The sequence below is a fragment of the Falco biarmicus genome, chromosome 1 (genome assembly GCF_023638135.1).
Source record: "Falco biarmicus isolate bFalBia1 chromosome 1, bFalBia1.pri, whole genome shotgun sequence".
Lineage (NCBI taxonomy): Eukaryota > Metazoa > Chordata > Aves > Falconiformes > Falconidae > Falco > Falco biarmicus.
Genome location: NC_079288.1, coordinates 75372264 through 75634832, shown reverse-complemented (window position 1 = coordinate 75634832; position 262569 = coordinate 75372264). Strand labels below are relative to the sequence as shown.

The 262569-nt window shown below is 39.7% G+C and overlaps 2 protein-coding genes across 3 annotated transcripts; one reads left to right on the top strand and one right to left on the bottom strand.

Moving 5' to 3' along the window:
- Positions 1 to 19183: 19183 nt before the first annotated feature.
- Positions 19184 to 198250, bottom strand: STK32B (serine/threonine kinase 32B). Its single transcript, XM_056326850.1, has 12 exons — positions 197977 to 198250; positions 171065 to 171120; positions 162260 to 162411; positions 104143 to 104316; positions 77032 to 77069; positions 69016 to 69105; positions 54405 to 54508; positions 49710 to 49826; positions 48494 to 48619; positions 42475 to 42606; positions 41653 to 41717; positions 19184 to 20397 (listed from the first exon to the last, which is right to left on the bottom strand). The coding sequence occupies exons 1-12, from the start codon at positions 198050 to 198052 to the stop codon at positions 20259 to 20261; spliced, it is 1269 nt and encodes a 422-aa protein (XP_056182825.1). The 5' UTR covers positions 198053 to 198250; the 3' UTR covers positions 19184 to 20258.
- A 26613-nt stretch (positions 198251 to 224863) lies between these two features.
- CYTL1 (cytokine like 1) lies at positions 224864 to 227594 on the top strand. Of its 2 annotated transcripts, none has more exons than XM_056355835.1 (4): positions 224864 to 225095; positions 225206 to 225250; positions 226611 to 226739; positions 226905 to 227594. In XM_056355835.1, exons 1-4 carry the CDS (start codon positions 224955 to 224957, stop codon positions 226986 to 226988), a joined length of 399 nt encoding a protein of 132 aa, XP_056211810.1. In that variant the 5' UTR covers positions 224864 to 224954; the 3' UTR covers positions 226989 to 227594. The 2 variants fall into 2 exon arrangements, with proteins under 2 accessions (XP_056211810.1, XP_056211801.1); XM_056355826.1 differs by having other exon boundaries at positions 224864 to 225098; positions 226905 to 227593.
- The last annotated feature ends 34975 nt before the right edge of the window (positions 227595 to 262569 follow it).

Genomic DNA, 262569 nt, shown 5'->3' with positions numbered 1-262569 from the left:
AAGGGAGAAACAAGAATTGGGCAAGGAGGTATCATCCTTTCCCAGCCTGCAACTATTTTAGCTCTCTGATATTTGGGCATGTTTTCTATGTTTTCAGGGGGTTTCTCTTTCATCTGTTTCTCCACCCTCGTACCCATGTAACTTTAGTACTCATAGCAGCCTTTGGCAATGAGTTTCACAGGTCTGTTTGCTAAGCAGCACATAATTTTGTTTTGTTTTGTTTTGTATAAACAGGAGTTGAACTAGGACATAAATAATAGTGTGCCAAGTCCCTTCAAAGCCAGACTTTTCTGCAGCCTGTCCATCTTCATGTCTAGCTCTGGAAAAAGCTGCTTTCTTTGAGCCATGTTCCTCTGCAGCACACATGGGTGTCAAGGGAAGAGGTCTGAATATGAATCTTAGCACCACATGGCATCACTCAGAGCTCACACATTTACTTTTAGCTGTCATTTCTAAGTTGTCTGTGCTTACCATGCTTACTGTTTTATAGCTGTCTCTGCTAATTAAGAAGTAAAAATTTCCCTTCTTTATAATAAATAATATGAAAATGTCGCTTTGAAAAATACCTCCTAGCAGTTTGGTGACTGACAGTACAAGTTTTATCTTGCCATGGTTTGGTTTTGTATGGTGCTAATCACCACAGTGTCTAAACCTCTCACAAATGCAGCATCCCTGTGCTTTTGAGGGAAGGGATGTCTTTCTTTTATGACAGGAGAGCTGAGGCATCCAACACCTGGTCTAGTATCTGGGAAATCTGCTGACAAAACTGTTCGCTAAAGGTTAAACTGGGAGTCTGTGACAGAGCTGAGAACAGAGTAGCAGCTCAGTACTTTAACCTCTGGACCATTTTCTCCCTCTTTTTCATTATCTTTCCAGGTTTTTGAGCTTTTTCACTTGTCATAATTCACTCATTCATCTACAGCTCTAAGAAGATGTATTATTAAAATATTTTGGCACCTGTCATGTATTTTCTGCTTAATATTTGCAATCGGTTAGAAAGTGCAGTTTCCAAAATGGTAGACAAGTGAGTGAAGGAACATTGAAAAAATTCCATTTTCTCCGGGGATCTAAAGCACTGGCAACATCTGGCTTACTTTGTTTTCTTAGGTAGATCTGGTAGGGTAAGATTTGTTAAAGGTTTTCTCCAGTGATAGATAATCCTCTAATAATTTGTTTTCTGTGGCAACAGATCATGTAAAGTTGAGTTTTATATGTGACCAAGAAATGTCATATAGTAGTTGTCCTCTCATTTGTATTTTAACTCTTACTTTGGTTTTGCAAACAACAGAAAAAGGTGTATTCTCAAAGCTCTAATTTTGGTTTATTTTCTCTGCAGGGCAATTATTTTTTCTAGGATACTGAATTTTTAAATGTCATTTTTAAAGCATCACGATCTTCCCCCAAAACAGCCTACAACATTACTGTGAATTTGTTTATATTTTTGTTTCCGGATTCAATTGAATAACTCCATTACTGTATTTATATTCAGTGCAAAAAATTTTAGTAGCACAGACATTTTTCTGAATTCCTTTTAAAAATCAGATACAGTTCTGGAGGAGCACAAATGGTGTGGGATACGAGCAAGGATAATGGATTCCTGGATTAATATTGCTAAAACAGTCATGGGAAATACTCAGAAGTTGCTAACAGCAATAACCGTCACAGAAAGAGAGATCATAACTGTCAGTAGAGCAGTCCTTGCTATTAAATGTTACTACCCATGTATTTGCAAACAAGTAGAAGAGTAGGACAGCACTAATTTAAACAAAGCTATGCTTTTGGATAAATACTAATTGGTTGTGCTAAAATCTAGGCAGAGTGAATCCTGAACAAAAATGGTCCTAATGAAAAATACTAGTGTTTACCAAGAAACATTGCCATCTGAAATGTGATAGACCACAACCATCGCCTGAAACGTAATAGTGAAACAAAGATTCCCAATTCACAAATTCCTAATGACACTGGGGGGCTTTTCATTCAGTTTAGAGAATTTTGGGTCTCATCATCAGTTATTTTTTTGAAACAAATTTTGTCAGCCAGCCTGAAATGCATGACATGTCTAGGTCTCCTCAGTGTATTTATATAACTCAGCCATAACAACTGCCAACAATTGAAATACAATGTTTTTCTGTCTTTTTTGCTCTCATAGTAAATTAGCACTGAGTTCTTTGGCCATTAAATCATTCTAGCCACTACAGACATTTACTATCAAACTGCAAATCTGTTTGCTAATCAATCGACTGCATAAAAGCCTCAAACAGAGCAAATAAATTGTTCAGATGAAACTATTACAAAGTCTATTACAGCAGCAAGTTCATTCCAATATTTCAATTAATCTAATTAAGTGGCTAATTCAATGAGTTTAAGGTTATTTCAAAACACTAATCCGAGGACTGAATCTCCAGGTCCATATTTTTTATTTGTCATCCTTTACTTCTTCCAGATCTCCAAACCCCAAACTTCTCTTAGCTGTCTCATTTAGTTTTGACACAGACTACTAAGTGTAAGTCTTGCATACATTATTTTTCTGCTTATTCCATACAGGCTTAAGTTCCTGGGCTGAACAATCAAGAGATTTTCTGATTTGCTGTACAAGTAAAAGCTAGGGATTTTCTTCTCTTGTTCCAAGGTCCCCATCAAATAGATCTTGGCTGAAGCGGAGTGTTGTATCACAGGAAGCCATTCTCGAGGATCCAATATGAACAGTAACAAACTTCAGATGAACAGGCCCCCAGATGCAAATGTTGGCATCCTAAATATTCCCCCTTAGCACTTACATGTTGATAACAGGAGTTCTGCTCTGTCAGGTCAGCCATGGGGCAGTCTGCCTTCATCTGGCTAAGGTCAATAGTGGGGCAGAGCTGGGTGGCATCTCTAGCAGATACTTTACAGAATACAAACCACAATACAAATACCAGGTTTTGGTGTATAAATAACTGATAAGGCTTTGGGGAAAAAAGCACAACTGATAAGGCTTTGGGGGGAAAGAGTACTATTTCTAAACTCCCCTTTATTAAAATCTAGTTTTCTTTTGTAGATTTTAGGAAAAAAAAAGTTTAGGCCTAAAATACTTGTGCTGTTGAGCTACTCCCATGCACATTCTAAATGAATTCTTTCGCTGATCACTCTATCTAGTACTAGACCTTTTCCCCATGTTTGTTGTAGGCTCTTGTGTAATACAGCTCCTGAAACTGTAATTTAGTGGGACTAGCCTGAGGGTGAATTTGCCATAACACCGGGCTGGTTATTACAGTAATCAGATAGCCTTTTTTTTTTTCAAAAGCGTAGGTGCTTATGGAACCTGTGGACCATTGCTAACATTGCTAAGCAATAAACCAAGCAATTGAATCTCAGCATGCTAAATACATACAATAATTTTAAAAGAGTTAGAGATTTGTAACTATTGAGAATACATAGTGGAACTAGTTAGAAAATTTTCTAACCATAGTTTACATTCTATGGGATATTCTTCTATTTCAATTACTTTTTGTCTTGAATTTTCAAATACCCTGCAAAAAATATTGAACGTTGCCTCAGTTTGATTTTCCCTGTTCCCAAAAGACAAACCCCAACGGGTTTCTTTGTCAAAAGAATTATTATGAAAATTCTTTTTTTGGAAAAGTATAATCCAACTTATTTTCTGAGAACCTTTGGTTTCTAAACCTGCCAGTATTCTTCTAGAAACTTTCTGAGCAATAGTATACTTAGGATTTCCAGTGACATGCAGAGATATAATTCCGGACCATTATATCTGTCAAAGGCTGCTGCAAATTTCTGTATCTGGTTTTCACTCCTACCTTTTTATCTGTATTTATAGCGAAAAAAGACTGTGAATTTTATTTCTAGGAAATAGCACATTTATTTAAATTTCAAGAACAAGTGTGGTAACTAGACACCTACTGTTCCAAGAAGTCTTTGCAGAAGCTGCAAGAACTGCGGAAAAATATAATTACATCCTCCAAGGGAATCCACTTGCAGATCAATCTACCCTTGGTTCTGCTTGGTTTTCATGCTCAGAATGAACTCATCAGTATTTCCCCCACCTACCACGTAACTCTTATGGAATATGAATAAAATGTGATTATTACCTGGATCCAAGATTACTATGGGAGGATATTGCTGATAAAATTAAGAAGTCTGTCTGTCTGATTGGAAGTGGGTAATTTCAGATTACATGCAATTGAAGTTCAGAAATGGTGTTTAAACTGTATTTTTGTGGTGTGATCAAATGGAGACTGGTAGAGACTCTCCTATGTATGTTACCTGTTTCTCTTTGGCAACCAGTGGCTGAACCTGAAGCATCAAAGGACTTTTTACTCCTAAAATTTAGTTCTCTAAGGTCTTTGTCTGGTTCTTATATGTCAGATCTCCAGGTTAGATTCTCTCCTTACCCATTTCCAATTTCTAGTTTGACACTAGATTGTCTGCTCCTAGAGAATATCATAACTTCCCATTGTTTTTTAAATTTCAGGGGGAAGCTTACCAGAACAGAATACAGTTTCTACAACAGGGAAGGTGAAATCCTGGTCTCATGGGAATCAGTGGTAAAACTTCCGTTGATTTCAAAAGGATTCCTATTTTCTCTAAAGAGTAAATACAAAATGCTGTAAATACAAAAATGTCTTCAATGACAACTGAATTTTAGTTCTCTCTAGAAGATGACAGTAGCAATAGAATGTATCAGGTTCCTCTTTACCCTAATTAGGTAGGGGAAGCCAACAGCATAACAGGAGTATTGCTTGAAAGAAGTCAAGGAGGAAAGCTATTCTTTCCATCTAATGTAATTCAAGAGAGAAAATTGTCTATGATAGCTAGATTATGTCAAAGTAAAAAATCTCCACATTAGTGTCTCTGAGCACTATCATATGACTACAACAGTTGGCTACAACAAGAATGTGTTAAAAAAACCCCAAATCAAAACCATTACAAACTGTAAAAAAAACATGAAGATATATAAAAAAAATTATATTATGAAAAGGGTAAGATTTTTAAAGGAAGAATCAAAAATATTAAACAAAATTATATTAACAGAATAAAATATTTTTCATCATCACTTTTCAGCTTCCATTTTTGCACTTTCGATGAAAGCTAAAAACTAGAAATACTACCTAATCTATGCAAGTCTGCCAGACATGAGAGTTGTGTCCATGTGCACTAAAACCCCACATATCTAAGAGTTTAATATTCTACCGGTTTCCTTTGTTGAGCTTAGCAGAAATGTGTGATTCAGATCAAGCGATCTATGCTATCTTAAATACTGATCCCCCAAAAAATATTTAAAATAGAAAACTAATCCCCAGTCAGCATGCCCCCTAATTCCCCGGGCAGCGTGGGGGAGCAGGGACAGGGGAAGGCCAGCACATGTGCTGGTGGGGACCAGCATCAGCCTACATGGGGAAGCAGCACCTTGGAAACCCCGTATCTCTTCTGGGCTTTGGTTCCCTTGCCCACCTGGACTACATTCCCTGCACTGTAAATTTTTTTTATGAAGGAGTCATCTCATTTTTTCATTTCAAACCGTAACCTAAAGAGAAGACTCATCTTACCTTTCATTACATAGCATTGACTCAGTTAAGTTCAACACCTCCCTTAGGCTCAGACACAGATGTTTTCGTGTCTCAGGAGAGCAAGTTCTAACCACCAGAGTGCTGGAAGAGGTGCTATGAGGGCACGCTCCACACCTCATTTCATACAGTGCTGTTGAGTGTAAAGGAATAAATGATTTCTGCAGCTATAGGTGAAGGGTTTGGTTTTATTCCTACCCTCAGCTTTTCCATATTGTTTACCTCTAAGCGTGTATGTGCAATATCTGCTGCATACTGCTAGACGTATGTTGGTGTGCTTGCTGGTGGAGCTCCTGTTACAAGCTACCATAGTGTGTTCAGAAACAAGGATCTTTAATTCTTGCTCCTGAAGTGCAAGCCAGAATCCTAAATGAGACATTAAAATTATCTGGTCATGCACTTGAACCTTCAGTGCCCACTGGGGCACTGGCAGTGCTCAGGAATCTTTCTTCCTTGTGGATTACTTTCCATGTGAATCTCAGCTTTGATAAAATTGTATAATAAAGAAAAGTGAAAAGGCGCAGTAGTTCTTCAGGAAAAGAATCAAAATTAGAGAGAGGTGATGAATACTTGCATAAAATACAAGAGTGTAGGAAGTTAATCTTAACATGGATATACTTAAAAAACTACTGATATTTATCTGTTAAAGCTTATGAAATCAACATGAAGGAAGATTAGAAAACTGGGATTTGTTTTACTTCCCTTCCTGCTGAATTGAGACATTGATTAAAAGAGTATGAGACCAAAAAATCCCACACTCCTGCTTTACTTAGGGCCTGATAGAATCAGCCAGCACAGTGCTGGTTTCCTCTTAGACCAAAGCTGGGTGCCTGGTCCCTTCCCTGAGCTGCCTGAGCAACCACTGCTCCCTGAGCGGGGGGCACAGCAAGAGCCCATCCCTATGCTGAATTCTGCCAAATCACTATCTATTAACTGTTCATTTTCACAAGACACAGGACTGTCATATGGGAATCTGCAAGTTTAGTTTTGTTGTTACGTCTTCTGCCTTGGGAGGCACCCACGGCTCTGCTGCCTGCAATCTCCCTTTCCCATCAGTGTATTTTAATAAGCTGTTGTAGAGTACCAAAGTCCCATGGCATCTGCAGTCTTGGAATCGCTGACTTCTGTAAACAGTTTCTTCTGGGCTTTTTGAGACCAGATGCTGACTATTGAAATAATATATGATCCTAAACAAATAAAAGAAAAACTGGGATCATCCAGTCTTCACAGAAAATGGAATCAAAGATAAGCAAGCCCGTATCTTTTCTGCTTTTTGTATTCAAAAAATTCTTACCTATGAGATTTCTGAAATGCAAAATTTACAGTGCAAAACCTGAGCAATGAGTACCTTCAACAGGCTTCTTGCTAGCTCTGATTGCCTCAGGATCCCAGGACAGGTGTTTCCCATTCAGGGTCTGTAGCGCTGGATTGCAACTAAGCAAGGGCAGGTCTTTCTACCACACAGGTGAGACCTTTCCTTTTAAAACCCTTCTTCCAAGATGGAGGTGGTTCTTCCCTTTCAACAACTCAGTGGTTGGGGGACCCACACAAAGCGGGAGAAATACTTGTTCAGTGCTTTCCTTTGCCTGAGGACAGTCTAATCCAGTATTAAAGGAAACACCATTAACCATAGACACAGGGAAATTTTCTTTGTGGGTGCATTTCACTGAAGCCCCACCACTGATAAGCAGATGACAAAAGAGGATATTGACAGTGGAAAGGGACTTTACCACATCCTGCTTCCATTTAAATTCTTCTGAGCATCTGAAAATCTTTGTTGCTATAAATCTCAGATGCTACTTTTCTCCTTACTTGGATAACAGAAACACTGACCATAATTGCTGATTATTAAACAATCCCTTGTAGAAGAGGCAGAGCCTTTCTGAAAAAAAAATATTGTTGGGGTTTTTTTAGAAAAAAAAGAAAATCAGTTTTCCACTGAGTCTGCTAAATTGCCTTTGGACTTTCAATCTGTTTTTTGCCGGCTCTTGAGCTGATCCTCCTTTTTCTGGCATTCTGTAATTTTCCCCTCATTTTCCATAACCAAGTCAATAATATTTTTGTGTGTAAATCACTCGCTCTGCCAAGAAGCCAGAAAATCAGGATTCCCTTTTTATTTTGAGCTGGTAGAAATTTTCAAGAGAGCATGTTCTGTCAGATAATGAAGATTTGCAGAAATCCACAGGTTCCAAGGGAACATCTCCGTTTCCATGAAATGCTGAGGGAAGCCTTTCCTGCCAGTCTGTTCCCCACCTCCCTGAGTCCTGGCAGTCCATAGGTGTCAGCTTTCCTGCCCTCCAGTTTTGGAGGCACTAAAAGCCCCCTACTGTGAGAGTGCTTTGATTGTTTTGAAGTGAACACAAGGCACCTTCTGGCCCCAAAGTGATGTTTTCTGAAAAATATTTTCCTGGGAGCTGGTGAGCTCTAATCACAAAGTACCTCCTCATGCTCTTGTGTTTCCTCAGCAAGTCTGGAAGCACTGGCTCTGTTGCACAGAACTCTTTTCCTAGTAGCTGTATTTCCCCTTATTTCCCTTTATTTCTGCATGGGAACTAGAGAGGCCTGAGATGTGCTTTGCTGGAGGATTCAGCGTTTTCTAACACCAAAGGGACAGTGAGAAATCTGGTCTCTGAAAAGGAATATGACCCAATGGACATCTTCCATCCACTCCTCCATCCAACTCTTCCCTCCACTCCTCAAGAATCTGCTTCGTTCTGCCCTGTCAGACCCACTTTCATCCCAGATCTCTCTGTGCCCTTCGTCCTTGTGCTTTTCCTCTCTTTCTCACTTTCACTGGGCTCCTTCATCTGTGCTGCCTCTCCCTGCCTGAGCTCTGCCAGCAGTCCCAAGATCCCAGTGCTGCCCAACTCTTGGCTGCATCCCATCCCTAATCCCAAGCCCAGTCTCCTTGTGTTATTTCAGACCGTAGCTTCTTTCCTTGGTTTTCTCTTTCTTTTTTCCCAGACTCAGCTTTTTTTTGCCCAGGCGTTTTCAGTTTGTCTTCTGGTTCAACACCACCACTTTTGCTTCACCACCACCAATTTTGCTCCTTCTCCTTGGCAGGTACCAGTCCAGCTTCCTTGGTTCACAAGCACAACACATCATCATTGAGTGAGCCATATACCAAAGAAGGTTTGATATTGTACACCATTTTGGTTTTAGGTTTCTTTTACTGAATTTGATATGACATACTAGTGGGTCTTGTTATCATAGAGAGAATCAAGCACACTGTGACCTGTGTCCCTCCTGCCTAGACTGCTTGTGGTAACTTGGCTTTAATTAGGTACAAAATCTATAATAGGATAGGATAAAGTGGAACGCCTAGCTGCTTCTGGGTGAGGCTGTAGAGCACTTGCCTTTGATTTTACTTAATTCTTTAGGTTGTGAATTTGGGATTATACTCAGGTGCCATGTGTGTTTGGCCTGTGCCTTTGCAGAGAAGGCCAAACTCTGGGCTGTGAAGATTTTGCATCAGTTTGCAGTGAAGTGGGGACAGCAGGTAAGAAAGGTGTTAGAGATGAAGGCTGATTCTTTAAAGGTGAGTAAAGCAAAATATAGTTCTCTATCTTCATTCTCAGAAAGAGGGGGAATGGAGTAAGCTAAAATTCTCTTAAAAATAAATCAACTTGAGCCATTTACCAGACTTTGATAGAATATTAATCGAGTGGTTAAAATTAGAGAAAGAACTAAGCTATGGAAAATATGGAATGGTAGGCAAGAAACCAAAACTTATTTCCAGTATAGATGATGTTTGTGCATCTGATCATGTTTAGTAGTAAGCAAATGCCTGGACCTTCTCATTATTGGTCATCTTTCCTTTAGGTGGATGGTGGGGAGGGATTCTGTTCTGCGCTTTTCTAGCAGACACTGATGCCTCTTTAACAAGGTTATGGTCAGTCATGATAATTATCATCAACATCACAGAATAAAACATCTTGATAGATATCTGTTCAGCAGCTCTTACCTTTTACCTTGAAAGTAAAAGAAAGTACTTCAGCTGACACTTGCTTTTATGTTGCTGCTTTGATCTTCTAATGGAAATGGGTCTATAATAGCACTAGCAGCTTCCCTTGCAACCTTTACACTGAAGAGACCTCTTCAGGTAACATGATTTCTTGATAAGAGACATAGTGCTTCTTACTTTGGGCTCACTGCATATTCCTCTCTTTATGTTTTACTGTGGATGGAACACCTTACAGGCTGGCTGAGTGGTGTTCACTTGCCAGTTTGTTTTTGCAGCAAATGGAATTAATTTTCTTAGCCTTATGTGCCCCATCTTCCCCTGTGATACACACTTCTGTCCTTTCGGCAAAATAAAATTCTTCTTGAGTGTTAGTGTAGAGCTCTTGCCAATTGCATTTTGTGTTAAAAAAACATTTTCCCTCTCACCCCACCTACTATGCCAAATTCTTCATGCCACAAAAGGGATCATTCAACATAGTTGTGTTTTGAATAATGTAAGTTCAAAAGCAAGCCTTATTACTAGTATGTCCTAAAACCAGGAGGCAGATATTTTAAATGGGCTTTCATAAAATGGTTGGACTTTCCTAAAAATATGTTTGTTGATTAAGAAACAGTACAGTGAAAGACAAAAACCAAAACATACAGACATTAAGATTTGTTGCAGCAAATAATTTTCTTCCAATGTGGAAAAAAAATGCCTGAAATACATCAAAGCTAACACTGAAATAGAATTCATTCCTGTTTTAAAAAGACAGAACTGAGAGGCGTTCCAGTCTCTCAGGATCCTGAATTACATTTTGAACACTTTCATATGAATACTGATTAGAAAGCAATAACTTTTTGTCCTGTAGCTGATCTTGAGAGCAAGTAATATAGATGTGGAACTGGAACAGCACGTATTTATAGCTTTTTAAAATTTTATGTTGAGCGTACCGCATGCATTGGGTTCTTCTTTACAGTCCTCTACAGAATGGTATCTTGTTTTCTTTCATAGTTTTCCCCTCCGCCCCACCCCCACCCACCCACCCACCCCCAGTTAAGATTTGTAATATGGTCATGTTAATCTTGAATTCTTCAGAGGCTGGGAAAATGGAGACATGTTTCTTTCTATTGTCTGGCCACTCTCCTGGAAGGACATGTTTTAAGCTCCCTGGGCTGTGGAAAGTTTCAGACTCAAGTTTTCCATTTTCTGGATGAATTCTGTCAGTCTTAAGCTGTCACAGGTATTGCTGGTCTAAAAGCACACTACCAACAGGACAACTGTATATCCGAGATACATGGAGGCACCACTGCCTCAAGAGAGGTAGAACTTTAAGACATACCCCAGTGCTAAGGATGTTGTATTCATGAGCTCTGTCTGACACAGCTGCCCAGGTCCCTGAGTGTCCTGTGAGGTCTACCTGTAAAGCCAAAGAAAAGAGTAGGCTTTAATCACAGTGTTCTGGATTTCCCTGGACTCTGTGATTCAGGCATCTAAATTTACAGCACTTGAATATTTTAGCCACTCAAGTCCTCTGTTAGAACTACCTCATAATTCTGGATCCAGAAGATCTGATGTCTCTAAATCTAAAAAAAAAAAAAAATTGATTTTACTTGAAGATAAGAATTGGGGGGGGGGGGGGGGATAGGTGCTCAGTTCAGAGTTAAGATTAAATTCCTGAGAGAAGAAGAGGGGCTTTGACACATGGGCACTGAAAGCAGGCAAAAATGGAGAGGTGCAGAAGGGAAGTTCAAAAAGCTTCAGAAAATTATGATGGAAACAGACAGGAATGTATCTGTTTATAGTAGCTCATGACAGCATGAAAGAAAGCCCATCATGTGTAAGCTTGTTGCAAAAAAACTTTCCCTATTAATACGGTACATCCAGGAGACAATAACCTATGGCTGGAGCACACAAGTATGCTTAAATGTTTGGTTTATACCTAGTCTTGCCTTGTCATTTCAAGGAAAATGCTCTTATCCAAGAAGACCCAGGATTTTAAATCAAAACATTATCAGATTCCAAATACTGGGCCAGAGTGCTTTTCTGTCTCCTGGAAGCCCTCCCTCCTCTCCAGCCTACTCTAAATCCATTTTTATATTTTCTGGCAGGAAATCTGCAGATCTCAAATCCCTCAAGGGAAAGCAAGAAAGATTTTTTTTTCCAAGACAGTTGCAGATGTGGCTGCATTCTATCTCATTATATTTAAATGCATTATTTGGCTTGGAAGATTGAGGCTTCAGCCACACATTGACAGGAGAAAACTGGGGTTAATGCTACAAATGTTTTCCTGTGTGTTTGCCTGTCCATGTTCTGACTTTTCACTTGTAAAGGGATGTACATTCCAAAGCTGTTGGTGAACATGAGACAGATAAACTAAGAAGTATCCCTCATAACCAACTCTTAATTATAGATTAATATGTATATGCCATATAATGGACATATCACGGTATAAAACAGGGGTCCTCAAACTTTTTAACCAGGGGGCCGGCGTGCGGATGAAGTGGCAGGCAGTCATCTGCCGCTGTTTGGTTCCCCCCCCCAACCCCCGGGGGGGGGGGGGGGGGGCAGGGGGGTGTCTGTAAATACTGGGGGCCGGATTGAGGACCCTGGGGGGCTGTATCCAGCCCACGGGCCATAGTTTGAGGACCCCTGGTATAAAAGATCACAGGGATGGCCGCATTATTTCTATGGAAAGTGTTTTGGAATAAATGTCTTCAAGAAAATTACAGGCATATTTTCAGCATGTAATAAATTTTAATCTTATAATGTTCATTTGTGAACTGGCTTAAACAGTTGATGGAAAATAAGAAAAGTTTGTATTTGAAGTGTGATAAATGGAAAAGGTTTAACTTGTTATTCTCAGCTAGTACAAATAAATTCTTTTTCTGCAAGGAGAAAAATACAGGTAATTAATCTCTTCATACATGTGTATGCTCTTCAAGAAAAACAGGGATATGTCCCTGGTATAGATGGCAGTACAACAGGGTGGAAGGTGAAAATCAGTAGTGACACAAGTCAGTGTTGGAAGGAGCAAGCTCAGGGAATTACACACATTACTGTAGTACAAATATGCTAAAACCATGCAATAAAATAGCCCAGGGCTTTGTTGTGTGCACAGCTGCCCAAGGCATACTGATACCAAAAAATAAAAAATAAATATCTTGAAGTCCTTAAAAAACCCTTTTCCCAAGACTACAGCAGTATGAGACATGATTCAAACAAGTGTTCATGCATCTTAAAAATCATCATGCAGCCTCATATCAACAACTTGGAGTCCTGGTGGGCAACTGTAAACAATCAGTGCAGTTCGCAGAGAAGTTTTTCCAGAGAGGGGCACCACAATGTCTTAGAGACACAGAAAGCTTCATTTGTGTGCAGATTTTGAAGACCCCATGAGGGGAAGACACAGGAGGGTGTTTGTGTTGTGTGTTGCCAGGGGAATGTTTGTGTACTTAAAAAGGAGACAAATAGCAGTGAGGATAATACGAAGCAATGATGGATCCAGAAAAGGCTAGTTGTGTGGTCCTATTCATCTTCAAAAACAAAAACATAAGCAAAAAAAAAGTGGAATAAAATATGAAATGGTATTACTTTATAAATGTAATTCACATAGTTTGACCTGTAGGATTCAATGTCACTACTGCAAGCTTTAGCAGAAACTTTATCTTGAAGACAACAATGAGAAGAAGGTAATGAAAGTTACTGCTATAATATCAGAGCACACTATCAGTACATTCAGGGGTATTTGTCTCCCCAGGTTGAGAGCTTATGCATCACGTTTGCGAAAAAGCTATGTTGCTTCTTCAAGTAGCTGTGCCTATGAAATGGCAGAAGCATATTTCAGAAACCTCTTTAAAATACATGTTGTTTTGCTGGTTGTCTTGCTCTATTTAGTGTTCTTTCTTTTTTATTAGCTGTTCAGTATTAATATCTTCCTCTCTGAAAGATGTAAAATTAAGCCTGATACTGCAGGAAGAGGAATGCTGGCTACAAGAAAACCCTCTGAAACACTGACCAGTGGACTTGGTGGGGTTTCAGCAGGCTCTAACCATTACCAAGATCTTTAATTCCTGGAATCTGGGACTCAACAGTAACAGTGTAGGTGGAAAACTTGGTCTTTTGTCTGACAGGTCCATTGGTGAGAGAAGGAAGTGGGGATGTATGTCTTGTGGGTGGCGTTCAGCAGGACTTTGGGAGGGAAGTGACTGATCTGTGTCAGTCAGAATGGTGTTCAGCAGGGATCGATTTCTGTGCTGCAGTGCTCGCACATGGATGTTTACACTCTAGAGCCTGGCGGAGCAAACGCTCCTGCCAGACCATGGGAAAGGCGAGATTTATAGAGAACCGTGCTGGTTCTTGCGAGGGGGTGCAGAAGTAACAAGCCAGCTGTAGTGACAGCTGTCATCCTCTTTGCATACTTCTTCATTTCAGCTGTTCACAGCTCTCTTTGATTCTGCAGTTGCAGAGACCTTCCACTGAGTAAAACCAGCCTGCTGTGCTCCAGCTGGCCTAAGCTGGATAGGCATTGATAACAGATACTGAGATCACTGCAGCTGGCTCTGCCTCTGCTCCACTCCCTTGGCCCTTTCCCTACTCTTCAAGATTATATAGCCTGAGCTTTCAAATATAAACGGGAAATTTATGCCCTTAAAAGAGTTGTTGCATACAATTTAGGGCAGAAAAAAATCCATAAATCTACACTATATGGTTGCTCATTACATTTAATAAGCTGATTTCACAATTACCTGCTTCCCTGAACACTTCCTCTGATTTATCTCTGGCTTCAAGTTATATCTTATAAAGCTAGTCCAAACTGCACATTCCTTGCAGTAGTGTCTGACTTACCTGAATGTGTGGATATAGTGTTTATCATGATAGGGCTGAAGACTTAAAGCATTCTTTCATTACTAATTAACCACACTGAAATTGCTTAATGTCGTAGCACATTGACTGAGGAATATTATCTTCACTATAGAATTGTAAAGTTGTAACTACTAATTAAATTGTATAGTACCCTTCCAAGCAGGATTTTTCAAGTTCAAAATAATCACTGTGGAATATTCCAGGGATGTAATATAGCACACATCAAAACAGTGAAAAGGCAAGACACAAAAAATTCTCCAGAGTGCTAGTTCCAACATATTTTTGCCCATGAAAGTGTCTATGACTAAATCTAATTCCATTCAAAGGGCACTGATTTTGCATAATTCTGTATTCATGGGCATACATTTTAGAAGGACTTGCATTCTAGGATGGTTCTCAGTTGTATTTCTCTTAATGGGTAGCGAAAGCTACAGAGGTTTTGATATGCTTACTTTATTGTTTATAAAGGAATTAAAGAAAACCCCAAACACTGAACAACAAAGCTTTCTTCCCTGCATTGTGATTTTGAATCTCTGGGAGGACTCATGAGGACTGTGTGTCTATTTTGTAAAAATGGTTGAATTGATCAGATATATTCCTCCTTCTCCATTAAAAATGACAAAAAAGGTAGTCTGGACTCTGAGCCAAGATCGTTGATGTATAGAGCATAGTTAGTATCAGTCATTATTAAGGTCCTGATTGTACTGTGTGTTTTCTCACAAACACAATTATAGCAAACTAATTTGCATTGCTAAATGAATGCTAAAAATATCAAAACATTTTTCCCTGATGGCCAGACAGTAGTTGATCCAATCATTAAAATACATATAAACAGAAGTAACTACTCTGATGACAGCTGAGATGATTAAGCACAATATACATAAGAAATCAGTTATTTACCTACCAGTATGCTCTCTAGATGAAAAGCCTCAAAGCTTTTGTTGAAAAATCACACCAGTTTATCACAGAGGTTTTTCTGTGGCACCCGGAAGATCTATAAAGGCTTTACATTATTCCTCATTCAAAATTTACCATGGGGCCTGTTGGCAGCATGTGCTAAGGGACTGAACTGCAGCTACCGTGTAGGAAAAAGTAATTTCTGCTTTTCCTAGCAGGACTGATGACTTTGGCTCCAGCAGCTGCTATAAGTTGTTATTCATTTTGCTGTACAAGAAGACAGAGTCCAAACAGCCCGGCACTGCAAACAGGTGGGGTCTTGCCTTAGCTTGCATCTTATTCAGAGCCTGCATAGATCAACTTACTTAGCCACAGATTAAATCCGTGTCAGATATAGAAATAATGGGGATTATTTGCAGGAAAATGGTTTGTGCCAGGTCTCCTTTTGAGGCAAGTGCTAGACCAGTGGAGGTTCAAGAGGATACCAGTGTTTTTTTAATTAAACGTGCTTTGAGTATCTCTTTGCTTTCCAGCTCTCACCAGAACTGTAAATGTACCTGTGCAAAACCTCTAAGCTTCTCCTATGTTGGCAGAGACTTTTTTTCATAGTAGAAGTGTTGGAGTAACTACCCAACTGGAAAACAGAAAAATGCTTTAGCTCTTATTCAGCCAACCACAGTTCCTCAGTACATCCCAATACACGAATATTTAAGTTTAGTTTAAACTGTCAGAAATCAATTTGACACTGTGATCACATACTCCTGCAAGCAGAAAACATCTAAATGAATGGAGTGGATGGATGGATTAGGGCCTAGTATTCCCCCTATTATGTACTTTGATGTCATTTTGGATAGTGTGCCAAAATTTATAACCAACCCTCCCACCCCCCCAGCCCCCCAAACTTACAGAAAAAACTTCTGGAAATATTTCATTAGTTATTTTTGTCAAGACTACAGTTGAAAGGAGACATTTGTATTTTATAACAGTTGGTAATAAAACATTTACAGTACTGTGCCAATATTTAATACACAATATAGAAGAAGCAAAATGAACAGAAGGTAAATCTGGCAGAGTTTAACATGGAGTGATGCTGTAGGAATGTGCATGTGTGATCAGAACTGTATCACTGCAGAGCAAATGGCATTGCAATAAAATATAGCAGCAAACTGCTTTTCCAGCTGTGTTAGACTTCCTTCCCTCTTCCCTGGAACAGAAATAAGAAAAGATATTTTACCCTTGAAATGACTTGCAGAAACCAGATGAGGCTTTGGGAGTTAAGATCACTGGCTGCTTTTGCCAGACAATAAAGCTGTATAGAATAAATGGGTCCCAAGGAATTTATTTTGGTTTTATGACTGCCCCCTTTGGGTTTCCCCTCCATCTTACTGAGTATTTTGTAAAAACCTTCTAAGTCTTATTTAGGTTGCCTTCCCTGTTTTCATTTCTGCCTGGAAAGCAACACAGTATTCATTGTAAGAGTCTATTTTTGTGTAATTTCTCAGTCCTTTAATACCACTTCTGCACGTAAGGATAAATAGTGTTTAAACTGCTCTTACCCCATTTGAAGTGATCAGAAACGTTCCCACTTTTTTTCATAAGGTTTAGACTGCATCTCTACAAATTGTCTGTGCCATCACAAACAAGATTCAGCTGACTGAATGTCAGTGCACAATGTGCATGTCCACATCTGAGCTGTGTACACTGACATTATACTCCATGGAGGCAGAGCTAGAGGGAGAACCATCTGCTAAAAGAGAAAATCAAGACAGAGGAAATGCACCACATCTTTTGGTTTTTTAACTTTCCCTTCTGTATTTTTGGGCCTGGATCTGGCTAACTCAGCTGCAGATGTGTACATTTTTCTTATGTCTAAAGCTGCGGGAGACATTTCCAGGCTGTGTGACTTGTTTTGTAGTACTTGTTTTATCCTCACAAAGCACATACTGTACAGAATAACCTCTTCTTCTGTGCCATTATCAGGGCCTCCCATGACAGGCTAGTTCCTTACAGCTATGTTGGTCAAAAGGAAAGATCATCTAAGAGTACAGGTTGCCCAAAGAGATGGTAGATGACCCCTGGAAACATTCAAGGCCAGGTTGCACGGGGCTCTGAGAAACCTGATCTAGTAGCAGATGTCCCTGCTCATTGCAGGGGGTTGGACTAGAAGACCTTTAAAGGTCTCTTCCAACCCAAACTGTTCTGATTCTGTTGGGTCTCCACAGTACAGCTGAGGGTGTTCTCTGACCTGTGTAATAAGTAGACAAAGAGAATTACATGCAGCATAAGGTTCAGCTTGCAGTCATTGGAAGTGTCATGGATTCTGGATAAAGCTGATTGGTGCCGTAATTTCTGGGGTTTTTTGCAAGCAGCAGAGTTGTTTGAGAAATGGCAGTGTGGCAATAAGCGTGAAATTAAAGTGTCTGAGTAAGCTTGCATTCATGCATAATACTCTGTGCAAATATATTTAAGTAGATGCCACCTATGAATAACCAGGCTTCTGCCAAAAACAGCTTAGTAAAGCATTGGCAAAAACACCCAGCAGCCAGCCAGGTCAGACTGCAAACGTTTGTTAGAATCCTGCTGATATTTAAATTCTATCTGCATGAAACTCCCCCAATTTTTAATACAGTTGCTGATGATCACACTCTAAAGGTTGTAGATCTTCTATTCTATAAACTTTTCATTCTATAAATCCAGGCTTCTCAGTGGCTGTGTGTGCATTAGCAGGCAGTGCAGCCCAGCAGGAGGGGCTCTGCAAAGCAGAGTGGCCGGTGATGCAAACCTGACATCCACATGTAGCACATTTGGGGAAGTTCAATTTCAGATGTGCTCTCACCTGTTCCAGTGCCCTACAGGCCCAAGGCTGGGCAGATAGGATTAAATGCTCTCTGGAGCACATCTTCTGGTTTTATATCACCCAAAAAGAATCTGATTTGGGTGCTAAAATATGAACCAAAATGCAGTAAGGCTGTAAGGTTGAGACATTAACTTCAAAAATGCCTTTCCAGCCTGAATTAAGGTGCTACTATAATTGCATCCCATGCAGCTGATCATCTCATCTTGCTCAAAACAACTGTAATCATAGAGAAAAATCAAATGTGCAATTGCTTTTTTTTCCCAAATAATTTTTCAACTGGAAAATTTTACATTGAAAATCTTTATAAATTACTGGCCCTTCTTCCAAAAACTCCATGTGTCTAATCTGTATTACCTGATACATCGTGGATCCAAGGATCATTTACTTATGAGTAGTACCATTAATTTCTGTAGGATTTGTCAAGTAAATAACACAATTTAATTTCTTTCCAGGATCAAGATCCAGATCAAGATCCAAGATCATAATGCATTTTGATTGGAACAGAACAATAGGTGTTTTCAGAAATTATGTGAAATATTATCCACTTTGGTCCTTCCCAAATGAAACCACCACTAAGCAAAGAAAAAACAAACAATGGGTCATTATAAGAAGTGATGAGCATGAAATAGTTTATTCTGGGTGATGAAATCTGTCCTGTCATGACCAGATATACTCTGGTCCTTCGCTTGATCCTATGATTATTTCAGTCTATGCCCAAATTAAGCAAGTAGACCAACACCATGCTCATGACAGATGTAAAATCTTTACCTTAGCACATCTGTAAACTGTTCTGTTGCTCATAGGAACACCATGTCATTTCATGGAGTGATAAAAATCTGTATTTTGTGAAAAAAATTGTGGCAAAAATTGCATATAACATGAAGCTAAAATTTTAAATTGGTTCAATTACAAAGAACTTTGTTTTGTAAAAGACAGAACAGAAACAGTGCCGTAAAAATACATTATTACAAAAAAAATATTTTTCACTTCCAAAAGCCTAACTTATCTGTTTTAAAAATTTGAACTGAAATTTGCTTATGGATGCTAACCCTTAAAATTTATACACAATAAGACAGAACAAATAAAATTTATGCACAATAAGACAGAACAAGCATGCATTTATTATCAAAATGTGGATGTACAAGTTGTAAAATACCATAAATGTTTGGAATTGTGGATGTTGTTTGGAAAAAAAAAAAAAGGTTTCATGTCAACAATACTTTGGATAAATTATGTTTCTATTCAAGATGGTTCTCATCCAGAATAGATCCATGAAAACAGACACACATGTAACTTCCTCACATTTTATAGCACCTAACTATGGATCTGAGCAAATTCTTAATGTTTCTAGCTCTCCTTACTAAGCTGCTTTTCAACTCTGGCTCAGTCAGCCTATTGTTACAAATGAAAAGGTCTGTCTTTGTCATGGTTATCATACACTACTAACGTGCCTTATCCTGCATCCACTAAAGCCACTAGCAAAACCTGGACTTGGCCAGGGTCACATCTTTTACTACAAAGCAGAATGCATGAAGTTAAAGAACAATGTGAGTACATTCAAGCTCCAACTTTTCCAATGGTCTTCAGGTATATAAATTATATTATTCAGTATTTGGCCTATTTAACACTACATTCATGTATTTACATCATATACATCCGTTATAAACTCAATACCAGGTGCTCAGAAACAGCTTTGTCCAGCAGTTTCACAAAATTTCAAACTGGACCATTTTAATCAACAGAGACAGAGAGGGTAACATAAAGTCTTCAGGATAAAGCTGGCCCCAATATAACTTTGTCTCTTGCAAGTAGCCAGAAATGTGGCAATCTTTGAGAAACTGCCTAATGAATTGTTTCAAGTTTTCTTCCAGGATTTTGAAAAGGAAAGTCACACTTACTTATAAAACGGTATTTTGTTGCTGATGGTTATTTTTCCAGTGGCAGAGTCAAAAGAGCAGGATCATATGTGGAAAGTCTCAGCCAGTGGGCTCCATGGGCTTGTCATTGTCTAGGAATCCTGCTTTTGGAGGAGTCAGATGTCCCAGGATCCGAGGGGTGAAGATGAAGGCATGCGCAGAGAGGACCTTTCCTCGCCTTGCCAGGGTGGAGGTGTGTGCAGGGCTGTAGCTCACTAGCTGCTGCAGCCTCTTGTGCAGCCGTGTCCCAGTAAGTTGTTGTTACGCCCATCTTGGAGTTTCTCATGGCTCTGAAGGGATGTTCTGCTGTCCATGCTGGAAGTCTGTCCACTTTGATCCTGCTGTCTTCTTAATCTGCCAAAGTTTAAAAACATTGATATAGCTATCGTGCAGATAACTGTATCAGAATGACAACTGTTGCTGGTCCCAGAGATAGCCACATACACCTCTGTATAAAACAGATTCCTGCACCATTTGCTCCCTATTAACTCCTTGAGCTTTATAGTTGCTGTTTATTTTAAGTGTTGATGATTACTTCCTCCTAAATACGTGCAGTTGGGTCTTGGTCAAATCCTGCTCCCATTAAAGTCTATCATAAATAACCAGCAGAGGAGAGTGCTTTCTCTGGCACCTTTGCTCAGACTATAACTTGACAAAACCTCCAGGTAGCTCAAGGCTGATGACAGTTGTTGACTGGGCACACCATGGCAGTAAGCAGCTGCTCCCCTTTGCTGTCCTACAAAATTATCAGTAACTTCCATCAGTAAAGAGGAAGAAACCATGAGTGAAAGTAGATTCGGTATTCCTCATTTTATTACTTCATATGTTGTCAAAGCCTTCTAGGTGGTTTCAAGGAACAACAACAATAAAATCCTACGTTGTTTAAAGACTGCAAAGTTATCTTCCTTTACTATCATTTTCTAGAGAACAGCAACAGCCCCAGCAGCACCTTCAGTTCCCACCGATCATTTTATCATCAAGCTTCTTGGCATTTCTGTTCAGCAGTGGTATCAACTTCTGTGATTTTACTGTAATTCATGTGATATTCAGTGTTCTCTTCCAAACACGGACACCATATAAATACTTTCAAGAAAGGTGTAAAGATTCATGGGGAAGCTATGAGGTAGAGAACATATTTTTTTTTAACATAAACAGCTGCTGTTTTGGAGGAAATTTTCCCTGATTGTTTTCTCAAAACAAGAAACAGCTGTTGATGTATTCCCAAAAAAGGCACCCAGAGTTGGGACTAGAGACACTACTGAAGAAGGTCTTTGCTACAGTGATTATAAGTGGTATATATGGTATACTCCAAAACCACTTTATAACACTGAATATGTAGAAAATGCTCAATAATGTAAAAGCACGCAAAACTGAAATGTAAAGGGTAAGTTTCAAGGGTAAAATACTTCCAGGTGACATAAAGATTATAGGGACACCATACTGAAGACTCAGAAGAGAATGTGAAAGGACATGAGAACACTGTCATAGCTAAATGGAGGAATAAAGGAAGCTATTTAAAGTAAAAATAATGCAAATACTGTCCAAATAGGTTAGGTTTAAAAAAGTACAAACATAGATTAAATAAAAAGCTATAAGGCGACTAAAAAAAAAAAAAGAAGAAACTGCTAAAAACATCTACCCTAATGGTGATTTTCTCAAGTGCACCAGAAATACAACTGTTACCAGTGAGTCTACAAGCCAATGGATGACTGAGATATTAGAGGATAGCACAAGAAATATGAGTCCCTAGATGTCTTCATCACCGTTCAGGACAAATGAGCTTAGAGGCATTCCTTTCTTTATGAGAAATTTGTCCATCATATCCAGTCAAACTATCAGTGAAACAGCTTTAGAACCAGTTGTTCAAATGAATGTTGACAAAGCGTTAAGACAGTGGATTTTCATCTAAGGGCTCTAAGAAAACTGAGATATATAATTCCTGCACATCTGAATGTAGTATGTAACTTCCTGTTGAAACTGTCTTTGGCACCAAGGAATGAAAGCAAAAATGATGATATTTTTTTAATATATATTTTAATAAGGGCTTCAGAAAACATCCATGGGGACTACCAGGAGAGTAATTGAATGAGGCAAAGACTTGAAACACTTTAGCGTCTGAGCTACTGGACCTTACAAGACTAAGGTAATCGTAGCCATCAAGAAAAAAGGCTACAGTGCTTGGAAACTCATGGCAAACTGTGGGGTGCAAACTTCTAAATAGTGGAGTGAGACAAATTTTGGCTTTACGGAGATCTGAGGAATCACTGTGTTCTAAGACATGCAAGGTGCTTTCTCCCTGAATTTGTTTAATGTTTATGTGGTTCATAAAATGCTGGAAAAAAAGACATTTACTGTACTGCTAAAAGTAATGGGGAAATAAGAAGTCTCTCAATAACAGCATAAAGCAGGAAAACACCGTTATTATTTTTTTTAAACCACTCAAACTGGCACAAAGGCAGTGTGTAAGGAGGACAATGGAGAAAGGAGAGAAATAAAGCCCATGCTGAGTTCAAAAGATACCAGTGACTAGCCTCAAACTTCCCACTCTCTACAAAGGTGGTTTCTGTGGTTGATCTATTTCCATTATTTTCTTTTATCCTGTTCCTGCTTTCCAGGTCTATTATTGAACCATAATTAGATTTTGGGGGTTTGGAAGTGCTAAGGAAATATGTTGTTTTAGGAGTGCTTCATTGTGTTGCCTTTTCAGACATTTTCTGTTTCTGTATCTAGAATTATAAACTATCGAAGTAATCAATAGGTTATTAACCTGATGATGTAGTAAAAAATTAATTGTTAACTATTTAATAATTTATCAATCACTTTATTCAGTGATTAAAATTACATAAAGACTTCACTATAAGGCGTTATTATGGGCATGCTAACACCTATTTAACAGTATGCCCTGGGAGCTGGGGAATTGGACTAAGAATCAAGAGATGCTGCTCCTGTTTCTACCTCTGTCACCCTCTGGGCAAACTAAAGCCTTTTTCTGTCCCTCAACTTCTCTCTTGACAAGTAGAGAGAATGTAAGGGGGTGAAGCTGAGTGGGATTTGTATTTGTCCAGAAATCTCACATGATTTGGAGCTCTGATCATAAATCTGAGCTGGATAAGTTGTGGATAAGAAATAGAAACAAAAAGAACATTGAATCCATGACTGGACTGATGAAACCTTGGGTTCTTGTCAGACCCATACCCACAGGAGATTTTTCCGGATAAACTGGTGTCAAAGCAATGTTATAGGCTTGTACTTGCAGCTCTTGACTAGGCAAAGGATACAGTGAGCAGGAACATGCTGAGCAACATGGGATTTCCCTTGTACTTGCACATCAGATGTTGAGGCAGCTGCTGCCGAGAATGATGGAAGCTGAGAGCTTTGTGCCTTTAAGTACTGCTCTGTCTTTCACAGGCCTGAATGAAATGGGGAATTACAGTCTGGTGTCTGTGATGATTAAGAAAAGGTGGCATATATAATCAAGCAAAATGTAATTATACTGCATATGTAATTATGCATATACGCATTATTGAATATATAAAAATAAAAGAGTAAAGAGAACAGACTGGCTAAAAGCTAGCATGGAAAATATAATACTGAAGCAAAAAAGACTGCTACAGCTATGGTAGGCCAGACTGAAGATCACAAACATCTAATGAAACCCAGTAGTAAACTTGGGGACTACCAGGGAAGAACTTGCAGCTCAGCTTTGTTCACTAGATGAAGAAGAATACTGAAAGCTTGTCTTCAGGCTGCTTAGTAGGAGAAGTGGAATGAAGAAGGATGAAAAGTTGCAGATTCAACATAACCGTCAAAATTACAGATTTGCTAAGAGACTAAGGCCTCCTCCCAAACTACTGAAATTTCAGCAAAAGTAAAATAAAGCAATTGGTCTGTATTTCAATCTAGCTCCAAACTGCAGTTAGGCTCAGGTCAGGACCTAAACAAATCTCACCACAGCAGCTGTGTGTGCACAAGCAGTCTCTTCAGCTAAAATGTTGGACAGTTGCGGAAGGGAAATTTGTCTCTTGTTCCTGCACTTGATTCCTTGGTACCAGAGCGGGAGCACTTTTCCATCAGATGTTCTCAGCTTTTTAAAAACACGGGCACCTCAACACAGTTCCCGTAATCATGGCAAAATAGATGCAGTCTGGGCCATTTTTATGCAGTTTAAATGTGGCATTAGTGCAATAAATTACTCGAAGAAAACTGTTTTCCAGTGATTGACTTATCTTGCCTTTAAGCTGATGCAGCTACCTGGTAAAGGCCCAGGGAGAATGAATCACTTGATGAGGACTTAGTTGTGGATCTGAACCAGGTTAGCTGTTCCTGTGCTGAATGCTATTGACTGAGAATAAATGGTAAAATGGCTAGCTGCAGATGAAAAAACTGAAAAAGAAGTTCTAGTAGATAGTTACATGGGGAAAAAAAACAACAGAAAACAAAAATATCCTGCAGGGAAAAAGAGGATAAAAATTGGTATGAACGTTGTCTATTACATTTATTCCATAACAATTCTGTACAAATACATAAGTAGTCTCTGAGGCAGTTAAGCTGGGAATCGGGTGGTTCTGCTGAACCAACAAAGAGATAAGCTGAGTTTTCCTTCCCTTCACCACTGCCCCATGCAATACCGATAGTGTGTGACACAGCACTGAACAATCTCCTCTCCAGCAGTGAGGAAGAAAGAGGCTGTACCAATCAATCACTACAAGAATGGGTCGGGAAAAGTAACTGAGCCTTCAGTCCAGTCTTGGGCTTCAACAGTTTTTCTGGTAAAAACAAAGTCTCTGTGTGAGCTATGTAAAGGTTTTTAAGATTCTTATTATCTTGATATGCAGATATTATAGTAGAATTCCTGCGGTACTGATTTCCAATGCTTGATCTTGAATCAGGTATTGGTCAGTGGAAGGGCATTCAAGGGACAGGGAATAAATGCTAGTCAAAAAAACCCTACAGCAATACAGAGCAGTAGCATCAGGCTTACAAAATCTATCTGCTACGTTTGAGAACTGTATGGAAGCTGTCACACTGTCTGTCACTCTTGCCTGTTTGCTCTGGGCAGACAATACCTTGGTGCACATAACACCTTTGTGCAGCTGATGTACTCATCAATGGGTCTTGCCAGGCTGTCAGTGTGAAACTGAAGCCACAGAAATGCAAGCTGTTTCAAACAGTGAGGACAGAATTTCTACTGACAAAAGAGAATTGAAGCCAGCAGAACTACCACTCCTCGGAGACTCCACATGTACCAGGTCCTACAGGAATTTTTTTTAAATTTTTTTCTTTGTTTTTTTTGCAAATTTGCAAGTGACTTTGCCCGTGCTTCAAACCCAGCCTCCTGGGTGTGGAAGAAAGAGACTGGTATGAGTGGGCAGTGGATTTGCTTTACCACTTCTAGATTTAGCATTTTAACTTGACCTACTGATATTTCAAACACTTTGCTGGAGAAAACAGCTTTTGCTTTTGGTTTGGGGAAAAGGTGGGCAAACTGTTTAGAAACAGCAGTTTTATTGTATGAGAAAAAGTTATATTACTGGAAACTTTTACATTCCTTGAAAGAAGCCCTGAGGGGTAGATAAATCTGTGGAGCATTTATCCCAGTTGTTCTTCACAGGGGAGGGGGTCTGAGGTCAGAACAGATGAGGCACATCTATGCTAGCTTTTCAGATTCATGAATCCTGGGAGACAGCTTGCTAAATAGTTAAAAACCCACCTCAGTTCTATGATGTAGCAGCTAGAGAGAAGTAATGCTGATGACCAGATGGCCTTGCTAGAAGGCTAATTCCGAACATGTCTGAATCATGAGAAAAAAATAACTGATCTGTCAGTGGGAATGATTGTGCTCAGAAAGGAACTATTTCAGCTACATGTCTCTGTGCATGTCACTGCGTTTTGTCTACTGGAGCACAGATACAGAAACTACAAAGAGGACTTCAGAAAAAAACAGTAAAGACCTTTATGTCTAAATCCTGGCTTTTTAGAATATCAGCTGATAAATACAGACTATTCCGAATATAGTATTCTTTCAAAATGCAACACGAAATAATTTTCATTCTCAATAGAAAATATCTAGCAATTACATTTTGTAAAGGAATTAGAAGAAGCCAGAAAGTGACAGACATAGGCATTGTTTTATTATATCCTGGTCATAGAAAACAGAAATTTGGAAGATATGCCATATAACTAAAATTGCTAGATATTCTGGAGTTGCAAATATTCCAGCCAAATTGAAAATAATTTTTACAGACTGGTGTAATGCTGCAGAGTTGGACTCCATAATGTAAAGAGGACCCCTACTGTAGCAATATCTCACAGGGATACTTGCATAGCTGGGAATACCCAGCATGTCTACCCAAGATAGAAGCTAGTTGTAGATAGCCAAGACTGAAGTGAGATATCTCGGCACTAAGGGGAGGCAAGGTCTGTTCCGTGCCCACTGCTATTGCCTACTACTCTTTTTTTGTTGTTGGTTTTGTTTTTGTTGTTGTTGTTCAGCGTTGTAATGATACATCAAAATTTGTACACAAACACAAGCAAAAAATGCCTGGGTGAATGAATCAGACAGAAGTGGTTAACATGACTGCTTTAAATCTTCCCACCGCATCACTGCCTGTCCCTGAACGCAACTAATCTGTCTTGATGATAACAAAGCACTGTTGTACCAAGTGGTCTAGAATTTGCTTTCTAAAAGAAAGGAGATGGTTAGTGGCTGGTTGTATCCCTCATCAGAACTGGATTCCCTTCTCAGTTACACACAAAACAAAAATGAAACTCTCAGCCCTAGCATTTGGTAAATTTGTGGCACTCTAGAGCTCCTCAAACTATATCCCCACCCATCTCCTTTATTTCCAGACAAAAGGTGTAAAAAGAAAGGGACGTCGGGATGTTAATGAGACGTTGGAGTTTAACTGTGGCAATATTTCATCCTTGTGGAAAAAATATATAGTACATCCCTATGTTCCTCACATTTTGGAGCAGTTCCATGCAGAGAAACTTGTTCTGAGAAAAAAACAGAAGGATTTGGACTGTGAAGGCTCAAAAGGACTCACACTGTCACCTCAAAGCCCAGTGTTGCCCCTGGCATTGGTAATCTGAAGTGTGACAGAAAGTATAAACAGAAAGCTGCATATCTTGAACTTTACATATCAAGTATAACCACCACAAGAAGGCATATGTTTTGGTTTACCTCTCTGACCTAAATAATGAGTGTTCATTGGTAAGTAGGTGGTATAACAATGTTGGTCATACCAGCTCATCTTCTGGGTCAGCTCACCCAGCAGCCCCAAAAAGACTGTTTCCTTGGTCTGACACTAAGTAAAAGTGTTCATGGCATCCAGAATCTTTTGTGCTTTAGACAGAAAAAGTCACTGCCCCAAGCTCATGCAAAGCCTTATCTTTCGTAAAATCCCTTATTTAAGTTTTACAGGACCTCATGCACATAAGTAGAAGTGCACATCCTACAAAATCAGGGCATTTTTGGGGCAGTAATATGTAGGTCCTGCAGTGTGCACACATCTTTTAAAAAATAATGGGTTATATGCATGTGCATTTAATACTCCAATTCAAAAACTTTCCACACTATTTTTCTGCAATCATTTTAACATCAATTGCAGGCAATGATTGTAGAAATGTTAACTGAACATGATTTCTGGGACAATAAGCAGCTTGGCTTGTCATCTGTCTGCCACTGTGGAGAATAAGAATGGAGTTTGCTACGTGGACACTTAATTTTCTGCCTGCATTTTTAAAGATTTCTCTTATAAATTGGTTCTTGCTGTGTTCTGTTTTTGTAAAAGTTGCAGAAGCTGGCAGCATTTTACAATTGTATGTGTTACTTTTTCTCTTATATCTCCATTATTCTGCTTACTAGTTTTCATATGCCAGGTTTTCATTCAACTACATTTTTTAAAAAAATAAAGAAGAAAAAAGTGAGCAAAGCATCCTGGTCAGGCTTTTTTTAACTGAATACACATATTTTGGAAGAGTATTTTTACTTTTCAAAACAAAATACCCACCAAATATATCAGAAATCAGTGGAAATTCCTGTATTTGATTTCTTTTTAAAAAAGTTAACAAAAATAAGATCAGAGGTTCAGGACATTTGTATGTTTTACACTTCCATCCATAAAGAAGAAAATACTAACCTTTGCTCAGTGTAAATCTTGAGGAAACATGCTAACAAAAAAAGAATTAATACAATACTCCTGGATTGCCCACATTCTGTTGGTGTGAGCTGCAGATCCCATATTGCCATTTGATGCTTGTGTTTGCTTCCCAAGGAAACTAGGTTGCAGGGAGAGGAACTGGCATGTGGTTAGCACATGTGAACGGAGGTAAATTTCTGGCCAAATTCTGCAAAATTCCCCAATTTGAAAAGAAGCGCTCTGATTTCATAGCAACATATATCACAATTAATTGATATAATAATCTTGCATAAGATTAAGTTACCTGGTAACCCAAACACCTGCCAAAGTATTCATCCACTTCCCATTCCCCAGCTGTACCCAGGAGGTCTGTCAGACAGCAAACAGAGAGCTACATGGGAATGTCATTTCTGTATTTTAGGCATCAGCTACATTCGCACCACAAGGTGAAATGGCACAGGGATCGATGACTGGAAACTAAGTGACACAGACTGGCTTGCATCCTTATGGCTAAGCTCTCTGACTTTCAAACCAGAGTTGTATTCCAGCTGCCTACTAGGCAGCCTTTGGTCTATGCTAACCTCTGAAACATGAAGGGAATGACTTCAGAAAGTGATTTTAGCCTGGGAAAAATTATGGCAGGGATCATACTAACAACTAAGCAGTATGAAGACTGTCTATATTCCACTTCTAAAAAATAAGCAGAAAACAACAATGAAGGTGGAAAATGCAGGAGAAGTAAAAAAGCAGAAATGGAAGGAGAGTTAAACACCTGAAAAATGAGGAAGGATTCAAAAGAATCCCAACTGTGGAGGACTATTTAATTAAACTAACTAATTATATAGCTAATTAAAACTATCTTAAAGGACAGTTGTATATAGTTAATGCTCTTTTTTTATTGAAAAAAACTTCTTTACACCTAACAGAGGAGCAGTAACCATGGCAGAGTTAGTTCTTTAGCTTGTGCACAGAGTGATCTCAGTAGTCCTTTCAGGAAAACAGAAAACACTGAAAAGTGTCCGAATTTGCTAAACAGTTTCAAGTAAACACAGAAAGAACAATCTTGCTCTGCACCAGAGGAAGCTTGGTTCAGATCTCAGCAGACTTAAGGACCAACTGGAGCAGAGACAACACTCATCACTCAGCAACATCAGCACTGTCACACAACTCCAAAGTGAAAATTAGAGTCTGTAAGCTGATTTCCCCTTGCTCTAGAATTTGTGTGGAGAATCAACATGTGCACAGAAGCTTTAAATGAAACACAATGCTACTGTGTGTTTGTGTAATAGCAGGTACGTATTTTGTGAGACCTGGGTCTAGGTAGCAACCTCACCAAATCACTAGCAAGAGTGGACGTCATGAGTCTTTTGCTCTTCCTTGATAATGTTCATATTTATAACTTGCTTGTTCTTGGCCTCCTGCCCCCATGGCTAGGTGCATATGGCTCAAATGCAGTTGCTCCGCAGTTTGTGTTTGGTGCCATACAAGATGCCCTTGATTACCTGACACTGAGAGAGCAGGCAGATGCCACAGCAGACCACAGACAACCTGTGCCTGTTGGACTGGCAACTAGGCGTTTAGTTTTGCAGAAATGAACCAAGCCCACAAATGTGGAATGAATTTTATGCCAGCTAACTGTAGACAACAGAAAGATTAATTCAGGCTCTCCCCACAGGACAAATAGAGGCACTGACATAGATTAATTAGTTCCAGTCTAAGTTATCTAGTATATGTGTTGCAGATCAACCTTGGGAGGTACAAGTCTCTCCTCAAGGACTACTAAAGGAGCTCAAACTAAATAAATTATTTTTCAATTATTTGTTTAAAGGAATATAGTCTTGTTGCATCTCCAGAAAAATAGATACCTTTCCTCTTTGAACCATGGATTCAAGGCCCTTCCTGTCTAGCGGCTGTATAAACTCACCACACAGCACGCTTAGCAGAGCCAATTTGCTTCTGGATTAGAGCTAATTTACACCCACACTGTTCAGGTGTGCAGAAATTGAAGAGTACTATCAGCCTGGAACATAGCACACAGCAATAAACACTGCCAAGAGCAGGGTAATGAAGTCACTGAAGAGTACAGGGGTGCAATTACCTGTTCGTCCATGCGGATGTGCCTGTAGCATATCCAGGCTCTGGGTCTGCCAGCAATGGCTTTTCTGCATGACTTGGGCTATATCTTGAAAAATACTTTGTCATCTAATTCCCAATTGTTTCAGATACCTTTGAAAATCTTGTGTGCTCCCTTTGGGGTAGGAGCTGTCCTGTGTCTAACCAATATTTAACTCAGTCTGTTTTTGGCCCCAAACATGTACTCTCGGTACTGACTGCTTTGACAGAAACAGTTGTAATCTGAAGTCTGTTTTCCTAATACACTGTGAGGTATGTGTTTTGATAGCTCAGTAGATTACCATGTAATCATTCAAATAACTCTGTTTAACTCCATTTAAATTTAAATGAATGAGGTGCACACTAAAAGTTATGCTTTACTACAGCTGAAGGTAAAATGATGGAGGAAGTATCCCTGTGTAGCACAGACGTCTTCTTGTACCACTGACATTCATAACATTTACTCCCACCATTTCCAAAAATCCTTAGGGAAATGTGCTTACACCACAGCTAATAGATTCAGGTTGATAGTTCCTGCTGAGTAATTATGTTCAGTAAATGCCTGTGAATATAATTTTCTATCAACCAGCAATTTATAATCAAGCGTAATGGGTTCAGGTGCACATACAGCGTGAGTGACATATGAAATACTAGTATGTGGAAGTCTGGTGACAGATTATACTGGATGCTGTAGTCTGTTGGCCTGCAATGTCTTGAGGTCTCAGGTTTACCCTGGGAACTGATAAAGCAAAATAAGAGTGAAGACATGAGGTATATAAATGAAAACATCAGATCATGTGCAGCCATTTAAGAAAATAAGACTAAAACTTCTGATCAACACTAACATTAAAGTCATGTTCAGACTAGTAAAATAGGTGTTTCTTAGAAATGGGTTATTGTCCATCCAAGATAAGGATCATCATAAACAATATCTGTCCAGCCACATTTTAAAATGTGAACTAGTTTTTCTAGTTTAGGTAAGTCTGCAGATCCACATGTGCAAGGAACAGGAAAGCAGCTATGAAATTCCCAAATAATCATTTTATTAGACTTTGTGGGACCACAGAGAGAAAATTTTCTTTCTAGTTAGCCAGAATCCAGTTTAAAAACTACAGGGACTTGCCCAGGAATAAAGATATTTCTCAGCAGTGTAGGCCAAAACTTATTCTCAGGAAAGACATTCATTTCCTAGCCTGCCTTTGGTGTGTATACTGAAGGATGCAGTCTCACCCTTTTGTTCAGTTGACAGCAGAAGAGTTCACAGGAGTTGCTTTGAAGTACCCTCTTCCTTTATTCTTCTGGTGAAAGTTTCAAGATAAAGTGATTCTTTGGGTCAAATACAAATTAAATATACTGGGAGAAGGACACTTCGTCATCTGCATCTAAGGTTAGATATACTTTACTGGAAACATATTCTCAGCCACTGCCACCCTCACTGAGACCCTGGACCTCAGCAGGAAGATCTTAGAGACGAGTTAGAGTGAAGAGGCTTATAATAGACAGCAGATCACAGTAACAAGCATAATTTTGCTGACAAACAGAATTTAAAGACAAATGATATTGTGATGCCTGTGAAATGCCTGCTGCCTTTGTAGTGATGGTGATGCACAGGTCTGCAGCTTTGTGGCAGTAAACTGGTGGAACAGATACCGCAGCAAAGCAGGACAGGACGAAAGGGCTGTCAGCCATCACCAGGATGTGACCATTCAATCCCATCTCATTTCTTCTCTTTGCTTTTCACACCTCTCCCCTGGTGCTGAGAAGATGATTGTGGTTCAGAGGTGAGTGACGAAATATTACGTGTGACAACCTCCTTGCATGACAGCACCAATTTCCTTAATGTCGCATCCCTAATTGAAACCGCAGCTCCCATGGGAGCCATACAGTCAATAATTTAAGAACTGGGGTATGTGGAAAGCTGTATTGGGTTTGCGTGGCAAAGCTTTTGTAGTGGGAGTCTACAGGGGTGTCTGCTGTGAGGAGCTGCCAGAAGCTCCCCCCATGCCCGATGGAGCCAACGCCAGCCGGCTCCAGGATGGACCCGCCGCTGGGCAAGGCCGAGTCCATCAGTGATGGTGGTAGCACCAAGGGGACAAAGTATTTAAGGAGGGGAAAGAAACGGTACACAACAGCAACTGCAGCCAGAGAGGAGTGAGCAGGTGTGCGAGCAGCAGCCCCGCAGACACCCGGTGGGTGCAGGCAGGGCCGGAGGGGCTCCAGGCGCCGGAGCAGAGGTTCCCCCCCAGCCCGCGGTGAAGGCCGCGGCGCGGCCGGCTGTGCCCTCAGCCCATGGAGCCCGCGGGGAGCAGGGAGAGACATCAGGAGTGAGGCTGAGCCCGGGAAGGACGGAGGGGTGAGGGGAAGGTGGATTAAGATTTGGTTATATTTCTCATTATCCTACTCTGATTTTGATAGGTAATGAATTAAACTAATTTCCCCAAGTCGGGTCGGTTTTGCCCCTGTCGGTACTGGCTGAGTGACCCCCCTGCCCTTATCTCGACCCACGGGCCTTTCGTTACATTTCCTCCCCCCTGCCCAGCTGAGGAGGAGAGTGATGGAGTGGCTTTGGTGGGCACCAGGGTCAATCCACCACAAAAGCCAGTCTGGCTCTGCCTGATTATTTGGACTTAATAAACACTCTCAGATTGAAATGAGTGTCTGGGAAGAGGCTGGTTCAGCCCTACCCTTCCCCTCAGAGCAGCAGGCTTCCAGGAATCACAGCCTGTAAGTTTCCAGGGAGCAACCACAGCCTGCACTGACCTCTCTGCTGGCTCATCTCTCTCTGCCTATTCCTCACGCAAGATTTATCTGCCAAAGTCCAAAACTTAGATTCACAAAAAGTCTAGTTAACCATGCAGCTCTTTTATTCCCTGAAGGATGAACACCCCCAGAGGAGGTGTAGCTGGCAGTTCATTTGTGATCACACTGTTTAATTCACAGCCTTTAAATAATTGCCAAACCTCCCTGTACAACACATGGGGAGGGTGGTTACCTGAGTCAGGTATCCACAGAAGCCACTGTATTGAACAGTGAGCTGTCTAGGCTAGTCACTAAGGTGCACCTACAACAGGAGTATGTATTATGCCCCAGGTAGGACACAGGCAAACTATCTCCAGCTGAGTTTCACAGCCCTGAGTTCTTCCCAGAGGATGGGTACCTGACGTCCCCTGAAACACAGCAAGGGGCAATGTGAATCTTAACCTAACTTTCTTACTGCTGTAAGTCTGCTTTATTTCCCCTGTTTCCAAAAAGGACATATACATATACATATACATATACATATACATATACACATTTTACTGTGCAACCCTTGTGCTATTATGAGCATTCTATATGAAGATGGAGACCTTAAAAGCAATGAGAAAGTATACAGGCACACGCCCAGACATTCCATCTAACAGCGATTCCCATCTCTCATAGTGGCCCATTTCAGTCATTAGTGGACACTGTCAAAGAACAAGGCAAATGGAGACAAACGTCTGCTGTGGCATATCCTCCTCACTACTGACATTTCCAGACTCCCCAGATCAATGAGTATATCAGAGGTTTCACGTCTCATGGACCTAAATTGATTTTTTTTCATTAATTTCTCTAATACATTTTGGAATCTTTTGGTATCCTAAGCATTGACTTGGCAACGTGTTGCATTGCACTAAAAAGCATAGCTTTTTTTCTTTTAAACCTGCAGCCTGATAACTTTGTGACCTGGAGTTACCAGAAAGAATGAATAATCATTGTTTAGTCATCTTCTCAATAAGTTTCATAACATATTATTATTTAGCCAGTTTCTGTCTTTTCAGTTGCCTCTCTCTGAGTTTAAACTAGTTCAAGTCTAAAATTCTTCAGCGCGAAGATTCACCTGTGGCCAATCCCATTTTTCTTTTCTTTTTTTTGGCAACCATTCTAAGTCCTCTGTAACTTTTTTGAGACAAGGAAGCAGAACAGCACATGGAACGGAGGATGCAAGTGTATGTAAATCTGTATACACACAATGACACCCTGAAGTTCATTTCTCTATAGCTTTCTTTGCAGTTTTGAGCATATTAACACCTTTTAGCTGTCCACTAAGCATTGCGCTATCCACAGTCTTTTCAAAATATCTCTCCTTTACAACTGAAGATAATTTAATCTGTTGCCATAAAGGTAAAGTTTAAATTATTTTCTTCCTAACTTATTTACATTTATCAGAACTGAATTTCAGCTGCCATCTTCTTATTATGCTGTAACTTGGAACCATGACCATCATTACTTACTGCAGCTCTTTGCAATCAGATTTAGTTTTGACTACTCTGGCATCATAAGTGGGCTTTGTCACCTAACCATTCACTTCCCTTTCCAACTCATTTATGAATATATTCAACAGATACACAAAGTATCAAAATGACTGGCAATAATAATGTATCATTACTGGTTTGTTTCTGCATAGCTTCAGCAGCTGGCCCCGAAATAGTTTTCTAAACCAGGATGAAAAGTTCAGTCTTCATAACTCAATTTATGGAGACTCACAACAAGTGAGAGTTTATGCTAGTAAAGACATGAAGAGAGATGAAGAGGACTCATGAAGGTAATCCCCTGCGGTCACTGAATGACCTGTTATGCAGCCTTCATTTATCATAGATATGATGTGTCCCATGTAATCTATTTAAAAAAAAAAAATATCTTGTATGGTGCTTAGAATCATACAGTTTTGGTTCCTTTCCAAAGTCTGGGATGTGCAAAGGAAGATTTTTCTTTTCTCTCCTTCTGAACTGACTTTTGATCAGTTTCTCTGAGGTGTGTTTGTGTCCAGTTTTCTGTAAATTGCTGGCCTACAGTGCTGAGGTTCTTCATCTGTTATCCTGATCCTTCCAGGACCATGTTTTGGCACAGAGAATACTCTGATATATGTACCCTGACACGAACTTTCATTGTAAATTTGGATGTCCATTTGGTGAAGCGTAGCCACTACAGTGATATTATTACTTGCTTGGGAAAACTATGCTTATTTTTCATGGAAGGCTTTGAAAATGAGGTTCCAGATACTCATTAGCCCCCTGTGAAACTGTGAAGAGAACACATTATTGAAAAAATGGCTTTTGTATGACCACTCTTTCTCAAAAAAAGTGATTTTGAATTTATGCCTACATAAAAATTACTGGCTTGGACCTGCTATGCCCAAATCTTTAGGCTGCTTGACTCACTAAGATAATAGTGACATTTGGACTGGTAATCTTAAACCAGTAATCATGAGCAGGAATCAAAGACACAAGTGTAAGGGCCTGTGTGACCAAGAAGCTGTTATTAGTGCCCCAAAACAAACCAGATTTAATCACATTCAGAAAGGCATTTTTCTAATTAGGTGAGATTGCAGGAGCAATCTCAAAAAGCAGACGTATTCATTAGAAAAGGGACAAGAAGAAGATCAGCAAAGACCAGTATAACCACTTGAAATACTTAGAAAGATATAGATTTAAACTGAATTAAGGTCAGCAGAAGTGGCAAGAAAAGAGCATTCAGATATCATGGGGATTATGATAATATAAATATCTTCAGAGACACTAAGTGACATAAAATACTAAGAAAAGTACATTCAATAAGGTATACTGCAAATCATTATGGATATTCAATTCCAATCCAACCAAAATGAAAGAGAATACTCAGGGACTCTGGATTTGAATCTGAAAAGACAATTGAAATGAAAGAAAAAGAACTACAAAGAGAGAGATAATAAATTTGATCTTGTAAAAAATGCAGAGAAAGTTAAGTAAACTTTTATCCTATGATAGGAACAAAATCAGACAGGATTTTAAGCTTCTTACTCTGCTTAAAACATGTTCTCTCAACTTTTGCTGTTTATTCTGGGAACAGAGAGATGTCTGTTCACCTAGAGCTGTTCATTACCTTTTAGGAAAGAACTAGGTATGGACAAACAGCAGGAATTATAGAAGGAAAAGAGAGGTGAAGGTGCAGCAACCATCTGACTGCTTCAATTTGTGGCAGAATTTTTTTAGTGTGGTTGTACTGAGCAAACACTGGGAAGAGAAATAAATTGTACCACTAGCTTAAGAAAGAGACAAGCATGTTCAGATCAATGGGAACTTAAGTAAAAACCCCTCCAACTTCAAAATCATCAGTAGATTTTTGAAAATTTCCACTAGGATTGTTAAAATATGGATATTTTGCTTATTGATCTATTACATTTATTAAACTAGTTTTGCAAAATTCTAACCCATTTTCACGTACATTGGATATATGAAATACATGTTTTATTCAGTAAAAGGTGGCTGTATGATTTTACATTCATTAGCATGGTGATAATTTTGAGGAAAAGATTGTGAAGCATCTAACTGAAGGATTATTGTGCTGGAGGAGCAAGTATTTCTTGTTTTCTCCTCTGTTCTTTGTTTGCTCACCTCTTTAATCTTAAAGACATCTTTAGGGAGAAGAGGAGGAACCATAAAGAGTAAGAAATATGATTCCACTACATCCAAATATTGAAGTTATTTCTTCATTTTTGGCTATTTCAGGTTTCAGACATTCATAAACAGATGTAGATGTAGGTGAAGATTTGTTCAGTGGTAACAGCACAAAAATAGCAAACTAATCTGTGCTCAGTTTTTTAGTAAAGCCGAGAATGAAATGTGACTTTGTAGAATCTTTCTTTCCCCCACAAAAACCTGAAAATATAGCCTACAGCTTCTAAATGAGATAGAGTTCTTGAAAAATTGCTGGTAGGTCTATGGGATTACAATTCAGATACTGCAGAATGTTTGTTGCTGCATTTCTAGATATAATAAAGCATATATCTGCAGAAATAGATTTAAAAGCAGAAAAAAATCATTTGTTACCCAAAGGAGCCAAACAAATCCCTGAAATCAACTTCAGATCATATTCTCCAGCTAAGACCCAGTGCGTGGACCATTTCTAGATCACAATTTATTTTGTTTATGTGTTCAAAACTAAGTAAGTTATTTTACTGACACTCTTAAGGAGAACAGAAAACATTTCCTGCACCACATTCAAACTTGGACTGTAAAAGGATTTTCCCACGTTATTTTTCTTTGGATCAGGATGGCAAGAACCCTCTGTTAAAGGTTCTGGAAGATAATGTCAATGTGGACAGTTGACATACAACCATGTCTTATAAAAAGACACACAGTATTTTAATTTGTAGGTCACATCCACTGAAATATCGATGTTAATAAGAATAAAGCCTTCCATCTAGTGACACTTCAGCTACTCTGTATCTGAAGCACTGGAAAAAAAAATCAACATAAAATCTGCTCGCAGTCTAAGAGATTTCATTCTGGATGCTTAATGTTTTTCTGCACAAATGAAGATGAAGGTATAAAACTACCTCTTCAGAACAGTTTAGCCATTTTACATGGAGTAGAAAGTATTTTTAATCCATGAATGTTGCGCATCCCTAAAGCTCCTCCTGGTCTGCTGTTACATTATTTGGAATTGTATATGAGTGTCCCAAGAGGAAATTACATTGGGGGTGGAAGATGAACATGGCCCAGATTCAGTTTTACTTAATCCTTTTATTAGAAGAAATGGTGTTTCATAGGAACAACTGTTGACTCGGATCACAGACGGACTTTGAAACATTCAGTGTCTATTTCGCACACATGAAAGCAGTATTCTCTGCAGATTTCACAGATTTCCCAGTCCATTCTATAGGATTAACAATAAGAACATGCCTAGCTAAACTGAAGCACAAAACTACACCTGGACTTTATAACTGCCATTTTTAGTACACAGGACAGTCTTTTGCACTTATATAAATCTCAGGAAAATGGTTTCATTTCATGTCTGGAAAAATTCTTTGTTTGGTAGGGTTGTTTTCTGGCTTTTTCTACAAACTGGGAGTTGTTGATCTTCACTCCATTCCTCCTCATCTCCCCAGTGAATTCTGAATAGTAGCAACAGAAGATACTGCGTGATCAGGAGTGTGTGAGTATATACAAATCTAACTTTTGTTACTCAGTTACTGACTACACTTCCTTGTCCAGGGAACTCATACCGTTAAATCCAATACATAAGGAAAACAGCTAATATCGTGGATCCAGGTCCATTCCTGATTCCTGTTTTAACAAAACACATTTGTTCTATCATTCTGCATCTCTTTGACTATATACAACGATCTATTTCTTTTTAATTCTTTATGTCTTTCATCCTATCTCATAACAGTTCAAATCACAGATATCAGACACATAGTTAAACTATAGCCCAAGCAAACAAATTGCATTCAAGGACAATGTAAGACTTACTGAGAAGGTATGTTGCCTGAATGTTGCTGGTAAAGCCATCTGGAAAAATATCAGCCTTTTTAACTGAACCTACTCACTTGAAAGCTTGGCTTGGAGAAAATGAACTGTCTTCCTCATGCACTCATCTTGCTTAAAATGTTCCTATAAATAGCAGTTGCTAATTACTTAACTGCAGAAAGTAATAGAAAAGTGAAAATGTGCACATTCTGTCTTTGCCAGCATTAACTTAAACTATTAAGTTACTTCATTCAGTCTTTTCAATTATTTTTAAATTATTTCTAGCTTAGTAAGCATTTTCTTTACCTATCACCCCCATCCGTTTGCAATATAAGAGTTTCTGGTAGTCTTCCAAGCTCCTTGGGAAGAAAATAAATATGCCATATTTTAAGATTTAGAGTACCTGTTGCAGAATGAAAGATACATAGTGAAAAAAGAGTCCCAGTCTGGAAGTATCATCAATATATTCAATAAAAGCAGATTTATATCATATATATATATATCATAGATATTTTACAAGTACTGGATTACAAAATGTTGTGGAACTGGGATGGTTAACATTGCACTCAGCTACACATTACGACTTGAATTCATCTTGGTCAGTCAAAAATTTATTATTTTTTTTTAATTTTGATATTCTCATCTTTTCCCTTGAAAGATGGACCAATTTTTTTGATTCAGAGTTTCATAGGGTTTATGTAGTGTACTGTGCCACTGAAGTAAACTGAGCAGAAGGCTTAAATCACAAAAAAAATGAACATTTTTGTAGATTAATACAATGAATTTCTAGGGAAGCATGCAGAAATTTTCAAATAGCTAGACTATATAAGCAATTCTGTTCTATGTAGAGGAACATGGAGGAATATCGAAATATCTGGCTGCATCAATCTGAGACTGATTTAAACCCCTGCTTGGGATTGACACCTCACCTGATGGTACGATCACATATCATTGCATATTGAGCTCGTAGGAACAGTTCATCTCTTTCAGCATCTGTAGCTGATGAGAATTCCTAAGAACTTGATTGGCCATATGGCTTTGGAAATTTATGTAAACACAACCTCACCCTGTAGATACAGCCTTGAGGGCACAGAAAGGTCTAAGGAAAATCACCGTGAATTATACTGTGAACTACCAGTATATTGGTGTGCACTATGTAGCCGCTTCTCTCCGGTATGATAATATCTGTGTCTGTCATTACTCTTCTTCTGTTCCTGTTAACTTGAATTCACTTTGCACTTCACAAATTCAACCTCTGCTTCCCTTCTTACTAGCATTCTTGTCTTTCAAAAGTATTACAGAATTCTCTCCAAGTCCTTCTTTAGCTCTAATACAATTTAAACAAGAAATGATTGTGATCTGGCATTAGACAGTGCAGGATCTGTTGTAGGTCTAGACTAAATACTTTTCCTTTACCGTGTCAAAGCCAATGAAGCATTGACCAAAACACATGCTGTTCTGAATGAAATACATGTTTTTATCTTTCATTTCCATTTTACTTGTACTCCATTTAAAAGTCTCCTTGATCTCTCGGCAGCCTCTCAGAGTCCTTTATAGCTTGTGTTGTTACTGTAGTTGTGCAATATGAAACAAAAAAAATTTCCTATGCACTGCTAAAAAATGTTCAAGAATAATACAGTAAAATTATGTCAAAAGAAATTTTTCAATGCTAGTGAACACAAACAATCAGATTTTGGAAATGTTTTACAAAATCTGGTATTTTATTTTATCTTTCAGAAACCGATGTATACTGGGTTTCCTTGATATATGTGCCTCCCAAGTAGGTGAGCAAGTCATATCTGGAAATGAACTAGTTGTACAAACAACTTCTTGAAAACACAATAAATTGATTTATCAATGTAATCTTTATCTAATCTTGTTATTACAGTCTTACTTATTTTGATTTTTGTGGACTAATAAAATTCCTACAAGGTTCAGGCTTTCCCTACCTCATTGATACAAAAACTGATTCAGAGAAGACCACCAAGACCATTCTGAAAATCTTTTGTGAGCTGACTTGGTCTGGCTTTTCTTGTTTATGGCTTTTACATAAACATATGGCTCTCTTGTGCTAGAGATTGTGCAAAATAACGAAGAATCTGTTGGAACTTTTTTTTTTTTTTTTCATTTTAAGTCCTCACTGTAGTTTCTGTGAGCATTCAGTACTGGACATAGACATATCCCACGGATTGTAAAAGGAAAAATAGGATTATCCATGGCGTAATTTCCTTCATGACATCATGTCAACTGTGTAAAGTTGACAATACCTTTCCCAGTTTTAATTACAGAAGACAGTAATTACCTGCATTGCAAACATTAAGCAAGATAGTCTTTTTAATCAAATTTTAACATCTCACAAATCCATTAGAAAAAATTGCAGATACAATTAGGTCAAATAAAACCACTGAATATATTGAATGAAATGCAATAATTTGACCAGAGATATGAACAACTCCCTGTTAGGAGCTATATCCATTAATACAAACATGTCCATAATGGCTGCAACTCAAACACAGTAAATTATGTGAAATGCAGTGTATTAATTGGACCAGGTAGGTTATTGACATGCTTGGGATTCAGACTTGTGTTTCTATGAATTCTGGCTGACTCAGACTATGAAGCATTTCCTTGTATGTCTGATGTAGTTTTAATATTTATCTTTGTTGAAATAACTAATATTGAAATAAACTTCTTTATTGTGGTGAAGTATGAATAGCATTTTCAAGTCAGCACACTGAAGTTCATATCAGCAAAATTTCATGAGTTATCACTTTCCTTGGTTTTGTTCAAGTCCTGAAAAAGCAGCTCCTTGTATTGTATTCCCTTTTCTTAATTGCTAACAGTTTGTCTGGAGAGTGTCAGTGACATTTACCTTATCTCTCTAACATACTCCTATCACAAGCATTTCTGCTTGCTTTCAAAGATGGAAGAAAGACAAAACCATCACACCAGAGACTGTAAGAGGAAGAAATCAATGGAAAACCAGCCTTTTAGCCCTTGCTGCTGTGATCATTAATCACTTTTCCTTACACTGGGAGGAAAAGAAAAAAAGTTCTCAAATTAATTTCAGTAGCGAATGCTAAACAGGCATTAAGAAATGTACTTACTTCTCTCTGTTGAATATGATGAATTCTTTCCTAACGGTTTCCAAGCACTGCTGCAGGTGTACGTTCTTTAAAAAACAGCATGAATAAGTTGATTAAAAAACATGGAAAATCATAGACCAAAATCACAACAGCAGAAACAATACTGAACAAAAAGGTTTATGAAGGGATATTATCAAAAGGTGTTTTGGGGACCGTGATAGCACAATCAGTCTTTCTTTCTTTTGAAGAAGTTCTCGACAAATAATTTCTGAGGATTTCTAAGGCGATAGCTCTAAGAACAGTTTGCATGAGCATTCAAAAAATCATTAGGAGTAGCAACAGAATTTATAAAATCTCACTGAAATAAAAACTCAAGTCTGGAAAATGTTTATTTCTTAATCTTCTCAGTTTAGATTTTTTTTCTACAGTGAGTCTTTCTACATGGGACACATTAATGAAGACTGCAAGAGACAGCTTTAAACATTTATAAATAACGAGCTTTTCACAGCCTACTTTTCATTTTTGGTACTAGCAGTTGTTAAATACTCCTTGTAACTCTCTGTCCATGTGTGGTAGGCGTATTTGCCAACTGGCAACACTTTTTCATACTTTAAATGAGCATCTGTGAGAATCTTAAAAATGATTACAACTTAAACATGTCGTTACTATTTGAATGAAACAAATGGTTGCTTTTTATCTTTCTTTGGAGATGGTTTATGTTCTATGTAAAATGACAGACATAAAGTTAACTCTTTTCAGACACAAGAAAACTGAACTTAACTGAGTTTGCCTATTGAAGACTGTAAGTGAAACGTCACTGACTGCAGCCACTCTCCAACTTACCAGTGGGCAGGTTTCCTTAGCTCCATCTTTCGATTTGTTTTTGGCAAGTCGCTTTTTCTTTTTGTGGAGAGGCTTGGACTCTAAAATCATTTCTTCAAGTTCAAATGTAGGATCACAGTTCAGTCTTCCTTTCTGGTACAAAAGGATTCAAAGTTACTCTTTGAAGGATCATTGTGGGGTTTTTTTTAGTTTGCTTGGGAAATGTTAATAGCATTAATAATGACCCAGTTTCCCAACCAAATCTATAAAATGAAAACTGTCTTTTTAGGCCTGAAGTGATGCTCAAAGTTTAAATAAGGGAGGTAAGATAAAAATCGTATTATAAAGCAATTATGAAGAGTTAGATCCTTTACCTAGTTATACACAGATGTATTCCTACAGCAACTACAATTACATCACCCCAATGAGAGAGATTAATTTGGCCTAAGGTCTTCCTCAGAATATCAGTTAGTGCTGTAGAACATAAATGGCAACTGCAATAGTGCAGGAGGGATGGGGAGTAGCTGTAAGACATTACTTGTTAAAATCTGATTTTCTGAAGAGTTGCAGGTGGATTCAGTTGCATAGCTCCTGTCCATGCTAACACAGGAAGGAGCAGGCCTTTTTTGGTTAGCAGCATTTATATATAAAAAAATGGTTCGTAGAATCATAGAATACAGGTTGGAAGGGACCTCAATGATCATCTGGTCCAAGCTTTCTGGGCAAAAGCACAGTCTAGACAAGATGACTCAGCACCCTGTCCAGATGAATCTTAAAAGTATCTAAAGTTGGGGAATCCACCACCTCCCTGGGGAGATTATTGCAACGGCTGATGGTTCTCATTGTGAAAAATTTTCCTCTTGTGTTCAATTGGAATCTCCCTAGGAATAACTTTACCCATTACCCCTCATCTTTTCCATGTGACTCCTTTTAAAAAGGGAGTCTCCATCTTCTTTGTAGCCACTCTTTAAATAATGAAATATGATAACAGGTCTCCCCCTAAGCCTTCTTTCTCTAAGGTTAAACAAACCCAGTTCCCTCAGCCTTTCCTCCCATGGCAGGCTTCCCAGTCCTTTGTACACATTTGTGGCCCTTCTCTGGGCCTCCTCCAGCCTGTCCGTGCCTTTTTTAGCATAGTGCAGACCAAAACTGAACACAGTATTCCAGGTGTGGCCTGACAAGCACTGTGTGGGATAATGACTTCTTTATCTCTGCTGGTGAGGCCCTTGATGCAGTCCAGTATCCTGTTGGATTTCTTTGCCACAGCAGCACACTGTTCAGTAATATTGATCTTGTTGTCTACCAGGACTCCCAGGTCCCTTTCCACAGAGCTGCTCCCAGCTGAGCAGATCCCATTCCATGCTGCACTCCTGGATTATGTTTTCCAAGGTGCAAGACCTTATGTTTGTCCTTGTTGAACTTCATAAGGTTCTTGTTAGCCCACTCTTCCAGGCTATCTAGGTCTTCCTGCAAGGTGGCTCTCCCTTTTGAAGTGTCCACTTGCCTACTCAGTCTGGTATAGTCAGCAAATTTCATCAGGGTACACTTGATTCCCATCATCCAGATCACTTAGGTAGTTATTAAACAGCATTGGGCCCAATAGCAATCTTTGGGGGACCCCACTTGGCAGTTTGAAAAAGAGCTATTTACCCCCACCCTCTGCATGCAGCCTGTCAGCCAGTTCCCCACCCACCGCACAGACCACTTTTTTACACCACAACACATCAGTTTCTCTATGAGGAGGCAGTGGGAAACTGTATCAAAAGCCTTGGAGAAATCCAGGTAGACAATGTCCACCACTTGCCCCACATCAGCTGAGCAGGTTACTTTGTCATAGAAGGCAACTGGGTTCGTCAAGCACGATTTGCCCTTGGTGAGTCAGTGCTGGTTTTTCCCAATCACATGCTTCATTCCAATTATGCTTTTTCTGTTTTATCCCATCTATTATGCTTTTTCTTACCCGTTACTTACATTACTTAAATATCCTGGATTCTTCATTTTTATATTGGTTTGTGATGCTTGAACCAAATCTTGAGATTCTTGGTTGTATCAGGAAGTTCTTTTTTAAGCAGGATGATTGAAAACACCATTACTATATGGCCATTTCCTTCCTTGGTTCTTTTCAGATTCTTCCTTAATTCTTTTCAGGTTCTTGATTCTTTCAGGTCTTTTCAGCACAGACGTTTACAGGAGCACCATTTATGCCTTGAGGAGTTCTTTTAATTCTATTCATTAGTGCAGTAAAGCCACCTCATGACAGCATTTACAAAGAACTTTTCCTCTCCTATTTAGGGATAAGGGCTAGGGTATGGCCAGAAAATCTATGTCTCAGCTGACCCCAATACATTTTTAAAAAGTCACCCTGAAACCAGGACACACGACTTGGCATCCTAATTACTGGATTAGTCTTTTGCTGCTCTTGTGATCAGAATGACATGACTTCCTTTCTTCTCATTCTTTCAAAGCATTTTTAAAACAATTGCAAACAATTTGAATTGTGTGGTGGAAGATCTTAAAAGCAGCCTGTTTTCCTCTGGGACTGCTGAGAGTTCAATCGCACCATCGTCACCATCAAGGTGGAAGTACTAAGATAAGTCATACGTATGAATGGCAGATATTATTTAGTAACCAAAGCCACTAAGCAATAAAATCACATCAGAAACTTTTATAACGTGTGGTGTCTTACAACAAAACATTTAATTTAGAGACACTCTTCATCATTTTGATTCCTAGCAAAGTCTGTATACTTAAAGTACAGTATTAAGCTGTCTGATGCCTTTTCCTGCATACCATCCAGTCAGGTTTAGTAAAATTTGTTTGCTTTTTATTAAGGGAGGTTTATAGCTTATTTATATTTATTCATAAATGAATAATTCTTTATGCTTGATCAATATCAGTTCCTATCCTGAGCATGTACAATTTTAGGATTTGTCTGAAATTAATTTGTCTGAATAAATTTGTCGCATTAATTCTGAAGCTTTAAAAATGAAGCTTTTAAAATTACGTTTAAATAATTTCTTGCTTCCTTTATCAAATATGTAAGAATACAAAGAAAAGCACTAGCAATTTATGACTCCAAGCTGAATATAAAGAAACTATCTAAACCATACAGAAATACACATACTAGTTAAGTAAGAACAATGTTTATGGAATCAAACTACGAAGTGAGAAATTAAATTATGGGACCTTCCTACCACAGGCCTCTCACATGCCATCTTGCCTGCCTTCTGCAGGCAAGCTCCTGACAGTAAGCTGTCAACATTTATAAAATTCTCCCCGTATCAATGTATGTTGGCCCCAATTCACTCTCTCAACAAAGCCTGAAAACCAAGAAATGTTTTGTTGTGTAGCCCCAGTTAATCAGTGAAGGTTTTTGCTGGTGCAACAAAGAAAAAAGTTCTTGGAAAATGCATGGCCAAACTTGGCATCACGAAACAATAAATCTTACTATAAAAAGAAGTGTTGTGCTAGAAAAGATGTTTTGACTCTCACCATCTCACTGTTTTTCCTAATACACCTGATCAGCCTAGTGGAACATGGCCTGCAATATCAGCCTCTGTTCTGAAGTGTCTGGTAGAGCTTGTAGTGGGACTTTCAGATTAATCTGAGTAGATAAATGTAACTTTTTAATCCTATTTCCTTTTAAATGTAGAGTATTATTTTGCCTCCAATATTACAGATTTCCCTCCAATATTCAGATTCCTGCCAAGACACAAGTAAGGTGAATCCAAATGTGAAAAGAATAGCTGTCTTTGGACACATGTTTAATGGCAGACATTTTAGGAGGACTTCCTCTTTTCTCAACTTCCATCACATTCATCTTTCTCAACATCAGCCACAGAACAGGCCACTTGGCTAATAGAAGAGTACCAGGCACATAAGTTCCACAACTCCTTCTGAAATTACATTTAAAATTACTTTTTTCACCATCCTTAAGAAGTCAGGGAACTTACCTATACTCTCTCAGGAGTAAGGTACCCTCAAAACAACCTAAATCCAGGTGTAAAGAAGCAAACAGACACACAAGAACTCTGAATTAAGACGTTAAGGTTGCTTGTCTCTGGCCAGATGCAGACCACCACAAACGTATGCCCCAGCCCTGGGCAGGCTGAGCGTAAGCCAGATGGATGTGGAAATCTCTCAGCCCCTTTATTAGGTCCTGTTACTACAGCCAAGCTGCCATACATCATTCCTTAGGAGGCAGGCTTCACAAGGTGGCACATGTTGCATTGGTTAGCTATACGCTCCTGGACTAAGGTTGGCTTGAGTCCAACCCTCAGGAGCAGAGTTATGATGGATGGTATGGCCCTAGGAATTCAAGCTTGAGTGGGAGCAAGGATGAGACTGAGACATCTGGGGAAAGGAAAACTCTGGAGCAGGAACAGGAGCAGAGCTAAGACTTGCCGTAGGCGGGCTTCAGTAACCAGTTCTGCTGAAGCAAGTTGAAGTCCTCCCTCTTGTCTTTTAAGCCCTAAGACATGTACTTATGCATGAGTAGTCTCTGTGAAGTCTGGGACTCTCCTGGATCCCATGTATGTTGTACCTTTGGGTATGGGGAACTGCATCCTTCTTTTAAAATACAGAGCAGGGTTGTGAAATCTCCTGCATGCTGACAGCTGTGGACTGAACTTTCTTCTAGGAGTAGGAGGTCTAGTTAATGTTGATTTTTGTCTGAGAAGGAGTTGGGCCACACCTCCGATATCTCAGTTTCCATTCATCTTGTAGATAGACGCCATCAGAAGAACAGAGTTCACAGTCCACTGGGCCAGGGAGAAGCTTTGCTCTGCAGCGCTTTGCTTAGGGTAGCAACTTAGGAGAGCATAGGGGAAGGCCTGGCATGGCATAGCAGTTATTCCAGCTGCAGGGACATTGAGTGGAAGGGAAGGGGTCCTGACCATGGTTTGGCAGATATGACATTCACCTCTCAAGCTTTCACCTGGCACCATCATTCAGCCACAATGTGAAAGGAAGGAATTTCAGCCCTGGTGAACATTACCCTGAAGTGCCTAAGAGGGGGCTGCCTTTCTCTTCATCTGTCATGCTAGTTACCTGTTGTATTCCTGGTTCTTTCCCAAGCTCCCTGAGGGAGGCCCTGCTTACCCACCCATAGCTTTCTTCTGCAGGATATAGCTTCCAGAAAAGGCTCTGGTCAGGTGCCAAGAAGCACAGCAAACACTGCCAGCCCTGGGCAACCCACCTGGCTGCCTCTGCTCCACTAGGCAATACCTTCTCACCCTCAGCTTCTGCAGGGCTGGATCCTCATCAGATTTGGCAAGAACTCTGGTGTGCACCTGGATGAGGACAAGGTCTAGCTATTCCCCCTTCCTCATCTTTATTTACAGTTGCATTAAAAAAGAATATAAACAAACCTCGGTGTGCTACAAATGTATTGTTTGGTGAAGAATTATGGTACAATATAACTGAACAAAGAAGAGAAACATGCTAATGCAGTCGTTACTTTTTATTCATGTCCCTCCAATCCATTTAACTTACAAATGATAAAAATGGAAATATCCAGAAAATACCAACAAAAAGGAACAACAGTAAAAAAGAAACAACCAGAATCCCTCACAGAATCTGAATGTTTTAGTGTAGCAAACTGTCACAAAGGAAATAGGTCAGTCTTTTGCAACAGTATTTTTTAAGTGAAAAAGGAACAGCACACTGGTATATTATTAAGGTTTTGCAAATGTTATTCAGATGCCTAACTTTCAGAGTAGCAGCTTTGGTATTCTTTGGCTCAGAATTAACTCTGACAATCATTTGATCTAACAGCTGAAACGCAAAGTCTGGAAAATGTTTTTTAGTTGAAAAGGGAAAAAACAAACAAACCAAGGTTAATTAGTTTTTGTTGTGATCTAATGAAATGGGTCAAATTTTCCCTTAGCTGTGACTGAGTAAATGCATGTAGAATCCAAAGTAAAGCTTCTGTGAGAAGTAAATCACTGAAGAGCAATGAATGCAAGCATAAACAAGTAAACCAGCAGTGATAATTAAAATCAGCATTTGCAAACACAGTTCACCTGGAATATCAACTTACGTTAGGAACAAAGCCTGGGGTCACAGCTTTCTCTAGAACAGCATCCCAGTTGACATCAGCTAGGTATGGAGAGCTTTGTATGTCTGCAAGGCTGGAAAGGCGGCATTCTGGGTCCTTAGTGAGGAGCTGTGATCAAGCACAAGGCATTTTCTAAGGGACTGGATGCCATATAAAAGAGTGAATGTATCACACACAGAAATTGTATGATACAAAATTTTGAGTAAGAAAATGGCTAGGGAATATTATAACAGCTCCTAAAAGTCCCAATCTAAAAAAAGATAAGTAGTAACTCATAGGATATGAATAGAATTTAATTGCCACCAGATGGCTGTTGCAGGCATGAACTGTATAAATGTATTAGCAACAAAAGTCTATTTACAAACACACAAGAGGCCAAGCCACATGAAACATCAGAGTTCAATGCCACCCAACCATTTGTGTTTAGTCTTTAATTTATTGGAAGATACAGTTACACTGAGCATCCTGGCAGCAATTAAAATTAACCACCTCATTGCTCCATCTATGAAAAATAGATTGCTTATTGCTGCAAAAGAAATTGATCTTCTGTGCTCAAATATTCAGTACTGATGATCTGAAACACCTGAGAGGCAGAAAATCCTTCAATGTGGCCAGAAATTTAAACCAAACAAAAACCTGAGGTTCCAGGAAGAAGGCCATTTCCAGGGTCACAATGCATTCAGAAAAGAACCCTCTCTTGCAGCTTAGTGACATTTACAGCAAAGTGGCTCAACGGCTGTTGTTGCAACTGTAGCAACATGGGACAGGGAGAGATACAGCCTTTTTCATTTCTAAGCTCCCTGGATGGAAACTGTAGCAGAAACTCAGAGGGCAGAGTGGTCCTTCCTTCCCACTCCCACATGCACAACCAGGGCTGGAGAGAATGGAGGCAGGGCACAGAGTGGGAATTATTGAACCTCAAAGTTTTGCAATCACTAATGAATCAGTTTTAAAATAAACAGAAATACTCTATTTCTATGTCTTTGAGGCCATGAAAAGCCTGAGTCTAAGCCCAAGAATAATCCAGCTTCTCAAGAGGAAATACTGCACCACTCACATTCAGAAAACTCTAGGAATAAGCACTGCTCTCTTATCCTTGACATTTTGACTACCTAACGTGTGCTTGCCTGATGCCTCTGCATTGTTAGAGGGGCTTCTGGAAAAGGATGGAAGACAGAAGGTGGTTGTTTGTTCTTACCTTTTTCAGTAGTGCTGTCATGCCCTTGCACCAGACAGATGAGTAGTGAACTCTTTCTATCTTGAACATGTTGAGTATCTCATCAATGGGGGTGGCTGAATGAATTTCATAGGGCCTCTGGGATAAAGTTAAATCAATATCAAGTCAGCAAGAATGGATAAAAGAGTGCAGACAATTCTTATTTCCCTGAGCTCAGTATTGTTTACATTGGAAATACCAAAACCACCAAAACATCTTATAATGATTTTGAGGCTAATCTTTCTTTGCGTGAGTGCTTTTCTTTGGTTGTAATGAATGTAATTACTCATAGATGCATTTCCTCTGCAGATTTTTCTCTCATGAAAAGAAGCATCACTTGAAATGAGATGGCTGAATAATTTTGTTCCTGGGGCATTCTATGTGAAATGTGGATTATTTACTATTTTTTACAGATTGTACTAGAATGTTCTTGTGATCTAAACTGACAAAATTGAAAAGTGGTGGCTGGAGAGAGCTTTGTCATACTGATTTTACTGAGTAGTAGAAAGAGAAATTTAAAAAATCCTTACAAAAATCTGTGTAAGAACAACAGTAAAAAAGTAGGATCCAAATCCCAACGCTTCTCCTTTTCCTTTTTTGATATCTAAAATTAACTCATTATGTGGACCTGCTGTCCTGTGTTTGCAGTACCTAAATTCTTCTATAGCTGAAGTCCCAGGCTTCACAGCACTTTGTTCATAAAGGTTGCCGTGATTTATCTTTTATTAAATGATAAAGGTACTACATATTGAAAGGTACTACTATTGAAAATAAAGGTGCTACATATACATTTATATTCTTACTAATTATTTTGCATGTATTTTTTAAAGACTTGTATTTGTGAAGCAAGTTGTTACAATGGTACACAAGTGTGGATTGTTTATGAATTAAATTGAACCCAGCAAGTGACAAATATGTAATATGTGATAAGAGATCTTCAGCCAAATGCCATCATAGCAGCAATGCGCAAATTGATGCATCATAATTCATACATAACATGGAGTTACCTTCTAATCCAATATCTTCAACAGTGAAGGGCAGACACTCATTACTTCAACAAGAACTGAATCTTCTGTTGAATTTGCTAGCATGTACTGGTACAAGATCATAATTTAAGAATATTTCTAGGTGTTAGTTATCTAATCTGATAGTGAATTGGAGCTACTCTTCATAAAGGCCCAGAAAATATTCTTATTTTGAGAGATTCATGCATATGTTTAACTTCGAACGTATGTATGAAACTAAGTCCATTCCAAGGCATTGCAATGTTCTAGTAATAAATCCAAGGATTGTTTAAATCTTTTTGCTTTGATTCACATTCAGTTAGTCTGTTGTCATTTAGCTATATCATGTCCATATGAATTCAACAGGACCTAAATGTCTGCTCTAAATAAATATATTTTCTTGAATCGAGTTCAAAACTCTAATTGGGAATAGTCTGTCATAGGCTTTTTCCTACCTGTGCTAATGCTGCCATATAAGAGCTATTAAAACTAAAAGGTTAACATTCCGTCTGTTGCCAAGAAGTAACCTACTGCTGATTTAGACATGATACAATGATGTGACCAATATGAACACTAAGCCAGAATTTACATCAATTGTTGGAAAGGGTGAATTATCTCTAAAAATAGCAACTTTAAGGAATAATGAATTGTTAAATTTTTTTGTTAAGGATGTTTCTGCCCATGCTTTTTCCCTCACTGGAAAATCCTTACAAACTTACCTTATTTTAAAGATCATTAGCATTCTTCAGTCTTGATTTTTTTGAGTTTTGCAGAGATTTTTAATATTGCTGTTAGCTAATTTGAATTACAAATGGCCACTGTAAGCTTGGTCTTCACACCTATAGCTTCACATCTATATCTCCTACGTTTTTCAACTATTCGGTCCACTCAAAGGTCAGATCCCTTCTGGTTTATTTTGTGGAAAAGGAAAAAAATTACCTGTTTTACTCTTGTTCGTGATGTTTTACCAAAGTTTGTTGTAAACCGTTCACATTACAGTGAAAGTCAGAGTCCAAGAATCCCACCTACTACCTCTTTCCTTCACCTTGTCTCTGTTGAGGGCATGGTATATACAGTTACAATATTTGAACCAGTTGTCTAAGGAACAGACTGACATGTCATGGTTTGCATGGTTTAATTCCATGGACTTGGGGAAAAGATCTATTTTTGATGCAAAGCTTTATGAATTTACTTTTTTCTTGTTAGGTCTTTTATTAGCAGCTGGCTAAGGAGAGAAATCTGCTTGCAACGTACTAAGAAATGCTAGCACTACAGTGGGTAACCAAAAAGTGGTCCATGCAGCTCTGTACTGGATGCAACCTGTAGCTACGGCCCTGTTTCCAGCAGCATGTTGTCTTGGCCTCCTGGCAGTAGAGAGCAAGGCATGAAGATGGCTGCAATGCCTTTAGCACCCTGGGCCTCCTCTGAGGACTCTTCCATCTCATAGCAACAGAGGCAAATAAAAACAAAAATTCAGCTCAATAAAAAGCAACTCATTTTTACTTAGCTTTCAGGCAGGCAGTGTTATACACTGTCCATAGCTTAAAAGTTGAAAATGATCAAAATTTCTGACGTTTCTCATTTCTAATGCTCCTTCCTTCTTTCCCTGCTGCCTTCCCCATGCACTAGCATGCACCGTGCTCCAGCTGCAGAAAGCCCTATTTCCAGGTGGCACTGCCCAGTGCAACACCCTCCTCTTTCCCCAGGAGCACTGCAGCAGGAGCAGGTGGGCTGCACAGAGCACCTACCCATCTGCTCCGTGGCAATGGGGATCTCTTCTCACCGCTGAAAAAAGTGCTGTGAGAGTGTGGAGAAAGAGGGGGCTGCCTGCTTGCAGGTTTAGCTTGCAGCCTTGAACACGCAAGCTGCTTCTTTGCAGCCATCTGCAAAGGTCTGCTGCAGCAAATGAAGCTTTGGAGCTCGGAGTTGTTGCAGACAGCAACATGGCTTGGGCTAAACACGTTTCCTCCACCTGCTACTACTGCTCTTGTTCTTGTATCACTTCTGTCAGTTTAGGCCTTCTCTTGACTCGAAAAAAATTTAGAAATACAATTCAAGAAATAATACATCTTTTCCTAGTCCGTACAAAGGCATTGGCTTCCAAGCCACCCTCTGGCTTGCTCAGGGGGCAAGAGCTGCTCTTCAGGAGAAAACAAGCAGCTGGCTTGGTCGACTGGAGCATGGACAGATGGCAACGTTTTTATTTAAATAAAAAATAAAAAAATTGATTCTGTCTCAATTTTGTTTTGTCTGTAGCCAGATAGACTTACTCAGAAAAGACTGTATGGATCTTGACAAATGGATACCATTCCATATAATTTTTCATATACTAAAGTGACTGTCACATTTGAGTGATCTTTTGTGATTAGTCTTGGGAGCTCAGCGTTCCTTACACATCTATTCATTCTGCTGCTTTCTTAGAGACATTAATTGGTGAAAAGGTTGATAGAAAACCAGCAGGATGTTCTTTTAATTTATTATATGTGCAGCTACTACTACCATATGTGACTAGGGTTGAGAATATATTATGCTTAACACTGCCAGACCTTAATTGTTCAGGTTAAAATTTTCCATCCTGGGAAGAATGTCAGCTTAAAAACTTAGTAATTTTTGAGAATGATGGTAGAGAAAAATTGCAAAGATTTTTTTGTTTGTTTGTTTTTTAAAGGTTTTTAATACTCCTGTGCTATGAGAACTGGGACTGAGATTTGGCAAGGGAGAGATTTTTGTGTCAGGAGCATGGCTTTTGCCATTTCCATGGAAATACAGAATAGATTGGCCAAGTTTCAGGCTTTTGAAAAATATGGCTTCTGGATTGAAATAACAATGTGCTGACACTCTGAAATGTAGTTTTCCACTAAAAAAATGGCAATAATAATTATTCTTTATTTCTAGCTTCCTTTTTTTTGTCATCCTACATGAAAATGTGATATCTTTGTGGGATGGATTGTCTCTCATTAAAAAGTGCCTAGCAGGACAGGGTAGTGGTACTGTGTTAGTGTCATATGATAATAAATACTCCTTCCTTAAAACCAGCATAATACAATGCAGTAAAATCCTCTTTCCAAAATAGGAATTAAAAATCTAAAAATAAACCAGCTACTTTAGTTACATCATTACCTTGAAACAGTATTTAAATTACTGTTTTCCATAGGGAATAGTAAATATTTAAGCAATCAACTTCTGTCCTTTAATAGAAAATTCTTTTCCATTTTGGTTTATCTTCTGTGATATTTGACCATGCTCAGGAAGATTATTTATTAAGCTTATTCACATAATTGATAAGACAAGTAACAAGTGCGCTGGCAGAGAAGCATTTTCTGTAGCTGGGCCAAACATCTTAGGATATTACTTTAGCTCTTTTAAGGTATTAGCCAAGAGAATCAAAGATATAATAAAACCTGAAGAAACTCAAGTTCTATTTGTTAAAAAATGCCATTGTTTCCAGTTCAGCACTGTGGAGAAGCCATTCCTTAGCCAAACTTGGGCAAACTTTCATAATAAAGAGTGAGGTGAAACTTTCCCAAGAACGTTTCCAGCTGGGAAAGACCCAGGACAGTATTCCTGACCTGAGCTTCAAATTTTATCATGAAGGGTGCCTTCAGGGTCACTGCAAGCTTTGGGACTTATGTCAGTGGATGTGTCAAATAACAATAAACCCCATCATTCTTACCCAGCCCCTCAGTAATTCATATGCGGTAATTCCTAGTGACCACCAGTCTACTGGGTACGAGTATCCTGGACCTCCATCCATAAAGGCCTGGAACACTTCTGGAGCTAAAACAATGAACCAAATCAAACAAAAAGCATTGTGTTAAGATTAGACTATGGATCATTAATGTTGACAGCTGAAAAATTAATAAGGATGCAAAGGAATTAAATTTTATTTTCATTTGTACATAGGTACACTAAATACATTTATAAATGCAACATTTTCAGGATGCAGTTTCAGTGCCTCGGTTTGCTGGCATCAAGTGACCTTCACTGGTCAGGGTTTTTCAGAAGTCAATAATTTTATATGTCAATTCTTACCTGGTCCATTTAAGTTTTATGTAAATAAAAATAAGTAATAAGAGGGGAATTCCTGAACTGAAGTGTGACTTGGAACATCCAGGGTAGTGCAAACACTTTAATGGGACAAATATCTGCAGGCAAGGTGATTCTTCGTGACTGCTGGAGGTGTTGAACATGGTAAATCTCATCCTTATTCTACATTTGGATAGAATTAACCAGACAGGTTTTAAAGGTATTTAACATAGGAAAATTACAATTAAATACAAATCCCAACACTGATTGTATGCTATGAGAAACTCTGTCATGACTGGAAATAAACACAGTCAATAAAGTAATGAATTCCATAAAGATAGTTTTCCGCAGGGGGGTGGGGTGTGTGTGTGTGTGTGGAAATATCTTTTCAAAACAAGGATTCAGTTTGCTAATTTCAGCAAGAAAAACATTCAAAATAATAACACTGTAGTTTCTTCAGAAAACCATACATAAATAAGAGAGGATACGAAATGAAAAAGTCAGTCATGCTTTTCTAATTATTTCACAGCAGAATCTCAGTACACTTTGTGAAAACAACACTTTCCCTGGGGATTTTCTAAACAACAGTATCGCCAACCATAACATCGTGCTAGATTGCAATCACCATGTGAGCCTCTTCTGGCCACAATACTGAGCCTAATGTACCACATTACCACCTGACTACCATCACACCACTTTGTAATGGGCATACTGCAATGAATAATGTAATCTAGTCACACTTACTTCTGACTGGCAGTTTAGGATTTGACTATATATGACCTTAAGAGAAACACCTTTAATTAAAAGAAAGACATTCCTTTCAGAGGTGTTTTTGGAGTCCTTTCATTATGGATGGCAACAACTTACAGCTCCAGACCTGACTTCAGAAAGTCTTGTCTTTCTGAAGAGAAACCCATTAGAGGATTTCAGCATGCAGGAATTGCATACAGTGAAACTCTAACCTGAAGAATAAAAAGCAATGAATGAATGAAAGTGGTCCTATACTCTTTTCCCAGGAGGACTACCTCTAAATATGTTTGGCAGTACAACTGCAGGCACCTAAATAAACATTTTTGTCAGAATATATGTGTTTGGAGAATAGCTGACTGGTGGATCTCCAGCACAGGTAGGCTTGTGCTCTGATCCAGTATGGCATGAATCAGCAATGCCATAAAAGTCAGCACACTGAGTTAGCTCTGTCTCACCCACAGATAATATAGCTTCACTTTTCATGCTATATCTTTAGATTGTACTTCGGATCTTGTTCACATGCTGCTGGGGATCTGTGCAGGCACAACTTACTTGTGTGCCATCTATCACATAAAGAGATGCTAAGAGGGTATAGGTAGGATTTTTTGTGTTGCTTTAGTGGATCAATGCACCTAAATTGCATATCAGGCATGAAAGTTATATTTGGAATATCACCACAGGCACCTTGTAGTGAAGGTTTGCTCTATTTAGCCACATTAGTTATGGGTTTTGCCCACTGTGCCTAGATGATGTATAATACCTCATTACAGAAAATAGCCTCTGTGGCCTTTTTACTGAACTATATAGGTATAATATTGGTTTCACTCTTTCTTTTATAGCTTTACCTTTGTAATAATGTGATGGATCACTATCTGATTTCTGTGAGGTAGAGATGAGAGTACTTTACTGATGTAACCTACAACATTGCCAGAATGGTGCAGCCGTTTTGCTAATTCAGCGACTGAGTTATCCACTTTTATTTTATCTCTTTGTTCTAAAAGCTTCAAGGTCAACTTATCCCACATTAAGCAGATAAGCAGGAAATGCTGTCTTTTGCCCACTGGTCCTGCTGTTTTGAAGCTCCATTAGCTCACCTTAAGCTGATGGCACCCTTAGATCAGCATATGGGCGGTTAGGCTCCCAGTTTGTAAAGCAGCTAGCCCCTTTTCCCCTGCTTTAGCCATATTATTTGCATTCCAGCTGGACTGCCTCTCTGCATTCGTTCAGCTCCAGCGAAGTGATAGTAAGCGCCCGCCTCTCAAGATGGGAAGGGGCTGACAGAAGGTGCAGTATGATTTACAGTGTCCTATGTACAGGTTTTTTCTCAGGGTGAAATCTCAACCCTACAGAGGCCAAAAGACCTTTCCCCAGTTTGGCAAGGCTATTAAATACCAGTCTCACACTAAGCTTGTGCTTAATGTCATTGTCTAAAAGCCTTTTTGAACTTTGAATATTAGATGCTAACGAAGTCCGCCAGGCTGTACGGCGGACTTCTGGAGTCTGCTTGTTCATTCAGAACCATAGCACAATTTTACAGAAAAACAGCCAATCCTCCAGGTGATGTGTTTAGCCAAGCTCTGAGGAGCTAGTGCTGTGAAATACAGAACATTGAATTAAGTTTTGCTGTAAGGAATAACCATGTAAGGAAAACTAATCCTAGCAAACCGGCTAGGATAAAAGTGAATAAAAAATCTGAAAGTTAAAATTCTACATTGGTTTTCTTTAGGATTGCTATGGAAATAGACTGTCCGTAATGTTTTAAAATCTGAATTTGATCTCAGGTTCAACTTGAACAGCCATCCTGCACTCTGCTGTGGATAGGTTCTTCCAAAAGATGGCAAGATTTGAGCTTGCCAGCTTGGATCAAGGAAAACAACTCTGCTGTATGCACCCTTTCTGCATGCAACTTCTCTTATCATAACAGATTTAGCATGAGAAGAATACTTACATCTTTTTACCCCCATGCATCTACCTAAATGCAAGGATTCTGCTTGCAGATGTTCATTCATGTGAACAGAAGTGAGAGAGTGCGTGTAAGAATGAGAGTTTCAGATCTTTTTCCTCAAGCAATTTCTACTCAACAAAGGCTTTTCAAGAAAATATGCAGGTTTAATACTGGTCTGATCCTGGAGATTCTTTTGTCTGAGACCTGTAGTTACTATCACATACAGTTACAGGGAAGGCAGTACAAGTTTGCATGGTGGAAGCAGTCTTTAAATAATGAAATCAAGTAATAGCAAGTCTAGCAGCAAGGGTGAATTCAAAGACAAGTGGAGAAGTGATGCAGTTGGTAGGTCTCTCACATCCTCACAACTCCCCATGAAGAAACATCTTTGACATGATGGAGAACTGCTTTACCAGAGCTGCCCAAAAGAGTCCCTTCAACAGCAGTGACCTGGTGCAGACTCCCTGCTCACGCTGCTTTGAGCAGGAGGTTGGACTAGAGACTCCTGAGGCCCCTGCTGACGTGAATCACCCTACAATCCTACAGTGCTAATGAAGCTGAAGCAATCACCTTCTCACAGCACATCTGAGTGGGCTGATGAAGGGGTCTAGGGCCAGAAGTCTCAATGGGACGTTTACAGCTTCTTTCTCTTGGCAGTCATCATGAACTGCATGGGCTCTTCACCCCTGCTCAGGCACCCTTCACGCAAAGTACCAGGGACTTTTGAAAGTCTGGATCTCAGCAGCAATGCAGTCTTTTGGTTTGGGGGATTACTCTTTATGTGTAGCAGAAGTTCAATCTGACACATTTCATGCAAGACTTTGGTAACTACGAAAACAGAGAATTTCACAGCTAATGCCATTCCAAACTGGAACATCTCTGCTCATTTTAGCAGGGCAAGCAATAAAAATCAGGAACATATCTGCATCTTGTATGATAATGAGTAAATACACATATTTAACTTTAGCAGCTCACCAAGCTAAAAATCATCTGATAATTTTTTTCTTTTCTACATCTGTATTTTTCCTCTTAATAACATACTTTCATGCTTTCACTGTTTATCTGCTTTGCTTTCATGAAAAAATGACATAAAATGAACCCACCTTTGTGCTGCATTAAGTGTGCTTCTCTTTATTCCTTGTTTGTCCCTAATATGTATTTCCAATTAATGTGGGGTTTTTTCCAACTAATAAAATAAATCCTTTTGAGAGCTCTCTTTTGATACTTTTGCACTGTATCTTTCTAGTAACACCATATCATTGTAGACTGTAGGAAGTAAAAAAATGGGGTTTTTCCTCTTTAAAACAAAACTGTACTGGAGATGGCTAATAAAAAAGTGAACATAAAAGCACATCTGGTGGGTCTGTATCCATCTCAGAAACAGGGGTTTACTGGGATATCTATACTCCTGTTCTGTGGGTTTAACCATACTTGAGACTCCAAATAATTTTGTGTGAGAGTTATTTCTGACAAATCAATTAATATATATAACTACTCATTGCAATTATCATAGCAGTCAGATGATCTACAATGTAAGTTATGTAGAAGATGCATCTCCTCTTTATTATTTGCATTATATCTTCATTATATGCATACATCTCCTATTGTATGCATATTTCCCTAAAGATCTGTAAAAAATAAAATACAAAACTGAAGTTTTATTTAATTGATTGGTAATTATGTACCCCATTTGTGGAAGACTACCAGTATCTAATGATATGATGAATGAGCTTGAAATAAGAGAACATCAATGTAAGTGCAAACAACACTGAACCCAATTTTCACTATGTTTTCCTACTGTAAAAGAGCATTTTGTTCATCGATAAAATGCTTTTAGGTAGGGTTTCTAAAAATCTGCCACGTGTTCATAGGTAACAGTTTAACTATGGAATTAAATGAAAGTGCTCCAGGTCTCTGAAATTCAGGCCATTTTAATTCAGTGCCCAATGGTGAGTCTGGAAATACTTACCATGATAAATAGTCAATTTGAGTTCTATCACTTGGAACGGTTGGCACAAAGAATAGCTGTTATTATTTTTGATGGAGCATACCATTTAATCAGAAAGATAATTCATCAGACCAAATCATAAAATGAAGAGCTTGGAGTGGCTCTGATACAAATTCTAAATAGCACGAGGTGACGTTTCTTTTCTGATGAACTGATTTAAGTCTCACTTCCTCAGTGAGAAGCTAATCAAAAAGTACCCGATCTACTTGCCTACCACTACACAGGAGACTGCCAAGTGTTGATTAAGAAGTTTACAGAGCTGTTTTACTTTGAAGCATTGTGGACTTCAATAGGCTGCTTTGAAACTTTGCCGGGTTGATGAGAGGGAAAGTGAAGTGAGATGAATGCATTAGACCCTTCTTCAAGTGGCCTTTACTATGTACTAAATGATCAGTATATTTAAGCAATGACTTGCAAGTGAGTCTCACAAGACTGAGTAGCTGTTAGAAGCTGACTGTCCGTGCGTAGTTAAATGTTGCCAATGAGAGCTGGTCATTAATTCCTACAAAACACCCTGTGCCAAGGTACCTGATTTTGGGCCATTATTCACATAATACACCTCAATAGGTGTATGTGTGTATATATATATATACATACATATACACAATAGCAGTAGATAACACTGCAATCCTTCAGAGAGGATTATTTTTACTGTGTTCTGCAACTATGACTTTATACATGTATACGTTACTCATATTTAATGCAATTATTCAAATGTTATTAATATGACAAACTGAAAACAAAATAAAAAATAAAGCCATACTGGTTTGTCCTCAATTTTTTTGAAAAATCAAGTTCAGGTAGGCATGTCCAAAACATTTCTCAAGAATGCAAACCCTGACATTATTCATCCAGTTGGCTAGCTAGAGCCCTCTGCAGTCTATTTGCATCTCAGCAAAGACCCTACACATCAGTAAGGAGTATTAGGGATTTGTGGTGTACAGCAGGGGTTGCAAAGAAATACACCCTGCCATAGTTGTTTTAGCAAAACATACTTCACTGGCACGGGATTTATTCTAATGCCTGATATTTCATAGATAAGAAAATACATTCCAGTGCCATTAACTGAGGTTCAATATGTTACCATACTGCCAGGTAGCATTCTCCTTCCTCATATTAGTCCCTGATCTTAAAAAAATCAAAATAAATAAATAAAGTGTGTGTATATATATATATATATAAATGGATATTTACAACGCACACAGAGTAAACAATATTTTGATTGACTAGCACAGGATAAGCTGTTTAAAACTTAGATCCTTATAATTTTTAAATGTGTGAATGACTTATGTAACACATTCATAGTTTCACCTTGCTCCATCAGGCTTAATGGACAACAGGCTAAGCTGAATAAGGATTTATCTTGATTTTTGAAATAAAATCCCAAGAACCTTGGACTGAGATGGTTCAGTGAAATATTAATTGCTTTCTCAGCATTGTGATAAGAAAATATTAATTTTCACTTTCCTGTGGAAAGTAAATTCAGAGGTCAGTAATTCTTCTAGGTCATGGTTTAAATAGAAATCAGAAATCAAACTACAGCGATGACAAGTGATCTTCTATTTAGAGTAGAAGCTGTTTTAAGAGCAAAATGGAAGAAAACAACTTCCCTCACCCTGAATATAAGCATGGATTTAAACTATAAATTTACCTCCTAGTGTTTACTTTCTCGTGTGCTAAAAGGGTCTAGATTATAGCAGCTTTCTGACTCAGAACTTTAGACTAGCCAATTGTTAACTTCTATTGTATAAAGCAAAGTGCTGCTTAAAGCCCTGCCACGGTGGGCCAGCAATTTTCTAGCATGAGGTCTAGGCTCGTTACAGCAAGGTACCTGATTTTGGGCCATTATTCACATAATACACCTCAATAGGTGTATGTGTGTATATATATATATACACATACATATACACAATAGCAGTAGATAACACTGCAATCCTTCAGAGAGGATTTTTACTGTGTTCTGCAACTATGACTTTATACATGTATACATTACTCATATTGAATGCAATTATTCAAAGTAAATATTTTAGATACCATTACCTGAATACAGACATTGCATTTAGAATGCCTTATTAGCTTGCCATATGGCTATAAAACCTCTCCTGTCCTTACTCAGAGTGCTGGCCTCTAAAAACCCTCTGCATTGCTCAGCCGCTGAACAGAACCCACTTCTTGCCTTTGCATTTGCACAGAGAAGCCCTTAGTAGTTGAACATCTGGATCAACCTCAGAGAAACAGCCTCAAGTTACTAGCCCCATTGAAAGAAAGCCCAGCAGCAGTGAACATGTCATGGTCTCCTGCTGTTGAATATGAAATTATACAGAAGTACCTTCCTTACTCCATCCAAAAGTTCACAGTGGCTGCATTGTCAGTTTTTCTAGCAACTTGTTGAAGGCATTGCATCCAAAAATATACATTTGCTATATGGAAGATTAGCCCAGTGTATGGCCAGCAGCCATTCTGTTCCACTACTGAAATTAATCGGTCCGAATAACCGGGGATTTGCACGACAGTCTGTGTACCTGACGCATCAGAAAGACTATTGCATATGCCTGCCTCACATACTCCTCACAGGTTAGCAAACGTTTTTGCATCAGTTTGTGCAGGCCAAAGACCTGGGGAGTTGCGTGGCTTGACCAAAGAACAGGAGCGATCCAGGGGGCAGAAATGCCCCACTAGGCTGCTGGTAGTCCCTGCTTATTGTACCCCCTTCCACCTCTGCCAGAGGTCTCTTCCCCCTCAGATGTGCCTGCACAGCTCCGCATCAGATCAGGCTCTCTCAGACTAGTTAAAAAACCCCAACCAAACAAAAAAATCCCGACAAATCACCCACACCCAAACCAAAAGTATCAGTTGAACTCAGTGTGGTTTTTTGTTTGGTTTTGGGTTTTTTTTCACTAAAATAGTCAAAGAAAATATTTTATTAGCAGTTTTTCTGGCAGATCTCAAAGGATGATAGCAGGACAGAGAACACAGAGAAGTGAAAAGCAGCTAGAGACAGTAACTTCTTTCCTGATCTCCCGAAGTTTTTCAGCTGCTTGTGTGCCAACGCATTAGCGTCAGAGCAGAGCCAAAACCTGAATACCCACTTGCAGCTCATTTCTTAATCCCCTCAGCCATAGTGCTCCCAGGGCAAGCTGAAAAAAACTCTCAGTACAGCAAGTATTTATTTCAGCACCTCAAAGCTTCACATGTCCACTCTTGGTTCTTGCTTATCAGAACAAACAGAAGCCTCCCTGCTCATGCCGGCATTGTGATATTTCCCCGGGACCAAAAGGACAGGTAGCAACATCACCGGTGAAACTCTGTAGACAGGCAGCCAAACCCTCAGTAGGAAAAGGGTGGGATTTTTAAAAACCTAAACACTGCCTTAGCTGCACTCAAAAAGCAATGAGCTGCAAAACATTATTAAATTTCAGAGCACTGTTCAGCATGAGTGCAAGGAAGATCAACATTGAACACCTATGAAAATCCAGCTCCAGATTTGTCCCTGTTGTACTGTACCTATTTTCAGGAACAAATACAGCCCTACAAAGTATTTTTCCTATACCTGTAAAGTTGATAATGGGATATCCACTAGCTTTCCACTGAGTCCAATAGTATTCCCACACAGTATTAATTAATAAATATGGATGACTCATACATTTTAGAAGTTCAGTGGATCTCTGTAAACTCACACTCCTCTGGTAATCTTAGGCATACAGCTATTCTTCACTGTGACAGCAACCTGTGAAAACAGCTGTGAACACCTGAGAGAAGCCTGTAGGATAGGAGAGGTGTAGCTGAAACTGTTCATGTCATTTACTACTGATTTTATTGGCTTTGGATTTTTTTCAGGTGTATTTATATCATGAAACATATTTTGTTAGTTTGATTTAAGTCACAGTGCATTATTTTGATGAATTCCAGCCTCTGTTGAAGAAAACCCCTAAGGTTCTACCTAACCCCCCTAACCCTCCTACCACCAGAAACAAACAAGAAAAAAAAAAACAAGCACCAAACCCCCAAAATTTAACACCTGTGAATGGGAAGTTTTTGCGACACTCACAAAAATTGTAGGGAAATTGATCATTCAAAAAAGGAAACATTTCAGTGAGTAAAAAGTATGTGCTATAGAACTCAAATACATCTAAATCATGCCAGAGTGAGGCATAAACAAAAGGTGAAATCTGTAATGTTTTCCAAGATATATTTTAGTATTTCACGTTTTGTTTTGAGGCTGACCGATCTGTTGCAGAGGAGAGGGCTGCTACTGTGGGTGGGTGCCCAGCACAGAACATGTCCTCTGAGACACAAGCACATTTCTTGCAGCCTGCATGAGGGACCAATATAAATTTGTTTGTTTGTTTGTTTTTTGGGGTGGGTTTTTTTTTGGCACCCAAAGATGGAACAGTGTTAAAAATGGCAAACACGGGTGCTTCCAGCCAGGGAAAGGCACACTTTCTTTAAACACAAGCAGCTTAATGAATAGCCTTCTGCAGGAAGAAAGAGCCATGGCTGATTATTTCAGGCACAGGCTGTGGCCAGGGACCGTGTCCTGCCCGGCACCAGCTTTCCTGGTCTACATCCCAGTGCAGGGGCAGGGGCCTCCCCCTCCAGCGCTTGTGTTCGTTTGTTGGCAGCAGCCATGCCTGCCAAAAGTCGGTCAGGTCTCAAAGGACGTTTTGCATTGCTTGCCAGCGTAGGATGACAGTCTGAAAACAGGACTTTTCAAAGGGCTATTCCTACAACAAAACCTTTGACAACACCCTTGTTCACAGGTCTTGCAGAAGGTTTGAGTAGTGAATTTGTAATGATAATATCAGGTAGGGGCAACACACAAGTTTCCTAAGCCCTCTTAAGGCACACATTGCATTTCACAGCTGCAGCCATCTGAACAGTAAGAGACAAACTCTGAAGACACCCCACCACCCCCCCCGCCCCAAACTAAAAAGCTGGATTCACTTCAGCATTTCGGGTCAAAGGCTTTGAGAAGTAAAACTGCAGAAGCAGCTGGAAGTAGCTTGTTTCACCAGGCTGTTGGCCCCGTTCCTTTCAGATTCCCCATTGCCCACGCTTTTGTTGCCTATGTATGGCAGGTATTTCCCTTGCCTGAATGAATCAGCTGGTAAAGGGGAACACAGAGAAATTACCAGGGTTTCTGGAGAAACATTCAGGTTCAGATACATTGCAGGGAAATAGGCAGGGAAAATTTCAGGCTGAGAAAGACACAGGGGCAAAAAGGCTAATGCGAAGTGGGATTAAGCAAAGGCTGCAGGAGCCAACTCACACCATGCTCAGCATTACAAGATGGGTATCTTAATCAGAACATCTGGTGCATTTTTACAACAAGGTATCAATTCACAACACTGTTTTTTCTTGGATATCAGTTTTATGCAGTCATGCTGCATGTGAGAAAATTTCCTCCTAGCAATTTCTCATCCTATTTTATTCAAATTTTAAATATGGATGGATGCTTGAGAGAGAACATTTTTCTGTTTAGTTCCTTAAATTGGCCACAGAAAGAAGTGAGAAATCCTGTAAGCATTTCTCCTAAGGAAAAGGCTGGTGACTGCTTTCATATTTGATTAAACATAACAGGATCCTCATGGGAGTACACCTTTATAAGTCTCCAAGAAGGGGAAAAAGCTTTCATCACATCTCATACCTTCAACATCATGAAAACCAACACAGCATAAGGCATGTCTTACAGGAACTACTAAGTTTCCTTGGTTCTGGTGCTCAGCAAGTACCTTGTTTGAAGATGATTTTGTTACACCAAGGTTGAAGCATGGTTTGAACTCCTGGTAACGAAAGCTTACTGCCAACCATAACACCAATCTCCCCAATTCTTTTTTTCTATTTCTCTCGTTGTCTAAACAGCTTAGACAAAGCCATGTGGAAGCCTTAAAGCCAGAAATCATACAGACTTTAATAACTACCAAGACCAAACCCAAAACTTTCTGAATTTGAGCACTGCAACTGAAAAGTCTTTGTAGCATTTCACTAAAGTTATGATTCTTCACAAAATTAAATGTGTAAACTAAAAGCGAAAAGGAAGCAAAATCAATGCACTCAGAGGAAAATGCAGCATTTCTGCATATAGCCATATCTGTCAAACTCTTAATATTTGAGGTTTGCTGAAGCTTTGATACTTGAGCTGTGCCACAGAGAATCCTTACCCATCACTTTTCACCTGAAACAGAGAATATTTTACAGCTCTAAAAGCTTTCCTGCCTTCTTACAGCTCCAAATAAATGCAAGGATGACTCTTCTGACCCTTTCTGAGTATTGAAGACGGCACACGGCTTTTGCAGGATTTTTGCATTTCCAAGAGGTGAGGGAGGTACACTGGAGAGAAAGTAAGCTGGTGGATGGTGCCACAGCCTCTTCATAATGGGAAAGAGAACATTTATCTTGTACCATTTCTTCTTGTTGTGAGATTCTTAGATATGGGGGAGACCTGATGAGGGGAGGGGTGGGGTGGGGGGGGGTGGGAAGGGCAGGGAGGTGAGAGGGTCCCAGGGGCAGAACAGCTCCATGAGCTGAAATGAACAAAGACAACAATTTATTACTGTGCAAAGGTAAAATCTTGGCTCCATGTCCCATCTTCCCCTTTTCCAAGTCTATAGCTGACCTCCTTGCTTGGGTCAGCTTGGGCTCTTACAGGAACCCTCCTGTGATGTTAAGCTGACAAGTGATTACAAAACAATAAGGCTGTAAAAGGAGATAATCTATCCTGGAGATCAGTATTTTCCTACTAAATGCAAGCGTTCTGGCATTTTCTAGCCAATGGGGAATACTGTGTAAAGGGACATAAGTGGAGGTTAAGCAGGGTGGACTGCACTTCAGCACTGAATAGATTAAAAATGAAGAGATATTCTCCAAGATGAATCTGAAGATTTCCTTCCTTGTGCTATTTCTCAGCAAATGTCAGCTACACAAAGAACAAGTTACTCCTCATGGGTTTAGATGGTAGGAATTTCAGGAGGGTGGGGCCATTTTTCATAATTTTGCACTTTAAATACCAAATCATAGCACTTAGTACTTGCAGATTTTTGTGCTTTCTGTTGTTAAAGCTGGGTTTTTTTTCTTCTGGGAAGAGCCAGGCAGAGACCACCAATGAACTAAGAAGGTCCACTGACGTGTGCAGATGGTCTGAAAGATGCTCCAAAGGACACTGTTTCCTGTTAACTCTCAGTGGAGTATCTGAAGAATACTCACACACACTTTTGTACAGGTGTTATACCTATTCTGCTTCTGATAATTAGCCGCCAGGTGATCTCTTCATTACACACATTCAGACCATAACAGACAGATGCTGAAATGCTAACTGACCCCTAAGCAAGTACTCAGCTTTTTTCTGCTTTTGTAACAATTATGCTTTCTAATGTAAAACTGTGCAACAAAATTAAACATGTAAGGTCATCAAAAGAGCCATTTAATTGACTACCAAATTAAATGTCAGAAAAGACTATTGTTAAGTCTGCTGTCATCACCACAATTAAATATGGAAAAATATCTATTCTGAACCTGTTTGAACTTCTGCAAAATGGTTACTCTTCGCAGGTATTTTTGAATAATCTGTGTAATAAGAATTTGCACATCTAATGATGACGGTTACTAGAAAATTCTAGGCAACTATTTAAGCAGAGCATGTGAGCTCTGAGAAATAAGCTTTTCACAGAAATGTAAAACTACCATTTTGAAAATCTTGGAATCTTTTTAACATTTCAGTCATCGTGTATGTAAGGGCAGTTCTGTGAATGCAATTAGTTTCACATGTCAGTTGTACAACTATTTGTATATGTTGCGGGAGGTAAAAATTACTTCTAGACAAAAAAAATGTGGGTTTTTTCCTGCGTTTTTGTTGTTTAGTGGTTTGGCTATTTCTGGGTGTTTTTTTGGTGGTTTTTGGGTTTTTTTGTTTGGGTTGTTTTTTTTTTTCATAAATAAACTCACCACATATTGGCAGAAAAGCTCAAGCAAGTTCTTTTTAAACTAAAGCTGTTGGTGTAAGTGAGGTTGCAGCACCCCTTCCCCCTTTTTCACCACAATGAATAAGGAATCTGTGGTGCAACATCAAACACTCAGATACTGGTCCTGAGGGGAAGCTCAGATTTCATCTCCTAATGCTCTCTATCCCATGCCTGTGCAGTGTTGGCCATCTCACCTAAGCAAAGACACTCAACCGGACACTCAGCTAAAGCTAACCAACATAAAATGCTGAGAAAATTTTATTCTAAAACCTCATTCATCTGTATAACTTAAATGCTGGAGTCAAGACTACTTAAAATGTTACTTAATCTGTTTTGAAAACATTTATAAGAGTGAGCTAATCAGTGTCAGGTTAGTGCACTGGTCCTGAGCCCAAGTGGCACAGTGTGGCCACACATGTGTTACTGTGCCCTATTAGCTACCAAACAGGAGAGCTACGCACAAGCTGCTCAGGAGCAATAGACCAAGCCTTTCCTAACTGTTGATTCATGACGAAAATCACATCATATCTGAAAATACAACTCTGCTCCAGTGCCTGGGACTGCTCTGACACAGTCTCACAGCTGGTATGGATGCACCTTACAGATGCCTGCGTGCTTCACATGCAAGTTTGTACAGTGCTCTTTATGCTGTGAAAAATGTGTATGTTAAGTTCTATTTCTTAGGCACACACTTCTACTCTTGTGCTAATACGCAGGATTGTGGTGACACAGAGACCATCAGTTCCCCAAATGACACTTTCAGAATATGATCATTTACTAATATTTTACCACTGTACGGGTCTTAGAAGTGCTCTGAGCATGTCTGCTAGAAAAAGTCTCATAGAGACACACCTATCTCTTAGTACAGTTTCCAGAGCCCAGGTATGTTTAGTTTTAAGCTAGTCACCTCTGCAGACAATGACAATTCCATGTACAGACAGAATTAAAGCAGCAGTTGATTAGGAAGCCAAAAATAGGAGAAATCGGGCCTATTCTCAGTCATGGAAGCTGCCCAAACTTTGGTGGGACAAATGACCTTCAGGAAATGCCTTCTGTCCTTCAGCTCCAGGACAAGTCTGAATTATTAACTTAGCCGAGATGCTTAACTTTTAGATACACGAGGACAAGCTAACTGAACTTTGCTCTCACATCTATGCATTTAGAACACATAATTAAAATGTATAAAATTCCCCTGAAAGCCATTTGGAAAGCACTTAAGTAGTTAGTTACATAGAACTCTAAAGCAATTAAAGATGTGCTTAGATACTTTTAAACTGACATTACATGTTCTCTGCTAAATCATAACCACAGTGGTGCAAATATAATCATATATTCTTGTCTCCAGATGTGGGGCTTGCAGAAAGTAACACAGATGAAATTCTGCTGAATTTGCTTGAACCCGAGTAGAAGCAGCATAGAGACCAAGTTCCTGTCCAGTTCCTCTAACTCCAATATTTTCCATTGCTAGCATATATACTGTCAAAACCAGGTGTTCACATTTATTGTAAACCTTTACAACTTAAAATCTTTTAATATGCTATTAGTCAGCCTTAATGTATGACTTGTCTTACACTTTTAGATGGTCTTAAAAACTTACCCATATAGGGTTTTGTGCCAGCCATAGAAGAAGCTTTTTCTGAGCCTTTCACTATGGTTGCTATGTTAAAGTCAGTGATATGAACATGTCCTGCAATTACACAAAATAAAATCAGATGTTAAAATAACACATCACAAAAATATTCCACCCATCATTTAACATTTAAGTGATAATGGAAAGAAATTAAATTGGATTTGGTACAATTCATGGAGGCTTACCATTGAATGTTACTGATGACTAGAAAAATCATATTGACAGCAAAGTGATGGAATACTTCCCTAGTACGGCTGCATCCAGTATCTGCTAGCCGTGCTGAACCTTCTTTGCTGGTTACCCCTGAATCTTCCCCTGCCATGAACATCAAGGACAGCAGCTGTCTTCTCAAAGCAGTAACATACAGGAGTCACACATGGAGCTATGTGTGAAATCTGCCTCTCCTTATCTCCAGCTAGAGCCACCTCTCACAATCTCAGATACTCGTGACACCTGTCTGCTATCACATCCACTTCAGGTTACCATCAGCATGGATTTTCCTGAATCTCCTAAGGGCAAAAAGGGAGCTGAGAAGAAAAAGGGTATTTTTATCATATGATATGATATGATATCAGATTAGGTCCATGGTCGCAGAAGACTGTGTATGTAACAGCAGCAGCTCCTAAATGATCACTCATTTGACAGCAACTTGCAAGATGAAAGATAAGTGACAGAAGTCAGCCTGAGGACTTGCTGCCTGAACAGCCAGACAGCTGATTTAACTGAACTAATCAGGCTGGATGGCCCAAACCTGCTGTCATTATTTTTTTTCCTGGGGTAGTTTATGATAAGCATAGGTTAAATTGCTCCACCACAGTGAAGTTGTAGTTGTTAATCTTGGCTTGCCATAGACAGGCAAACAGAATATAAATCCAGCTTGAAAATCTGCAGACTTTTAATTTGATACATCTGCTGTTAAGTTTTACATCTCTGCTTAAGGTCTAGTTTTATATTGTGGAGTAATGCAGATATTACACTCTTCATGATTACATCTGGCAGTGTCATTGTGGAAGACAGAGTACAGAGAAAGGTACTACCTTCCCTAGCTTAGTACTGCACTCAGATCGGGGTTAACACATCATGTGGTGAACTAGAGTCTTGAGTGACAATTTTCTGTGACTTGATTATTATTAATTTTATCAAGACCTCAATCTTATTCAGTCCACAGAATAGAGCAAGCTCTGGGCATGATGCTGTTATTGAGTTGTTACCATGTTTGCTGCCAAAGGTGAAAAGAGTGTAACAAATGACTGATGCTGAACATGACCGTGGTGCCATGGAGGAAAACCAGTATCAACCAAAGATTATGCTGCTCCAACAGTCTAAACGAGATCTCGTTCAGACCACAGGAAACATAGCTGCCAACCTCCAACAAGTCCACAGCTGCACATGCTGTCCTGGCTTCAGTTGGAAGAGGGTTAATTTTCTTCCTAATAGCTAGTACAGTGCTGTGTCTTGGAGTTAATATAAGAGTAATGTCAATAACATATTGATGGTTTCAGTTGTTGCTAAATAGTGTTTATACTAAGTCAAGGACTTTTCAGCTTCTCAGGCCCTGCCAGCAAGAGGGCTAGAGGGGCACAGGAAACTGGGAGGGGACACAGCCAGGACAGGTGACCCAAACTGGCCAGAGGGGCATTCCATACGATATGATGTCATGTTGAGTATATAAACCGGGGATGGGGGTGGGGGTGGGGGGTGTGTCTGTGCATGTGTGAAACCCAGCTGGGGACTGCTGCTCCGGAATTGGCTGGGCATTGGTTAGCAAGTGGTGAGCAGCTGCACTGTTCATTACTTGTTTTGTATCTCTTTTTTTATTATTATTATTATCACTATTATCAGCATTATTATTATTTTCTGTCCCATTAAACTGTCTTTATCTCAACCCACAAGTTCTCTCACTTTCACCCTCCCGATTCTCTCCCCCACCCTTCTGGGATGGAGTGAGCACGTGGCTGCATGGGGCTTCACTGCCAGTCAGGGGTCAATCACAACATAAGTGCAAACTGAAATTCTCAGAGGCTGCTAATTCTACCAGATCTGAGCTGGTTTTAAAGGGAAAAAAGGAAGGAGGTACACCACACTGCTAAACTTAAAGCTATTTCTCCAGATGGGAGAGACAGTAGAAGTTTCTGATGAAATGGTTTACATGCTTTCTGCTCTTTTCTTATTAAAAAAAACTGCTTACATTTTATTGATTATTTTTTTTCCTAAGACACCCAGCCCAGCAAGATATATGCACATGGCAGACAAAAACTGAGAGTGGATGAAAGTGATCACTTTATAAGGGGTGGAAGGTGTTAGGCTGCCATAAAAAGAATTAGTGTTCACAGGCCAGCCTGCCAGCAGATTCCAAGGTGGTATTCCTCCTTCCTGGTGGCTGGAGCATGACGTGTTTGCAGTTTATTTCTGTAATAATAAAACACCATGGCAGAAGGTTTCTTGAAAATGATAACTGAACTTCATATAGCCACCTAATGGCAGTAGTTTTAAGCAATTCTTTGTATACTGTAGAATGAAAAGCTGCAAGAATCTTGGCAGACTAATACTTCTTTTTGACAGATAAATATAAAGTTCTGTCATTTAAGTGACAGCATTGTAACTGATACTCCCTATTAATGTGCCAGCATGATAACCTGTTGCAAAACATCTATTGCATAGTATTATTCAGACTAATCCAAATAGCTGATTTACAATGAAAATTGCCTCTCCTGCGGTGCATTGTTTTCTGTCTCTTTTATTGGATTTCTTTTTGTTTAACAAAACAAAATAGGACATGTGAAATGTTGTGTATGCTGGTTGATGGTTTTTGTTAAAAGTGCCTTTCTGCAAGATAAGGAATGGATTGGGAATATAGGTTCTGCATAGCTCTTCTGTGTCCTGATGATGATCCAGCAGCAATGGGCAACCCCTGTACGTGTAGCAGGGTACAGCAGAGCCGTCTCTGTACTGCTGGAAAAACTCCACCTTTGCTCTTCTCCATCATAGGGCCACCCCATTGCCCATGGGCTGCCGGCAAGCAGCCTTTGCCTCTTGCTTGGAGGGCTGCTAGTTGTCTATGGAGGGAAATCAAGGTGTGAGTAGGCAGGCAGATGGCTGTGCTGCCACGGGGACTGCACACAGCGCTTGGTGGGAGCCGGGGACAGGGTGAGAGGCTGTGTCTGGGATTGAGTCAGAGGAGGGAGCAAAGCCTCTGTGCCTGTTGGCAGTGGAGGAGGGCTAGAGGGATGCTGAGGCAGAGCTCTGTCTGCCTGCACACATCACTGAATGGTTTCAACTCTTCAAAGCCTAGTGACTTGTTTGTTTGGGGGTTTTTAATGTTTTTAATTCCTATTGTGAATATTTCAAGAGACAGCCAGATGCCAATTGTTTGTAGGAGTCTTTCTAATCAGTCTCTAAGACATCTTTTTGCTGTTATTGTTGCATGTGGGAAAGGCAAGGTTGCTATTGCTGCAGTAAACACGCTGAGGATACTAGCTACTTCATACTGTTCCCAAAATTTCAGTTCCTGGGGACTTGGGGACTTTTTCCCATCTAAGCTTCACACGTTGTACTTGATTTCCCTTTCTGGATATTACTGTGAACACCTAAATGTCAAAACCAAGTTTGTATCCTGGTACAATATTGAACTAAGCAGTACGTCAGTGCCACTTTAGTTTAGCTTTTAAGAGCTGTGAAGCAGAGCAGTGCACAACAGATTCAGCAGTACCTAACTAAATTCAAGTGCCACAAGGAAAGAGCTCGTTGCTTAATCCCCATGGCTGCATGACTCCAAATGATAACAAGGTGATGGTGCAGAAAAGGGAAGAAAAGGCAAATGACTGCATTCCTCTGGCTCTCTGCAGAGTGGCTTTTTAAATCACCCCAAACTGCACAGATTTCATGTATGCCAACATATACATTGCAAGCAGAAAGTATCTCAGTGCAAATTGTTTCAAAAATTGCCTACCTCCAGTCAGCTTCCAGTTAAGGCTTTAACAGGGAAAATTTATAAGTTAATACCTACAGCACAGTGCATTACTGAGAAGCTTTATGCATGCACCACAGAAGTGCTGTGTGGCTTTTATGCCTCGCTTTTGCACATGGCCTGAAATCCCAGTATCTGAGGTAAACAGCAAATGATCTTTGTATGGACTAGTATTTAATTTTTGAACAAATTATAATGACAATGAAAACATGTCCACTAATGTGGCTGAAACTGGCTGACTAACATTTAGCAGAGGAAAATGTACTTCAAACCTTATTGAATTTCTCATAGTCTGAAACCAAAGGGTTGAATGTGAGGGCAGAGAGAAGAAATGCCAGGCTGGAGTTAATGCCACCAGCTCTGCATGCATCAGAGCTGATGGGAAATCTCAACACAGTAACATTTTGGAGCAAATTCAGACCTGGTTTGCCCTCAGAAGGTCAAACCCTATGAGCAATGTAGAAAGCCTCTCTCTGCATTCACCTGCGCTGTGTACAAGCGCATCAGTCCATATCCACGTGAACTTGGCATGACTTGGCAGTCTGCCATTTATCATTTAGGGAGATTGTTAGAAACCTTATTGTATTGCCATAGATGGCTTCAGGAAGGCTGTGCATCTCGAAAGGGTAGGCTGTTTAATGGCCGTGTAGGCATGTGAAAGTGTCAAATATATTTTCAAACTTTAGACAGCTTCAGGTGGATGAATTACACTGTGAACATTCATCTTGTTAATCAGCATTGGAGGGTTAAATGAGATACGTTCCTTGAAAATTGTCTGGGTATGCTAAGGACAAGCCTCTGTGCAGACACACCAGGTACATCTTTAATGGACATTTTATGACTCCCAGACATCACTATACAGTAATAATGTTGCCAGTTCTGTTGTTCAGAAGTTAATATCAGGGTTCAAAATATTGAATTTATGGGTGGCCTTTTTCAGCTTATTTTTGGTTCTAAGACCAAGATTGCTCATTGGCTGCATCTTTCAATTTTGCTGTTAGTTTTCAAATGAGAGCTGAGATACTCGTGTAATCAAGGAAATAAGAGGTTTATGGTCATCAAAGTTTTCCTTAAAACAATATAATTATATATAATAAGGCACATATGAATGCCAGCTTAAGTCTGCCTTGCGCTCTCGTAAAAGAAATGATTAAGTAAAATTATCCCTAACAGATGCAAAAATCCAATCTAAAAAAAACCCAAAATGTAATAAAATATAATTAGTCCTGTTAAGTCTAAGAGTGAATTAATAAGTCTGTGATTTCAGTATAGAGAACAACCAAGAAACAGTTCCAAAACTAGAAGTAGGAGGTATTCAGGTTCATTAGCAGGTAGCACCTTCAAAACAAACAGGTAGCAAGTCTTCACACAATCTGTGTTTAAGTTAAGGACTGCTTTGCCACAAGATGTAAAAGATGCTAGAAGTTCCCTACACTGAAGGAAACACCAGAAAAAAACATGGAAAAGACCACTACAAGTTATTAAATGTGTGGAAACCATATCCAGCTCAGAAAATGCCTCAGTCACAAAAGGCTGGAGGTTGTGGAGGTTGGGTGAGTGCGTGGGGGACGTACCACAAAAATTTGTCTTGTTTTATACCCTGCTCCATCGTTCACTTTTTGGAGACTCACTCTTGAAGAGAAGCAGCAACCAAGCTAAGTTGGTAGCTCAACTAGATGGGTCTTTGATCCAATACAGTTGCTCTTCTGCTCTGAAACAGAAAGCCTGCATATCTGTAAAACCATCTATGGCAAGAGAGAGGGGCCCAAGGACCAGAGCAGCGCCTCATGAGGTAAATTAAAAAGGCTGAGGTTCTTCATCTGATAGGAGAGTGCTGAAGGAGTTTTTGAATATCATGAATATTGTGATTGTAAGCTATTACTCCTGCAATTCTAGTAGAAGATTATTTTGTTTTGAAAGGAGAATGTTTCAAAACACATAAAAGAAAACACTTTTCTTTCGTGAAGGATGGTAAACTTCTACATCTTGTTGCTCCAGGAGGCTGTAGTAACCAATATCATCAGCAGATTCTAACAGGCAGTAGACAAACTTCCTGACAAAGATCAGAATTCTGAAGGGAATATACAGACATGCTCCAATATCCTAATATAAAAATTGTGGGTGATAGAAAGCACAGAATGCCAATCACAGAAGATGACCAAGGACCAAACGGCATGCTCCATGAAGAGCATTTCCTCTTGTCACCAATTGCAACAGAATACCAGCTGAGGTCTTGGGTCTGACCCAGCAGGGGGCTATTCCTCAGTAAACCAGGCAGGCACCTTGCCGGGTCTCATGAAACAGTGTCCAGAAAACTTTGCCTGAGGCAAAACCAAACCCTTACAGATTTCCTGTAACAGAGTGTAATAATGGTGTGGTCACTGCACGATGCAAAACCTAGATACCAAAGTAGAGCCTCACAATTTCTGCAGAACAACAATAAATGTTAATACCAATGGTGCTACCAAATAGCTATAAAACGAATGTTATCATCTTGGAAAAAACTTCTCACCAGTTATCTGCAGGTGTACTGTGGGGGAGCAGTATTCTGCTGTTTTGCAGAAAAGGGGCTATCCATCCCCAAATTACAAGCTGCCTGCAGATAATTTTGTTGCTGAACAGCTTATAACCACAAAAAACCCCCTTCATTGTGTAGCATATTGCTTACTCTGGGGTAGCTTCTTCTCTGAAATACTTAAATCCCTATAGTAAAGCTCTTGCAAGAGGCTGATTTTGTTCAGTAATTGACCTTGATGAGGGGCAAGGAGAGATAAGGGCAAGCATACTTAAAACGTTGTCAATCAGAGGCTTAACACACTCATAGCCATTCCATGTTGTCTGACATCTTTAATTCAACCAGGACTTAAGAGATTTCTATTTCATGCTTATTTGTTGATATTAGTGTCTGTGGAACATTAAGACTCATGGGTCTGAAACATTAAATTCCTGAAGTTCTAGATGGTTTAAAACTCCAACATTATTTAGCTTTGTTAGCTTCTGTATTCCCAGGGAAAAACTCCAGCTGTTCGCAATATTACCCTTCTAATCAACATTAACTTGTATACTCAGCAGCTCTGCAACAGACTTCAAAAGATAATGGTAACACTGACATAATTTCAAGTTGATATTTTCTCAAAGTTTAACTACTTTAACCAATTTCTGAGTGAACAAAGCACAAGACTTTCCCACAGCAGTAAACATACACCTCCTTTTTCCATTTATTCTTCCTCCTGTACATTTTTCTGTTCTGATACAAGGTTAATGAAGCCTTTACTTGTATTTTCTCATGCTTTTCATATGAATAGTTGCAAAAAAAACCCCAAAAATATGCATGAGGTTTTAGCAAAATACTTCATAGATAGAGTAGATGTGTAAAATTTAAATTTAAAGAAATTAGGTGCTTTTTTTTATATATACCACACCTTAATTATTTGAAATCATGGAATTAGTATGGAAAGTTCAAAGCTGATTATGTCTAGCCTTTTATATGTTATTTAAGCCAGAACTAGATGTAGAGGCATAAAAATTTTGCGGACTTAAAAGGCAAATTTCCAAATTTCTTATCTAAACTTAAGGAAGGAATTTCAGATACCTACATGAGAAATAATTTGCTACATGAAATGTCTTAGCCCTTAAGAAGTTCTAAAAGAGAAAACAAGTGGTTGGTACTGTTCTACTGCTAGGCACCTAAAAAGGGATTATGGTGATTCACAGTAATCCTGTTAATAAAATATTAACTTCTTTTTATCAAGTGTCTCTGGTGATCCTCATTCATATTAAATGCTGTCTTCTTCAGGTCTTGCAAGTCTCAGATCAGCTTTTTTTTTTTTTTTTCTCCCCCAAGAATAGGGGAAACTATAAAATCCACAAGGCAGGTAGAGAGATTTTGCAGAGAAAGTCCAGATCTAGGTAGGAATCAAACATCTGAGGCTGACCTACAAAGCATATCATGACCATGTCACTGAGATCTCAAGAATTAAGAGATAGTGGAGAGAAAGCGGTTGGTATGCACTTACCATGCTCATCCAGTAGTATGTTGTCGGGTTTGATGTCCCTGTAATATAAGGAAATGAATGCATTACACTTCATACCCAAAGAAAGCCTGCAATTTTAAAGTTTTCCCCATCTGGGTATGATGGACAAGTCACTTAAATCATTATAAAACCTTTGAAAACCATATCATACATAAAGGCAAATGATTTTTGTCTACATCTTTCTACTGCCCTGAGAAAACATTCATACTAAAGAGGCTCTCTAGGTCTCCATTTCATGTGGATTTGTTTTCCTATGGTTAGTTAGCATTGACATGGATTTGTTTTTCAAGATTATGTACTTTATTCTTTATAGTAGCAGGAACAATGAGATGGAAGATATGCATCTATGAGGTGCCTGATTTCCTCAGGGACGCCGCATCTGACAGACCCAAGAAATCATTTAATTGGAAACATCAGTGATCTACCTTTTGTGCCAGACCCTGCTAATCTGTCATGCTCACATGCATGGTCACTTACATATTGTAGAGTCCTGCTAACTACCTTACGTTAATTGGGTACATCAGGCAGCTCTCCTTTGAGCCCCTGAATCCCCACTGGGCTGTCTGTAACGGCAGGGGGAAAGGAGCAGGGATAAGAGAGGATGGACATCATGATGTGCTGAAGCATCAGTTCAACTTTGTTGTTCTTGGCACAAGAATTGCACTTTCAGGACCATTTTTCATTGACCTACATTCATGCTGCTGTCAGGAGGGACAGAGGCAGCTTTTCCCCACTGTTGTTGCACATTCCCACCCTCTCTTTTTGTCCAGTATCATTGCTCATGGTGTGGGCCTGTTCTGAGGGAAACACATCTCCCCTTCTCCAGCCTGGATGGGTCCCTGGTTTGGCTCAGTCTGCGGCTTGGTGAGTGTGATGTGGCAGTGTTGTGTGGCACTGCCTTGTCACTGGCAGCCTGTGCTTCGTGCAATATTGAAGCCGTATTCTTGGTGTGGTATTGCCAGAGTGGGAGATGCATCAGTCCACTGTAAGCAAAACATTTGCCCCTTGGGCTGTATTTTCCACTTATCTCAAAAGACCAGGCACTGGAAACTGTCAAAATCAGTTGTCAAATGTGTCTGCAAATGAACTCCAAACACTTCCACCTGTGTAACTTCTTTTAGCCAAGGGGTGGCTTGATTATCCCAATTTAAACATTTCCTGGGAAATTATATCTTTACTGAAATACATACTAATACATACTTAAATTTCACTAACAAGTTTTTTTCCAATGTGCCCATAAACAGAATAAAGAAAAAGTGAAATGTTGCAAAAGGAAAATGTATTGCACCAGAGCACTTTGTAAAAAAAATTAATTAGATAACGACTTCTAAAGTAAACGTCATACAGGAATAACATAGCAATAAACAGTAACAATTATAATATGCATATTGCTTGCATGATATGGGCTCGGTTATTACCCAGACTCCACACCTTTATTGATAAAAGAAGGAAGCTTACAGTTTAGTGTTCTGAATTCCATATTTTCTAGCCGTTCCTGAGAATCATAGGAAATTGTGAAGTACACTAAGATTATGTTTACAATTTGTGTAACAGCAGCTGGGGAAATGTTGGATAAATAAGAAATTACTTTGAATCATTCCCTGAACATTTGGAAATATTGTAGGATGAGTATGTGTCTGTGTAAGGAAAAGGATCTCACTATGGATTACCATCTGGAATGGTAATTTAAAATTATCCTGATATTTCAGTGTGAAATACTGTATTTCTTGTGCACAACTTACAGGCTAACTGTAATAGCCTGATTCAGTAGCAGTTCTAGTTATATGTGTAATGTAAGGGGAAATCTCTCCTAGAGTCCATGTCACCCATAAACCTCCAAACTCTGAGTTGTGTCTCCTTCCCCCCTTTAGTCTCTTGTCATATCACTTACCATATCAAAACCTTTGTTTCCCCTGATTTAATATGGCTGAAGTTATGATTTACACATGAACTGTAGGATTAAATATTTTTGCTTATATTATAAAACTTCTCATTGGTTGAATAATCATAGGAAATTCTATACATTTTTATACGTAATGTTTTATCTAATCTCTCAACTGATGAAAGTTTTTGGAAGAGCTATTGTTCAGCTGATATCAAATATATTTGCCAGTAACAAAACAATCTCTGATTTTTGATAACTGTTTTCTGATAAGAGCTGGAATTGTGACTTCATGTTGAATAGTCTTTGTGTTGATCCATGACTTGAAAATACAACAATGGTTTTCAATGGCCATCATAAATAATGATAAATGATTTATTATAAAAGAAATAAGCACATCATAGTTTTGACTGTTGAATCAAATATTTTAAACTTCATCTTCACAAAGTTTAATTAACACAATCTGACTCTGCACTTCTCACATGGGTAAAATGATTGGGGGTCACACTCAAGCATATTAGGGCCTTTCTGTGGCTTCCTGAAATCAGTGATACATTCAACATCACTCCAAACTGGTTTCCCCAGTTTAAGAAAATAAAGATTAAGAATTGGAATGTCACCATCATTAGTACTTCACTGAGAATAAAACTGATCAAAAGGAGGAATTCAATTTATGAGCTACTGCCATGTGTATAACAATGCAGCACCCAGGGATTGCTCATTACAAGACTGTGCCTCTTCTGTCTTTTTTTTCTGTAAGAAGGTGAGTTTAAACAATTTGTATATCTGCTATGATATTGCACCATTAAATAGACTATATATTTTTATTGCCACCAGAAAAAAACATTGACAAATCCATTTGCCAACTGTATGTATCACCAAATATATTCTTCATGCAGCTGCATCCATACTGTTCAGAAAGTTGAGTGGTAAAATTAGATCTGTGCTTATCTTTCTGTGACTAATTCAGGCAGTGGCGGATACTTGATACAGAAGCACACGGATCATAAAGCCTTTCCTACCTAAGGGATCTTCCTCACTGTGGGCTCTGCCAGCTTTGCTAATTTTGCTCAGAGGCAGGACTGCAGCTGGGGGCAGGTACAACAGGGTGTATCGCCTTGCACAGAGCAGCTCAACCCCTCAGTTCTTGAGGCAACTCGATAGACTCATAACCATGCCTCAGATCTCAAAACAGGCTATTTTAAACTGCTTTGACAGCAAGTAAAAGTCATGGACTAGCTTAAGCCAGAAGGTGAACAAGTTCCTTAAGTAAGATGCTGCTGATCTGGGATCACATATCTGGAGATACTCATGATTCATAGATTCACATGGCAGGTGAGAAAGCAAAGCACAAGGTCAACATGAAAAGTGCCTTCTAGCAGCACTCTGTTATGTGGTTGTCCCCAGTTTACAGCATGGCATTAAAAGCTCTCCTCTCCAGAGGCAGCTTGTTGAAAGCTCCCAAGACTGCAGAGGAGCGAGGCCACTGCTGTGCCCTTGCACTGACTGCCACCTGCCAGGTACAGGGCAAGGAGGCTTCAACACAGTCAAGACTTGGCAAGTCTAGCAGCATTGCAATTAAAATTGCCCGATATATTCAGAATGGAGGCATTCTGGCATCTGTTATACAAAAGACAGCTAGTTCCTTTAAATAAATACTCTAGTTAAATTCATTTGAATAGTAAAAATGCTTTTAATGTAGGAAGGTGGATTTAAAAGATAAAAACTCTTTAGTTAAGCAGTTTAAATTCAAATGTGTTAAGTAAGTGAAATTCTGTTTTGACTACACATCAATTTTTGAGAGAACATTTTTCCCCTTAGCAAGCATGTTCAAACAACAAGGTGTGAAATTCAGCACCTTAACTTCAGGGTTTTCTTGTTAAGCATATCCCTAGCTAAAAGAATGAATTGAAACACTCATTTCATAACCTATGTATCTTGAACCAGCTTATGAAAGAAATTGAAGGACTTTTGCAAGGACCAGATTCACAGTTTGGATTCAGAATAGCCCTGGGCTGCCCTCTAACCATTCACTAAGCAATGACCAGCAGAACTATGGCAGCACCCTTGACAGTAGTTTCATAAACACAACTCTCTCGGTCTGGACCAGTGCTACTCCAACTCTTTTTATACACAGAAAAATCAGAGCAACATAGAAATGGCAGTAGAGAAACCTTCAAAGGATTTGCTCAGTGACAGGACCAGGCATAACTAATACAACAGCTGGCCCAAGAAAGTCAGAGGTGCAGACAAATGAGAAAAAAAAATGAAAAATCACAGTTTAATTGCCACTTTTTGATATTGCCTGTGAAACCGTTTCTACTTTCTTCAACTGCCTTAGCTACAAATATCAAACTAAAGCTGCCTGAAGGGATAAAAGTACAGTAAGAAGGTGTTGCTTCTTTCCAAGTTGGAAAGAATTATTAATAATCTATTTGTATCTTCTATAGTATCTAGGCTGAGTGGGCATCTAATGCCTGAAGATATTCCCTCTGCTTGGAGTAAAACCACGAGTGTGGCTCAACTCATGTTCACTGCAATACACCAGTCAGAGTCCCCTGAATTCCCTGGAAAGGCTCACTGATTATAAAGGACTTAGGTTCAAGTATCTACAGTTTTCATTACTGCTTCCATCAATGTTTCTTTCTGGGGTTACTGAGTGGGATAGAACCAGATTTCTAAATTGAGAAATGAAGTCATGCAATCTTCATCCTTGGAGGTTTTCAAGACCTGACGGAATAAACCCCAAGCAACCTGCTCTGATCCAAAGGCTGACCCTGCTTTGGGCAGAGCATCAGACTAGAGGCCTCTGGAGCTCCCTTCCAGATGAATTAGTCTGTAAGTCTATGAAAAATAATGTACCCAAGTTCAAAGTCCATCATTCTTATTCCCCCTTCTTTTGGCTACTAGGAACTTCATGAAACATTTAAGAGACCTGGGAGAGGACTGCATTTGTGCAATTTAGTGAGTTTTTGGTACAGTCCAGTGCAGTTAGAAGCTAGTCAGAGCTTCCACATGTTAAATTCTGTCATGGGGCTTGAATGCTCATGAAGAAAACAGTAGGAATAAATAGCCTATCTTCAGCATGAAAGGAAGTTAAAAATGAAATGCTCTGCAGTTCAGCGCTGGAGAGGTGTAACACAATTATTTATTAGCTACTTGACGTGGCAAAAGAATGGAGATTATTTCACCTGAAGAGAACTTTCAGAAAGCTCAATAAGAGTGAGCAAAACTAGGTGTTTATATTGTCAGTGCAAGATAAAATGAAGAATAAACAAAAATTTTATATATACATCAGAAGGGGAGAATCTGAATTACTTTTTGGGAATAATGACCATAAATAACTTTCCAGAGGTCACTTCTGTGTCCCTTATGTAGGTCAAATAATCATAGAAAAGAACACTGGAAAACATATGATGACGACATTTGCTCTAAGGCTTAAAATCCAGAACAATCTCCAAATAAATTTCGTGTGTACCACTATGAATTAGCAACCAGGATGTTGTAGCTTTTGATCTCTATTGATATCGACAGGATGTGAAACGTCAATCTAGAAATGAAGGTGTGTGGTGGCTGGTGAAGTCAACCCTAAATTGCCTGGTTTTCTCAAGAAAAAAAATTAATGGCTGGTTCATTGGCTATCACTTCACATTGATAAGAGATATTTCTGAGCAAGTTACAGAAAAATTTTGAAAAAAAAAAGATGTTATGCAGCAATTTAAAACAAAGCTAGGTTCATGTTACCTGATTTCATAGCATCTGAAAGAAAACAGTCAAAAAAGAAAAGATCTGAGGAAGGCTGAACAAAAAAATTCACGGAGAGTAGAGGACAAATAGATTAGGGTTGTTTGGTTGACAGAAGAGGTCTGTAAGATGCAATGTGACAGGCATATCAAATAATAAATAGTATCTAGATGGTTGGTAGAACTCTGTTTGCTTTTTGAACTAGTTTATATTTCATAAAACTGAAATGAACTAAACAAACAGGGGTTTATTTATACAACTGAGTATTAAACTCAAGTTGATTACTACAAGACATAATTGTGTAAAAATGCTTTGGAGGCTTAAACAAAGACTTAGCCATTGATGTGAATACCAGAACTACCTGATAGAGTTCCTCCAGCTAAGATTAATCTAATTGATTTAGGAAAGCACTTCTACAGCAGGTACAGATGCTGTCTTCCCTTCACCTTTTTGAAACACACTAATAATAATGCCAAACACAAGGTCTGTGCTTTTGCTTAAACCTGTGAGAATGAAAAACTAACACTGCCCACCTGTTTCGTTCTGATTTCATATTTTGCAGCAAACATACAAACATTACAGGCTTGGTTTCTGCCATATCTAAAACTGTGATTTTGGGCTTTTGCCTATAGTTTCCCCTTATTTCATCAAAAGATTTCATGTCCTTCCAACACAGGGACAGCTGTTCTTTTCCAGTCCAAGTAGCTTTTTAATGTTATCAAAGGAAATATTTCAGTTATAACAGCTCTGGATGGGCCTGAATTCAAAAGTATAATAACTTCTAACCCTTTATTTGTTATCAGCAAAAATCCAAAGTACATTCTTTCAACTTTATGTCTGACAGATTTCACTCTGGCTCAGAGCAGGATCCAATGTATTATCACATTTCCACTCTCTTGAGCTTCTAAAATCTCACAGTAACATCTATGAGCATTTCAGTTGATGCCAGCATGATTTATTAGGAGTATTTCCACTTTTTAATGAAGATGGATTTTCTCTGAATGAGGACCATTGACATTTCAACTCTTCATTACCAAAGGCAACTTACAGAAAAAATGCAGTTGTATAAAATCTCATGAAATGAAGTCTTCGATTTTTAAAAGCAGCTCTCGATTGCTTTTATTTGAATAGACAGAAGGCACATACTCACTTTCATTCCAAGGACAGAATCTAGTATATGAACAACAGGTGTAAGTTGAAACAAGGGAAGCTCAGGCTGGATATAAAGCAAAACTTTCACCATGGGGACAGGCAAGCAGTGGAACAGGCTGCCCAGAGGGGTTGTGTGGTCACCATCCCTGGAGTTTCTCAAAACATGACTACATAAATCTCTGGGAAGCCTGGTCTGATGTCATATCTGATCACACTGTAAGCAGAAGATTGGACTAGAAGTCCCTTCCAATCTGAATATTTCCAGTGGTTCTTTAAGTATAGACAAGTTCTGCAGGGAGCAAAGAGGGCTCCTTCAGGTCAGGAGCAACTGAGTAACTTCCTATAAACTACCCCTGGCACTACCACCCATAATAAACCTCCTCCAGGGCACTGGTAATGCCTGGAGCCTATTGACAAACTCCAACAGTCACAAGATGTGCCTGTCTTGGTCTGAGTGTGGTGAGCCGATACGTACACATGTATCACTAAAATTCTTTGCCTTACAGTTAAGGCAGCCTATGCCCTTGCAGAACGATAAGGGTGTTTTTTTTCTCAGAGATTGTTTTGAAATACCCAACAGAGAAATTAAATTATATAGATTTTACATTCTCATTAGGATGCAAAAGAAGCAAGATCCAGACAAAGGCCCTTGAAGTCAATGGAAAGATTACTATGGCTTCAGTAGATATTGTTTCAACCCCAATGAAGTTTTCTCATACTCTTTTCTCTTTAGCGATGACATTCTAACTGCAAGTTATGTAGGATAAACCTTGAAATATGAAATTTAAAGGTTTATTTATTAATTATGCTGCTCAATTCTTATATTAATATTTTTTCCTTATGCAGAAGCATAAGGATTTTCCTTATGAGGCATTTGAAGTTACTGTTTTCACGAGGGGGAGGGGAGATTGTATTAAGATCACAGAAAGTCACATTAACTACTTTTTAACCTACAATGACCTTCATGATCCTGTTTGCCTTCTCTTTGTCAAAATAGTCCTGATAGTCATGACTGAAAGTGAGCATTGATTATATTATTGGGTATAGGGAATGCTATATGAAGGCTAGGAGTCTGCGTTAACTATTCGATGGAAGTGTTAAAGTATAGAAGACAGCTGCTAGCATTAAAAAAAGAACAGTAAAAACAACAACTGCTAGATAGCAACATGAAGTCATGCAGGGGTAATTCCAATAACCTCAGTTTGCTGAGTATCTGATTCTTTCAAATATTAAACTATTCTCGATTATTTGCTCATAACCCATTTATATACTATAGAACATACTTGAACCGATCCTTTTAGTTTTTATTGGTTTTTTTTTAATTTAGCTAGTCACACCAATGTTTCACATTAAATCACAAACATATACCTGCCGCATAATAATAAACTAATGTGACATGAGTAGTTCTAGACAATTTTCATTAAGATTAATATTAGCTACATAACAGTTCTTAACAGCCATAAAAATGACAATGAGTTGGGAAATGCAAGTTTTAGCTATGGATCATTCAAGTTCACGTGGGATATCACTGTATCAGAGCACTGAAGTGAACCATATCACATATTATAGAGAGATTTCTCCCAATTACAGAAAGAAATGTGAACAAATTCTGATTTTCACAGTTAGGGACCTTATTTACTTCCTATTTGATAGATTCACAAACAGTACACATCCGGTGTTCAGTTTATAAAGAAGGTGAGTGCATACATAGTATAGTTTTCTTACGGAAAATTTGTTGAAGTTTTGGGTGAAGGAAAAGTCAATCTATACTGGCCACTGTACAGCCAAGAGATTCATTTGGTCAGAGGTGTTTTGCTTCTATAAGGGTAGCACAGAAATAGTGTATCCTCCAGACCTGAACCGTGCAGAGTACCTACCAAGAGTGCTTGCTTGCGTGCGAAATAGCCTTAATAAGTCTGATGCATCCTCTCTTCCTTTCATCAACACCTCATCACTCATTTATCTTTCCAGCTTTTTGCTCCTAACGTCCTTCCTAGTTTCAAGAAATGTTCAGTAGTATTAAACCAAAATCACAGTAAGAATCTCAGAGTTCTTTGCTGTTATTTCATATCAGATGGATGGGAAAGAAAGACTTTTGACTGTTCCAGACCTCTGATTGCCACTTCACATACTCTTCACTTACATCTCACTATTAATTCCTGCCCCTTACTGTCCTTTCATAAAAGGACCCTCAGAGCCTTCTGTTCCTGCTGTAATGAATGCCATGCCATGCCATGCCCCTGTGAATCACTGTAATTTTGGAATTTAAAGACTTATTAGCTGAGAAGATATAGTATTAGATAATGAGAGATTCATGAAGAAAAAAACATCTTGTGGATGCTTGTTTGTACGAATCTGGATGTGTTTCCACAAGGCATCACATTTGACACCCAAGCTACCAGAATGATTAAGTTCAGAATTAAGGTTTCACATTTCACAGTGTCTGACTAGAACAGGAATGAAAAAACAATGTCTGTTAATAAAAGCCACTGGTCATAGTGTGGACAGCACATGCAGAAACAAATGATTGAGATGACAAAAAATTAAAGTACTGGTCCTGATCTTCACATATTTAATTTTGGGCTAATTCACTGACAACCAAAACCAAGCTAGACAGGTAATTTATTGTTGCATGGCTTTAGCTGAGCTGGGGTATTTATAGGAATAAACTAAAAGGAATGCACCTTTTTTAGCTATATCTCTCTTGAGTAAGGAGAAAATTCCAGCACAGCTGAGATCCACTAATTCTGCTTGAAAGCGAAATAAACTGCTGTTTTGCACTAGGATGTCCATGCATAAATTTATCTTCTGAGAAGCAAAGGGTACAATAATTCATTCAATCAACGCAGCCATTTCCATTTGCACTTTCTGGAGCCTGTTATACACAAAGGACTTGCAGTGTCAAAGGGCATTGCTTCCAGTGTCCTGTTCTAGTCTGAAATGCCAAAAAGCCTAAAATAATAATTGGTCTAAACACTACCTAGTGGAACTTACTTAGTCAGCCCCAGGAAAAAAAACCAAAATATGCATTTTAGACTCCAAATAAGGCATGGAGCCAAATTTTTAGTTTTGTAGTGATTTACTAGATACAGCTTTAGAATCATCAAATTCCAGTAGAAGACTGGGGGGGGGGGGGGGTGTCTAATAACTATATGTATGTGCATAGATAGATGTCAGATGTCTTAGAAAAATTAACTCTTTCATTCAAGAAGGGCTCAGACTAGCAAACATTACAACTTGAAAGGTAATCTGGTATTATCACAGTGTTTTGATGTTTTTATGATATATTAATTATATGTTTAAATCTCACAGTATTCATTAAGGCAACTTCTCTGTCTATAAATTAATAGAATTCCACAGAATTCTGTGTGAAAACAATGAGTAAAGGCTTCAGGATTTGAAAATCATTCCATAAAACTGAAACACCTTTGTCAAGATTCTGTACATGGAATCAGAAACAATATATTTATGACCAATCAGAAATATGTGATTTTGTTATTATACAATCTGTGATGCATCATTCATAAACCTGAGTTACTCAGCAAGTCAGTAGGTCTTGCAAAAAAAAAAAAAAAAAAAAAACAAAACAAAAAAACCAAAAAACCACAAACCACCCCAAACCTTTTTATTGAGTCTTTCTGTTTAAAATCTCTTTTATTTGAAATCTTTTGTTTTCTCTACAATTCCCACTCCTGGGGCTTTATTGCAGAAACAGAAAATCCATAACTACTTCCAACTAATTATGGTATCATGCATTCATATGATACTAATCAGAATCCTATCACTCAGCCCATTATCACACTTCGGAGCCTTTTCCTTCTGTGTGGCAACCTGTGTGGCAGCAAGACCATTTTCTAGTATGTATGCAAGATATAACTGGTGTAATAATTATGACAAGTGAAAAAGTTGTCACTAATGAAGGCCTCTGAAGACCCTGCCTCTTCCTATGTACCTCTAAAAAGTGTCTGGACACCTGTCTTAAGGCTTGAGATTGTGGTACCTGGGTACACAATAAAATGGAACTGTGATGCTGAACATTATGGTGCCTGTGGTTCCTTTTTAGTTTAGTACTATTTTCTACCAGGTGTCCATGAAGATCTTGGATTTTCTTGGCACTTGTACTAGTCAATTTTATATCACTTTGAAAATAAAGCTGTCAAAGAAGGCACCGAAACGTGCTTATTTACAAATACATCAACTGGAGCAAGCTTGTTATTTTCAGATGTTATCTCCATCTAGAAAAATACAATTTTTATCTTCAATTCCCTACTTGTAACAATAGGTGGCAGTAATGATATCTACATTTGTCTGAATGGCCAGTGGTCTTTGGAAGCACTGCGCTTGTCAATTTTATCTTAGAGAAATAATTGTAGTAGACAGTTATCCCAGGCTGAAGAAAATGACCTTTTTAAAAAGAGGAATCCTATACTGAACCTTTCATATTTCTGGGTATATATAGCCGGATAATAGTCTTCTTGAGTAGGTACAGCTCCTGAATTTGCACAGATGCTAAATTAAAATAAAAATATTCAGCGCAGAGTATTTCATTACACTGGTTTTCCTGAAGATCCAATATGACTTTATCACAGAGGTAATTATATACTGCATTAGCAAGAAAAATAGGTGAAGGTTCTTACACGCTATAAAAGCTGGAAAGCTTTGTCTAAAGGAGAACATGAACCTGTACTTTACCTCCTCTGTATTGCATTGTATAATGTCTCAGACACTGGGATTGGAAAGTACCGCTGTGGGCATATAAACCAAGCTCGTACATAACAAAGCCCAGACTATGTTATCAAGCATTCCTCGCTGGACACAGCGGCTCTTTTCCAAGTGAACATTAACCAACATAAACAGCTTTCAGGCAGTCCGATGGTTAGTTTTCATCTCACCTGAAGGACCTAAAGCAGCAACAAATATACCACTTCCTTTGCCAGAACTGCTTGCCAGAGCTAACGCTAGACATGACTACAGCCCTCAGACTTTTGGGAGCTCTGAGGGGAACCTCAAACAAACAAAACATCACCACATTTCAAATAAAAAGTCTTTTCAGCCAAATGCTTCTCAGATCACATGGAGGAGTCATGCAGAATCACCGTGTAGCAGTAATTTGTTGATAATCTCACAGCCAGTGACTAATCTTTTCTATGTTGTAGCGTCAAGTGTTGCTGAGACCTTCTGTGCATACGAGTACAAGGGTCATACTCCTACGCATGAATTAGCTTTCAAGAACAGGAGTCACCTCTGATAACCAGGGGAAGCGCATGACTCATTAGACACTAACTGGAGTGTGGCATTTGGAAAGAATTACCTGGGCCAGCAGGAAAACGTATACATTGCAATGGCGATGCTTCTTTCCATGATACCATGCGAGAGCTTTTGACTAAGAATAAGGGGGAGAATGTACTCAGCATGTACTCTGCCAGCAATTACAGGAATATAGTTTCCTTCCAGTAGAAGGCATAGGTCCCCTTCCAATATACACAAGCAGATATCCATGTGTAAAGATAAATAAGAGAAGAAATTGATTACATTTGTCCTCTGCCTAAAGATAAATCAGGAAAGTGTTGTTAGTGATAAGCACATTTGGCTTTCTGTTGTAAAAAAACTAACATCAAAAGTATGATGTTTTGCAAGGGCTGAAATTCATATTTCCTTTGTTTTTCACTGCATGAAATACAGAGTAGAAGCATTCAGATGTATCACATCTCCAAGGGTTTACTCTGCATATCAGACAAACTAAAAAAGAAAATAAACAGAAACACATACATGTGCTTAAGTCAGCCACTGTTCATAGTGTGTCATTACTGGAAAATATCCCTAAAATTTCTCCTAAAAGCCCTGCCAACTTCCGTACATAAAAGTCTATCAAATGACTGTTAAAGCAGTATCCTCAATATCACATTGTTTTAACAACTGTTTCCTTCATCCATACCATAGTGCAATTAATTACAGCCAACGTGTCTGGCAAAGTACTGCAGCATGGTGGACTGCACACGCAGCCAAGGAAGGTGACAGCAGCTTCCAAAGTTTTCAGGTCTTCAGTGAGTGCCTGGGCAGCCGTCCCTTTGATGCAGCAGTGAAACTTCCCATTAAGCACATTTTCTGCTGATCCAAGTTTCAGCACTACAGTGCAGCGAGGAGAAGGGCTGTAGACCAGCAAGCAGAAAACAACTATGCAATGCTCTCTTGTTCACTCTGACCTGAAACGCTAAATCCTGTCACGAACGTCAGATTCCCCATCACTCTCTGTCCTGATTTTGGCTGGCACAGAGCTCATTTTCTTCTTAGTAGCTGGTGCAGTGCTGTGTTTTGGATTTGGTGTGAGAACAATGTTGATGGCACACTGATGGTTTTAACTATTGCAGGGTAATAATTATACTAAGTCAAGGACTTTTCAGTTTCTTGGGCCCTGCCAGTGAGAGGGCTGGAGGGACATGAGAAATTGGGAGGGGACACAGCCAGGACAGGTGACCTGAACTAGCCAAAGGGATATACCATACCATATGATGTCATGTTGACTATATATAAGCTGGGGGAAGAAGAAGGAGGGGGTGACATTCAGTGTTATGGCTTTTGTCTTCCCAATCACGGTTACCCGTGCTGCAGCCCTGCTCTCCTGGGGGTGGCTGAACCTGCCTGCCAGTGGGAAGGGGGGAATGAATCCCTTGTTTTGCTTTCTTTTGCATGCAGCTTTGGCTTTACCTATTAAACTGTCTTTATCTCAACCCATGAGTTTTCTCACTGTTAATTCTTCTGATCCTTTCCCCATCCCACCACAGGGGAGTGAGCGAATGGCTGCTTGGTGAGCGATTGGGGCTTGGTAGCCAGCTGGGGTTAAATCACAACACCCTCACTGTGGCTATTATCTCCTGCTGGCTCGTACCCATGAGCCATGGTTATAAGTATGTGGGGCTTTATTCCTCAAATTGACTGCATCAGACTTCATAATATACACAACCAGGACATATCACAGAGAGGAAGGCTGAATGTGTTCCACAGTCAAGTGAGCTGTGATGTCCTGCATATGCTTCCTCTTCTGGGTGGTTTTATAGATTTAATACACATGAAAATTAGCTGCAGTAGACCAGGATGGGAGATGCAGAGCCTACGCTTGAAAAGAAAATTCTATTTGGTAAATGATTAAAACCCCTGACCTGCTACAACCTAAAATGTCAGTAGCAGCTGGCAGGTCTTCTTGTGAAGTCCACCAACAGGTGAATTCTATGAAATAGAGTGGCAAATATCTGATTTTATGGTGCATTTTCTCCTTCCAACAAATCTTTAATGTTTTGAACAGGAGTCTCATGACACTTTTCTACCCTCCTGCCTCACCTATCCTTGAAAGGAATGTAATAATTTACCTCTGAGAATAACTTTGGATGTTTTCAAGAAGGAACATTTACAAAGAAACTCACACACCAATAAACATGTCTATTCATGCAGATTGCTGTTTAAGATAGGTGAGACTTGACAGGCTACATTTGACCCTAACTACAACTCATATTCCAGTGCCCCACCTTTTTGAGACGTCTCCCTGTTCTAAGAGATGTCAACAACAAAGTGCTTGGAATCAAACAGCCAAATTTTTCAACTCCTCCTGATGAACCTCAATAAGGACTGAAGGACTAGCAATATCAATTGAATCCACAGACTGTAGCAGCAACATCCTGGTGAAGATTACTTGGTAAGAATATAGTATAGGTGAAGGTGTGTTTAAAGCAGAGAAACTGCTGTTACAGTAACTACTTGCCTTGAAATTATTGTAAGGATTATTCTTGCTGCTTACTCAACTGAAAATAGAAATGTGATTCAGCTCTCAGATTAAGATACTTGGATTAGGTCCTATTGTGAATTAGGCATCTATATCCGCATTTATATTCAATGGATGTATAAACAACATGGTCATTGGAGTGTGAAGAGCCATTCAGATGACTGTCTATTTTTGGAAGAACTGAATAGCTTTTTGGATTCCATTGGGCTGTGTTGAATAGGTATCCACTGGCTTGGGCAGCCAACTTAAAAAAATACAGACTCCTGGATTTTGATCTTGGTGAACTGTGGAATAAGTTTTTAAAAACATAAGAAACTTCTTGCATGCTGTGTGGAATTAGGAAACAACTGGGGATATTCTCAACTGGAATTATTGTAATGTGTTATCACAGAAGCACAGGCAGATATTTAAGCCTCTTGCAGGAGTCACACTTCTGGCGCTCATTGTCTTGTTTGACGTCATCTCACACCACTGAGAACCCAGTCCTTCATACATGATAAATTGTTCTGTAGTTAAAATACCTTGCACGCTTAAGATTTTTTTTTTAATTGCTGCCATCAGACAAAACATCTTCCTTATTACAACATGAAAGCCTCTGAGGCTCTGTATGGTCTTCTAGCTATGTGAAGGTAAGAGGGGGAGGTCTGAGCAAGAAGCCCAGGGGTTCCTTGCTTCCCACCAGACAGGTGGCCGTCACAAGCCCAGCTGTTTGTGGGTTCCAGGGAACCTTGCACTGCCACACAGAGCTGCTTTTGTACAACTGGAGCCACATTTCATCTCAGGGAGATACAACCTTGTGTGATGTAAGGAAACTGGTGACCAAGTATTTCTTAAGAGGGAAGAGCTGGCAGTGACTGAGCGCCACCAATCTTCCCATTAACTAAAGAGTTATTATATGTTCAAAAATATAGACAACTAAGAAATTCAGTTTCTCAGCTTTAGATCTCATAGGTAATTCCTTTTTGACACTGTATCTTTCAAAAGCAAATATTAAACAATAATTATAGGTTAAAAGGCTGTTGGCTGGAAATGGACATCCTTATTTCTATGCTCATAATTCTTAGCTTCAGCAGTAGAGGTACTCTGGGACTCAGGGAAACAAGCTGGTACTTTAATTAGTGTGCAGCTCTCTATACATGTGTAAGTGCATGTGTTTGCATTAGGGTCCATCTGTAGAGTGTTTCTGTGGCTGAGTAGGTTTGCAGAAGAAAGTTTAAGGAGCATCATCAGGGGAAAATTCTGCAGTACCTCAAATTAAGAGGCAAGCTGCAAGTCTCTGTAGATTTTATAGGCAGAAGTCTAGATAACTGAGACATTTAATTAGCTAAGAAACACAGCATTCTGGCAATAGGTTTTCCACTCGGGAAGTCTGGCTAAGTGATTATATTAGTAATTGTTATTGATTGTTGACAATAAGTCAATTATTGTTTATTGACTTGCATTCAAAATAAACTTCTGACACTCATTAAGTAGGCCTATTGATCTGATATTTTTAAAGAGGACCACATATTAATTTTTGTAGCAACCTGAGAGAGCAACATAGCAAATCTAAATCTGCATTTCCCCACATCAGCACTTTTTCTAGGAATATACAGAGAGATTGATTTTTATGCCAGTGTATTAATTCTTATCTGCAGAACTCTGTGCAAAGTTTTTCACAGTCGGTGAATAAAGCTGTTTGACAACGACCAAGACAGCCATACTCAAAACCACTCAGACTTCAGTAAGCCTTACCCCTCTGACCTGGAATTCATACACTGGCATCAACCCCTGTTTCCCATGTTACTGCACCCTCTGACTTCATGGTGCCTCTCTCCCACATTCTGCACTCTCTCTGGTCATTCCTGATTTTGGCTTTTAGGGTCTGACCCTCCCCACTGCAGCTTTCCCTTGTCCATACCCCACACCACACTCTGCACTCCCTGGTCCTTCTTCAGCCCTCCCAGTGCTCCTGTGGACATGTCCTCCACACTTTACACAGGTAGATGGTGTCCTTTTACTTCTTGGTACCCTCAAACCCATGTATCTTGCCAACAATTTCTTTTTTTCTTGCTACTGCCTCTCCAAAGTGTAGCTGCTCAGCTGGCTGAAAAATCATCCATGTCCACTGAAGGTCCAAACTGTGAACTCATGGGCCAGACATTGAAAGCTCAGTATAAGACTTTCTGACAGGGTTGTTAAATTAAAAAAATGATACCTTCTGTGCTGTTATTTTTCTTGTGGTGTCTTTTATCATTCCAGTTCCATTGCACATCATTTGACATTGAATGATAACAACTACAGAGAAAGATGAGATTTTAAGCAGTGCTGGATTTTACTAAAAACTAACCAAGTTTAAGGACTGAATAAAGCCAGAGAAAAATATGGTTTGAACCAAAGAAATGCTTGCAATCTGAGCTAAACCTGACAGCAGAGTAAAAATAATATCTGTGTAAAGAAAGATGGCCCACAGTTTTATCATAAGAAACTCATATTTATCTTCTGAAGTACCCGTGCTCAAAATTAAACCCCCAAACCTAAAAAAAAGTGTGAAATATGCAATAAGACTATCGCTGAAATAAACCGCGAGACTATAACATGATTATACACAGAATAGTCACTGTGAAAGGAAAAAAAATGAGAAGCTCCAGCCTTGTATTGTTTTTAATCATTAGACTAGAAAGCAACTCCTCTGCATTCAAAACAGCACCAGAGTTTCATGTGTATAACAAGATGAACAATTAAATGACTGAATAAAAACTTGTAGCCACTGGAGAGAGGTTATTTCTCATACTTGTTAGCCTGACTGTAAAAATTATTTTGATCATCAGTGTAAAAAGTGACCAAATTCACCAGAATCTAATGTGATAAATTTTGGTTCATTGAAAGTGTACTGCCTACCAAGTGCTGTTCCTACCTTACAAGGTCCCAGTTTGGCACCGTAATTTAAGGTCTTTCCCAGCTGACAGCAGTTCTGCAAGTGCAAGAACACCACAACAGATGAATTGCAGGCTTGCCTCGTCTCCTCTGCTGCAGGGAAGTGCAATTATCCCTAGTGGATCAGTAGGAAATTCCCCTGGGGATGAATGTAAGCTGTGTGTGCACATGTTGGGAGAAGCAGAGGCACATCAGTAGGACTGTCTGTCATACAGCTAAAGCTGTGCTTTCTCCTCTGTAAAACCCATCCAGGGGAGTTGGGACAGGATTTCACAGATGATACAGAATTGTTTGAAAATAACCTCGATGCAGTGCCCTGAGCAGCTCCTAAAAAAGGATATAGAAAATAAATGCAAGAGAAAAAAAAATTGAGAAGGCAATTTCAGCAGAACAAATCTCATGGCAATCTGTACCTTAATTACAGTTCCTGCCCACCAGATGATTTGTTTTCAAAGATGAAACTCTGTCAGACAATCAGTGTTACAACTCCCACTCTTTCTCATTCCTCTGTATATCTGCTAAGTCAAAAATCGTACAAAGCAGGCCACATCTCACCTGAAATATCAAAGCTGTACAGAAAGCTGCTGAATGCATTTCTAAGACATGAAGGAAGCTTAAATACTTGAACTAAATGCCTTCTACCACACCAGGGACAATCTGCTCAATTCCTGAGATATAAAAGACTACAGCAGTCGTGAGGAAATAATGTAAATGTTTCCTTAGGTCTTTGTTATTTTGCTGCATATTAAAACAAAACTTACATTGCAAGAAAATCTCCAAGGGAATGATAGAATTTTTTATGTATGTATTGCTCATCCAAGCTGAAAAAATGTTGCAACCATTAAAGCCGAAACTGGAGAAAGAAGCAATTGTCCATATGTTGCTATTGGTTCATTCTTTCCTGAGCCTGAAATTTACAGTCTTTTTCCATATTCCCTCTCTCCATGCACATACTTTATTCAAAGATTTTCAATTTCTTCACTGACTACAAACAAAAAAATGCCTCAAGCACATTGCATAGAAATCTGCCACTTCAGTGGAGGGAATATGCCTTGTGTACAGTCATGATGTGAAATTTCCAAGATGCAAACATATTGAAATACTTTCAATAAAACATTAACACCAAAGCTTTGGAAAAAAGGATCAATGATGTATCAGAGGGGGTTAGCTCTTTTTCTCTCCACTGTTAATTAAGACTTCACTCCATTGCTAATTTGATGTTGCTGGTGAGAGGAGCTTTTGTTCAGCCTCTCCTCTGCTCCCAGCTGGCACGGGGAGGTCGGGGCAGCAGCACCATCCTGGGATGGCAGGTGAGGGGTGAGAGGTCACAAAACTAGGGTAAGCCAGGCAGTGCCATATGAGGCGGGCAATTAATACTGTGGATACTGTATTGCCTCTCTAAAAGGAACACCTAATCATTGTAATTACTTACTCAAATTTACTTAAATGTAGTTATTAATACTCTTGGTTATTATATTTAGAATTACAATATCAACATACTATTAATACAGTGGTCTTTGCAAGTACACATAAATTAGGAGCAGATGCCTACACCAAAATCGCTTGAAACTTTAAAGCAACATTACAAAAATTTGTAATGGATTTCTGTGAAAGAACGGTAGCTCTGATAACACACTGCATTGGCCACAAAGAAACTAGCAGTGTGCTAAAGCAGAAAACGAACATAAATCAGATCAGATTTTTGGATGGAGACCTGAGATAATCTTGAATATAGATCTCTGCTTCAATTCTGTCAGCACCCTCTGCTTCAGAATCTGAATCCTTGAAAATGATTCATGACCAAAATTTTAATACTGAGGAGTGGGGGAAGGAAGGAAGAAAACCATTTAATTTCATTATCCATCAATAGGCTGCTAATTCACAGAGATGAGGGATGTTTAGTATTTTAATACATATGTGCCCTGAAGACTACTTGTGTAAGACTTCTTTTCCTAAAAGGCATGTTAACATAAAGGGATAATTAAAGAAAAGCAGAAGGAGGGGAAAAACAGTAATGCAGACAGGTGATGGCAGCTGATTTAGGTGGGGGTGCACCCTGCAGGAGCCAAACCGACTGTATTCTCTCTGTCACAGTGACTGGAAAGTGGGAAATGCAGAGCATGGCACTGGCATAGTGGTGGACTACACTGGTGGAATATCTACATGGACTTTATGTCTTTCCTACGAGCATGGTCTACAGAAAAGGCTGTGCTGAGCCCAGGCATCAGTAGGACCTACTGGTATCTCCAGGATGCTGGCTATGATGCTCACTGCAGCATCTGTGTTAGGTAATTCCCTAGTAGCTTTTTGTTGACCATCTTCAAAAAGATTTGTACCTCCTTGATGTGGCAGAATCTGAATTTGCTTGGGTCCCAGTTTCTCTACGCTGTCTCCTGTTCTTGTGTACCTAGCCATGAACAGCATGAAGTGCTGATTCCCTCTATGGAAATGCTTTATCTTGCTGCAAGAGAGCTGTGTTTTCCAGTAGTGAGGAGTATAGAGCTACAACTAGTAGGAGCAAGTCAGACACGTATAAGTCAACAATACCCTAGTGATGGCATTGTGATTTTAGAGTTTCAGAAAAAATGAGATTTTTCATGTTTATTTTGTTGGTTGCAGCTAAATGACAGAGAGGTGAGGAAGGATTCAGGAAAAATCTTTAAATCACTGTGTAATAATTACAATTCAGATAAAATTGTTTGAAATTCTTTCTAGTTGCATTATAGAAGAATTAGTAAGACATAACTTTTTCTTCTAGGTGCATGCCATACATTCCTCTATGTCTACATTATATCTAAACTTGCCATTTTTAAACAGAGAAGCAAGCAATAAGAAAACTAACTACAATCACAGAACTTATTTTTCTTAGAGAAGGACACATTCTCTGGAGCTGTGTACAGCAGAAACAAACACTTAGGGTGGGCTTGACTTAGCTTATCTTTGGTCACTGGAAGTTTTTCACCTAATGCAAGGATAGTTGGCCAAGCTCAGTCTACAGTTCCTATCTTCCCTCTCCTAACATTGACCAGACACCTACATTTAAAATTATGAAGGACTTATGAGATGAGTTTTCCTTGGTTAAACAAAATATTTCATGTAAGCGCATTATTACAATTTTGCAATAATGAGAAGGAGGAAGATGAAAGGAAGGGTCAAGGGGAAGCGTCATCTAGTCACTTGAAAACTGTAAGGAACCAAGCAACCCCGTGCTGACTGAACAAGGATCACTCCGCAATGGGGTATGAAAGGACTGAGGGTGTGATGGGTGTCTTCTGGTATTTCACCTGACTAATGAAGGGAGAGTGGGCTGTGCCTACAACAAAAGAATATACTACTGCCAGTGGCAGGACTGGAGCACCTGGTGCGGCATCATGCATCTCAATGTTCCCTGTGTCTCTTCCCCAATATAGGCAGTTTTACTTCATTAGTGATTTAGCCTCTGGATATTGAAATCTTTGTCTGTTTCCAAATCAACTTCATTTATTTGCAGTATGTCACCTGGTATATCAAATAACTTTTTCTTTTACTGTTGCCAAACAGAAGTAAAATTGATTTGTTCTTGTAGGTAGAGAACTCTGTTCAAAAGTTGAAAGGCTTGTTCTCTGCGTATTCATATCCTGTGATATCTAATTCTTTTTTTAAGAACATGACTGAAATTTCAATACCTTTTATGCCTACAATTTATGAATTGCTCTCTTTTTGATCAGTGCTGGTTCATAAGCATTCAGCAGGTTTTCTGTGATTTGTGGTTTGCATGGTGGGGTTTTTTTGGCTGGTTTTGATATGTTTTCTAATTTGCTTCTCTTCTGTCACTCATTGCTCAGTTCCTGCAGGTTATCCTTGGAAATAAAGTGGGCTTGGGCTTGTTTAAAGAACATAGTAAAATGATACATAATAGACATGGGAAGACAAATTAAGAAAATTCAATGGACAGGCCTCTTGACTTGTCATAATCTTTGGTAGTACTTATGAATAGTAGTCATATTACGGTTATTTTTTCCTATTTCATCTATTTCAGACTCTAATACATTTTCTGCTTCGTTCTTCACCAGGAAGAAAAAGACTACTAGTATGAGCTGAAATAGGTAAGGAACAGCATCCTGCTAAATCTGAGGTTGGCACTATTCTACCTGTGACATCTGTCAAGAACAACAAAGGGCAAATTTCCATTTTCAAATAATTTCCAAACCTATTTACTGATTACATGCTAAATGAACAGTGTTATGAAGGGAACATTCTAGATTAGAGTTTGTTCTTTTGGTGTATGGTGTCGCAAGTGAGACTGGGAAAGCTCCTTTTAAGGAAGAGTCTAATCATTTAGACATCTTATTTCGCCAGAGTGCTGGACACCTTGAAAGGCTCGGCGGTAATGAACAGGCATCTCCTACACCACAGCCCTGCCTAGCCATGCTGAAAGAAGAGTACATCTTCTTTAGCTGGTAACAGCAAGACACCCTTACTCTGCAGTGGATCAGCTGGAAGAGGAAAATGTAATGCTCAATTTGTCACCATTTTCCATTAGCTTTTGTCCACCCTGCACTGCTGTTGAGTAGCTGTTCAGAGCTGCAATAGTTCCTGGTACTGCTCTCCATTGGAAGCACAATTTGCAGGAATGGAAAAGAGAGTGGTGATCACAGTAGCCACACAGGCCTGCCAAGCTGGAACGATTCCAGTCATATTGTGCTTCAACTGAAAATTTATATGTATGTTTGTATATGTACACATACACAGACAAAGGGTTTTGCATTAACACACACACCCACCCTGAAATAAAAAAGCCCTGGGCATGCAGATCAAACATCTAGTCCAGTATCCTAAAATTGTGCTGTAATTTCCTTTCCAGACACCTGCCACATCCAGCCTACTTTCTGAGCAGATGAAAACCGACAGAGCCAAACAACGATGAAAAGTTGTAAGGGCAATGCAGTTAACACTTGCCCCCTTAGAAAAAAGAAAAATAATTTTATTGGCACCAGCGCGTGACTTGGTCAGCAGCCGCAGCACCGCAGGGCCAGCGTTGCTCTGAGCCAAGGCGCTAGCTGCAAGAGCATCCTGGGAGAGACAACAATGCTGGAGCTACTGCTGGAAAAACTAGCTGAACGAAAATGGGCAGCCTACTTTGGTAAGGAAGCAGGTGTTTTTATTGAAATCTATGAACGGCAACTTTTGTGAAAGGAGGATGTTGAGTTACTCATTGCTGAAATAAGTTTATTCAGCCTTTGATGGGAAAACTTTTGTCCAACACATTATTCACTGGTGTTATACAAGCAGTGCTGGAAAGAATGTGTTTAGTCATACTGTCTTGAAACAGCAGAATGCCGGATTTGATTCAACATTTGAGAATGAATGAGACCATGTGAACGGTCAGAAGACTTTCTGTGTGTACTGTATCCAAGAGTCTATAATAGACACCACTCATCCAACTTTCAAAGTATTATTTTTTCATTTAAGAACTGTAGATAAAATACTATTACAGCAAGGCTGTGAGGAAATCAGGTTTTGTGATGTAGCCATCACCGGTGACCAACAATTTAGAGATATCTCAAGTTAGCTGTTGTACAAGTGAAAAATTTGCCCAGAATAGTCTTCAAATCATAGCTTGAAACTTAGAACTTTTCTTTTTAGCTTTTTTATAATTCTGGCTGAATTCTATGTAAATGCAAACATTTACAATAGAGCTGTGAGACACACAGTGCAGCATTCATTGTTGCACCACAATAAATAAATGCACTATTGCAGGACTGTGTGTGAAAAATATGGATTTTATATACATGGATATGATTAATAAAAATGACAAGTTTCATAAACACACCAGAACAACAGTTGGGTTTACACTATTTATGCTTAAAGTTGCCCACGCAGAAACGTTTTTGTTGCTGAAATGATTACCACATTCGAAGTACACAACACCAACCACATTAGCAAATACAGAGTCAGTGCAAAGCATCTCTGAGAGGAACTGTCATAGCACTGATCTGGACACTTCTACATCCATTCATGCATGCCTGATAATTCCTGTCCCCTTCCTTACCACTTTCTTTTATAGCAAAATCCTGGGGCTACAGGTTAATTTTGAAAAAAAAACATTCTGTCATATTGCCAGATGCAATAGTAATGGAAACCTGAACACGTTTCATACACATCTGTAAATATTGAGGAGGAGTTAAATTCCTGACTCACACATCATATATTCAGCTCTTCATACTACCGCAATCTGAAAATCCACATACCCAGTCTGATGAATCATTCAACTATTCTTTCTTTGTAGCCCAGACAGAATTTAGTAGGGGGATCTCTCAATGACTCTGTGACTCACTAACCTTTTTTTTTTTTTTTTTCTGCCAATGCACTCATCTAAAAATGAAAGATCTAATACAGTTTTGTAGGTTGGCATGTGAGTGCTGCCTGGAAGCACTTGGTCACAATGATATTGCTGAGGTCTGCTACCACAATGTATAAACACCAACCAGCTGACTGGTTTCATCTCTGATTGAGACAATGTATTTGCAACGATAAGGTAATGGCTACACATCTCCTCACTGTGCATCTCTGCTGGCTCAGCTCCTGAGCTAATTTAAATCACAATTGTGCTCTTAATGCCAGCCATGCTATAAAGATTTATGGCAGCTGAAGACCTGTCCCACAGAGTGCTGTTCCAGATGACGGTGAGGCAGAAGGCAGAATGTGCTGGGACTCTCCTGGCTAAATAACATGTTCACTGACATGTGGGTCATTTGGGATTTTACAGTAATTGGTGGGAAGATGAGAGGCAAAAGGCTCCTCATACCACATCTGGGTGATTTGGGCAGTAAGCAATGAAGTGGCAGAACCACACTCAGATCTCAGGTCTGCCAGCTTCAAAATAAACATCTCTTCTATAATGCAGCAGAGTCCTGAACTAGATCTTTTATACCTTAAACAATAATCCTAGCTAACCATCCAGTGACTTACCAGCTAACTTAGCCACAGACTAAGAAACAGGTATTTTGACACGTCTGTTTTTGTGAAAACTTTTGGTGTAGAGTGAAAGCAAAAATGAAAGCCTGGAACTTACCCCCACATGGAGCCAACAACTAGCTCCAGACCCTAGGAAAGGACATTTATTTAGGATTTTTATGAGATGATAATTTGGCCTGCACAGCTTGCTCAGCAGAGCTCAAGGGAATTGGTGGTACCACGAGAACTTGGTATAAATTTTATTACCCAGCTCTGTGAATGCAGATCAGTCAGGTCAGGAGAGCGCAGAGGGCTGCACTGGTACCTCTGCCACTGCCTGGCTGCTCCTCCAAACAGCAAAGTGGAGGTGTCCACCTGGCACACACTCAGTCTGGCACTCAGATGATGGCTGAGTTAATAGCAACTCATTATTTTGGCCGCCTTCTTTCACAGGTTTTCCCACAAACATGTCACCACCTACTTTTGAACACCGCATTATGGTAGCCACTGTTCAAGACAGAGAAGAGGTGTGTAATTTCAAACACTAAGTATGCAAAAATAGCCCTAAATTCTCCATTTATACAGAAGGTAGGCAACAGTTCTCTATCTCAAGCTAATCTTGTTTCAGAAATCAGTAAACACCACAGGAAACACCATGCCTTCCCCTGCCTTTGTGCGAATCAACAAGTGTTGAAGCCAATGATGTCACTCTACACTACAACCAAAGCAAAAGAGAAAATTAAGCAAAATTAAGGGTGTACTAGTCATGATTAATACAGAGGAGAACAAAGTGTCTTGCCCATTTTCACAGCTGGACCATGGCAATGCAGACACTGTCACAAAAAATATAAAAAGCTTCAATGCAGACCTTCATTCTCTCAAGATATCTGCCACCTTTCACAGGCCTTTCTGTGAAACATTGTTAAGTCATAGGCTTGTAGCAAAATACAAATTTTGATTATGAACTGGATTCTCTTATGAATGTTTTGACAGCTTATTTGCATAAAATGTGTCAACATTAAAATGAGGGTGAGAAAAATGCTCGTCAACATTCCTTAAGGCATAGAAACAAAGGTCAGCTGAAATTCTGAGCTCCATTTTTAAAATATTCACTGAGAAAGGAAAACGTATGCAAAATACATGGAAATGTACTAAAATAATAATAGTGTGTTAAAGGTACAAAGTTTCAGAAATTGCTTGCAACGTTTGTGGGTGTTTTAATTGCAAGCAAAACAACTGCTGCAATATTTACTTAAATTTTGTCTTGTACAGTTTCAGTAATACAGAACACCCATCTACCACTGTACCTCAGATCAGAGAGATTTTATACAGACCCTCCCTCTTCAGAAAGTCAGATCATGCTTTTTATTAGTTCTTTATTGCAAAATCATGAAGCAGCTCTGAATGGGATGAAAATTCTCAAATAATATATTTGAAGGAACTTGTTTATACTGGACACTAGAAGATCCTATTACCCTCTACAGCTACCTGAAAGGAGGTTGTAGGTGGGGGGCAGGTAGGTTTCTTCTCCCAGATAACAAGCTGGACAGTAGGAAATGGGCTCAGGTTGTGCCAGGGGAGGATTAGACTGAATATTAGGAAACATTTGTTCCCTGAAAGAGTGGTCAAGCGTTGAAGCAGGCTGCCCAGGGAGGTGACAGAATCAGCATCCCTGGAGGTGTTTAAATAACACATAGTTGTGGTACTTAGGGACATGGTTTAGTGATGGACTTGGCAGTGCTGCATTAACAGTTGGACTTGATGATCTCAACGGTCTTTTCCAACCTAAATGATTCTACAATTCTCTGATGCTATGGCACAGCTTAGTTTAGTTTTGCCTCTGAAAGTCACATCCAGCTTCAGTAACACAAAAAACTAATCATTTTTTTTATTTGGACCACTGTAAATCAGGAAGGAATATCCTGAATTCAGCCCCAAAATAGTAAAATAGAGGCTCAAGTCCATAATTTTGTAATTTCACAGTTGCTGTGTTAACATAAAAAAAGACATTACCCTGCTGCTTCAGTTAAACGCCAAATTGTTGAAGGAAAACAGACACTGATGCTTGACACCTTTTTTGTCATGAATTCTATGTTTGCCAGCTATAAGACAGTAAAAATAACAGATTGTTGTAATATAAGAAGTGCAAAAAGGATGCACCATCTATGCCTGTTCAAATTTATTTCTACTATTTCTCTTAATTTTTCCCCACCTTTTTTCCTCCTTCTGACCTTCATGCAGATTCTGCAAGTAAACAAATAATTCTTTATTCTCAGTCTTTGGTTTTGTGACCTTTCCATGATGTTGTTCTGTGAAGTTGTTGTACTGGATTACAACATTTTTGTGTTCGGGAACACTGGGGCACTGGAGAACTAAAAATAAATTAAAAGCAGCCGGGATGCTGTTATGGGTTGTGTTTAGTGTTTAAAGACCATAGTAAAAACCATACAGCATAATATGAGATCAGAAGAATAAAAGAGTAGTATGAGAAGGATATGGGGCTACTGAATGGCTCAAGGAAGAAAGAAAAGACTTAAAAACCCCTTTTCAGAGCCAAATTCCACCCTTGGATAATAAGGACAACTTTTCAGAAGTTTTGAATAAACAGAACCATGGAATCAGATATGTGCTAAAATTCCTCTGCTCTGCCAAAAGGTATCAACCCATCCCTCAGATGAAGTTCACTCACCTGTGAATGATGTGGTATCTCTGCAAATAATCCAAGGAAAGCGCCAGCTCACAAATGTATAGCTTAACAGTTCCCTCATTAAAGTGGACATTCTGCTGCAAATGGTAACGCAGATCGCCTCCCAGTAAGAGATCAACCACCATGAACATGTCTTCTTCATCTTGAAAGGAATACCTGGAAGAAAGAGTTACAGCTGAGCTCTCAGGGTTGGTGACACAGCCAGAGCCGTGCCCTGGGGCAGCTGTCAGTGAGTAGGTCTCTCCATGGGAAGCCCATGATTTGCTCAAAAGGCAGACACTGGGTTCTTACTGCTGTGGTCCTTCTGCAACCAGACTTTGTGTAGGGCTCTGCATATTCAAGGCAAGCACAGCTTGAACTGCTGCCATACTACTATCTTGCTTTAACTATAGATTAACACCTGAATGTGGATAAAATAGTATTTAAAACACCTTTCTGGTGTTTATATTTTTAATAACCATATACCCATTTGGTTGACAAAACAGCTTACAAAATAGCAGCAATGAAATGAAAGGCCTTGAAACACACTTGGTATTCACACATGTACAACTGTAGCTCAGTGCCTATGGAAAGCATCCTGGCAGGATACGAGAGCTGCTGTCCCAGGGGTATTTTCCAGATTCAATAAATGCACACAATGTTCTATTAGCTGAGTGTTTTCTACAGCTTGCAGGGCAGCTTCAAATTCAATAAGAAATAAAACCATAATTTTACTGCCTAACAATACATATTTTTTCAGTTTGCAACTTATATCTTATAAAATGACAGAGTCTTCATGGTTACTGACTGAATTCTTCTGGCTCCTTTCCCAGAACTGCCTGTTGAATACTCTGAGGACCAAATTCTGATCTGATTTAAATCCTGTAAATCCAAAGGTGTAGCCAGCCAGTGTACAGTGTATACATAGTGCCTGGGCAAGCAGGAATTGCCACGTGTTTCTACTTACCTTGGCTGTGCTGCCCTTTCTCTGTTTATTTCTGATCTGAGTAAACTGACAGAAACTCTCTGGTTTTCATTTCTGAATGCAACTGTCTAAGATACAGTATTTTAGATTTCCCAAATGGGGAATGGTGAATGCCTTATTTCCATGAAGTCACTCTTCTCTTGGAAATTGCTTTAGAATTCATATCCAATGGTAGATATGAACTGGTGAGAGGTGATCCACAATGATAGCGCCTCTTCCATCACCTTTACTCCCATGAGGTGTGTAAACTATGCTGGCTACAGATGTGATTCAGTTCTCCTGAACTGTGAAATATATGCTAAGGAAATGAAAAAGAGTGGGCTTCCAGAAAATCTGTGCCCACCTTCCTCCTAAAGGCAGAAAAATCTTTATTAGATTATTTTAATTGACACTTACGTAGTTATTTAATTGACAGAAACGACAGTTTCACTTTCATTCCCAGGCTTGCACTTTCTGAAATGAGGCACTGCTTAAGGGTTGTCACGGATGGTTCATTTTGAATTTAAATGCTTGCTATTCTTTCTGAACACAGTTCTGAGAAGCAAGTGTCTCTAGGTACTCTGCTCTTCTGTTACATTTCTGCATGCTTGCCAAATGCCAGGAGGGGAAAGCCATTTTATTTGCATTAAGCTTACTTCTCAATAAGCCAAATCTCTGAAGCAAAATAGTAAAGTAGGTGTCACATGGTGTCTGCTCACCTCCAGAGACTCAGAATTTCATAACACACACACACACACACACACAAAAGAAGCAGAAGTCTTCAATTATATTCAAATTACACTGAATGTTGTGCATTACTGAGCTTGAAGCAATTGCAAAAGGAAAGCTTAAATATGTAGTTATGTTTAAGATACTTTTTTCTTTTTTGACACTGATATTATTTTAATTAAAGTAGTTGTAGCATTGAGCAGATGTAATGAGAGATGGGTTTTTTTCCTTCAGTTACCACTTGAGTAAAGTGTACATTTTGTCTGGTTCCTTTCTGTACAAAAAGAAAAAAAATCCAAAATTAAAATTATGGATTGAAATCTCTACTTAAATGTGTAAGTGAAATATTGTTTCTAGTCTGAGACTAAAGAGCACTCGTGATGTCTAAAATCATAGGCTTACATGTCAGTGGAAGTGGTAACTCTGTTGGTCCTGTCAGAAGTGTTGTGTATAGTGGTGTAGTTAAGATATAAACTGTATGGGCCCCGTTGGAAAGAACAGGTACTGTGAATGGATACGTTCAGTATATCAGGACTTCTTCACCTACTCTTAATTATATCACACCTGACAGACATCATTAATAGCCAGGGATAATGATGTCTTCCCTGCACATTCGATCCAGTTGGGTCAAACCTGCATGGATGGCATTTCTCCAGCTATCTGGATCAGACCACAATGTAATTAAATGTGCTGCAAAACCACGCCAAGTTTTTCTGAAAGGTAAATGAGTTAATCCCGGTGAAATTATGTGTCTACGACCTAGAAGAGAGCTTCGACATGGCAAAGAGCAGGTCTGTGGAACTGATGGTCACTCTACTGAGTAGCTCCTGCAGTTACAGGTTTCTAATTTGAAAACAAGGCAGGAGTTGTGTCACAGCACTCTCCAAACTATCAAGCTACAGCAAGGTCTTTTACCATCTCATACCAGCATACTCTTCACGCCAATCCCTCTGCTGACTTCTAGTCTCTCCTCATCCAGGCCACACGCGCACACACACACGGGCATGCACACATGTGTGCGCTTGCTCTCTCCTTGGCTGCCCAACCTCTTAACAGAACTAGCCACAGCTGCACCTTATCTACATCAGCCAACCCACCGCCCCTGAAGCCAGCCCACAGCTGTATATTATCAATGTTAATTAACCCAGCTTCATTCCTCTACAGAGTTACTCCGGGTCCCTCTGTGCAGGTGGGTTTCAAATGCTGTTGCTCCTGCTCTGCATTAAGAACTTGCAGGACATGGTGTACCAGCTCCTGACCCGTTTTGTTTGTCATGGTCACAAGTAGTCTAGTTCTCTGTCCCTCCCCCCTACACAAATCCAGTATTCTTCCTTTACATAAGAAATGATGTATTCCCTTTTAGCTTCTTGCTTTTTCAATGTTTCAAGAAATGTGGGTTTGATTTATTGGTCTAAGAATTGAAATTGACAAGTGAAATATTTGCCATAGGAAATATGAAACTTTGAAAATATTGCTGCAGGTTAGGGAAGGGCTGGTGGCAAATCAACCGAGTGGAGATTAGTTTTTTGAGTAAGCACTGTAATTTTACTTCTGTAAGCTTCTTATCTGCTCAAAGGCAAATGACATACAAAAGGGCTGATTGGTTTTTGAAGTAAAATCAGAAGTTGGTTGGGATTTTTATGTTAAGCAGGTGACTGAGAAATACCTAATGAATAAATTATAACATTGTGACTGATATTGAATACTAATGATACATTACTAAGTTAATGTAAAGACGAAATTTTAATCCTCCTTGAAATGAAATAGTAAGTAACTTGGAGTAAATTTGTGTGTGTGTTTCTTGGTTTTTTAAGTAGTGTCATGAACCAGTTGTAGGAAAACTGTTCTAATTACAGAGATAGTCTCTGCTTTCTCTTGCTTGAAGAAAGTTTTAATGCATTAGAATCAGCTTTCTCCAAATTAAGATAAAATAATAATGCCCCTAGCAAGAGCGAATTGGATTTTTGATTATCTTCAGGAAGATAAACTACCATTGAAGAAAATCCTCCATGGAAACAAATTTTAACGAAACACTTGAATATATCTGTTTCCAGATTTATATCTGTATATTCGGTTTAATAATAACTTTTTTTTAACATTTATATCCTATTTGTTTATTCTTTGTATCTCTGTCTCTTCGCAAAAGCAGTCACAGATGAATTATTAAGATCATTTGTCCTCTTTGCATTCCTTCATCTTAGTTAGCTAGTGTAATTTTTCATTGAAATCCTGCCAGATGAGGCACCCAGTATCCGCAGTTCTTGTTTCATATGTATTACCTGGGGAAAAGGACATCATGATGGATATTTTATATATGACTTTAAGAGTAAAAACACATTACAAAAATTTCATCATTAAGCCCAAACCAAACTTCATAAATCTGAGGTTAATCAGTTAAAGCAAGATATGCACAGTTCAGACACTCAGATAACACCTCTGCTCTCTACTGAATATGATAAATTATTAAGTCTTGGTAGCTTCTAATTACAAATTTTAATAAGGATCTTTTTCCAGTTTTCCCCTGGTAGCATTAAAGGGAGGAGGAAATTATTTTAGCAAGATGAAGTCCTTAGTGACTGTAGATTTTCCCAGTGTAGATCTAGATGTCCCAGAACAGTGCAAAGCAGAGAGCTGTGGCAATGCCTTGGTTCCTAACTGCAGTCAAAACAAGGAACGCCAAGTCATGTCTTGGTGCCCTGCAGGTCTCTCTGTGAGCCCCTCTCAATTCCTGCTGCAGAGCTGCTCAACACTGGCCTGGATTAGCAAAGCCTTAAGGAACCTCTCAAACACGAACAGATCCCAAGAGGGAATAACTTCCATAAGCCAATTCAGCTTGTCCAAGAGACAGGTCCAAGGCAGGTAATGGATTGACCCTTATTAACTGATCACACTGGTGTCCTTCAGAGAGACCCTGTGGCTGCATCTTGACTGCCGACTGCCTACTGCAGTCTCATGGGGATGTCTGAGCTAGGTCCAAAGAAGCCACCTCACCCAGACACAAGGTTAGCTGGGGCACCACAGTGTTGACCTTTTTGTGAAAGCAGGTTTTATTACCTCTGGCAAAGCATGAGTCTGGTCTAGTTAGGCTAGTCTGGCCTCCTGAATCTGAGCTAGCCACCCCTGTGCGGTGTTGTGTGAATGTACCAGCTTCTCTAGGAAGAGTCAGCTTCACTCACAGTGCTGCAGCGGTGCTGTCATCTTGAGTGTTCAAATGGGGTTTGAATTACCCGAGTTACTACTAACCCCATTAGTCAATGAGAATTTATTCTTTGTGGTTAAAAAGTAGACTTTAAACTTCACGAGGGAGTTCAAATGCCAGAGCCCTTACCCCAAACCAGGCTCTCAGGGCTTGGAGCTCTGATATTTCCAGGGGTCTCCAAATCTCCTAGAGTCTTTATCTCACAAGAAGATTTCCCGAAGCAGTAGGCTGTCAGCGCTACAGCAATCTCCTAGGAAGCTATGCCAGCAAGCTGTGGATCCTAAAGGCTGGGAAGTACCTTTCTGGAAGGTACAGCAAAGCTGAAAATTGGGTCTTTTACTTTAGGACAAGCTTTTGAATGAAGACCTGCTTTCTGCTGGAAAACTAATGTGAAGCATCATGTTACCACAGCTGATTCTGCTTGGCTTTCACATAAATGAAACTAATTTTTACCAGCAAAATTGTTACTGACTTACTCTGGGTTTGCTTTATGTATTGTTCTACATGACCCCTAATTTGAAGGAATCATCTTGCTACATCACTAAACAGAGGAAATAAATGCTGCAGCTGTCTTTATGTGATAAAGATGCCCAGTGAATGTCATGAGCATACGAAGACACAACTGGCTTCTGCAAAGTTCTTAAGGCTTGCACAAAATAAGGATGCATTAAAAATTACTCTGGATAGAGAACAATGGAAAATGATATTAGAGTCTCTAGGAATTATAAGATGAAATGGTCAGGGCAGCACACTCACAAGACTACAAGTCACAGCAAATGCAACTGCAGCTGGGGCAGGGTGAAATGGGGATGTAGCTGCCCAGCGGCACTACCTTCTCACCCTTCTAATGCAAGCACTGCTCTGGGAGCTTTCCCAGTTCTTCTGCTTGTTGTCGAAGCTTTTGGGGACAGAGAAATTCTTCTGTACTCTCTGCATGACACATAGCATAAAGAAGTCACCAGGTACCTAAGTACCAATAATATAATAAAATTTACTAAAATTAATGTTACAAGTATCTAAGATCCCATATCTAACTGGCTTGTAGTTTGTACAAGCAGACTTTATATACAAAGGGGTTTATATTTTGCTGAGATAGAAAATCAACATTTTATCTTTCCTTTATAAAGTAAAACATACTGCAGAAGTGTAGCACACAGCCTTATTACACTTATTTACCTGAAAGAAGTAAACAGCTGTAGAAAACAATTTGGTAGTGTAATTTATGACAAGCAGTATGCATTAGGTAGCAGAGAAATAGGAACAGGTTTTGCGTGAATATATAGATAAAAAAGCAATTGCAAAATTAGTAAAAATTCATCACTTTAGCCTCTAAATCTAGGGAATTTTGTGCTTGGAATTGGTAAAAAAGTACATTAAAAGCTAACAAAATTATTTACACTTCAAGCTATAGATTATACCATGTAGAAATGTTTGATTGCTAAAGAAAATTTAAACTTGTATGACATTAAAGTATAGCATAGCATACAGTACTTAAAATTTTAAGATATCAAGAATGACTTTATGACGTTATAGGCAATTCGCATCATCATCACCATCATGTACAGGTAATGCATTACTCTGAAATTAAGAAGATTCTTCCATAATGTACTTATACAAGTACAGGGCATAATTACTGATCCCGGTGTCACTATTTCTTGATATGCTTGCCTTGCTTTTTTTTTTTTTTTTCCCAATAGTCCAATTTGTCTAACTATATTATAGAATACTTCTCATCCATTGTTAAGCAGCCATAAGCTCACCCAAGACTTGCTGTACTGAAAAAGAACATATCACTTACAGGCTTGAATAATTTGGCATTTGCCAAAGAACCATACCCTGAACAACTAGGTAAAGAAGAAAAATATAGGTCCAAAACTCCCTTGTATAGGTATAGTGGGATATAACATAGTTATAGTATAGGGTGGTACAGGTATAGGTATAGGTATAGTATGGGTACCAAAAAGAGCAACTTTATTTATTCATACATCATAAGTTTTAAACCTGCCTGTGCTGAAAAGGTACACTGAAAAGTTATGCTGAAAACTATTTTATACCCACTGTGACTGGGAATAGCATATACTTACCTCTGAATTACATATTTCATAAAATGAGGTGTTCAAGCTAATCAAAATAATGTCAGGTTTGTGTGTTCTGCCAGCCAAGGACAAGCCTCAAAAGACGAACCCCTAAGATTTATGAACTTTTAAATACAAATATACAAGTAATTATGAAGGAATGTTGGACACGTTCCTTCATAATGTCTGTTTTGCTTACATTTATATAGATTTCTTTTGTCTTTTTGAAAAATTTATAAACATTGATTATTGGAATTTGCAGTTTGTACTTGGGAAATATTTAATAGAAGTCCATTGCTGCAAAGAAATGCAAATATGTTTATTTTCAAACTCAGAAAGGCAAGAGTCATTTCTCCAAATGCTGTTAACAAAGGACAATTACTTTATTTCTTTAGAAATATATAAAAATATAATTCAAGTTTATGTAAGAAAACTTTTGAGAACAGGAAAACTCTTTCATAAAGAATTAAGTTGTTTTTATTTGAAACATCTTCTCAAACCCTGTTTAGTGCTGATGTGAACAAATGGGACAGCTAAAGAAAAATGACTAAATAAAAACTGGCCTGAAATAAAGTTGAAAGATGCAAAGAATTTCTGTCTTAACAAAGGCAGTAAGAGACATATTACAGACTTTAGTAGTACAGCATATATTCATGTAACCAACACCTATTAATATTAGCTTCCAACCAGCTAAGGATAATCAAGTAAAGACAGTTTAGTATTCATCCATACGTGCAGAAGAAGTCTCTTTCTTCCTCCAGGAGGTTGAGGAGAGAAGGCCACAAACCTCTGATTTGAGAAACAACTGCTTGTCATTCCTATGTGCACTGCCACAACGTTTGCTCAGCTCATCACGAGCTATGCAACCATGCAACAGGCTGAAAAGAATGGTAATGGACTAAACATATCAAAGCAAAAAGCAAAAATAACTTCTTTTTGTTGGTTTACTATGCACTTTGCTTTCACCTACTGAAATAAACCTCATTAAGGTATTTTTACATGTGTATTGATCAACGCTGTTTTGAACTGTTCAAATTCTTTGTGAGTCCTGATCATTTGAGGTCGTTTGCCTTAAAGCAGCTTCTCTTTTTCTGCTTCAGCTGGCTGTAATCAAGCAGCACTTTGCTACATCTAAAGGAAGCTCCTTTATTTCTGCCTCTGATTTTGCACATGCTAGCAGAGCGAGAGGTCTTTTGAGATGTGGGTTATGGTAGTAACTGTGGATATTTTGCTTCTTAATCATGGTGTCTTCTCTGGTATGGTAGAGAAACCATGTGATTAAATGTAGCTGGTCATCTACTAAATTAGAGTTCTTACTGTTTGGATTGTTTTCTGCTCCTCTAAACTGGAGGTGAAGAGCTTAAAGCCAGGGTTTGCATATGGCCCACAGTTATGTGAGATCTTTTACATTGTGTTTAAGTAGTGTTCGCTGAACATTAAGACAGATATACAGAATAATTTTGGAGGGAAGGGATTTCTGGAGGTCAACAAGTCCAAACTTCTGCTCAAAACAGGGCTAATTTCAAACTTAGGTCAGGTTGCCAGTTCCTTGTCCAGGGCAGTTTTGAAAATCTCCAAGGATGGAACCTCCACAGCCTCTATAGGAAGCATGTTCCAGCCACTCACTGAATTTTGAAGACACTTTTGCTTACACCAGTTGAAATTTCTCTTGCTGCACCATTTCACTCTTGTTACTCATCCTTTCAGTGTGCATCTCTTTGGAAAAGTGGTTTTCTCCATCTCTAGATACTGCTATCTTTATGTCATCACTACCAGACCCATCATTGGGTAGTGGAAGACTGCAATTAATTCCGTTCCTCAGCTCAGCAGGGTCATGTCCCAGCTCTGGTCCTTAACCCAGGAGCAATGATAGTTTCACAAATCTTGTAGGCAAGGGTTGGATGAACATACTCCAAGAAAGACCACTGCAAGGCGTAACTTTTGAGACAAGGAGTAGCATTAGTTGAAACCTTCACAAACATTTGTTTGAGGCCTAGAAATTTTCAAGCAAATAAGATGAGTTTTTGGTGCATTGTGAATGACTGAAAGTAGAAAAACTACCACATAGCCACACTGCTAGCAATTACTATGACTGACAACATGTTTATTCCCATATATTAAGTGATTCATTTTTCCAAGTGGTCCATCTCTAAAAGTCCTTTCTATTCATTTGTTTTTCAGGAGAAAATTAATTACTTTTCTGGCTCATTTGCTCATATACTTGTAGACTTAATGGCACAGTCTCATGATAAAGTCTGTGTTTTCTCAAATATGATTAGATCAATGATAAAGTAAGACTTGCAAATGAATGCAAAATAGGCTCATGTCTCAGTCTATTTGTTTAGGATTTTTAGCAGACTTGGATGTAATATCATCAAAGCTCATTTTAATTGTTTTGTTATCAGGAAGGACACAACAGCTTTCACTAAGTTCACTCAGATTTACACTCTGAGTCCAAAGTCAGCTTCATTCTTCACCAATCCCCCCCCCCCCCCCCCCCCCAGTATTTTATCTTTCATATATATTTTGTTGAGGGGATTAAAGAATAGTCTCCACTATCTCCTGTTTATGTATAGCCTGCTTTACAGTAGGTACATCACAATTACGTGAGAGCTCTATTCTGGTTGAGTGAATAAGAGCATATATAGAAGGCACTTGGGATTTGCTGGTATTTTCATCTGAATGCAGTCTCTAAAATCCATACAGCTGCGTTGAAAATGTGCTGTGTGTGACTTGGTGAATGTTTGCCAAGTTCTTCATTATCATTTTATGTTATATCACTGCCAATTTATATCACTTCATATGCACATGGCACTACAGCAGTAGCGATTATTTGTATAGTGCCAACCAGTCTCTCTTGTCCCCTGCTTGTCTCAAACACAAGCAACAGACAGCATATGTGTAGGACTCAGGGAAACTACCCACACAGGTGCTCCATTACCAATACAGGAAACAGCTCACCAAGAAAAGTAGGTTCTTGGGAAAGATGTGGACAAGGGAAAAGGTCATTGGGAATAATGGACTGAAAACATGGACCAAGTTTGAGATGCAAAGCCAAGTCAGTCTTTAACTTGCAAAACTTGGTATATTCGTAAATTATGGTCCATCCCCGTGAGTAGAAAATCAAACAAAGGCAGTAGGAAGCCAGCACGGATGAGCAAGAAGATCCTAACTGAACTCAAACAGAGGTAAGAAGTATACAAGAGGTGGAAGTGGGGGCAGGTAACCCAGGAAGAACACAGAGTTGCTGTCCGATCTTGCAGGGATATGGTTAGGAAAGTGAAAGCTTACCTGGAGTTGAGTCTGGCAATAGATGTAAAGGGCAAGGAAAACCTGGAGCAAGAAAGACCCTAGGTGGAGGAGGACCATGTTAGGTAGCACTTAAATGAACTAGACATATTGAAATCCATGGGTCCTGACGAACTGCACCCGTGAATGTTGAGGGAGCTGGCTGATTTAATTTTGAGGCCACTGTCAAATGTCTTTAGAAGGTCATGACAGCTGGGAGAGGTGGCTGAAGACTGGGGAAAAGCAAATGTCACTCCTGTCCTCAGGAAGGGCAAGAAGAACGATCTGGTCAGCCTCACCTCAATCGCTTGGAAGGTGATGAAGGAACTAATCCTGGAGATCATTTCCAAACACATGAAGGACATGACTGTAATTTGGAATCATCAGCACAGATTTACAAGGGGAAATCTCCTGAAATTCAACAAGGTAAAACATGCACCTGAGGAGGAACAACAACAACCCTATGCAACACTACATGCTGGGCCTGACTGACTGGAAAGCAGCCTTGCAGAAAATGGTCTTGGACTGCTAATGAACACTGAGGTGTCCAGAAGCCAGCAGTGTGCCCTTGCAGTAAAGCAGGCCAACAGCATCCTAAGCTGCATTAGGAGGAATGTTGCCAGCAGGTCAAGTGGGGTGATCCTTTCTCTCTTCTCAGCACCCATGAGGTGCTGCAGTACTGAAGTACTGTATCCAGTTCTGGGCTTCTCAGTACAGGAAAGAGTCCCATGCAGGGCCACAAAGATGATTAAAGGACTGGAGCATTTTTCATGTGAGAAAATGCTGGGAGAGCTGGCACTGTTCAACCTGGAGAAGTAAAGCCTCACAGGAGATCTCATCAATATGTATAAATACCTGACAGACAGAGACAAGGAAGAAGAGGGAGGCAGAGGCTTCTCAGTGGTGCCCAGTAATAGGACAAGAGGCAATGGGTACAAATTAAAACACATTAATTCCATCTGAACACAAGGAAATACTTCTTCACTGTGAGCATTGTCAAACACTGGAACAGGTTGTCCAGAGAGGCTGTGGAGTCTTCATTTGGGGCGACACTAAAATCCCAGCTGGGCAGCCTGCCTTAGGTGACTCTTCTTGAGCTGGGGGTTTGGATTAGATGAACTCAAGAGGTCACTTCCAGATTAAAAAATACTGTGATCGTACAGCAGCTAACTGGTTGGCTGTCGAAACTGGGGCTACATACAATAAAACCTCATTTTCATTAGCGGGGAAAAAAATTTGTTACCAATATTTCTAAATACAGATAAGCACTAATTGCTAAACAAGGATTTCAACCAGACTAAATAATCCAAAGTTTTATAATACTTAACAATGAGGTTTTTCTGGGCCAAGAGCAGCTATTGGAAAAAGGCTGATGCAATTCTGGACTGACACTTTGGTGGAACCCAAAGTTCAGCAGTCATACTTTTTACAGGTTACAAATGATTTCCAAACCTTCTCTATTTTTAACTTCAAACACTGTTCTAGTTTAGAGATAATTTTGTAAGAGACTTCTTTCAGGTTTATGAGGCAAAGAAACATCAAAGTTGCAGCAGTCACCATTAAGCTCTAATCATAACAAAATATAACCTTCAGCACATAAAAAATGTCACTGAATTAAAAATAAATGAACACATTTTGGAGTTAAGAATAGGCATTACGTCCTGGCTGTATGTAACCTTAGACATCATAGTGATTGTTTACGTGTGTCGGTGTGTGTGAGGCACTCTGCATGGGTTGAGAGGCTTAAAATACTGCTTTTCTTTTTTATTTATTTAGGCATGAACAAGGTTTTCCTCTGAGCTACACAAAACCCTTCATTTTTCCTTGTACGTGACCTAGAAAAACAGGTCAAGCTTACCTTGCCAATGTACATCTTCTGTAGCTAGTTGTCTCACTGGAACTGGACAATTCCCAATTACATCCTTTCCTCTGCCTGACTTCACTGTAGACTAAAATCTATCTCTCCTACTGCAATTAATCGTTCATCTTTTGTTTTTGTTAGAAATACCCAAACACTTTTCAGCTGGTTTTCCACAGAATCTGCTCGACTCCAATACTATCTCTCGTGAATAAAACCAGCCACTCAGAAGGTTTCACCCAAGCAGCATCTCCTATTTTCTGTAAATAAACAGGTTAATTTAAAACTTCAGTGCTGAAACATCATGCTTTTAATCACATGTAAATGCATACTAACATTTTCAGTGAATCCAGACATTCCTTTTAGTATTATGTACTCTGTTTTTAAATTGTGAACATTTCCAAAATGTTAAAATAAGTTAAACAAGTTGTCCCGAAACACTGCTCCCTCTGTTGAATCTTTACTAGCTCATTTCAGGCTTACCTTCTTAATTAGCATAAAAGTTATTTTGCGAGTTTTCCCAGCCCAAAAGAGGAAGCAAAATAAATAGTAATGTGATATAGTGCAGAGCAAATCAAGCTTATTGTCTCTCTGTCATTTTAACTGAGGACAGAAAGCTGTTTTCAGTTTCACCTTAAAGCTAATTTTTTCCCCACAAAAATTTCCTTATGATCAATTCTAGAAGGGACGTAAGTTAGCAGTGTGATTTAAGTGATTCCCCATGCAGCATGAAACAACATTATTAATGTGCTTTGGGTTAAAAGAGTAGTTTCTCCAGGATCACTGTGTAGTAAGTAGATAATCCTTATCACAGGTGTGCTAACTACTCTCCAGAGATTCCTTCTTTTTCCCATTGATTACAGAGGTAGCCCAAGGGGACAAGGCTGATGTCTGAAGTCAGCTTGGAAGAATTCAAGTCCTCTAGAGTTTGTCTCTTCTCTTTTGGGAAGTCCCTAATATGATCAGTGCATCACGTTCACATGTACATTTTGACTGCTACAGAAGGGTTGATAAATATGACTGACAGTGCACATTTTTTGTTTAACCAATAAAGGAAAATATAAGACAGAATTTCTGGCTTGTGCTGGTCTTGCAAGTACTGAGTTCCTTCCTTTAACTGTGATGTATATCTTGCTTCTCATCACTTAATTTATTTTACATTTAGCTCCAGGAAAACAGACCTTTATCTATTCACATTAGAGAGAGAGGAAAAGTATTGAGTTGCAAATGTAATATGTTATGATGCATAAACCAGGAAAAAAGCAAATAATGAAGATTTCTCTAATTTTCTTTCTCTGTTCCTCAACACCCTTTTGAAGAAGCTTTTGGTTAATGTTCAATTTCTTGTAAATGACACCTTCTTCTTTAACAAGAACAAGATTTACTGCAAGGAGACATGGAAAGAATGAGGAACCCTTTAGGTTAGAGATTTTGAAGTAAAAAGGAGGTTCTTTAAGGCAGTTATAAATAAAGGAATAAGTAAAATTAAATAATCATAGGCACTTTCCCTGTCCTTTTTTTTTTTTTTTTATCTTTTTATATTGCTGTGTCTACATTAATACCAGCATATCAAAGAAACCTAGAGGAAGAAAAGGTGCTCAAAAATCTCCCCTTTAACATATCTTACTCCTATATAATTTTAAGTAATTTAATTGGCGCACATGGTGTAGTGATCAGACACACAGCTGGTCACAAAGTAACCTGCATGGGCTGACATCACTGTACGGATGCAGGCCAGGAAGTACCTATGGTTATTATTCAGCTGGCAGCCTTTTCAACTAAATTAATTTGAATACAAGCAGTCAGATAACCAAACCCCAAGTTTCTTTGTATTCTGTTTCAGGGCAGTTCTTGTGCCATACCCATTGCCATAGGAACAGAGGTGCTTCCATTTGTATTTTGTCTGTACGCCACATGTTCACGTCCCCTCCTTTTCTTAGCATGTGAAACGGAACATCTTCCCTTGGCAGATCTTTTGGGTCTTTTTGTTTTCTGAAATGCACAGCACTGTGAGCACTACGTTAGGGCAGTTATTCCATTCTCTCAGCAGAAACAGAAGAGGTTTGGTACAGTCCTTAGATCCTGGGGAAAACTATATCTTTAAATAAAAACAAAAAAGGAAAAACACCTTTTACTGCATTACTTTATCCAAGTTCAGTGCCCTGAATTGGCCAAATCTCTGAGCAAGTGAGTGTACTGTATGTCTTAGGAGAGCATCCAGGAGAAGGGCAGCTGCTGCTAGCTTAGGTCTTCCTTGCATCATCCTCCAGGCAGAGCACCTGGCACAAACATACCCGTCAGATAGGATGTGCTTCTTCAGTCTGTCTGCCCAAGAATGGGGTTTTATGATCTCATCATGTGAAAACAATAATAAACTCTAATTCTGCCTGTCTTCTCTTTGTTTAAATTTTCTGGGAACTAATATCAGTGATTCACTGTTCTTTATTCATTGTAACTGCCACCAAAGAGCAGTGTTTTTTTCATGACATAATTCTATTTCAGAATATGAATAATCGAATGTTATTGCCACTCAGGTTCAGTATCTTGTTTTCCCAATTCCAATTATAGTCAAAATAAATGTTAAGATTTGTTATAAAACTAAGATAACTCTTGGCTTCCTAGTTTACAGATGAATTTATCAAGTTGATTCAGAGTAATCACCAAGAAGGAACTTCAGTTGTCAACTACTATCATGCTATCTCACCTCAGACATTTAAATACATTCTGCAAAATTATCTGTCAAGCCTTCAATGTTTACTCTTCTTTTTTTAATTTTAACATGGCAGAGTGATGATATTTGTGGTAACAGTGCTTAGCCTAACAGAGGTGCAGAGAGGAGGAGCATGTCAAACTGTCAGGAGCAAGGGAGAGACCCCATGACAGCAAAGAGGATCACTTTCAAAAGCAAGATCGCACAAAGGAGGTATCATTAACTTCAGGGCTGCACCCAGAGCCTATGTCACCCGGCATCTTGTCTCCTGACACAAACAGAAGCAGATATGAAGGAGTAATACTGAAAGCAACATACTTGCTCTCATGCACTACTTCCCAACTTCCACATGTAGGGCTTCTTGAATCACTATTTAAATATTTAGAATAAAACAAGACACAGCAGATATTAATTGTATACAGTAGCTATCAATGGACTTAGTGTCTGTCATGAAGACTTCCCTGGATGCATGCCCAGCCCCACTAACAGGACTCCTGCCAGAGATAGCTTGTGTTACTACTGGTCAAGAAGATGGGACAGGGAATAAGTTTGATGCAGTCGTTGTGGATGCCCAAATCTACAGCTGAAAAGCTACAGTCTTTTCTCTGTATTGCTGAGCTAATGGCTGAACTGTTGCTTTTTGCAGTGGCTTAGTAGGACAGGATTGAGTGGTGCTTCTTTTCTGACCTTCCTGCCTTAGCACATGTATGGCCTGATCTTACCTTGAATCTCCCTCAGCCTGTTTCTTTATAAAGAAAATAGGAGGGAGGCAGAAATTTAAGCAATAGTGCTTCAAATTTTAGTTCACTGATGGGCAAAACATTCATGGAAATCCTAGGGGTTTATGTTTTTTTTTTTTTTTTTTCTCTTTTGAACCCTGTTTCTGAGCACTACAAAAGCTGGTAGAAATACCTCCACAGAGAAAGCACAAAAGTTTTGGCACTTAAAAACAAAACAAAACAAAAAACGAAACAAAACAAAACAAAAAAGATAATGATAATGATAGGTGATGGTGGTGGTGGGGAGGGTGGAGGTATTGGTTTTAAAGTCATGATACAAGAGGAGAGGTGGAAAGGGTTTCTGGAGGTACAGGAGCCCAAGCATTAGCTTTAGATATTTCCTGAAGAAAACTTGCAGCAGGAGCTTCTGAGCTTCCACGCTGCTATGGAGCTTGTCCCCATGGGGTGCAGGAGAGGCACCGGCCTGCTGATACAATAGCTCCAGAGCTGGGAAGTCTGGACACCAGGGTGGGTGTAGATCTTCTGGCTCAGGCAATCCAGCAGTCTGCATACAGGGGAAGGAGCAGAAAGCCAGTCTGGGAGTTCTTTCTTCTTCACAGCCCGCTAGCAAAGGAGTCTAAAGTCTGGCCATCTAACAGTCTTCCAAGCAAGATGAGAAGGGGGCAGGTTTCCAACAAAATTTTATCTTGACACATGTCTTCAGAACATTTGATTCACTTTAATTGAGGCTTTCCCTCATTTTCCTTGAAAAATTCCAGCCAGCTCCAATAACAGCAAATTTATCTTACTGCACACTAAGAGAAAAATCATTATAAGCTGTCCCCTCAAGTTGTATTTGTCTTAATTTGAAGTAATAATTGCAGGACCTGACTCTTGGTGCTAAGGCTGGCAGCTGCAACTAAATTGGACAGGACAATGGAAAGAATATATTCCTTTAATAACCTACTCGAGGACTGAAAAACATTTTGTGTTGGGACTGGGGCCAAAGAAGAAACACCACTTTGTTGTACACATTAACTAAAGCTTCTAACAGAGGCTGATGGCAATTTACACACTATAGCAAATGAGAGCAGAAAGATACTTTTAGCATACAAGTATGTAGACTCAAGCTGTAAATTTATCCTCTGACAGAAGGAGGCAAATAAATGCAGAAATCATCCTTTGTGAACACATGTGTTAACTACGGTCTTGACTACAGATTCAGAAACACAATGGAAGCAGTCAAGAAAGCTGAAATTCTGAGAATGAAGCTGGGTAACAGCCTGAATACAAGACTGGCAAGGACAAAATCTTCGTTTCTTTCTTAGTCTCTTCTGTAATTCTTCTGTAATTCTTAGGCCACATCTTTAATTAGGTATCTAAACTATCACGAAATTGTTTATATCTGTAGGTTCAGCCACCGGTGTAAATACGGAATTGTAGATACACAGCCCTGAGCCTTAGATCAGTGAGCGAAATCTCTCTGTCATCTCTCCTCTCTTGCGTAATGACAACAATGTTCAGCTGCCTCACAGACTTGTAGCCAGGAGGAAACAATGAGTGCAGAGCATCCTGAGCATCCTATTGAGACTGTCAGCCTACTGGTTTCTGGTTCTGCCTCCAGAAAGTAAATTTTAATGCAAGCTGTAGGTGTGGCTGCTCTGCAAAAGAGAAATTAAAAGGAAGAAATGAAGAGATGGCTTTGTAACCATGGGCAAGGCAAACACTGGCCTTCTGTTGCTTCTCTGCTTTTTGTCAACAGCATCCGGTTTTAACATGAGCATAGCTCTTCTGCTATGCCCAGGTGGATCCCTGGTCAGAGGTGTTTACAGTCTGGCTTCTCAGTGGAGGAGCAATCAGTTAGCACTGGTTTGAGATGGAACAGTCTGTTTCAAATGGATATTTATGAGGAAACCAATCTGAAATTTCTTTGGCTTTACCCACCAGCTTATTACATAGAAGGTGAGAACAAATGGCACACCCACCACCATAATTAAAAAGGACCAGATGATCCCTGGTTCACTTCCGAAAAAAAAAGACTCCACTTGCCAATATGCAGGAGAGCAGTTTGAGCTGTGACACCACCCGGCTGGTCTTATACACCCAGCCTGCAGAGTCCAAATCATCTCCTCAATCCCTTTCCCTGCTGGCATTAACAAGGGTCCCGAGATCCCCAACCCAGGGTTCTGCTTGCAGAGATATCTATCGTGCTACTCAGTGCTGAAGCATCTCCCTTCCATTTTGGCTCTGTGCCAAATCACATCCACCCAGATTACTTTCCTGTGAACTAGTTCTGACTTAATCACTGAGCAGTGACTTGACGGTTTACATTAGCTCATGCAGAAAAGGAGATCCGAACTGGAATCTTTAAAGCAAGTCTTCTCACATGCTGGGAGGCAGGTCTTTCAAAAAGCAGCTCACTATTTTTTGAGTATAACTGACTAACATTTTCTTACTTACAAAACAAGTAAAGAAAATCACTATTTAATCAGAAAAGCTCAAAAGTGATCACATCTTTAACGTGATATTTATAATGACGCATATGTGACGATGGTCTGTGCTATGAAAGATAAGAGCAGAGCATGAGATAAAATTCACCTCAAATGAATCATCAAGGGAGTAATATTAAGAATAAAAGTGGGCTTGCAATTATTTTCCCAAATGCCAGACTGTAATGCCTTATCTCACAGCTTCAAGGCTTCTGTAAACAATATAGAAGGAAAAGAATTTATAGTAAAAATATGCATTGTGTTCACACCCCCTGCAGAAAACTCCACAGAACTTGATAAAAACAATCAAAGCAATTACTACAGAAAAAAAACCCCAGTACTTTTTAAAGATCTATTTAAAGACCTATAAGGAATGATGAACCATTTGTTTCTTTCTTTGCCGCTATTATAACCATCTTGCTTTGTTATTGGCACTGCTGATGCACCAGTTCTCAAAAGGATGATCCACTGGGAACGGGAAAGGAAACAGAAGAGCATCAGCAATTAGAGAAATGTTAAAAGTATAAAAACTGCACGATCAGCTGATGGCAGCATGAGGCCATCAAGGTACTGAAGTTTGCTCTACATGCCATGGCATAAATTGTGTATGAAATTAATATTTACAAGGTAGGAAGGAAGCTTTTGAAGCATCAGGGTTTCATCAGAGAGTACACAAAAAAGCCAGTAGACGCCTCTGCCTAAATATTTCCAGTTCAACAGTTTGACAGCTGGAAAAGTTACATTTTCAGTACTTTCTACAGGTCCCCAGCCATTTTCCATATCAGTGGTATAAGTAAATTCTCTGTAGCAAATTCTTTGCATCAATAGTCTGCCCATACATTTGTCAGATTTGCTGTCATGTGTACATTTGAATGTTTCAAATATTCTGAGATATGCACTTTCTCCTCAGCTATAGGAAGTCTTATTTTTCTCATTTTTCCAGTTATCCAGACTCAGGATTTGGGGGGTAAAAAAGTGGTTTAGACTGTTGGAAATTTCACCTCTAACAAGTGGATTACTATTCTCTTTTGGCATTTTGTTGTACTGTGTAACCAGAAAGTTACCAAAATACTTTTAGAGAAGTGGTAAGTATCCAATTCTGTTTTTTATTACTTTGCTTATATATAATTACACCATACTGGGTATTTATTTGTTTGATTCCCAGCACAAATCTTTTTTTTTTATTTATAGGTATTTGACCAGTAATTCTCAGTTAGCCATTGATTGGGTTTGGTCTATTTTTGCCCTCTTGTCTCTTGTATTTCAACACAGTGGGTCAAAATCTGAATTTTGTAACTTCAGGGAATTCTGAATGATAAAACTTTCTAGCAACTACCATTTCTTCCCTTTTTCGTGGTCATGTCAATGGCTATTCCTAGAAATGCCAAAATGAAGCATAATAAGAAGCAGAAAAGAGTTAATATTAAGTGAATGTTCATTTCCTGACATCAAATTAGTTAGAAATACCATTTTTTAAATGCCATATTAAGTTCATAATAAACTAATTTTGCTAAATCAGCTTACTGGTCCCTTTTATGTCAGTTCCAAAGTTTAAAATACATTAATTCAAGCAATTTCAAATCAACCTCATTTCCAACCAACTCCTCCAGTTAAGAACACCCAGCATCAGGGACAGTCCCAACTCAGAGAATCAATCCCTTTGTTGAAATAAACCCAAAGCGCTCATAATTCATCAGTACTAATCTTGTCTACTAAAATCATCATTGTTGTCCCTTCTCCTGGAACAGATCCATTTCTTGCCAAGGGAGTTATTCCCTCACCAGCTCTTCCCCACAGTTATCTGCACTGCTCAGAAACATGTTCCAGGAAGAAATTTTTCAACTTAAGCCATATCTTTCTTTTTTCTTGCTGTTCAGGTCCAGCTGTTCAAGGTCAGATTGCCAACAGCATGTCCTCAAGAAGAGGCACACGGGCAACCTGCTCCATCCCCTCCTTCTGCCTGTCCACATCACACTATGTCCACAGAGGCAACCTGTGACAGCATGTGAGCAGTTTATTCATACAATATCATCAGGGGTGTTAGGGGTGTTAGCTTTTGTATGACCAGACTTGTTGGCATCAGAAGAAAAGCTGCCTGTATAAATCCACCACTTGCTTTGTCCCTCTAGTTCTGTGTACAGTGGTTCCCTCCTGTACCTCGGCAGTCACATGATACAGCACAAATATACTGAACTTTTAAAAATAAAAGATACAAGCTCCCTGCAAAAACAAGTCTCCTTCAGTCATCTTTATGCAAGAAAGGGAGAAATGCCATTAAGGAGAAGAAATATCACATTGATACGAAGTAAAGAATCAATAGGTCTCAAGTGCAATACTGATTAGTGACTTCTAATTGCATTCATAGCATTCCTGTGAATTATGTGGGTAACACTAAGTTTCCATTCTACCAATACATATTTGAAAAAATAAGATAACCTAAAGTTGCTGAGAACTATTCATCCCCTCAGTAGTGGAACCCAACATGAAAAGATCAGGATTTCCCAATTCAAATCAGTAGGCACAGTGCCATAGGAGTTCAGCTCAATTCTGACACTGAATGAAATAAAATGCAGTTCAGTGACTTAGTGTGTATCATTTGATTATGTAAAATACTCACTTAGTGGATGTAATTGCCTTTCTCTCTAATGGCTGGTTTTGATTAGGGACCAGCTCGTTAGTATGTCATAGGTGCAGTTCTTCCTTAAATACTCTGGTAGAAAATTGAGATAGTGATATTTCACGTAATTCAAAAGAGGGGGGGGTGGGGGGGTGTAATTTCATGATCAAACCTTCAGATTTTAACACTGTGGGAAGATATCTGAACCTGTGCTGTAATGCAGTGGTCTTTGAATTTGTGTATTATGGCAAATTTCTAAAAGACTGATGAGATTAAGTCAGGCCATTTGGAATTCACCGATGAAAGAAGTGATATGGGAGACAAATGAGTTTGAAAGTCTAATGGAGATTTGTTAGACTTAATAATGAAAACAATGTGCTCCTTCTTTAGCTGAATTACCAGACATTTTAATCAGTAGAATCGGTAATTGTCAGCTACTGCTCATAGGAATGTGAGTGCTGTTCTCACAGAATGGTTTCTGGGCTATTGCATCTGCAAATATAATTCTCTACTGGTGTTGGGATGTTCATGTTGAATCATGAATGGTAAACTAAGACTGGCACATGTGTTTAGTTAAACAAATACTTTGCGCTATTTCTTACCACTCAACTCATGTGTAAGTGATTTCATAGCACAGAAAACACAGTGAGTGTTGTCGAAAAAGAGGAGTTTTCTCAGGAAAATTGCCTCAAACCAGTACAAATAAGCAATTAAGATGAGTACTTGACACAATGACAGCATACATATCATGTTTCAAATAATTTACAGAGACTATCTGAAATTTTACAAAATGTAAAACTTTTGGGTAAGATGCATGAGTGTCTGTCTGTCGAAGAAACAAACTGTTGGTTCACCTGTAGACCATTAAATAAAAGAATAAGTATTTCAAGTGATCTAACCCACCCATTTTATACACCAATTAATCTTTTCAACCCACCAAAGGCAAAAGTAAGTATTTTGCATACTTCTGGAGGGGAGAAGGGGGAGATTGAGAGCAATCAGCTGAACTTTCCTGTGGTAGAAATGACTGCAGGATCCCATTTTCACGTTTAGGAAGGGATAGTTGACGGTGCCAAATTCACTCCTTACTCTTTCTTTCTCTCTCTCAGAACTAAGCTGTTTGAAACTGCTCAGGAATTTAACTGTTAGAATAAAATTTATTAAAAAGCTTTCAAGTTTCATTTTATTCATTAAGCAACAGTATTTTTGTCCTTTAAGTCCAGAGAGGATACAGTAGGATTTGGGCAGTAGAGAATACTGACTATATTGATAAACCATGTTTTAACAATGTGCTTCTGATACATAATATTTGAATAAAAATACAATTTTTTAAAAAAAACCACATTTTCAGACTTTTCTTTCTCTTCTATTTTTTTAAATATTCAATTAATATTTTTGAGCTCTTTGAAACTATATGATAGTCACACATTAAGAGATGTGCTTCAGATATGAGTCAGTTTTCAACAGTTCCTCACTCTAGGAACTTTAAAATAAAAGAAATTAAAAAATAAAAAAAAACATGAAAAAAATAAACACCGTCTTTCAGATTTTCTCAAATATTTCAGCAAGGTTCAGTCTTCCTTATTCCACGGTATTTAATCTCCTCTCTCCTATGAATGCCTTCATCATTTGAAATTCTTTCTGAAAGACTCATGCCACTAAACTATTTATTTCCTTTAGTGAAAAAAATGTTTTGTCCAAAACACAGTTTAGCCAACAAATGTCTCTGAGCACTATTGTTTTACTTAAAGACCATCAGAAACGTTCCTGAACTACACTTGATCGAGGTGATTGCTGATTTTATGGTTGCAGTTTTTGCAGTCAAGATGCCAAATTTGCTAGCCACTGATTCCTGAAACTCAGCTTCCACTTGACACTTCTCCCACAGGGAGAATGCATGGTGAAGTACTGCATATTCTGACTTTGACCTGAACATCTAAGCTCTTAATTTGGAGGACATATACACATGAATCAAATCAAGGATATACACCAGAGTTTCATACTTAATTTCAGAGTAGCAGAGTTACAGTTGCACTATTATTTCCGAACTTTTCTACTTGACTATGTACTTAATGGAATGAAAGAGAATTATAGCAGGAGGTGGAATGTGATTCAAGCTCAACTCCGGGTTTTGAATTATGGATGGCTGCATTATCTTTGCACGAAGAGAAATGCAAAGTAGCAGCTAATAATCTGCAGCAGAATCGAGTACACAAGAAAAGAGAAGTTAATTTACAAGCTTTACAATTTTTGTGGAAGATTGGAAAACAAAACCTAGCAAGCAAGATTAGTTTAATTTATATGTTAGAAGAGTACTTTGGAGAGAAAGCAGCACATGAAAATACAGAAAGGGAGAGTAATAAAAGAGAACAACATTTCAGCAGGGAATTCTGCATTTATTTGTCAAAAGTAGTCAGTGCCACACAAAAAGCCAGCTATTTCTAACAGTTGGAAGATGTTCCCAAACAAAGAATGAAGCACAAGGAGAATGTTTTCAGGAGAACAATACCACAAGCTCATTGAACCGGCCATTTTCTACCTGTTTAAATTAACTTAAAATATCTCAGTTTATAAATAAGACACAAAACACCTTGAGAAGCCACTGGTAAACACAAGAGCACATTTGAGCTGATCTTCAGCAAAGAGCTCTTACATCCCACATCTCAGCAGTGAGGCTGTGTGTACACTGCAAATACACACTAGTATTTCCCCCTCCACTCAGAAAAATCGCTTCTGTTCTCTTTTTCACTGCTTTCAGACATGCTTAATATACCAAAACTCTTATAGATTCTCTTGAACAGGAGAGATGAAGAAGATTCTCTTATTGAAAAATATTATCCTCTTAGTAGGCTACTCAGTGTTCAAAAGAGGAAGATGACACTTATGAAACTTTTGAGGTTTATACAAAGCCTGTTCTGAACCTTCTGGTGTTTCAAGCAGGTCCAGGACAATCTGGCCAACATGGAACCACAGGTGGAATTTTAAACAGGAATTTTTTTTCTGAAAATGGGAGTAAAAGATAAGAGCTCAACATCCCTCTCAAAAAAAAAAAAAATAAATCAAAACCAAACCAAGCAAAACGAAATCCCCCAAAAGCCCCACTACACCCTGTCTGCTCATGGTGTTACTCTGATATTTGACCTTACTATGAGAGCTGACATGCAAACAAAAGGCAAAATATAATGTTCTGATCCATTGAGTACAAGGAGCATTTCAAAATGCACCACCTGTGTACAGCTGGTAGACAGCAGCTGTTTTACATTAATGGTTAGGAAAGCAGGTGCTGACTCTTCCTGTAGAAGAGAAGTAAGCCCACACTACACTACCACACCGAAAGGCCTTTTCTGTATTGGTGCCTTATACAGTCATAAGGTTCATCTATATTCTACCGATGTACAAATTACTTTCCATCAATCCCAATCCTGGCTGACCCTCCATGCTCTGCCATTCTTCTGAATTTAATCAATACACAGTGACACCCTTTTAAACATGACCCTGGGGCTGCAACATTACTGATAACCCATGCTTGAAGCACAATTCAAGCCATATTCATCTAGACTTGAGCTAATATGTAGTAGAAATAACAAGCCTTTTCTTATAAATTCATCAGACTAATAAGAAAACCATTAAACTCTGTGATGATTATCTCCACACACACAGAGATGCAAAAGAGCCCAGAGAAGCAATGGGACAAGGGAGAACCAAAGTGTTCCTTTACCTGGCTGCTCCCAGGGCTATATCACAGTAGATATCACATCATCCTCACGTGATTCTGATCCCCATGAGTCAATGGGAGATGCTTTCCAGATGACCTGTCAGACTGAACCAGGGAGTTAATGCCCAGGGGTATGGGGTGCAGGGAAAGGGAGCAGGATAAGCAACCTAGGAGCTGGTGTTTGAACGAGCAAGACTCCACTGGACATGCACATCTCACTGAGTGAGAGAGGAGGAGGAGCTGGCTACTGGAGGAACCAGGAGTTGCCAGAAAGATGCCAGGGAGACTGTGAGATCTGTGGGACAACCAAAAGCACTGTTTGCGTATGGGTGTGCATCTGTGCTCAAGGCAGCTGGAGACAAGAGGATCCAGGACCCAGTAGCTGGGTCAACTAAGAAGTACATTAGGCTGCCCAGCTACTAGGTTGTCTAAGGGCATTTGCTAGAGGTATCCATAGTGAGTGTGTGCATGTATGTGCATTGCTGTGTGCAAGGGTGGGTGTCAGTATCAGTCAGCAGAGTGGAGCTCTGAGCCTTCGTACATCCAGGTGCCAGCAGAGGTGAGACTAGGACACAGGGGCAAGTGCTTGATAGAGCACTCAGGTCTAAGTCCAGCTTCCAGAGATACACACTGTGTATATACATAGATATGTATTTACTAGTAACAGACCTTCATCCTGCTTAAGGCCACCGGTGGTGTTTGTGAGTGCTGTGTGTGGCTGGCCACATGCGTGTGTGTGTTGTAGAGTGTGTTTATGTGTGTGCCTGTCGCAGCACTCTCCAAACTAGCTGGCTGCAACAAGGTCTTTTACCATCTCATACCAACATACTCTTTATGCCAGTCCCTCTGCTGACTTCTCCTAGTTTCACCTCATCCAGGCTGCTCTCTCTCTCTCTCTTTCTCTCTCTTTTCATTGCTCTACAATTCCACACACACACCTTTTTTTTATTATTATTTCATACCTCATGTTATTACTGATCATCACAAACTTTTTACAAATAAACTTTTCATACATTCCTCTATAATTCCTCTACATGTGCCTGTTGGGAATACATGTTCAGCTTTACTACTGCTGAGACCTGGAGGCATGGAGCTCTACTGGATTACCAGATTTGGAAACTCATCATGGAAACAGTGATATTACGCCTTCACAGCAGAGAAATTACACCAGCAACAGTAAGATTTTGTGACAGCCTTCTTTTAAAATTATGTAGTGAAACATGGACATTTGAAAACCCTAGTTGTCTGCATTTTACAGATCTGTTTTTAACAAAGTCATTTGTTGATGTTGTTTCAGTGGCAAAATCTGGATATCTTATCATTTAACTGCTACTTTCCAGACTTTAATATGCACAGTGTTCTGCTAACGGGGACAGTATCATGCTAGTAGCCCATATTATTAATTTTGACCTTTTGCTTTCAATATATAATTTTCAAATACATTTTGCCCTGGTTCATTTCATTTTCTCACTGTTGATTGGATGAAGTGTTGTGTTTTCAACATAATTGTTGAATATTGCTAGTGATCGCTGAGCAGATTCTTCCTTAGCACATCGGTAGATGCTGGAACAAAAGCTCCAAGTCTGAGACCAGGTTATAGAAGGCACACCTTCTAAGTTTAGGTGCACCTGCCCTCCACAGGAAGGAGCAGAATTCATGCCAAAACACTCCTCGCGGGAGGAAGAGTTCTTCCTTGGGGCTAAGGCTGCTCCTTTCTCTTCCTCTCCCTGCTGCTAGCAAATATACTTACAACAGTATTTAGCTGGCAATTATGGGGTTTTGTGGGAGTCTTCCCTTAAATCAAAGGCATTCCAAACAAAAACTATAAAAACTTGTGTGAAGTTGAGTTAGAGGATTAGACCCCACAACACTCATTTGCTCAGACACAGAAAAAAAATGAACCTGTCCAGCAGGTATGCAAAACACCTTACACCTGGAAGAAAATAAGATACTCATTTCTTTTACTTTTAATTCTGCAGAGGACACTTATATTATTCTTTTCATAAAGTGCTAGGGAGATAAACAACAATCCCTTTTTTCCATGAGACACACCATGAGCTCTAACTTACCCTACCATCTGTTGAGCTGTACAAAGATTAACCAGGATACCCCTGAACTAACAGAGATTCCTAATTATGAAAGACCTCAATTAGGCTGCATGTCAGGAAAGCCTGTAACAGACCTCATTGCTGACCCAATGAACTGAGCATGAAGAAATGGAACTGCATTAGTCAATAGATGGCTGCAATGATTTTCCCTCCCCCTGTTTTGTTTTGGTTTTTTTTTTTCTTCCAAATAGCTTCTGTATCTTCTTTGCTCTTCAGTTACTCTCATGAAAAGTCCCTGAGGCTAAATTAACTACTAAGGTGGACCAATGGAGAAACTATAAACAGGGCAGCCATGGATGGATACTGAGACAGAAGTTTGTACAATGCCAGTACATTGTACTGTTGTTGTATTGAAGAGATGTTTTGTGAAAACAGAAGAAACATTATTATCACCACCAGCTGAAACACTGGTAGCATGTGGAGTTGGAACTGATGTAAGCGGTCTTCACATTGCACTCATAGAAAAGCAAAGTATTGGATGGTGATCTTACTGATTTATTGATAGCACTCTGGATGAGGAAAATGAGGGATGGAAACAGAGATGTCAACTTGAGATTTCAAGTACTCAATGAGGAATTTGAAAATTTGGTTTTATTTCTGCATCAGATCATGTGATACAACTGGCAAAACATGTCACTTCGCCTCTAGTTGAAGAGACTCTTGTCTTACCTGTTTGGTACATAGACCACGCTTTATAACATATGTGAGCTGTACAGAAGGTCGCAGCTTGGTTTGCAGCTAGGTGGGATTGCACATTTTTTTTTTCATTCTAGTCATGCAAAACCATACATTTTCTCAACTCCTGTCAAGTCAAAAGTTGTGCTGAAACCAGCCATTCTGATTTCACTGAACAGATGGCCAAGCCCCCAGCTCCACCAGCACTTTCCCAAGCCAGGGACACCAGGACTGCTGCATACCTGAGCTGCTTTTCATTAGCTGCTGTGTGCTCAGGAGGGCTCAGACAGCCCTTCGGACATCAGTCCCAGGCAATTTGCTTGGCCAAAGCAAGAGTCAGTCTGTCCCAGGACCTCCAGGAAGACCCAGCCCTGAGTTTCCAACAGGAGAATAGACAACACTGGTACAACCAGGAGCCTCATCAACAATAGATTCACTGGTCCTTACCCCAAGGGCCCCCATTTCTCTGTGAAGACCCAAAGATACAGACTGAGAGACAACCAGAGCTCCTAGCAATTTACCAGAAATTGCTAAGTTCTAAATAAAGTAAAGGTAAGAAAAATCCAAGGCTTCCTGACTGAAAGCTTGGATGAGCTAAACCTTCATTGTCAGTAGAAGATATGTACTGCAGCTATAGCCAGCACTGGCTGTATCTGTTGTGGTTTAACCCCAGCCACCAACTAAGCCCCACGCAGCCGCTAGCTCACTACCCCCACAGTGGGATGGGGGAGAGAATCAGGATAAAAGTGAGAAAACTCGTGGGTTGGGATAAAGACAGCTTAATAGGTACAGCAAAAGCCATGCTCACAAACAAAACAAAACAAGGGATTCATTCCCCCCTTCCCACTGGCAGGCAGGTTCAGCCACCCCCAGGAGAGCAGGGCTCCAGCATGCGTATCGATGACTTGGGAAGAAAACACCATCATTCTGAACGTCCCCCTCTTCCTCCTTCCCCCAGCTTTATCTGCTGAGCGTGGTATCCCATGTTATGGAATACCCCTTGGGTCAGGTATGGCCAGCTGTCCTGGCTGTGTCCCCTCCCAACTCCTTGTGCCCTCCAAGCCCACTCGCTGGTGGGGTGGGGTGAGGAGCAGAAAAAGCTTCAGCTCAATGTCAGCACTGCTCAGCAGTAACAAAAACACCTCTGTACTATCAATGCTGTTTCCAGCACAAACCCCAAACAGCCCCATACTAGCTACTGTGAAGAAAATTAACTCCACTGCAGCCAAAACAGCACAGTAGCTTATATCCACAACCTCGCAGACAAATTTGCTATTTTGCTCTTGCTGTTCCCTTCTGTAACATGTGTGTATCAAACAAGGCAGTCAGCAGTGATTGTTTTCTATTGCTGTGCTGTGATCTGCATTTAAATCAGGATTGAAATTCTACTTTTTCTCATTTGCAGGCCAGATTCAATCAGGAAAACAAAACACAATAACTCTTTGCAGTACTCCTGCTTGCCACATAATATTTCTGAGAGTGTTTTCTAATTTTGTGGGCAAGACATTAAAGCATTTCAGTTTGTCCCCAAGACAGAGTGTCTCCCTACATCCTAAAGCCCCCAGTCAATAAAAATGGTCAGGCTTCCTATACAAATGCATTCTCACAATGTCTTGGGGATTAAATCTCAGAATTCAATTAATCGTGATTATGAGCAACCAATTCCCAGATTCACGGCAATATAAAGAGCTGTGCAAGAGGAAAACAGAGCATCCTAGATGCCCAGCTTCTTACTTTCCCCAATACTGCTGGCATAATTAATTATGTATGTCCTATTTTCTTTTTGGACTATGCAGGTATCTTAGATTTAGAAATAACCAGTGGGTCATCTCCCCTAGCCTACTGCACAACACAAGTCAGAAGAATTTTACTCAAACTTTCATATATTGAGCCTAATAATCTGTATTTGACTATATAAACTAGCTTCCAGGCATTTAAACAAATTGGGCTCACTCATTAGATGGTATTCATGAAAGAATGCAGAAAGTTCTCCAGTGTGTACAAGCAAGCTTAAAATAATTAAAATGGAAGTTCTTCCAAGAACTTTATGATATTTGCTTAATCATTAGAAGCATCTTGGTTTGTTTTGCTTTTTAAAGAATCCCTCTTTCTTACAACATCATTGATACTGGATCTCTGCTACAGGATGTGAAAACTGAACACAGTGGAGTTCATCCTGCCATGAAAATGTTCATTCACTTTTCTACAAAAACACAGACCTATTACAAATAAACAAAAACCTAATCAAGGTAACGTAAAGCAAAAAGGAGCAAAACAATGTTTATTCTTGCATTCTGGCTGCCATAAAGAAACCAGAATAGATAATTTTTAACACATTATTCTGTAACCACCTGGGATTTGTAGATCTGAAGATCTCAGAAAAACCTCATGCTCAATATGGAATTAAACCAAAGTTTATATTATGAGATAATTTGTGATCAATATGTATTTTATAAAGAGAAAATAAAAAGCAAAGGTTGTTTCAGCCAAATTGGTCTTCCCTGAAGTTAGGCATGCACAACAAGCAGCATCAATAGAGTAATTCTGGCTGAAGTTAAATTTTCTCTCCAAATCCATTACTGAAACTGCTTTTCAGGAGGAAATTTGGACCAATCTGACCAATGCTGGGTTCTGAAATCAGCTAACTTAAATCTGTAACTGAGAAACGAACAAGCAATGTACAGAAAACCACTAACTTTCACTGCAATAAAAAGTGCATGCATCAGACTGCATTGCATCAGACAATGTAACTATATAGTTTTCATATGCTAAAGGTCCAAGCTGAGACTGTATGATCAGCCCTTCAACTTTTGAAGCCTAAACAGAGATGGAGTTATCTGTAAGGTTTCACTTTACCATCCTCTTCCTGCTGCTGCTCCGAAGGACACAAACCTTGAGAAAACAGAATTAAGGTGAAAAATTTGAAATGACAGTAACAATAGCAGTTAGTAACACTGTCCAACTAGTTTTTTAATCCAGCTTCAGAGTAAAATCTCTCAACATTTACCAAAGTAATTGCTAAACAAAGGAAATATCAGCAGTAGACAGTGACATCTTTCAAACCACTACAGGCTCCTAAGGGAGAGTGCTGGCTTGTGGGGCACATACCTGCCCAGTGAAAACAGTACATTTTCAGCCTTCCTTAAAAAAACTGTGACACCCTCACACCCTGCAGAGTAATAGTACAGTTCAAGGCAAACATTGCCTGAGAAGAGATGTGACAAAATACTAATTACGGGGCTGCTTAGTTACGACTCCTTCTACTGAGAGCCAAATACACACACGTTTTATGCAGAAGCTTTGACAGCAAATATTCTATTTGGGAGACTGATAAACATCTGCTTCAACAAGACATTCCATGATTAAACAAGGTTCTCCATTTCTGATCCGTTTTGTAAGGAAACATGTACAAAGTGAATAAAACCATTTAATTTATTAATTACATCAGTCATTAACTTTTCATTTCTAAAAAAGCAAACCTGTCAAGTATTGAGCTAGATTTATAACTAAAATACCTATAAAGGAACTTTTGCTCCCATGCCCTTTATGCTTGTATTTGAATGACTAGCAAGCAAACAACAAGCTCCTAGCAGAGGCTGTGATTACATTACCCTTTTAGTTTGCTTCAGGACCATGTCTTGCCTCAGAATGCTCTTGGATACAAGCTGGGGTTTTTTGGATGAAAGTAAACTTTAAAATCAATGGTGTCAGGATACAATTTTAAACATAGAAGAAATAAACATGGTCTAAAGAAGAACTGAGCAGTATCACTTCTGAAAAATGGGCTTTCCATTGAATGTGTAATCTTAAGATGCTAACGTCTTTTCTTAAGAATTTGAAGAAAAAGTTGACTTCTCTGAATTCTGTGAAATGCTTTGAGAAGCAATTAACATGAATCACTTTGATGGGTAATACAACATTTTAAAATTATTGAAATTCTTTACAACCTTTGTATATTATAAACTAGCAAAATTCTGATGAGACATCTGTATTTCATTCTCACTATTTCTCACTGATATTATTTTTTTTAAACAAAGACAACAAATTATATGTAACTTCAAGGAATATACTTAAGTTTTCCAGTAAAATATTTAAGAAGATGATAAAATTCTGACCCTTTCCCATAAAAATAAATTGTATTTTTACATGAAATGGCAACCAGGAGCATTGCTAATTCACTACTTCCAACACATTTTGTCATTTACATGGTACCCTATACTTTTCTTTCTCAGTAGTGTGTGTGTGGGGGGGTGGTGTTCGAGAATATTTTTAACTGTGTTGTTGGGTTGTGGGTTTTATTGGAAGAAGGTTTAACAAACAGTTTGTAATGATAGTTTATCCCTTTTTCAAGATCCAACATTGCAGGCAAAATAAAATAAGTAGGTTCATATCAGTAATTTGTTTCATGGAGAGACATAAATACTGTTCTTTTACCATTACTGTAAAAAGATCTGTTGCACTAGAAAAAGGGCATTTAAACTACGGTTTCTTAAAGTTTAAACGCTTCTACAGAATAGTGACCCTTTCCTGAGAGGAAACAGAAAATGAGCTAACTTGAAGACTGACTCCTTGTCTAAGATCTCTAAGATTCTCTAAGAACTAAGATGCACCACGTGGCCAGTACTTGATGACTGAATACCAAAGAAATCCCAGCTCACAGACAGATCATGTAACTATAATACCATGAATGCAACCAACTTGATCCCAAAAAATCTTTTGAGCAGTTACTCCAGGACAGTCATTTGGAAAGGCTTAACACATTTGACTGTTGTGACTTTGCCAATGCTATGGATATTCATCTGCAGCACAAAACCTTATAGGGCAGACTTTACAAGAACAGCAAAAGCTTTCCTGTGGGATTCCTGAAACAATCACCCTCAGGCAGTGTAATGAAAGCAGTATAGCCCATTCCCCTTATTATTGTCCTTATATACTTACAGGGTCATTAAGAAATTAACCTGACCCATGCAGTTCTACCCAGATATTTATACTTACATTATACGTTAAACAAATTTTCAATAAAGAAATATTTTCTTGACTGAATATACAATATTTCAGAATACTATATATGCTATTATGTAGAATTGTATGATATACAATTGTATGATCTAGAATACTATATATTGTATTATTATATATTGCATTATATAGTAATATTAACAAGTTCTTTAAAAGTGATACTGTTTTCCCACTTCTAATGGAGTTCAAGGGACATCTACGAAAATAATTACTAAATAAACATTCAATTTACGGAAAAGTAAAAAAAAAAAAAAAAAAACAAACCAGCAGCATAACAAAGAAGTCTTCAAAATCAGGGATTTGAGTGTATGAGAAGAAATCAGTGTCCCTAAACAAGTATGGTCTTACTAGAGGAAAATGAAAAGTATCATTGCAGTAGTCCTCAGAAATCAGAAATGTAATAAATCACAGGAGAGCACCACTGACACTTTGAACACGATTTGGTATTATTAGGCTGCTTTAATGCAGCGCTGTGTTCCCTGTGAAGCATTAATACAAGGAAAGAATAACATCTCATTGTGCAACATTCAAATTAACTTTGACCTTCTCATAAAAATATTAACTAAAGCTTCACTGCCAGCTAGTCACCATTTGAAGATTTTAGAGGACATACCATCATAGAATGAAATATACATACTGACAATGAAGTAACTGTTTTAAAATCCAAGTCCATGTAGAGTCTGCTAGAGGCAAACCATTTAGATATCTGGATAACCGGCATGCATTTATCATAACCTGTGTTGCAAACAGCATAACCCAAAGGACCAAATTTTATTCCCAGAAACACTTGCACAGCCTTAAACACTACATGAATACACTGGAATATCAGTAAATCTCAAATCCAAGAAAGCTAATTTGGTCAGTTTATTGGTTGTTTTACTCAACCAGGTTTTTCAGATGTTTTCTACTTAAATAGCAAAGAATCCTTACATTTTCCTCTTACAGGCTACAATTCCTCTTACGTTCATGACAGAATAAAGTTTTCCCTCTTGTTTATATCTGTACAGTCACTTCAGTATTCCTGACACAGCCACAGCACTGGCTTACATGAAAAAAAAAGTCTTCAGAAAGTTTTAGTAGTAATAAAACCTGTCCACATTTAAGAAATTAATTCCTGTGAAGCTTTGCTTATAGTATTGACCTTTGCTTTAGTACTGAATACTTCTATGTATAAGGGCTCTGAGGCTGTAATTCAGCTGCAAATGGACAAAAAGCCCAGAAATATGTAGCTATTGGAGCTTATGTGTTGACTACAAGACAAGGACAGTCAGAAACCATGCTCCATGAACGTGCACAGTACCATGGAGTCCACAACAATAACAACCAGTAGGACAGAGGAACAGTGATGGATCCTTAAAAACAGATATAAAGCTCTCTCATTTAAAGGTCTTTCCTGTATCTACCTTTAGTAGATTCTTTGCTAGCAATAGAACTCACTATTACCATATGCAATAATTTAGTGACCCATATTTAGGAAATATGCAAAACAGGCTGATTTGTGGGTGGCAAGACATTTGCAGCATTGGAAAAGGAACGGCAAATAATTACAAATAGATGCAAGAATGGGTGATATTATTGGTGCCGCTTACAATTACCTCAAAAGGCCAGTTAACTAGTTGATGTCAATAAGGAGAAAAAGATGTTTTACCAAAAAGGAAGAGTAATATGAGAAAACAGATGAAAGAGAGAAAAATAAAGATCAGGAAAGAAATGAGGAGGTAGGAGCAGGCAGGGAGAGAACAGAAAAGAGATGACATGAAGGAAGGCAGAAAGCTGTCAGTTCCAGAGCACGAACCAGTTACTTTTGGATGACCTGAGGCTCCTCTGCAGACTGCTCCAGGTAATGGCACACAAAAGAGAGGTTTGTACATTTCACACCTTTCAGCTTTATAAATTCCTAGCCAAAAGTATCAGGACCTATTGAAAATATGAAAGGCTGGGTGGTGACAGCTACCAATGTCATTCCGAGTCAAACTTTTGCTTCCACATCAAGAAGTTTTATAACTTTGTAATCAACACCTAGGAGACCAAAAGGAAAAGGAGGAAGAAAACAAGTATAAGGAATGAGCAGGTGTGGGAAAAACACCTTGAGAGGGTGGAATTAGAGAAAATTGGGTCCTAACAGAAGCATTGTATTACAGAAAGCTTTTTTAGGGTAAAATACAGCTATCACCTTCAGGATGGTTAGAATGCACAGAATCTACATCACCACAGTTCCCTAAGCAACACATCCTGCCAGCTCAGCACATGCTGATAGGAGTGATGGAGGATGGAGCGGAGTGGAGACACCACGGCCGTGCTCTGTTGTGCTCCCTGCAGGAATGGGAACTCGATGGCACCACACAGCTGATAAGCTGCATACCAGTTGTCACATGAAGAATCCACGAGATGTCTGTGGCTGAGCCAACCATTGTGGTGAAATTACTTTCCTCAGATGAAATAATCTCATTGTAATACTAACACACATCTCCATCTCAAAAGTTACCTGCCTCCAAGGTACTAGTGCACCTCACTGGGCACACAATACCAGTCAGTAACAACAATATGCATGACTAGAGTCACTCAAGCTCCACCCAAATGTGCTGGAAATGGACTAGTCCTGGACTGAAATAAGTCCAAAGGGGAGGACCTGTTGTCTAAACTCCTGGATTACCCAGCTCTGGTTCAGTGTTCACAAAGCTAAGTCAAGCTGACTCCCTCTCTAAAGTTGTTATGAGAGGACTTCTAATCAAGGTAGTCAGCCTTGGGGAGGATGAGAAACAAAGAACAGATAGTGAAAACAACACCGTTATCTAAGTTATGCAGAAAGAAGCCTTCAAGTGAGGAAAAGTTCTGGCTATGAGAGGAAACAGGATGACAAGGTATTGCAATCCACTGACATCAACAGAAAATTAGTTGAAAATAAGGCAAAGATAATTGTCGTAGTGGGAAATTATGACTTCTAACTCAAATAGCACCACCACCACCACCCCCAAAAGAGGGCAAAACCCTACGTGAGGAGCATGTGTAGTTAGTAGAGAACTTCAGTAGTGCTATCTGAGGATTTGTACTAATTTGCATTAGAAGCGATAAACTTGTAACCAAACCTGTGTATGATGAATGAATATGCAACGTACTATGAAGTATAAAAAGTGGACAGATGAGAGGAGAAGTTAGGGAAGACTCCATAGTAACTTCTATGATCAGTTGACAGGTGAACCTGTCTTCTCCCCCGTAGGGACACCTATTGGATAAGAACTTTCTTTTATACATGCTAAATAAAGTAACTCACACTAGATATTAGTGATTATAATTTAGTTGTATGTAGTTTGGTTGTATATCATTTCAATCTTGGTTTTTGCACAGTGCCAATCACTGGTGATCACAAACCTTAATTTATCTTAAAATCATATTTAAAAAGAGTTATTCCGTAAATTGTTAGTGTTAGTCCTTTGCGGGTGCTAGCAGTTGCCAGCAGTGGGTAACACATTCAAATGAAGCGGGAAGAACTGCTGAGGGGTCCCCCTGATGCTGTTGGCATGTTTCCCTGAAAAAGGCAGTGGAATCACCCTCCAATTCAGTGGGACTGTTCAGTGAAGGGTCCCCGTAACGGGACGCTGACAAACCAATTAGGCAGAAGGGTCTCGGCTTTCCTGGGCCACTAACAGATCAAACACCTGGGGTTGAGAGGATTACACCCCTCCACACGCCCCTCCTTTTCATGTGACAGTAGGCTTTAGAACACATAGGAAACTATCTCTGTGAGAACCTATACTTTCAGATTTTGATCTCGAGGAAAGAGGTTAGAAAGAGTATTCTGAGCAAAGAGCAAAATTAGAGTAGCCTTATTAACTCCAAAAATTACACTGATATAAATCTGGTGATACAATTTATACATAATGCAAATCTTCTCATCCATACAACTAGAACACAAAACAAACCCCAAAATTTATAGTAGCTATGTCTGGTACTTTCTTCTAACCTGCTGTAGTCCCTTCCTTCAGTGCAAAGGAGGCATGAATGTTGCTAATTGCTGTAAAAGCACTGTCACAACTGAATGAAAGCTTTTCACACCCATTCTCTATGAAAATTTATAAAGAACTTGAAACAGCAGAGACTTCAGCCAAAAAAAAAACCTGTCATATTTAAATTAATTCTGTGCTGTTCACAACTTAAAGTGTGAGACAAAAACTACAGCTTTTAAACTGCTAGTAGTAAATTCACTGTATTCACTGAAAGCTGCAGAGGGACTTTTTACAAGGGCATGTAGTGATAAGACAAGGCGTAATGGCTTTACGCTGAAAAAGGGTAGATTTAGATTAGGTATTAGAAAGAAATTCTTTACTGTGAGGGTGGCAAGACACTGGAACAGGTTGCCCAGAGAAGCTGTGGATGCCCCATCCCTGGAAGTGTTTAAGGTCATGTTGGATGGTTGGAACTAGATGATCTTCAAGGTCCCTTCCAACGCAAACCATTTTATGATTCTAAGATTCAAGAATCTCTTTCTGAAGTAGCAGAAACTTTCATCTTTGTTGCATATATATGTGCCTTTTAGTGTTGTGGAAACTGAGGCTAAATAACCCTTGAAGTGTGTTTTCCTTGCAATACTCTTCAGAAGGTTGGGGAAAAGTGTGATTTTCCCAGCAAAGACCATACACCTAGAGGAAAGGCAGATGCCACTAATGCACTGACAGTGCATGTGACAGCACTCACCTATGGACTTCTGAAACTCTATTCAAGGGTAGGGGAAAGTTTAGGTAAAGGGCAAGTAATAATTCTCTCCACATCCAGCTCCTGATCTTCTATCTGCACCAGGGATAAATAATTTTGGCATTACAGATATATCCTACTCTTTTCTTATACGGATAAGAACCTCAGCTGAAAGGAGAGCATAGTCAGCTTCATCAGATAGACATATTCTTTGCTGGAGGAAGGACAGGTACCACCAGTTCCTTCTACAGTTGGCTATTTATTTCTCTGAAACATAAACATTGTTCTGATAACCTGGCTGCTTCCTGTTTAAGCAGAAACAGATCTGGCTGCTGAAAGTGTCACACAGATGCATCTTTCATTTCCTTTCAGCTGCTGTTTATGACTCACCATTAGCAATTTTAATTATAAAAGCTTCCAGTTACCTTTTTTCCCCTACCATTATTACTTATTACTAAGTACCTAACTCTAATTAGGAAGAGGTAATTACTGTTGTTGAAAGATGACAGTCCTCTGTCTTTCATTTAAACTATTAGAATCAATGATTCTGCCTCTAAAGAAGCCACCACCATAAAATATTGATCAAATAATTTTATACACAGCGGTCGGAAGCAGTATAATGCAGATATTTAAGACTAGCAATTAGCAGGAGGCTTTTCTGAACACAATGACATTTAAATCAGTAGTGGATGTCTGAAAGGATAAAGATACAGTTATCTATGGTATGAACTGTAGGGTGCTTACCACTTAATAAGGGTTAAAACTTTTCACTGCTTTGAATCTTGTCCTTGGATACCAATTCCAAAATAGTATTTGTTGCATGGTGCCTTAGGTGCTTTAACTACTGTAATACTGAGGAAGGGCCTTTCATTTCCAATTATGTTGCCCACCATTCACTTGTAACTTTTCACTTGCATGCTCCAAAGACACTGTGGCAGTGCCTTCACCCCAAGGAAAGCATCCCAAGTGCCTTTGCTTTCATGGAGCTGTGTTTGCCAGATTACTCAACATTGTGTTTGCGGATTGGCCTAACCCCATACTCTTCCCATTCCCCTTGCAGCTTCTAGTTTGCGACTTTAGAGACCCATAGATAACATAGTAAATAATAATTTACGTTCCCCAAAATATTAACTAACAATATGGATGTACAGACCTTAGCAGCCAGTCAGCATACAATACATATACCTGAAAAAGTGTGCTGCAATGCATGCTCATACCATCATAAGCAATAACAACTGATAGGGAATTTGAGGATGTCCTGATGAAAGCTATAAAACTCCCACAGGGCAGTGTCGGGAAACACCTTTGCACTGGTAAAGGTGCTCATTTTGGGACCCTACCACTTCTGCCAGCTTGCCACTGCTGACTTTTTCACCCTCTCTCTGTTTTTTCCTTTTCTTTTCCTTCCCATGCTCCCACCCCCCATGCCCCATCTCTCTCCAGTAACTTTGAAATCAGTGTATGGCATCAATTATGGACCCTGCAAATAAAGTTTTGTACATACAAGTCTGTATTTTTGTGCAACATATTGGTGGTCCTTTGAACATCAGGGCGTCCTCTGGAAGAGCTTTGCTATTTTCATTTTTTATGATAGGCTCTTGATTTCAGTGTCTAAGCAAGGTGTTACAGCAGTGCTTTTGAATGTCTCTTAGGTGGCATAAGCCTGAAGCTCAATACTTACATTGAGAACTTCTGGCCTCTGGATGATAGCACAAAATGTCTCTAAATTAACACTTTCATTTATATGAGGAGCATACTTCTGAAGTTGTTTTCCCCACAGCCCCTGTTACTGTGGATCAATACAGTTTCCAGAGCAGTCTCAAAGCTTATTCATTTTGGAAGGAACTGAAAGATGCTTTTTAAAGATGTATCTCATGCACACCACCATGGACTCAGTCCACAGACCCAAACTAGATTTACTCTAAAGCAAAGCACCCTGAAATAAACGTGACATGGATCTTAGAACCTCAGCAACAATTGCTGTACTCTAGAAATCCATTTCTAGAGAGCAAGCAGCATGTTTCTTGTTAATACATATATAGCCTTAAATAACTTAATAAAATGCAGTCAGATGTTTTAGCTCCCTCTCTGCTGTTGACTGTTGGTTGCAAAAATTTTTCCTTTTTCTCTAAAAAGGACTGGCATCTACTCTTGTGTTATGGATAAATTTAAATCCCATTTAAATTTCTATAATAAGGACCAACACATTCCAGTTTGTGTCTTCTCAGTTCATTCTCCATCAAAACTGACCTGAACTAATGAGCCTGGGGATTCTGGAAGACTAACTAAGCTATAAGAAAGCAAAACCTTGAATCTTTGTCCTCTGTTCTAAAAATATGCTATTCCAGCTGTTTAAAATACTGTACATTTTTCCCACACACATTTTCCTAGGAAAAAGATACTAACCTCAGTTGAATTCTTACTTCAAAAAAAGTTCATCTGCAGAACAACCCACTGCAACTTAGATGAGAGGACAACTTCAAACTCAAAAGACGAGAAAGAACTCTAGATAGTTAAGTTTTCTCAAGGTCATGAAGAAAAGTTTATGATGACTTAACTGCAGAAGGATATTTGCTTTGCCAATCTGGATAGAAAGCTTTGTCTTTCACAGTGAAGAATGTAACATATTTATTAGCCTAAAAATTCAGAGGAGTAGAAAGCAGATTTACAGCATCTTTTCCCTTGCAACAATACCTTAAAAAAAACAAACCAAAACAAAGAAACTTCTCCCTCAAATAAAATCCACTTAAAATAGGAGTCCTCCCTATATTTTACCCAAACTGAACCCTAGTCTAGTTGTCTAAGGTGGTTTTACTTGTGAGTTAGCAAGGTGCTTTGATAGATAGGTCTCAAGTGGAAAATACAAGTCAAGATGAACTATATACTTTGGAAATCAAAGGAAAAAAGCTATATAAAAGCCCCTTAAAAAAAAAAAAAGACTGTTTCAGCCTGTAAACATCTTTTGGCACCGAATCCTTAGTTATCCCACCAGACTTCAGCTACACCCTGCTCACTCCATCAAACAACCTTTTCTGTCCACCAGGTCGAGAAGCTTCTCTCTTCCTCCAGCAGAGCTCTTCTCTCAGCCACCCCACCTGCCTGCCCCAGCACAGAGGGGGCTAAGGGGGGATGACAGAAGCCCTCCTTGCCAGCAGCCTCTGCAAGGATTAGGATCTACTGAAGTTAGAGACGTGGGTACCTTTCACATAGCATTTTATGCTGTCCTATTTTCTCTGTTCTTTTTGGCAAACAAGAAGGTAGTTGAGATAAAAGTCTTTAAGAGATATTTACTGGTTTATGTCAGAGGCCAAAACAGCATTACTGGAGAGGAAGGTACTGCTTACTGGAATTATGATTGTTCCTGTTCTCAAGTTGCCATAAAATTTTGTCCCTTTCAGAGACAAAGGGATTCTTCTGCAGAGTACTTAAGTATCTCCTGTTTCTCAGCTGTTTGGGCAAACTTCTTTCATTCTGTAGCATATTTACACCTCATAGAAAATATGCTCCTGGCCTAAATATGAGTCACTCCTATTTTCCTCAGCCCCTGTAGCACTGTTCTCTGGTATACCCTGTCTGACTTGAAAGTTGCTAGAATTGTATTTATTTCTTTACAAAAGCTTCTACCATCTTCCATGCTTTTTTCTCCCTGCGGGGCTTGCTTTCTGTAGTAGTTTCATTGATGTACCACACTACCACATGCTTTAGGGCCTCTATGCATATTCGCTGTCAGATCAGTCTCCTGGATCCAGCAGAACAGGATTCCAGATACTCTTTCTGTACCCCTTTACTGACAAAATGTTCATCTATCCTTCATCTCCAAGATTTATTGTACAGGGTTTGTGTGGCAAAGCTTTGGTGGGGAATGCTACAGGGGTGTCTGCTGTGAGGAGCTGCCAGAAGCTCCCCCCATGCCCGATGGAGCCAACGCCAGCCAGCTCCAGGATGGACCCGCCGCTGGGCAAGGCCGAGTCCATCAGTGATGGTGGTAGCACCAAGGGGACAAAGTATTTAAGGAGGGGAAAGAAACGGTACACAACAGCAACTGCAGCCAGAGAGGAGTGAGCAGGTGTGCGAGCAGCAGCCCCGCAGACACCCGGTGGGTGCAGGCAGGGCCGGAGGGGCTCCAGGCGCCGGAGCAGAGGTTCCCCCCCAGCCCGCGGTGAAGGCCGCGGCAAGGCCGGCTGTGCCCTCAGCCCATGGAGCCCGCGGGGAGCAGGGACCCACCGGCCGCCCAGGGAGGGCCCCAGGCCGGGGCAGGGGGTGCCCAAGGAGGCTGCGCCCCCGGGGGGGGCCGGGCTGGGGCAGGGGCAGCGTGTGGGGACCCTCCCCCTGGGGGGAAGGGGCGGCAGGGGCAGCTGTGAGGGACTGACCCCAGCCCCATTCCCGGTCCCCTGTGCCACTCGGGGGGAGCAGGGAGAGACATCGGGAGTGAGGCTGAGCCTGGGAAGGAAGGAGGGGTGGAGGGAAGGGCTTTTTCTGATTTGAATGGCAATAAATTAAACTAATTTCCCCAAGTCGGGTCGGTTTTGCCCCTGTCGGTACTGGCTGAGTGACCCCCCTGCCCTTATCTCGACCCACGGGCCTTTCGTTACATTTCCTCCCCCCTGCCCAGCTGAGGAGGGCACTGACACAGCTGCTCTGGTGGGCACCTGGCGCCCAGCCATGGTCAACCTGCCACACTTACTTATTTCCAGAAAGACCCATTACCATTCTCACTATCATTATTTCTGCTTTCAGTTTGTCTTGTACACAGATTATGTCAGCAGTACATAGATGGAGAGGCAGAATATCTCTAAAATAAACTGAGTCAGAGGGGAGGGTTTTGAGTATCCCCACAAGTAAAGAACCAGTCTCTAATGCTCTCCTGTAATTCCTTCTCTTTGAATGCAGGCTGTCACCACTGAAATCAGACTCCTATTCAACCCAGACATTTTTGTAATGACTTAGTTCTCCGATACATCCTTTACCAGGAGGTTCAGTTTGGCCTTTCATTTGTGATTTTTTTTACTCTCATCACATCTTTACACATTAAACCTACTTCCATAGTTTTCTTGTTTTCTTTTTCGCATAGTTACCTCATCCATACACCCGTACTCAGGCTTTAAAAGGGCCTTTTTTTCTTCAGCAGCCAATCCTTTGCTTTCCTAAAATGTTAACAGAAGTAACATGTTTGCCAAAGCAAACCTTTCTTGTAAAAGGTGGACCTTTTACTTGTCAAAGGCAGAATATAAATAAATCAATTTTTGCTTGGTATTTTTCTTTAAAAGCAAGTAGTAACGGCAACCATTTACTCCAGTCCTCTGTTATCTATTCCATGGAAGCTTTTAACTTGCATCCCAGTTAAACCTTTCAGTGTGACCATTTGTCTCAAAAGTCCTGGTCATGAGCTTGTCGTCTTTTCCACTGCAACTGTTTCCAGCATTTGGTTTCCTTAAAAAACCCAAAGAGAAAAAGCAAGTCCTCCTTCCGCTACTCAAGCCCCCTTCTGAGTATACATCCTTGTCCTGTTTAGCAGTTTGGGGTTTTAAGTTGTGCAGAGTTTTCTGCCATTTGTGATGTGCTGTCTCCTATATGTAGGAAGGGGTATAAGGTACAAAATTGTGTTTCTTATGCATAGCACATTACCAGTTTGGAGGAGCAGGGTGGGTATGTATCTAGGCTCGCCCTCTGTAAAATATACTGCAGTCACTTGCTTGACCCTTCACAGAAGCCCATAAGACTACCTCTAAAAGTACTAAGGGTGAGTCTGAGGGTATTTGGATTGGGGACGAAGCCCACAACTTTCATTATGTGATCATCTTCTGCATTCCACCAAGAATGGGGCCTTATGAAGTCAGAGACTGTTCAGCCCAGCTTTCCCCAGCTGCTGCTAAGTATTTTTCAACTGAAAATGCTGAATAGTTTAATTGGGCATGTCTGCCCTGCTTGTCATAAAAACATGACAACTGTCCCACAGATGTCTGACCCAGACTTTTGTATTTTGAAAGTTCTATTACTTCAGATTTCTTTTAGAAAAAACAGTAACTTCTCTGCCTTGTGCCAATGAGATGCAGGTGCAAGACCTCATATTTAATTACTTTTGCAGATGTTTTAGGAGATATACTCACAAATACCCTGATGCTCCAGAAAGACAGCTGAAGGAGATGTTCTGCGTGTGAGTGTTTCAACAAAAATGTCAGTGCTTTCCATCACACAAAAGAAATACAAATTTAGAGTGGGAGACACTGTTCATACAAAGTCAGCTGACCCATTTTGAGAAGGTTGCCATATTTCGTAGACCTAAATCAGATCCATTTGGCAGCAAGAAAGTATTAAAACTAAATTTCTCCTCTGCCAGCATTTAGGAAAAATTAAAATTACTTTATATTTCCCCTCATTACAGTTCTATATGGGGAAGCCTACAACTAACACACCTGTGCTACAGGCTAGCATTAATGATTACGAACAGTAATATAAATCATGTATTTAAAGAAGTTTTTTTTCTAAACACTTCTTACAGTAAGAAACAAGCATTCTCTAAAAATATGTATGTAAATGTATGTAAACTAGATTGTTGGGTGTTCCTGAACTCCTCTCATCTTTGCCTCTTGAATGAAACAGTAAGCAAGTGCATCAGACTACAACTTTCAGGAGAATCAAGGCCAACTTTAGAGAATTAAGGTGTTTCTGCATATTCAGATTTTTTTTCTAGTAGAAGAGATTTAGAAGAAAGAGAAAAATTAGATTTTAAGTCAATATGCCATTTTCTGTTAAATTTTCTGTTGAAACTACTTTCAGCCATCTCTATATACAACTTTGACATAAAAATGTAGTTAGAATACAGCATAACAGCTCCTAACCTGCTGTTATTGCTAATATTACTGCATTAGTTAGGATAAAAACCCATATTGGATTTGAACAGACTACTCTGTAAATAGCAGAGTCTGAATTGCAGATCAGCATCCCATAATAGTTTACATTTTACAGAAGACTGCTGCAAATGAAGAGACAGTGGTATAATGTAATCAAACACTCAGACAACCTAATTACTTAAATGTACATCACATTTTTAGGGTTAGTGACCAGAATGCAAATTGTCAGTTTTAACTGTTGGCTTTGACTGATTTGTCTCTCTTTGCTGTCATGGAAACCTACATTAAATTAAAGGCAAAGAAACAATGGAACAATTAATGTCCCATGCATCTTCTGTACAGCAGAAGTACTGGGCAGTTACTTGTTATGTTACATTATGGCAGCACCTTCAATTTGCTTTTCAAATGCATAGTTAAAAGATTGCTACTAAAAAAAATAAATATATTCCTATAAAAATATAAATATTTATAAAGAAAAATATGTCAGAAGTACAAGATGGATAGAAGGCCCCCGCCCCCAGATAACATATTTTGAGGGGTAAATTTAAAAGAGAAAAAGACCATTTTGAACTGCTCTTTCATCTAGTACCTGCAACCTGGCAGTTTCTGCATAAAAGCAGGAACAAAGCTGGGTTAGAAGCCTGCCAAATTGCCTTGAGAGGAGATGTCAGGGTGTGGGCACTGGTATAGGGAGGAAGCATCAAAACGGTAGTAAGAAAAAGTTAAAGAAATAGTTGAGAAGGAAGAATCTGTCCTCATTGAACACAACTTTGTCACCTGCCTTCTTTCATTCACCTGTGTACTGTGATATCTCTGTACTTTACTTCCAGACCTGAATTTTTCTCTAAAGACTCAGCGTTTAAAGAGGTAGGAACCACCACAGATCACTTTTCTAGACTTGTCCTTAGAAGAAGTCTCTGTAAGTGCAATGGTACGCATGCTGCTTTTATGCTTTTGCTGCAGTTCATGTTAAAAATTCAGTATTCACAGAGAAAGTAGAAGAGGGTAAAGGATAGCATGGGTGAAAGTCCTGTAAGATTAAATGGAACTTTTATTATTTAATCAAGTTCTCCAAATAAGAAAGAGATTAAGAGTAATACTTTTTTTTTCCCAGGTTAATCACTAGATAGTTACAGAATTTTGTCTTTACCGCTGATTCTAGGCTACGACAAAAAACACCATGTCTCAGGGAAGGAGATACTCGTTAGACACCATTATATAATTTCACTATAACTATACATCCTCCACTTCTGAGTTATGAGTGTATAAACCAAGGCATTTTCCCAAGGTTAATCACTTCACACATGACTGATTAAACAGGGGGAAAAAAAGTGTTTAAGTAGGGAGAAAATCGATTTCTGCTGATGTACCACCAAACTGTCTGACTGTGCAAGTGACAGGAGCCCGGTGCCAGCTGCCCCATGCTGTCAGCCTGGCTGGGAGCCTCAGCCGTGACTCCTGCCCTTTTCTGTGCACAGAGCTGGAAAACCCTTTGCACAGTGCTGCTCCCCAACCCAACTGCGTGTGACAGCTCCATTACTCTGAAGCTACTGACAGCACCCTTTTTTTCTTGTGTCCTATAGCTTATAAACAACTCATGCCTGCAAGGGACGCAGAAGGTGTTCAGCCAAGGTTTCCTGCTTGAACAGAGGCTGGACAACATTTTGGAGGTCCCATTTTTCTGTTGTCACTGGGAAAGAGCGGAGACAACTTAGGAGAGTGCAAGAGCCTTTCTGACATGCTAAGTTTTCAGATGCCTCCTGAATAAGTGATAAAAGCAAACAAAAAAAGACTTTCTGGAGTGTTCATTAGAACAGTTACAGAATTCTGAATATAGGATGCCATTAAAGCAGGCTATACTTGTCAAAGGTTGTGATAACACTAATTAAAGATATGATTTCATCTGAATTGGAGTATCAATCATTGCCACTAGTTATGCAGTTAATGTGCATGTGGCATCAATTGTACCAAATAGACAGCAAATGAAGGAACCACAGGCAATTCAATATTTATTGATGGGGCATCCTGAAGCTGGCGTATCAAAACACTATTAAAAAGGTCATAAGATAGTCTTGAATTATTTACAGAAAGGAAGAAACAAAGGGGGCGGGGGGAGAGAGAGACATTAAAAAATACTTAGTTTATCCATCCACACTTCAGGAAATAGAATAAATCATTTTAAAGAATTCACCAGACATCAACAGCCTTCATACAACAAAATGGACTGCCAGTCAGATGACTCTGGAGACAAGTAGGACAGAGAGAAACAGGAGAGGAAATCCAGGAGACTGCATTTGAGCAAGCATTTCTCTGTATGTCACAAGTGAGTGATAGACCTTGCTGCGCAGAAAAAGGCCTAACAGGATGGATTAGGAACAGAAACAGATGCAGTATGAAGCTGTTTAGGGGCTCAAAGGAAAATTAAAGACAAGCTCACTGGCAGAGCAGTGCCAACAGAAAAGTTCAATTTCTTTTTTAGCATTGAACTGGGTCAAAGAGTCATAAAAGTAGTGATTTTTCCCCCATTACTCTGATTCCTGTTGTGCTGTTCAGCTGCCCCAGGCTGCAGAGGTGGCTGTCGGTCACAGGGTTTCTCTCACAAAACGCTCATCTTAGAGCTTTTTACTTGGGATATGGAGGAAAATCTGTCCATTTCTTGATAGCACACGTGTGAAGTGGCCACCACAGAGCTAGTCCCAAGGACATGCTGCTCTATGTGATTCTAGATGTTCTAATGTCATCTTTCTATATCTTTATAACCTAACGACTTGTGCCATTTTTTCAGTACAGCTAAACTTCTTGTTTCCACTTGGAAAAATGCTAGAAAATCCTATGCTTCATTGGTATAATTCTGTAATTTATTGATCCCAAATATGGATCAGAATCAGACTTCTGCCCTTATTATTTTGTAGGAGCCTTGTTAACCATCATATGTCACCAGGCTTTTAGAATAGTGATAGTACAACTGTAGGTAGCTTGGCTAAGCCCATACTTTGCTAGACACTACTTAAACGCAGACAGCTAGACCATGGCTAAAGACAAATGGAAGATGTTGCTATACCAGACTTCCCAGATCTATAAAAATATGCAGGTATTCATATATGAACCCTGGATCATCCAGTAAAGCTCATTCAAGAAGTGAAAATTACCTGTAATTTATGTAGAGCTGGTTGTACTGACTGGAAAGAAGCAATCCTTACCCTTCCCTAAGGAATGAAGTACTGGACTGTCGAAAGTACAGATGTCACCATTTACTAAGTGACAAACAATAATAATGATAAGGATAATACCTGAGACCACCATAACATATTTGACGTCTCTCTGATGTTAGTATCTTAATTTGTAAATTATATCTCAATATTTTTCTAGTGCCTTATGAAGCTTAACTCTCGTTTTAAATGCATATAGCTTAGAATATGCCATTCCATTTTTACCCTATCATTTGATTGATTATCATTTACCAAATTATTTTCTCTATGAAGGAACATTTTGGGTTTTATTATTATTCTCAAGTAAAGGATATTTTTCTCAAGGGAGTATTTCAAGTGTTCTAGGTCAAGAGGAACAAAATATTTTGGTTGTTTTTAAAAAATGGCTGCAGAGTTTTCAGCTTCCACAGAAAGAACGGCATACACAGAGGTCTATAGCTTGTCTCTACTCTTCTTTGGAGACATCTCAGAAACAAAACCTCACTTCCTTTTCTGCTTACTTTATTTTCTTGTGTCAGTAAAGGAAGTTCAGACCTCGAAGAATCTGTTTTATTCACCAATATTGGTTACATTTTCTGGTTACATTAGATTTTGTACACACCGAAGGTAAAAAAATGTCTTCTCCTTTCATCCTACAGTTCACATCCCTCACCAGGCTCATTATCATTTCTGTTTGCATCCTTATTTTTCCCTCATCCTTCTCCCAGCCGTTCTGTTGGTGAGCCTGTGAAAGTTATGGTCAAAAAGAAGAGTTACTTCTGTTAGCTTTATTTTGCTTATTTGTTTGCCAACAAGCCTCAATCAGACCACCTTGGCTTTTTGCACTCTGCACCTTAGATAAATTCTAGTTTAGGAAGCTAGAGAAAATTTTACAGGCAGAAGTCATCTTCCTCATGGCCACAACTGTTTTGCAGAGGAATTTAAATAGTCATCTTCATAGTGCATGACCTTTCCTTGGTCAGGATGCAGTTTGTAATAAGTACAACATCAGTAGAAAAGCAACGTTAAATTCTCCTTTATGTGGTGTGTACTCATGAAACACGAGAGTTAGTCTTTCCTAATTAGAACTTTACACTGCAAAACTGTCATTAATTTAGAAACAGGATACCATTAATAATTTTCTGAAATGTTAGTATCAGCTTCTCACTGCACTTTCATTGTATAATAAATATAATTTTAATTAAAAAAAATGGAAGAGCACGCTTATGCTGTAAAAATCTGTTGCTGACTTTTGAAATAACAACAGCCTTGATAAATTTTAATGAACCAAAGCAAAGGTTCCCCTAAGCAGGCAATGATAAAACAATAATGCATTACAGAACTTCCTGCTTTGCTTCAATCCCACTATTTGCCATTTTAAATCTACTCTATTTGATATAATTCTTACAATATAAAATTTAAGTTGCCTTACACTCAGGCTATCTATTTTTATTTATTTATTTACACCTTTTCTACCTACATATACAGACTTTCGGCTTCTGTTCTGTCCTTTAGGACATTTGGTAAAAAAAGTCCTCAACTTTTAATATTTGACAAAATGAAAAATAGACTTGGCATTCTAGCAGAAGTAAAAGGGAAAGATCTGACTCAGAGAGCTAACATATTACCTGAAGCACATAGATATTCCTTCAGTTAACAGTATTTTGATATTTCTTGCTAGTACCATAGTGGGGTTTGTTTTGTTTTTAGTATCAGGGACCTGACTTTTACTTCAACATCTTATAAATAAAAAGGAAGTCATCTATGTGTTTTATCTGATTTGTACTAAAAGTATCATCACTAAAACTTCATATATATTCCAAAAAAAACCCTATGAATAATTTCCAAGGCCTATTACATCACCAATAATTTCCAAGAATAACATTTTTGGACTAGGTGTAGATTTGTAGGACCTGTTCGGTATCAAAGATTTGCAGTGAAAGTGTTAAGCGCTTATTTTCATTCTGTAATGATCACCTACTTTGCATTCACACTCTGGATGTCTATGAACAATTTTGCAGGTGCATCCAAGACAATTTTACATCCCGATGGTTGACTCACAGTTGTTGGGCTTTGTTAATGCAGGGCTGAGCTGCATGTTGCATGGTCTACTTTTAGCACAGGCTAATTGCAGTCCCAGTCTCCATAGTATAGGTAAGAATCAATCCTGCCTGCATGAAGACAGTAGATTTGCATGAGGAACTCATTACTCTGTCACTGATTATAAGAACCACTTTACCTACAGGACCTTGGTTATCAGTCTAATTACACACTCTAGCTATCATGTTTGGCATTCATAACCTTTAAAGCAGAGAATGAAAAAAAATAAATAAATTGAGGAGTCTGAAGCCATGTCTAAGGGCTTTTCTTCTTTCTTTCCCATCTCATTAGGCTGAGAGCACTGAAACCCTGCTCCCCTGCAGCTCTCCTGAAAATATCCCTGCCACAGTGCTGGAGCTCTGCTTCTGCCCGAAAAGGAACAGTACTTATCCTTGTCACAGATGTGCTGAGGATTACTGTGACTATCTACTCCACAGACCTGAGACATGGCCAAGGCTAACCTCAAGCTCATGAGGGTCTGCTTTGAATAGCAGATTCCCTTCACATTCCCTTGTGAAGGCAGAACAAGGCAATAATTCACAATTGATAAGAGGAACTTGCCTGAAACTGAACGTTCTTAAACCAAAAGGGAGTATTTTTCACAGCAGTTTTATATTTATCAGTGTTTGTAATAAAGCCTCTTGCAGTGAAAGCTTTGTGTGAGAAAAAGTTTAATACGGGTCAGCAAATAAAGTCTCTGTCTCAGTAAGAATGAAGCAGAAGACAAGCTACCAAGATAGGTCCCAGGTTGCAACGAGACACGCATGAGATGAAATATCTATTGCAGCAGTTTTTAATGCAAAAAAGATCAAAACTTAAACTATGCCAAAGGCCAGATCCTGCTCTTATGAGGAGCATATTAAAGCTAAATCGAAAGATATATATTTCAAGCTGACAGCAATTTCTCACAGGAAACAATTAGTCACCAGAACAAAATTCAATACAGGCAGACTTGAGACAGTGTTCCAATACTGCAAATTACTATCTTAGGGTACTAAAATCAGCACAAAAATAAGTAACTGTTGGATCACGCATTCATCAGTCAGTGAAGATGTTACAGCTAACATTCATTTAGCACAAGCATTCAGAGGTTACCAACTGTCAGTGTTAAGTCCAATGTAATTTCCACAGCCAGAAATAATATCCTGAACATTTACAACTCAAGACAAATCTTTCCTATATTCTCTTCTTCCAATTATCCTACCCTTCCTGCTGCCTTATCACCTTTTCCTGTCCTTTTTCCTCCATCATTGTCTCTTCTAAGGCTCTGGAGAACATTTTTCAATCTTAGATATAAAAATCCTATATCTTTATCTATTCCAGATTTACATTAATGAAGCGATGAACTGATCTAGCTATTTGAGGAAAGTACTCACCCTTTGCTCCCTCTATAGCAAAAGGAGTTCACCCATCTAAGCTCTGTGCAAGACACTAAATATACCTTTCTCCCTTGATTTACAATCTCTTCTTGCCTAGAAAGGAATCTTGTAGCCTATTGAATATCTAGAATGGCCCAGGACTACATGGCCTGGGGTTTGTGACCTCAGCTAAATTCATAGAAGTAAGAAACATGTGTGGTATCAATAAACATGTCAGTAGCCGTTCTCCAGCACCAGGACCAAATGGCAGAGAAAAGTCTGTGCCTGAACTATTAAACTGTCAGCTTCAAAACCAGGGTGGTGGCATGCAAGCTGCCTACTGGGAGCAATCTGGCTGCACCTGGGGCTTCTGTGGGATGGTGCTCATGCCCCAGCCTACAGCTAGGCTAGGGGCGGGTCTGAAACTATTTAGCAGTATGGAAGATTGGGTTCAAGAGTCCAGGAAGAACACCCATTTTAAAATTACTAGCATAGACATATCCAAAGTGGGCAACATCATAGTCTTTCTTCCATAAACCAAGCTTAGAGCAGCTGGGTATGACCAAAGAGAGCTAAGTGCATTGAGCACTTTCGTTACTCTCCAGGAAAACCAAATGTTTGTCAGGATCTGTTGTTTCATGACCTCTGGGGATCCACCACATGCTATTAAGATACACATCATCACAGCTTGACTTTTCAGCAGAACCCCTTACTGCTGAAGAGGCAGTCAGGCTGGTTGCACACAGCTGACCTGTCACCTAACAGGAAACACCACAAACTCCCTGCTTCCTTCACAGACTTGTAGAATCATTTAGGTTGGAAAAGACCCTTAAGGTAATCCAAAAATATCATGTAATTTTTTTCTGTGAAATCATGGGCTTTACTCACAGACTTTAGTATGGAGTCTCATGAAGCTCAGAAAGCTGGTCATATCAGGTATCAGAATAGACATTTCCCATCCCCTACAACATAATTTCACCCCAGATTAGATCTGCTACATCAAGGCAAGTTACACAGACACACCACAGCCACTAAGCAAACTCACCTAAGACTGACCTAAACCACCTCCTCTTGGTGTTTGGGGTCTCTGAGAGGTAACTGGTGCTCCAGGTACAGAAAGTAACTTGGTAATCTTCAGCTCCACTCAGCAATAAAACACAGGCAGATCTTCTTGCTTTCTCTAATTTTGTAGGTGTATGCACATATCTGATGCCAGTCTGAGGGGCAGAGCTGTGCTATGGAACAGTCTAAGGTGACATTTCTCCCAGCCTATTCTAGAAAGGGCACCTTCACAGGGAAGTGACCATTTCCAGTTATGTGTGTGTACATGTGTGTACTTTAAACAACACACCCAGCACTTGAGACTGAACAAATAATTTCTTCTCTCCAGAATTCTTTTTTCTTTCTTACCTCCTCTTTCTTTTGAAGATAGACTGCGGTATTAGGTGAATTCAGAAACACATGAATATTTTTGCTACAATATGTGTTCCACACTTGTTCCAGTTTTCACTGGATTTGAAACTTAGTCTTACTCTAGCTGGTACCAGTAATGTAATTTTGTAGATCTGTCTAAAGAAATACATACAGCTTCCATAGACTGATGAGTAGAAAGAAAAAATACATCAAAATATAGCTGCATTCTCAGAGTGGATCTAACACTTCTCTATGGGTTGTTAAATACATAAAACATACTGCTTTGTCTACACTAGGAAAATTACCTATAAGCTGACAAAATGTAAATCACCTTTTCCCGTCTGCTGCCTTTGAAATTGTTCCAACAATTTAAAAAAGATATAACAGCTTTAACCAAGACTATTAAGAATAAGATTACTTCAATGTTCTAAAAGTTTTGAGGAATGGTCCAAATTCTTTTTCAGATTTCTCTGTTCCACATCAGCAGAGAAGCCATTCTGATACATGATTTTTTTGCAAAAAAAAAAAAAAAAAAAAAATCTGTCCTTTGTGGTAAACTGTATTTTTTTCAAAGCAGCCAGTGAATCTATTCATGTTTGAAGACAAATCATGTAATGACAAGTCTAGCCACATTGGTACATAGGGGGTAACCTGACTCTTTACTCAGTCCTAATACATGTTGTGAGAAAGATATTTAAAATATGGATCCTTTCAGGAACACTACTCATCTTGCCCAGGGGACACCCAGATATTTGGGGGAAGATAAACATGGATAAAATGCTGGATCTTAGAGGGGCACATCGTAGTCTCAAGGCAGGACTTAATTAGCAGCTGACATTTCTACAGCTCATTCATCTATGCTTGAAATCCACATGACATACAAAAGGTCTGATAAAAAACAGGACTGCTTTTCATTTAAGAAAGGATCTCTATTATCAGAAATGCCTCTAACAGTGATAAAACTGGCTACAAGGCTCACGTATCTTTAAGCATTTATTCAATTTCTAAAATGAAGGTTATAAATCAACCCCAAGTCCTTCCCGAAAAACGCTATCCTCTAAGCTATTATGAGCATTTACAGAAGAATGATTCTTTTCTGTGTCAGATGTTATGAAAGACAGTTCATACTTCAAACAATATGATTTATAAGTTGAGACTGTGAAGTTCAATTTAATAAAGCTCAGAGAAGATGCACGAACCTCAAAAACCTCTTTAATATAGATCTTTTGGAGTTGAAACGTTACCTTTGTTTTATATTAGCTGTTCTATACTCTTGTGGATGGTGGGGCTACTGGTGGATGCCAGCAGAATTACCCTCTACAGAAGGTTTACCTTCTTTCCTCTTCTCTTTCTCTCCATGAGAATTTAACTGATGACAGATTGTTTACGTGTATCTCATTACTTCTTTGTGCAGTTACCATGCATAACTAAAGGGCTTTCCAGTCGTCATGTTTGTTTCCAGAGTTGCCAACTTTTCTTTTTGATGATGTAATTCCTCAAAGAAAGATTAATGTGCTTGTTTAGTATTCAGTTTGGTTCAAGGAACCGTTGGGAGAATTACCACTATATTAATTTCATTTTGAAGGTCTGGATGATTAACTTTTGAAATCAGCTGTTCTGGACAGGGACAGTCCCACAAACTCTGCTCTGTCATGAGCAGAATTTCCTCCAAATATACTTTTCAATACAGATTTTGGATTTGATGTTTTCAATTAAAAGAAGTAAGATTTCATTTCAATTCATCCAAGAGAAAAAAACATTTTTGATGACACTGAAGTTCTTACAGAAAATACTTTGAAAAAAAAATGCCAGTATTTTGGTAATAAGATTCCCTAATTTTTTCATTATGAATATCCCTTCCAGATAAAAGAACAGTAGATTAGATCTAGGCTACCTGCCTAATCTTAAATCTTGCTTCGCATAATTGGGGATTAGGGGAGGGAGGAATCAAGGGGAAGGGACAGTGCAACCAAAATAAGTAATTTCCCTTTCAAATCAAGAAAGAAATGATGATTTTTCTGAAGACTTTTGAAGTGTCATCCAGACTGGTCCAGCCAGCTAATTACTTTTCACTGAGATTAAAAGGGGCAAATAGAATATTTATATCAACAAATCTCTTGGCACCATCACCATGCTTTCTGTAGGGAGACAAGTAATCAGCTAGTCTGGACAGCAGGAGACATGAGCTCTGGGCTTCCTTTAGCATGGGTGGTGAGATCCCCATTTCCTCACAGACTACACAACACTTCAACCACAAGCTGACAAAGTGTTTTGTGCAAACACACTTTACTATGGTTCCTCATACAAAGCCTGTTTTCAGTTTTTATCCAGTGACAATCTAATGTAAAAGGCATAATTAAATCATTTTGGAAAAGCTGTTCACCACTACTCATCTTAGTCTGTGTCCTGCCTATAACTAAATTACTGACTTTCGCTAGGAGGATTAGTGTTTAGTTAAGTGAACAGTGTCAGTGCCTGTCTGCTAATGTGGGAGCTGCAGCAGAGCTCTCAGCAGATTGATACTTACCTTCTCAGAATAATTACTTCTGAATATCCTTGAGAAATCAAAGTTGGATACCCCAGCTAAGTAGAAAGATACCAATTAAAATTAGTAGGCTGATGGGATTTCTGAGTTTGTCACCACAATCTTACCTTAAGCAGGGTTTTTGAAAACTGATGTACACCCTTAGAGAGTCTGTTAGCCCCTAGAAAGACAGACTAGTCCAAAACAGCCTGATCAAGAGGAACTCAACATTTACACAAGCTGCAGCTGTGTTATTGCCCATACACCATGACGTAACTATTCCTTGCTAATATTCCAGTTTGTGAAACAAGATAGACTTAGTAGATCCTGTTACAGCCCATTTGTACATTTACAATGCAATTAATAAAATAACAGGGAAAAAAATCTTAACTCTGAATAATGAAACACAAACCTAGCTACAATTACTATTGAAGAAATGCAGTTTCAACTGTTTCCTTCTATCCATTAGTATACTGAGAATTGACTCATAAGAGGAAATCTCATGGATTCCTGCTAATCATCTACTGTAAGTTACAGATACAATGTAAATGTATTCAATGTAAAATATTATTGCATCTAAACTGCAAGTAAAAATAATCAAACAAGCTGCTAATTCACAAACAATCAATGAAAATGCTGTTATTTGAAGAGATTTTTGCTGAGAACACAAAATATGTTTAAGGAATATTTCATTTGTACTTGCAGTGTTCCTTTTTCATGGTAATAAATAAATAAAATATAAATAATATGTTTAAGAGCTTCATGTGTCTTGGTGTTAATAGAATAGATGTGACCATTATTCATCAGTCATTTGTGATATTTGTGTTGTGCTCTTGTAGTTCAATAACAGCAGTCATTATTTGACGACAATGTGTAGAACATCTTGAAATTCAGGCAAAAGTTGAGAAAGAGCATTCAGAGGTCTGGAACACACTACTGCAGCGTAGACTCTCCAGAAATACATCAGAAATTATTTTAAATTAATTTAGGATTGTGCAAGGCTAATTAGAGAAAAATATTATGGGCCTGGTACAAAGAATGAGTGATTTAGGGTAGTAGAGACTAAGTCTGGGGAGGCTTGGGTTCAAAACTTTGCATTGCTGTGCTAGCCCAGGGTGGAATATAGGTTCTGCAGTAGTTCAGTAGCTCACTGTGGAGTCAAGGCTTTGAATCAGTAGACACTTGAATGCGTAATGTTTCAGATGAGCAAATCAGGTGAAAATACTGTGTCAATGAAATGATCTTTTGAAAATTTTCTACAGTTCTAATTGCATATGTCCAACTCCCTGAATCTCAGTAGAGTCTCACATATCCAGGGTTTGACTACACTGTTGCTCCCCTTTGACAGGAAGGATGGAGGTCCCTAGAGTAGGATCTCCTGCTCTCATTTACCCACTCTGGTTATGGTAGTAGCTGAGACATGCTGGGGAACATTTCCAACCACTTAGGCCAGCTGTCGGGGGCAGTTTGTGCCTCTGCTAGAAAGTCTTTGCTGCTGAAGGGCACTGGCCACACCACACTGATCTGCGGGACACTGAGTCTGGAACTATCCAAGAGCTGTTTGGGAAGGGGCGGCTCACATAGGACAGCCGCATGCCAAGGGCCAGTCCAGCTGCATCAGGCAACACCTGGGAATGTTCCTGGATGCTGTTTCACCTACTAGCTTAGCTGTACCTACACACATTCATGTTTTGGCCTTAAGAAGAACCAAAGTATGTCTGCGTGGGGATTTCAGGCTGTGAAACACCGAGATGCTAAGGCAGCAGGGGCTGGGTGGTTGCACAAACAAACTGAAAACCTTCACAGGACTATTCCTGAACGTGGGCACTGATTTTAGATCTGACTGTAAGTCTTCAGACTATTCCATGTTCTTCTGTCTCATACCATAGACCTGAAAATTAACCTTGGTGACAGGGAGACAGGACTGTTGGCTGCTGAGCTGTGTCACAAGCTTTAATGCAAGTGCTAAATTTCAGGCCCCATCCATGCGTGGTGATGTGTCGTTTATTATGTGATTTGATGGGTCAGCAGGCTGCCTCAGTGGCTTCCCTTCAGTGAAAATTCTACTTAATAAGCTAATAAGCATCCTAGATAGACCGGTCAACTATTAGCATTGCTAGAGAACACACTTATTGCACTGGAGCATCTTGAATAGGTTCCTTTTTGCCTGAAATGTTTTGTTAATTCTAGAGTACTAAATTTCTCTTTCATTTTCTACATTTCTCATATACACATATAGTATAACACTTGAGTGTTGAGATCTCGTGACAGTATCTCAGAAGCACAAAAAGAACGAATTAATTATTTAAAAAAAAAAATCATCATCACACCCAACAGATTTTAAGGTATTGCTTATTTTGGATTTAATCTTTCGCATAAAAAAAGAAAACAAGAAAGAATTTTGATTAGCTGATTATAATTCAGTAATTGGAATCTAGCATACTTTTTGTTTCACAATAAATATTTGATCTTTAGTCCTTCAATACTGTTATGTTTACTGAAGTATCTTGTAGAACATGTTAACTTATGACTGTTTCTTCACAGTGCCTAGTTACACAGCGGAAACTTTCCCATCTCTTGATAAAGAGGAAAAGTTTGTGCGAGTTTAAAAGATATTAATCAAATGCATGAAAGAAAAATCCACAGGCTGTTAAGCACAGAGATACCACATCTTTGGTGAAGAAATCCCCAGAGTACAGGTTGCTGGAACCTTGGAAATTATACTGGGAAGATTTTATATTACAGTCACAATGTTTATTTTTCTTTAAACCTCCAACAGAATATTAGGTTAGCTCAAATATGATCATTCATGTCAAGTGGAGAGCACTTCAGAGAGATATACAGAGATAGCTAGATAGATTACATATATATGATTAGGTCCTTTTTGAATGAATTTTGGGATCAAATGCTTTGCTGGTTAAAGTGAATGTAATTATACTAAAGCTGTGTTGACTCAAGCCAGAAAATAATTTGGCTTACAATTCATGAAAGATGCCAAGTTCACCTGTACAGGTCAAGAGTGAGCTAAAGGACAGGCAAAAGGCTGTAGCCTAGGTACGGACCTTTACTAAGACAGCTAAAACTCACAAAACAGGTCTGTGTGCACTGTCACCATATGCAGGTAATGAAGCTATTCATGAAATGAGCAATTTTCATACCGTAATGGTTTATGTCCCCTTTTTCTTAAATTATATAGGCCATTTTTAGATAAGGGAGGAAAAGGCTCCATCACATTACTACTATCACTACATAAAAGCCAGCAAATATTTTAAATTGGTGGTGTAGTTGAAGCTAGTCATTACTTGACCAACATTTTCTCACACTCACGAGGCATGACCAAGGCATTCAGTGGCTAGCACGGGGAAGATAAGAGAAACTCCAAGTGACAAAAGATCCTTTTCTATTGTCCCATGACAGCCATTTATAAAAGTAATTGATTTTTTTTTTATTTTTCCAAATCAACTAAAATAAAATTTAATTGAATGGTTGGATTTGATATTCCACAGCTTTATAACAGGTGTTTAGTCCAAGTATTGTCAAAAAGAAAAGATGAAGCTGGACAGACCAATACATTTCCACACACTGCTATAACAATCTAGAGAGAAATCAAACCAGAAATGTAAAGCTGAATGTGGTGTTTAAATATTCTAATGTAAAAGGGCACCTTTAAAATATTCTTGAAAAATAAAGCCTGCTGCAAAACCTAAATACCTTAAAAGAGGTCATGAAAATTTTTTCACACTTTGCAGCTTTCCAGCCTTCCACAGCCTGAATTGATTCAGCAATAGGAGAAAACAAAAGATCCTTGATAGAATGTTAAAGATTCGCTTACCATAGATTGACTAGGAAGGGATGCTCCAGGCCTTGCATTATCTGAAGCTCCCGGAAAACATTTCGAACTTCATCTCTCTCAATGCACTTCTGTTTATTCATATATTTCATGGCATACATTTTCTTGGTGTCTCTCTTCTGTACAATGCACACCTAATTGACAGTAAAATAAAGAAAAAGTTTGACACCTACAGAAATGAAACTCAACAGTGATTCTGAAAAAAAGGAACCTTTTATGATATTTCGATAACACAAATCTGGATCCTACAACCTAGTAACACCCTCAGAAAGTCCACATCACAGCTATGTAGGATTCTTTGTAATAGACCATAATTAATAAAGAACACCCCACACCTACATAAGAGGAAGTAAAGACCCAGAAAAGTGACATAACTTTCAGAAGTTACACAGTAAATCTGGGAGGAATACACTCCAATCATTGAATTACAGACTATTTCATTAGTCACAGAAATCACTGCTTCCTGCCTAGGAAAACGCAAAATCATTGTCCTCATTCCTGCAAGTCAATACACGTCTTGATTACTGCATCATAAACAAAGCCTATGTTCACAAGGCTCAATATTTCATCTAAATATCAGAATTCTGTTCCATTAATTATTGTAGAAAAGAAGAATAATTTTCATACAGAGATTCATCATAATATTTTTGAAGTCACAAGAGACCATTACAATGATTTAGTCTCTGGCAGTAAATTTCGTTGCTTTAACTTTGTTTTCTTTTTTTGACAAAAATCCAATAACACTGTAAATGCAAGAAGAAAATCTTAGTCAAGAGAACTCCCATGTAAGGCCTGAATTGTTTTTCATCATGGTAGTTTACCTCGTGAATGAAACTGGAGAGTGTCACCAGCACCACATCCAAGAACCATCATTTTAAATGTGATTTCTAGCAACACAGAAATATAAGGTTGTTCCGTGTCTTATCCCCAAAGCTGGTGTAAATGTTATCTTCATAACAGCCCCACATACACATATAGATCAAAACTATATCCTTAACAATCTTTTACTCTGAAGGGGTTTTCCTGTTAACCGATCAGGACTTTTTGAAGTGATACTCCTAGTGTAACTTCACAGCCAAGAGAATATTAATTTAAAATATTATTTTGGTGCAATATTTAATAATACTGATACAGACATAGGTGCCAGTCAGAACTTTCCCTTATCAGGATGTACGCAGACTTGTACTGGAAGTCTCTGGTTTAGATATCACAGCTCTGTAGTGTCTAAATTCAAGGATATTCTGGATTTGCTTGGTGTGGACAATATTATTCTGCGTACATACACATATACATACACACACACCCCCATATTATACACATATAAAGTTAGAGTATACACCCATAATATACACACATAAAATTACTTGCTCAGAGATCAGATTACAACATGGTGTCAACCAAAAATTAATCCTTTGGTTTTGAGTCGTATTTTAAGAAACTTGTGTGCTCAACATTCAGAAATGGTCTGGAGAAACTAAGACAACTTCCCACAGCTGAAACCTCTGATTTTAACAAGGTGTCATCTGGATTCTGGACTTGGTGATGAACCACCAGTGCCAGGGTGAGGACCCTAGAGAGACCTACCGTGTGGTCACTGATGTCTTATATGCAGACGAAAGGCTCCAGGAGTGTACCATCAGCATATTTTACTTCCCCAAACTTTTTCCAATTCCTCCAAGATGAACTGGACCAGTGAAACCAAATTACATTTATTTTCATGCAACTCTTTTTCCATGAAATATGTCCTTGAGCTCAAATCTACTTCAAAGAGAGGAGTTAATAGAGTACGTTTAACCTATAATGATAATGTGTAATTAAGCAGAGTTTCTAATTACCTTTCCTAACATTGGGAGATGTTCTGCTAATTAAGTAAAACATGGATGGTAATGTTTTGTCTTGAGCCCATCAATGTTGCACAATGGCACGTACCCATATTTTGTTTAATTTTCCTCTGTGGGCTGTTATGGAAAGTCTGAATTTTGGCGATGCCCTTCAGATAACTAATATGGAAAGACCCCTAAGAACACTTCTATGGAAAGAACACAGGCTGTGGAACAATGGGGAACTGAGGTTGGATTTTTGGGGGAAGAAGAGGCAGCAGGTGAGGTTGAACTGAAATAGAGGGATAGAAATTAATTGTTCAAGGTTCCACAGATTCTTCAAAAGTATAAGCAAAATTTGCAGGGGGAATTCCTGACATCCTGTCTGAGATTTCAAGTTTAGTGAATCATATTATAAAGTACAATATTTGTGGATTTGGGATCAGAACCTAAGTCCAGAAGTTCATTCACTTCCATGAATTTGCAGAATGATTTTCATATGAAACTTGTCCAAGGCTGAGATGTTTGCAAAGTCTCCCTATTGACCCGATGACTAGTGAGACTGCTGAGACAATGATGTTTTACTCAGCTGAGAGTTACAGGTTTGACCAACGCAGCAAACTAGGACCATATATAGCACCTAAATATGCAATGTAAACAGGTTTTGAAACACTGCTGTGACTCCAGAAGGCAGTTCTCTTACCTGCCAGTAAAGACAAGGGTATCCAACACAGCTGAAACAAACCTTCTGTTAGAGAAGCTTGCCTAGCATACAGCTTTAAAGCAGAATGATAGTAAACATTTTCTAGCAACATGCGTACCAATGCACATCTTTTAACATGGTTTTAAAATCAATAGGATTTTAATGAATATACTAAAGCTACTTCCTAGTAAAAATCAGGAAATACAAGGTGCAGCCACATTGATGTCATTGTGAAAAAGCCTGACGTTGTTATGACAGCACTGAACCATAGCAGAGAGCCTCCCTGGCATTTCTACCTGCTGGCTGTTAGCTCTTCTTCTGAGCAGGATGCCAACGAGCTGAAGCTTTTCCTCTGCTGCAGGAAAGGAAGGAAAAGCCCTCGAGCTCACCTCACATGTACAGTCTTAATGGGAAATGTTTAAATTTGGGGGGGGAGGGGGGGAGGGAGGGATATTTATGATTTGAATTCGTTCAAAAGGAGTCATTTCAAAATAGAGACAAACAGGTACTGTGGCACCTTAACAAACAAATCCTCATTATTGTGGAAGTCTGTGCAGAACTGCCTTTATTTACACACGTCAGTACGGAAGCCTGCCATGCTCACGCTACTAAAACATTCTCTTTCAATCTTTCTGTAAATATCATTTACCAAAGCCCAGACAGTGCCCTGCTCAAAATGATATCACTGCTTCAGCAGTCTCTATAGGTGATGCTTTAAACCACATATCAGGGTCGTGAACTCAACAACTATCCAGCTTCATAGTCAGCAGAGAGGGACAGGCACATCCATCTCCACCTAAGGTATGGGTCTAAATAGGTCCAGGGGAACACTTCTAGAAGGATGGCTTCTCTTCTAAAGTCCCCTTAAAGAAACTGTAGATGCCTACATCCTAGCTAGTCATCTGTGTTGTATGTATTTAAACATAGGCAATATGGATCCTCATTAATATTCTTTGGAGTTATATGGTGCTTACTTTTACGTTTCCTGTGAAAACATCCAGTTTCTAAGGAAGGGTTTTCTACATGTGTCAGCTATTATCACTATTATTATTTTTACATCTAGGAGAAGGTAACAATGAATTTCCTTCAAAACTATCAGGTTAAAAGAAGTTTGACCAGAATGTGTCTTGGATCCACTTTCCCTCCGAGCCAGGGGAAGAAAACCAACAGATTATGACTTGCAGGACTAAACTTCACTTTTCAGGAGCCACATACACTATGGTCCGCTTCTAAGCTACCTTCTTGGATTTACTCTGATTTCACATGCGAAAAATAGAGCACTTACAGATCAAGTTTGACCTGCAGATTAAGAGGTCCCACAGCCCTTGAGACTGCAATGGGCAACAAAGTGCCCTATGGGCTACAGCAGAGCCTGTAGTAAGTGAAGGAAGATAGTTGAGTAAAACTGGGGCAGAATTTGCTAATGGCTTGCTGCAGAAAGCTGCATAATGCTGTGTCAGCTGAGCAGCCGTAGGTAGCTTCAGACAACCTCTTTGCAGACCAAAAGAAGGGGAAGGCTGAAAAATTTGACTTGCTGAGAAACACAGATTTCTCCTGTTTTCCCACAAAGTTCAAAAGACTTGCAGTTGCTGTGTGCTTGGTCCAGAAATAACAGCAGTGATCAGGTGCACTTAGTCTCAATAAAGCCATTTTGTTCTGAGTTTGGCACATGAGTACTTAGACCTCTCAAACGACCACATGATATGGTTTCATGACAGGTCATAAAAAAGGAGAGATGCAAAAATACAGTCAGAGAAAGCTCTTCTGTGCAAGGTCACTGTCCGGTGGAGAGCTGACAAGCTGGAGCGTACAATTCACCCACTCCTGTGTCATATTATTGTGTATCTTATGTCAGGTCAGTAGATCAGATGGGGCAACTACAGCTGCCATAAGAAATCACAGCTCAGCAGAGGGGCTGTGGCACTGCACAAGCAGAAGACACTCACCTAGACAAAGGGGACTACAGAACAGAAATCAGCTGTACATTTCATACCGAGTATAGGAATTGACAAATCTGCCATGAAGCATGTGCCTGGAATACTGCTACCTTGTCTGTTCTTACCCACATACTCTGAAAAATTAATGCTCATAGTCCTAGCCTACAAGCAGAATTGGGAAGATTTACACAGAGAGGTTGGAGAATAAATGTTGTAAGTTTGGCTTTACACTGCCAGGGAATTTCCTTGATATAGGAGGATTCATTTTCAGGTTCCCTTGAGCAAACCATGACATCTGGAGCAGGGACCAAGCATCTGCCTAGTATCCTTTCATGTTAGCTCAAGCTAAAAAAATAGGTGGTTATACTGTCAAAAAAATTAATATTCTGCAGTTGTGTATTATATTGCTTTTAGGATAGAAGCATATTTTTTCTGAAATACTTTGCATATTATTTAGTAAAGTACCTTCAATCAGTGCAGATGTGATTCTGGGCTCCCATCTGTTTTACACGAGTGCAATCCTAATTACTACAGCAGAGGAAGTCACTGTTTTATATAACCAAATTAATCAGAACTAAGTCCTGTGTCTCAGCATCTTAGACAAATAGGAGAAAGAGTTTGTACATTGAAATCATAATTTGAATTTAATTTAAGGAGGTCACATTGTTCAATATACCAGCTCCCATGAACAGAGAACTTGAAGAAAATTGGTACTATAATATCCCTGAAAACTAGTTGTTGCACCAGAATACAAATTGTTTTGTGGCAGTAAGCCTGCATTTATATGGCTCCTATTGCAGTAAAGAAAAATTCTTGTATTTCACTCCTAGTCAGTTTTGTACTTACTGGATCATCTTCAAATGTGTAATTTTTTGCAATATTTTCTTTTATAAAGAATGATGGTTCTACACATAATAACGTGGAAAAAAACAGCCAGATTAAACATGAGAGAGTACTTTTAAAGTACACATTATAAAGAAATAGCTACTTAGACCAATGTCAGGCATTTTTGGTTTGAGTATTTTAAATTGTCTACTCCTGAATTGACTTAGAAGGCAAATATTTAATATATGAATGAAACCAGTTTCCACAAAATTTTTGACCTGGCCCACTTCACATTTATTTGGAAATACTAGTAGCTGTAACATGCCAAGCATAACTAGTTTAAAGGTCTTCCAAAAAGAGAAAAAATATTCAATGTTTCCCGTTACATATGAGGACACCAAAGAATCTACCCATCAAAGCAAGGTCACTGAAGCCAGCAAGACTACTTTTAGAGTAGTGCCACATAGAATTACAAAATCATTAATGCTGGAAAAGATTTTTAAGGTAACTGTTAATCCAGAATTGCCAACTCCACCACTAAACCATGTCCCTAAGTGCCACATCTACATGTCTTTCAGATACCTCCAGGGATGGTGACTCAACCACTGCCCTGGGCAGCCTGTTCCAATGCTTGACAACCCTTTCAGGGAATAAATGTTTCCTAATATCCAATATAAACCTCTCCTGCTGCAACTTGAGGTAATTTTCTCTTATCTTATTGCTTGTTACTTGGGAGAAGAGACCAACACCCATGTACCTCACTGGTACCACCCTGTACTCACTGGTGACAGTGGTACCCTTGCAGCAGCTCACAGGTCTGTACTAGTATCTGTATGTATAGATATATAAACCAGGGATGTATACACATGCCCAAAAGTGGAAGCAAGTATTCAGTGAGCATTCTGCTATAGCTTGCACTTGGTTTGAACCACTGACTTACACAGAAGCTGTGGGTACAATGGTCCTACATAGGCTCAGAGCTCACCTTCATCTGTCCCTGACAACCTGAGCTCTCAAGTGAGCCTAGTTGTTTCTGGAAACAAAGGCGTGCTCCTTGTTTCTCTTCTCTTCACACCCATTTCCTACCCTTCTCACAACTGCTGTGATGTATCTTCACTTTTTCTGGGGAAGACACTACAGTGCTTACAAGACTGCACCTGCTCTTAACATGTCCCTAAGAAACAGCGTGTACTGAGGCAGCAGCTTAAAACAGGTGGCCACTTCTCAGAAAAGGCAAGCTCTTGAGATACAAAGCACTTGATACCAAAAGGCCTAGGAATGCCTGTAACAGCAAACGTTGCTACTGTGGCTTGAAAATGCCAGAGGAAAAGGCAGGGGGTTGCTTTCTGAAGCTAGCTGGGAGGGACAGAGCATAGATGCTGAAACAGTTTTCCTTCCACAGGGTTGGCCTGATGGAGCAGGCGAGGTGCTGAGGATCACCCTGAGTGCCGTGCACAAGAGCAAGCTGAGCTGCAGAGAGTCTCCACCATATCAGATACCTCCTGCAGCAATATCCTGCAGAGGCCTAAGGTTGCTGTAGCAACCAGAGTAATTTGAGAGAGAAAGAAAGAGAGATTGTACCAACAGCAATAAAATAAAAAAGTAGAGCATGTCTTAAAACATCCTACTGCTCTCAGAAAATAGAAAAGGCCACAGAGCAGCCATAAAGGAAGAGCGCAGTTTAAGGAAGGCACGATACTGAACATGGTGTTCTATGTTGCAGGATGCTAGAGCACAATAGACCCCAAACAGTAAACAGCGAGTCAATAGAGATTACAGGTCTTGCATCATTTGTTGATGCTTTTTGCTGCCAGATACTTTCAGAAGGACAGTAACAGGAAAAGTTGCCAGCAACGAGGCTTCTAAATGAATGATAAAGGCAAGCCTGACTCACAAAGACACTTGAAACAGTGACTGATTTACCATGTTGTACTTTTGGCTATGGTATAATAGGTTATTTTAAAATGGGTTTCTTTCTTTCCCTGTCTGTGGAAGGAAAACAAGGTGATTCGTCAAACGCTTGCATTCATTTGGGAAAAATACGCCTGTTATGCCAAAGACTGCTCTGTTGCATTTGACAGCTGCAAAGTAAGGATTTAGGTTTAGAGACGACTCACACATGAGTCCTTTCTGGCATTACACATGTTCTCTCAGGATTCTTACCCATACATCTCCCCAAAGCAGGTTCACAAGAACGCTGCAGCCATGTGAACCTGTAAGAAAATTAGATGTTTCTAGAAATATCATAGAAACACTCACTAGTTTCCCAAATGCCCTGGAGAAGAGTGGATCAAACATTTCCTGCATAGTGTGGAAAGGTGAGGGCCCCTTTGAAAGGACAGAGACGGTAGAGGTGTGATTGGGCAAGCTTTGAAGAGGGGCGCAAGTGATCTTTGTGATGGCCAGCATGATTTGAATACATCTTTAACTGCCTATCCTGTATCTAACTTGCACTCCTGGACCTCTATTTACTTTTATATGATATTACATCACTGTATTATGTTAATAAACAATCACAGATCTCCAGCTGCCCTGATTTTTAAGGGATTATTGAATACCATTTTGCACTAACAGCTTATCTCTTATCAACCTCGAAGAGAATTTCTCTTGGAAACTACTGAACCTAATAAGGACCATGCCGTGAAGGATGATGCTGCCTCTGTGAGAAGTATATCCAGCTTCTGTAAAATGAAAGTCATTTTTCTGCACTGAAGGCCAAGAGCCAGCAAAATCCTGTTCTTAATGCATAACTACAGAAGCAGCTCACCAGCACTCAACTGGCATATCCTCAAGAATCACTGAAATCAAGATCTAGATAGCTATCTCTTGATCAGTTACTGAAATTATATTTCACCTTTAAATGTATTCCTACAAGAAATGGTTTCTAATATTTTTATAATATGATTTTCTTTGATTGTATGGCCTTGTATTTACCCATATAAAAATGTAAAACCTTGTAATAGTCTTTATTATATGAAAGAAAGGTCATCTACCCATGTGTAAACAAACCATTAATCTCTGTTTCAGCAAAAGCCTGTTGAATTGAACAAACATTTACTCAGTGATCATAATTACAGTGTATGTCAGTTTATATAGTCCCAAGTGTATTGAATCTATGTAAAGTGCCTTCAAAATACAGCAATTATTTTAAAGACGTGAATAAGTCTGGATATTTAAGAACAAGATCACTCTAGTGGACTGCCTAAAAAAGTAGTCTGCTCTGACTTTGTTTTTCTTTTGGGGACTGGTTTCTAAATTCTGCTAATCCCCGTTGAGGAGTTTTAATTATTATAATAACTTTTACTCAATTAATTTTAGTGAATATACTGTAACAGAAATAATTCATTGAATAGTAAAATTCAATTCATACTGATGATCAGATGTCTTTAAGGAACAAGAGGCTACAAAACCTATGTTCCTTTACCCCAGTCAGGTCACACCAGAAATACACAAAGGAATTCTCTATTAGATTTTTAGCTGCTAAAAATAAATTGATTCTTACCTTTCCAAAACTCCCTTTCCCAATAGCCCGCAATATTTGAAAGTGGTCAAAGTTAACTGCAAAATAAAGGAGAGAAGAAAAGGGAAATAGTTTGTGGAGTGCTAAGTCAGAATCAGAAATCAGATAAGAAAAGAAATAACAGTGTTTCCAACTAATGTCGTCTTACCATGTGGTGCTTACTTTTTCTCTTGAAACACCAAACATATTTAATAGCTAGCAAAGAGGAGGTTTCAATTAATTTTATTCATCAGCCCATGTTGCCCAATACTTCCAGTGCCCAGTATCTCCAAAAAGAAGCATAGCTCTGTCCTAACCAAGCAACAAGTTAGCGTTACGCAGGTGTTAGCAAATTCTGTTCAGCATTGTCCAGAAAGATTAAGATCTATTAGAAGGGTACTGAATAATTCAGGTAAGTACCACTGTCTGCTTACAGATACATAGTAACATAAGGACAGGTTTGTTACAGTAATCACTCTGCAGGGCAATTCCCATATTCTGTTACGGTGATGGAAGCTTGTCCCATGATGAGCTAGCAGTATCAGCCCCTCTGAACTTTGCCACCATAATATATGCTAATGCTAATATTGTAAGACTGTTTCATGGATGTCGCATAGGTCTGTTTTGGAAGACTTCATTTTACTTTGGGAGTAGGATGGATTTACTCCCACTTCGTGAAAATCTGACAGCACAGTCTGCCCTAGACACCAGAGTGGTTTGCTGTGAAGGTGGGTGAGAGATTTCACTTCTCAAAAATGCTGTTATTGTTGGTGTTACATGACACTGAACAAAGCATGGCTTTCAAATCTCTGGTTCATTGGTAGGTCTAGTGGTTTAAAAAACAATCCAGCAACATCCTGAACAAAACTGATAGAGCCACTGAAAAACAAACGTGACAACGTGTGATAGGGTTTTTACAGTCACTTGTCAGAAAAGAATCACACTTAAAGCTAAACTCCGTGAACCAGAGTTGACAAAGTTCAGTGCAACTTAACAGGATATTTTAAATTAAAACTTTCTTATGTTCCTGACTTTGGTTATGTACCTCCATCTATGTGCCCATTATTGCCGTAAAAGGAATCTGCAAAATTATGGAGACAGACTGTCACTGGAAAAATATGGTAACGTGAACAAATACAACAAAAACATGAATTGCATCATGATGAAGAAGAAAATCCTATAAAACTAATAATACTTTAAATATTTGTCAAAATAGTAATATCAGCTCAAGCTAAGTATTGAGTAGGAATTTGCAAGGTTGATATGTATCAAGCCACTGAAAATCTTGTTTTCCCTGTTGCAGTAATATCTCATTTATGCTATTAACACCACTTATATTTTTTAAGCATTTGTTTATTTATGCTTGTTTACATTGTCTTCAGGGAAACATGGTTGCTCCTTTCATTAGCGCAGCTATAGCAACTACCTTCCTGGTAATTGCTGGACACCAAATCAAATCCAGAGCTGACAGAGCTGAAAGCAGTGGACTCTAGTCTTTAGCAGTCAAAGATGGGATTTGTGAATGTAGCAGGTTTAGGATTCAGATACTAAAATGAAAATGCATAACCTTGCAAAGGATTTATATGCTGCTTGGAAATTGGAAAAAAAAAAGTTTCTGCCGAATTATGTAAGAGTTAGGGTTACCCAGATGTTTGAGAAACAAGACAGACATCTTGAAGACAAGATGTCTGTCAGTGACCTACAGCTGGGGTCTCTGCCAACAGTTTTTAGCAGTTGGACACTGTCTTGTAACTCATGCTGGTCTGATAGACATAATAGCTTAGCAAAACCATCTTCCACAGACATATGTCAACGTAAATCTTGCTCCCACAAGTCATCTCTCCCAAGTGCATGCCCCTGAATGGAAGATTTGAGAGCTTAATGACAGGGATGTTTAAGTTGATCCTTAATTTAGGTAGAAATTCAACACAACATTGAAAAGGTTCAAAATAGTATGTTAATCTCATTGATTTCTTTGATAGGGAAAATTCAGCAGTTTTTCCCTCCAGCATGCTGGTAGTATCTGTGTCGTGCCTCTGCTTTCAAACCTTCTGATGTTTCCTGTTTATTTTACCAATTTTTAACAAACACATTCCTTAAAGCTTGGTTTGATTTTGTTCTCTATCTTTCAGTCATTCAGATGTGGCCAGTTCCCCAAAACAATTGGAAAACTATTGAAACAGTCTGTAATTATCTCATACAAGTCACATTTCATTAAGACTTGGCTAAGTGATTCTACAATTCTATGACTATTGTTCCAAAGCCTGACTGGTTTTCAAATGCATCAGTTTGATGAATTATTTTGTTTTTGTAATTAAGCATTTATTTTTAGCTATGAGAATGACTTTTTTTATTGCCCATATAATTTTTAATCTATTTCTCTGTACTTCCTTCTTTAGTGGTGTTTATTGCTCTGAATGACTAGAACAACTTACTTTTTGAATTGGATTTAATTGTATAACAGACTTCCATAAGAAAGAAATTATTCAATGAGGCATGAGACCATGGAATTTAAGACAGATTATTAGTAAGTCAAATAAGTGGCTAAAAAACATAGCTATGACAATTGATCAAATTTTCTCAATTTTTATGTTTAATATGAATAGAATGTTACACTTTCATATCTTCATTTTCTGGTAAAGGCTAATTCACTAAAGTGAGACAACTTCATCTCCTTTGATCATTCAAACATATTCACAACACTGGAGATTCAAATACTGGGGAAGTTTCTCCCTTGAGATGTTAGGAAAGAATAAAAAAAAAAGATCGCAATTGAGACCAATACCAAATTCAGCTGAGTAAAACTAAGATGTTTCAAGAAACAGTCCCATCAACACGGACCAGCCATGAAGAAGTCACGTTAACATCACAGCCCTAACAAACCATTAGCCGTGAAGATAAATTCACTGCTATCTTATTACTGTGCTAACCATTCTCCCCAGGTGTTTCTAATCTCACACTCTCCAAATTTTTGGCTTATTTTGGTCATCACACTTTTTTTTTCTAGGTTCTGTGTGTGCATTTTCTCCCCTTTGGTGACTATTCAACACCAAGGGATCACCACTTGATCTGAGAAGCATTACACATCACCGTGACCTCTGGCATTTCCAGAGTTTAAAATATCATCGAAGTCAGACACTACCATTTCCTCTGTGCAATGAGGGTATCACAAACATTGTATTCTTTGCCTCTAAAACATGACATGCCTAACTCTTGTGGAGCCTGGTGTTGTAGTTAATGGCATTTTTCTAGCACAAAATCCTGCAGAGATAAAGGTACAGCTGGTGGAAGGACACTTCCTTCAGTAACAGTAATATGATTATTATTCCTTAGAAAATACCTTTCATGGTATCCTTTACTCAAGAGGAAAAAAAAAAATCTTTTCCAACTTTTTGAGCACTTTTTTTCATTTTATTACAACACCACACTTTGGAGGCCTCAGACATCAGCTTTGAATTTGAGTCTTAGAGTACGGACATTTTCCAGAAATCAAAATTAGTTTATATTGTCTTCAGCTAATTTTTCATACAGGCAAATTCACAGAATGAAACTGTGAGAATTAACAACAGTATGAGGGAGTTTCCTTTTGGTTTCATATATTTTTGTCAATTTGGAAAAGTCAGGAAGTATTATAACCTCTCCCCCTCCCCCCCATCTCTTACCTTTATCCCTAAAAAAAAAAAAAAGAGTCACCATTAATTCAAAACTTTATGGAATAAAACAGATATTTGGTTAACCAAGGGAGAAAATAAATCAACATTTATGACATCTGTTGCATGACAAGTATTTTGTTTCTCTCCATTCTCTCCAACCTTAAATGAATTCCATTGCACAGCTTCAAGTCTCTATTAATAAACTTTAAGTGCAAATATACCTTACTTTGATTATTTTCATGGCTTTGAATTAGCCCCATGTAGAACATTTTCCAGTAGTTTGATCTTAAATTTATGAAAGTTTGGACGATGGTAATGGGATTCACAAGCTGAATGAACAATTGCACCGTTTGCCAGGAGAAGTAAAAAAAATATGGTCCTAGCCATTACAGATACTTGATTAAATAGATCAGTATACTCAAAAACTACCAGAAATATCTAGAAGGACAGTGCAGTGGTTTGTGACCAGCTTGCACACAGGAGTCCCTCTATTGACACAGCCTTCTCATGTGACCTTTGGCAAGTGCTTCACTATCTTCTACCCCTGTCTGTAGAAACATGAATCATTACACTTCTAAGCAACTGTAAAATTAGGCATAGGAAGTAGTTTAGAGCTTAGATATACGAGCAAGCAGGAAAGTAACAACAGCCAATTCAGGTAACAGTGCTTTGTAAAAGCACTATAAAGATTGAAAACCATTTCCCAAGTGTGGAAAGTGTACACTGCTGTGGAAATGGAAGTGCAGAAATCAGTAGATTATTGGCTCAAACCCCACACATCAAGTTGCCACAGGGCTGAGAACAAAACCTGGCCCCCACTTCAGACCACACCATTTCTCAAGCACATCTTTCCTACTGCATGAGCACTGATGGAGCAGACCTTTGATATAAAGCTTTCCAGCAAAAGATAAAATAAATAATTCTTGCTCCCTGCTCCCCAGGGGTAAAGTATTCTTTGGGGAAACGTGCACATCACAGACTATTGGGCTTTTACAGTTGTACTGCAAAAACTGCATAGTTTTAGTGGAAATGCCTGGATAATTTTAGTGGAAATGCCTATTAGACTTTTTTTTAATCAGTGTTATATACACAATGATGTATGTCAAAACAGTGAAGTCTTTCATATGCATTCACCTCTGCTGTATTATTCATGAGCAGTACAGTGATTTGAACAACAAAAACAGTTATATTGATGCAGATCACTGTGTTTGGTTTATGACACAATACAAGAACACATTTCTACCCTTTCATTTGTAGTTTTGCTCATCTAAAATATTCTCATGTTACTCATCATTTGTTCAAGTGTAAATTACATCTAGCTCATGGCAATATGTATATTAGGTGGATTCTACACAGAGTTGACATCTGTTGTTCTTATTGCAGCAGAGGAATATTTATAGTATATATACGTGATTAGTCCAAACACACTCAATAACCATCACCTGAAAGAACTTTTTATCTCCAAGAGCCCATACCAAATCCAACGCGGTCAAAGTTCAGGCATACATATTTTGTATCATAAAAAAGAAACTGAAATTAGGAGCCCTTCAAGAAAAATTGGAAAAACTTGGTAAGCTATATCCATACCTTCTTCTCTAGCTGAGTCTCACTGATATATTTGGATTGTCTGGAGGTAGCCAAAACCAAAACCTGACTACCAAAGCATCAGGAGGCGTACAGTGAAGCCATATTTGTAACACAATGAGCATTTCAAGACATCTAGCTTCATTCTCACTGATGTCAACACAAAACAGAAACAAGATGTGATGTGGTCATCAGCCAAGAAAACAGATTTTTATTGGAGTCTGAGTGCTGTATTAGATGTCGCAGGTCTTTTCCAGGGTGTTTTAATGCTTCCTGCCTCTATGTGAGTCAGAAAAACAGAGAAAGAACTAATTTTTTTCCTTCTGAATTTGGCCTGTATAGTTTGATCTGAGACTCATTTGACAGCACTGCTATTAGATGTCAAACTAGTTATGTAGTCTTCTTTCTATGTCTGTCTGCTTTCCAGATTCTCTGGCCTTTTCCAGAGAGAGTGCCTTGAACAAGGCTGTGCTGACAGAACCTCAGTAGGTCTTAGCAGCCATCAAAGCTTGTTAAAATTGTAACTGTACTTCCACACAAAGACACATAAGATGAGTAACTAAGTAGATACAGTCATATATATTCATACTCATGATGGAGCTTGAATGGACATAGACAGAACAAACATGAACAGTGCTTAAAAATTAGATGAAGAAGCATAAAATGGTTTGGGTAGTCACGAGGAGTCACATTCCATCATGCTCTATTCATGGCAAGTACATTAGTGAAGAAAGAATGTTTAAATAAAGTATGAAATGAATTTGTGTTGACAGAATGATAAAACTAGGCACATATTTGAGGTGAGCACAGAATACAAAATCAGTACAGTTTCATTAGGTTTCTGAGGGGAATGGGAAATTTCTATACATTAATTGGCTGGGGAATCTACTAATTAGAGTTACATAACTGAAGGACAAGAAAAAAGCTGGTTTAGAGCTGGTTTTATCTCATTAATGATAAAGCATGGTGTTTTCCATCATTGTATTTAAGGGCTTTGCATTGAAATTGCATTACAAAGTCTCAATTCTTCATGCTTAATGAGTGTTTTAGTCTCAATATAAACTGCTACTAATTATTATGTTAACAATTTTTTGTAATTATCCAGACTATTTGCAATTAGAAAGAATTGAAAATCTTTGTATGTCAAACATTTTATTTAAAATTCAGCTACTTTTGCTTTGAACTTTAAAATGCATTTCAGTCTGATCATGTTTGCAGACTGAATGTATGGGAAATGTAATTGCTGTCTCTTGGGAAGTTCTGATACTTGAACATTAGTTTACACTAAAAGAAAAAAGATATGGCTCTTCATGGAGCAAAATAACTATGACTACTGATTTGAAAAATGTAATTTTCCTACTTTATAAATTTAACTAAGATATTTCATTTTGAACTGATACCATTTTTTCTGTTTTAAATTATCACAAGCAGATTACCACAATAATCAGTTTCCACCCTGCTGCAACTCCAGAAGTTCAGAATAATGCCCATCTTAGAAAAGGAAATAGATACTTTAGTGTCCCAAATTGAAGTGAAACATTTCTGTATTATCAAAAGACTTTCATTTCAGACTTCTTGATTAATCCAAAGCAATTTCTTTTACGGTAGTTCAGTACTATACTGTGTTTCCTTGTGATGATGACACTGTCCATCTTATAGATGAAGTCGTTGGCTGGACCGTATCTCCCGTTATATAGGTATACCCATAGCGCTTGCATGATGCACACTTTGTCCACTCAGAGGTGGTTAGATTATGGGAGATGTAAAAAGGTACAAGATTTTGATCTACAGAAAGGAATTGGAGCATCAGATTGCAATACTTTTGAAGAAGCGTCATACCACAGAAGTGTAGTCTAGCTTTGAATTGACCCAAAATAAAATCAGTTTGAAAGGTAAACTTTAATTCCATTCAAACTTTCAAAACCAGCTTTGTTTTCCCACTAGAAGGTTTAATTTTTGTAAAGGAAAATACTGGCATTTTGATTTGGCAAAAAAAATAATTATCCATTAAAAGTTATTCAGAGGAAGTCTGTTCAAAAAAAAAAACCAAAACTGACTGACAGAGATCCTTGTTATCTCCTATTTATCTTACCTTCCAAACATGAAGAAGTGGAAGCAACCTCTTCCTTCGGTTGCCACAAATGGGGAGAAAACCTCAGTACTAAGGTGCTGGAAAACCAACATTTTATAGCTCTCTTATTTCTATACTCCATCAATAAATAACCAATACCACAGATAAAAGAGTGGGCTAAATAGCATCTATTGTGGTGCATTACAGAAATTCTTATTTCCTTATGTTAAGCCTCCTACAAGGTAGTACTTCACACGCAATTTAGCTGCACATCAAATTCACAGAGTATTTAGAGGATGCATGGCTTGTTCATCAAAAGCAGTGCCAGCATCATGGAGTTCTACACCATATTCAGTGAAATCCACCTCCCATTATATCATTAAAAGGGAGAGAGGGGATAGTTCCTAGAAGGCTAGGGAATTTTCTGAATGCATTATTTAGAATGAATACTGGAAAGAACTGTAACAGTCTACCATTTTCCAAAATCCTATAAAAACAGATTTTTTTTAAAATTTGGTGAATCAGCTAATGGTTTACACTGTTGAACAAAGAGACATGTGTTGCCACACCAGAAATAAATTCAAAATCCCAAAGAAAAGTAACATTTGGAAACAACCAAGCTGCTAAAGAGAAAGATGCTAGGACTGGTTCTTAAAACCTTGTTTCTCTTTTAATTCTGTAGAATTACACAATTCCTCTTCTAGCACTGTTCTGTAAAAGCTGTAAAAGAAATTAAGATGAAATTTTGCATTTACAAGGAAGCTGCAACTCTTTGGTAAACAAGAATCGGAACCCACGATTAAATGAAAATTTCTCTGCAGAGGTCTTTACACTTCTAATATGGCAAAATAAAATCATACTGCCATTAAATGCATCAAGTCTGAAAAATACATCAAGCAGCTACCTGAAACCTGTAAAACAAATTTTGCTCCTTAGGCAAGTAGAACAAGATGCAAATCACTACAACTTTTCTTTGAGAGAAGTTTAAACTGAAAGTACTTAGTGCCACCCTACAATCTCAAGACCTCTTCTCAGAAATGTGAGATACATCACCAAAAAAAAACTATAGCAAATTCGCCCTGGTGCTTTGAGGGATGTGGGTGTCATCTTCTGTGAGCCACTGGGAGGGATTTACAGGTAGCAGAGACTTGTCAACAAGCCATTGAAGTTAGCACAGAAATTCCTATAGCTGTAAACTGCAGTAAGATTTTGATCCAACGCTGTTACTCGTTTTTGCTGAAAGGTTGCCCTGGGGTAGACTGAGTGAGGGCTTTGCCAGAAGCTCCGGGGACTGCAGGGCTGTTGCAATTGTTATCCTGGGGAAAAACAAAAGTTTATTGCTCTGTGGAAGGTGTGGGAATGTTTGGCTGTTGTTTTGCTCCACAAGAATTTTAATACTGATTTGATGAAATTAGCTATTTGTTTCTGAAGGATCGAGCACAAATAAGCTTTTACTGCTATAGGTTAGTTGTACTGATCAGAAGAACTCTTCTGACTGCATAACTCCACCACAGTCCTTCAGAGCATTAGATTAAAAAATAAAGTCATTTTTCTTGGCTTTATGTACACCTCTTTAAAGTTATCCAAACTTAAACCATAAAAAACCAGAACTGCAGAGTTTAGTGTGCTGCCTTTGTGGTCTTCAGACATGTTACTCTGTTTCAGAGGCATACAAAGATACTCTGAGGGGGCTGGAAAAAAGAAATTTAAAAGCAGGTGTTTGCCTGCCACAGTTTGCTTGAGCAACTGTAGGAAGAGATGAGGAAAAAAAAAAATCATTCTTTTAGATAATGTTAAACTGAAGGATACAAATTAATACGAAAGTTCTGATGTTTTGATTAAGAATTTGATTTCAACTCCAATGAAAGCAAACATAACATTATCTAGATTTGGGGTCTTTCTCATCTTTTTGCTTTGCTTTTTTAGCTTTTCACAGGAAAGTTTTTCTATTTTCAGACAGCCTAGTAATGATAGGAAGTAAAAAAATACTTAGATTTCCCAGCATCAGGAGCACAGTTTGCATGCTTTAGGACTTATACCACACAACGAACTTCTCTCTAAGACCACCTCACTGACACTTCTTTAGCCCTTCTTGATGATCCTTGTCATGTCATGCAATCACAAGAGCACGTGGTCAGCCAGGTAAAAGACTTGCTCTTTGAAAACCTGAGAAGAAAACGAGGCCATCACAGGGACACCATCTCTGGCACACTGCAGACAGCTGAAACAGGGAGGAGAGCAGAAGCACCCCTTTTGGTGGCAGCTTGGACCTTTACACTGGGTTAAGGTAATCATGACACCTTATGGTATACTACAAGGCTAGTTTTGTTAGAAGTTTAGTTTCAAGGTCAGTAGAATGAGATAGTCACCTTCATAGGGGAGTTACGGTACTTTTTAGTACAGAGTTTATGTATTTTACTTTTACATAAATTGTTTTATATCAAAGTAAAGATCAAACTCTGACCTCTGTCCTATTAAAATACGCTTGCTCTAATACTTGCATTTTTTCCTCATGCATAAGTGAGCACAGGCGACAAAGGTAAAGAGAAATTTGAAATGCTAAGCAGGTCTTTTGACTTAGATGGTAAACCCAGTAAGGCAACCAATTAGCCTTCTGAAAATAAGCAGGAATAATAATAAACATGCTATGCCAGAAAGATTTAGGCTAATGCAATCTTAAGTACAACTGCTATTATTTGAAGACAAAGTTACTAACTAATGAATTTTAAATTGTTTCTTATTAATAAACCAAAAAAAGGTCATATAGAGCTGGCAGAGCTAGAGAGAAAATACAAGGAACATGAAATGTGTGCTGTCATTGCAAAAAGTCAGCTAGACAATCTAGTAGGGATCAAGCCACAGCTCATAGCACGTCCTCATGGGCAGTGCAGTGTAAAACAGGAAAGAATGAGTATCTGTTTAACATCACCAGTGATGGTGTCAGCTGCAAAAATTAGCTCAGAGAATGATATGTTTTACTTGTCTTTTAGGGGGATAATGTAAGGTCTTCAGAAATCCCAATGATGACTAATGGCGCAGGCAATAACCGAGATGAAGCTCCCTTGATGGGTACCTAAGATTTAAAATAGCAGCAACTGAGACAGCTTAAAAGGAAAAGGAGACAAAATACAATAGCGGCAAGCATGAATGGAGGCTACTCTGGAAAAATGCAATTCAATTTATAATAATTCCTGCCCCAGGATGTCATCTAAACCAAAAGGCATCAAGAAGTTTGAAAGGTGTAGAACTACAGCTGTAGACTCGATCAGACTGTAACTGAGAGATCTGTGCAGAGCTGATCACTTGCAAGGCAACCACAGACAAGCACAAGACATTCTTCTAATGCTACTTCCATGCCCATGGAGGTGGAGGGACACTGATCTGATCTGTCTGAAAATAGTAATGTGGTACCATAGTCTAAGAGCAAGAACATTATTTTAAAGCAGCCCTTCTCAACATCTCATTAGTCTTCTATTATGATGACTGGTTAATCACCCATAGATTAAGCTAAAAAGATAATTAGACTTCAAATACAGGAGCTTTCACTTTTAGGTTTAACTGAAAAGTGAAAGGAATTTGCATTGCTAGATCTACTACTATTTTTCAACAAGCAGCGCTTGCCCCAGATCGTTGTGAAAAGCCTGTAATGACTGAACAGGGATTTTGCATATTAGTGTATAATTCAGTGCTATGAAAAATGTCATCAGATGTTCCTCTGGAGGGACTGAAATGTTGTAAAAATTGTCACCTTTGCTAAATAGCCATCATTGGTGTCTGTCAATGGCCAGAGCCTGGGTGACCACACAAAACTAAAGGCAAAAATTATTTTGTTGTAAATGGAAATGGTTTCACATCAGAGTTGTAGAGATGTTCACTTGTGCACAGGACTGATTGTGACTGGCTACATGAAAGCAAATGATTCTTTCTTCAGTTAGGCTGGTACTGAAGCTATGTGACATGAAGAACTGAAATTATTACGTTGTTATTAGGTTGGGTACTTTGGAAAATAATACAAATAACTTAAGTCCATAGTCCTGACCTCATTGCCATGTGAAAAGGATTAGGATTTAGTTAGTGTCAAATCTTCAGGATAAGCATAGGTTAGTTTACCATAACAGAGGGATTTTGCAACTGATTTATCTGCATCTATGTTCTGTTAGTGTATAGCATTTGGGTAACCTATTTTCTAGTAGAAAGGTTTCTTTTGCATTAGTTTTAGTGGAAAGTAATTGGAAGTTCTGATATCATCTTAATCACTCATCCATGTATCCTATTATAAAGCAGTAATTCATAAAATTTTACTATTATAAACTCACAAGTCAGTGAATTTCTTTTTCATATATATAAATCAGTAAAAGTTTTAATGAAAGATCCCTTTTTATTGCTACAAAACAAGTTTTGTTTTGCAACAGGACAGAGCTTTGATTCAAAAAGATTCTATTAACTTAGTAGCAACACTGGAAACATCAAAAGTTGTCAGGGAGCAATTGTTGAATTGCTGTATTAGACCTTATTACAGCCAGTGAATAGCAAGGAAGCCTTTGTGAGTCTCCATGCTGTTCATAGATCTTTCTAAGGGCAAACTTGACATTGAAACTAAGGAGATAAGTTTCAGGATCTGCTGAAATGTAAAATGTCTCCAAGACCTTTTGTAAGTGATAAAACCTAGCTTCCTTTTGTTGAGAAAGGAGTTTCTGATTGACCATGTTGCTTGCTTACAAATGAGCTGACAAAAAGGATCTCTGAAATCAATTGCAAAGAGAAGCAGGTTGACAGGTATGTCCAACAGAAAAGATACTCCTTGCGAAAATGTATTGCTAAAATGCAGAAAGTCTAAATTCCACTTTAACTGTAGTAGACTTCCCTGCGAGATCTGGAAACACATAACATACTATGAAGCATCTTTTTCAGCTAGAAAGTGGGAACATTCACCTCCCTCAGGTGGTGAGGTGAGGTTATACTATGAGAATAACCTCATTAATAACTGAACTGGAAGGCTCTCAGAGAAGTTGCTATGGGAATAAAATGTCAAATTTCAGTGGACCAACCTGTTTTTTCCTACAATAAAATTCACCAGAGATATGCCCAGGTGGAGGAAAATTCTTTAAATGAAGTTACCAACAAAATCCTTAGTGAGCCATCAGTAACCTTATCCACATGGAAGCCTCTATAACGCCAAACATGCCAGGGGGAGCTAAAGAAACCTCTTTGCTTTAGGCTCCTTTGGGAGTGGCTCCGATAGCACCGTTCTTACAGAGCAGGATTTCAGAAAGTGAGTCTTGGTGCTACGTTAGTGGGAGGTTAGGGAACCATGTGGACAGGATTTTACCCAAACACCTAGACAAAGTATGAGTTGTTCTCCTCTTTTTCTTCTAAATTCAGATCCTAAGAGATGATGAGTCTGTCTCCAAAATCAGAGAACTGTCTCTTCTATTTTTAACCACAACTACAAGTTAAATACTGGGGACAAATAAGGACACTAAAGGGTCAGAAAGATTCACATTTCAGTTGGGATTGCCTCCCATTTAGTGCTTTTAAACCAATGCCATGGGCTTCAAATGAATGATGCCAGTTCTAACTTGTAGCAGAATGGTGCCTGAAGTGCAGAGCCATAGGCTTGTTTTTCATTTGTCATTGTAAGATTAAAGCTCATCAGTCTGATAGCAGTGATGTTGCTCCAGGAAAACCTTTCAAAAGAAGCAAGCAAGCCTGTGGATTGTAAACATGGCTGTCAAGGTCCAGTTTATCTTTTGAGATTTGAAAATAGTATTGAAATTGCAAGGATTTAAAAAATATTTTAAGATTATTTCTGAAGATGTTCAGGCATTTGTGTCTTGTGGCTCTTCCTCATCAAAAAAGCCCCAGCTATCAATGTGGAAAACAACCAGCACCTCTCAGGGCTCTGAGAGCACTAACTGGCCTTGCTGGTAATGACCAACTTCCCTGCCCCACCACCACCAAGGTTCCCATGGGCTCAGGAGCCCCATTGCAGATCAGACCTGGATCAGGCTGCTATGAAATGAGACTGAGCCACTAAACGCAGATCAGCAAAGCCATGGCAGGTCCCACAAGGCTCCTCATGGCTCTTCTGAGATGCATATCAGCTCAGTCCTCACCTGAACTAGACTGCAGGTATGACTGTGCCTGGCCATGTGCCTCAACTACCATCCAGACTCTTGGTTGACCCCACTTGTATCAGTGACCTGCTCTGGTAGCCTGGCTTGGGGACAGAGCAGCTGCAGTCTGCCCACTCCTGCTGCATGGTAGCATTCCCAGAGCTAGAACCTGGGCCATGGTTTCACAGCAGTGGGATGCAGCCATGGGTGGTAAGGTCGCACAGTAGTACCTGAGGGTAGAATGGGGACTGGAAACAGGAAAAGATGCCTCTCATCATGGAAAAAGGCAATGTTAAAATTGGTGCAATATTCCATTACTGCCCAGCCACAAAGAAGCACCTCAGAGTCCAGCAGAAGCTAGACACCTCTTATACTAATCAGATTTCCATCAACTCTTCAAATGAAACAGCTAACTTCTAAGAGGGCGGACCTCCTCCATTAACTCCACCCATTAGCCCACCCGTAGTTATCCATCCTCTGCAATTAAGTGACTTTCAGTATGTACTTCAGCACTCAAGTTGCATCTTACCCATAGGTCTCGTAAATTTTAAAAATGGTTATATTTCTGAAAAAAAAAAAAAAATCTATTTTAGGGATGGAACCTCAAATCCAAAGCTCTGAGGTTCCAGAGGAACTGACCTGAACCTAGCTTTAGAGTTCTGATTTTTTTAGCTGTCTGGAGCCAAAAAGGGTCTGCTTTTTGATTCTAGCTAGGATTCTTGCCATTTCATTGTGTGAATCATTTAACCTCATAAGAATCACTTCACTCTGTGTGCCATTTTGCAATAAAAGCAGATCTCCCCAAGGTTTTTGTACCTACATGTTCTAGACCACACTTCTGTTTATCCAACACAATCAATTTTTCCCAGCTTCCATTGAAGCAATATCCTGAGTTTTTAGTTAACATTAAAGCACCATACACCACTTTTTGTGACTATTTTCCTTCAGGGTGTGTAGAAAGAGTAGGAAAAAAAAGCCCTGATAGTAACAACTTGTCCTGGGTTTAGCTGGGATAGTTAATTTTCTTCTTAGTAGCTGGTGCAGTGCTGCCTTTTGGATTTGGTGTGAGAACCACACTGATGGCACACTGATGTTTCTGGTTAATGTTTGTACTAAGTCAAGGACTTTTTAGTTTCTCAGGCCCTGACAGTGAGAGGACTGGAGGGACACAAGAAACTGGGAAGGGACACAGCCATGACAGCTGACCCAAACTGGCCAAAGGGATATTCCATAGCATGGGATGTCATGCTCAGTATATAAACCGTGGGGAGTTGGCCAGGGCCAGCCGATCACTGCTCGGGGACTGGCTGGGCATCCGTCAGCAGGTGGTGAGCAGTTTTATTGTGCATCACTTGGTTTCTTTTCTCCCTTCCCTTTGGATTTCATTCCTCTCCCTTTCTCCCTCCTTTTAATTATAAATGTTATTATTGGGGTTTTATTTTATTTCAATTATTAAATTGTTCTTATCTCAACCCTCAAGTTTTACACTCCTTTCTGATTATCCTCCCCATCCCTCTGGGCGAGGGGGGAGTGAGCGAGTGGCTGCGTGGCACTTAGTTACTGGCTGGGGTTAAACCAAAACACAGTGATACGCAATTCATACAAAAACTTGCAGAATTTCAGTGCAAAGCAAATTTCTTCATCTCAATGTTTACAGATAAATATTTAATGATGGAATTGGTAGTTTTTCTACTGGGACTGAAAGAGATGGGTTGAGTGCTGTACGTACAATGGCCACCTCACTGCAGGAGGTTTTTTACTTGGAACTGATGACTTATTCTCCAATTATTGCACTACTTGCCTCTGGGAAATCCTTCCGGTGATGAAGTAAAGGTAGTTCCAGCCTGATGAAAGTATGCTTATGTACACACCACAAGCAATTACACCAAAGCTGGTAGGACCACATATTTCTGAAAGCAGTAAATATGAGTAAGAAAAACAGGGTCTTTATCTTACCCACAGCTAAGTTTAGGAGTGAAACATTAAAGATTTCAAGCAAAGCAAACACTCACAAAACAAACCAAATCCAACTCATCTCCATTCCTAGGCTTTCTTGTCAGCTGGCACAGAGGTGATCGAGGGGAGGGGGAGGACTTCAAACCAGCCACAGTTCCCAGGTTATGGCTGGGGGTGGGCATTAACAGCAGGTAAGAGACTCTCTAAGCCACAACTTAACTTATGAAGATTTACCTTATACCACCACACACCAGGAATAAATAAAAAGATACGTTAGATATACAGCATGAGTAGTTGACAAATATGAAAGGAAAGAACATATCTTCCAATTTTAATACCAGAAGTTACTAGGTGCAAAACACAAACAAGTAGTGAGCTGCAGAGGGTAAAATTGCTCAACGTAGCAGAAGGTTTGCTAGTCTTAATGCCTGAAACATTCGGTGGTATTAAATGTGTTTATATCCAGTCAGTATAATCACAGAAATACAATATCAAATAAATTTAATTATAGATGTTAAATGAAAATAGTGAATATTGGTGACTCAGTTCTACAGTTCCCTACCACATACACTGCGTTTGTTTCTATGAGAGTAAGGTATGTATAAAATTATCTATCCATATGAAACAGCCTTGGTTTTTTCACAGTGCAGAATGCAAAGCTTTCAAAACAGAAAAAAAAAAGTTTATTTCCCACCACCAGATCTAGCCTTTTTTTTTTTTTTGTTATCTTAGTCAACAAATACAGGTGAAAAAAGGACTAAAAATCAGCTTTGTATCTCCAAAGACTAGAAGAAGTAGTCAGCAGTCTTTCCTGCTAGGCTGTATTTTTCTTTTCCAAATTGGAATGTAGCACTGCAGGAGGTTCTTTGCAGTATCCAGGGTATTCTGTCACTTGAAACATCAGGACATCAGTGATCCACATATGTCTGTGGATCATAACATGTGTATGATCTATCTAGCAGAGGAAGGTTAGGAGGTTGAGAGCTGAGCCTCTAATTACTCATTAGCATCTGTAGCCCAGAGAAGCATTCCAATTCTCTGCATTTCACTAGAAACAGTGAGAAAACTGAATGCCATAATCAGAATCTTTTTCTCTGTAAGGGACAGCAACTCCACTGAAAGAGTTGCTTTCTATTAACACATTTAAAATCCGTGCCTGTGCTCCCTCCGACACTTGTGAGATAGATGGCTCCTGGCTCAGGAGAATTAAAATCTGAAGTCAGGGCAGCACTCAGCATAAGTGCTTGAAACCACTGAAAACACGGTATCTCTTCACCGCCACATGTCACTTAATCTTTTCTAAACAGCAGACATAACCTCTCCTCACTCTCCAAAAAGCCTTGTGAAAAGCCATTTAGAGAGAAGATGCTATCCTAGCAACAGCCAGAATTTGCCCAGCCACCAGACAAGCTCCACTTGCACGTCCTGCCTCCCACAGACACAGCCAGCAGCTATCCTCCAGCTGCTCTCTCCCGCCCTTCATCAGCAGAGATCCCCAACTCCAAAAGAACATGATTGCTCTGCTGAAAGTTTGGATCAACAGGAAAAGTTCTCTACTCCCTGACTCTTTTCTAACAAAATCTCCCAGCATTTAGCGTTTAAAGTTTTTGTTTAACAGAAAATCAATGAATCCTGCAAAAAAAGTCTTTCAACACTGAGATTTTTGGAAAGAACTTCACACTAAAAATTTATTACTTTTTCTAAAGTTTTTTCTCTGCTATTATGATTTGCACCGTAAAACAGTCTAGTTGAATAGTTTAGCTTAAAACTCAAGCAAATGACCTCAAAGATATGTCACTGGCCTGGAGAAGAGTGGGAAATCATGGCATAATCGGCACACTTGCTAAGAAATCACATGCCAACACCGGACAGAGAAGAATCTCATGAATCTACAGAAGACTTCTGGCTAGCCTGTTCCTCCCTTTATATCCAAACCAATCTCAGTGAAGGCTAACTCTGTTTTACAGCAATACCCTGCACTTAAGATTGTGTAGGAATCTCTGTAGTTTTCATATGCTAAAACAGTGAAATGTGAAGCTGGACTTCAAATAATGACTTTTCCCTACTTCTCAGGAAGGTTCTTTTGATTAGCTTTTGTTCTTTGACTTCAAGCTTTGTGTAGCAGATCTCAGTGCCCAAGATGTGGTATTGCCCAAAAAAAGTTTGCAAGCTTTACAGCTTGGACAAAGACTTATCTAAACCCCCAAAGGCACAAGAACAATCTTCATAACACACCATGTGAAAACAATGCAGGGGTAAGCAGAGGATAGTTTCAGAAAGGTGTGAAGGACACTCAGGAGGCTAACGGTGATTCTGTGATTATATTGCATCTCTGTTCTAACAGGGTAGCTAAGAACAGTTATCACTCAGCAAGGGAGGCAGAACAATCTCAAAATAAAATAGTAATTACTGGAAGGATTAACTCAGTTTGCATTTTTAGATCTTAAATAAGGAACAGCAGGTGTTTCCTTATCACTGCAAAAGTAGGAAAAAGAAGGAAAAAAATTTTTGTCCATTGCAGTACATTGCCTCATAGTACATTTATCTTAACACAACAGTCTTTCTTACACATAGTGGTGATAGAGCACTGGTTTTGTCATTGTATTCTATTTCATTCACTATCAAACCAAGCTAAAAATGAAAGGACCAAAGAGTACATCAGCTGTAGAATGTATCTAAAAGTTTCCAAACTTCAAAGAATGGGAATTATAATAATGTTAAAAAAAAATATAAAGGGAATGTGGAAATAAACTTAAAGGCAAGAAAATATTGCCAGATAGGAATAGGAAACTAAAACACACCAATTTAATTCATATTTCAATTTGAGTCAGATAAAAAAACCTGTAGGTAGATTTGATTAATACAGTCAAAATAAACATCTTCAAAATAGAAAAAGGCAGAAAAGGATTAATGAAATATAAAACACAGACTTCTATGTTATGATATGATATGTAGAAAATATTTATGGCAACATAAAATTTGAGAAATAACTAAACATAATTGATGAATCTGAAATTTATCATTAAAGCCTGTATAACAGGCTGACACCATCTCTAGTAATGTTTTCTAATGAGGGTTCCTTCAATTTAAAAGGAAAATGCCTTTTTCTTAATTATGGAATGAATGAAAGTTAGTTATGTGTCTATATTGCACTTAACCACGTCAGAAAATAGAGTACAACATTTCTAAGAATAAGTGTTACAGAATCTGATATTTTCATGTCAAGACTGTGACAGAGATCATAGAAAAAGGCTGTAGGAGAAAAACTAGACATAGAAAGAATCTTCCATTAGTTATAGCAGAAACTGATGATGTGCAAAACTGAAAAAAGAACCCTGATGCACTGAATACAAGTGAAATAAACTGAACTCATAGAATGATAGACTCATAGAGCCATTTAAGTTGGAAAAGACCTTTAGGATCATTGAGTCCATCCAAAAATCTAACACTGTCAAATCCACCACTAAACCACGTCCCTAAGCGCCACATCTCCAGTAAGCTTTCCTTAGTTGCATACTGCCAGGTTTCCTGAGATGAAGAATGCCAGATTGGAAAATACAGAGAATTGACAGCCTCCAGAACTGAAGCAGTGATTTAAGAGGAGGCATCAGATTTTTACAAACATTTTTACAGAGTTCAAATTATCCATGGTTAAAAACAAAACTGTCCAATTGCCTCAAAAATCCTATCCTGTCTATTCAGACTTTCATTTACTTATGAAAAACTACATGTTGATAAGAGTCAATGTGGAAATGAAGCTAAAGATGAGGTCAAACTGATCAGATGAGAAATTATTACAGTGTAAACAAGTCTTCTGGTTATTGGGGTGGAAAATTACTTATTTGGGAAGAAAAGGAAGAAAGTCCTTACTTCTGTGATACAAAAGTACACCCCTACTCTTAAAGTCTCTTCTTGCTGGACACTTCAGATGAATGCTGACTGCCTAAAAGGAACAATAACTAACACTAAAAAATTCCTGAGGACAACCTGAAAACTGGTCACATGCTGCACTTTCATTATATTTTTCAGATTCTGGTAGGTTAGGAATCTGAAAGGGAAAGCCTGGTAGTACTCACCAGTGAAGCATCAGATGCCTTTGTTCTTTCCTCTTTTCTCCAGAAATTCGTGTTTTATAAAGGTACAGTATTAGTGTCTACCAAAAAAAGAAAAAACCCACAACCCTTTGCATAAAGGAAATACAATAAAAGCCCACCTACTACGTTAAACAGAGTAAGAACTTGAAGTGTATAGCATAATGTTTTACTGTATCCACATGATGTATCATTTTTACAGTACAATGTTCATTTCTAAGAGTTTAAAATTAAGTCAAAGGATGTTACATGAAATACTGTATTAAGAGAGTCAGTTCTAGGTCCTGAGTAACATATTAACACTCATCCTCCTCCTGTACTGAGGAGGTGTAGGTATCTTGGGTGTAGGTATCAGTGCTTGTCTGCAGATACTATGTGATATCAACAGGCATTTTTGATAGTTTCCCCAGGAACAAATGCAGACAAATAAAAGACAGTGTTATTCTTCAAAATAGTTAATGTCTTCGAGACTCAACCCCAGAGAATAAACCAGCTTTGTACCACTTTAACATAAGGAGAAAAAAAATCAAGACATTCACCTCTTCTGTTTCTGCGAACACCCTGTAGTTTTTATTCATGCCAAATTGTGACCGAGTCCAAGAAAATTCAGAATATGATTTAGTTAAGAAAACAACTGTTGTTGCTAGCACAAGTTTTTGATCTTTGCAGGACAATAATCTTTTAGTTTTTCCTGTTGCAGGGAAGCTTACATATACAGATGTATACAGCATTCACAAGTACGACAGAAAATTCAGCACCAGCTCTACATAGGCTTACATTAAGCAGTAATGGTGGTTGCAATGACATGATATTCCTTCTGAATCTCCTTTGGCACAGACCACAAAAACTCTTGACAACAGTTTGGTAGTCGGTACCTCTGTGACTGCCTAGAATTACCATACTGTTCTTCTTTGCCCTCCTTTCTGTCTACATTCTCCTACTGTCTCATATCATGTCGAAGCCACAAGCTCGACACTGATCACTATTTTGTTCTGTGTTTGTACATACACTAGCATTAGGGTTTATGAAATGTCTTGCACTACACATAATAACTTCACATCTAAAGTTCAGTAAATGGAAAATAAAACTATCTAATTCAATATGGTCATAAAAAAAATAAAAATCCATTGGTCTGGATCTTGTTTATCTAAAACCTTGATACCCAGCATAAAATAATGCCTTCAACAGCCATGTTATATCCCTTTTTTGATACACAACTGCCTTGGAGCATTTTTAAGTCACAATGCAGTATTCTTCCCCAATCCAGTTCTAAAAGGAAATTGGAATATTCATCTTTTTGAAGGAAAAAGTAAAATGCTACGTAACACACCATAGAATTGACATGAACAAATCAAAAACCCAGCAGAAATATTAATCCCACCCTATATTTGTTACTTTCACTAACAAATGGTATTTAGATTCCAAACCCTTTATTTAACTGTTCTGTAGGGCTGTGTTTTGTGAAACAGTTTGAAAAGAGTATGTTATTATATTCACGATTTGAGTTCTTCGCAGTTGTTACATCACTGCCTCAGAGGTTATCCATTCCAGCTTTGTGGCAGCAGGCTGATGAGCACCATCATATCGCTGACAACAACTGGACACTGCATGCTCTATTTCAAATCTGCCCCATTTTGATATTTAACCATCGCTTTAAGTTGGTTCCAAGTGAAACCCTTTGCGTGTCATTTTTCCCTGTGTCAATTTTATAGTTCTTCAGCTTCCACTGCACTTGATATAAACTCAGCCGTTATGCTCTGAATTTAGCTACCTGAATCCATATTAATTGCAGGCCTTTTTGTTAGGATCTGTATCTATTTTTTATGCTTTTAGTGCAAGATGGTCTTTTCAGTGGCTGGTCATTTAAGAACGATGCTTTCTGCAACTTGCCAACAACTTCAAATCCTTCATTTCACTGAAGGATTTCTAAAGAGGAGAGGTAGAAATCAAGTTTAAATTACAACTTCGAATTTAAAGTTTAACACCAGAGGATGGATGCTGTATTCTCTAGTACGTAACATTTCCATTGAGCTCTGTAGTTATGACACTAGAGCAGAAGAAAGCCTTATGATTCAGGCAAAGCAGTGGAACTTCAGCATTGCCTTGCACTTAGGTACGTACATAAGCACTACAGTGACCCAGAGACTGCCCATATAGAAATAAGCCAAGGCATATTGCTTTGCCTCATTTCCCTAATACAAGAGTACAGCACTGAGGCACAGCACGTCACACTGACCTCCATAAAGGAGTGCTCAAGTGCTATAGCTTCAGGATGCTCGGTGAGAAGCTCTTTGGAAAACCACAAATGCTTTAAATGTAATCACATACTACAAAAATAAAAACAAGCTCTTTAGAAGTTCCATGCACTTGTTTCTAAAAGTAACTTCAGCAAAACTGACTTTTTAAGCCCCAAATAAGCAAGTCCAACTGCCATATCACTTCACAGGACCAACTTCTAGCCTCAAACACTTCTGTTTCTTAACCTTTCCTCTGTATCTTCCACCACAATACAAGCAAATAAGCGATTACTATTTGGTAGTAGTAATACCTCCTGAGCAAGCTCTTTTCTATATGTCTCTTTTCTACTATTTCACTTTCACCTGATAAACGTCATTGAAGTTTTAACAGAGCACAGTCAAGCAAATCCAACGTGACAGATACTCTTTACAATCACCAGGCTATTGCTAACATATTTGTTACTTATGATACTTACTGGGAATTTGCAAATAACATTTACCAGCAGCGAATATTCCCCTCACCCTTCTATTACCATTCTTATGAACTTACTGTTGTTTCTGAAGAGTTAAATGTGAGGAAAAATATACTGCTTTTCTCTCCTGATCTTAGCACTGAATACACACATTCAGGAGAAGATAGTTGCTATGAGAAGAGGAAGTATTTGAGGTAAAGAAAGTCAATGTTCCTTTACTTCAGCAATGTTAACCAAAATGAAACTGTTTTCCTTTCACCTGACTGCTGAATTGACTACACAATTAGTGTAGTACCTAGCTTGAAAAGACTTCGTAAGTGCCTGAAGAAATGTTACAGTTCCATGCCACCTACCTAGGTTTGATTAGCAGTAATGAAGCTGCTACACCAGACCTAGTTGTCTATCCAACCTATACAGCAATTAAAAAAAAAAAAAAATCAAGAAAGAAATCTATTTTTCCATTCAACTTCTTTAGCCAGAGTATAAGCTTGAAGCAAACAAAAGACTCTGTTCACTGGATTTTCCTAGCTGTCATTGTGCTTCAACATAGGCATTAAAAAAAAAAAAAAAAAGTATATATTTACTGGGAGTTGTTGGGCAAGGGTAACGAGATAAGTTTTTCATCAAGGAAAAGTGTTTTGTAGATGGTAGAGTTGGCTTAGATTTCATTTTTCTTAATTTTGGTGAAGCAATATATAAAAAAGTATAAGCAAAGCTGAACAAGGTGAGAATGTGCTGGTTCTGACTGCGATAGAGTTAACTTTCTTCACAGTGACTAGTATGGTGCTTTGAATATGTGCTGAAAACAGTGTTGGTAGTACAGAGATGTCTTCATTATTGCTGAGCAGTGCTTACAGTCAAGCCATTTTCTGCTCCTCACCCCACCCCAGCAGTGAGTGGGCTGGAGGGCACAAGGAGTTGGGAGGGGACACAGCCAGGACAGCTGGCCCCACCTGACCCAAGGGGTATCCCATACTATGGAATGCCATGCTCTGCATATATAAGCTGGGGGAAGAACAAAGAAGGGAGGGCATTGGGAGTGATGGCATTTGTCTTCCCAGGTAACCATGACCCGTGCTGCAGCCCTGCTTTCCTGGGGGTGGCTGAACCTGCCTGCCACTGGGAAGTGGTGAATGAATCCCTTGTTTTGCTTTGCTTGTGCATGCAGCTTTTGCTTTACCTATTAACTTGTCTTTATCTCAACCCACAAGTTTTCTCACTTTTACTCTTCCGATTCTCTCCCCCATCCCACCACGGGGGAGTGAGCAAGCGGCTGCGTGGGGCTTAGTCACCAGCTGAGGTTAAACCACAACAGTAACACAGGAAAATATGTTATTTTGAAATGGGAATTATGAGACTGACAGGGTTTAACAGCAAAGGAGATGAAGTCTGGAAAAGATCCAGCTGAATATTTACACAAAATATTCAGCAGACTTGATAACTGGCATGAAGCTGATGAGAGTGGTGACAATACAGAACATCGGTAAAGTAATGGAGAATCAGCATCACAAGGAAAGAAGTGGGTGATCATCTTTGGGAATATGAATAGTAGAAATGGACTGAAATTCAGTCATGCAAAATGCAAGGCCACGTACATAGGAACACCACAAAGTTCTGCTGTAGATTGGAGCTTATCAGTGGAAATTACCGAACAGGCACTGGTGGGCTAATTGATTGCAGGGTGACGTGATTGAACTATCCACATGATGCGTCCATGAAAAGGGCGTACGTGGTTATAGGCTGTACCAGGAAAGTTATTTCCAGTAGGGATCAGGTGGTACTGTTTCCAGGACAAGGTCCCAATGAAAACTCACCTGCAATTCTGTGTATAATTCAGGTTATCTGTGCGTAACCAAGGCATATTCAAATGCATGCAGATGAGGGACACAGGGAATGAAAAAGCAGTAGAAATTAGAGAAAACTAGAAGAGGTTTTCTTACAAGTCAAGGAATGAGGGGGGACATTTTTGTATCTGTCTGTGCGCTGGAGTATTGATGGAGGGTGGAGAGCTGTTTAAGCTAACAAAAAAGTTGAAATAAACATAAATCTTATGCAAAGGTTAAGAATCACTTAATCAAGAAAACAGATGTTCCTAACCATTCATTGAGTGAAGTTCTGGAAGATCCTTCTATCAAAAATAGAACATAGAGAATAAATATAGCTCGTTTAAAAATGGTATGCACTATGGCCTTTAAAAATATCAGCGTATGATAATGATGCATTATGCCGTCCACGATAACTGGAGATTTACAGCATGCAGTCCAGCCTTCTGGCTGGATTATTTTTTAGTTATCCTAAACATGGGGGGAGTCTACATGCAGCTCACAATTTTTACATCTACTCAATGGATCAACACCTGTTCTCATTAGAAAGCATGAATTGTTCTAGAGCAGATACTCTATAGGCTTGTCAGGCAGTACCTGGGTACTCTTCGTATACTATTTCCATTTATTTCTTTGTTAAGTGATGATACAGTGAGTAACTAGCTTTTTCTATGATTTACAAAGTGACAATAGATGATTTTAAACCTCTTCTTCCAAAATTTGTGTTTTATTCTACATCCATCATTAACATGTATGAACATAAAATGACAATGCTTTTTTCTACTTGTTTTTCTCATTTTAAGAGGCAGCTGTGACATTATGCACAATACACTTAAATAGCTACTATGCCTACATATTCATACAACTCCTTTATTCCAGTTCTCTTTGAATTGATAAGCATTGTCATTCTTGAGCAAAATTATACCATCTCAAGAAACAAATTTAGTTTTTCCTGCTACAATTTCTCTTTTGCCTTTTTTTAAAAAAAAAAAAAAAATCATATCAAGTCTGATATTATGGAGAACTTTGACTCTTTTACCTACTAGTGGAAATATGCAATAGAGCTTGATTTTGGATTACACGATGTAAAATACATTTTCAAAGAAGGAGATATTTTCCTATATTATTCAGGTACTTGGGAAAATGTCATCCTAAATAATAATTTGTAAGTAATATAGGAAATATTGTTTCAAAAGCAATGGACTCTTCTGAGCTAGATGGCTGTGCTAAGCATGACATCTTCAGAGGGGAAAAAAAAGAGATGATGCTAGGAACATTCATAATGGGAAAAAACCCTCAGAACAAACCAAATGAAACCCAGTCAAAGAATAAATAATGATCTAACAGAAATCCATAATTACATTATGTGCTTTTTTTTTTTTCCAAATTAGGTATTAATAATGGCTGCATTACAGAAATGTTTTCCTGAAGGAAAAGGAGCTAAGTGGCATGAAGTTTCCTCTGCAATAAGTTACTATTGAACTTTGTTTATTTCGTTCAAAAACTGACCACAGCTTTGTCTCATAAAAGAAAAAAAGTAATTCATGGAAAAAGCTAACTCAAGAGAGCCCAATCAAAAGTTTTACAAAGGCAAAGGCGTGGCTACTTTTTTACCTTAGGCTGTCTAGGCGAGTTTAACACTGTGCTTTCACTTGGGTATTTCTTGATGAGTTACCTCAAGATTTACAACATTAATTGAGCATGATCAGTATTTTATCTGGGCGAGATGTGTGGGGAGTCCTTTCTCTCTTGCATTTACATAGCATGATCTATGGTAAACGACTGAAATTTTGCATCAGTTCCAGAAAATCACAGCTAATGCACCACAATACACAAATAGTAAATAACCTGTCCCATTCTCCACACAAACAATGGAGTCTTGCAAACCAAACCTCATCAAATATCTCTTCAAGCTTTGTTAAGCAATATGGAATGATAATGGTGTCTTAAATGCAAGTAAATGTGTATTCATATTTTAAGCACTTTACATGCATTTAATATGTTTTCTCCCTATTAGGAAAAGAGTGCTAAACTCTCCGTGTGTCCTGAGCATACAGGGAAGAACATACATGTTTTTTATTTGCTATGAACCTCAGAAAGCCAAAACAATGTGATGATAGTCTATCGAGGCTCAATAACTGAATAAAATATATTGGGAATTTCTGGGAAAGGAATATACTCAAAATTAAGCACCCATCATCCAGATAGGCAACAACATCTATCCCATTAGTACCATTAAAAGCATTTCTACTGATAATTTACAAGTATCTGCTTCCTAAGAGCGCTGTGTTCAGCTTGCTTCAAAAGCCAGTAGTGATTGTAATTGAAATGCATTCACACAATTCCAGTTAAATATGGTCTACGTATGAAAGTGACATGAAAATGCATAAATAGTGCAGAAACCACCATCTTTTGTGCAAACTTTTCCACTGCCTTCCAAAAACATTACAAGATATGCTTTATGACATACTATCTAGGCAGAGGGGGAAATCTCAGGGTAAGAGAACAGGCTAATAAAGTTTCAGAAAGTAAGCGTGACGGAGGAAGGATACCGACCGAGAGAGATACCACCATTTGAAATGGGCAGGTGGGCAAAGAGTCTATAAATGAGAACAAAAGCAGCGGCTGCCCAGCTCCAGAACGGTGCCCATCCACCGGCGCGTGAGTGAAGTTACCGGCCATGTGCTCCAAACCCGAGCGAGAGTGCGCCGGGCTCCGGGCGAGCTCGGCTGAAAGCAAACACCCCCGCGATCGGCGACAGCGGCGACATCAAGGTGGGCTCCCCCACCCCCACCCGCCCCGCAGCGGGTCCGCTGCCGCTCGCTCCCGCGAGCAGCGCGAGGGACGCGGGCGCGGCCCCGAGGTGCGGCACGAGGGCGCCGCGCGGTACCGTGGACAGCTCCGCACTCACCGTCCTCGTCCGCGTCGAAGACGGGCGCCCGGTGGGAGTGGCCGCCCCCCATGGTGGGCCGCGGCCGGCTCCGCATCCCCCGCGCCCGCACCCCGCGGGGCGCGCCGGCAGGCACCGCGGCGCCGGGCAGCTGCCCGACCCCGGCCCCGGTGCCGGTCCCGGCCGGGGGAGCCTCCGCCGGGCTAACGGTCACCCTGCGGCACGGAAGCGGTCCGTCCGCCCCTGGCGGAGATCGCTGCTGCCTGGCGCGCACCGGCTTGGCCCGTCTCGCATCGCGGAGGGGCAGGGGAGGGAGGGAGCGAGCTGGGGGAGGAGGGAGCGAGGGAGGGAGGGAGGGAAGGAGGCAGGGAGGAGGCGGACGTCCTGCTGCTGGTGGCTGTCGGTTAGCGGTAAAAGCCGGATCTACCTGGATCCTCGCGGATCCTCCCAGACCTCCGCTGGGGGCGCGGACCCCCCCGCTCCTGCCCCAGCCGCCCTGCGCTGCCCCGGCCGGTGGGGGCGGGCAGAGCGGCTCCTGCCGCCCGCAGGGGCTGCAGCTGGGCGGCACCGGCACCGGGGGGCTGCGGGCCCTCAAGGCCGGCGGGGGTAAGCGCTGCCTTGCGTCGACATGACACTTTTTTTTTTTTTTTTGGCCTCCCGGCCGGGACTTCATCCCCGCAGCGCGGCGGGACGCGGCCCGCCGACCGAACTTCACCAAGGTTCCAAGGGGAGAAGGAGCCAGCGACCCCCCCGCGCGCCCCGCCGGGCTCGCCCGGGGCGCAGGCACGTCCCGCCGCGGCCGCCCACCGCCGGCCCCACACCGCCACCTGCCGGCGACATCGCGCAGTGCCCCGCCGGGCGGTGCCACAGGCCGGGGGGGCAGCGCCGCTCCGCCTGTGCGGGGGGCGCCTCTGGGGGTGGGTCTGTACCGATACACAAATACCCCTGTCTCAACGTGCGCGTCTTGGAATGACTCCGCTGTAAAAGTGCATTAGGGAAAACTACCTGAAACGTGAAAGTCCGACATGAGTCATTCGCCCTATAGCGAGAAGCGAAGGATTTCCACGGTTGCTATTATTTATCCACAGAAACTGCTGTTTCGTTCCCTTCCAAAATTGCTAGCATTAGCAACTTTTGACGCAAAGCGAAAAAAAATCACTTGTGAAACTTCCTTCAAAGGGAAACAATTTTAAAAAAGAAAAAGTCTGTATTATTACTGCAACCAAGTCAAAATCTGTTCAGTTCCTGTAGGAGAAAGCCACAGATAAAGAAATCAAATGGAAGTTGCATTTTTTACTTCTCCACTTCCACAAGGGGAGAAGAGGTAGAAGGAAGCAGAGCCTGAAGCCAGAGCATGCGTACTTTCACATATACCAGCAGAAAGGCTGTTTACCTGCGATACCTACTACCCTTCAGTACAGCTGCTTAGAAAAACCCAGAAACAAATTCTGCATAAAGTACAACTTTCAGTCTCTTTGTTTATGATTTTTACCTGCCTTAGTTACTCACACTACCTGTCTTTGAACCCAACGTAACCCTCCTATAACCTTCCAGGGAAAGGTTGGTTAGGATAGACTGCAGTGGATAAGACCCTGTGGTTTGCGGCCAGAGCTCAGAGCTCGCAGCACTCACGGACCCAGAAAGCTGATAAATTCAGATACAGTGATATTTCTCTATAAGTAGACATGGACAGATTGAGTCACCTGCTGATATCCCTTACTTAAATTATTTGGCTTGCTACTATTTACATGTGAAATAATTTGCAAAATAGGGAAGCTTTCAAAACATTGACCTATGAGTATTCATCTAAAACATAGTCTGGAAAGCATCGCTCTCTGTTATTCTTCTGTTTGTTACTTACACATTTAAAGATTTACTCACCCAGTCACAAGCAAAAACAATGTCATGTTGCTGAGATTATGCTGCTTCAGCCAGAAAACACCAGTAGCATATAGAAATCACAGCCTCTCAGCTCTTCTAGGTCAACTGACCAGCATGATGCTTTATGTTAATCCATTTCCTTTTGCACGAGCAGAGGACTGCAATTAGGATTTAACATATTTCAGCTGATAAGAGTTACCTTCCACCTGGGCTAAGGGCTTACATCACCTTAATGTAACTGCTTCAAAAGTGACCTACCAAATAATGGGAAGAACTTGTTTGCCAGTAAATCCCCAGGCTGATCATTTTACACATAAGAAACACATCCACAGAATACAGACATAGGAGGAGGAGCAGTCTGGGATTCCTTTGCATGCAGAAAATACAAGCACACAAAAAATTACTCAAAACAGCTTCCAAGAGTTACTCTGTTTCTTTTTTACATCTGACTCCCTCCATGTAGATCGAAAGTCTAATGAGTCTCCTGAGATGTCTTTCATAATTTTGTATGACAAGGCCCACCGTGAACCAAAGCAGTTCTAACTATTTACACAGAGCAATGAGTTGTCTCTACTCATTAATTAGTCAGTCCTACTAGACTGACGTGCCTTTTTGACTCCTACATGGATTACCACAGCTTTGCAATTCATTTGTCCTTGGTTTGTGAAAACTTGTGGCTTATGTTTAAACATCAGCATAGCTAGGAGGTTAAGACAAACAGCATGTGGTGTTAATGTGAGATGTGAAAAATTAACATATATTAATAAAGTATTGATGAGCCATTCATTCATGATTTATTAATTGGTAACATTGTATTCCTCTATAACTCTTGCATTTGAATAGTGGCAGATATTATCCTGCACAGCCATTTTCTATATAAATACACCACAAAATTATAGTTTGACAAGATTTTTTGGGTTTGCTGTTCTGAAGGCAATACAGCATACTCACTGCTACAGTCTTTGCTCTAAACAGATTTGTTTGTACGACACTCACCAGCTCCCTAGAAGCTTCAGCATTTCTGTAGTTAAATCAAATGTCCTTTTCATAGTGGTGTTCAATGGAACAGAGGCAACAAGACTAGATGTGTGCTCAAGGCCCAGCAAAGACTCAAGGAAACCAATGGCAATTTTCCAGTACCTTCAATACGAGTAATATCAAGTCTTGACTATACAGGCTGCTTATTCATATGGTCCCTGGCTCCCCTTTGTCTTTTGCAACCCTGAATGCATGCTAAATTCTGAACAGACACATAACTTCAGTATTTTTATTTTTTTTTAATGCTACCCAGAACAGCACGAGTTCCACTGCATCTGTTCTAAATTTAGCAACAGCTCTCCAGGAACAATTACTCATGCATTCTTCCAGTTGCTTTTGTAAATCAGAAATAAGTCTGAAATTCTATATCATAACATCATGCATATTGACGAAGCTCTCTGAAGCCTGAGCATTTTCAGAACAATTAAATATTTATTCTTCTGGGACAGAGATTTCTAAGCTACAAGCAGTCAGAGTTTGTGAGACTCGCACGACAGGAACCAAATCCAGCTTCTTGTGCTTACCTGTTCTCCTAAAAGATGACCAGGTTTTGTTTGAGATAAACAAAGTTCTAACCTTAAAAACACATTTTATGTTAGCAGGTAAACACTGCATAGCCTATGCAGAAAGCACAGTAGAGAAAAAGAACAATCTAATAGCACTTTTTTCCCCCTGTAAATGCGGAACTGCAATGAGCATGATCATTTTAAGATACCATTTCACATTTTCATTTAAGGACTATCTTGTCTGGCTTAGATTAATAGTGATTTTTTTCAGATCTCCATGCAGAGTTAGCAATAAAAAAAATCAAACATGATTACAATCCGTTGCATATGGAAGTTCCCTTAAGGAATTCAGTAGTTTAAAGTCAGTAATTCTGTGATTACAGATCTGTATTAAAATGCTTCTGATGAGACTTACAGGGTGACCTTACAGTTCCTGATTTCAAAGCATACCCTGTTGATATGCTAATATTTGTAAATTGCAGAGTGCTTACACTGACATTTTTGTGTTTGAATACTATCCCAGAGTTAACAAACAAGATATTAAAATGGTATCTCTTATCTTTATGATTATGGCTCCTTTAGAAGGAAATATGATGTGTTAAACATAGTCCCTTCCTTGGAAACTGATGGGATCCCCAAAGAGAGGTGGTTACTTCTGGTTGCTCCTTTCCTGAGAAGGGTCACATTCGCTGCTGTGTGTTCTTCCTGCCATTGAAAAGAGAAGGGTCAGGCACCCCACATCCGTCAAAAGGCAGTGGGATATTTAAAGGAAGTATCAGTGAGAGAGAAACACAATTATTACTGTCTTTCCAGCTTGCCAAGGAGTTGACCACACTAGTGGTGTGGTCAGATTTGTCCTCAAGAGAAAGTTCAGGCAGGGTAAGGAGTTAGAAACCTTTGGATGGAGTCAAGTTCTCAGTTCAGGCATGACAATGGGCTCCGTCATTTAAACCAGCTCTTTTCCAGTTAGGCAGTTGAACTAGATTATTGATGCAGGTCCCTTCCAATTAAAATTTTCTATTCTTTTCTATTCTATTCTGTTCTATTCTATTCTGTTCTATTCTTTCTATTCTATTCTATTCTATTCTAGTCTATTCTTTCACTTTGCACTGGACCACTGTAAGCTCACTGTGGCTATTTACCATATGTCAGCTGAAGCAGTGGTAAATGTGCTCAAACTCTTTTTCCAAACCACATCTTCCCTCCCTCAAACCCCCTTTAGACCAGTAAGATGTGATAAAAAGCAGAAGACACTGAAATCCGGAAAAATTTTAATCTTTTTGTAGGTTGTTGTTGGAACATGCTCTCTGGTATTTTTGTTTGTATTTGGGGGAACTTATGTGTTGGGCACACTCCCCAAAGAAGGCAGCAAGAGGCAAGAACCTGAAACACACACTGACAGTTTTCTAGTCACTCGTCAGGCATAAGTACTTGGTGTTCCCAAGAAAGGTCAGAGCCTGCACAGATTGACTGACTCCTATTTCATCCCTGGATGAATTTGGAGAAAACTGTTTCTCCTGAGGTTCTATTAAGTTAATGTTAAAAGCTGGAGATTTATCGAGGTTTACTGTCAGCAGCAGTGAGTCTAATTGGTTTCATCTGGCATACTCATGCAAGTGGCAGGGTGCAAGAATCGGTCCAAGCACAGATCAGTTTCCTTTATTTTGCCAGGGTTATGACCTTGCTGGAAGGCAGTGGTGCAGTTTGGCTTCCCAACCTGCTGTCCCCACTGCTCCTTCCCCAGCAGTCCTGTCTCCAGTGCCCAAAGCAGAAACTTAAAGCATAATGCAGTTTTGTACTAGTGTCAGTATGGGTCATCCAGCCATGGATTTCTGCGAGAGGACAAAAGAGGCTCTAGCCTTCCCATTAGAAAAGTTAACAGACTATGGAATAACCTCAGACAAGTTGGGCAGAATCAGATCTCATGGTTAGATTACGAGTGTGTCTCTTCCCATCCTCCATTTGACAGGGAGGCCAGCAGCTTTCAACAAGGTTTATAAAAGGCTGCCAGTGAGCTGCATCACTTGCATTGCATCAGTGTGAGGGCAGCACAACTACAGCCATTTACTTGGAGACCCGCTCTGTCCTCAGCCTTGTTTCAGGACAGAAACAAACAAGGTTTGTTACTTAGGCGTTTGATCCCAGATAAACTTAGGAAATCATAGAAAGCCTTTACTACAGCATCTTTAAAATGTGTTGGACATGAAAGGCGAGAAGAGCAAGTATAACTGTGTAAATCATATATTAGAGAGAAACTAGAACTATTCGTTTGTACAGAACCCTAACTGATGAAGTTCTGTGCTACATTGAATACATTGGGGTCCAAATCACAGTAGTTTTGTGTCTGGGCTTCTAGCTAAGTTCTCATCTTACTTATCATACATACTTTATCTGTACAATTTTGTGATACCAGTCAAGTAATCAAAACAGATTCAATTACCTCTGTGCACAGCAAACACCATTCCAGACAGTGTTGGCTCTAGAGACAGTCCCCAGCCTCACTGGAGTCCCTCAGAAAATGTGATTGTCTATAGAAAGGAAGTCAGAGTCCCGTGCATATGCAAGGAGTGAAAAGAAATTGAAGTTGCTGGAATCCAAGATAAGGGATGATTACAACTCCAGAATTGCTGGCCCTAGTTTGAATGTATTACTGCTGAGTCACGTTTTTGCAATTGCCTTCAGCCACAGCCTGATCAGGTCTATTATGCCTGTCTTGTGATCTGACACTGTCACACTAAATCTCAGATAGATAAACCCTAAGCAATTTTCACTGCAGTATGTAGCAGAAATCACTTCAAAATAGAGAGCATTTTGTTCCTTTGTAGCTTTTACCTGTTTCTGTGGAATTCAACACGGCATGCATTATGTATTTCCCTCAGCACAGAAATAACATGGAAAACTTGTGAAAGATTTTTCTGAGTTCCTTCCTTGATATGACTGAACTTTTGAAGTCCATGGTATAAGAAAGCAAAACCCAATGGTTATGGTTGGAATTTGAGAAACCTGGTGTCAGCCCTCTGCAAGATTACCTGTGTCTGTCCTGTTAAGACCAATGGCAACACTTTGATCAGAAACAGCTGCAATGGGAGCAGAGTCAAACCATTAGCAATGTGAGACACACACACACACCAAAAAAAAAAAAAAAAAGGGCAGGAGATTGGTCTTACTGTGTGCAGGTACATCAACAGGAAGCATGGACAAAGCATCTTCTGCCTTACAGGTTGTTGCCACATCCTTTAAGTTTATATTTAGGATGTTGGAAAATAATCTTGTTAAACAGGTTGAGGGCATCAAAACATATATGACAAAAGACTTTGGAGACCACAGGACCTTGTTGTGATCAACTTACTGTAACATCATATACTTGAGCACAGTGATGTTCACCTCGGGCATGAAACTGGCAGCAGGGATTCCCCTGTTCCACTGCTGCTGCTCACGGTCTGTGACCACTGCACACTCCATCTTTCTGTCAGGTGTTTGTGTACAAAGCATATTTTTCAGAGCAGAGTTCTTGCAACTTAAGGAAGGGGTAAATAAAAACCTCTGAAGTTGCTTCCCTTTCTTTAGAGAGACAAACTGGTTCCAGCACCAGGGCTGTAGCAGTAAGTGTTGCTGGAGAAGAACAGGGCCAAGCAAAAGCAGGCAATGGATGTACAGCCCCAGAATGTCTCCTGAGCAGCTTGATTGACTTTTTTTTTTCCAGCACAACTGCTACAAGGTCCTGTCCTAACATACCTCCTGCCTCTCCCCACAGTAAATATTCCCAAGGAGGTCAGACTGGGTCTGTGATTCCTTGAGCAGCAAGTGCTGGGTGCTCTGCTGCTCAGAGGTGCAGCCATTACCTGCAGTGTAACTGCCTAGCTGTTCTCTTTCACAGCCTGTACCAGCCCTGTGTAGTTTATGCTCCCCTCAATCCTAGCTGTTTCATAAGCTTTACTGCTTAATGATTTTTTTTTCTCGCCCTCTTCATGTAATATAGCTGTATCTGGAGCACTGGGGATTCTCCATTAATAGCTTGTCCTATTGTGTTTTGTCACATCCTTTCTTGCGACTAGTAATTTATCAGTAGTATTGATTGATTTAAAATTATAGACTTCCCAATCTTTCCTAGCCTGCAGAGTGTCTTTCAAGAACTAGTTCAAGTGATGAAGAGCCCTACTTCGCAGAATAGTCAAGAGGCTGCTCTTTTAGAGCTATTACATTTGGGCTATTAAGGCAAAACACTAAATAGGGGTGCCAGGGTGACTTACAGCACTCATGTTTCTTTTCTTCTCAGAGGTATGGCTACACATTCTCATTCTGTTTTTTTATTTGGACATAAAACACTAAAAGTACTCAAGATATGTATTCTCATCTCAGAGATTAAAAAAAAAATACAAACTCGTGGCTTGAAAATACAATCATCTGCTGAAGAGGCCACAAGATAAACCCATGCAAGTTGAGTTTTGTACAAGGAACCATGATGACTTGTACAGGTGGATGATCAGTACACAGGTAGCTGAGCAATGAAAGAAAGAAAAATCAATTGTTCACAAAAGTGGCACCTGAAGGAACTTATATCAAAATTAATTGGATCTGTAAAATAAGGAAAAACATTATTTGCTGAATATTCCATTCAAATTGTTTGCTAAAATCTGTCACAGTAAAGTCTTGACAGACACGCTCATGAATCGTTCAGGTTTACAGCAGAAGGGGCAAAATTTACATTCAGATTTACAAAACTAATAGACAGAATTTGAAGGTTGGTATGTGTCTGTTGATTGGAGGAGAATCCAGACTATTGTAACTGTTCCTGAAATCAGTAATTTTATCATTTTTCCACTACCTGAATCGCCCAGAGGGAAGAAAATAAACTCTCTATTCTAATTTTCAGGAAAAAAACCTACAAGAATAAGACTGCAGCCCAAGGAAATATGTCTAATAGCTGTATATTTCCCTCTGTTTTGTTTGTTTTGCTGCTCTTCAGATTTAATCACATCCTTCTTTGCCCTTATCTTATAGATTTGCTGCACATACATTTAATATATGTGCTCTAGAGCATAATCAGTGCAATAGGATGGTAGAAAAGACAAAGTAGGAGGGATAGGTTTAAATGTGCTTTGTGAGTGGGGCCTAATGGTGCTTGAGAACCACATGGCTTTGGAAAGTTAAAGATAAATAATTGCACCTTGTGAAAAATAACAGGAGTTATATATCTGGCACCTTGTAATTTACCTTTGATCACGCATAAGTATAGGAAAGCATTTTGCTGCTCATAGCTATTGCATTTACTGGAAGCAAATGCAATTAATGCAAAAATCCAGTTATCTTTCAGAACATTGTTATACAGCCAAAGTCATCACCAATCTCTATATTTCCATGAACCAGTTAAGCTCCTTTACCCCTAGATCATGCATTAGTTGAGGGAAAAATGACACTGATAAAGCTTTCCATGAGGGTATGTTTATCTTTGCAGCTCTAGGATTTCCCTCGAGTGAAACTACTGCAAAGATGCCCTGAACAAACGTGTACCCAAGGACTGTGACCAGATGCCTGGGTTTTTTTCGCCAGCACTGGCTACGTGTACATTACTGGTTTGGTTTGACGCAGGAGCTCACTTTTAAGGCAAATCTCACAGTTGAGTCAGTTCATTGTGCTTTGCTTTGCATCATGGAGCAGTCTCAGAAAATAATCTGGATTCCTTTGAGATGGATCAAAACCAGTAGCACTTAGTGCAACCTAATTGGTACAGGGCAGTCAGCCCACGGCATCAGACTAGAGCTAGTCTAAGTGAAACTCCCAAAACACACAGTGTGGACATTACAGCCTCAGCACCAGCTTTTTCCCATCCCAGATCTGCTCCTACAGCACCGAACCAATTGCTAATATAGATAGAGAAGATGTCTCCATGTCTCCAGACTTCTAACTGCCTGGTCTCTAAAGAGGTTAGAGCCCCTGTTTCACGCTTTTTTTCCCCCTTGCTGAATTTTCTGCCATTATATCATGGACATGAAACAGCATATCGTCAGACTGACTGCAGAATTTACCTGCTCTTTCTTACTTCCCTTTTTAAAAAAAAAGAAAATTATCAAAAAAACGCAGCTTATGGAAAAAACTGTTGGTGAAGAAAAGTCTCTCATGTACAGACACCTCAGCATTCAGTTCTGTATTACACTCCTGCTTATCTCAATTTACATTCAAGCAATGACTCAGCATTCAGTTCTGTATTACACTCCTGCTTATCTCAATTTACATTCAAGCAACGACTCAAACAGAAAAAAGTGTAAAAGTACCAGGAGAGGCATCCTATTAAAAGTCCTCAATGCAGTGCATAGGTGCAAGCACTGAGCAGGCTGAGCTATATACATCAGCTGTCCTTCACAACCAGTCAGCTGTGAGAAATGAGCCTGACTCCTGGAGGTAAACTTGCAGGATAACATACATTTACAACAGTGGTTTTTTTCTTTTTAAAGGACAATTTGATACCCGATTTGGAATAGTCACGCTTGGTTAGGAAGGGAAAAGTACTCTTTCCACACAGACTCATCAGCACAGAAGTGGAAAATCAGCTATGTTCATCACATCTATGGTTTTCTAGGGTTCCTAATATATGCAGCCCTGTATACACCATTGATTTGATGCTGTCATAGGTCCTTATTATACGAAATTCTTTATCATTCTGCCACAAGTCCTTTATTCAGATAGAACTGTTTTCCTATGAGAAATCTGTGTGATGCCATATTTTAATTCAGCAAGGAAACTATTGTCAAGGATTCAATTCTCATTTAAATAATGCTTTTCTTTAAAGATTTCTTAATTTAAACATTTTTCATGTCTTAAAAATTAACTTTAAAATTAAAAAAGAAATTAAACCTTTAAAGAAGTATAAATCTACTAAAGTGTCTTTTCGTAAGCCTGTTATTCTTCTGATTCTTCAGAATACAATTGGCCAGGACAGAGGGCGAAAAAAGCACCCAACACAGAATGAGCCCATGCCCAGTTCCTCCTGCTCTGATACAGAAATGAGACTGACAACAGCTTGGTCTGTATTTTAACATTTTTCAGATCTACTGTAACCTTCACAGTTGTGCTCATCACCCTTTAAGGCTATTTGTTTCATATCTGTCCTGGCTTTCTTTTTTGTCTTTCTGTACTCTTCCATAAACAAGAATGGAGGAGGGAAAGTAGTACCCCCCTATATTTGAAAATATTTTCTATGACCAGTGACACAATGCAATGTTTGATTTTCATATTAATTTTGTGATTTTACCTCCCTTTAAGGATAACATTTAGAAATAGCTTTAGATTGTATTTCTGGGAATGATGATATCCATAGACAATTATAAATCACACTAGAACCCTAGAAAGGGCACCAGTTTCCAATAGGCTCCTTTCCTGGGTGCATATAAAGGTGGTTGTGTGTCTTCTACTTCTCAACAAACATTTATGAGTAGAGAGTTACAAATGGCCTCATTGCTCAGCAGATGCCAGTGCTCGGTACTGCCTGCCAACCATGGCACTTATTCTTCTGCCTACATGTGTGTTTTCTACATCCAAAGCCCCATTGTGCCTTCAGAGCTGGAGGATGAGGCTAAAGTAGTGATGCAAATGGTGGACTGGAAATTAAAGAAATGAAGCAGAAAAAACCATGGTTCCTGCTTCCATTGTTCTGAAGCCAAAATCTGATTAACATCACTGAAGGCAGATTTTCAAAACGGTTTCATTTGCTACCAGGATTCCCAAAAACCAGAGTCCCTTCACGTCTCCTGAGAGGCATGAGAAATTTTCAACTGCAGGTCAAAGGAGAATCATGTTTCCCACCTAAAGAGCTTGGGCCCTTAGCCCGGAGAGGAGAAACACTGCAGCAAGACCATGGGAAGGAACAGAGGTTCCCGCAGGTAGGCAAAGTGCAAATATTTGGGTTATTTTTCTGCAGGAAGCAAATGTTTCAACTTGTTTATCTGTTTTGTTTCAACTCAGTTTGCAGCCTTTGTCTTGCTGGGCTGGGAGATGGTGATTTGGGATTTGGAGCACATTTATGTGCCTGAATGAAGTCAGAGCATGCTTGCTCGGAGGGAAATGTGTTACCGGTGTGGTTTGCTGTGACGCTGCCGCTGTTGATTGAAAGGAGCCTGCTGTGGCTTACTGCTGAAATTACGGGAATCTTCAATAGAGGGACCGACAGCCCTCGGAGGGGGATAAGAAACACAGAAGGGAAAATGTTAAGGTAAAATTATGTTGGTGCTGATCTTTGTTTTTTATATAAACTCTTCCTGCTACGAGCCCAACAGTGACCTTTTCTCACATAGGGTGGTGGAACTCATTCCAGGCAAAAGTATTTGCAAGCGTGCTCACAAATGAGGATTTTGCAGAAGTCCTGGCAGTTTCCATCTGGGTCACCTCCCTAGAATGGGGTAGCAGCAAGAATGAGAGGAGACAAACCACCCCAGCTAGTGTCCGTCTACTATGGCTTACAGGCATGTAACTACACAGAGGTATCTTGGTGAATAGACCCTACGTGAGTAGGGTGTATTTATTATACACTCACTGACTACCCACATAACTTTTTCTGTTCCTCTTCTTTTCCCATTGCTTCTGATCTCTTCAGATCACTAACTACGCAATGCCTACTTCACTGGGATCCTTAGATACTTGTCTTACATAAACACTAACAACAGCCATACTAGTGGTTATACTAGAAAATGTTCTCTTGAAATTAAGCACAATAGCATTCAAAATCTCCCCTTCTTCAAAAAGCCAGGTAATCACACTTCCTAATTGGTGTCAAAGCAATTTGGTTTCAGTTGGTCGTTTAAAATTAATAGACCAGGAAATGTCTGGTTTTCTTAAGAAGGGTACTACAGGGACTGTTAGGAAGATAATATGTCCAGAGGAGTCAGAATATACCTCCTACACTGCACTGACCAAGTGAAAACAGAATCTCCAGCAATACCCGTCCTGGCACGTAGGGTCTATTCACCAAGATACCTCTGTGTAGTTACCGAAGCATTGGATATAACCCAATTATTAAAGGTGCTTTAAAAGCTGTTTTTGAAATTGAATATTAGACAGGAAAGTCAAATGGTCCAAATCATAAAAATCAGAGTAAAATATGGTGAAACACTCAAACCTTTTATTATTTTTGCTTTACATGCTACCTGAACCTAAAGAGCTGTGGTATGTTCAGTTACTGAACAGATAAATTGCAAAGCAGTGGCATTGTGCATGCTTAAAACACATATAAATGTGTATTTTCTTCCTATATTTTGTGCAAATATGTACTTTCTTGCCAAAAAGAGAATGTATTTTCTTTAGGCAGCATTGAACAAACAGCTCATGCTTGTTTGCTTTATTCACATTGGTGCAGAACTTGCTTATCATTTACCAGCGTGACTGTTCACCCACAGTTCATTCTGTTCTCTCCTGCTTCCCCATGCCCTCGGGCTCTTCACCTTAACTCTCAGCAAGGCACCAGCTCACCATATTTCATTTTCAGCCCCAGTGTCATCAAGACGGGAGCCACCATAGAGAAGATAACACCTCTCAAGCATGTGGCACACACACTTCGTCTAACACCAAGCAAGCCTCCATTAGAGAATTATGGACATTAACGTGACAGCTTGCCCACAGCAGGGACTGCCCTGAGGCCTGAAGCTGAGCACCGGAGCTGGAGCAGGACAGCCAAGCTCTGCGCTTGGCGCTGTGAAAGTGCTCTCTTCTCTGCACTGGGTACAAAGGTGGTAAGAAGAAAGAAGAATTTTCTTTTCAGGTTTAGACCTAAGCAGGAGAAACCATTCAGAAAGACCAACACGGGCAATGTGCTATAATGTCCTATATGTTGCCAGATAAACTCTGAAAGCAGCATTTCTCTTCTATGGAGATCTGTTGGAGGAAAAGCTGGCCAGCCTGCGTATCCCATCTACACAAAACCCTCAAACCTGTCAGCAACAGCACCCGAACCAGGTACAGACTTTTCCAAATGTTTGTATGGGCTCTGCCTGTGTGAATGGTCAACAACAGCAATGGTAGAGTGCTCAGGAACACAGTGCATCTTGGAAAGGAGAGAAATTTGATTACCTTCTAAATCTGCTGCCTCAAGTGGGAATGATTCACTGATGCCAGTAGACACAACAGCAAGGAATCCACCGTATTAACACAGACATTTTTCATTTACTAATTTCATGAAACAAATACTAAGCTAGGCATGCAATTGCCAGACAGGAAAAACATTGTTATAAATGGTTTTAATAAAACAATCTTGAGAGAAAAAAGGCAGTAGGTTGAACAGAGAAATGTGCAGAGGTTATAGTAAAGTTCTGCGACTCAGAGATCATCTTTTCACCACATGTTTGCACAGCTTCTAGCTCAATGGGAGTCTTGATCTATGACTTTGCCCCCTAAGCTGTAATCCATATAGCAGTGCTAACATATGTCATCTGGAAATTAGTCTCCAGCTCTCAGCAGCATCATAGATAATCACATGTAGTGTCTTCTTATTCTGTGCTTCAAACATCCTGCAGTAAGTCACATTAACAGTGGATTTTATTCCCTTGCTGGAGGCTGTGAGCCAAAAGATGAAAAGAATTAAGAAAATAAAGCATGCATAAACAAAATAAAGCAAAAAATCACTACATTCCCTAAGGCATCTATGCTTCAGAAGGACCAATGGACACATGGTTTATTAAAGATGATTCTGAATTATGCAGTAAAAACTCCAGCACAGAGTCAACCAAAGCATAGCTCGCTTGACTAGGCAGTTGCACGCAAGTATTTGTCCACAACTTTTTCTGGACATTTTTTCTTACCGTGTATGCTTCAGGCACACACGTGCACACAGTTTCAAGTAAAAGAGTGCTCTCACTGAATTCAATAGTATGCCTAAATCACATGTTCTGAAGAGTTTTGCTGGATGTGGATCTTGGGTTTCCCCCTAAGAACACAATCTTTTCCTTTTAACAAGTGCTTTTTTTAAAAAAGAGGTCAGCAACAGATGCTGGTCTCTGACACAGCTGAAACTCCTTCATGGATTGCACTGGAAATTCAAGCAATTTATACACCAGTTCTATATGAAGAATCCCTCAGCATCAGCAGTCTAATCCAAAATTACCTTGTATTTCTTCCAAGAATATAATTGTCACACCTATTGTGTAATGTCAGCTTAAGCAGCAGAACAATCTGAAGGGGAAAGAAATGCTCTCATTTACATTAGTCTTATCCTAGTTTGTAAGCATCTGCTTTCTAATTACTAGAACCATTTGCTAAGAAGTGATGGTATGCTCAACACTGCCCATAACACCTATGAAACCTTAGTCCCTATCCAGCAATGCCTTTGAGTAACACAAGCTGCAAAAACCATTGAAAGGCTTGTGATGCTTTTATCTCCGGGCACAGCCATTTTTCTGTATCACTCCAGCACTGGCACCTCTCAGCCTCTTTGTCCACTTGAGACAGGACCATCCACCTTCTGGCTCTTCCTCTGCTCTGTTGCCACTTGGGGCAGCTGCTGATGGAGGAAGAGCCAAGACAGACAGCCCTTGCTCTCACTGGCATGAGGGGCTGTGATCCTCAGGGACTTTGCTTGGGCAGCAGAGACCCATCATTGGGGGTGATTGCAGAAGGATCTCTCGTGGTCTGACCTCTTGTTTGCTCATCTAAGGTACCTGCATCCAGCCCACATTTCCCTGTTGTCTTTCCCTCCTGTGGTCAGAACCCACAAAATAAATAAAGTTAAATAAATAAAAAGCTTGATAAATAAAAGTTCAACGAATAAAAATTATTGATAAATAAATAAACATATTAACTAATGCTAAGAAAAGAAAGCACTAGAATATAATTCTATTTAAGAGTGACTCTGACCTAACAGCAGCTCTGCTTCAGGGCAGAAGGCAAGTCCTAAGCAAGGGTCAGACTCCAATAGTTTTAATCATGTTACTGTATCAGTTGTCCTGTTCTTGACAGTAGCTGCCAAAGGGAGTGACAGAATCTGGTCCAATCTCAGAAGAAGATAGAGCTTGACTTTTCCTATAGCTCTGTGTTCAGTGAGCAAAAAGAAAAGAATGCATAGAAGAGTAAGCATACATCTATGTCTTCTCTTATCTCATGTCTTGCAATGCTTTTCCTCCAGACTTGCATGCTGGATGTTCATGTTTCAGCAAATTCTGACTCATGACAACAATTGCCGCTGCCCATGTTTTGCCTCACACATGAGAAAAATAAATAAGTGCTGGATATTCAAATCTTTTCCATGTTGTTTTTTTTAGCTCTGACATGGCCAGAGGATATAAAAGCTGTCCTTGGGCAGTGCTTTCTGTGTTTGGAAAGTGCCTGTATTTGTCCACAGCCCCAACTGGTGAAAACAAAGAAAAATGTGAAAAACACAACTCAACATGCACTGAAGTTCAGACTCCAGACCCAGCACTGGTTTGTTTTCTGTTCAAGGTTTGAATTCTTCTAATACAGTGCCTGTGTGTGCATATGTGTGTATGTGGTTTGACTTCAATATTTCCTGGAGGAATGTGTCCACACAGCTAAACAAAATACCTCCCTGGGGGTAGCTTGTGCTTTACAGTTGCTGCGGCACAGAAAGAAAATCAGATTTTACAAAGACAGAAATGGAGTACATCCTGCCAGGGTATAAGAAAAGCTTCATGCTTGACATCATTAATGGTCAAATTATAACATCAAAAAATAACATTTTACTCCAGTGCATTTAGATCAGGAGCCTTGAAATCTTGCCTATGTCTTTGAGAAAAGAATGAGAGATAAATACATGAAAATAATCAATATTTTCTAGCTATAAAAGGATTATGACCAGGCACCATTTCCAAACCACTCTTTATACAAGTTCCACATGCTTTGTAAGTCACTTTTTTCCCCTGAGGCTTGGTCTGTTAACAAAGAGGTGTATTAAATACAGATGAACAAAAAGATCAGCTCAGAGCTTTTCCTTGTGTTTGCAAATGCTGATTCCTCTACAGGGCTACTCGGGCCTGACACCAGGTCTCTCTCAATGAGGACTCAGCATCCTCAGAGAGTAGCAAATACATTTAGCCTTTTCCTAGCAAGTTCAACACTTGATAGCAAGGCTTAGAAAATGCATCTCACTAAAGAATTTTTTTTGTTCCTACTCCTAACAAAGTATAAAGCTAAACAGAGCCGGTTTACTGGCATCAAGAACTGACGCACTGTGTTTGGAAATGTAACCCTTCTTTGAAAAGTATGCGTAAAGCAGAATCAAAGAGTCTGCTTTGATCACTTTGATACTTTCCTGAATGTTGTTTGGTTTCTTTGACTCTATTCGCTCCATTCCTCTTTGGTGTCAGAAAGAAAATGGTGTGGACAATGCTATCATTCTCTGCTCGGCACATTGTTTTATTACAGAAGCTCATGTACCTAAATTATGCAATAGGAAGAATTGAAACTGTGTCTTTTTGACATGAACAAAGTTGATGCCAACCTTTTTTGTTAGTGTACAATTAATGAATAAAATGGGTTGATGTTCTGAGTGCGGTTCATAGCGTGGCAGCTGCTGTGCTGCCTGTATATATGCTTCTCACATTCCCCAGGAGCAAATCCAGCCTTTCTGAGAGCGCCGCGTAGCTGCACAGTGCTGCTTGCACAGCCGTTTTAATGCTGTGTTCAGACTGGGGTCTGGTGGGCAACTGTACTTCTCTGGCCAGTGCATTACCTCGTCCTCCTTTGGGCTGCCCTCCGAGGCCTCCAGCCTCTATTTCAGGCAGCTGTGGGCTCTCTCCTAGAAAGCCACTGACCATCGCCCTCTACCTCTGCACCTTCAGTTCTCATATCAGTCAGAGCAGTGGCTGCTGGTCAGCAATCAAGGCAATGCCCAATCCAAAGGGCAGCACAGCTTCGGAGTTTCCAGCTTGCCCAGGCTCCGCAGTCCTTGTGCACCTGGTTTTCTACTTCTTTGAGGGACAGGCATGTATATATGTAGAAACGCTGTCTACAAACCACCTCCCTTTCCAGCCCTATTGCAGAACTTCCCAGTATCAGCTATGGGAAAATGGGCTGTGAATAAGGGATGCTGTGATGGGCCTGGAGTCCCCTGAGCTATAGAGCCACAGAGCCAGCTTTGCCAGGAGAGCCAGATAAGGACACAGCTGCTGGAAAAGTAACTGGAACAACAAGGAAAGGGAGATAGAAGGGAAAATGCCCACATTGTCCCATCTCTCCCATTCACTGAATATCCCTGCTGTTCTTTCTGCACCCCACATGGCTGAATTCACCCTCCTCCACCATGGGTGACCAAAAGTGTATTGTAATATGCCAGATGAGCAGAGCCCTGCTTTTATGCCAGTGTCTCCTTGTTCCTGCTGGCTGTAACTCCTCTGACACATCCCAAGATTGCATTCAATTTTTTGATGGCAGATCTGACTAGTGGCTAATACTATCCCATGATTAATGAGAAAATATGTAGTAATAAACTTAGCACAATTTTTGCATCCTCTATCATTGCCACAATGCTCTTGCATTACAGCAGAAATTCTATGCAAAAACCCATAGCTAAACACATACTACTATTGGATTTAATCATTTCCATTAATCCAGTCTCTAGTGATATTTATTTCTTTCTTTAGGCTATTCTGATCTTCTTTGTTTATACTGGCTCCTAAACTTTTATTTTAAGTTATACTATTGGATTTAATCATTTCCATTAATCCAGTCTCTAGTGATATTTATTTCTTTCTTTAGGCTATTCTGATCTTCTTTGTTTATACTGGCTCCTAAACTTTTATTTTAAGTTTTGTCATTGGAAGGGTATATGGTAATACTTGTCACAGAGATAGATCATGGTTAATACAGTAAAGATAATGCTTCAGTCATGTGTCTTTGTGTTTCCAGAAGTCATTATTTCACACAAACTGCTTGGTTATAAGGTAGACGATGAATATATTAACTCTGGATAATTTAAGGTAAACAAGACAGGGCTTTCCTTTAGTATTTACCCAAGATTACTGGGGAACTGGGCAGCCTCTTTCCCTCTTGTGCACTCACACATGCTTTTACCCTTTTGGGGCTATTTATTTGAGGAACAATGTTTTAACAAAGAACATTTAAATTGCCCCTGCAAACTTTAGCATGGCTTTACTCTTGTATACTCCATGTATATGTATATCAGAGGACACTTTACATTTCAAAAGCAACACGCTTCTCACAGTTTTTTGAAGACAGCTTCTTATTTCAAGAGAGCTTCTCATTTGCAAGGGTAGCCTCAGCTCTCAGGGAGATCACTGCAGTGACTCACTAGCTCTCATTGCTGATAAGATTGCTTTTTGCCCCAAATGCAGTTTGCCTGGTTTTCAGCTTGGGAAACTTCTTTAAATTCACCAGTGACTTTGCCAGCTAGACAACGACAGCATCAGAGTGTGAATCACAGCATTTCAATGGGCTGATTGTGAAATAAATATGAACAGGAACAGCAGGGGGTGGCTTTTCTTTAGCAGTCACAGTTTCCTTTTCACTATATGCCCTTAAAATGCCCAGGCAGCCTATTAGTGGAGGGGAAGATTGATAGAATTGCATTTACATTTTAAATCAAGCCAAGTTCTCACTTCCCCAGCCACAACCCCTCTAAAACATCAAACAAACAAACAACCAAAACAAAACAAAACAGAAAAAGCTGCAGCCAAATAGAAAGGAGGAAAATAAATGTTCATTTGATTAGTCTTCTAATGGAAATCAGCTTAATGGTCCAAAATTAAAAGTATAGACGTTAAAGACCTTGGCTTGTTCTACACATGAAAGGCATAACGCTGCAACTGGGGTGATTCTCCACTCAAAATATTTCTCTTTGTGCCACCCCTCGGTGCTTTCCTCAGTACATTACCCAGCTGTAATGTTGTCTCGGTTTCGTATCATTATTTCTCTTTCCTTTTGGGAATAACTATAAGGGTAAAACAAAACTTTATAAAACCGTAAAAGTAAGTAGACACACTGTTGCTGAGAAAGTCCCCCAAGCCACCCTTGGATCTGAGGTGCCTTTCACCCCGCTGGTGGCCATGGACACCCTTCCCCCCTCCGGCACCAGCTGCCCGGGGTGCCCCGTGCCAAGGTGGGATGGCTTAGCGCACACCGGCTGCGTCCGGGAAACTGCCTGGGGACCAGCTGTGCAGGCAGGAGGGCTCCCTTTGGCACCTCGTCCCTGCAGGCGTTCTCAAAACTACCAGTTGAATGCTGCCTGTGCCCAGCCAGATGGATGGGAGTGACATTGCCTATGCTCTGCCTCTGCTGGGACGGCAGGGCAACCTCCTGGTGTAGGCAGGACCCTGCTGCAAGCTACCGTCTTGTTACCGTATAGAGCAAGCAACTATACCATGCACATATGCAGCTACATTTCACACATTTCAACTAGTTCTTTTCTTAGTCACCCAACTTAAATGCAAACTAAAAACGCACTTGTAGGGACACTTAGTCATCTGGGAATTCATTGCACATGGCTCAGAAGCAGAAGGAGGTTATTTTTCCTTTTTATTTTTATCAAAAGGGTTTTGAACAGAAAAGCTGCAATGGGGAATGAAATTCAGGTTTAAATGACAATTACCTCTGAAATACAGTCTGGTATTGACACCAGTTTCTGACACACTCAGATATTTATTTTTTCTTTGCTTTAAGGTAAGTTGACAGAATGAAAATATAATTATTAAGTTTATTGATTTTCTCAAACAGAATGAAACTCCACTTATTTTCATCACTTCCGGATTTTACCTAGTAGAGCAGATCAGCAACTATTCCACACTATTTTATCCATTTTTGTTCCATTGAAGAATATTTACACCTGTACAAGGTATTTGTTACAGCATTTGGTTTCAGGGCACTGGCAAAGACACCTTTGAACTTGTGTTGTGCCTCCAACAGACAAGACTCCAAAAGGTAATGCTTTCTGTGAGAAACAAGAAATGGTGCATCTGACTTACTCGTGATTTGACTTCAGGGCTTTTGTGCTTCTAAGACCAATGAACTGCACACAAATTTTAATCTAGAGTGAGAATGTGGATCTGCAGGAATCTGTGACGTGTTTTCACTGATGGCAGGATTTCTTCCACTATGCTTAAACACAGAACGTGAAAAGCACTGTACAGAAAAGAAAGTAGGACTATGGAGACAGGATGTTATATGGACCCATACTTCACCTCAGCCAGCTGAGATGAGAATTTATTTTACCTTGTGGTTGTTCTAGCCTGCTGGAAGAACTGTTGTTTGTATCTAGAAATATACACAGCAACATAAGCTTTGACATTTGCAGGTTTCTAGGCAAGAATAAATAGAAAACTGATCCTGCTAGCATGCTCAGCAGCTACTAAAAAGCTCCTGTGCAGGCTGTAGTTCAGCAGAGAAGTCTCTTTGGACTCCTGTTTTGCTTGGACTGGGCTGTTACATAGAGCTGCACTTTCAGTCTCATCCATTTGTTTTCTTCTAGTCACATAATTCTTCTGAAAGGTGCAGGAATACCAGTCCTAGAAAAGCGAAGTCCCTCATCTCCTTGCAGATTAACCACAGCACAGAGAAGGGCTCCTTGGAGGGACAGCAGATAGCTCAGTTCTTGCAATTTTTCAGCCCTTTAATTCCCCAGTGGGCTTGTATTGGTGACAAATTTGGTAGATTAATTATTTGTATCACCTCTGATACATCCCTTGCTGGCTGACATAATTTTTCATCAGTGTAATTAGGGAGGGTGGGAAGCTGACCAGCAATGATAAGACCTGGAGCTGTCGTCTGCCACATTTGCATGTGTATGTGGAGAGACAGAGGGATCGAGGGCAAGGGAATGGCAGGAAAGCATGAATAACTTGCTTTTACTGCTGAGCACTGGTCTAAACCCGAACAGGGCACTCTCCCCAAAACCCTGTTGTTGAGGCCCTGACTTCGATGTTCATAAAGAATGCTACTGCCTTAGGACAGCTCACACATGTGACTGGTCCCAAAGCCCAGGTGGAGGGCAGACAAGCCGCTTGTGTGCTATTAGGAGAAGGGGGCAGCTCTGCCCATGCCCCCACCCAGCCAGGGAGCCAGGCTGAAAGCACCGCTGTTTGAGTTGCTCCAACATAAAATTGCCTGTTTCTTAGCAAGGTGGTGAAGGCTTAAGACTAAATCCTGCATTACTTGAATCAATAAGCCTTGCAGTCACTGAAAAGAGTATCACTGACAGGGCTAAAACCACATAATCTCCTGTCTCCCTGGTGCAGATGGCTGTGTTCCCACAGCATCCCTGGGAAATACCATTATCCCCATCACACAGACAGCAGCCAAGACACAGGCAAGCCGGTCTACATCTGCACCACGGCAACAGACGCTCGTGCGGGCATCCCTGAGCCATCCCGGGCATTGCCATCATGCTGATCCCCTTGTGCCCTGGGGGATGCCGGAACATGCTGCCCAAGCCCTGGCCCTGCTGCAAAGACAGGTTGGACACGCTGCCCGCAGAGAGGGGCTGGTAAACGCAGCCAGTGGCAATGATTCAGTCACTGGTCCAAGGTCATACAAGGAAATTATTCCTGTATCCCAGCCCTGCTGGACTGTCCTGTCTCCATCCTGGACCACAGGACTCCCACTTTCCCTATGTTTTCCTGCAGGGAAAGTGCCCAGTGCCAGGTTTGTGCTGGCAAGACCTCCAGATTTCAGAACATCCCATTTCTTTTTCTGACCCAGATGGCTTAGAGGCTTCTATAACCATTTTATTTAAGAACAGGCTTTTGAGCAGTAACATCTGTTTCCTCAATATATACATAAACTTTAAAAAATAGCAGCAGTGGAGGAAAAAAAAGCCCATACCACTGAGTAAGGAGAAAGGACTTTTGCTTAACTCTCATAAGGAGACAACATTGCAACACAAGCCCAGTGACAGCCCTGAGGTCCTGCCTGCCTTGTCCGTTGCCCACAGCTTGGCCAAGCCATGCCGATCACCTGCAGAGACTTATTGCTAGACTGAAAGAGAAAAGACATGCTGGCTTACCCCAGCCCCAAACACAGGCATGCTGCGCTGCCATTCCCAGCGCCCCTGCCATACCAGGGAGCTGGCAGTGCTGTGCACCAGCACCCCGCAGACCAGGGCCACGTGTGAGGCTGCACAGCCCCTATCCCAACATTCAGTGCTGATGTCTACAAAAAGGCTCAGCAAAACCACTGTTGCACAGTGAGGGAAAATGTGACAAGCAGATAAGACCCGAATCAAAATGCCAGGGTTTTGAAAGGGCCATAGCTGGTGCCAGAGCTTGCAGAGCAGTTTAGCTCTGCTCTGAAGCAAGAAGAAACACCTTTGCCACAACAGCCGGCTGAGTCATGGAGCTTTGAATCACTTCTTAAATACACGGGGCTTTGAATCACTTCTTAAATACACAGGGCTTTCTTTGTAAAGCGTGGTTTTACTTTAGCTATTTTTCAATGTAATCAGAAGCTCATTTCATGAGGTGTCTCATGGTAGCCCCCAACTATTTTAAAATAAACATTTTCGTTAAACAAGTGGATTTTGGTATTAGGAAGTCAGCAACTTGAAAGGGCTTTTGTCAAAAGTTGGTGGAGGCCCTGGTAGACTGTTCAAGTATGGGAGGAATTTCTGCCTGCATAGTGAGTCCTTGACTTTTAGAAAAATATTATTGTTTGAGTTTTCAGTGACTTGGAAGCAAAATGAAAACAGAGCTCAACATTTTTTTTTTTTAAATATATACACAGTTATGTCATGATAGGCTTCTAAATTTCCTCTCAGCCCATGTGTCTGCTTCTGCTGTGGAATATTCCTTATAAAAGAGTAAATAAACGCTCTGTGAATAGCATTCAGTGACATCATCAGCGTCCAGAGTTGATGCAAAACTCAGAGTGTGTGTCCTGAGCCCCTGGAGCCCTCATATGCTCACTGAATTGAGTGGTATGATAAAGGTGTGTCTGTAGTGGAGATGTCTAGTCATGATAATCATCACAAATACGGTGGTACTGATTGACTCCTGCTGTGCTCCCTTCTAATGCCACCCTGAGCATTGTCCCACCGACTGGAAGGGCTGTAAATAGCAGCTTCTCCATAGAAGCAATCCTTAGATGAGTTTTGACTCTAACCTATTGTGATCTTTGCCTCTTCCTCTCTTGTAGCTCTAAAGACTATTTCCATGTCCATTTTGAATATTGCCTTCAAGATGCTATTAGCCTTTTTGAGGAACAGCTTGTGTCTCCCTGTTACAGACCTTCTCTGCCCAAGGCAAGGTATGCACCAGAATTAATAAGTGGCTTTGCATAAGTGACTGGATAAACACAGTCACTGAAAAGAGTCTGGAGTTTCAAGACCTTTGCTAACTGTGTATTTGGTTCAGATTTGTGCCAGATGCCTTAGACTGAAAGGACTCCCAGTGCTTGGTGTCACTAGCAAGTTCTCCTGAAGTCATCAGTGAGCCTCTTATTGAAAAAGGAATTATTTGCTCATATCTGGACCATAGACTGAATTTACTCAGAACCAAAGGATAATCTTGCTGACGAGCTACAAACGGAAAATAACTGAGAAAAGAGTATTTGTCTTTTTTGAACTGAGCTGCGTATTTTGCATGCTGAGATGTGCAGAAGTGCTGATGAGCTAGTAGATGTTGGAAAATACCCACCTGGGTCAGCCAACTCTGCATGTAATCTGGCCCAAGGAGAAGAAGATTTAGATGAGGAAATTAAACTCTGGTCCTTCCTTTTTTCCTGAAGAAAAAAAAAAAAAAAAGAAATAATTTTTTCCTAGTATTTCTGGCAGTTCATTTTTTTAACTATTTGAGTAGACATCCATCACAGGTGGCTTTCCTTGAGTTAGTTTATACAGGACCAAAAAGAAACCACAAGGCAGGAATACTGTAGCTGAGCAAAAACTTCAGAGCAAATTACTTCATTGATTTTTCCCCTGCACAAAATAGAGAGTAATTTTGTTTATTTGATTAAATGTACTGGTGAGGCCTGGATCCAACCTTTCCTTTTCTCTCCGAGACAAGAAGAGCTTGGTCACTCAGCAAGTCATTGCACTTCCCTGTCTGCAGAAGAAAATCTTTGGGTGAATTTCCCATGCCTATCAGTGGCAAAGCATCTCTGCAAGCATGTGGGGCTGAGCAAATCTCACCTCTTAGGACAAGAGCTGTGGGTATGCAGGCTGCAAGTGTGGGACCAGGCAGACTACAAGTGCAAAGGCATGAACGGTGATGGCAGTCCTTCCTTTTGTCACCATCTCAGAACATGCCCATCCAACGCAACACCCTGCACCTTCAGAAGCTGAGAAATAAATGAATTCCAGGTCTCCCATTTCTGGGGCAAAAATCATGAGCCCTCAGTGTTACGGAAGTGCTGAGGTTTTCCTCCTCTGTACGACTCCTTGGAGCTGAGGGCTGTGACTGCAGTAAGTGGCATTCAGCACTTATGCTATGCTCCCTCAGATGTGACAACCAGGTGAGGCTTCTGTGGCGTGGGACTTTCACCTCAACTTGTGAGAAAGGGTATTGGGTTAGGCTATGGGAAGCCACCTGCTTGCCTCTGGCCCTAGGCAACCAACATATAGCTCAGTTCATAGTGTAAGTCCAAATCAGTGTTGGCACCTTTAACGTTATCTCATCCTAAAGAGAGAGTTTTTTAAATAGCTTTCAGCTGCCTGAATATGGCTAGGACGCAGGACTTGGAGAGTTCTTTTGCTGGCGTTTCATGCAGACAGAGTAGCCATGAAGCCATGTTTGCCACAGTTACTTTGACATCTATCTTTTAGAACACGATCCGTAGCATTTAATTGTAGTTCGAAATAGAGTCATCACTGTAAAATTAATATAGGCAAAAAGCCAAGAAAGAGAATACTGAAAAATAAAAATAAAAAAGCAAATGCTTCATTTTGAAACCATCTTTAGTAACAGCTGGGTTGCTGACTTCTTTTACTGGGAGAGCATTTATGCTGTTCAGAAGACTGCTCTTCTGGTGGTGCAACTACATTTTAGCAGCTTGCCAAATGAGAATGTGATAGAAGGATAATATTTCACTCCTACCCTCAGCTACTCTTCACAGTAATGAGATCATGATTAAGTCTGTTTCTTTACTAGCAAGGCTCACAGTAAGTAACATCCTTTCTTAGGGCATGCACTAGGTAGCTGTGTTTACCTCTATGATCCAGCTGCTTGGGGCCATCTCAGAAAGTTTCCCGTCTTCCTCTGGCCTCTTCATTTGCTTGTCTAGGCACCCCCCTTTCCTGAAAATAAGACCTAGCAGCCCATTTGCCAAGACCAGTCCTAAATTCCCATATCCAGGACTCCCAGCTTTTCTTTCCTTTCCAACTATTTACCACTTTAACCTTCAGGAGCACATGAAGTTACCAAACCAATAATTTTTATGAAAGCAAAGAAATGTGTAACAGGACAGTAGTATGCAACTCTCTTTCCCTGTTTTTTCCAGGTGTTTTGGTGCATTTAGGTCAGAGTCCTCTGCAGCATATAGAATACTTCTTTTTCCCCAAACTAGTTTTCAAGACTCCAGTTTTCTTTCTGAAATGGCTGTGGGAAACCCCTTTCTTTTATAGATGTTCAGTCATTTCCCCTTCTCCCACTTTCAGATGAACCCTTCTCGTCTACTGCAAAGCCAGGAGATTGCAGTACTTCATTAGATGCTTTACTATTTTGGTTAATACTTAGCTAGAATCTGAATCTGAAAGGTGGGGTGGGGCTTTGAGGGGGTGGGATAACTTGTGAAATAACCAGTTCTTCATTCAAGGGTAGCTCCATTTTACAGGACAATTAATATGTAAGAACAACATATGTTCAGCCTCAGGCCTGCATCCTGGTATCTGGATTTTTCAGCTCCATCTGGCATCTAATAAAAGAACAGAGTCTCATAAGTTCAACTCAGAAAGCAAAACAGTTCTTATACATTTATGACGGCCATATAGACATGCATTCATTCTGTTTGAGACCACAAATGTGTAAATACACAGGTCTCCACAAGCAGCTGTAACAAGCACTATTGTTTTGATTAAGAAATTGTGAGCATCTGTGTAGGTTAAAGGAGAAAATTATACTAGACCTGGGAGATTTCCTTTATAGCAGTAACCTTTCAGACCCACTAAGGATGATAAGCAATCCTGGCTGATACTGAAAACACAGGACACCAGTCCTAGAAGGATTTCTCTCTCTCTACAGCCTATATAGTCCCACAGCTGTACGTTACGTTCTCAAGAAAGAGGCATGTGTGCCAAAGCCCATACAGGATCAGGGCCTATGACACTGTGACAACATAATATGTGTTGTTTCTTACACATATTTCTCTTGCTTGAGATGCTCACGAGGTTGCTTTCTTTCTGGAATGAAAAGTGCCAGTACTGTTTGGTTTTGTTACCCCCATCTCCTCCTTTCCCTGCTATAGGCAGGAAAGCGCTAGCAGCTCTGCCTCATAGGTTGGCAGGAAATTTAAAACAGCAGCAAGCTGCTGCTCGGACCACCCCCAGACGTTTTCTTTTTTTTTTTTTTCCCATTGATGTAGGAGACTATTTAATTGGGGGCTGAGTTGTTAAACTTACTCGTTGATGCTTACCAGTAGCTGCCTAACCACTAACGGTGATTTTTTTCCTCCCTGCCTCCTTTGGACGAGCTCCCTGCAATGAAGGTGCTGCTGAGCCTGATTGCTCTGCTCTCTGCTGCCCTGCTCACCAAAGCAGCCCCACCAACTTGCTACTCAAGGGTGTTGTCTCTGAGCAAAGAAATCACGCAGTCCTTTAAGGAGTTACAGACCTCCAAAGCCGTGGTGAGTCGACCTAAAAACTGCTCCTGCAAAGACTCTGCATGTTGCTTGCTTTTGATACAAGTTGCTCTCAAAACAAAACTGCAATGGGTCTTTCTTCTTTCCTGCAGGACTCATGTGTAGAGATGCTGCCCAGGCTGTACTTGGACATACATGTAAGTTTTCGCACTTCTTTCTTACTGCTGTGCAACAAAAGCATCTAAAAAGAGAGAATAACTCTTAAGATTGTACCCCAGTAGAGTGATTTGAAACAAATTTTTAAAAGCTTTATTAACGAGAGAGATGAGTGACTGAAAAAATAAACCCACCTTGTTTTGAACCTTATTAAAATCCCTATGGTGTTTCTGAGATTTTACTTGTTCAAAAATTTAAAAATGAGGAAGTCAATACTTTGAAGTGGTTACCATTTGTAGATTATTAATTTATTGTGATGGAACCTTTACAGAGGTTAAATATGTGCAACAAAACTTTGAAAAATAGTTTACAAGAAGAAATGCAAAATAAACTTTCTTCACATAATAAATCTACTTCATTTTATATCATGAGTGGCTTCTAGCATGCAGTTTTAATAAAAAGTAGTGCAGGAATACCTTGATGGCTTTTCCTGTTTTAAATAACCACTTGTTGAATCCAGAAAGAAAAACTGTGCCTGCAGGTATGAAGTGTGGTACTGAGAAAAGACAGCAGTAGTCATCTCCCAGCAAAAACAAAATAGCCTCCTGCATGTAGTTAATGTCATAGTGTTCTGCCCTGGGATATTCAACATATTTTGCTTCTTTTCCCAGTGCTCCACTGAGTAACTAAAAAGTAGAAAATATCAGACAAAGCAAGAAATGTCTCACACATTTTGCCAGAGGCAACTATACTCCCACATCCAAGTCAGGATCCTCTAGATCCCGATTCAAGAGCTGCCAGTGCCTCACTTGATTGCAAAGACCAAACAATATAAGCCCAGTGCCTCAGTTTCCCCTGCTTTAAAGCAAGAGCTGGGATATTTATTTACCTGCTTCACAAGGGCATGAAATTCATGTTGGCTGTGCTTTATTTTGATAACACAAAGTCTGAGGCAAAAATACTCTGAAAAAAATTTTGCCTCACGCTTGCAGTACTGCCTATTGTACGGGAACAGAAGAATCATGTCTGTGAGATCTTGATAATCTGTTCATCAGTTAAATCAGGTGCTCTCTTAAAAGTGAGACTGTACCTATTCTGTAGGTAACTCACCTACTACAGGAGCAGATTTGACTGTATTTGCACTGCTGTCTCCTAAAGCATGTCGGAAACAAGCTGGCAGACCAAAATTGTGTCTATGCACTTTTCCAAGCACTTATTTGGACCAAACATCTTTGTTATGAAATACTGGTGGTGAATTTTCCTAACTAAAGGTTACATAGATTACACATACATGGAGGTAGGAGTTCCCACAGAGGCAGTAAGAATTTTGTAAGTGGTGGATGAGAAACATAAATCTGTGTTTGTGCAGGGTTACACATACCTCTCTTGCATGCTTTTCAGAATTACTGTGTGTTGGCAAAACTCCGTGATTTTGTGGCCTACCCCAGATGTGAGAGAGTGCTTGAAGTGAGTGAGCTGAAGGAAAAAGCCCGGAGCCTGTACACTATCATGATCTCCCACTGCAGAAGGGTAGGTCAAGGTGCACCAACAGGGACATAGTCTCTGCTTTTAGAACTCTCTGTCTCCTGTCCCCTGACCAGAAACACTGGATCAGGACCTGAGCTTCTCAACACTGTGCTCTCTTCTGCCTTCCTCCTTACAGATGTTAACCTTCCCATTATTTTTTTTCTCCAGGACTTGGTGTTCCTCACTGATGACTGTAGCGCTCTGGAAAGTCCTGCACTGCCTCCCATTGAGCCCTCCATCATTGATAGCTAAGAGGGAGTCAACCCAAAAGTTATGCCTGGGAAATTTTCAAGGATACCAAGAGTCAAAATATGTATATGCAGTCAACTACACCTTTAACAACTAAGATCTTTTTCAAGCACACTAGCAATATTATCTCAGACCTACCCATTTTTCTCTGCCCTGGCAGGAAATGAACCGCATGCCTCGCATACCTGCTGAGCTGCTAGGGCAGCTACTGTTAGAGAGTTTTTTCATTTGGCAAGGTATGATATTTCAGCTTAACCAAATGTTATAAAGTATGTTTTGTTTGAACATTTGACACTAGATTTTTTTTTTTGCTTTTTATGAATAACTAGCTTCATATAAAGAAAATACATTATAATCAATATTCTATCCTGACTTAGTAGTTCTTCTTTTATTAGATGGGCATGGAAGGGACCATATTATTTTTTCTTTAACTGTTTGATAGAAGTGTAACTCTGTACTGGCAGATGTCTCTCTACCTATATAGCTCATGTATGTATGCTGATAGTTTTTGATGTCAGACTTTTATGGATAGAGGTGAAAGTAACCTGTCTCTGTGGAAAACCAAATAAAACCAACTTTTTAACCCAAGATGTTTCTGTTACATCATGTCTTTCAAAATCAACCCAAAGTTGTCATTCTTACAAACTTACTTTTCACAGCTCACTTGCTTGTTGCTTTTCACAGCATAAGCCATCTTTAGCTTTGTTTCCATAGCAGTGTGAACTTTGTTGTGTCTGAATGATTTGACAATGTGTAAGTTCCTACTGGAAGAAATTTTACACACTGCAAACAATTCATTTGGAAAAATTAGTGGATTTTTTTAAAATACTGTTTCTGTGTTATGAGGGTGTAAGTTCTGAGGCAGTGGCTCAGAAAGCCTATTAAAGGTTTGGACAGATTGTTAAAACACAGCCCATATACTGAGCTTCTGAGATTAATAAAATTTCCAGATAATTCTTCCAGAGTCATCGGTGCCTTCAGTATCTGCAGGATACCTTCACACCCAGCAGCTCTTTGGTGCCAAGAATAGAAAGGATCTTCCCCATATGCTTGGAAGTAGCTGCTATTACCCTGGAAAGTCCTTTCCTTCCCTCTGTGCAAGTGGTTCCTCTCTCTCCTGTACCCTATTTGCTGGTCGTTCATCTGCTGCACTGCCAACCCTGGTGACTTGGTGAGTGGTCTCACCATGTTTTATAAAAACCCCATTTTCTGTAATCATGGCATTATGTGACAATCACAGTACCATTATCATTCTGTCATCGCACTGAATATCTGATGGTATAAACCAAAATGATTGACAACTGTTATGAAAATAAGTAAATCATAACATTAATTCAAAGCAAAAAAAAAATGTACAGGAAAAAAAAGTTGGTTTTCTTCATTTTGGAATTACCCTGTTCTGTAGAAACTACTAATCTTATTTTAGCCATAGAAAATTTGACTGTCCCACTGAACCACAGAACAAAGGTGGGAAACTCTCAACCTGGGAGAGATACAGAGGGAAGAACAAGTAAACAAGTGCTTTTCTTTCCAGTTTGCTTCAATTCCAAGTGTACAAGTAACGTGTCTGTCAGACTTTGTACTTCTCCCCTGAAGATGAGGTCCTCATGTACTAATCCTACTAATCCTCTAGATGAGCTGTTCTGCCCGCAAGCAGCTCACAGGGGTTCCACTCAGATGTCTCTACAGGCATCTGGTAGAGGCAGTAGCACGCTCAGCAATCTGATCCAGCATGAGCCTGAACTAAAAAACGTGTAACAGCTCAGATAGTCCTACTATCAGAAAAATCATTCCTTAGTTCACCTTTTAGGAACCTCCTCCCCTCCAAGCCAGCAATCTCTGCACAAGATCCTACACACTTTAGAGATACAGATACCATTTTTTTTCGCATCACCTGGACATGCCAAAGGCCAACTCCTTCAGCAGCAACGACATCCTGGAAAAAGGGCATCCTGTAACCACATAGGGAGTGTGTAAGCAGTTCCCTGGCGCAAGAAGTACAAGTGGCGTTGCACCATTTGCTCTCAGACTCTTTGAGTTTTTCCTCCCTCTAACCAGGGGCTCAGACACCACCTTCCTTCAAAAGTAGGCAGTTCTGGGGTAAAATCAAGGCCTATACACTTCCATACAAGTACCAAAACCACACCACAGCCTCTGCTTTTTGTACCTTTATACAAAGATAGCCATGGACGTACCTTGAAAGAAAAGTGTGTGATGGTCACCACAGGCCGTGGTGCTTGCAGAGCTAACCCGGGGACTGGGCAGTACACGTGCTTGGAGGCTGGAAGCAGAAGCTGTTAACTTTTGACTTTTTTCCGCCTCCAGCTGTCATGAGTTTTAAACACAGGCCTGTATAAAGCTTATGTTGTGACTTGGCATGCAAACTGCAGGGCAAGACGTGTTGCCTTTCCCACAGGAGCCTGCACAACTCTGTCCCTGGAACTGGTCCTTGGGAAAAGCCTGTGCAAGTGACTGTGGCACTTCTTCCCCTGCTCCTTTCCTGTTACAGGGGCACACCATGTCTGAAATAGAGTTTTTCATGAGGATTTTCTCATAACTCCTCTTTAACTTGCTTCAGTGAAGTAAATAAACCTTCCCTAGTCCATTCAGATGGAACTCATGATCCTAGCTCCAGATTTCTCCTGTAATGTTTCCATTCTTTCAACCATCTTCCAAAGGTATTTTCTTCTGATTTAGGCTGATGACATTTGTGAGGAGAATATAGCTTAATTTCGTTAGGACAAAGTATCTTGCAAGAAGTCTTTGGAATTTAAGGCAGGGTAGAAATCAGTACTTTATATGCATTGCTTTAGTTGGTACCTTTAGCTTTTTCATGACTGACAAGGACACACTGTCTGCAATACACTCTTAGCATGGTTACTTACCAACAGCTTAGTTCTGTACTGTTACATCCTACTTCTACAGAAGCTGAGAAAAGCAACTAGATGCTTTGGGGACTGTACGTGCTTGAATGGACTTTAAAAGCCTGTCCTCCATTTGAAGATGCTGTATATTTTACTCCTAGAATCGGATTTGTGTGGTCATTGGTGTGCTTTTACAACAAATATATTCCCTATGGTTTACACTGTGACTGTCTTCACATCTTGTATGTCATTTTTAATGGAAAGTGTGCTGAAAGCAAAGCTATGCTCTTTCATTTCACAGTAACCTGCTGTCACTCAGGCTGTCATAATGAGATTTGTGATTAGATGAACCCTTTTTATGAACAGCATCTTCTAGGTTGTCATGATCCTGGGGCGGGGGGGGAAACCACCACTGATAAAGAGATCTAATCCACTTGTAATTTGCCAAGAAATCATTCACTTCTCCCTTTCAGTAAGACAGTAAGTTTACCAACTTTTAAATGCACCATTATACCAGGTATATAAGGAGCGGTGGAGCCATTCAGGCAGCTGAGTATTTATTCCTGAAAAACAGCAGCCCATGCTCATTAGGGCCCCAGCCAACAGGGAGACCGTGAAGGGATTAAAAAGGACATATTTGTTGTAATTTGTCAACTGGCATCTTGCCTAGTTATTGCAGAATATTACTAAAAGCACATCATTAAGAAACTGCCCTCAGTTTCTACGATCATTAGGGAAGAACTGTAGAAAAACAAAGCATCTGTTGTTTTCCTGCCTGTTGAAGGGGTTTGCTGGAATAGTCAATGCTAGGACTAGAGTTTCTTTTGCAGACTTCTGTCTGCAAGAACCCTCACTAAAGAGCTTTTTTAGGACTGCTAGACTCTCCCTCATGTTATCATATGGAATACCAAGGTAGGCAAAATGGCAGGTCTTGGGGATTGCCTCTGCAAAATTATCCAAAAAAATTAATTTCTAATTTTGCCAAAAAGTTATATTATGGATTTTACTAGAACCAGCTCCTTTCCCATCTCTTTTGTTCCAGCCTCAGTCACATGGGCTTTTCTTAAGTAGGCACTCTGGTCACTTAACTCCTCATGCCCTGTTTTTTGGTGAAACCAGGCTAGGGATGAGGGCGACAAATGTCTCATCCCCAGACGGCCACTACCCCAAGTCAGGAAAGATGCCAGCCTTTGAACAGATAACTAGGTCATTCAAGATGACTAGATTCTACAGGACAACATGTGATTTGCTACTAGTTAATAGGGTACAAATTAAATATGTTCTTATGAGGTCCCTTTTTTAAAAAAAAACAAATTAAAAACAGTAATGCAGCATTGAGGAGGAATCTGATCTTTTAGGTTGTACACTTTGGATCAGAGAGTTATTTTGTCCAAACAACAGGTTTAGGAGTGCCCATTTGTCCATTGCATCTTTCCCTATGTATGTGACATCTGTAGGTTGAGCTAATGGGATGCTGATGGAGGTTTTCAAAAAACTTGCTACAATGCTAAGGTCTTGTAAATAATATTACCTTACAAATATTTAACCACTGAACTCTTAGCAGTACTTTTTTCCTCATTAAAATCATCTCAGTTTTGGAGTGCATGGCATTGCAAGTGAAAATTATAATGGACAAGCTCCACCAATTTCATTTGTGCAACTTTTTGAATTCATACCTTTCTTTCAGGCTTGTTACAGCCAGGAACCCTGTGCCACCCAAGATTTAACCCACCATAGTGAAAAAAAAAACCAGTCTGCAAGGCAGTTGTTGGTGATTAAGTCAAATTTCAGAGACAACATCCAGAGAAAGGATGTGAACTCATTATCAAAAGATTTTTCATAGTCTATGTTTCCTCAGCGAAGGTAAAAGTATATTCTCAGATAAATAATATATTAATGAACAGAAACCTAGTTAAAATATTTATCTTTTGAAGACAGATAAATACATATATATATATATCCTGAAATCTTGTTTCATGTTTGCAGGTCCGTAAAGAGGATGTGTTCAGGCAGATAAGAGGATTTTGAAACTAAACAGATGCAGGGGGAAGAAAAACCTCTTCAACGATGTTTTGTATTAGATTCAAATATATCGACATTATTTCATTAATATTCAAACCTTACAGAAGAAAAAAAGCCAAAGACATAGAACAAGAAAGAAGCTCAAGACCTCGTAATGCACCCCTTAAGCCCAAGCCTAGCCTGGCTGTCCCAGGTCATTCCTGATAGCAGCTTGCTGGAAAGATTTTAAGAAAAAGTGGATCCAGAAAGCCCACAGCAGTTCAAATCAATTTGTTCCAGGCCCCCTTTTTATTACAAAGTTTTACCTGGTACTCAATTTCCTGTCTCAGAATTGAAGCCCATTGCTTCCTGCTTTATTCATCACAGAAATGGGGATTGGACTGTGCTTTTTTGTCTTTGCAGTGGATATTAGTACATTTGAAGTTTTCTGTCTCTCTCTCCCTACCCTACAAATCCAATTCTTTCAATCTTCCTTCATTGATCAGAGGTCTAAAAACCATGGCCCTTCTTATTGTCTTTCTTCTATCTCTTTCCGCTTGGTTCCTACCCTTTTTGAAGCACAGTGCTCGAAGTTAAATATAGACATCCAGCTGAGACTTTATCAATGTCAAGTAGCGTAGAAAGAAAGATTTATCAGTAATGTTCTGACAACAGTAGACTACAAATGAAAAATATTCAAGAATCTGGAGACATTGTTGTACTTTTTTATTTAAATTTTAAGATGAATTAGAGTGCGAGTTGGCCTCACTATAATGAAGAAAATGTTTTGGGGAAAATTAAAAAAAACAAACAAACAAACAAACAAAAAAAAAACACCAAAGAGCAACACATACTGAAATACAATGACTGATCCATTTGGTGTACTGATAGATATAAAATCTACTGGAGTCAGTGCCAGTTTTTTAATAGACTATGCAAAGAAGAATCATATTATTTAAATTCATATGGACTCTACAAAGTTATCCACACCTCCTCATTCCCAGGACACTGTCCCAGGTCCCAGGCTGTCCAATCCTGTCAGAACTGAGCCACGGCACAACTGAGGATGCAAAGTTACTTTTGGATCCCTACATTAAATGTCTTTTCACCTTTCTCTGGCACTCTCTGACATGAAACAGTTCATGTCCTAACTACTAAACATTTGCCTTCCTAACCAGGCTCGCTGCAGTCAAGTTACCTTTTGGCAACAATCTGTGGTCCATGCTATCTCCCAGACCACATCCAAAACTTGTTTGGAAGAATGGCATCTGCCGCAGGTCAAAACTGTGCACTGAACTGTTATAACAATTTCCGAATATAGCCAGGCATGTTTCAATACCTGGAAATGTTCCTAACACTAAGCAAACAAATAAAAGGCTGATTTTGGAGCACAGCAGTTCAGTTGTTCTCCTGGGAAAAGAGCCACGCTTTCCAAACTGTTAACGCATTTCATATTGTTATTGAATTAAAACACAAGCCCTGAAGTAGTCCAGGGAACAGACCCTAAACCTGCCCAGTTTCCATATGACTTTGCCATAAGATAAGTACTGGGTAAATGCATCAGAAAGATGTTATTCCTATTGAGAGAGAAAAGAAAGCAAGAATGTAATTCTTAGTAAACCAAAGTCAGACAGAAAAACTTCTAATGACCTAGGAAAGGAAAAAATATTATTTGGAGGCCACAACTTTTTTGGGGGTTTGGTTTTTTTTTTGGTTTTCCACTGTTTAATACAGAAGAAGAGTCTTCTGCAGTTGCAGAATTTGAGCTATTTTTCTCCACTGAGCTATCCAAGGTCCAATAAGTGCTTGGCTGTTGCTGCCTTCTTATGACAGCTAGACAGCCGGAAGATGTGAGCTTGGAAAGCAAGCTGTTTATCAAAAAAATTTCCTTGATCAGGACACAGAAGCCAGGTCAAGGAAGCAGTGAAATACACTCAGGTTGCTCTATAGCCTCCCTCTCAGTGAACAGGACCTTGTCTCTGGGTTTATAACCCCAGTCACTAGCCATACATCTGGGAATTATTTGCATTTCATGCCCCCAGGCAGTTTTGTTTGTGTTTTAATTGCTGTAAAGTGTACTGCTTGCCTTAGTGTCCTCATCTGAAATTTGAATAACAAGCCTTTATTTATTTATTTACTTGTTTATTTATTAAGACCTATGAACTCAGTTCTAGACTAAAGCACGTCATGAGTATCTTTTGTTCAGCTTTTACAGAGCACCAGGTTGTATAGCCTGGCCCTGGCCCTTGACCGCCCAGTGCAGTTTGGAGCTGGGCTGAGCTACAGCCACTTCTGGAGGTACGGCAGGCACTTGCATTTATGTAGCATCATTCTTCACTCAGTGCTTTTATCCCCTTGAAACAATACTGTCTCGTTTTCATTAAGGGCCTGAATGTGTAACACTGGAGAACTAGAAGCCTGCAGCCTGAGCTTTGTCAAGCCTTGTATGGACACTAGGAAGAAGTCTATGGCCAAATAATTTGCAGCATGGGGTGCATAGGCCATCCCTGAAATCCTCTGCATTAAAGGTAAAAAATGTCATGAAGTGACACATGAAAAAGGAAGAATGACTACATGACAGTCTGCAGGAGGAGCAAAGCTGGGCAATCTTCCACCATGGACACAAAGAGCAGGCAGAAGATCAGAGCCACATCTTCCCCCTCTCCCATCCCCCAAATCACTGCTCAGCACTTAAGAGAACAAATGGGTTTATCCAGTTGCCTAAGATAAACCTGACATAAGCCTTGTCTTTTTGCCATGACCTTCTGACTCGAAAGTTTTTAGCTGATCCTAAAGGTCGGTTGGTCACTTTGGCTGAACAGAGGGCAGAGAATGGTGGTAGGAAGGAAGAAGAGCCAGACAAGAGCAGCTTGCACCTGTTCAAAGAAAGATGCTTGAGTTTCTGCAAAACTGTTTTCCTCAATCAACTGCAAATGCATCAAACTTGCTCCAGTCTCCTGTAATGGCATTTTATCACTTATGTCCTCACAAAAGTCTTATTTAGACAAGAAATTATGCAAATAAAATAATTTCTAATCATCACTGTCTTCAAAGGAGGACAACAAAGAGTTGCTTTCAAGAAAATCTATTGATAAGGGTAATTATGTTATTAGGCTTTCTCAGTCATCTCTTCATACATACAGTAAGTACTTTCAACTTAGAATCTTTCATCAGTATGGCATAAAAATCTGGATAAAGATGTAGACAGGTAAAGAAAAGATCATGAAGTGTTTTATGTACATAAATTACACCTTATACTACCTCTGACAATTCAGAAGGGATTATTAAATTTAGGCACTGATGCCTCTACATCAGACTTCTTATTTAGTTATTTAAATGCAGTTTTGAGGATCTACATATGAAGACTGTGGCATAAACAGCTTGCCTAGGATGAGACAGCAAACGGATGAAAGTGCCAAAATAAAGCATATGTGTTTTGAGCTTCCTCCTCCAGCCCTCTGAGCACTGCCTTTAGCCACATGTCCTCATGTAGTCTAGGAGCGGCTCTTTACTGACAACCAGCATTTTACACAGTGATCAAGTAGATTACTATTTTATTGTGCGTGGCACGCTTTTGACCAAAGCCAGGTTTGTGGTCCAAACTTAAAATGGATTCTTATTACGTATGCCAGAAAAGATTTGACAAAATATTTCCTCTCAATTAAAGCTTTTATTAAACCAATGAAAGGCCCATCTATTCTCCATAATATGTATCTCCCAGTGGCTTATATGGGACACATGATGTCAAAAAACAAAGACCTGATGGTCATAGCAAAAGGTGCTTCACTAATTGCCTTTTGGAAAGAACTTCATCCAAAATTCAGCAGTAAACAATAACTTCAGAATAGTCATGGATTCCGAAAGAATGTTGAAATCCTCCAGAACATTAACTGTTTAACCTGGATCCCTAAAAGCACAGTGATTTGTTATTAATGTCTTCAAAAGCCAGTTCTGCAGCCACTGAGACCATATGAATCAAGTGTCTCTGTCCACTGCATGTTTACAGTCAGAAGTCAAGCTAGACTGTACGATAAGACCCCATGCTTCTCCTCTTTTTAACCTGGGCAGGCAAATGAAATTTCATACAATAACCCTGCTGAACAGCTGGTTAAAGTCAAGGGGCCTGTCAGGATCAGAACCTGCAATTCTAAGTAAAAACATGAGGGAAAGAAACCAACATTTTCAAGAAGTGCTAACTGTAGTGTTACAAACACTATTATTTTAAGTAGGATCCCTACTGACTGTCAGAATATGTTATCAAGGGTCCAGGGTACAGATCAGATCAAATAATTGATGCTAGTAAATAGAAAGCTTTACCAGGCAGTGATATCTCCTTTTATGTGACTATGCCGAATAGTCAGTATCAGCATCTTACACAAATATGCAGCATAGTTAACGGTGTGATTTCTGCCATAGGGTAATTGCTATAGGACTTGGTGCACTGTGGAATGCATTCACTGAGGACCACTCATACAGAAACGTACAAAAAAGAAAAAGAAATCAAAACCGCACTGAACTATTCACACATCGGCTATGCTGAAAGATTACCCAAAGCCTAAGTCCAGGCTCCATATCTAGTCATGTGCTGAAAAATACCTTTACGCCAGGCAGTTCACATTGCTGGTTCTCACGGGACGGCCCTGGTGCTTCAGTTCTGCTACCACTTAACACCTGCTGTAAAACCTAGCTGATGTGAGCAACAACAATATTTCTCTTCATTCCTCCAAATCAGAGGTTCAAGTCCACCCTCCCTGCATTGGGTCAGAATGCAGTAATTTCATTTTACTTATAACATAAAATTTATTTATAACATAAAATCAGCTGCATTCATTCGGGCCAAACTGCAAGAGCCCATCATCATAGTGATCAGACTCTGTGCTGCAGCTTGCCAGTGTCCTGACTGCAGTGATCACAGATACCTGACTGCAGAGCTGTCACAGAGCAGCCAGCCAGCCGCGGCATGATGCTGTGGTGGGGCCCATGCCATCCCACAGGGCTCTGCACTCAAAAGGAGACCCCCAGGAGGAGGCAAACCCACAAACATCCTACAGCTTCCCCACCACACACACTCTCACATGAGTTGGCACCATGCTAAAACTTACACAAGGAGTCTGCACAGGGCATAGATTCTTTAAAAAAAAGCCTAGGTAGCCTTTTATGGTTGCTATTTGAAGCAAGTTGATCTGTTAAGCTATAAGTAATCCTTGTGCAGTGCTTCAATCTGGAAAACAGACGCTGTGTCTCAGCATCTGAGTCATTGAGCTAGACCCAAAAAAACCACCAGAAACACAGCTATCAGCTTTTGAAACTAGCTGGGTACTACATAAGTTTTAACAGCATATTTACAGTGAAAACAGTGAAGATGGCAGCAATAATTCACACTTTTTGTCAAAGATTTTTTGTAAACTTAGGCTCCCCCATAAAAGACTGTGTGCTGGTTGGTTCAAACAGGATTCTACAATCAATCTTTTGGCATTTCACCATTTTTGCTTTTATTCTGTCCACAAATTTATGACTTCTGCCCACCAAGCCTAATTGCAAAGTCAGAAAGCTGCTGCGTGGACTATTTTTCTCTTCTCCACTCCACTTAGTTTCATTGATTTTGAGATCTGCCTCTCTACAGCTGACTCAGGGTTTATTATTAACAATAACCAGACACATTTCAATGTTACTTCATGCTGAAGGTAGTTTTGGATAAATTGGAGGAAGATTGCTGTAGTACAAGAAGGCAAGAGGATCAGCTTTGTCTCTGTAAATCTCGAATATGAAAAGTTTATTGCCAGGTTTAATTTATCTTTGCTGGAAGACACATGAACTTTAAGAGATAAATTTGTCCCAAACGTGCAGAAAACTGCACCTCCTAAAAAGTGTTCATTTATACTTTCAGTCAATTCCCATAAATCAAGCCTCCAAAACATGATTTATAAATACGCTATTTTATTACAGAAGTTGCAGATAGTAAATCTATTCCCCTTGAAATTACATTCCCTGTGCTCCGTGTTTTTCAAAGAGGATGTCTTGCCCCATGCTAAAGCAAGAGCACTGAAAGGCCTGCATAGGTGACCAAGGAGTTCCTAACAAAACTCAAATATTAATTAAAAAGTTCAAATGAGGTGATATCAGGGTCAGAAGACCCAGGAGGAGTATAGAGGCACTGTCTGAGCATGCTGGGACAGGGCTAGGCCCGCCAAAGCCTACCTGGAGATGTCTGGCAAGGGGCTGTAAGGACTTCTACAAGTACATAAGACCTACTGCTGAAAGGGGAGGGGAAGCTGGTGACGAAAGACATAGCAAAGGTGCTCACTGCCTTTTTCACCTCCATCTTTACTGATAAGCAGCATTCAGAAAGTCCCAGTGACGAGTAGGAAAGTTTGAAGCAAAGAAAACTTATCCTGGGTGGACAAGGATCATGTAAGGAACATTTAAGCAATCTGGACTTAAACAAGTCCATGGGGCTTGACAGGTTTCATTCATGAGTACTGAGGGTTGATGTCATTGCGAGGCCACTCTCAATTATCTTTGAAAGGTCATGGTAATTGTGGAAGGTTCCCAAGGACTGGAAGAAAGAAAAGGTCACACCTATCTCCAAGCAGGGCGAGAAGGATTTGGGGGATTGCAGGCTGGTCAACCTCACCTCCATCCCTGAGCAAGTCCTCCTGAAAACCTTTTACAAATATATGGAGGACAAGAAGGTGATTGGGTGTGGCTGGCAGGGACTTACTAAAGGGAAGATCATGTTTAACCAACCTGATAGACTTCTATAACCAGGTGATGAGAATGGTGGATGAGGGGAGAGTAGTGGATGCTGTTTACCTCAACTTCATGGATGCTTTCAACACTGTTTCCCATAATATCATAAAAGACAAACTGAAATACAAACCAGAGAAGTGAACTGTGAGGTGGATCAAAAACTGGATGAAATGCCAGGCTCCAAAAGATTGTGATCAGCAGCATGAAGCCCAGTTGGAGACCAGTTACTAGTGATGTACCTCAAGGGTTGATACTGGGGCCAAGAGTTTTGGCCCATTGTACAAGTCAAGCACCTGGAAAGGAACAATCCCAGGCACAAGTACACACTGGAGGCCAAAAGGCTGGAAAGCAGCTTGGCAGAAAAGGGCCTGGAGATCCTGGTGGACACCAAATTAAACATGAACTGACAATGTACCCTTGTGGCAAAATGGTAATTGTGGGCTACATTTGGAGGAGTGCTGCCAGCAGGTCAAGGGAAGCGATCCTTCTCCTCTGCTTCCTGCACTCACACCTACTGTGAGGGTGGTCAGACACCAGAACAGGTTGCCCAGAGAGGCTGAAGAGTCTCCACCTTTGTAGATATTTGAAATACACCTGGACAAGGACCTGAGCAACCTGCTCTAGCTGATTCTGCTTTGAGCATGTGTGGTGGAGTAGGCTTTCTCCAAATCTGAACTTTTCTGTGACTCTGCAATGACAACCATGTGTTTTTGCAGGCACGTGTTCCTGTTGAGCAGCACTAAGGGATATATGTTGGTGAGCTCTACCAAAGGTATCTGAAAAATTCTCATCAGGGAAAGGTCTCCATTACAAGCTAGTCTATATGACAGACTACAGTCCCATTTTTCCTCTTGCAACTTTTTCCTCCAACTATTAGTTTCTCTGAAAGAAGGATTAAATATAGACTTGATCGGAAGAATAGTTTCAGTAATAAGGAGGTACAATCTTTTTAAACAGCTCATCTGGCATTTTCCATTTGCAAGAGCTCTTTGTTGATTTTTACACTTGCAAATAGTTTCCTGTTAAGTCCAGCTTCCAACAGCAGAAACAGTTGCTTCTGTCATAGAAGGGGAGAGGGGGGGGAAACCTGAATAACATCTTTATTTAGAGGAAATTCATCTTCCTTGAGAAAGGAAAAACAAACAAACAAAAAAACCCCAAACAAGTATTGTGCAAGGGCACAGAGCTGAGTAGCACTTGACAGTATGGAACAGGCCGTACCCAGCAGTCATTCCAGGAGCTGCTGTCTTCCCACACTCAGTCGCTTCCCTTTTCCTTCTTTTCTGTGGCCGCACACGCAGAGTTAGGAATATTCCTCTAGGGAAGACACACAATTTCCTTTTGTCTCCTCTTTTAATTAAATTGCTAATGGAGTCTCTACAAAGAAGAGATTTGAGATATCAAAAGTAGAACCATCACCACCTCTTGACAGTGTGGGATGATGTGAAGAGATGTGAAAAGCCTTCTGATGCTGCTAAAGACCACGTTGTATCTTTCCTTCACTAAAAGGAACAGTTTGTTGATGTGTAAGTATTCCCTGGCTCCATAGGGAATACAAGGGCTTGATGGCCCAACAAACCAGCTGTTGTCACCTGTTACCACCTTATTTAGTGTCTGTGGACTCAATTCAACAAATCAGAGCATTCATTAAATCTATATTTAAATGTTATGCTGAGTAGGAATGGATTTAAGCACACAGCATAGAATGAGCTCCTAACTGGATCTTCCAGAACAGTTTTGTAAGGAAATGTGCTTGTTCCCAGGCAATGGGGCCGAGTAAAGTATGCCTATTTTACTCAATCCCCTTATTAAAACCCAATGGTTCATGCTGTTCCAGTAAGAGAATAACAACAGCAAGCTTACATAAGGTGCTCTCCTAGCGGATATGAAACTTTTTGTATCTAGGGAAATCAAAGTCCCATTTCTCCAACTGCATAAATACTAGCTGAAATCACATAGGGACATATTAATAAATTAACCTTTATGAGTACTAGCAATACCTTGTAGACAAATAGAGGACTGTAGAGGAATCGTGCAACTGAACAGCATCTTATAGACATATAGGCACGAACAACACATTTGATGAGTCTCTTTGAATCCAGGAGATTACTCTGAAAAGAAAAGTTATCCAGTATGGCTTAAGCACCAAACTCTCCAGAGGATAAACACTCAAATACCTTGAAGAAGACTGGGCGTAAGTGTTTCAAAAATTGGATCAAAGTAATTGAAACTGTCAGAAAAGCATGAATAAAATTGATACCCACTGTACTAGAATGGAAACAGCTTAAAAAGATTTAGAGACTATTTGTGGTTTAGCATTAAAAAAAATTATGTAAATGAGGCAAGAAATAGGGCATATGCACAACCGTTATTCTGTCAGATAGTTTCTACTATCACCAACAGGTGAGTCCCACTGTGCCTATCAAATTAATTTGTGGCCTAAACAACATATCTAATAAAAAATTAGTGCATGGATCAGCATCCGCTTTAAAGCTTTCTGAGACAGGTCTGATTTCTGAAAATTAGAATCTCTATGTCTGAATGGTCACGCCCAGAAGAACAGGATAATTCAATGCTGTTACAAGTGCAGCTTTCCCTCCCTCTTCTCCCTCCTACCCCAAACGCTTATCTCAGTCCGCCGGTGCTGATAAATGCCCAGCTTTTGTATGGAACATATATACATACACACATACATATGTGAATATTTTTTTTATTATTATTATTTTTCCCCTGAACTTACAGTCTGTTACTGCAACCATAAAGCATCCAGTCACCTCAACAACAAGCCAGGCATCCCAGAGGTAGAGACCACAGAGAAAAATACAGCCGTATCACAGCAGAGAAAACAAAAAACAAACATGCTTTATTCAGCTTCACAAGAGGCAAGAGCAGCCCGGGCCAAACTATGAGAAGTCCCAGCCAGGAGGCCACCCCATCTTCTTATTTTCTCAGTTCTTTTCAGAGCTGCTATTTTGTGGGCATCACACTTATACCCACATAACCTGAAGTGTTACTGTTTCCTTTGAGTCTGGTCAATCTTCAAAGCTCCAAAGTAAGGCCAGGTCAGTCTGAATGAGCCTGGCAACAGGAGGATTTAGACTGACAGAATGAAAAACTCCATTTAAAAACAAAACAAAACAAACAAAAAAAAAAAACCCAACAAAAAAAACCCACAAAAAAAATCAAAACAAAACAAAAACAAAAACCTTGACCTGTAATCCAGCAAACTAATACATGTAAAACTGAATAAGTTGATGTTTCTTCAGATCTAATTATTAAAGATAAACTTTGCAAAGTTTTAAATTGCAACAGCTGAAGTGAGGATAGTTCACAGATTCCTGAGCTATTACTTTTGCCTCTGTTAATTGGTTTTGGCTTGCGATAAGGCTTTTGCAACAAGATTAATTCTTTGCTTTGAAGGCAGCACTCTAGTGGCAAGATGGAGGATCTTATTCACGGAAAGGATGGCTACTGAATGACTGTAGTTCTTCTACTTAAAGCTTCCTGCTTTTCTTTTTCTTATTCAAAAGTGTGAATTTAAACAGTCCTATTCTGATTACTGAATTTATGAAATCATGCACAACACTATCACTAAGGACTTCATTTGCTGCATATCTTCATTTGTGAAATAATCGCTTAGGCAATTCAGAGGAAATTTCTCAGAACTTGCAGGGCCATGCACTGATCTAACACAAAAAGGAAAATATCTATAATTTATGGCTAGCTCACAGTGCCAAATGCTGGGAAAAGCAAAAAGCAGCAGGTTACGTTAGCAGTACCCTTGTGCTAAGTAACGGATGATAGGGACAAAACTTGAGACTGGGAAAGTGGAAGGTTTGTCTAAAAATTAAGTTTAGGAGAGAAGGAAAACAATTCCGACAATCATCTGTCCAACAACACAGGCTCAAGTTTAGAAAACTGCTAAGCTCTGGTGGAAGTAGGTCTGCAACCCTTCTCTAAGGAGAAGATGCCCTTACTGGTTGTCCCATGTATGGGACCAGCACTGCCCTCCTCACATGCCTGACAGTGACTCAGGCCAGCAAGATCTGCGGGGAAACTTCCTTGTGGACATCAGCCAGATCCTGAAGAGCTTTTGAGTATTCACTCCCGACTGGACCAGACAAATGTGTCTGTGCAGTCATCCTGCCCCCAGCTGCCACCCCCATGCACCCCCCATACCTCTTCACTCCCTCTTGCACAAAACATACCAGCTCTGCTCTCTGTTGCTGTGAAGCCTGTACACCATTTCTTCCTTATCTCAAGCACCTGGTATGGATGAAGGCAAAAAGAAATGTTTCACAGTAACAGATGGAAAAAATTCTGTTCTTTAGTCACTTAAAATGTGATGACTCCAGTTCCATGGTCTTATAAAGCGTTGTCTTTTCCCTCATGTTTTATAAATGAAATCTGAAAAAGAAAAAAAGAAATCACACAGAAAATGTAACTCACAACAACAGTATTTCCCTTCCAGGCTTCCTTAGAGCTAATTTCAGATCCAGCTACGAATTTCTACTTGCTCAGAACCATCAGGGGGGAAAAAAGCTTCCATCTGATCCCTGACTTTCTAGTCATCCCTTTTCTGCCAAGGAAACAAAGTGTTATTGATAGAGAGAACCATAATTCCCCACCACCCCTACAGAGAGGAGAGGCAGGACACACATGTTTATAAGCACGCGGGATATTTGACTGTCAAGTCAGCTCTTGTATGCCCTGAAACAAGTTATTTTGCTTTGCTGTCCCACCCAGTCTCTGTCTTTCTGCTCTTGCTCCTCAGGTCAAAGGTCTACTCTCTTCTGCACCCGTGAGCACACCTCAGGCAGTGTCAAATTGAAGCTCTCTTCAAAAGCCTTATGCAGACCCCCTTCACTTCTGTCTCACCCTCCCTTCAGCTTCATTCTGGCCGTGCTTGTCTCTCTTGTCAGGCCATCTTGCAGCTCACATCAGTGGTCCTTTCCTCCACATCTCTTTGTCTCCAATTTCTTCTGATGTTTTCCTTACTCTCCTCCCACTACCCCATCTTTCCTTTCCAAAATTAGATCTCTTTCCCTGTTGTTTATTTAAGGGTCCAGCTCTTCCTTTGCGAAGCCCTTTTTCCTACCTCCTTCCAGGGATGGTGGGAAAAGTGCTCTGCAGCCTTGTGAGCCACCAGCAAGCTCTCCCATTCCTACCCATGCCACCCGCAATGCTTCTCCTCTTTGCACCAGCACTGTGGGCAGCACTACTGATGCAGGCTGTTGCAGAAGAAACCATGTTTAAGAGAGGAAAATGTCACACAGAGAAGTTATCCCATTCTCCAAGAATGGCTGAAGGAGAACTTCTGTATGAAATGGGATTAACACATTTCATTTATCAGCAGGCATCAGACCCAAGGAAGAGCATTTGCACATGCGATGGACTAAGCACATGCATCCAACCAGCTTCAGTGGGATTTCCCACCAGCCACACGTAAATGCCCACTGGATCCGGAGCAAACATGGACACGACCCCGCCGCAGCTGAACTCCCACTTCCCCCAGCTGGAGACAGACAAGGAGTGGCTGCAGCTGCAATACAAGCTGGCAGAATTTGAGGGTGGAGATAGCAGAACCACACCGTGGCTTTGTTCTGTTGTAGCAACATCAGGAACAAAAGCAGGAAGTAAGCAGGAAGGATGTTAAACAGTTCTCCCTATGCATGCAGCTCCTTCCAACACGTGAACTGACAAATTTTCCTTGTTATTTCCTATATACATACCTTTGTGAAAAGACTATTCCCCACAGAAACAGCCTCACTGTGCAGACACGTATGCTTTCAAGTTGCAAGAAAGATAATTCATAAAAAACCAATGTTGACATATCAGGTCTAGGCACATTCTTGGCAACAGCTATACCCCTTCCTGGTTAACACAGTTCTAAGGCCAGAGGGATTCTAGTGGGATGTTGTCAGGTCTCCTAGCACACCAAATTACCTAACACCGTAGGTGGCTTTCACAGTGATTTTTATTTGGCATCTTTATCAAGTAAATTAAAATTAGTAGATCTCTAAATGAGTTACATCTCTAATACTGTTCAAATAGACATCTGGAAACTGGAATTTCTTAGTATTCTCCTCAGATTTTAGAATCTGAGAGACGTGTCATTATTTAACATACAGCCATGCTGTGTTCAGGTATTACTGCTTACTTATACGTAAAGCTATAATAAACCTTTTTCTCTTGTCAGTGTAACATTCTTCCTCCAATCTCTGATAACACATCACAGCACCTGCTCCACAATACCCTAGATTTGTCATCCAGAAATCTGGTCAGCTTATTTTCAGTGCAAGAGAATAGTTTATTGTCTTGCTTTAGGGGACTGTGGTTCTATTTTTAATTAAAATAGATTTATATCCTCCTGTTATCACCAGGTTCAGACTGCATTTTCTCAAAATGGATTCAGGCCAGAAAGAAAAGTGGAAACAAGCAATGAATCCTATTAAACCTGAAATAGGGTTTTTTAGTTGTATTCACAAGCCAGCCTGGTTTTGAGGTTTAACCCAGCCCTTGCAAAGAACATCCAGTTCTTTCTGCATGATCAAATTCATAAGATGTCTTCAGATTACTAAAACAAGAAAAGGCAAAAAGGCAAATTCTATTTCATTTTCAGTCATAAGATTGTTTATTTTTTCCTTATTTCTTCCTTTTGATTAATACATCCTATGGAATTAATCTTTGAATATGCTTAGAATTCTCTGTTCATGCTACTTCACCCACACTTCTTAAAGCTTAACTTTTAAATCGATAAAGAAAAATCATTGAAATTGGAAGGATTTAAGCTTTCCTTGAACATTTTTGTTTGGAACACGATTCAAGGAAGATTAGTGCTATACAAACCTTTATCATCAAGGAAAACCCCACAGCTGCTCTATTTTAAATGTATTGAAAGAAGGCAGTGTCTTTGCAATAAAGTAATTCTCCAGTTTTCTTCAATGTTGGGCTGACATTTAGGCCTCAGTGAAGTAAAAGAGGTCACTTATTCCTGCTCCTTTGGAATTAGGATTTCAGCCCTTCACATTATCCATTAGCACACACCACTGAAAATCTGATGCTCTTAAATAAAATTGCCACCCTTTCATTTCCTTTCAAACCAAATGACTCATTCCATCTTGTTGCAGTGCAGGCAGACAGACACAAGTGAAGCAGCTCTTATTTTGCTTTCCACTGTCTCCTTTCCCCCTCAAGGATCTTTGCTGAGTTTTGCTCCAGCAAGCAAATTACAGCATGCAACAGGAGTACTTGTGCGGTGACTCTGGAATCTTCCTCTTTTCTCACCAGACCTGCTTGTTAAAGATTTAGCAACTGAAAATTTCTTTATTCCTCCTTTTGTGGGGGACAAAGGGAGATTAAACGCCATGAGAAAGGATGGATACATCATTTCAGGCAGAAGATTCTCATCTTCCTGGCAGCTTTTAATCTCTCTTTGATGCTCACATGGGCAGCTGGCTTTTCAGTTTTGCAAAGCTCAGGTATCTGTTCTGTTGGATAAGCAACTCAGGAATGAGTATTCCCTGGATGGGGAGGGAGGCACTGCTTCAAGTTCACACTGCCCCACTTTGTGAAGTATGGCAAATTGTGCTCCTGAAAGCATCAATATAGATGCAAGGCAATCCCCCAGGAGCTGCTGCTTATCTACCCAGAGGAGGCACCTTTCAGCTGAGAAAAACATTCCAGAAGCATTTATGGAGTATGTCCCCCCTGCCCCAGGAACGTGAGTCTACCTTGAGACCTTAGGGCAATAATGCCGTATTAACTTTGGACATGATGCCTTGCCTCATTTTACAGTGTGAAGTAATTTAACTCCTTGTCAGGCTACAGGAATAAGGTGACAGCACAGATGCTGGGCAATTAAAATAGAAGTGTATATGAGGTGAATATGGCTAGTGGCTGGTTACTTGTTGGTACCAGGTGGAACACATCGGCTCACTCGTGGTTCAGTGGTAGCAGCACTGTGGGTGCCGGACTGCCACAGCTGAGATTTAATACCCTGCCTACTATGTTTCCCATCAGTGCAGGAGCTGAGCACCACAGGACTTGTAAATCCCCCCCTTTCACAAACAAGTATTCCCATGTGCAGTGCATTTTCTTGTGGGAAGGGGTTTATAGGCCAGCACTTAGAACCATCTGGTCAGTGTTTAACAAGAAGCTGAAGCTATAATGTAAGCATATTTTATTCATTCAAGGGCTCTCCTCCTGGCTAACAGCCAGCTCCCAGACTCCCTGAGCCATTTTACCCTCCCCGTTGCATGCTTTAGAGACTGATGCAGTAAGTTAAGCATTGAAAGAGCAGGCTTTCAGATAAGTCATCTGTCTCACCTTACGTATCTGTCCTGCAGACACAATCCCTACCTTCCTCACCCTAGGGTTAGGTACTGGCTTGAGAGACACATTGGTGTGCACAACTCCTTCTCCTTCTCCCTCCACGGCAGAGCAGGCCGCAATGCCATGCAACCATCTTCAACTATTTCAGTCACGTGAGAGGTTTCAAAGCAGTCTCACTTGATCTAGTGGGGCTGCTGCACTCCTGCTTTCCACCTGGGCAGACATACACACCTCACCCTTTTCAAAAATTGTTGATTTTCAGGCAATTCCTTTCTTGCACTACCTCATCTCAAAATCATCTGTGTGCTGGTGGCAGGGCAGGAGGCAAAATCACACCGCTGGTGGGGACAGTCCAGCTTATGTTGGGATGAGCTGCTGGGGGATCATGCTTTTGTCTCTGCTACAAGCTGCCTCAACCCAGGAGATGTGGATCTGCACTTAGGAGGAAGCCGCAAGCCTTGATGAAAAGTAGAATAGATTTGAGCTTGAGTGAGGCCAAGTTAACAGGGGTGCATTACTTATGTGTAATCAGGGCAAATGTGTCCACTCTGGCAGAGCACTCTCACGCTGTTTGCCAAAGCTGGTGTAGACATACCCATAGCAGAGCTTCTTTCCGCAGCACATCTTGTGTTCCTCAAGCACTCTCATGCCCAGCTCTATGCAACCAAACTACACCCAGTCAGCAGGGCAGTCTGGCAGATAAACCATTACCATGTCTCCCATCCTGCCCTGACCGATCCTGAGGGTTACAAGACCTCTGATTAAAACAAGACCTGAAGACTGACCCTATCAGGGTTGCACTGAGACATCCATTAGATGGAGATATAAGTAACGAACCACTCAACTGCCTCCTGCCTCTACAGGAACAGGAAGCATCAGCCAAGGGGGTAGGGGTCCACAGTTCAACTTTTCAGAGCTTTTCCTTGAGCACAACCTAGAAGACTTAAAAGCCTTTGATAATAACTAGAAAATATCCCTTAAGAAACAAACCAACCAATCTTTTTGTGACTATAATTTTGAAGTGTCCTTCCCCATGGGATTTTCCAGCAATTCTGCACTTGGAACCCCTTTTCTTCTTCTCTGAAATGGGCCAATGGCTGGAAAATAGTGTTTGTAATTTAAGTCACTGAGGCATTGATTCCTCAACATTGTAGGTGTCTGACCCCTCTTGTTTAGGAGGAATTCTTAGTCTTGGTCTTCTCTTCTATTGGTGGGGTTTGGTTTTGTTTTGAGAGTGTTTTTCTCCATGAAAGAGACTTTCCAGAGAGTGGCTAAAGTAACCAGGCCAGGATAGGCATGAATTTAGATACCTCTGCAGTTACACAGCCCCTGAAAGTAGATGGGATCATATCTACATAAAGCCCAACTAAATCCCCAATAGCAGTGACTATATTTTTCCCCAAGGATTTCCTCTCTTCCGTATCATTTGAACTGTGATGAACTTGCATTAATATTCTAGCTGAAAGCTAGTAAACAGTCAAGCAAATTACTGTATTGTGTACCCAAGTTTTTCACTTCCTTTCTCCTCAATAGTTTCATTCATCAAACCAAGCCAGAGAAAACCCCCACAGAACTACTTATAATAGTGTTCCAGCCAGCATATTGGCTTCTCTACCATGTCTACTACATGTCAGTAATGAAGAGTGGAATTCACCTCATCAAATAGATTCTACAGATTTGCTTGAGGATAATATGACATTAGAAAAGCAGATACATATTTCAGGCCCAAATTAAACGCCAGTTTTTGGTTCTTAAAAACACAGTCACTGTTATAGCTACTCTTTATTAGCCATCCTGGCAAACCTCAACCAAAATGTTTAAAATACTCAATTTAACTTTTAGTCCATCTGACATTTGATAATAATTCCTACCCCGTGCTTCAGAGAAATTGGCATCCATAGTGTTGTAAGCAGAAGGGACCTCCAGAAGCAATCCATTTATGCTCAGACACTCTGGTGTTGCCCTCATTGACACTTAAATGCCTATTGATTTCAGCGCAGCAAACACTTAGACACAAAATGGCTTTTGTTGTGTTAGAGCCAGTGCCTATAAGCCCTTCCTTCCTTTGGTGTCAACAGCATTGCAATTGATAACACAAACTGCTCCCATCTTGGGAGTACGTAGAATCGGGACTTACCTTAACCACAGATGATCAAGGCTCATGAAGGCAGCCAGAAACAAAGTCCATTCCTTTGCCTATAGAAGGAAAAGTCTGAGTCAGGAGGCTTTTCCCTCTATAAAACTGCCCTAATATTCAAAGCCCAGCTGGAACATCACAGCTGTCTACGCAGGCACAGGGAAAGTGAACTCCGTGACTTGTTAAGTTATTGCAGCAGGGTGTTCCCTGCTTCTTGCCATGCCCGGCAGCATTTAGAAGCCTGTCTGCACCCCAGGACGTGGCCAACGGGGCTGGATAACCTGTCCCTGTCTTGGAAAGGTAGCAGGGACCATCAATATCATGTACTTCTGTTGAGCTACAGCAAATCCCTTGCCATCCACAGGGATGATTCAGGAATAAGAAGGAGAAAGAAACATGAAACAAGATATAAATTAAAAAGCATAGAATTTTGCTGCTGCTTTCAAGGAGTTTAGAGGAAAGTCTAACTACCCATTTGCTTGCCCCCAGAGCTAGCAGTGTCCCACAAGAGGGCTGAGAGCAGCGAGGGTTCTTCATAAAGCAGTGAAACAGTTTTGCTTCAATTATTAAGGAAATTCCTCTTCCTTGATGCATCATGGCAGCTACAATCTAAGAAGACAGCTGCCTCTGAGAAGAGGCAACCTGAATTCATGGAATTGTCCTACTCTCTCCAAATGCAAGCACACTTCATGTCTTTGATGTTAAATGACCTTTGGAACAGTTCTTCAGATTTATCCCAAACTGACAATAACTGAGAGGCATAAACTACGTAAGACTAAAAGCTATCTCATGCAGTCACATAAAGTGAAATAAATAAGTTTCTGTTACCAAGAATTTGTCCATGCTAACCAGAAAGTCTGTCATTGATCCCTTCCCCAGGCAGGAGGGTCACCACTGGGAGTGACTGGGTGAGTCCCCACACTTTATCCCCAATTTTCAACACAGCTGAGTCAGTGCAGTGAGCACCACCTGCAGCAAGCAAGTGTGGGAGAGCATTCTATCTCATAGAAATATCCATGAGTAATATTTCTTCTCAAAGCCTCTTCATCAACCTGAAGTCCCTCTCCTGCCTTTTACAGAAATAAACTGAGAGTTTGCAACCACTTTGATTTACACCGTTCCTATCAGTGAGGTGTACCTGTGTTCTAGAAGTCATACTTTAGTGTAGAAAACGGAAAGATGGTTTTCTCTTTGAGGACAAAATCTTTTTCCGTAAGGATTCAAGATTCCTGCCTGCACAGAGATGAAATCCCTGTTTTTAAAAAATACACCAGTGTCACAGTATTAGCCCTCATCTGACTTCTGCTTTGCCTACCATCAGCAGCTACCCTTTCCTTGTGCTAGCTAACACCTCCAGCAAGCCACAGCAAGACCAAGATGTCAAAGGGGCACAGATCCGAGGGCACTGCAGGAACCTGAAATGTTCCTATTTATTTTTCCCCTCAACCCAATTTCAAATATTAGAAGATTATATATCTTCATCCTTGCTTAGCTAGAATTTGATCAAATGTCTGTGACCAGGCTCAAAATAATCCACAATCAGCAATCCACATACAGCAATCCACACAGAGGTTAAAGCACAAGCAACGCAGACATGGGTGCAAAGCCCCAGGTCTTGGTACTCAGTAAAAATGTAAAAGTCTAAGCAGTATCAGGATGTCGCCTTGAGTTTGCAGATAACATGGCATGACAACTTTAAGAACTGTGAACTATCCCTGCCTCCCTGTGACAGCAAGCTCAGAGCTATGCAAATTAAGGAGGATTAATCAGGGCTTCCCCACCATGGGGGATCCTCTCTGTCACACAAGGAGAGCAAATCTGGCCTATCTATGAAGACTTACATCCTCCCTCAAACTCCTACCACATTCCTCCTTTGAACAGAAGGTCTCTGTTGCAGTGCACAAGTTTTTCTGGCCCTCAGGCAAGGAGGATCTATCTGCTCACTCCTGAGCAGCATCTACTGCAACCTGGAGTCCTCACTGATCATCTTTTGGGAAGCAGCTTGTTTGTCCTCCCTCACCTTGCAAACGGCAAGTGACAGCAAAGACAACTTATACATGATGGCTTGCCAAAATCTTGCCAGAGCCAGGGCACTGAATGCCATCTTTTAAGACAGTATCTAGCAACAGCTTTGACGTGTTCAGATAAAGAGCAGAGATACAGAGCATAAACTGTGATGTGGTTCTAAGCCCAGCTCAGAGCAGCCCAATGGTCCCCTCCTTCAAAAAGTCTGCAGAATCTCCATTGACAGAAATATTATATTCACTGCCAAGTTTTCAGTTACTTAGAGAAATCAACAGTATAATCCACATGGGATCTATACTTCCTGTAGTACCGGCCAGAAGTGCTAAAAAAATGCATCTTTTCCACCAAGGCTTTTTCACTTGAAGTGAGGGAGATAGAAGGAGGAAATGTTTCTTATAGCCATAATCTAAAATCCTATTAAAAAGAACAGAGTAATATTTTTCTTAGTAAAGGACTATAGTATCCATGCAGACTCAATGTGATGGACATAGTGATCTCATTGTGGCAAGGGAAAAAATACCACAAGTGCACTCGTGTGCTGTAAGGGAGCAGGGTTATTCACTCCGGCATCTTACAGTGATAAGAATCTCAAGACATGCTGACAGACAAGCAGGACATGTAAAACTGTAGCACAAGACCTGTGTCACATCCAGCCTTGCTGCTTCATGGGCTGCCAGGAACAGCCAAGATGACAGGGAGGAATAGGAATGGGAACATGCTGTAGTCACTGGGGTGTCTGGAAGGACATAGGAACAACACAGGGAGTCCCCCAGTGGAAGGGAGAGGGGTGGAAAGGCCCCATCCCAGGAAATCTGGGTATGTTAATCGTCAAGTGTCACTACATCTCCAAAACAGTGCTGTAACTCAACTTCTTCCCACTTCTTACCTGGCTTTTACTCCTTCCTAACTTCAACATCTCTCTGAACACGTCACCCAAAGGGCAGAGAGTTCTCTAGAAACATAACATTTCTGAAGAGGAAAAGAGTATTTAAGAAAAAATATATTAAGAACTTTTTTTTTAAAGTTGATATCAAGGGACAGAATCTCAGGTACTGTATGTGGTTATCCTCATGAAGAAGACTTAAGGAACATGCACAGCTAGTTTTTTCCTGTGAGCATTACTCAGCATAAACAAAAAATATTTTTTTCTTCTGTAAAGAGAGCTATACAATCAGCTTACAGGCACCACACTCTCTCCTTCTCCTTAGATTTAAGACCTGCTTTTCAGCTCACCAGCCCTGGTGTTTACTAGTTGTTACCCTGTCTGGCAGTGCTTGCTGGACTGCCTTAGTTTTGAATTAAAATCCCTGCTCAATTTTCACTACACAAATAAATTCCACCAATCAATCTAACCTGGTCCCTAGCCAAGGTGAGATGAATTAATCACCTGTAAATTAAGATAGATGCACATCTGGTGCAAATCACTGTATTTCTCTAAAACACCACTCCATTACCTCCACCAGGGACTAGATTGTAATGGATTATCATAGAGGAAGCAGCAAAGCAGGGACACAGCAGAGGCAAGGACGTGATGGTGTAAGACAGTGGCAGTGTTGGCAATGGCAACAGCCTGCGGGGCCAACCACCACCAGCAGCCTTTGCAGTTTCTTCCACCTCCAGCATCGACAGTTCCCTTCGCTGATCTGGTGTAGGAAACAGTATCTGGTGTTAACTCCCCTGTGTCCTTTGTGGCAAGTGCTGGGGTACCCTGAAAAGTCTGTCTATGCCTCTGTGCACGCTCTGTAGCAGAGAACAAAGGACTCCTTGTTTGACCTTCATCTTGTGGTTTGATTTTGAGAGTGCTTGGCTTTTCAGCAAGCACAGGTTATTCAACATCTATGAACCAAAATTGTGACAGGACAAAAGCAGCTGAGATTTAAAAAGAATAAGGAAGTACTTTCCCTGCTTTCTCCTTCTCCCATTTCCCCCTCCTCCGTTTGCTCCCTGAGTCTGGGTAAATGCGATGTGTTTAGTTACCCAGCTATTCCAAGCCATCTTCGGAAGCAGCATTCATTGCTGCATACTGCTATCTAGTGGTAAAACTGCAGATGTTGGGTGCTGGGAGTGAAGGGCTGCCAAATACCCTCCCAGACACAACTGGGTTTATACCCTAAACGTCTCTGCTGTGGCAACAGAATCTGTGACCCTATAAACATTCATCCCTCTTCAATACCAGGAACTATTTACAATGTATTTTGTAAAACAGACTAATTTTAACCGTACATTTTACTATTCGTGAAGGAAGTGATTTCCTTTGGACCAATGTAAGTCTAGCCCCATATGATTAAGGAAGATAAAACAATAGGCTCATTTGCAGAGATAAATTAACTTCCTTAGGAAGCGTGGAGAAGGTTATGGCTCCTTTGAGTATTGCTTCTTAAAGAAGCAGTGGCCTCCTATTAAACTGCAGCTACCGTGGGTCACCTGTGTCACAGGATATGAATCAGAGCGATTCAGGTTGGAAGGAACTTCTGGAGATCATCACTTTCAATCCCTCTGCTCAAGCAGGACCACCTAGAGCCAGTTACCCAAGATCATGTCTTGGCTTTTGAATACCTCCAAGGATGGGGACTCCACAGCCTCTCTGGGCAACCTGTGCCAGTGCTCGGTCACCCTCACAGTAAAAAAGTTAATGTCAGATACGATAGTTTCTGCTCTGTGACTGCATGGCCTAACCATTACCAACAGCAAGAGCATCTAAACATCCTTTCTGTGCTCTAATTCAGAGAGAGAGAAAAAAATTCTTGTAATCAGGAAGTTGTGCAGTTTGAGGTTCTCATCTTTATTCCACTAAAAAGCATAATAAAGTTGCCTGTGGACAACTCATCCCACATACATAAGCTGAAAAGCACCTGACATTAATTGAACTAAGTTAGTAGTCAGGTCTTAAAAATGAGGACATCTTAAATTGAATTATCCATCAGAAAAATTGGATCACTGTCATTTCTCAAATGTGAGTTCAGACTCTTGATCTGTATTACTGTAATAGCCACTAATCATCAGTGAGACATTATCCTGCAACCTGTCTTAATACAGACTTCTGCTTTTTTCTTGGGTATTTAAATATATGCCATGAGCCATTGTTCTGTACAAGCTCTTCTTTCTCCCACTCTGTAGCAGTAAATGATGAGGATATCATTTTTGCTCGGAAAGAGTTTCATGAAACAACTGCATTTGTGCAGCCTAAACCTGTTTTATTAACTGTTGCTCTCAATGTCCTCAATTTCTCTGAACTTCTCCACAAAACTTGCTCCACTCTCTGTGTGCCAGGTATTTGTAATGCTCTCATCACCATTTCTTCAAAACAAAACAAAATGCAAAAATGAATGAAAGAAGAAAGGAGAGCTGTGAACCGAGAGAAATCCTATCTGCCCTTTGTAGCTGTGAACTGAGAGAAATCCAATCAGCTCTTGGTAGGTTCACTGGGAAATTAAGCAAGCTGCTTTTCTTTGCATTGCTTCAGCTCTTGGGTAGGAAAAAAGTTTGGAAATGTAGTGTGTCTTAATCTGTCTACTGAAAATGTGCATCTGAAGATGAGCTGCCATGTGATACTGGCTCTGCCATGAGATATAATTAAGCAGAAGAAAGACTTTTGAGGTCTAGGATGAACACCTGTTTTGATAATGAGCATCAGTGTGATCGTTCTGGAGGCAAATAAATCAACATATCCTTCACTTTGCATCACAGCCGTGTCAAATGGAAATGGGAAAGCAGGTCAGAGCCGAGCAGAGATAGGAGGGGACAGTATGAGTGGAAACCAGCTCTAGCATGGGAAAGCTCAGCTCCTTGAAGCTTGAAAGAAAGTGGCTGAAAAGGTCAGACAGGAGTTGATGAAAAAGCATTTGCTACAATGGATTATGATGCAGGTCCTACTAAATTTATCATGTAAAAAACCATCTGTATCTTACTTTTTCCTTCAACTTTCACTTTTCCAACCTTTGCTGCAGTGGTACTGGCATGATTGTGCCAAGATCCCTTTGATCAGGCACCCTTTAACCAGGGCTAGACAACCTAGCCCGTGAGCTTTTATCAAGTGAAGTTGCTGCTGTGAAGTTGCTGCTGACCATTTGGCAATAGCACACTCCTTATCATATGATTTTACCATACTATTTACTATACATCTGGAGTGAATAGTCCCGTTTCTTCTTAAGACTCAGTACTAATCCCAGGGATGCGGCTGGAAAGCATGTTACAGACATACCTGAAGTAGCATCACAGTCTCATGCCTGATCTTTTGTTGCAAAAATAATAGAAAAGAGTTAAAGGATCTTGGATCCAGTCTTGTGTCTTGCCTTTGGATGCAGCATTGTACACAAGAGCACAGAAAAAGCAGGAGCTTGAATGATTAATTTTCTTTCCCCTGCTTGCCCAGGGTGTTTATTTTTGTTCTGCCTTCATGATTTTGAGACATAAAATCAATTGTGCTGTTAATGACACTTCTTAGATTGAACATTTAGCTCAAAACACTGGTGCAAGATTCTTCCTACTGATGAACTTTTCATTTCATGATCATTATTGTTCTATCAGTGTTTCCCGTTTCCCAGTCACTGAGCCAGCATTTGAGACTTCATAAAGTAGTTTCAAATAGGGTGAGAAAGAAAGGACTATAGTTCAAGTGGGTTATTGGAGTGATTTCACCTAAAAAGAATATGCACAGAGTCCTGCTTCACTGAACCAGGGCAGGTGAGATCTTGTTTTGCTCCAAAATCTCAGGTCAGTGGCTCTGCCCCCACTTCTGGGGAGCTGACTCAGGCTCCTTGGCTGGCTAGCCCTGCCACCGTACACAGGTGTGGGAACAGAACAGGAGCGCTCTCTCCTACTCTGCTCTCCGTTTCCAGCTCAGGAAAGCCTTTTTCAGGTGAGTGCCTCTGAAGGCAGCCACAAACTTTGCCTGTGCTCAGAGCTAGCACTGCACAAATGCATGGTGCATGCACTTGGGTTTCCAGCCTAGCCAAGGGTTGGACCTGAAAGTAGAAAAGGTGGTATAACAACAAAGAGAAGCTGAAGCAAAGCTGCAAACACTACTGGCCTACTGGCACAGCAGAAAGGATTAAAAATTTGCATGGGTCAAATAGTGAGTAGTACAAGCTGGGAGGACCAAAGCCTTCACCACGCTCCAGACCTGAATCGCTCAAATAGAAAGATTGTATGGTGCCACCACTTTATTTGCTGTGCTGTTACAGATATGTGTCCTGCTGAACACTTATCCCTCAGAGCCATTAAGCGGGTACATCGTAAAACATCTGTCATCCAGAGTAGAAAAGCAGAGGATGAAGGCAGCAGTCGCAGGTAATCCTCTGGCCGGAGGAAGCAGCAAAACACCAGCTTTTCAGTACCCTAATAACTGCCATACCCAGTTAGCCAGGAAAACTGCCAGGGAGCAGGTTCAGAGTAATGCATCTAAGCAGTGAATAAATGACATAAACCTTTTTAAGTACAGTAATTCATCTGAGTTTCGTCTGCAAGATGTTTCACAGCAGTGTCCAATATAAATGACTCAGTATCTGCTAGCATGTCTTTCCCGGGGGGGCAGCCATTAAATCACCACTGAGTCATAGTCTTGACGTGGTTAAGACTAAACGATTCAGGATTAAAGTATGTTAAATTAAAAAAATATTTTACAGGTATTGGCCTGAAATCTACTGTCAGCCAGAGCAGTGCTACATCATACAGTGGATGATCACCCTGATACTGCACTGAAGTTAAAATCTACATTGACCAGCTAGAGAAGAGCTGGAATTTCCACCCTTTGAAAAGACTGGCAGCTTATTAGAGTCTCCTGACTTGCTTCCCTGCCATACACATGCTCCAAAATCATCTTGCAGTGGGCAGTTAAAAGGATAAATCTTTAGAAGCAACACTGGTGAAAACCACCTAGCAGCACTCCGGCATCCGATGATGGCCTGATTTCCCTGCTCAGGAAGAGGGGAATAGCAAATCTTTTTGAATGCAAGGGAGACTTTGCAGGGCAGGGCTGGGGGGCTCGAGGAGTGGGAGGTGTGGGCAGTTTGTGGATTCTCAGAACAGTTAAGAAATCACTTGGACTTTGAAGTGCAGTTGAGGAGATCAGTTTATCTCATTTGAACTGAAAGTCCTAAAAAACTCAGACATGCCCTGGCCATTCAAAACATTTAAACCTAACATAAAACAAAACTCAACTAAGAATGTAAAGATTTGAAATTTGAAAGTTTGTCACTGATTCAGACTGCTACACCTAAGTCCTTGTCAGAGAGTAAACTAGTGTTGCGTATTATAGTTTGAATTGCTGTGATTTATTTGAAGTGAATGGATCTGTGCCAGTATCTGCCAGCTGGTCACATAGTTACATCAGGGTGCCATACAGCCATGAAGACTTTCAACTATAATGTTGAAAACCAACTCTGTAGTAGAACCTCATTTGACTACCACATTTTCCTGCTAATTCTAATTTTCATCACTTGGTAGGCTCTTGGATTTATTTTTAGAAGCAAAGTCCAGCAATTATTTTATTTTTTAGTTTAATTTTGATTAACAAAATAGAAAGACAAAAAATAGGATAAAATAGAATGGAACATAGAAATAATTTTGTTAAATTAAAAACACAGCTGACCTCTAGTGGCTGCTTGTTAAAATTAAAGTTGTTCAAATACTCCATGTGGAAAAAAAAAAAAAACAACAATAGTTTTCTGATGGAGTCTTCAGTCTGGATTCAAAGATTTTTTTTCTTCTCTCTTTCTCTAGGAAGTTTGTCTTTTCCTCCCGCATTTCTCTGCCAATTCCAGGCCTTCCCCAGATAGCATCCAAGAATTTTGTATCAAAGATAAAAAAAAATAAACCTAAATGTTTCAGTTGCATTAAAACAATTTTTAAGTGCAAACTTCCAGGTTTTGCAAAATGTATTTTTAAAAGATAGCTTCCATTTTACTCAAAACAATTTGGATTTTCAATAGACATTTGTCTCACACAGCTTCAGCTTACCAAGCATTGCACGAAATTGGCCAGTCAGAAAGTAGTTTTCAAGAAAAACCCAAATGTTTTCTGCTAGAGCTAATACTATTAGTTTGCCTAAGAGGTTTTTTTATAAGGACTTTTTAATTTTTTTTTTCCATTGAAACTTTGAAAATTTTATGTGTATCAGGGAAATTGAAATATTTATATACATATAGATATATCTACAAATGTTTGTAGTTATAGCATTTCCTCTCCTCACCAAATCTTGAAAGCTGCGGAAAGCCCTGTATCAAATCTAGTCAAGACAATCTGGCAAGAAATCCAGGTATCCTCAAGGATTTTCATGAACTGTTCCCGAGAGATGCTTGGTGCCTGGCTCACTCTCCTCCTGGTCGCTACCCTACCCAACCTGTAGCAACACCAAGACCACTCATGCAGCTGCAGAGCACCTGGTCAGGCCTGCTGTTGAAGGAGTATTTTCTGAGAGCTAGACACAAACCACACCATCATTTTGTAATTTAACTTGGCAATACACTGCCACTATTCAGTACCTGTGCTGAATAATTAAGTCCCATCATTAATTCGGTAACACATTCATAGGTCCACCTCATGTGTTAGCCTGGGCCTACTCCTTCAGGTGGGTGCAGCCCCATGTTTTTAACAGACAGTGAGATGGAGTTATGTATGTTAAGGAGCTGTCCCAGTTACTCCACATTGCAACACATGCCTGCTACTCCACACAAGTCTCCTGAATAGGGCTGAGAGGGCTCAGTGTGAGCAGCAAGCCACAGCTGCTTTGTTCAAGGAAGAGCCTCGATTGCCTTCTTGCCTTGGGACCAGCTTAGTCTCTTTCCCAGGTCAGTGCAGAAGGGGCTCTGGTACCTCCTGCTTGCTCAGTCCCCTCCCTGCCTGCCAGGCAGCACTGGGTGTGATGCTCACAGTGTGAGAGCCCCTGAGGTCACTCCTCCATGGCCTTAATCCTCTCACTCTTCACATCAATTCCAGGCAGAAGAGACTGCCATGAACACTTTAGCCATCCTACATTTGATGTAGGGGTGTCTGAGATGTCTCTGTTCAGCTGTTCATTTGAAAACAAAACCTTAAAGCACTTGCACTCTTCCTGCAGATGGGAAGGGTTTCTTCTTAAAAACTTCCCTTGTTTCTTAGAAAATACTTGTATGGAGAACTTTTCATTCAGTCTTTTGTACTCCAGTGGGGCCCATGGCTAGCATCACTTCTACAGCGTGTCAGAGCACTGAGTGTGAGCCTAGGCACAAAAGAGGAGAGAGCCTGGCCATGGAGAGCCTTTCCACATACACATTGCCCCACACGTTGTGGGAAGGGGAGCAAAGGCTGGCCCAGCTTGGAGAAGCTCTTCAAACCACAGCACCTGCCTCCATTCACAACTGCTCTCACACCCAGGGGAGCACAGAGCAGTAGTAACAGAGAGTGATAGCAAAGCTCAGTGTCCACTTCTGGGATAGGACCTCTTCTCACATGAGGCAAACAGGGAGCAGTAACTTCGAGGTAAATAACTGGAACAATCTCTGCATTGAAAAAATAGTCTTCTAAGATGAAAAGACAATTTAGGGTCTTCTCTGATTAGAGGTTGACCTTGGAGATTTTGTATTTTTGCACTTCTTTCTTCAAAATCAATCATACCAACAATCAGCACTGTGGTGCAGCTATGATGGTCTAAGGATATAAGCAATGCCTTTTGGGGTAAGGTACCAACCATTATAAGAGCAGCTGAGAAGCTGGTGCACTCAGGGGTGTCTCTGCTTTTTCCAACTCTATCACTTGGCATTGCAACCATAGTGCTTCAAAATGGAGATATGAGGAACATAGGATTTGTGCTAAAAAGCAATTGTTAGAGTTAAATGTTTCTTTCCCTGCTGTACTGGTTTACATTTCCCATCTGGGTGCAGTTAAAGCACGTGGGCATTGGCAGGGTGTTATGCATGGAGTGCATAATTCAGATCTTGAGCTCTCCGCAGGGATTGGAGGTTGCTCTGGGTGAAGTCACCACTGCTGTTGTCACTTGCTTTTACTGGACTGAAGACTGTGCATTTTGGGACACCTGTACTACAACCAAACTCCCACCTTGCTGGGTAAGGATCGGTCTCCAGATTACAGGTGGCTCAGATGGGGATGCTCCTGCTGCCGCTGCCAGTCATCTACCCCAGTGATGAAGCAGCTCAAAGCAAAGTCTGAAAATGACCTGGGTGGGCTTCAGGTCAAGATTTAACCAAGAGCCTTGCAGGCTGTCAGTTGGCACCCTTTTATGCATATTGACATTTTTAAAAAGCCAAGACAACAGAAGTTTTTGAAATGGAGCCTAGATGCATAATATTTTTCTTGTAACTTGGTCTCAGAAATTGCACTGGGCCTGTACAAACTCGCAAAATGCTGAAAACTTGTACTGACGTGTGTTTGAGAAGTTCCAAATCAAGTCACTGTAATACCGTATAAAAATAGCTAAAATGGAAAATCATCAGCAGAAAAACTAGGGTACTAAATGATCTATGTTATTATTCCCATAGTGATTAACATACTGCATTTTCCCAGCCTGCTGCAATTTATTAGTCCATGTTCTTCTGTATCAGTATCAAATATTATTTCATTATAAAAACTTGTGTGCTTGTTAACAAAAAACATCCAGATTAACTGTCAACATATGTTACTTTCACTTTTTCAAATTAGAGTAAGCAAACTGGCTCTAATTAGTTTCCTGATTAATGAGTGGATGGTAAGCAAGAGAATTACATTAAGAACAATTTCCAGTTTACGCTGGTTAGGAGGAGGTAAAAAAATAATTTTTCAACAGGGATCAAATAAATCTACAGAACCTCATTTTTTTACAATACTGTGAAAATATGCAAGGCATCACATTGTAAATTGCTGGTTAGGTCACTGGAGCAGGATGAATAAATACTGTTTGCCATATGAAATTGGCTAGTTAAATGAAGATCACAAAATTGTTTGTTGCTATATAAGGCTCATTTTTGCTATAAAAAGAGCAATTTTAATTTACAGGGGCTTAAGGCAATTTTCCATCTAATTTTATGTTTTATAATGTCTGCTAAAACACTGGTGCCTTATTAGTTTGTGTGGTCGAATATATATTGTATCCAAATTTCAAGGCCATTGATTTATCTTGACCAAAGCAAAATGTGGTTATTTTTTCCTCCTAAATGCTAAGAAAAATCCATGCAGATCACATTAAGACAAACCTAAGTTAATTATATCATAGATACATCTCGTTTTGTCAATAATAATAGATATGGTTATTTGGGTATGAGTAACAAAAGGTTAACTTCACTGGTCAAAACTATAATCCTTCCTATGCTGCTCTTTGCTGTGCAATTTCACAACTAAAAAAATTAAAACTGAAGTGAATTAAATGGCTGTCATAAAACAGAATAAGCTGGATAGACACACAGCATGATTCCTTGAACGTGTGAGCCCTGTTCTCACCAGCAAAGGTCCCGGCAGCCAGGTCACAGCAGCTCAAGGCTTTTCACCATCCTGTGGTTTAGAGGCTTCAGCTTTCTGTCACCTCCCCTCCCAAACATGTGCACGTGGGAGGATAGCGGCATTGCCCTCTTTCCAACAGCCTAACTCTGGGCAGTGTTGGCCTCCCTGCACAGAAAAATCAAGCATCCCACTTCTTGGCCATGACCCAGCCAAGGAGGACCATAAGCAAAGCATCAGCCCTCCACCCACAGGCTGAATTATTCCCAAGTTCCTCAGAAACCTCGGCCATTTTTAAATCTCATCTAGTCCAAAAAGCAGAATCCAGCCAGCTGAATTTTTTGTTGTTGTTGTTTCTTAACTAACACCCCTTTCCCTGTCCTCATTTCAGTAACACAGGGATTCCAAAAGCCAAGGAAGTACCTATGCCATTTGTGTTGCTTCCCTGGCTCACCATGAGACACTGAGGACAAGAAGTGGTGGATTTGGGGTTGGCTGGGACTTCATGGCAGATCTACTCTAACAATACGCCCCCAGTTTCTCATCTTTTCCTTCTCTGCTTCCATCTGCACAAGGGCAGTACCACAACCTAGCTGAAGCTGCATAACCCCACTGCTGACACTGCATGAACACAAAGCAAAGCTGATCTTAAAGACATTTCCTCCAATGAATTTCTCAGCTGATGTTTCTCAGGCACTGGTATCGTATCCTCTCCAGATTTTCTCCAGATACATAAGCCTCTGCTCTTCCTTTCTGCATTCACCCATTTTTTCTTCCTTCCCTCAGTTGTTCTCTCTGTCTTTTCTCTCTCAGGTCTGTCACAAACTTTTATCCTAAATATACACTAACCTCTTTTAACCTAAGAGTTTTATTTTCAGGTTGCATGACTGTGTATGCTGAAGAAAGATTTTTTTTCCTGGTGTCAGTGAAATGGGCAAGGAAAAGGTTTGAAAGCAGTTCATGTAGCAGGCCTGTGTGCAATTATTAGTGCTGCAATTAATTTGCTTAGATGCATCAGTGAGAGAAGTGGGTTCTCAGCACTCTGCAAGTTCAAACCACTTTTCCATCT

What these genes read in the sequence shown, in the direction of transcription:
- STK32B (XM_056326850.1), bottom strand. Translation starts at nt 198,052, where the DNA reads ATGCGGAGCCGGCCGCGGCCCACCATGGGGGGCGGCCACTCCCACCGG. An exon ending in CTAAGGAAACCTGCCCACTG is followed by an intron (nt 41,718 to 42,474) that starts GTAAGTTGGAGA and finishes TGTTTTTTAAAG; the next exon opens with AACGTACACCTGCAGCAGTG. An exon ending in ATCATATTCAACAGAGAGAA is followed by an intron (nt 20,398 to 41,652) that starts GTAAGTACATTT and finishes AAACTTTGGCAG; the next exon opens with ATTAAGAAGACAGCAGGATC.
- CYTL1 (XM_056355826.1), top strand. Translation starts at nt 224,955, where the DNA reads ATGAAGGTGCTGCTGAGCCTGATTGCTCTGCTCTCTGCTGCCCTGCTC. An exon ending in TACAGACCTCCAAAGCCGTG is followed by an intron (nt 225,099 to 225,205) that starts GTGAGTCGACCT and finishes TCTTTCCTGCAG; the next exon opens with GACTCATGTGTAGAGATGCT. An exon ending in GGCTGTACTTGGACATACAT is followed by an intron (nt 225,251 to 226,610) that starts GTAAGTTTTCGC and finishes CATGCTTTTCAG; the next exon opens with AATTACTGTGTGTTGGCAAA.